Source organism: Marmota flaviventris, chromosome 12, assembly GCF_047511675.1.
Source record: "Marmota flaviventris isolate mMarFla1 chromosome 12, mMarFla1.hap1, whole genome shotgun sequence".
Taxonomy (NCBI): Eukaryota; Metazoa; Chordata; class Mammalia; order Rodentia; family Sciuridae; genus Marmota; species Marmota flaviventris.
This window is the reverse complement of record NC_092509.1, coordinates 2,929,101-3,155,347: the sequence shown is the minus strand read 5'-3', so window position 1 is coordinate 3,155,347 and position 226,247 is coordinate 2,929,101. Positions and strand designations below refer to the sequence as shown.

The 226,247-nt window shown below is 33.2% G+C and overlaps 1 protein-coding gene, 1 long non-coding RNA gene and 3 pseudogenes across 2 annotated transcripts; 2 read left to right on the top strand and 3 right to left on the bottom strand.

Annotated features, from left to right (window-relative positions):
* Positions 1-25,277: 25,277 nt before the first annotated feature.
* Positions 25,278-120,130, bottom strand: LOC114079472 (zona pellucida-binding protein 1). The gene is given in 9 exon segments (XM_071619693.1): positions 25,278-25,372; positions 62,752-62,929; positions 74,413-74,489; positions 84,222-84,440; positions 96,022-96,171; positions 103,668-103,793; positions 117,821-117,868; positions 117,871-117,900; positions 120,007-120,130. Coding segments are annotated over 9 exon segments (1,047 nt in total).
* Positions 120,131-120,378: 248 nt separating this feature from the next.
* On the top strand, positions 120,379-154,846 carry LOC139707884 (protein SPMIP7-like; annotated as a pseudogene).
* A 3,844-nt stretch (positions 154,847-158,690) lies between these two features.
* LOC139707899 (uncharacterized) lies at positions 158,691-164,549 on the top strand. Its single transcript, XR_011709288.1, has 3 exons — positions 158,691-158,794; positions 160,895-160,992; positions 164,033-164,549. It is a non-coding gene; the product is annotated as an uncharacterized lncRNA (long non-coding RNA).
* LOC139707898 (serine/arginine-rich splicing factor 2 pseudogene) lies at positions 162,103-164,005 on the bottom strand (annotated as a pseudogene).
* An 11,929-nt stretch (positions 164,550-176,478) lies between the features above and the next one.
* On the bottom strand, positions 176,479-224,706 carry LOC139707883 (SMC5-SMC6 complex localization factor protein 1-like; annotated as a pseudogene).
* Positions 224,707-226,247: the final 1,541 nt, after the last annotated feature.

Below are 226,247 nucleotides of genomic sequence, written 5' to 3'. Positions count from 1 at the left end.
GTGGTCATATTATTAATGGGAATAAAGCATCCATCCTCCATAACAGAGCATCTGCCATTAAGAGCAGAGTGAGAAAGCATTTTGTTTGTTCAATTATGTTGAAAGATATAAAGCTGAAGGTCAAGTGTACTCTAAAATTTCCTGTGTTTAAATGTAATCCCCTCTTCATTTGGACAGAGAATAAAAGATGACATTGCACAGTGTTGCTGATCTGACCAGTGTAATTGGAGAATAGTTCCACCATTATGGATCACATCAACACTTGGCTCTTTGATGAAAGAGGTAGTCAGGGTCTTAATAGGTGCAGGATGAAGAAAGCAAAACTGCAATCACTATTTTAAACCTTTAAAGTGCTTTTTCTATAGATTAATGTATTACAAAATTCTGAATTACACAGTGTTTAGCACAAAGGATTATAATTACAAAAAAAGGAATAAGGAGTGGTTTCTCACCTTCACATGCTTTTGGTCTCAAGCATAACTGGAATAAAAAATGTGTGTTATTATATTAGGAGTCAAACTAAAGACCATAAAATAGTGATTAGAAAAGCTTACTAAAAGGAGGGTAGAGTAAAAAAAAAAGAGGAGAGGCACTCATTATATAAAAGTTCATTCATTAAAAATAATATTCAGGAAAAATTGGTACATCTGCCATTGGTGAAAAGTTGAAGTATTGTAGACCTTAGTAAATTGAAGCCAGAATCACCAGGACATTTACATAGGCTCATATTGTTTATAAAGAACATCTTGAGTCAAGTGTATTAACATGCACATAAATTTCATGAAAATACTCAGGGGAATTATTAGCTAATTACTCTCAGGTATGATCAGCTTTCTAAAACTTAACTTTTAGTATTAAAGACTGCTAGATATTAGCTATTCCTCCATTACTCAACAGTAGTTTTTCTGAGACTAGGTTATATAAAGGTACCATTTTGCCAACAAATGACCCTACACCAGTTGGGTAGGTGGGCTATTGAGCTATGTCCCCCAGCAAGCGCATAGTATTTTCTCTTCCTACAAAACACAATGTGGTTACAGCCTCAGTCTACAAAGCCAAGTTTTCCTATTTCCCTTAAGAATACAATCCCTCTCAGAATGGACAGTGAGCTCTGAAACAATGACAGCGGTAAGAATCTTAAATGCTGGGAGAATTGCAGGAAACCAAGAATTTTGTTGCACAGAGAGTAAATAGAGTTTCATATGGGGAAATTGATTTTCACTCAGTATAAAGTGGTCGGGACACAATTGTCTCAACTACTCCTGGGGGCTGGAGATCAGTGGCTGCTATGGCCCTAAGTATCTCTCTTCCTATGTCCATTTCAACCCCCTCACTTGTTTCTCCTCATAAGGAACAGTACATACACCAAACATGGCAGAATTTGGATGAATGACACTGCACATACTTAATAATAATGGAATGATCTGCATTGTTGTTGAACAAAAGCTACTCATCTCCTTGCAGATAATTCATGCTGTCACATTTACATAGCTATCTCAGGTAGACATTTGCTTTTTATCCCCTCTGTTCCCACAGAATTCTTTGCTGAGATTTTCACCAATTAAATTGTTCTACTCGATAAGCATGATAACTTCAATAACTACATAATAAAAAGAGGAGTGTATGACCCCAAGTTACCTGATTCCAAAATATAATTGTTTGGACATAGAACTAAAAAAGCCTCACAATTCAAGTACAGAAGTTTTTGGAAAGCCATAATTCTCCAAATTCCAATAGTTTTGATCAACAAGTATCTAATAACTCTTAGATTATTTATTCAAATAAAAAAGGAAATTGTGCTTACAAATGTATTATATGAATTTATTTTAAACTTTTAAGCCTATATGAAGCTTCTTATGTAAATCATAGAATAGTTCTGGGATGTTGTCTGATACTTTAGAAGTTTTCAAGTATCTTTCAGCCACAGGACATATTTCCTTTTGGGGTAGATTTTTTAATACTTTCATTTGCATTTCACAGAAGTCTTAGATAAAATACTTTCAAAAACATATATGTCATTCTTGGGTGAAAAAACATTAATCGTGAGCCAAGTCACAGAGGCCCCAGTGATGTTACATCTGGTACAGATAGAGGGCCGGAGTATTTTTTACTTCAAGTAGTTTATATTCTGTGAGCCTAATTTTCATATGCTTATTCATATACTTTTAATATTTATAATATATCTTTTGTGTAATAAAACATGTTAAGGATGAATTATCATCCATTTTTAAGTTTGTGGCATCGTGAATACAGTATGTTTGAGCAGTGCTTCTATCGACTTTCCCAGCATAATGTTGTATGTACACAATGTTTTGAAGTCTTTAAATTTTCAGAAAATGCACATATTTTCTATTTTTGGTTTTGGGTTCAAGCATTGAAATGTTTCTTTAATATGTACATTCACTTGAAACATATATACAGTATTTCAAATAAGCATTGTTGAAAATTAAATCTATTATTTAAATGGACACTCTTTCAACATATGGAAAACAAAATTATAGATATAAAGAATGGGCTACCAGTATTAATAATTTATCACATTTTCTTCAATAGGCAAGAAATAAAGTCTACTTAGGTTTGTTTAAAATCAAACTTTTCTCTAACACACACAATGAAGAAAAGTAATCTCAATATCATTCCATCTGAATACTGGGAAGAATCAAAAATACAAACAAGCACCATTGGTGATATATTTTGTGCTTTCTTTGGCCAATATAATTTATAACCTTAACTTCTTACTGTACCTACTCACTCCTTATTTTTTTGTCTCACTAGCAGCATCTGTCAATGGCTGATGTTGTAAATAGTTATCCTGAATGATTATATTTAGAGCGCAATTCATTTATTCTGGTATAAATGCATTTTTACAGCACATAACTTTTTTACATTCCAGTTGCACTTCCAAAGCTGTAGTTCTCATCGTTCCACAGTGGAAATGAAATAGCCTATTTACTACCAATTCCTCACTCAAAACCAACGTCTTTTTTACTATTTTAGTATTCTAAGCAAAGATCTCATTTTTTAATTGAATTCTTTGAGGATCCCAATTGCACACAGAAGTTTACAGCCAACCTCCTCAGTATGGCCAACTAATATCTTCAAAATTAGGCTCAAGTCTACACCAGGAAACAATGCACTACTAGCTGAAGGTCCTGAGTATCCAGACCCTCCTCTGACAACAGTCTATTTCTTTCCCAGATTTTGCTCCATGGATCCTTCTCAACAAGTTAAGATAGTAGCCATTTTTTTCAATGTACAACAATAGTACCACTGTTTACAATACAGCTTCTGTAGTCTTTAACTGGATTATTACTGTATGTTCCTGTCAACACTAATTTGGTATTTTGTTTTAGTACATGGTTTAAAAATAATATATACTTTGCATTATAGTTATGTGTTTCCTCCATTATTTGTAAATTTAATTTATATTATGAGATATTCAGTTGCCTAAATTTTACCTAGTATCTTTATGTTGAAGGCCTGGTGAATTGAATTCAGTCTGTTAATACATAGGTACTTGCTTAAGACAGATATAACTTCCCAGTATTATTTTTCTTCCCTGTTTTTTTTTTTTTTTTTTTTTTTGGTTTCTCACTTAACTTGTAGATCTCAAGTAGTCAGGACATAACAAATTCCCCAATGTTGCATTGTAATAGTTTAGAGTGAACTTTGGTAGCCACTGGCCATTTCTGATGAAGTCAGGAAAAAAATTATTGGTTTTGGAGTAAAAGTTCTGGTGCTGAAGAAAATTTTTATATTGAAGAGACATACATATTAATGATAAAAGAAGTCTTGTTTGCAGTTTTGAAATTTACTTGCTTATTTTCAGTTTCTGAAATGCAGATTTATCTTAAATTTTATGATTTTGAAAATTTCTGCATATTGTAATTTTCTATATAACATAAACACTAGGTATATAGAGGACTGATAAAATAAATCAATAAAATGAGCTGTCTATGAAGAAATATAGCAGGTTCCTTAGCCTGCTGGAAAGGTACTCAAAAGTGATGGTTGTCACCACAATGTCAAACTTAACTATGAATTTTGCCAAGCATTGGCTATTATTTTAGCTTTAAAACACACACACACACACACACACACACACACACACATACACGCACACACACACACACACCAAAAAAACAGAAGAAATTAACTAAGTCCAAATGCCTAATTTTTAAGTGAATAAATCCCATTGAGTAGTAAGTGACATTGAAAATCTGGCTGACAGTATTCACCCAACGTTTTAAAAACATGAAAAATTAAATGAAAACGTATTCCAAATTTTTGACTCATGGGCTGTTTGTAATCCAAGAAATATATACCTTTCACCCCTACCTGTTATGTTCAGAGAAGTACATAAAGTCCATGGCTGAGCCATTATATAGGTACACAGTTATCAAGATTAATCAAAGAAAATACCTGATATCATTTGAGTATGTTATGATGCAACCTGATAACTAAAAGGAATATTGCCACCTTAATTTCTAATTCAATTTTCAGTAAGTAGAAATATTTCCCAATTTTATTTAAATTTTCATAATATTTAATGGTTAATCTTTCTTATTTTCTCAATTCCTGGAATTTAAATTTTAGGCAGAATTGTTTCCAAGTAAATTTATGAGAATATTCATTTTCTAATTCTCTTCATTATATTTACATTTTGAAACAAATGCAATTATATTTTTATTTCTGTTTGTTCTCAGGGATTATTTGCTTCCTTAGCAGGTAATTCTTATAATTAAACTGGAAGAAAAGTGAAAAATTTCCAGTAAGCAATCTCTTCATATGAACCAATAGCTATGAAATACCTCTTTTAACTTCAGGATTTCCATAAATACTGGGTAACACTGTTCTCGTTGCAAGGTAAATGCAAGCTCAGGGAAGTTCAGAAACAGCCTAAGATTCAGTCTAGTGACTTTCAACTAGACTTTGCTTTTCACCAGGGTGTGATTTGAAGTATGCTCATTTGCTTTCAGATCAGGGATGTTAGAAATTAGACAGAATTTCAAAACTACTCTTTCATATAACTCCCCAGAAATATATAGAGTTAACAGCAACGTATTTTCCTAATTCAACCATGGCACTCTTGATACTTGCTAGTAAAATGTAGCTTCTCACAAAAATCCTGTGGACCTCCCTACTCTAAATGTTTGTCATAATTTTGATTCCTAACTAAACTCTATCTAGATCTCATGTTAAAATCATTCTTAACCATCAGTAGTGCTTTATATGTTATTGTTTAGCCATTTTTCTTGTATTTAAACAGAAAATATGATGGTATGAATCATATTAGCTTCCTGAAGTAAATAAACTGCCATTTATTAGGTAATAATCATGACACTATGATTTTAAATTCTCTTATCGATGGGCCAAGGCTAATTTTCACTGGTTTCCAATCCCAGAAAATTCCACTGTCTTCAAGGGGCATACTCAGGTTTCATATGGATAGCACTGTTTTTCTAGGTGAGCAGCTGCTAATCTTATCCAATCATTTATTCCATTCTATAAATATTTATTGAGTATGTTCTGTATGTCAGTCAATATAGTTTAGGTCTGGGTGATTAAGTAATGTGCTATCATAGAGCCCTTAGAACTCTTAGTCTACATACCCACTGAAGTCCTTAAGCCAATAAAAGAAAGTTATAGCATGTCATTTTGAACTTTTTGCATTAAAATTGTTAATATTAATATTGACATTTATCATTGTAAACAAAATGTTGCTATTTCCTGATACACATCAGTTAGTGAAAAATTATGAATTTAATGTTAGATGTTATTAGTGACTTAAAAAAAATTTAAGTGCAACTAAGTGTAGTGGCACACCCCTGTAATCTCAGCAGCACTGGAGGCTAAGGCAGGAGGATCACGAGCTTAAAGCCAGGCTCAACAATTTAGCAAGGCCCTAAGCAACTTAGGGAGACTCTGTTTCAAACTAAACAGGGCTGGGTATGTGGCTCAGTTTTAAGCACCCTGGGTTCAATCCTGGAATTGAACTCCTTCCCCTCCCCCCCAAAACAAATTAAGTGCCTACTTTATAGACCCTATATAGAGTTTCTTCATTTAAAATGTATAAATTTTATTTTAATTAATACAAATTAATTATAAAAGCAATCTGGCCATGTTACATAATGATAAGTTTGTGATTTCAATGTATCTGTTATTTCTCAAAACAAAAACTGTCCCCAATCAAAAAGGTGTCAGTGATGGTGAAGATGGCTGGAGGACAGGGAGGTTCCCTCCAAGATCAGTGGCCAGACCTGTGTAGCATCATCCACTTGGTCCTTTCTATTTTCTCTTAAAGAGTACTTTTCTATTTTAAAAAAGGCATCATTGCAGTAAGGTGCTTGACACTAAAAATATTATTCCCTGTATATCTTTTTGTGGGTTATAGATTAATTATGGCCAATTGATACCTTAAATGTATACATAAATACACATGTGTTAAAAATAACAGCCTTTAAGTGAGAATCAAAATGGGTCTTCTAAGTCAAGAACCTTGTCTTTAAAAGATACATAATGCGGGGCTGGGCTTGTGGCTCAGTGGTAGGGTTCAATCCTCAGCACCATATAAAAATAAATAAATAAAATGAAGGTATTAAAAAAGATACATAATGGGCTAATTTCATACAATAGAAAGCAAAAGTATTATTGAAAGGAGTAACAAAGTTATACAGTAATCAACAGAGAAAGTTAATGGGATAATTAATTTTGGATATGGAAATATTGAAACTTAGAGTAATGAAGGTAATTATGAGGTGTGATAGAAACATTTAAACTATAATAAGTATGATTTATAACACCCCCCAAATTTAATACATTATGAATCCCCTTCTTAAAAATAAAAAGAAAATAATTTTGAAAATTGCTTTTTGAGTGATAAAGAATTACCGAATTTTTCCAACTGGAAGTTTTTTTTTTTTTTTTTCTATACATGCATGTATTTATACAAATGGCTAAACAAAGTATCCTTTGAATTCACTGAAATTGAAAAGTAGATAGAAACAGTGGCATGTAATCAAAACAAAAGACAAATGAAGTGATGATCACTGGCTAGGAATTCCTTTTAGGTCAGAAATTAAAGTAAGTTGGACATTAAGCAGTGAAAAGTGCGTGGGAGATCATGCTCTCTGGACCTTGTCATTCTGTCTATGTAAATAAGGCTACATAAATCTATATGACTATTTGCACATAGTCATAAGCATGTGTATAAAGATGTGTACGTATTTGTGTATTATTTATGACTTATTAAAACATTTTAGATTCTTATTCCATAGATATAGTATTTGAAAATTCATAAGCCATTTTAAATGGCATGATTTACCAGATGTGTGATGTTGTACCATGTAGCAGATATCATACTTTACTGTTTTTATTTTTTAAAGGTTGTAGGAAAACTTTACTAAAAGAATGCATTTATTGCATTTATGAATTACAGATTTCCATAAACTGAAAAAAATATATTTTTATAAGTTCAGTGGTGAAAGTATTCACGTTCTATACAAGTTGATCAGATAACATCAGTATTATCTACCAAGGATAAAAATAAATTGCCAATCACCATTTTTCCTGTTCAATGGAGAATATTGGGCTCATGTTCAAGATAGCAAAGGAAATTCAGGTTAGGAGAAAAGAGGAGAGGAAGTTGATAAAAAGTGAATGCTCATAATACTTTCAGGAAACAATGGTAGGATCTCTTGGTTAGATAGATGGGTCTGGGTCTGAGTAGAGATATTAGGAGCTTAAAGGATAGACATTGCCATTCCTGGCCTTGGCATTATTCCACACCTATAAAGTCACAATCTCCAAAAATAAAGGCTGGAGTATTCATTTAACATTTATGTCATAAATATTATTTGCAATCTCTGATTTAATATAAATTGGTAATGATATTGGCCTTTGGTGGTCTGGCTCTACCCCCAGTTCGAATGCCACTTATTGGTTGCTTATCTAGTACACCTTACTACCTCTCTGTAATTCAAGATTGCTCATTAGTAAAACAGGAACAGGAGCATCAACCACTTCCTAGGAGGATTAAATGAGTGACTATTTGAAAACACAGACTAGGACAGATAATATTTATAAAGCCCAAGGTCTATATAAGTTTTTACTGGAAATATGAGAAGGTTGAAATTAAAATATTTTAAAAATTCTAATCAAATAAACAAATTATAGCTCATTTTTATACTTTATTCTCATGTTTAAATTTAAGATATATGATTTATATAACATCTTAATTTTACCCCATTTATATGGTACATATGCCAGAGAAAATGTGTTTGTAACACCTTAATTTTATGTGGAGCTGAATTTATATAATTAGGCCTAATTTGTATGTGTTGTTCAATGGGTATGTATGTTGAACTAATTTACAAAATAAAATATTTATTCAATTGAATTTTCGCATTTCCAGGTAGAATCACATTGAAGAGAAGTTTTTGATCTATTTTAGCCTTTTTAAGTACTTTAAAGAAGATCAATAAAATATGTCTTAAAAATACTGATAATGCTTCAAATATTTTGAATATATCTGAATATATTATATATAAATAGAATTCTTGAGACTTACTCAGATATATAACTTTTGTTTCTGTTATTTAAATGAAAGATAGACAGGGCTTTACAGTGGAGTCATAGCTATAATATAATAATGATACTGTGATAATACATTTTTAATGCCATTTCAAAAAGTAAATGTAAAGATTATTAAACTACATTTCTAGAAATATGGACTAATGGTAAATAAATATCTTAAATTTGGATTGTTTTTATGGAATTTCTCTGTAGCTTGGAGAAATTCTTAAAAAAATATGAAAACCAAAAAAATTTCTTTTGAGGTAAGTTAGAAGAATCCTTCTAACAAGGGCAACTGCTAAAACTGAAAAGTAATATACATTCCTTCTTCAAGCCACTTGAGGACTCAAAACTTAGGGGAGAAAACAAAAACTATCAGACCAAGAACCTGGAAAATCCCAAATCCAAGTTCAGCCTAACATTCTGAGCATTTTTTCCTGGAATATATCTCTTACTTGGAATAAGATACTGAAGAAATGAAGTGGACTTTTTTTGATATTTCAAAAGTTAATGGTGACTAAATTTGGACTTGAGGTACTCCAAGGATGAGTAACCTTCCCATTTTTCAGTTTGTGGCCCCCATGGGCCATTTATGAGCTACACAGGTGATCTGAGAGTTACTCAGGGCTCCTCTGAACTAAATCAGTGGATTGCCCCAGAAAATCTCAACTACTGAAACTAGGTCACAATAACCCCAATTTGTGGGTGCCTTCAGACTCCACTCTGGAAGAAGATAACAAAGTCTTTGGTCATAAATTAATTCTAAACATTTTCAAGTACAATATCTTACATACTATCAAAATTAAAGAGGCACACAGAGCATAAACAACATGGCCATAAAGGAGCAAAATTAAAGGACAATAGAACAATATGAACAGAAACATAGGATCTCCCAATAAGGGGATAATGATACCCAGAATATAAATGAATGAGACTACAGGGGGAAAAATGGAAATTTCAGCAGAGGACTAGAAATCTAAACTGCCATAGCAAAACTGAGAAGAACAAAATAAGAATTGTATAAATAAAAATATCTGAAATTAAAGACTCAGTTGAATAGGTTCAACCTCAAAAATAGACACAGCTTCAGAGAGAATAATGAATTGGAAAACAAATCAAAAGAAGCACAGAGAGAAAATGATGAGAGTAAAGAATGTAGTGCAAAGTTGAAGTTCCAGAGGCAAGAAAGAGCAGGATGGAGCAGAAAAGTAATAGTTGAAAAGATAATGGCGATAATACTTTAAGTTAATGAAAGATAATAATCCAATGAAGAATTCCTAAGTGACCAACTACAGTGAAGCTAACAAAAAATGTAAATCCCAAAAGCAGCTGCAGGACACAGATTCCAGGCAAAACAATTATACTAACTAATATCAAAGGAAACCATGGATATCTAAAGCAGTTAAAGATTTCCAATATACCTAAGGAAAAGAACTACCAACCTAGAATTCCATATACAGGACAAGTACCCTAAAGGTTATAGTATACATTTGTGACTTATCAAGATTAGTATTTACTGATGCTTTTTAAAATGTTATTAGCACATTATAGTTTTACATAATAAAACTATTATGTGGTGTTCATTTTGACATAGTCATACATGCATAGGATAAAATTCACTCCATTTCAGTCCTCAATACTTCTTTTCCCTGCTCTCCTCCTTCCTTCTGGTCCTCTTCCTTTACTACTCTTGTCTACCTTCTATTTATTAATTGCTTTTAAAATTGGTGCTTTATAGATATACATAAAGGTGAATTTCACTGTGGTATATTCACATATGTACATTGTATAATTTAGTCAGTAGCTCCTCTCTTTTCCCATCCCTCCTCCCTCTCCCTCAATCCCCTACTCCACTTCTATTGTCATGGAATTCCTCCACACTTTTTTTTTTTTGGTCTAGCTTCTGCATATGAAATAAAACCCTGGATCCTTGACTATCTAAGTCTGACTTATTTCACTTAGCATGATGTTCTCCAGTTCTATTTGTTACAGTTTAGATATAAGGTGTCCCCTAAAAGCTCACATGTGGGACAATGCAAGAAGGTTCAGGTGTGAAGTGATCAGATTATAAAAGTTATAGCATAATTGGTGGATTAATCCACTGATATGGATTAACTGGGTGGCTACTGTAAGCAGGTAATGTGGGGCTGCACTGGTGGTGTGCTGTGGGGTTTAAATTTTGACCCTGATAAGTGGAGCTCTCTGTTTCCTTGCATCATGTTCTGGGCTGCATTTCTATGCCACAACCTTCTGCTATGATGTTCTGCCTCTCCTAGGACCCAGAGCTATGGAGTCAGCCAACCAAGGGATAAACCTCTGAAACTGTGAGCCAAACTAAACTTTTCCTTCTAATTTGTTTTGTCAGATCTTCTGGTCATAGCAGGGGGAAAGCTGGTTAAAACACCATCCATATATCGACAAATGTCATAAGTGCATTCTTCTTTATGGCTGAATAACCTTCCATCATGTATATATACCACATTTTCTTTATCCATTCATCTGTCAATAGAAACCTGGGCTGGTTCCATTACTTGGTTATGTATTGAATTGTGCTGCTATAAATGATGTGCTTGTGTCAGTACGGTATGCTGATTTGAGTTCTTTTCAGTAAATACTGAGGAGTGGAATAGCTGGGTCATGTGGTGTTCCATTCCTAGTTTTTTAAGGAATCTCCATACTTCTTTCCAAAGTGTTTGTACTAACTATAATCCCACCAACAATGTAAAAGTGAACATTTTCCTCCACATCCTTGCCAGCATTTATTATTTATATTCTTGATGATTGCCATTTAAACTGAAATGAGATGAAATCCCAATGTAGTTTTGATTTGCATTTCCCTGTGTGATAAGGAATATTGAACATTTTTTTTAAATTTTTTTTTATTGTTGGTTGTTCAAAACATTACACAGTTCTTGATATATCATATTTCACACTTTGATTCAAGTCGGTTATGAACTCCCATTTTTACCCCGTATACAGATTGCAGAATCACATCAGTTACACATCCATTGATTTACATATTGCCATACTAGTGTCTGTTGTATTCTGCTGCCTTTCCTATCCTCTACTATCCCCCCTCCCCTCCCCTCCCCTCCCTTCCCCTCTCCTCTCTCTACCCCCTCTACTGTAATTCATTTCTCCCCCTTGTATTATTTTCCCCTTTCCCCTCACTTCCTCTTGTATGAAATTTTGTATAACCCTGAGGGTCTCCTTCCATTTCAATGCAATTTCCCTTCTCTCTCCCTTTCCCTCCCACCTCTCATCCCAGTTTAATGTTAATCTTCTTCTCATGCTCTTCGTCCCTACTCTGTTCTTAGTTACTCTCCTTATATCAAAGAAGATATTTGGCATTTCTTTTTAGGGATTGGCTAGCTTCACTTAGCATAATATGCTCTAATGCCATCCATTTCCCTGCAAATTCTGGGATTTTGTCATTTTTTAATGCAGAGTAATACTCCATTGTGTATAAATGCCACATTTTTTTTTATCCATTCGTCTATTGAAGGGCATCTAGGTTGTTTCCACAGTCTTGCTATTGTGAATTGTGCTGCTATGAACATCGATGTAGCAGTGTCCCTGTAGCATGCTCTTTTTAGGTCTTTAGGGAATAGACCGAGAAGGGGAATAGCTGGGTCAAATGGTGGTTCCATTCCCAGCTTTCGAAGAAATCTCCATACTGCTTTCCAAATTGGCTGCACCAATTTGCAGTCCCACCAGCAATGTACAAGAGTACCCTTTTCCCCACATCCTTGCCAGCACTTATTGTTGTTTGACTTCATAATGGCTGCCAATCTAACTGGAGTGAGATGGTATCTTAGGGTGGTTTTGATTTGCATTTCTCTGACTGCTAGAGATTGTGAGCATTTTTTCATGTACTTGTTGATTGATTGTATGTCCTCCTCTGAGAAGTGTCTGTTCAGGTCCTTGGCCCATTTGTTGATTGGGTTATTTGTTGTCTTATTGTCTAATTTTTGGAGTTCTTTGTATACTCTGGATATTAGGGCTCTATCTGAAGTGTGAGGAGTAAAGATTTGTTCCCAGGATGTAGGCTCTCTATTTACCTCTCTTATTGTTTCTTTTGCTGAGAAAAAAAAAACTTTTTAGTTTGAGTAAGTCCCATTTGTTGATTCTAGTTATTAACTTTTGTGCTATGGGTGTCCTATTGAGGAATTTGGAGCCCGACCCAACAGTATGTAGATCATAACCAACTTTTTCTTCTATCAGACGCCATGTCTCTGATTTGATATCAAGCTCCTTGATCCATTTTGAATTAACTTTTGTGCATGGCGAGAGAAAGGGATTCAGTTTCATTTTGTTGCATATGGATTTCCAGTTTTCCCAGCACCAGTTGTTGAAGATGCTATCCTTTCTCCATTGCATGCTTTTAGCCCCTTTATCAAATATAAGATAGTTGTAGTTTTGTGGATTGGTTTCTGTGTCCTCTATTCTGTACCATCGGTCCACCCGCCTGTTTTGGTACCAGTACCATGCTGTTTTTGTTACTATTGCTATGTAGTATAGTTTGAGGTCTGGTATCGCTATACCGCCTGATTCACACTTCCTGCTTAGAGTTATTTTTGCTATTCTTTTATTTTTCCATATGAATTTCATAATTGCTTTCTCTATTTCTACAAGAAATGCCGTTGGGATTTTGATTGGCATTGCATTAAACCTATAGAGAACTTTTGATAATATTGCCATTTTGATGATGTTAGTTCTGCCTATCCATGAACAGGGTATATTTTTTCATCTTCTAAGATCTTCTTCTAGTTCTCTCTTTAGGGTTCTGTACTTTTCATTGTATAAGTCTTTCACCTCTTTTGTTAGGTTGATTCCCAAGTATTTTATTTTTTTTGAGGATATTGTGAATGGAGTGGTTGTCCTCATTTCCATTTCAGAGGATCTGTCGCTGATATACAGGAATGCCTTTGATTTATGCGTGTTGATTTTATATCGTGCCACTTTGCTGAATTCATTTATTAGCTCTAATAGTTTTTTTGTTGACCCTTTGGGTGTGCTAGGTATAGAATCATGTCTTCTGCAAATAGTGATAATTTAAGTTCTTCTTTTCCTATTTTGATGCCTTTAATTTCTTTCATCTGTCTAATTGCTCTGGCCAGTGTTTCAAGAACTATGTTGAACAGAAGTGGTGAGAGAGGGCATCCCTATCTTGTTCCAGATTTTAGAGGGAATGCCTTCAGTTTTTCTCCATTCAGAATGATGCTAGCCTGAGGCTTAGCATAGATTGCTTTTACAATATTGAGGTAAGTTCCTGTTATCCCTATTTTTTCTAGAGTTTTGAACATAAAGGGATGCTGTACTTTGTCGAATGCTTTTTCTGCATCTATCGAGATGATCATTTGGTTCTTATTTTTAAGTCTATTGATGTGGTGAATAACTTTTATTGATTTCCATATATTGAACCAGCCTTGCATCCCAGGGATGAATCCTACTTGGTCATGGTGCACAAATTTTTTGATATGTTTTTGTATCCGATTCGCCAGAATTTTATTGAGGATTTTTGCATCTAGGTTCATTAGAGATATTGGTCTGTAGTTTTCTTTCTTTGAAGTGTCTTTGTCTGGTTTAGGAATCAGGGTGATGTTGGCCTCGTAGAATGAATTTGGAAGTTCTCCCTCTTTTTCTATTTCCTGAAGTAGCTTGAAAAGTATTGGTATTAGTTCCTCTTTAAAGGTTTTGTAAAACTCTGCTGTATACCCATCCGGTCCTGGGCTTTTCTTAGTTGGTAGTCTTTTGATGGTTTGTTGTATTTCCTCAACTGATATTGGTCTGTTTAGGTTGTCTATATCCTCCTGACTCAATCTGGGCAGATCATATGACTTAAGAAATTTATTGATGCCTTCACTATCTTCTAATTTATTGGAGTATAAGGATTCAAAATAATTTCTGATTATCTTCTGTATTTCTGAAGTGTCTGTTGTGATATTGCCTTTTTCATCCCATATGCTAGTAATTTGAGTTCTGTCTCTTCTTCTCTTCGTTAGCATGGCTAAGGGTCTGTCGATTTTATTTATTTTTTCAAAGAACCAACTTTTAGTTTTGTCAGTTTTTTTCAATTGTTTCTTTTGTTTCGATTTCATTAATTTCAGCTCTGACTTTAATTATTTCTTGCCTTCTACTTCTTTTGCTGTTGTTTTGCTCTTCTTTTTCTAGGATTTGAGACGAAGTATGAGATCAGTTATTTGTTGGTTTTTTCTTTTTTTAAGGAATGAACTCCAAGCAATGAGTTTTCCTCTTAGAACTGCTTTCAATGTGTCCCATAGATTCCAATATGTTGTGTCTGTGTTTTCATTTATCTCTAAGAATTTTTTAATTTCCTCCTTGATGTCTTCTATAACCCATTGATCATTCTCCAAGTGATGCATGATTTTTCCTTCCTTCTTTTATCGTTGATTTTCAGTTTCATTCCATTATGATCAGATAAGATGCATGGTATTATCTCTACTCCTTTATATTGTCTAAGAGTTGCCCTGTGACATAATATATGATCTATTTTTGAGAAGGATCCATGTGCTGCTGAGAAAAAAGTGTAACTGCTTGATGTTGGGTGGTATATTCTATATATGTCGATTAAGTCTAGGTTATTAATTGTGTTATTGAGTTCTATAGTTTCCTTATTCAACTTTTGTTTGGAAGATCTGTCCAGTGGTGAGAGAGGTGTGTTGAAGTCTCCCATGATTATTGTATGGTGGTCTATTAGACTCTTGAACTTGAGAAGATTTTGTTTGATTAACATAGCTGCACCATTGTTTGGGGCATATATATTTATCATTGTTAGGTCTTGTTGGTGTATGGTTCCCTTGAGCAGTATGTAGTGTCCCTCTTTATCCATTTTGATTAACTTTGGCTTGAAATCTATTTTATTTGATATAAGTATGGACACTCCTGCTTGTTTCCAAAGTCCATATGAGTGATATGATTTTTCCCAACCTTTCACCTTCAGTCTATGTATGTCTTTTCCTATCAAATGTGTCTCCTGTAGGCAGCATATTGTTGGGTCTTGTTTTGTGATCCATTCTACTAGCCTGTGTCTCTTAATTGGTGAGTTTCAGCCATTAACATTTAGGGTTATTATTGAGATATGGGTTGTTCTTCCAGCCATATTTGTTTATTTATGTTACTAAACATGGTTTGTTTTCCTCTTTGATTATTTTCCCCCCTTTACTGTCCTACCTCCCACTGTTGTTTTTCATTGTTATTTTCCATTTCCTCTTCCTGTAATGTTTTGCCGAGGATGTTTTGAAGAGATGGTTTTCTAGCTGCAAATTCTTTTAGCTTTTGTTTATCGTGGAAGGTTTTAATTTCATCTTCCATCCTGAAGCTTAATTTCGCTGGATACACAATTCTTGGTTGGAACCCATTTTCTTTCATTGTTTGAAATATGTTATTCCAGGATCTTCTAGCTTTCAGAGTCTGTGTTGAAAGATCAGCTGTTATCCTGATTGGCTTACCCCTAAATGTAATCTGCTTCCTTTATCTTGTAGCTTTTAAAATTCTCTCCTTATTCTGTATGTTGGGCATCTTCATTATAATGTGTCTAGGTGTGGATCTCTTATGATTTTGCACATTTGGCGTCCTGTAGGCTTCTAGGATTTGGGATTCTGTTTCATTCTTCAAGTCTGGGAAGTTTTTCTCATATTATTTTATTGAATAGATTGCTCATTCCTTTGGTTTGAAACTCTATCCCTTCCTGTATCCCAATGACTCTTAAGTTTGGTCTCTTTATGTTATCCCATATTTCTTGGATCTTCTGCTCATGGTTTCTTAACAGTCTTGCTGAGCTGTCTATGTTCTTTTCAAGTTGAAATACTTTGTCTTCATTGTCTGATGTTCTATCTTCTAAGTATTCTACTCTGCTGGTAGTATTCTCAATTGAGTTTTTAAGTTGGTTTATTGCTTCCTGCATTTCTAGGATTTCTGTTTGTTTGTTTTTTATAACCTCTATCTCCCTGTATAGTTGATCATTTGCTTCTTGGGTTTGTTTATGTAATTCATTGTTGAAGTGATCTTTCTTTGTCTGATTTTGCTGTCTGATGTCTTCCTTGAGACTCCAGATCATCTGAAGCATGTATATCCTGAATTCTTTATCTGACATTCCATCTGCTGCAGCTATTACCTCTTCTAACGTTGAGTTGACCTGCATTGCTTGTGGTCCTTTCTTTCCTTGTCTCTTCATACTGTTTGCGTTTCTTTCTGCTTGGTGAAACTGTTGTGCTATTGAATTTTCCCCCTATATATTTATATTGCTCTTGTATAGTTGCAAAGTCTCCCTCGAAGGTGCGGGCGGCGGCTCTGACCCTCCTCCAATTGGGGCAATGTGCCTACCACGCCGGCAGGCCACTGGGCCTGTTCTGCCGGTCAGTAGCAGGTCCACCTACCTTGCAGGCGCGGGCGGCGGCTCTGCCCCTCAGCAGGCCGCTGCGCCTGTTCTGCCGGTGGGTCGCAGGTCCGCCTACCTTGCATGCGTGGTTGGCAGCTCTGCCCCTCCGTGGTCCACTGGGCCTGTTCTGTGGGTTATCACAGTTCCACCTACCTTGCAGGCGTGGGGGGAGGGGGCAGCTCTGCGCCTCAGCAGGCCGCTGCGCCTGCTCTGCTGGTGGGTCGCAAGTCCGCCTACCTTGCAGGCGTGGTTGGCAGCTGTGCCCCTCCGCGGGCCACTGGGCCTGTTCTGTCGGTGGTCACAGTTCCGCCTACCTTGCAGGCGCGGGGGGAGGGGGCAGCTCTGCCCCTCAACAGGGCGCTGCGCCTGTTCTGCTGGTGGGCCGCAGGTCCGCCGAATATTGAACATTTTCTCATGTATTTGTTGGGAGCCGCAAAAGAATTGTGAGCTGGAAACTTTGCTAAGCGGAGGTGTGCCTGTCTGAGAACTCTCAGTGCTATTTTACCAACCTGAGATTGCTCTGTTGTCCTGTTCAAAGAGAATTCTATGATACTGTGGAATTTATTGGTTCATACTGCCCTAGGTTCAAATGCAACTCCCTGGAAATGGAAAGAGATACCAGTGTGCCCAACTAGTCTTTAGGACCCAGCTGCCTGGGGAGGAAGAATTACTACACAATTGATAAGTCTCCAATCAAGCCAAGTTCCCCATAGCCTCTCCCTTCTTGTTTACCTTGAGAAACCCTTCCTTTACAATAAATTCCTTTGATGTGTTTCACTATAAATAAAGTATTCCAGGGCTTTTTCCCTTTGTTAAGATCAGCCCCATCAAGTCTTTTCCACCCATCAAGCCACTACTACATTTCTTGTGTCCTTTGTTTTTATTTCTTTTTTTTAAGTATATATTTTTTAGTTGTTAATGGACCTTTATTTATATGTGGTGCTGAGAATTGAACCCAGTGCCTCACACATGCTAGGTAAGTGATCTACTACAGAGCCACAATCCCAGCCCTGTTTTTATTTCTTAATACTACTTTTTTAGCCTTTTACTTTCGGCCAGCCCACACGGGTTACTTATTTCCTCCTTGAGCAGGATATGGTGAAATTGGCCATTTGTTTTTCTTCTGAGAAATGTTTTGTATTTTGCCCATTTATTGATTGGGTTTTTTTATTTGGGGGGGGGTAGGGGTTTGTGTTAAGTTTTCTGAGTTCTTTATATATTTTGTATATTAATCCTGTCTGAGCAGTACCTCACAAAGATATTCTCCCATTCTGTAGGCTCTATCTTTATGCTCATTTCCAGTGCTGTACAAACCTTTTAATTTCAAGCTCTCTCACTTAATTGATTCTGGGTTTTATTTCTTGAGCTTTAGGGTTTAAGGAAGTAAATGCTTGTGCCAATATGTTGTAGTATGTCTATGTTTTCATCTACCACTTGCAAATTTTCTGTTCTAATTCATAGGTCTTTGATCCATTTTGAGTTAACTTTTGTGTTTTCTCATTTTTTGCAGAGGATGCAAAAGTCATAGTACAGTTTATCTCCATTTATCTTTTCCTTAATTACATGTCTTGGTTTGATGTACATTCATTCTAATTCTGAAAAATTATTACTATTATTATATTCCACACATTTGCCATTTTGTTGGGTTTTAGTCCTTCTTTTACTTTTCATTGGGAATCCCCCCCTAAGGAATTCTCCTTTGTATTTCTTTTAGGGATTATCTATTGATAGTGAGGTTTTTTTCAGTTTTCATTTTATTTCAACATCATTATCTCAACTGCAGTTTTTAAAGGATAAGGATAAAAGATAAAAGCATAAATAAATATTGGGTCTTGATAAGGCAAGTGTGCATACTATAATTTATGTAGTTTTTAAAATGTAACTGATGGAATGTATAGGAGAAAAAAAATCATAAAAACAATACAGAAGTCAACAACATAATTAACAAATTTGGCTTAATGCATGTGTACATACTTCTTCATGAAAAAATTACAGAATGTATATACTTCATTAGCATATGTAAAAATATATAAACAAAAACTTTACATTGAGTCATAAAGAAAGCCTCATTATAAAGAGCTGAAAGCATATGGATTATTGATTCTGATAACAATTATATTGATACAACTCAGTACAAAAAAACCAACTAAACAAAAAGTCACCTTATGTTGTAAAGTAAGAAACAATTCCAAATGATCTGCCTGTCAAGAACAAAAAGGAAGAGAAGGCACAAATAGCCAGTATCAGGCATAGAAAAGGGGCTATCACTAGAGACTTTCACAGATGTTAATGAGATACTAGAATTATATAATGTGAGACTCCTGGTTCTGTCAAGATAGAGTTGCACTATTCTTCCCAGGTCCTCCCTTTGATTACTAAAATAATGCACATAGCATAAGCAGCAGCATAAGAAGATTCTGAGAGTTGTAAAGAAAGCAACTATCATCTTAGGACCCTGGAATTTGAGGAAGTACATTACAGAGTTCCCTGTTTTCTTTTTGCTTCTCATAGATCCCAGTTTAGTCAACAGGCTCAGATAAAAGAAAGCTCTAAGAGGAGCCAGATAACAGGAAAAGGATGACCTAACAGCAGGCGAAGGCAAGAAGTCTTTGATACTCTAAGAGTGGGCAAATGATACATATGTGTACATGCTTATAACAGGGCCTGGGTTGTTCCATGTTGCAAAGATATCATGATTTTCATAATATGAAAGTCAATGGTAAGGCCATAAGAAACAATATTGAAAGTATCAAGCTTTTCAGGAAAAGCTGCATGGGATTATTGCAGATGAGAATTATTCACCAGAATACATAATTGGATCTTGATGAAGTAGCTTGTTGTTCTGGAAATATATGCTGGAGTGTACATGCATTCATTAGGAGTCAAGAAAATTCTAGGATTCAAGACATTCAAAGATGATGTTACACTGCTTTGGGGAGGGAAATACTGCAGCAGAGAACCTTAGAGCACTCAAGAATGTGAGCAAGCATATGCTTCCATTTATAATTGCCAACAAATCCTGGATGACATCAATATTGTCTGAAGAATGGTTTTTGAACCATTTTATTACATAAACAAGAGAATATTGTATGTAAAACATCCCAATCATGCTCTTTCTGATCAGGGCATCTATAGCATATCTGTGATGCATATCTTAATGTAAAATTTATAACACAATCACAGTGCACAAAGATGCAATAGCTGTGTTCAGAGGATGTTATTTATGCTGAACATTTGCACAGGCTATTGAAGAGAATGAATCTGACCAAATGCTTCAAAAGTTTTGGAAAGGTTTCAACATTCTAAATGCCATCAGAAACATTGTTGCAGCATGGGAAAAGTCATAGAGCAATGCAAGAACAACTTTCATAATAAGGTTTTGGAGGCACATGTGAACATATTCAAAGCCTTTAACAAAGATTCTGATGTTGATGGAACAGTTGCTGCAGAAGTAGTAGTTATGCCTAAGACACCAAGAAATCTTGTTCATAGCAAAGAAGTGGAAGAGGTGTTGCAGTTTGAGAAAAATCTCACCGTTTTTTGTCTACTTGGCTGGTGACTAAGAAGTCTTTCTTTTCCCTCCTTTTCCTGCATGGGAGTTTTCAATTAGTTACTTTTTATCCATTCTCTATTAGGTTGGTTGGAGGCAAACTGTCTACACCACAGAGACCCTGAACCTTGAGGAAACTTCTACACATTACCTATGATTCTGACATTCAACTTGGATGAAGTAACTGAGTAAGAGTTTGATGTTGTATTACATGGGGGACAGAATGAGCATACTACATATAGAATTTATTAATGTGAATGTATGCATCAATGCAGGTTAGTTAAAGGGAGTGCCCCCTTTTTACTCCTTTTTCTGTATTAAAGAGATCAAAATTAATCTATTTCCAGTCTCCTTTATAGTGTCAAATGGCCTGTGACACTATTCTGTTAGAGATAATGTAAGTCTTATAATGGGTTTGTATATTCATTTTTTTTTATCTGAATGGAAGGCAAATGAAGTGCCTGGAGACTTAATAGCACTTGCAACCATGAGGACAGAAGTTGTGCTAGGAATGAAGGAGAAGAGCCCAAATGGCCAAAGGTCAGGACACCATAGAGCCTCTGCACCAGCTAACAGAGACCAGGGAGCCAGGGCTCTTGGTAATGTGCAGCAGAACCAAATTGAAGCTGAAATCAACTTCACAACTCAGCAGATGTGTAAATGAGGGAAAATCATTTAATAATTATGACTCATATTTCATATATGAAATGAGAACATTACAGTTTGGCAAACTATGAAAATCTATGTGAAGAGTTTCCAACAAAATAATAAGTACTCAATAAATATTATCATTAGCAACAGCAGAATGATTATATAAGAAAACTTTGAACTTCACTAGTAATAAAAATATGAAAATATGGAAAACTTTCCATCTATCAAATAACAATCTTTAAAATGACATCCGAGAGGGAACAGTGAAATATGAGCTCTGACGTATCACTTGTGATACTATAAATTAGAATAATTATTTAGTAAATGATGTCTCAAATTATCCAAAGGATTAGAAATATCTAAGTCTAGCAATTCTACTTTTGGGTATTCATCATGAAGATGATTTTTAAAATGCCATAGGATTTTCATAAAGATGTCAATCAGAATACTACATATAACAGAGAAACTTTGTAAGCAACATAATATTCTAGATGTTAGCAACTGTCTGATATCTAGAAATACTTAACCGTGTTATACTAATTTTGCTAAAGAAATAAAATTCTAAATTCATTGAAATTACATAAATGAAATGAATAAAATTCTATGGAAAGACATATATCATAATATTAAGGAAATTCTGGCTCCCTAATGGTACATATAAGATAAATAAAAAGTTCACACAAAAGGAGGAAATTCTTTGGGCACCGTGGCAATGCCTCAGCTACTCAAGAGTCTGAGTGTAGGCTTCCTCCTCAAGTGCATTCACCTCAAGGCTGCAACAAAACAATGGTCAGGGGAACCATGTGCTGACTGGCTTAAAAGAAAACTGCCTAGAGTAAGCAAAACTGGTGCTGTGTTAGGAAAAAGGGAAAGAGTGAGTTGATACTAAAGAGATAAGCAGTAATGTTTCTCTAAAATTCTACTACTTTAATTTTTCAAATTACATTTATTGCTTCCAAGATTTTGAAAGTCATTTATTTAATTGAAGAAAATCTGGAGAATAGAAAGTGTCAAAAACTCACACATGATCCTATTACAATGAGACATTCATTGTTAACATTATGGTGCATTTAAAAAATCTAAACAAATAATAACAGTGCAAATAAACTAATAAATTATATATAATCCTAATTAATTCCTTTAATTTGGAAATATGATTTTAATGGCTCAGTAACAGTTTTTCATATGGAAACAGCATAATTTATTCAACCATTTCTCTCTTGTAGGTCACTTGTATTAATTTCCTTTTTATTAGTGTATAAAATATGTCAATTAATATCATTGGATGTAATATTTTACCTGATCTCTGATACACTGCCTTAGGATAGTTTTCAAAAGGTAAGATTATTGGATCTAATTTTTTAAGGATCTTTTTACATACTGCCAAATGAGCACATACTACATGAGCACATACTACATATTGTGAGAAAAAATCTAATAAATACAAAATGAGAATAATATGTGCCCTTCTAAATTCAGAGGTTGGTAAAAATATCAGAACATATAATTTTCAAAAATATTGTGAAAATTATGGCATTATATAAATGTAAGATATTATTATTTTTAATGTAAAATATTTTGATGCAAGCAAAAATATTCAACAGAAGCTGATTTATGATAATTTCTCTTGGGTTATTTTATGATTTTTATCATACATATTGTCATAAATTTAAACAACCTTTCAATAGCCTGTCTGGCATTATAACAGAAGGTACTTTTGTCTTAGCTATTGAAGTATTTTTACTCAAAATGATTTTAAATGTCTATTATTTAATTATTATGCACTTCACTATATCCTATGAAGAAGGTTAAAACACAGGAATATCCTATAACTGAATGTGAAAGACAAATATACAACCAACTAAAATAAATGATAAACATTTCACCATGGGAAACAGGAACATGAAATAATTAATGTCTCGCTTTCTTCTATGTTTTTCCTTTGCTTCAATTTCTGCCAATTGTTCTCTTTGCCTGGACTCACACTTTCATCTTATCTTGTTCTAAATTTTGGTATTTGTGAAGGTTCATTTCCAGTCTGCCTATCTAAGCTAAAAATCCTGAACTTACTCCTATCACCCTCTTTTTTTTTTAGTCTACTCTTACCCAGATCACCTATGTCTTCAGTATAGATTTTGACCTCTAGGACTTACTACTGCCATCCCAACTCTATCTCTGCATTACCAGGCTGACCTATTATTTATGTGATGCTATTCATGTGTTAGAAAAACATATCATAAGTTATGTTAGTAAAATTTTAAATAACAGAATAAAGTTAGCCAGTGTTAAGGAGTAAAAATTAAGGAAAGAATTATATCTAATTCATCATTTTATACATTCAATATGTACTAGTTATGATAACTCACTCCAGTAATAATGTAATAATGCTTAATATGTTACTTACCAGAGGAAAGAAGGCATTTGAAAAAAATTCTATGAAAACAATCACATCATAATGATGAAAGAGATTTAAAAAAAAAAAAAAAAACCACTACCAGGGCTAACAACAAAATACAGCCACAGTTAATTTATCTTCCATTTTTATTTGTGTGAGAATTCCAGGGTTATATTTGTCCATGGGATGGCTGGGCCATACACTTAATTACTGGACCATACACTTATTTTATCAAGGATAATAGTTCCCAGCATATAATTAATACTTTTTCTGTTAATGTGTTGACCACTTGTACCTACATCCAATTTGTGTAATTTGGTAAGTACAAATATCTGTGTCCTTTTAAGAAAGGAAATATGAAGAGCAAAACAGGAATGTCCCATAGCAAAGATGATACAAAAATAAATCAAACAATATTTAGGAAATTGAGAAACTGTTCATTTTGTAAGTAATTTATGTATTTTCCTGGTACTTAAACCTTTGATAAGTTTTCAAATTCAAATATAACATCCTTGTGTGAGAGAAGATAAATATTAGTCATAGTATCAGTAATAACTAACACATAATACTCATTTTTAATAGTGAAGTAAATAAAATAAAATTTCTAATGAGTGATTCTTTTTCTAGAGGTATTATCCAAAAAAAAGAAATATCTTAGTCTCCCTACTGAGAAAGTTCAAGTGTTGATCTAGGGAAATATAATGATTTCTCCATTTCATTCTGAAATGTCAGGGTAATTAAAGAGACTTTAAAATGGAAGTTTAAGATAGCCACATTGAGGAGGGAAAGGGAGAGAGAAGGGAAATTGCATGGAAATGGAAGGAGACCCTCAGGGTTATACAAAAGTACATACAAGAGGAAGTGAGGGGAAAGGGAAAAAATACAAGGGGGAGAAATGAATGACAGTAGAGGGGGTAGAGAGAGAAGAGGGGAGGGGAGGGGAGGGGAGGGGGGATAGTAGAGGATAGGAAAGGCAGCAGAACACAACAGACACTAGTATGGCAATATGTAAATCAATGGATGTGTAACTGATGTGATTCTGCAATCTGTATACGGGGTAAAAATGGGAGTTCATAACCCACTTGAATCAAAGTGTGAAATATGATATATCAAGAACTATGTAATGTTTTGAACAACCAACAATAAAAATTAAAAAAAAAAAGATAGCCACATTGAACTGTTTTAAAAACCCACAATGTGGTTGGGGTTAGGCCTTACACTAAAAAGACTAACAACTGCAGTAATAAGATGTAGGATTTAAAACTGGCTTTGAACTGTGAAAGGGTGAACTAGAATAGTTAAATTTCCATAAAATTAAATCAAAGGATTGAAATATGCTAAAATCAAAGTTATAAAAAAAACGTGGTGACCTGAGTCCAGTGAATATATAGTAAAGAAAATGGGATACATATTTTTAAAACCCTTCAAAATCTTCTGGGCTAATCTAATACAGTATATTTAAAACTATTTTTTAAACAGTGATACAAGAGATATTCTGAAATCATGTGTAGGTTTAGCATTCATGGATAAAGATAACAGGATGTTCACACTTAAAAGTATGTGGACATACTATGATTAAAACAATGAGACCTTTTGTTGTAAAATCTGATTATTTAATTTTAGCATAATAGTGATTTATTATATATTAATATTTCAAAAATATACTTTTATGTTTAATAAACCACCAAATAATTCAAGATAATGTCCTATACACATGCTTTTGCTCCATACACCAGACTGCTGTTGCACTGAAGGCAGTGAATTCCATCATGGGGATTATAAGATCCAGGGCTGCAGATCACTGTGAATAAACAATAAATTAATAAGTAATATGTCCCCAAAATGTTACATAAATTAACTTTGTATGTAGCATAAATTGTCAAAGATTCTCTTAAGTGTTATTTTAATTGAGGTAAAATACATATAATATAATTTAATGTCTTTAACCCCTTTTAATTGTAGCTTCAGTATTGTTAAGTATACTCACATGTATAACCAATTTCCAGAATATTTTCATCCTGCAAAACTGCAACTCTATGCCTATTAAAAACTCCTGTTTCTCTTCCCTCCTGCCACTGGAAACTTAATACTCTATATTCTTCATTTAGGTAAAATGATAATAATAAAAGCTTTTCACTCTGATCCTGGCTCAGACAAAGACTATAATCTAGAATAATTTTTACTGGTAATACAATGTTGAGTTCAAAGGTTGAATAGATCATTCTTTCAGTTATAGCAGAAGCCACTAGATGTCAACATCACAGGTACAACCAATTGTGCTTATCAGATGGCCCATCATAAACTGTGCCTTAGATTTGTAAAGGTAGCTTCAATCTGCAAAGTGACTACAGCTTATTTTTTATAATCTTGTGATTTCAAGTCCTATTTTTACTACTTAGTAAATATAAAATTTGAAAAAATGCTAATTTAAATTAATTTGATAATCCCTAATATAAGGATAATGCCATGAATATATTATCATATCTTATCTCTTCATGACAGAAAGTTAAAGAAGTGCAGAAAGAAACAGAGTTCAAATACCATTTGTTAATGAGATTTACTCTGGAATCCCAGGTAAAGCATTCAAGTCTCTAAATTTGACTATCCTCATTTGTAAAGCAGGTAAAATAATAGCCAAATTCATAATATTAACATAAGGATTAAAATGAGATGACTTCTATGAAAAAGCACTCAGTGTATATGCAATCAATAAATGCCTAACCAGAATGCACTCTGGGACTACCATCTCATCCACTGCAAGTAGAGCCATGCATTTCACATTCTTTCATGCAGAATTCTAACTAGGTTGAGCATCTAACCTGTTTCTCCTTTTCCTATTGAAAGAGTAGTTGGACAAGGATCTCAGTCATACATATAAGGTATGGATGTTATAGGACATCAAATAAATTCTTCCAGCATTATAATAATATGTGTTAATGTCTGGATTATTATACTATTACTATTTAATTTCATATTGTTTTAAGTTTTAAGAAGTAGTTTTTAAAATTAGGAAATATTTTAACTATTTATTCAGAGGAAATATTTTCAATACTATATTCCACAGACTTTTTCAAATATTAGTAGATGTTTTATTTGGAATGTAATGTTTCAGATGGAAAAAAATACGAATTCACCAATGTTAAATAGATGTGTTTTGCTTTACAAATAACAAGAAACTTTAAACTGATAATGTACATACTAAAGTCCCAATGATGTTAATACAGTATGTTTTCTCAAACATATGTGATCATAATGCCTTTTCTCTCAAATCACACATTAATATTTCCTGAAAACACAAATGTGGTAATGCTAAGCAAATTTATTGGAAGTATTAAATCACAGCACAAGCTGAAGAGAAATCTTCATGCTATTTTTACATACATAGTTTATACTGATTGTCACAAAAGAACCAATATTGGCATAATTTTGAGTTCATGGTTATGTATATATGATCTTGCAATAGCTATTAGAAATAACAAACTTTCATGATATAATATGTCTAATACTAGAGAATCCTTATCTGTAGTATTCTTTCCTAGTATTGTAATACTAAAATATTTTTCTCTGTAAAGCATATTTGAGGGAAAATGTTAAAATGGAATTTAAACATATAGAACAAGATAAGAGGACTACATTTATTAAAGAAAGAAGGATGCACTGATGACTTAGTATTGACTTATAAACAAATGACAAGAAAGTACTGGAAAAAACCTTCTCAAATTTTAGGTAAGGAATTTCTTTAAAAGATACATACATGAACATAGTAAAATTACTTGATAATGAATTAAGGACTTAATAAAATTTTAAAGTAGTAATCAAGGAGCACATTAGGATAATAATTGCAGCTATGTAATCAACAAAAGAATATGATTCAGAATATATAAACTACCCAGATAAATCAATGAGAAAGAAAAGAAAACTACTTTAAAAATAGGCACCAAAAGAGAAAAATACAATTGGTTAACTTATGAGCTTTTTACTATACCAAAAAAGTATTAAAATAAACCAGAATCTAAACAATGCAAATAAACATCAAAATATATACTGAGAGAAGGTTCAACAAGATGCTGAAATAGGAAGCTCTGGACCCCAGTTCTCTCATGAAAATATTAAGTAAACTACAAGGTACAGGACAAAGTAACTTCATAAGAGCTCTGAAAACAAGTCAAATATCTATAGCAATCCAGTGAACACACAGACAAAACAAAATATCTGCAAAAGAAAATAGTGGGGAAAATAGTGGGAAATTTTATGGCATTTTTACTCACTCATGCCCAACATCCTCCTCAATACAGTTCTGGGAAATTCCACTCCACATACTTGAGAGAACAGAGCAGACAGAATTGGCACTCTTAAATGCATGAGGGATGCCTGCCATTGGATTTGATGATGGCACAAGTCATATCTCAGGCCATAGGTATGGTTCCTAAAAACCATAACTACAAATCCATACATGCATGGGCAAGAGACTACGCATGAACACAATTCCTAAGGCTATAAAAGAACCAAGGAAATTATCAGAAAAATTAAGACATTTAATATCAGCCATGTATATGGAGGAATCATAAAAAAGAAACACCTATGGACAAAGCATATAAAGATGCTCAACATCAGTAATTGTAAGAGAAAGGCAAATAAAATCTATAATGAGGTATCACCTTATATAGATTAGTATGAGGAAAAATAAATGAATGTTGGTGAGGATGTGGAAAATTTGGAAACTTTTTGCCTTGTTAGTGGGAATACAAATCTTCTATGAAAAACACAAACATAATGGAGGTTCCTCAAAAAAATTAAATATAGAATTGCCATCTGATCCAGCAAACCCACCTCTGAATGTATATCCAAAAAAACTAAAAGCAAGATCTGAAAAAGATATTTACACACCCATGTTCAATGAAGCATTATTCTTGGTAGTTAAGAGGGAGAAGCAACCAAGTTGTCCGCTGGTAGACAGGAGGACAAACATACATAAAATGGAAAATGCATAATAAAATTCACTCTCAAACAAGAAGGAAATCCTGTCATGTGCTACAACACAAATAAGCCTGTGCTAAGTAAAATAAATCAATCACAAAAAAAAAGACACTGCATGAGTCCCCTTAAAAGATGTTATCTGAAGTAGTCAAACTTATAGAAACAGAAAGAAAAACAGTAGCTACTAAGGGATTAGGGGTGTGTAATGGGAAATTGTTGTCCAGTGGATAAAAATTTTCAGTTATAAGTTCTGTTTAAATACACCAATGATAAAACAATCCTATCCGGCAATTACAAAAATATTTATTTACAATGTATTAGTATATAATATTTTGGGATAAATTTAACCAAGTTGGCAAAATACTAACACAGATCAGTGAAATAAACTAAAAGACACAAGTAAAAGAGAATACACCACATCACCATGGGTTAGAAGACAATACCATTAAAATGTAGCTCCACCCAAAGCTATTTATGGATTTGATGCAATTCCTATCAAAATTTAAATGGCTTTTATTTTCCCCAGGTATAGAAATTTGTATCCTAAAATTCATTTGGAATCTCAAGATAAACCAAATAGCTAAAACACCTTGAGAAAGAAGAGCAGAGTTAGGATCTCATGCTTCCTAATTGTAAAACATAAAACTAGTAATCAAAACAATGTAGTGCTACCAAAAGAAAGCCATATAGACCAATGAAACAGAACTGAAGATCCAGTAATAAACTCATTGGGTCAAATGATTTCAATAATACTACTAAGATTATTCAATGAGAGGGCAATTGTTTTTTCAATAAATGGTATTGAGAAAAATAGATATCCACATAAACTGAATGTGGGCTCTTAACTTATATCATATAATGGATCCAAGACATAAACTTAAGAGCTAAAACTGTAAAATATTTAGAAGAAAATATTGGGGAAAAGTTTCATGACCCTGGATTTTGTAATGATTTCTCTCATTGACACAAAAAAACACAAGGAATGAAAATAAATGCATTGAACTTCATTAAAATTTAAAATCTTTATTCATCAAAAGACCTTATGAATATAACAAAAAGGAAAGAATATGTGCAAATGATGTATCTAGTAAGGAGTTAATATCAAAATATACTTAAAACTCCTGCAACTCAACAATAACACAAAAACAACCCAGTTAAAAATTGATGTGGCTAAGTGTGGGGTATGTGCCTTAAATCCTAGTGATTTGGGAGGCAGAAGCAGGAGGATTACAAGTTCAAAACTCAGCAACTTAATGAGACCCTGTCTCTAAATAAAAAATAAAAGGGCTGGGATGTAACTCACTGGCTAAATGTCCCTATGTTCAATCCCCAGTACCAAAAAAAAAAAAAAATGGTTAGAAGTCTTGAATAGATATTAACTCCAAAAAAAGATATTATAAAATGCCAATAATACATGAAAAGACCCTTAACATTAGAAATACAAATCTAAACCACAATGGGACACCATTTCAAACACATTAAAGATGGCAAGTATCACAATAACAGAAAATAAGAGCTGGTGAGGAATGAAGAAATTGTGAACCTTGTATTTTCTTAATGTGAATGTAAAATGGTTAAGCAGCTATGGACATAGTAATGATGGCTCCTCAAAAAATTAAGAATAGAATTACCATATGACCCAGAAATTCTGATTCTGGTATTTAGCTGAAAAACCTGAAATCAGGGTTTTAAAGACATATTTGAAGACTTTATAGTCTCAATGTCTGTATCTACCACAAAATTGACATGAAAGACTTAATCCCTGATGAGGATATATTTAGAGACAGTGTCTTTAAGATAGTAAACTTAAATGAGTAAAATTGGGCCATGATCCAATAGGACTAGTGTCAAATAAGAGACACCAGAGAGATTATGTGCACTCTCTTTTTTTTTCTTTCTTTCCATCAACATGCACAAAGAAAAGGCCGTGAGAGGACATAATCAGAGATGGTTATCTGCAACCAAGAAGAATACCTTTACCAGGAACTTATCTGAACAGAACCCTGATCTTCAAAACTGTGAGAAACTTAATTTCTGTTAAGACACCCAATCTATGAAATTTTATTGTGGCAACTTATCCTAATATAGATCCAAAAGAAATGACTACAGGAAAAGAGATATCTACACATCTGTGTTCTCTATAACATTAGTCACAATAGCCAAGAAGTGGATGCAACCTATTGCCCATTGCTTAAATGGAAAAATCAATCTCCCTCTTCCTCCCCATCTCTCCTTCATTTTCTCAATCCCCACACAAACTTGCATGCGTGTACACCTAATGAAATGATTTTTGTGTGTTGACCTTGTATCCTACAACTTAATTCCTTTATTAGCTCTAACAGTTTTCGGGGGGGGGGGGGGGGGGGGAGGTGTCCAAGTGCAATTTACATTTAAATGGTTTTGCTTCATTTTATTTTTAGCAACACTATCAAAAACAATCTACATATTAAATATACTCCATATCAAAGTTCTATCAGCTTTATTTGAAGAAATGGAAAGATGATCCTCAAATTTACATGGAATTACAAGTGGTCTTAAGCACCCGAAACTTGAAAATACAAACAAAGCTGACAAAATCGCACATGAAAATGTAAGAACTTACTAAAAATCTGCATAATAATAAATTATAATACTAGCATAAGGAAAAACATAATGGAACAGAATTGAAAATCTAGAAATAACCTTATATATCTAAGACAACTGATTTCCATCAATGATGAAAAGTGCATGAAATGTAAAAATAGACATTTCTTCAGCATAATTTTGGGATGACTAGGTAGCTGTATAGTTAAGAATGTATTTGGACTCATACTTCAAGCCACTTAGTACAAGGGTTGGGGTTGTGGCTCAGTGGTAGAGTACTTGCCTAGCATTTATGAGGCACTGGGTTTGACTGCATAAAAATAAGTGAATAAAATAAAGGTCTATCAACAACTAAAATATATATAGAACAAATTAGCACAAAATACATTGATGACTTATTTGAAGAAAATAGGAAACTTTTATATATTGGATTTTGTAATAGTGTCTTAGATATGACACTAATAGAATGAGCAATAAAAGAAAAAATAATATATAAACCAAATCTCTAAATCTGTTTTAATAATAAATTTCCAGATTATTAATAATAATATAAAAGACAAATTAGAGGATACACGAAAATATTTGTAAAACATATACCTGCAAAGGCTTAAGATACAGAATATCTGGCGCTTTTATTACTCAACCACGAAAAGACAAAAACTCAACTGGACAAAGGGGCAACAGACTTACATAGGCAACCCCAAGAAGATACACAAATAGCCACCAAGCCCAGTAAAAGATGCTCAATATAACGTTGGTCATTTGGGAAATGCAAATTAACACTAAATGAGACACTACTTCATACACACTAAAATGGTTAAAAGTTGGATTGTATGTTTTGTTGTTAAAGGAAAATAATAAGTGTTACCCAAGATATCATGTAACAAACAAGTAACCACAGATGTTACTAGTGGGACAATAAAATGTAGTAGCCACTGTGAAAAACAATTTGGCACATACTCAAAAAGTTAAAAACAGAATATGATCCAGTAATTCCATTATTGTTTTTTACCCAAAAGAACAGAAAATGGGTAGTTAAGCAGATACATTTTCATAAATGTTCACAGCAGCAGAAACCACAATATTCAAAATTTGGAAACACTCCAAATGCTATGAATGGAGAGATTATACATATATATATATATATATATATATATATATATATATATATATATTATACACATATATATATATATATATACATACATACATAGTATGAAATATTATTTAGCCACAAGTAGAAATGCAGTACTGATATATACTACATCATGCTAAGTAATACATTATGCTAAGTGAAATAAACCAAATATAAAATGATACATATTTTCTGTTTTCATTTATGTGAAATATCCAGAATAGATAAATCTACAGAGACAGAAAGTCAACTGGTAACTGCCAGAGTTTCAGGGTAGAGGAGAATGGGAATAACTGCTTAATAAATATAGGGTTTCTTCCTGAAGTAATTAAATTGTTTTAGAACAAGATATAGTGGTTTCCTAACACTGTGATTATATTAAATGCTACAAAATTTCACATTAAAATGTCCAATTTTATATTGTATAATTTGAACTCAGTAAAAAGAATGAATAGTTTCATTTGATGCATGGGCCAGTATAAATTTGTGTAACATGGATGTAACTGATAAACAAAAAGAGAGGACAGACTGAAAAATGTAGAAAAAAAAACAAGTAAATAAATAAATAAATAAATAAATGCCCCAATGCCCTTAATTTAATGACAGTCATCAAAGAATAAGACAAAGAAACTCAGGATACACTCAATATGAAATTGACAAAGATTTCCATTATCAGGCACTAGAATCAAAGTGTTGTAATCCCTGAATAAAGAGAAACTCTGAAAAGTATGCAGAAAAATACTCAAAATATGACAGTTTGGGGAGATCTATATGAATAGAAGCTCACTTTTAATCAGTAAAAATATATCGTTCAACACTAAAGGTTAAAAAATGATGCTTTGTAATAAAAAGTAGAATATTGAGGATTATAATGCTTCAACAAAAGGTAGGCTAAAGGAAGTTCCTTAGCCTGAACTTAGAAGTATAAGCTACTATTACCAGAATCAATTTAGTATCTTGCTTGAAACAACCAAAAATAATAGCAACTATGCAAAACACATGGAAATAATGTTTTCCAAGATACTGGATATTGAATCATAAGGGACAATGATCCGTTAGAGATAGGAAACAAAAAATATGAGTCCTACAAGAGTAAGCCTAAAATTAATAAGCAGTTGCCATTGCTTACTGCCAAAAGTTCCCAAATTATGGCACAGGACACTAAGATAAGCCCAAAAAAGTCCCTGAATTGAAGAGAATAACCAAGCTAAGAGTTGGAGAAGACAAAAAAAAAAAAAAAAACTAGAGTTCTTCAGACTGTGTACCACAGATAAGGTAGCCGCATAAAGACAGAACTTTGGAGATGATCAGTACATCTTTCTCAAATATAAAAAACAAATCAGCACAGTGTGAGGAGGAAGTTAGCCTCAGGCTAGGGAAAGAACCTCTACTTTGACAGCATTAGAAGGAATGGTGCCTAGTAATCATTCAGGCTGATTCACAGTGCGTGTTCCCAACAGGCAGAAAGGAAAACTCAAAATTCACAGGCCACTGGGAAGAGGATTTAGGAAGATAGAGGAAATAATTACCTCTAGACAGAACACTGAACTGGGATTTCCTACCAAATTATAATAGTAAGACATAAAATGATAAAAAAAAAATGTCTGCAGGAGCACAAAAACAGCCAGCACCAAATAACATAAAATTCAAAAAAAAATCTATAATCTAAACAAAGATGACCAGTATGAAAAGAGACAGTTTTTATGGTTTGGATTTGAGGTATCCCATAACAGACACTGTTTATGTAGGAATGTGCAGAGACGAAATAACTGGATTGTGAGAGCTATAATCTAATCAGTACATCATGGTATGGACTAAGAGGATGATTAAGCTATACTGTAAGGAGTACAGCTGGAGGTGGTATATCCCTGGAGACATACCCTAGAAGGGTTCTTTTTCCCTGTGGCTCCTTCCTGTTTTTTTTTTCTCTCTGCTTCCTGACTACCAGGAGGCGAGTAGTACTACTCTACCACCTCTTCCACCATGATATTCTGCCTCACTTTGGGTCCAGAGCAACGGACATAGCCCACCATAGACTACACTTCTGAAACCATCAGCCAAAATAAACTTATCTTTCTCTAAGTTGTTCTTGTTATATATTTTTGTCCCAGCAATGCAAAGCTGACAAAATAGAAATTGGTACCAAGAAGTGGGGTTTTTACCATGAGTAACTTGATGGTATGGTTCAGAAGCTTTTGGAGAAGGAGGGTTTGTGGAAGAAGCAAGGAAGACTTTGAAGATGCAGATGGGAGAAGTTTTAAGAATATTGCAAGTGGAGCTTCATTGGTGATTCTGGTGGGAATTCAGAAGACCAACAGGCAAACAGTAAAGACTTCTCATGAGGTTCCAGGGGGAATGAAAATTATATTGGGAATTGGACTAGATGTAACTTAAGTTATATTCTGGAAAATTTTTTATCCATGTCCTGAGACTTTATGTAAAGCTGGATTTAAAGGTGATAAACTAATTAAACTGGTAGAGGAAATTTTAAGGCAGCAAAGCATTTCAGGTGGTGGGATGGATTTTCCTGGCAACTTTTAGCCAGGTTCACTGTAAGAACAGGGAACATAATTCAGAAAAAGCAGATTTTAAAAACTTGCAGTATGGCCAGAAAAAAGTGCATATAAAACAGGAGCCAAGAAAGGTATGCTTGTTGAAGAGATTCTAGCCACTAAAGAGATACTAAGAACTGTGTACAGACAATAGGAAAGATGTCTGAGGCATCTCAGAAATTTGCAAGACTACATCCCTTGCTGGCTCAAAGGTTTAGAAGGGGAAATTCCCTTGCATAGGGGAGTCTAGGATATTGTTTCCCTGTGCTCAGCCACCTCCACACTCAGAGGCTACTGCAGTCATCATCCCCAGGGCTAGCAGAAGACCCTGGCGTCATCCATATGGTGCTGGTTTTATAGGAATACAGGATGCTAGAGTAAGGGGGTCATGGAGGCTTCCCCTGAGATTACTAAGGAAGGTTTGGGAGTCAGGCAAACTGTGGCAGGGTTGTAATTCCTGTGAGCAGCCTCTGAAAGGGTGATGTGTAAAGTTTTAAAGGTAAAGCTGAAGTTGAAATGGAGACTCCAGGAATTAAGAGGTTCCATAAATGGTGTCTGCTAAGGAAAGCTTGTGAATGAAGTCCAAAGGGGTGGGCTATCCAACTTTGTTGGAGAGAACATCTCATGACAATATACCCCAGGTGCCAAATGTGGCTATAGGACTTGTTAGCCCAGCTGAGTTTTGATATTGTTTTGGTCCCATCCCTTCTTGCTATGCCCCTATTCCTCCCTTTTGGAATGGGAATGCTTACTCTGCATCACTATATATTAAACATATGTAACTTGCATTTGATCTTCATGAGGACTCACAGCCAAGGCTTTGCCTTGACTCTCAGATGAGATTGGAACTTAGACCTTTGGACAATTCTGGAACTGTTGAGACTATGGAGACCTGGAGATGAATTAAAACCATTTTGCTTTGGATGATGAACCTGAGTTGGGGATGAGGGGAAAAATGTTATGGTTTTTATGAGTCATTACCTCCAAAGCAGGGATGTTTAGAGATGAAATTATTAAATTGTGAGAACTGTAACATAATTATTCCATCCTAGTTTGAATGGAATTACTAGATAGTAACTGTAGGCAGCTGGAGCATGGCTGGAGGTAGACACTGGGAGCATGCCCTGGAAGTGTTCACCTTCCCTGTGACCCTTTCCCCTTTTTCTCTCTCCTTTTTGGCTGCCATGAGATAAGTTGCACTCCTTCACAACTCCCTTCCACCAAGATGTTCTGTCTCACCCTGGGCCCACAGTAACTGACTCGGCAAACCATGGACTATACTTCTGAAACCAAGAGCCAAAATAAATTCTTCTTCCTTTAAATTGTTTTTATGACTTATTTTGGTCACAGCAACACAAAGCTGACTAACACAGGCAGGAAAATATAAGCCACAATAAAGAGGATAATCAAATAATCAGAATTAAACTAGAACCAAGGCAATCAAATAATTGTGCACTGAAAACTACACAAGCATTAGTAAAAGAAACTAAAAACCATCTAAATAAATAAACTTTGTGTATTAATGAATAGGAAGACATTATTATTAAGCTATCAGTATTACCTAAAGCAAATTATCAAATTCAATGCAATTCCTATCAGAATGTTAATATCCGTTTTTTTAAGAAATGGAAATGGCAATCCTCAAATTCATATCGGGATAGACAAAACAATCATGTAGTAGAATAAAGTCGAAGTATATAACTCTTCCAATTTCAAAAATTACTGTAAAGCTACACAATAAAAAACAGTTTAATTATGTCATCAGGACAGTCATATAAACCAGTGAAATAGAAATTAACTCATCTATGATTAACTGATTACTGATAAGGGTTCCAAGTACTCTAGTTATATAAATAATCATGTTGTCAACAAATGATGCAGGGACAATTAGTGTTCCATGTGTGGAAGAAAAAAATGGATCCCACATCTCACACCATATACACTTATTAACTCTAATTCAATCTATGGCATAAATATAAGAGCAAAAATTTTAAAAATTCCTAGGGGAAAAAGAAACACAGGGCTAAGACTTGATAACTTTGGATAAGGCAACAGATTATTTGATATGACCAAAAAGCATTAAGGAACAAAAGAATAAGATAATTTGGAGTTCATTAAAACTAAAAATATTTGTATATCAAAGTACAACTGGAAAAGTAGTAATGTTTACAGAGTCTATGTCTAACTACCAAAATATGTCAGCCCTAATCATAAGAAAATCAGACTGATTATATTAATATCTAATAAAGTAGATTTCATGCAAGGAATATTACCAGGTACATATAGGCATATTATATAATAATGAAGGTATAAAAAGTGTTTCACTTCACATTCTAAAATTTACTTTGTTACCTATTAATATAACCACTTCAGTTTTCTTATGACAGTCCTTTCTGTTGTCAGACTTATTTGAAAAGGAATACAGTTTTTCTTTTCATTTCCTCATCTCCACTTTCCCCTCCCTAACGGGGGGCCAGGAAACCAAATTAATTTTGCTCATCCTAGGTTGAGTTATCTGTCTTTGAGCTTACAGCTACCACAGGAACCATGTAATTCACACTTGGGGGATGGATTAGAAGATCTAAGGAATGGCTATTTCCCAAATTAACAAATGTATCACAATCCTCAGTCAGAGAACACCTGGAATGGTGCCTTTGAAAAGCTTCTTTAAAATAAGCCCTCTGTTTTTCCTTATGGGCAGAACCACAACCTCAGGGACAGGAGTCCTTCGGCTTCTCCTTTACTAGCAAAGCAATAAACCTTCTTTTTACATTTTCTCATAACCATTCTTATTAAATTGGCATGAATGGGCATTAGGGACAAAAACTGAGCTTTTGGTAACAGAGTGGCAAATCACATGCACAGAAATCAATCCTAAATGTCTATTTATCTAACTACTGAATTTAAAAATATATAGCAGAACTACTAAAAGTAGTTTAGTAGAAATGGACAAATTTACAACTATAGTCAGGAGCTTCAAGCATTCAACTCTCACAAACTGATATAATAAATTGAAAATATAAATAACAGGGAAGCTGGGTATAGACACACTCCTGTAATCCCAGCTACTTGAAGGCTCACTTAGGAGACTTTCAAATCAGAGGCCAACCTGAGCAACTTCATGAGACCTTCCTTCAAAATAAAATTTTGAAATTCTGAGAGTATAGCTCAGTAGCAGAGCACTTGTCTAACTTGCCTAGCATGTGCAAGGCCCTGAGCTCAATCTCCTGAATCACAAAAACTAAACCAAAAAAAAAGAGGAATACAGAAAATTTAACTTCTGTAAACATGAACATCCATCAAGATATGTTCTGAACCACAAAACGATTCAAAACCCCTTAAAAGAATTAAAGCAATACAGAATAAATTTTTTAAAGAGAAGAAATTTAGGTGTAAATAAACATGTATATGTTGGAAATTTTCAGGTATATGGGAATTAAAAAAAAAAACTACTGAATATGACCTGGGTCAAAGAAAATTACAAAAAGTATTTGAACTGACTGAAAACTTGACATATCTACAAAAAATACAAATAGGGTGATACAGTTAAATTAATGTTAGAGAAAATATGTAGCTTCAGATATTTATAAAAGGAAAAAAAAAGTATCAAATCAAAGGTCTAGGCTACACTGCAGCACATTAATTTCCAGATGCAAATGAAAGAAAATAGTTTAGAAAATGTTAAACGTATGAGACAAAATTAATGAAACAGAAAACAGACAAATACTAGAAAAACTAAATGCGGGTTCTGTGAAAAGATTAATAAAATTTATCAGGAAAAAAATGAGTAATATTAGGAATAAGAAAATATCACTATAATCTTGTGACCCATTAAAGAAAAAAATATGTTGTTCAATTTGTGGAATAAATTTGAATATCAATATAAAATGGACAAAAATTATCAAAACAGGCACAGAAAACCTGAAAAGTTCTATTGTGATTAGTTATTGAATTGTCATTAAAGTTATTCCCAACGAGAGTTAAAATTTTGCTATTGTGGTCTAGTCTCCTAATGTCCTTTCATCCCACTGATAACAATTATGAAATCAGACTAAAATGAAATATCTACACAAAAAAAGGAGGTTGGGAAAGGAGAAAAACTGGGGAATGATATTGGCCAAATTTTATTCTTACATTTGTGTGTATGCACAAATATGTAAAAATGAATCCCATCATTATGTACAACTATAATGCATCACTAAAAATATGGGAAAAAAACAAAGGAAATTAAGGGAATTTAAAAGGGTAGTTGAAATAAGCAACTAACAAAGGTAAGAGTTTGCTATTTGTTCTAATTTTTTTTTCTCTCAGAGGGAAACCATGAGGGTGGATTGAGTTTCAGAGTAGCATATGCCAGTACATGAAACTATGAGAGCAGACTGACCATCTTTCTGGCCAATGGAACCAAGGAATGAAGCCTGAAGACATGACCAGATGAAGGCAAAATCTTGGACAAAGAACAATTGAGAAAGAGTTTGATTTATTCTATGTATGGCTCTGGATTAGGCTCAATAAACTTCCTGAACCACACATACATAAGATACATTTTTTTTTTCTTATCTATTTATTTATTTATTTTTTAGTTTTTGGCAGACACAACATCTTTGTATGTGGTGCTGAGGATTGAATCCGGGCCGCACGCATGCCAGGCAAGCGCGCTACCACTTGAGCCACATCCCCAGCCCCATACATAAGATTCATCTAAGCCAGCATTAAAAGATTAGAAAACCGAACTGAAATTTGAAACCATAACAATCTCATACTAACCCTTGAACACAAGTATAAGAGAAAGGCCAACATAGGAAAGTCTTTGAACATGATATTTAAATTATAGTAAACAGAAAAAAGGAATTCATGATCTAAATTTAGATGGATATATTTCCTGCTTAAATAAAAATGTTAACTTTCTCTAAATAATTTGAGCAGAACTCAGGTGATACATAATGTAACATTCATCACTCTAAGATGTAATGCAAACTAAACCACAGAAAAATAAAAGACAATGATATCTATTATCAAGAGAGAAGACAAATAGTAACCTCAAGGACAGATGTTGAAATATCAGGCAATAACTTTGAAACAGCTATAATAAATAAGTTCCAAGAAAAAGTCAAAAGCATACTTGAAATAAATGAAAAGATAGTAAATCTTAGCAGATAAACAGAAGTAATAAAAAATGAAAAATTCAATATTTAAATACAGAATATCTGCAATAAAAATTTAGTGATAAACTTAACAGAAGAATGGAGATGAAGCAGAGAAAGTAAAACACTTTAAGATAGATTAATTTATCCAACTGAAGAGTAAATAATTGAAAAAATGATGGGGGGAGAAAAGGATAGTATTAACAGATATAACCGATGGGTAAAATGGTCACTACAGAAGAGGAGTTTGAAAAGAAGGGAGACGGGCAATAGAAAAGGCAGCAATACATATCACTTGGTGATGAACATAAATTTAAAGATTGAAGGATCTCAGGGAGCCCTCAGAAAGATAAATATAAAGAACACCATATTTAGAAAAATAGTCAAAATGGGAATACAAGAAAAACCTGGAAATTTGATACAAAAAAATGAGAAATTATGTACAAGGAAAGAACAATTCAAATCTGGGAATATTTTACCCAAATCTATGTTAGAAGACAAAATAGAACATTGAAGGGATGAGAAAAACAAAAGCAAAATCAAACCCTGATAAGCATACTCTGTAAAACTATATTTCAAGAAATGAAGAACACATAGAAAATAGAATTCATGGAACTGAGGTTGTGGCTCAGTGGTAGAGCGCTTGCCTAGCATGTGAGAGGCACTGGGTTTGATTCTCAGCATTGCGGATGAAAAAGGCAATATCACAACAGACACTACAGAAATACAGAAGACAGAAATTATTTTGAAACCTTATACTTGAATAAAATAGAAGATAGTAAAGACATCGATAAATTCCTTAAGTCATATGATCTGCCCAGACTGAGTCAGGAAGATATACACAATTTAAACAGACCAATATAAAGTGAGGAAATAGAAGAAGCCATCAAAAAATTACCAACCAAGAAAAGCCCAGGACCGGACAGATATACAGCCAAGTTTTACAAGACCTTTAAAGAAGAACTAATACCAATACTCTTCAATCTATTTTAGGAAACAGAAAAAGAGGGAGTACTTTCAAATTCATTCTACGTGGCCAATATCACACTGATTCCAAAACCAGACAAAGACACCTCAAAGAAAGAAAACTTCAGACCAATATCTTTAATGAATATAGATGCAAAAATCCTCAATAAAATTCTGGCAAATCAGATACAAAAACATAAAACATCAATAGACTTAAAGATAAGAACCATATGATCATCTCGATAGACGCAGAAAAAGCACTCGACCAAGTACAGCATCCCTTTATGTTCAAAACACTATAAAAACTAGGGATAACAGGAAGTTACCTCAACATTGTAAAAGCTATCTATGCTAAGCTTCAGGTTAGCATCATTCTAAACGGAGAAAAACTGAAGGCATTCCCTCTAAAATCTGGAACAAGACAGGATGCCCTCTCTCACCACTTCTATTCAACATAGTTCTCAAAACACTGGCCAGAGCAATTAGACAGACAAAAGAAATTAAAGGCATAAATATAGGAAAAGAAGAACTTAAATTTGCACTATTTGTGGATGACATGATCCTATACCTAGCAGACCCAAAAGGTTCTACCAAGAAACTTCTAGAGCTAGTAAATGAATTCAGCAAAGTGGCAGGATATAAAATCAACACGCATAAATCAAAGGCATTCCTGTATATCAGTGACAAATCCTTTGAAATGGAAATGAGGATAACCATCCCATTTCACAATATCCTCAACAAAATAAAATACTTGTGAATCAACCTAACAAAAGAGGTGAAAGACCTATACAATGAAAACTACAGAACCCTAAAGAGAGAAATAGAAGAAGATCTTAGAAGATGGAAAGATATACTCTGTTCATGGATAGGCAGAACTAATATCATTAAAATGGTGATATTACCAAAAGTACTTTATAGGTTTAATGCTATGCCAATCAAAATCCCAATGACATTTCTCACAAAAATAGAAAAAGCAATCATGTTTTTCCTCTGGAAAAATAAAAGACCCAGAATAGCAAAAGCAATTCTAAGCAGGAAGAGTGAAACAGGCGGTATAGCGATACCAGACTTCAAACTATACTACAGAGCAATAGTAACAAAAACAACATGGTACTGGTACCAAAACAGGACGGTAGACCAATGGTACAGAATAGAGGACACAGAGACCAATCCACAAAATTACAACTACCTTATATTAGACAAAGGTGCTAAAAGCATGCAATGGAGAAAGGATAGCATCTTCAACAAATGGTGCTGGGAGAACTGGAAATCCATATGCAACAAAATGAAATTGAATCCCTTTCTCTCACCATGCACAAAAGTTAACTCAAAATGGATCAAGGAGCTAGGAATCAAACCAGAAATTCTGCGTCTAATAGAAGAAAAATTTGGCTCTAATCTCCATCTCGTGGGGTTGGGCTTCAAATTCCTTAATAGGACACCTATAGCACAAGAGTTAAAATGAAGAATCAACAAATGGGACATACTCAAACTAAAAAGTTTTTTCTCAGCAAGAGAAACAATAAGAGAGGTAAATAGGGAGCCTACATCCTGGGAACAAATCTTTACTCCTCACACTTCAGATAGAGCCTTAAAATCCAGAGTATAAAAAGAACTCAAAAAATTAAACAATAAGAAAACAAATAACCCAATCAACAAATGGGCCAAGGACCTGAACAGACACTTCTCAGAGGAGGACATACAATCAATCAACAAGTACATGAAAAAATGCTCACCATCGCTAGCAGTCAGAGAAATGCAAATCAAAACCACCCTATGATACCATCTCACTCCAGTAAGATTGGCAGCCATTATGAAGTCAAACAACAACAAGTGCTGGCGAGGATGTGGGGAAAAGGGTACACTTGTATACTGGTGGTGGGACTGCAAACTGGTGCGGCCAATTTGGAAAGCATTATGGAGATTCCTTGGAAAGCTGGGAATGGAACCACCATTCGACCCAGCTATTCCCCTTCTTGGACTACTCCTAAAAGACCTAAAAAGAGCATTCTACAGGGATACAGCTACATCAATGTTTATAGCAGCACAATTCACAATAGCTAGACTGTGGAACCAACCCAGATGCCCTTCAATAGATGTATGGATTAAAAAATGTGGCATTTATACACAATGGGATATTAGTCAGCACTAAAAAAATAACAAAATCATGGCATTTGCAGGGAAATGGATGGCATTAGAGAAGATTATGCTAAGTGAAGTTAGCCAATCCCTAAAAAACAATTGCCAAATGTCTTCTTTGATATAAGGAGGGCAACTCAAAACAGAGCAGGGAGGAAGAGCATGAGAAGATTACCACTAAGCAGGGACAAGAGGTGGGAGGGAATGGAGAGAGAAGGGGAATTGCATGGAAGATGGAAGAAGACCCTCATTTTTCTACAAAATTACATATAAGATGATGTGAGGGGAAAGGGGAAAAAAGAGAGAGAGAGAGAGAAATGAGTTACAGTAGATGGGGTAGAGAGAGATAATGGGAGGGGACGGGAGGGGAGGGGGGATAGGAAGGGGATAGGAAAGGCAGTAGAATACAACAGACACTAGTATGGCAGTATGTATAAACGTGGCTGTATAACCAATGTGATCCTATAATCTGTACACATGGTAAAAATAAGAATTCATATCCCTTTTGAATCAAATGTATGATATATGATATGTCAAGATCATTGTAATGTTTTGAGCAACCAATAAGAATAAATAAATAAAAAGAAAATAGAAGCCTTCTTGAGATACCAGAAAAATAAAACAATTTGCCAGCAGCATACTTTCTCCACAGTAACTGCTCATGAAAATTATTTTTAGATGAAACAAAAAGAGGGAAAATCTTCTGGGAAAAGAAGAAGAGTATAAGCACTAGTAAATTCTGAATAATTAAAGAAGACTATTTGTTTTCCTTCTCTAGTCCTTTAAAATAGGTGAGATTCTTTTAGTTCAAAATACAATATTGTTTTGAGGATTTTTTTAATATTATATGAAATACATATAACTAAACCAATAGTGAAAGGGTAGTGATACATCAATGAGTATGTTTTCTACATTTTATGTGAAGTTGTGCAATATTAAGTCTAAGTAGACAATAAAATTATAGTATTATAATTTATATCACAACATACAAAAATATAAAGGAAAATTAAATAGATTAAATAAAACTGAAAAGCTATCATATATTAAAAATATTCAGAAACTATTAAAAAGCAGCAAAAGAGAACCAAAGAACAAAGGAAACAAATAGAAAATAAAAATAAACATTTTAAAATTCAACTTTAAAAAAGCAAGACTCAAGTATAATCTTCCTACAATATATACAGATAAGCTAAAAGTAAATGAAGGTAGGAAAAGCCTTATCATGAAAATATTCGGAATAAGAATTTGGGAACCCCTATAATAATAGTAAAAAGAAAAAAAAATCAAGCAAAAGAGCAATATGTCATATTGACAAAATGAGCAGTTATTCAGGAGAACTTAAATAGTTTTAAATCTCTATGCACCTAATAACAGTTTTAAAATGGAAGAAGCAAAAACTGACAGAATAAAAGTTTTAAATAAATAAGTACACTATCAGTAAATAGATTTTAAACTAGTAATTACTTTCATCTGCTTATATTTATAAAACACTACCTTCAATAACTGCAAAACACCCTTTTTTGGGGATCAGTTATGGTATCTTCACCAACATAGCTCATATGCCATGAGCTATAAAACCAATCCAATTAAATGTCTTATGAATATAAACATAGAGAACAATGAGACACAGGTTGAACATCTCTAATCTGAAAATCAAAAATCTGAATCTTTTTGAGCATGTATGTGATGTATGTATGTGATGCCACAGTGGAAAATCCACACTTGACCTTGTGTGACAAGTTGCAGTTAAAACTCAAATATACTAAAAACACTGCAAAAAATCAACTTGAGGCCTTGTATTTGAAGTGCATATGAAGCATAAATACATTTTGTGTTTAGACTTGGGACCGTTCACAAAGACATCTCATTTAGTATGTAACAATTCCATACACACACTCCCCCAAAAAATCTGAAGTCCGAAATACTTCTGTTTTCAAGCATTTTAGATAACTTTTAATCTCTGAAAATATTTTGAATTTTACAATGAACATAACTCATTGAAATTAATGGGATGAATATAAAGCACAATTTAAAATAAATTTAATGATTATGCATGTTGATTTTTAAAAAAAGGGATGCTTTAGAAGTCATTACCCATAAAGAAATTCAAAGAAATATACAAAAATTTCCATGAATTTTGCAAAATAGCAAGAGGCAAGGCCAATGAACTAAAGCAATAATATTTCTAAATAACAGTTTTGATAGATTGCAAACCAAAATTAAAACCACTACTTAAAGTAGCTATCTACAAAGTAAAATTAACTAGATAAGAATCTATAAGACATATATGATGATAACTGTAAACTGCTAATGAAAGAACACTTAAATAAATGGACAGACACTATGTTCATGGATTAGAAGACTTAAGATAGTAAAATAATCAAATTTAATAAATCCTAAATTGATCAATTAACATACATGCTATCATAATTTCAGAAAGATCTTTTTTTAAAAATACAGATATATTGGGCTGGGGATGTGGCTCAAGCGGTAACACGCTTGCCTACCATGCGCAGGGCGCTGGGTTCGATCCTCAGCACCACATAAAAATAAAATAAAAAGATGTTGTGTCCACCAAAAACTAAAAAATAAATATTAAAAAATTCTCTTTCTTTCTCTCTCTCTCAAAAAAAAAAATACAGATATACTTATTTTAAATTTCCTAAGGAAAGCAAAGGGATTAGAAGGTGGAACAGGAAACAGCATCATAAGAGGAAAAAAAAAGATTGGGAGAGATCAGTCCACTGGTCTTAAAGACTTAACAGGAATAATAATAAAGACTGTGTTATTAATAAAGGGATTACACATAGATCAATGGTACAGACTTCTAAACTGGTTAATTCCAGCCAGTATGGAAGGATAAAATAACACCAATGCTACAGAAACACTTGGAGATAGTACAGTAAGAGGAAAACAAAGCGCAATTCATTTATAAGACCAACATAACCTTAATCCAAAAACATGACAAAGACATAATAAAAAAATAAATATTCTAATTTAGAAAGGTATAAATATTAACAAATCAAAAATAAATAAAATAATTAATAGCATGTAGGGTTTATCTCAGGAAAGAAACATTGATTCAACATTAGAAAATCAAAAAAAGCAAATAATACTAATAATAAAGAAGAAAAATCATGAAAGTATTTCACTAGATACAGAAAAGTCACTGAGAAAATTCACTATTCATGATAAATATTTAAGAAAACTAGGAAACTGCTTCAAACTGACAAAGAACATCTAAGAAAATCCTACAGCTAACAACATAATTAAAAATTAAAGAGTTATTTGTTTTATCTCTAGTACTGGAACAGGGCAAGAATGGCTTTTTTCCCCACTTCTTCATAACACTATACTAGAGAATTAGTAATTAAAATAAAGCAAGTAAAAGAAATAAAAGGCATGGATAATAAAAATGAAGTAAGACTGTTTATCAGATGATAGGTTTATTTAGGTAAAAAATAACTATGAACTCTAATCATTGATAAACAGTATCATAGTATCCAGGTTGTTTAAAACTCAACTTTATTCTTATAAACTAGCTGGAAAGCTAAATCATTAAAACAATTCTATCTGTAATACAGAAAATAAAATGTAACATCCTTATGAGTAACCCTAGGAAATGGGTTTGTTAAAACTGCATGCTGAAAACTTAAAATGTCCTTGAAATAAATTTGAATAATTTCCAAAACTGGAGGATCACCATGTTCAGTGTTAGAAGACTAAATGTGTTGAGATGACAATTACCATTAATTTTGTATCCAGATTCAATAAAATCAAATTAGAAATTGATATGCTAATGCTAAAATGTATACAGTAATTCAAAGTACAGAGTAAACAAAGCAATTTTTAAAATAAAAGCAAAGTTGGAAGATTAACCTATATGATTTTAACAGATGCTATATAAAGCCATAGTAATCAAAACACTTAGGCATTTGTGAAATGATAGACATATAGATGAATATAGCTGAATTAAACACATACAAATATGCTTAGCTACATTTCTGACAGAAGTAATACAGCATTTTAATGAAGAAAGAAAAATCTATACTCAATAAATGGTGCCAGATAATTTAGGATATGACATTTATGGTAAAAAAAAAATTACCATCAACTCTTACAACAAATAGAAAAATTAAATCAAAGCTGGTCAGAGACCAAAATGTACAATCCAAAAATACTATTCAAAAATACTGGAGAAAGCCCTTCTGAATTTAGAGTGGGAAAAGATTTATTAGAACACAAATACATCATTACAGAATAAGGAATTAATAAAATGGACTTTTCCAACTTTTTTCTTTGAAAACAAAAATGCAAGCAATAATCTGGGGAAAATATTTATAGTATATCAGAAAATAATTTTCCTATATTAAGACTTCTTACAAGCTAATAATTTTATGATAATCAACTTTTTTAAAAAATGGGAAAGCTATTTGAATAGAGATAGTGCAAAAGAAGTACCAAGAGTCCTGATAAACTTGAGAAGGTCCTCAAAATATCTTATAGTCAGGAAAATAAAAATTAAAACCACAAAAAAGTACCATAACAAACATACACCAGAATTGCCAAAATTAAGAAGACAATACCTGATGCACTGGAAAAGATTTTGAGCAACCAGAACTTCTAGCTCATATTTGAGCTGACTTAATATGAAATTTATTGCCACATTAAAAATGATTTGGTTTTGTTTTTTATGAAGTTAAACATACACTTACCATATGACCCAGCAATCACAGTCATAGGTATTTTCCCAGGAGAACCGAAAACATATGTCCACACAAAGACTGGTACAGGAATGTTCATAGCAGCTTTATTTGTAATGGCCTAAAACTGGAAACAACCCAAATGTCTATCATCAGGTGAATGGATAAATAAATAAAATGTGGTATAGCCATACAATGAGATACTACTCAGCAATAAAGAGAGGAATATTAACACATGTAACAATATGGATGAATTTCACTATCAGGCTGAGTGAACAAATTCAGACAAAGAGTATATGTTACATGACTCCATTTATAGAAAAATTTAAGAATGTATGCAAATCTAAAGTGATACAAAGTATATGAATATTTGTATGGGACTGCATATTGAGGAAGTTCATGAAAAAAGAGCATAAGCAAAGCTCAGTGCATAACACATATCTTGGCCAAAGTGATTGTTTCATCAGTGTATATATCTCAAAGCAATTAAACTGTAGAAGTTCAATATGTAATTAATTGTATGTCAATGCTGAGCGACAAAGAAAGCTATAGGAGTCACTTCAGGTAAAATTTTATTTATTGACAGATTATCATGCAAAAATATTACTATTTACCTGTTAAAAATTTTAAATGTGCGAAATAAGATTAAAAAATACCAAGACAGGGAAAACAATGAAAGTATTAAATATTTGAGAGGAGAGTTATTTAAATTTTACGAGTCGTTTAAGAAAAGCCAAGAAGAGGAAAGAACAGTAACTCATTTTTAAAACAGCAGTGCCCTAGTATTAAAATATTTCATATTGTTTACAAGGAAACACTGTAGACCAAAGTCTCTCATGAATGTAGACATAAAAATTTAACAGTATTAGCATATCCAGTTAAGCAATATATAAAAGGGATAAAAAATGATTATGTGGAGCTAAAGATGTTTCTCACTGGTAGAGTGCTTGTCTAATAAGCATGAGGTCTTTGGTTCTATTCTCAGTATGGCATGCAGGCACAAACACACACACAACCAAACACACAAAACTTTGCAGGCTACAGTCAGCCAATTTATGTAAGATTGTTTTAACATTTTTATATCAGTTGATACATCATAAAAACATGATAAAAGATTTAAAAACATGATCATCTCAATTGGTGTGTAAAAGACATTTGATAAATCCAAACTAATTTATGATTAAAAATAAAATAAGGAAGAGAAGAGAATTTCCTTCATCAACCTGATTAGTGACATTTATAAAAACTTAAAACCTGGTGGTGCTAAGAAGAATATTTATAGGTGAAAATAGACACATTAAAAAGAAGATCTTTAATCAATAAACTGAACTTAGAGCTTAAAGATCTATGAAAAATAGAGCAAACTAAACACAAAGCCAGCAGAATCAAGAAAATAAAAAAAAGTTAATATGCAGATTAACTAAAAGAGGAAATAGAATGGTAGAGAAAATCAACAAAACCATATTGGAAAGATGTCAACAAAAAGATCTATGACAAGACCAACAAAATTGATCAGACTTTAATGAGCCTAAAGAAAAAAGGGGATTCAAATTCAAAGCAGAAGTGATAGCATTATTACTAAGTTTACACATAAAAGATAAGTAATACTAAAAACAAACATATGTCAAAGAATTGTATAACCTAAATGAAATGAACACATTTCTAGAAGCACCCAATATACCAACAATGATTCATAAAAAAGAGGAAATCTGAATAAACCCATAACAAGTAAGATGTTTGAATCAGTAATTAGCCAGAAGATTTCCCTAGGGAATTCCATCAAACCTTAAGGAATAAGTAACAAAAATTCTTTTCAAACTCATAAAAATAATTTCTTAACTTATATAATAGAGGCCAGAAACACAATGATATAAAAACAAGATAAAAATATTACAAGAAAATTATACATATTACATATTCTTTATGAACACTAATGCAAAATTCATCAACCAAATATTAGTAAACCAAATTCATCAACATATTATATACGAATTGGGCACCATGACTAAGAAAATTTTGCTTCTAGAATGTTGGGACTGTTCAACACACAAAAAGAAAGAAGTCAATCAACATAATATATGTCATTAACAAATGAACAGGAAAACCTCATGGTTATATAAATCCATGCCAACACATACAAACACATGCACATTTTTTTTTCCAGTAGTAGCACCTATTTATGATTAAAATATACAATAAACTACATTTTAAAAATTTCATCATCATGGTGCAGATATTATATGAAAAACTGTAATACTGTACTCAATAATTAAAGAATCAAAGTTTTTCCCCTATGTTCAAGAATGAGATGACAAGGATGCTCTATTTTGCTAGTTAGTACTGGAAGTTCTAGTTAGAGCAATCTGATGAGAAAAAAATAAATGGCATCGAACTGAAGGGACATAAGTACAATTATCTGTTAATAAATGACATGATTGTATATGTAGAAAATCTTCAAGATTCTAAAACAATTTCAAAAATCCTTTAGGATATAAGGTTAGCAAAGCTGTAGAATACAAAATCAACAAATATAAATAGTGACATTTCTATACATTAAAAATACACATCCAATGAGAAATTAAGAAAACAATCACACTTAACATGATAGTTTTCACTTCCATCAATTTACTGGCAAATGTCATACTTTCATAGTTCTTTATGGCTGAGTAGTACTCCATTGTGTATATATACCACATTTTCTTTATTCATTGTTGAAGACACCTATGTTAGTTTCATAGTTTGGTTAATATGAATTGAGCATTACAATGATTAATATGGATGCATCCCTATAGTATATCCTGATTTTAGAACTTTTGGATATATAAGAGAGGGATAGCTGGGTCATATGCTAGATCTATTCCTAATTTTGTGAGGAATCTCCATACTGCTTTCTAGAGTGGTTGCACTAATATATAGTCCCGCCAAACATATGAGAGTGTACCTTCTTCCCCACATCCTTGCCAATACTTATTATTATATATATTCTTGACAACTGCCATTTCGCTTGGAGTGAGATGAAATTTCAATATTTCCTGTGATATGCAGGAGCTCATCCAAAATAAGGGGAAAAATAAAAGGGTGAGATTCCATAGAAATAAACTTAAGATAACTGTACTGGGGGGATTGAGGGAGAGGGAAAAGGAAAGAACAATGGAATGAATCTGACCTAACTTTCCTATGTACATATATGAATATACCACAGTGAATCTCACCATTATGTATATCCACAAGACACAAACTTTTAAAAAAAATCTGTAAGTAAATAGCAGGAAGGTCAAAAGAGTAGAGGGAAGGGAATGGGGGAAAAGAGGAGTAGAGGGAAAGGGAAAGTACTGGAAATTGAATTAGAGAATACTATATTCCATGCTTTTATAATTGTGTCAAAATGAATACTTATGTTATGTATAACTAAAAAGAATCAATAAAAAATAAACAAAAACATTCTATTTACAATAGCATTAAAAACAATGAAATGCTTAAGAATAAATTTTTACCAAAGAAGCAAAAGACCTATACATTGAATGCTACAACATACTGCAGAAAATACAGATAACTAAAAAGGAATCCTGTGTTTATGGATTAAAATAATATTTTCAAAAAAGAAATGTTATCCAAATTGATCTATAGATTTAATTCAGTCCCTATAAGAATGCCATCAGGATTTTGCAGAAACAGCAAAGTCCTTTCAAAAATTCATATAAAGGACTGCAAGATGTGGGGCCAAAAGAAGAAGCATCCTATTTTGATATGTGACCCAGGTCTCTCCTAGTAAGAATACAACATCTCAGAGAGTGTGAAAGGACCCCTATCTAGTGGATTTTCACAGAAATCAATAACACTGTGACCCCCACCCCCATGCAGAAATCAGAGCCTCTGCATTCAGGTAGGACTCTGGACTCTGGACCCAAAGCCAGCAAAGTTCTAGCTCACACATGGCTCTCAAGTGGCTTAGCAGAAACACCTATCAGCACCTCTGCAGAACTCCACACTGTGATCTGTTCCCACACAGGACAGTTGGCTGCTATCTATCCAAAGAACAAGGCCATTGCCCAGCTCCTCCAACCTCATCAGACACCCTGGCGCTGGAAGCAGACCGACTCCATCTTGGAAAATCTTTCTTGCCATATTTGGGGGCGTGACTCTCAGATTAGATCTCCATCTGAGCAGGTCCAGTATTCTCACCCTGGTTACCTATACTATCCTGAGGGCAGAGACAGCAGCTTAAAACAGACAACCCCACCTACTGGATGAGAAGAGAAGCAGGAAAGAAACGGATCTCTAAAACTAGCAACAACCCTGGTTTCTTCTTTCGGGTTTTTGTTTTCTTCTTCTTCTTTCTCTTCTACCCTTCTATCCTCTGGCCCTCACATCCCCAACATATGTAAAACCAAGAACTTGGCATGAAATAGGACTTTGAGGACTGAGTCACCTGAATAATATACTATAGAGGGGTTGCATAAGCCCCCCCTTTTTCTCTTTTTCTTTCTTTTTTTCCCTTTTTTCTTTCTTCTTCATTCACCCCCCCATATTTTACTATTTTCACATCCTGTATTTTTCTAAATACATATGCGTGTGTTTTTTATGTACTCTACTGTCTGCCCATGTACTTGTCTACCCTAAATTACTTCGTGTCTATTCCCTTGCTACTAACTCTCTTCATTAGATTTCTCTTTCACATTTCCTAAGATATATTAACTATATACCCTCACATCTTCCCCTCTCCACATATTGTCCTATGCCTGACCCCCAGTTCACTGTCCACTGCCAAAAACTGTAAACCTTTTTATGAAACTACTGTTTATATTTTAAATAAACAATAATGAATCCAACATTCCCAGACATTGAGACTAAACTGTAAATGACTTCATAACAACAAATTGTTCATAGGTGATGTATTGTTGATGTTGGGATCTATTAACATTGTCCTTCCCCACAAAGGAGGGATTTTGGAACCCTACAAGAGTACTACAAATCTATAGGGTAAAAACAATAACATACCAGACCCACAGAGCTGGAAGGAAGACACACGAGCAACATGGAAAGAGAAGGAAGAAAGTACCACAAACAAATCAATATAACACATCATTAGAATCACTGGCAGCTACAGGAGAAAAAATTACAGGGAAAGATTTCAGAATTTACATGGTTAAAATGTTCTGTGAACTCAAAGAAGACATAAGAGAACAAATACAAGCAGTGAAAGATCACTTTGACAATGAGCTACATAAACAAATCCAAGAAGCAAAAGATCACCTCAACAGGGAGATAGAGGTTCTAACAAAACAAAACAAAACAGAAATCCTTGAAATGGAAAGAAATAAAAAAGCAAATTAAACGCTCAAATGAAAACATCACTTGGAAGATACGGCATCAGACAATAAAGATAAAATATATCATCTTGAAAAGAACATAGATCACACAGCGAAAATGGTAAGAAACTATGAGCAAAAAAGACCAAATTTAAGAGTTATTGGAATAGAGGAAGGCATAGAGGTCCATACCAAAGGAATGAACAATCTATTCAAAGAAATAATATCAGAAAACTTTCCAAACATCAAGAATGAATTGGAAATCCAAATTCAAGAAGCATACAGGATGCCGAATGTACAAAATCACAACAGATCCACACCAAGAAACATTATAATGAAAATACCCAACATACAGAATAAGGAGAGAATTTTAAAAGCCACAAGAGAAAGGAATCAGATTACATGTAGGGGAAAACCAATCGGACAACGGCAGAGTTTTCTGAAAGCTAGAAGATCCTGGAACAACATATATCAAGTTCTGAAAGAGAATGGGTGCCAACCAAGAAGCTTATACACAGCAAAATTAAGCTTTAGATTTGAAGATGAAATAAAAACTTTCCATGATATACAAAAGTTAAAAGAATTTATACTTAGAAAACTGGCACTATAAAACATCCTTTGCAAAATATCCTATGAAGAGGAAATAAAAAAAAAAAAAAACAACAATGAAAATCAGCAGAGGGAGGTACTACACGAAAGGAAAAACTAATCAAAGAGGAAAACCAAGTCAAGTTAAATAAAAAAATAAACAAATATGGCTGGAATTACAAACCATGTCTCAATAATAACCCTAAATGTTAATGGCTTAAACTCACCAATCAAAAGATAGTCTATCAGATTGGATTAAAAAAAGACCCAACAATATGCTGCCTCCAGGAGACTCATCTCATAGGAAAAGATATACACAGAATTAAGGTGAAAAGTTGGGAAAAATCATACCACTCACATGGACTGTGGAAACAAGCAGGGGTTTCCATCCTCATATCAAATAAAGTAGACTTCAAGCCAAAATTAATCAAAAGGGATAAAAATGGACATTACATACAGCTCAAGGGAACCATACACCAACAAGACATATAATCCTAAATATATATGACCCAAACAATGGTGCAGCTATGTTTATCAAACATACTCTTCTCAAGTTCAAGAGTCAAATTGACCACAACACAATACACTTGGGTGACTGTAACACACTTCTCTCACCATTGGATAGATCTTCCAAACAAAAGTTGAATAAAGAACCTATACACCTCAATAATATAATCAATAAACTTAGACTTAACTGAGATATACAGAATATTTCAACCTGCATCAAGCAGATACACTTTCTTCTCAGCAGCACATGGATCCTTCTCACAATAGACCATATATTATGCCATAAAACAACTCTTAGCAAATACAAAAAAGTATAGATACTACTATGTATTTTATCAGATCATAATGGAATGAAATTGGAAATCATCGACAAAATAAAAAATAAAAATTCCTCCATCACCTGGAGAGTAAACAATATGCTACTCAATGAACAATGGGTTGCAGAAGACATCAAGGAGGAGAGTAAAAAATTCTTAGAGGTAAATGAGAACATAGACACACATATCGAAATCTCTGGGACACTATGAAAGCAGTACTAAGAGGAAAATTCATTGCACAGAGTTCATTCCTTAAAAGAAAAAAAAAGGTCAACAAACAAATGACCTCACACTACATCTCAAAGCCCTAGAAAAAGAAGAACAAATCAGCAGCAAAAGTAGTAAAAGGCAAGAAATAATTAAAATCAGAAATGAAATCAATGAAATCGAAACAAAAGAAATAATTGAAAAAAAACTGACAAAACAAAAGTTGGTTCTTTGAAAAAATAAACAAAGTAGACCTACCCTTAGCCAGGCTAATAAAGAGAAGGAGAAAGAGGACCCAAATTATCAGCAAATATGATGAAAAAGGTAATATCACAACAAACACTACAGAAATACAGAGGAAAATTAGAAATTATTTTGAAATCTTATACTCCAATAAAAGAGAAGACATTGAAGGCATCGACAAATTTCTTTAGTCATAGGATTTGCCCAGATTGAGTCATGAAGATATACACAATTTAAACAGACCAATATCAAGTGAGGAAATAGAAGATGCCATCAGAAGCTTACCAACCAAGAAAAGCCCAGGACCAGACGGATATATAGCCAAGTTTTACAAGACCTTTAAAGAAGAACTAATACCAATACTCTACAATTTATTTCAGGAAATAGAGAAAGAGGGAGTATTTCCAAACTCATTCTATGAGGCCAATATCACCCTGATTCCAAAACCAGGCAGACACATCAAAGAAAGAAAACTTCAGATCAATATCTCCATGAACATAGATGCAAAAATTCTCAATAAAATTCTGGCAAAGTGAATACAAAAACATATCAAAAAGATTTTGCACCATGATCAAGTGGGATTTATCCCAGGGATGCAAGGTTGGTTCAACATATGGAAATCAAAAAGTGTAATTTATCACATCAATAGACTTAAAGAATCATAAGATCATCTCAAGAGATGCAGAAAAAGCATTTGACAAAATACAGCACCCCTTTATGTTCAAAACACTAGAAAAACTAGGGATAACAGGAACATATCTCAAAATCGTAAAGGCTATCTACAATAAGCCTCAGGCCAACATCATTCTAAATGGAGAAAAATTGAAGGCATTCTCTCTAAAAACTGGAACAAGACAGGGATACCCTCTTTCATCACTTCTATTCAACATAGTTCTTGTAACACTGGCCACAGCAATTAGACAGCCAGAAGAAATCAAAGGGCTATGTATAGGAAAAGAAGAACTTAAGTTAGCACTATTTGCTGACTATATGATTCTATACCTAGAAGACCCAAAAAAACTCTACCATAAAACTTCCAGAACTAGTAAATGAATTCAGCAAGATATAAAACCAACACCCATAAATCAAAGGCATTTCTGTATATCAATGACAAATCCTCTGAAAAGGAAATGAGGGAAACTACCCCATTCACAATAACTTCAAAAAAAGACACTTGGGAATCAACTTAATTAAAGAGGTAAAAGATCTATACAATGAAAACTACAGAACCCTAAAGAGAGAAATCAAAGACGACCTTAGAAGATGGAAAGATCTACCTTGCTCTTGGATAGGCAGAATAAATATTATCAAAATAACCACACTGCCAAAAGCACTATACAGACTTAATGCAATTCTGATCAAATTCCCAATGGCATTCCCCATAGAAATAGTAAAAGCAATCAAGAAATTCATCTGGAAAAATAAGAGACCCAAAATAGCTAAAGCAATCCTTAGCAGGAAGAGTGAAGTAGGTGGCATCGCTATACCAGACCTTAAACTATACTACTTAGCAATAGTAACAAAAACAGCATGGTATTGGCACCAAAACAGACTGGTAGACCAATAGTACAGAATAGAGGACACATAGACTAACCCACAAAATTACAATTATCTTATATATAGACAAAGGTGCCAAAAACATGCACTGGAGAAAAGATAGCATCTTCAAGAAATGGTGCTGGCAAAACTGGAAATTTATATGCAACAAAATGAAATTAAATCCTATCTCTCACTATGCACAAAATTTAACTCAATATGAACCAAGGACCTAGGAATTAAACCAGAGACTATGCATAGAAGAAAAAGTAAGCCCTAATCGTCATCACGTGGGATTAGGTCCCAAGTTCCTTAATAACACTCCTACAGCACAAGAATTAAAACCAAAAATTAATAAATGGGATGGACTCAAACTAAAAATTTTCTTCTCAGCCAAAAAAAAAAATCTATGAAATGAATAGAGAGCCTACATTTTGGGAGCAAATTTTTACCCCTCACACATCAAATAGAGCACTAATCTCTAGGGTATATAAAAACTCAAAAATCTAAACACCAAAAAAAACAAATAACTCAATCAATAAATGGGCCAAGGACCTGAACAGACACTTCTCAGAAGAGGATATACAATCAATCAACAAATATATGAAAAAATGTTCATCATCTCTAGCAATTAGAGAAATGCAAATCAAAACTACTCTAAGATATCATCTCACTCCGGTCAGAATGGCAGCTATTATGAAGACAAAACAACAGTAAGTGTTGGCAAGGATGTGGGGGAAAAGGTACACTCATGCATTGCTGGTGGGACTGCAAGTTGGTGCAGCCAATATGGAAAGCAGTATGAAGATTCCTTGGAAAACTGGGAATGGAACCATCATTTGACCCAGCTAATCCTCTCCTCGGACTATACCCAAAGAACTTAAAAACAGCATACTACAGGGACACTGCCACATCAATGTTTATAGCAGTGCAATTCACAATAGCTAAACTGTGGAACCATCCTAGATGCCCTTCAGTGGAAGAATGGATAAAAAATGTGACATATATACAATTTTACTCCACAATAAAAGAGAATAAAATCATGGCATTTGCAGGTAAATGGATGGCATTGGAGAAGATAAGGCTAAGTGAAGTTAGCCAATCACCAAAAAACAAATGCTGAATGTCTTCTCTGATATAAGATGACTGACTCATAGTGGGGTAGGGAGGGAGAGGAATGGAGGAATAGATGAATTCTAGATAGGGAAGAGGGGTGGAAGGGAAAGGGAGGGGGCAGGGAATTAGCAAGGATGGTGAAAGGTGATGGACATCATTATCCAAAGAACATGTATGAATACACGAACTGGGTGTGAACTTAGTTTATATACAAACAGAAATATGAACAATTGTGATATATATGTGCAATAAGAATTATAATGCAAAAATAAGTACAGGTAAAAGACAGGAATTGGCATGAACATACTCTATATACAAAGATATGAAAAATTGAGCTGTATATGTGTAATAAGAATTGTAATGCATTTGCTGTCGTGCATTTAAAAAAATCAATTAAAAAATTCATTTGGAATCTCATGAGACTCTAAATAGCCAGAATAATCTTAACAAAGAACAAGTTAGAGGACTCCCACATCTTGGTTTCAAAATTTACTACAATGCTACATTGATTGAAACAGTGTAAAGATGGGGACATATAAACCACTGTAACAGAATAGAGAGCTCAAATCAAACCATTCACATAATTTCAACTGATTTTTAACAAAGAGGCTATGGGTAAAATGTAACCTTTTCAACAAACGGTGCTGCAATAAATTGGATATACATATGCAAATTAGTTATGTTGTACCCTTACCTATATCAGACATACAAATTAACTCAAAATGAATAACATACCTAGAGTTTTAAGACTCAAGCTTTAAAACTTTTGGCATAAGAACAAAGTTTCATGACATTAGATTTGACATTAACTTCTTGGGTCTGACACCAAAAGAATAGGAAATAAAAGAAAAAATACATTGGAATTCAACAATATTTACAACTTAGTGAATTTCAGTGTTTAAGGTATAATCAAGAGAGTTGAAAAAACAAAGTATGAGAGAAAATATTTGCAAAAGATATATTTGATAGGGCATTATGTCAAACTCATGTAACTCAAAATAAAAGTAAAGACACTTAATTTAAAACCAGAAAAAAAGATTTCAATAGAAATTTCTCCAAAAGATATATAGAAATGTAAAATAAGAACATATAAGATTGCTCAGTATTTATCAATCATTATGGAAATATAAATAAATATCACAATGGATAACACATCCCATTCATTAGGATAATTTTAAAAACAAACAATAACAAAGTGTTGGTAAGGAGATAGAAAAAAATGGAACTGTTGTGCATTACTCATGATAATATAAAATGGTGCAGCCACTGTGAAGAATCTGGCTTCTCCTAAAACTACCATTGGATCCAGTAACTTTGCTTTTAGATATCAAGGCAAAGATGTGTACAAGTAGGTACTGGGACAGAAAACTGTATACTATACTTCATCCGCAGCATTATTCACAAGAGCCAAAAGATGGATATGACTCAAATATCCATCATCAACAGATGAATGGATAAACAAACTGTGGCATATACATGTTCAATCTTAAAAGGAATTCATTTCAAATGCATTCTACCACATGGATGAACCCTGAAAGTATTTTAACTGAAACAAGCCAGATTCATAGGACTACAAGATTCCATTTATCAGTTACCTAGAGTAAAAAATTGAAAGAGACAGAAAGTAGAATAACTATTAGCAGTAGGTGAGAAAACAGTGAATCTAGTTACTACTTAACTCAATCAGAGTTTGTTTCTGGGATGTGAGAACATTCTTAAATCGATGGTGATGATGGGTGCACAATTTTATGAATGTACTTTATACCTCTGAATTTTACACTTAATTAAAATGGTATATTTCATTGGTATGACCTCAACCTCTATGTATAACTGCAAAGCTCTAATTTAGAAAACATACTAAAAATGTATATTAAATGTTTTCCTTCCCAAGAGTAAAAAAGGAGCAGCACTCCTTGAGATACATCTGAGGAAAGGGTTTGGGCAGGATAATTAGAATACAGACCTGGAACATCATACAGTGTCATAAAATAAGAAAGTGATCAAGAAATAAAAGCACACTGAGTAAATATACAATCTCACTTCAGGGAATGTGCAGTGGCAAAACTTGGATAATTTGAATAATATAATAAATAATTATAGCAATGGATTACAACAAAAGAATACATTCATAAGCTTATATTGATAAATAAAAATAAACTAGAGAGAAGATAGCTGTCCCTTAGAGAATTACATTCAATAAACATGTAATGATGAACATAAAAAATGGTTGCTATACTTGGATCAGCAGTACTTCTCAAAGGTTCATGTGCTCAAAGACTGGTCCCCAGTCTGTGGTGCTGCTGGTAGATGGTGGAACTTTTGAGAAGTAGGGCTAGTGGGATATATTTAGGTCATTTGAAGTATGCCCTTTTGGGATACATTGGGATACTGGCCCCTTCCTGTCTCTCAGGCTTTGTAATATCTATGAAGTGAATAGGCCTCTTTTGCCCTGAGCTCTTGACACAATGTACTACACATCACTAAAGCCAACCAACTATGGAGTGACACCTCCAAAACTGTGAGCCAAAATAAACCTTTCCTCTTTATCAGTTGATTATCTCAGGTATTTTGTGACAGTGATGGAAAATGAACGAATAATTACCATTAGGGCAAATAAAACATAAACAATTATCATAAGAAGGAAATGTCACTGGATGCTAAAATTAGTGGACAAAGTGTGATGAATATGCATATGTTTTTATATCTCAAAGAGTTTCCCAATGAGAAATTAATTTTAAAAAAGGGATAAAAATGAAAAAAAAAATTGGAAGATATGACCTTAACTCATCAAAGTGAACATCATAAGTAATAAGATGTTTAAATAACACATATCTCTTGAAATGACATTTGGAAAGGGACATATCATCATTTATGAAGTATTATTGCCCAAAATGCATAAATTTGAACCTAATCATGAGAAAACTAGATTCAAATTGGGATACATCTTACAAAATAAGTCTCCTTGTGTCAAGGTCATGAAAAGCAGAAACTCCAATTGATTATAGAGATGCAAGCAATGTAAATATCATATCTTATATTGAATCTTGGTCCTCAAAGGACATTATTAGGAATACTGGCAAAATATGAATAATTTCTATAGTCTAATCAGTTGTACTATATTAATGTTAATACCCTAATAGTAATAATAATAATAATAATAATAATAATAATAATGTTATTAAGGTGTTAAAATCAAAATACGTGTAATGAAGGGTATATAGGAATTCTCTTTACAACTTTTGCAATTTTTCTTAATTTAAAAATGATTTAAAAATAGAAAGTTTGAGAATATCGGGTACCTAAATATAAAGCTAAGTAAAATATAAGACCTCTATAAATATAGTATTTTAATTGAGGTAAGTTTAAATGAAAATGTATAAACACATACACACAGATACACACACACACACACAAACACACACCACACACATATAGGACACAAAATGGAAATACAGCATAATCTCCTGCTCCTTTAATTTTTGAGAGAAGCTTTTCTTGACAATCTAATTAATGAAGCACTAACCTCAACCTAGTTACTCTCCAGAGAGTTTTTTCCCCATTTGAACTCTTAGCATGATCCATTTTTCACCCTTATTTGCCCTCTTCCATTGTACCTGCTTAAAATAAAGTTAAACATAAATTCTTATTTTCAGATATCCTTTGGTCATTTGGAATTAGTCTTTTGTAAAGTACTTATTCAAATCGTTTGTCCTTTATTTTGGTTTTGTGTTTTTAAAAATATTCTTAATATGTGATGGGTACTAATTTTGGGGAAGTCAAATCCATTATGATTTTTTTTTCACCATTCTCTGGGATTATCTTTTTTCCATATGTTTTAATAATTTCTTAATATTGTATAGATTTTTAAATTTTAGTTATACATGATAGTATAATAGAGGAAAGGGGGTAAGGGAGGAGAAGAGGAAGTGAGGAAGTGCTCAGGAGTGATACTGGCCAAACTATATTATTATACTGTGTGTATGTATCAATATATAACAACAAGTCACACCATTATGTAAAGCTGTAATGTGCCAACAAAATAATGTAGAAATAAAATAAAATTTTAAAAAATCAAAATTCCTCATGAGATATAAATATTTTAATAATTTTAATTTAGCATTAAAGTCTTTACTGAAAACAAATAGAAATGCATATAAATAGAGAGCTAAACTACAATGTTCCACTTTCATTCCTTGTTATTTCTAGCCTTTTCTTTATCCTTATCTGTGCTACACTAATACACAATACCACTGTTGTCAAAATAGTTACAAAGTTTCCATCTGGAAGTAATTTATTTATTAAATTTGTATTGTATTTTCTAAAACAATTTTAATACATTTTGTCAAATTCCATATATTTAAACAAAAACAATAGAAGAAAAAAGTAATAAAGCAAAATCTAACCAAACAAAAGTAAAAAGAACACTTGGTGCTCCATTATATGAAAAGATTTTTAATCTAACTTGGATAAACAGGAGAACAAATTTAAAAAGATGAAAAAAAAAGGTACTGACTTAGCAATATTAATAATAGGAAGATTTTAAGACTAGAAATTAACTGACCCAATCAATTCTTGATAACAAAAATGCAAATTCTTTTAATACAAAGGCAACCACTTTTGTAGAATTCCTCTATAATAAAGATGAAGACAGATGAATGTCAGAGAGTGACTAAGAACCTTTAGTGCTAGTATCAAAAGTCAGAAAAAAAATTATAATAAAATAATTCAAATACTTATTTCTAAAAGGAAAAAAAAAACCCACAAAATTCCCTACCTACTCTAGACTACACAAAATTAAACTCACTGATAACAGTTTCTAAGATATATTATTTGGTTATAACAGTTTCTAAGATATATTATTTGGTTATATCTAGGGTAAATAACTCTAAAGTAACTTATAACTATTATCTTTGTTTCTTCCCAGATAACTGCCTAAAGCCATTGAACCTTTGCTGTCATAGTAATACCAAGGTCAAAATTAAGCCGCTTTTTTCCTTTACATCTTAGATTCACACAGCCTCCTCAAACATACTACCTTGAATAATTTAAAAAAAATATACAGCTGACAATTAAAAAAACTGATAGACATTCACTTAGGCATAATGAAATAAGTGAATTTTTATCAATATACAACATGAAATCATAGTTCATTACATACCACAGCATTCAGGACATTTTGGATGCTTCAGGGTATTCATTCCATACCCTGGAAAGCAGCGATTGATCCAAACCATTTGGAGAGTACCTTCAATGTAGTATATTTCAGGCAATGGATCTGAACGTCTGCCTAGAACTTCTACTTGTTGATTGAAAAATCCCTCTATGATATTTTTAGCCTAAAATAAAAATAAAATATGAAAAAATATTAGTCAAAAATAAATGTAATTTTAGAACACAGAAGACAGAGGCAGGATAAAACAGCCTAGGGTGTTTATTTTATCTTGCACTCATAGGATATGAATACAATAATAACACATGTAAAACTAAAAAGATGTCACCTATATGCCTCCAATATTTCCAAAGGTACTTTCTTAAATAACACAAAGAGACCATTTGAATATATAATCAAACATTTTGTTCTCTTTGAATTTTTAGTAGCACATAGAAAACATCAGAGAAAAATAAAGATAGTGGCTTGAAATTGAATGTATTCTATGAAATTAAACATAAAGGAATATATTTTAAGAATCATTAAGAAGCATATTCTCTGGCACCCCCTTCACTCTTTTCAAAAAGAAAATTAGGTTTAAAAACAAGAGAAAATACAACACCTATTACAATCTTTAGGTCTGCATCTAAAAAATAAGTTTATAAAATACTTAGGAGATCATTCTGTTCTATAATTACCTTTATGTTTGTAATATATTCTAGCTTAACTCATAAATCAAAAACAAGATTATACTTTTCTATGAGTGATAAGATCTGTACAAAAAAACATGAAGCATGGTTATGATTCAAACCCTCTATAGTTAGTTCTCCTCCATTCTGCCACACTAACTTTCACCCACAGTCCAGTCAGAAGCACAGAGAACAGGTTCATCTATAACCACTAGTGGCACACTTCAACTTTTCTGAGTTCTTCAAATATTTTGTAAAGTACATACCTCCATGAAAACTTCTATAATAACAAATAGATTTTCAACATACTAAACTGATTGTAAATATACAAGTCTTTTCTATTACTTCATAGCTTTTCACTGTTTAAATGTTATTTTTGTTATTCTGATAATATGGGGGAAATCCATTGATTTTTACTTGATCAAACACAAATTTTCTTTAAATACATACTTAAGAATAGATGTGAATGCTTATTTAACTAATTATATTTAAATGTGAAAATACAATTTGTAAGTTTCATAGAGACACATTCATAAATCATTCAGCTTCCTAAAATCCTATACAAAAAAGAAAAAGAAAAAAAAATTAAAGAAAAAAGAAACATCAATGAACAGCTAGGTGTGGTAGTGAAAGTCTGAAATTCCAGTATAACAGCAACTCAGGAGGCTGAGGCAGAAAGATCACAAGTTCAAGGCCAGCCTCTGCAACTTAGCAAGACCCTCAGAAACTTAAAAAGGACCTACCAAAAAATTTTAAAATAAGAAGGTCTAGGGATGTAGTTCAGTGATAAAGCACTCCTAGATTCAAGTCCCAGTACCAAAAGCAAAATAAAGCAATGATCTTAGAATTGAGAAAATCTGGTAGATAAAAATATAAGAGTATTGTTCCTTATTTTCCCTCTTAAAGGAAGAGGAGGCTAGATCTCCCAATATAAATGAAAAGAAGGTCATAAATTTTGTAAATCACTAACTTAACATTTTTATATTGAGTAGGGTTAATAATTAGGACCTGAAATTATTAGGACATAGGGTTAAGGTAGCAAGCAGTACAGCTGAAGAAGTCTATGAGTTAGATAAGGATTCCAAATGCAAAAGTAAACTTACTAAACCAATCTGGATGATTTAAGAACATAATTATAAAAACAATCTCAATAAACTAGTAATCTTGTTTAAGTGATAATGAATATGACTAAATAAACAAGAGATTTACTAGTCCACTCTATTCCTCTTGCTACCCTCAAGAAACTTTATAGAAACATATATAAAAAGAGTATGTTCTACAACAACTGGTCAATGATCACAGGACTGAAAAAGCAACTGCTGCTATTTCAAAAGTGAGCAGTAGTTAAAACATGTGCTTTTGTATGGAGAAGTTGAACAACTAATATTAAATACCATAATCTTCCACTGGCCATGCCAAGTATAGACAGTAAATAAAATTAACTAGAAAGGTTTCAGTATTTACTCTAGTTTTGTCAAACCAACTTAGAAGACAACTACCTAGTTCTGGGTAGGGAACAAATTATACATTATACAAGATCAGAGCCTAACTTGAGTTATAATTCCACTGAGTGAGAACTAATATACACAAGATTTACAAATATTAAACCTATATAGGAGTCCTTTAGACACCTTTGCGTAATTCCTGTATTTGGGAATTCCTGGGGAAAAATGATTATATATCTCCAAGTGTGATTAGAATTAATACTAAAAAGTAAAAAGAAGAGGAAGCTTAAAGGTGTCTTGTAAGAATAAAAAAGACATGTAAATTTTCATAAAATAAAATAAATGACCTTGATTCTCAGAAAATGAATGAGAGGTAATATGTCCATATATAAAATGTCTCAATGGAGAACTGCAGAAAACAATTATAAAAACTCAAAATTGTCTCTTTCATGTTAGAAACATCAGAACAGGGATAATGTGCTCAATTATGAGTGGATCAGGCTGAGATCTATGAGACAGAGGTAAGTTTAAAAGCCGAACCAAAGATTTGATGAAGAAAATAAAGGGCTATAAAACAACTTTAATTTTATGAAAGTTAAAATCCACTCCTATCAAGTATAATAAGTACTACAGGATTTGAGGAAAGAAAACTTCCACATTGTAATGTGGGGACTACAAAATCCTGAAGCAAAAAACAGAATCCCATCTTTACCAATGGATGCCACTGAAGTGGTGGTTGTTGCACATGAACTGAAACTTGCATTTAAATAAAAGGCACTTAAGAATAAAAATTAAAGAAAATTTATTATTTATATTTTGTAATGATTAGATATCTAAGCTGATGTATTAACATTTTTAGTAATATATTGCTCATCAAAATAGATAAGGAGTGAACATGGAGAAAAATATTTTAAAATACAGGAGGGTACTTCCATTTCTAACTAGGTGGTATACCATGTATTTTGAGAAATCTTTGTGCTAAAAATGACCTATTTGAACACAACAGAACAATCTTGTGTAGACATATTTCTACAAAGAAATAGAAAGAGGATAGAAGATAAGAAGGAAGGAAGGGAAAAAGAAAGGGAGGGAGGTAGGGAAAAAGAAGTAGAAAGCAAGATAAAGAGGAAGAAAAAGACTTAAGAGCTATAAATGAGAAGAAAACTACAAACCTAATTAGTAGCTGTGTCCCTAATTCATTTGATGTCAATCTCAGTATTCCAAGGTGTTACAATTTTATCAGCCTAAAGAAAAACGGAGAAAAGCCTTAAGCCTGTAAAAAGAGAGTAAGACTCTAAGTAAAACAGTGGACATGGAAATTTTTTCAGTTACAAAATTGGGGGGAGGGGAAAGGAAAGCTTCTCGGTGTCAGCTGGGGTGTAGGATGGTGAAGGAGGAGGTGGGGGAAAGGTGAAAAATAGAGGGATAAGGGAACCAAAAACACCTCTGTAAATTCCTACATAATTGTCTGCTTTCAAGTAGATTTGAAGTTTTTCTAACAGAAATTCTAGGCCACAAAATTTACATAAAAATTGCCTTTGCTTGAGAACAACCCTGGAGCACTAGGGAAATAGGAACATGGACACTTGATGAAACTGTACAGAAATATACACATGCCTAGACCAAACCAGCTATCTAGCAATAAAAGTCTAATACTCATGACTTCATCCAAATGAATTATGAAGAACCTGATAAAATGAAGAAATAATCAGAGACAACAAACAGCCAGATTAATAAAAGATAATGAAATATAAGTTTTTTTAAAAAATGATGTAAAGCATGTTTTAAATATAGACATAAAAATGGAATAAAAACATGAAAAAGCAAAATTATACCATAAAAGAGAAAAAAATATATATATGAACAACAACAACAACAAAAAAACCTGTCTGAACTACAAATAGTGAATGGAATGAAATTAAAAATTCAATGGACTAACTGGGTACAGTGGTACACACTTGTAATTCCAGCTCTAATGATCTCCCTTTTACTTTCATCACAGGGCAAAGTGAAAAGAAAAGGGAAGTACTAGGAAATAAAACTGAACAAATTATGTTATATACATGAATAATGAATATGTAACAACAAATGGCACTATATATACAATTATAATGCATCAAAATGATCTTAATAATGAATAAAAAATAAAAATTCTAAAATAATAAATTTACCTGAAGAAAATTCTTCAAAAAATTCAATGGACAGACTAAACAAAAGTAGGTCCAAATGAGCTAAAATAATAAAATGCAAGAAGTATGTGAAAATTTTTTTCAGAATGCAAAACATAACTAGGAAAAAAAACATAGAAAAATATAAGAGAGATGGAGAAATCAATAGACAATTCAAAATAAAATGATTAGAAATTCCAGAAAGGCAAATGGTGAAAAGGCAATTTAAAAAGGACTCTGGCTGAAATTCTTCTTGAACTGAGGAGAGCAATTTTTCTGCAGAAATAGGAAGCATGATAAATTCTAAAAGATATTGACTAGAAAACAAAGGACCTGAATGCAAGAAGGAAAGAAAAGCAAATAAACACATAAAATTGTGGTTTAATGTAAGAAGTCAATGACCTACTGAAATAACTTTGATATCAAATAGAAAAAATCAATAAAATAAAACTAAAATACTGGAAAATAACAATTAAAGAAGAAATCAGATCACGAGTTTAAAAAGGCATTTAAATTCCTTGCATTTTTTAGGAGGATAAAATAAACTAACAGTACTACTGTCAAGTATATTTGTTAAAACAAAGCCAAACCATTTAAAGAGTAAAAAAGAAGAAAAAAAAAAACCTGTAAAGCACAGAAAAATAAGGGAAAATTTTATTTTAGATCCATACAAACAAAAATAGTTAACACAAAGAACAGAAAACCACAGTAAATGATATGTAATAGAATGGTAAAAATCAGTCCACATGGAGCAATAAGTATGATTTATTGAGACCTTGTCTCTAAATAAAAAAAATAAAATGAAAGGCTCAGTGGTTAAGCACCCCAGGGTTCAATCCCCAGTACAAAAATAATAATAATGAAAAATGAAAGAAAGGAAGCCAGCAAGTGGAGCCTGAAGATGGCAGAGGAGTCATAAGCAGGAACGTCCAATCCCTCCACAGTCCATTAAGGAAGTAGTGAAAGAACAGCTGACCAAGAGAGTCATAGTAATAGTACCTTAACAACCTTCCTTGGCTGCAGGGCAGGAGGTGATGCTTCTGTACCACAGGCCACCTACAGAGAGGTCACAATCACAAGTTCCAAGCTTAGCAAATAGCCACCAGGCTCTATGTTCCTTTAAAGAAAACACTATAGAGGAAAACAAGTGCATAGCATTCTATAGCAGTCAGAGAGATGGCCCTGAGCCCAGCATCCTGTGCTCCTGCACCCAACAGAAGGAGCCAGCAGACGCAATACAGCACCCCAGCACCCTCTGAGCATGCGGTCTCAGGCCCCTGGGTTGATGTACAAGAACTGGGTGGTGAGAAATCCATAGCAACCAGTGATGAAGCTCCTGTGCCAGCACCTCTAGGAGGACCTCAAGCTAAAGATTAACTTGGTTTAATACTATAGTAATCCAAAGTTTAGTACTAGAGCAAAGATTATATATTGGTCAAGAAACAGAAGACAGTCCAGAAATATTACATATGCTCAGTTTATTGTGACAAAGTTGTGAAGGTTAAGTCAATGAGAAAAGAACAATTTTTCAACTAATGGTACTAAAGGAATCCGAAATTCACAGGAGAAAAATTAACCTCAACCCTTCTTTACAGCATACACAAACACTGACTGGTCTATGGCTCACAGAACTAAATACAAAAGCTTTACTTGGAACTAACATGGAAGAAAATCTTTTTTCCCCCTAAGAATTTTTCAGGTCTTTAATAAATTAATGTTCTGGATTGCTTAGGTTATAAGACTTTAAGGTATTCAGATCTGGTTATGTCCCAGAGGTAATAAAAGGTCTAATGCATGGTGTAGACTGCTACCTAGCAAAATTCAGAAACTATTAAGTAGTTCCTCATTTGAATGTTATCTGTCTTATCTCCTTTGTCATAAGGATCTGACTTCCTCTAAAATGAATGATTTAAAATAAGGTACTTAAAAATTCCATACCAAGTCATAATAGTTAACAAACACTATTCAAAAATGCCTTCTAATCCTCAGTTTCTCCTTCTGTAAGATGAAGGAATTGGATAAGTGTTAGTGCCACAGGCCAGACCTTATCAGGAAGGAGTGAAATACTATAACCTCAACAGTGAGGAGGGTGAGAGGGGAACAGAGCTACTAATGTGATTAAGCAGTAGTAGGCAAGAGTAATGGCCTCAAAAGACCCAGTGTCTACAAGGAATCATCAAGACTTGAAAGTCTGTTTTTGTATTTTGATCTGACAAGTATGTACTTGCTATAAATTTATGTACAGAATTAAATATACCACTAATTAATTTATAAACCATAATAAATCCAGACAATCATTTCCTCTCACCAGCAGATCTTGCTTTGAAAAAGAAAAACATGTACATATGCAAATTTCAGCAATATCAGAAATTTCATTAAACCCAAGTAGAGTCATAATTCATTCTAGAATTCAATGATATGTTTGCAGAATCACTTAACTATAATCATAGACAACTACCATAACATCTTTGCAGGGCAAAATTGTTGTTATTCACCAGTGAGAATAATTCAACTACAGGCTCTGCAGCTTTGGTGAAGGCACTCGGCAAGTTCTTTTCACACAGAGCACCATTACAATTGTTTCTTCCTATTTTACACAGCAATTGTCTCAAAACCTGGTATCAAAATATTTACAAATCAAGTGAACAACAGATAAGCAAACAAAGACTGAGACCAGCAGTGCATAAACTTATGCAAAGAAGAAAGTGGCCCATTCACAAGCTGATAAAATTGAACTTTTTAAATACAAAATTTGTTGCTGGGGATTTCTGGAGTAAATCTCCCAGGTTCCTTGCCCACACAGTGCTAATGTCACTCATTTTCATGCTTGAACAGTGAAATTACAGCAGCTAGCCTGTAATTCTCAAACACCATCCATAATAATACTGAATATGAATGGTATCAATTTCCCAGTTAAAAGACAGAGATTAGGCAGGTACAGTGATGCACACCTGTAATCCTAGTGGCTTAGGAGGCTGAGGCAGGAGGATTGCAAGTTCAAAGCCAGACTCAGCAAAAGTGAGATGCTGAGCAATTAAGTGAGACCCTGTTTCTAAACTTAAAACGTACAAAATAGGGCTAGGGATATGGCTCAGTTGTCGAGTGCCTCTGAGTTCAACCACAATCCCCCTATCGACCAAAAGACGGAGATTAATATAATGGATCAGCATTGGAATATTACTCAGCCTTAAAGAAGAATGAAATTATGGCATTTGATGGTAAATGGATGGACCTTGAGACTATCCTGCTAAGTGAAATAAGCCAAATCTAAAAAAAACAAAGGCTGAATGTTCTCTCTGATAGGTAGACACTTATGCAATAAGAGGGTGGGGAGGAAGGAAAAACAAATTTCATTGGATTAGATAAAGGGAAATGAAAGGAAGGGAAGGAGATGGGAATACAAAAGACAATAGAATGAATCAGACATAATTTTCCTATGTTCATATATAAATACATGATCAGGGAAACTCCACATCATGTACAACTATAAGAATGAGATCCTAATTAGAATAAATTATATTCTATGAATGTATAATATATCAAAATACATTCTACTGTCATGTGTATCTAAAAAGAATAACCAAAAATATATATTTCTTTAAAAACCCATAGTTGATTTAAAAAGAATAGATCCAATCATATGCTCTTTGCAAGATCTCATAGGTAGGGACACTCACAGGCTGAATATATAAGGATGGGGGTGGGGAAAAGCCACACTAACAGAATCTCAAAACAAGCCAGAATATCCATTCTCCTATCTGAAAAAGCTGAATCTAAGCAAAAATTAATCATAATAAGATGTCATAAAAGCTAAGACAAAGAGGGCCATTTTATTCTGGTAAAGGGAATACAAAGAGAAGAAATAATGACAAGGTATATACAACAAATGTCAATGCACCTAATTACATTAAAAAATACTTCTTGACATTAAATCCTAGATAGACCACAATACAATAATAGTGGGAAATTACAACAAACATCACCAACAGGCAGATCACCAAGACATAAAAATCAATAAAAATGAATCCAACTTAAGTAATACTATAAATCAAATGAACCAAAGAGATATCTATAAAATATTCCACCCCAAAACAGCTGAATTTATTCTGTTCTCAGCAGCTTATTGAAGCATCTTTAAAACAAACCATATTCTAGGTTACAATGTTAAGTCTTAGCAAATACAAAAAAGAAAACTTATATAATTCCATGTTAGAGTCTGTAAACAAGTCAAAATAACACCTGGCATTTAGCCAGGGGAATGTTAGAGTTGGTAAACAAGTCTGGATGGTGCCTGGCAAAATGCCAGAGGGAGTGGTTTGAGAAGTAACAAAAGCGAGCCATTAAGTGTGGAGATTCCTTATTGGTTGACTGATGTATCTAGTTTATGCTAATTAGATAAGCTGTGTGGAATGTATAAATACTGCTCCTGTCCTGCAATAAACGGCTCCCACTCCTGCTGTATCAAGTACACAAGTTATTCGTCATCCCCCAGCTAGTTTGCTGCAGCCGGACTGTGGCAATTCCATGTATCACATTGGAAAGAAACTACAACACCAAGAAAAATAACAGAAATCACACAAATTCATGGGGATTAAACAATATTTTAAATGAAGAATGAATCAAAGAAAAAATAAGGGAAGAAATCAAGAAATTCTTAGAAACAAATGAAGACAGAGATACAGCATATCAAAATTCCTGGGACTGTGTGAAAGAAATACTAAGAGGAAAACTGATTGCATTGAGTGCCTACACTAAAAGAAAATAAGATTCCAAAAATTAAACATCTTGCACCTCAAAGTCTTACAAAGGAAGAACAAACAAATTCCAAAATCAATGGAAGACCAGGAAATAATAAAAATCGGAGTTAAAACTAATGAAATTGAGAATTTAAACAACACGAGATCAACACAACAAAGAGTTGGTTCTTCCAAAATACAAGTAATATTGATAAATCCTTAGCCAAACTAACCAAAGAAAGAGAGAAAAGACCCAAATCTACAATGTAATTAATCACTTAAACAGAAATAAGAACAAGAATCATATGATCATCTCAATAGATGCAGGAAAGGCCTTTGATAAAATACAGCAACCATTCATGTTAAAAAAAAAAACACTGGAGAAACTAGGGATAGAAGGAACTTATTTCAGCATTATAAAGGCAACACATGACAAACCCAAAGACAGTATCACACAAATGGAAATACATACTACAAACTTCCTAAAACATGTTCATGATTTGTATTCTGAAAATGCAAAATGCAAAATGCTAATACAAGATGTATTAGAAGACATAAGAGTCATATCATGTTTGTAGGATGAAAAAAATCAATATGCATATGCAATAAGCCAAAATAGGTTTAATGTAATTCCTACTGAAATCCCAGAAAATATCTTTCAGGGAAATACAACCATTTTCAAAATGTATTATAGAGAAGTATTGACCCTGAAATAGCTAACTACAACAGTGTTGACAAAACACATATACAGTGGAATGAGTAACTACCTGTTATTAAGACTTAGTATACAACTAGAAAGGAAATAGTTTATAGGAATATAAATTTTCAAAATGGTTTCTCCTGATTTTCTGTATTTCAGAAGTGTCTGTGGTAACAACTCATTTCTTATCTCTAATTTTGTTTATTTTTAAAAACAATGACAAATTTCTGGACACAAATGATCTAACCCAATTGAACCAAAAAGATTCAGAAAACCTAAACAAACCAATATCCAGAAATGAAATTGAAACAGCAATTAAAAGCCTACCAACAACAGAAAGCCCAGGACCAGATGGATTCTTAGCTGAGTTCTATCAGACATTAAAGAAGAACTAACACACCAGTCTCCCTCAAATTATTCCATAAAATTGAAATTTCCCCTGAAATTAATTCTAAGAAGCTAGTATAACCCTGCTACCCAAATCAGACAAAGACACATCTAGGACACATCTAGGAAACCAAACACCAATGCCCCTGATAAACATACATGCAAAAATCCTCAACAAGATATTAGAAAACTGCATTTTAAAAACCTATGAATAAGATAATACACCATGATCAAGTAGGTTTCATTTCAGGGATACAAGGTTGGTTCAATATATGCAAACAATAATAAAAACTGATCTCATAAAAATTAAAAACTTCTTGGTAAGAATTCATGTAAATATGAGGATTACACAGCTTACAATGTAAAAAAAAATTACAAATAAAAAATTTCAAAGAGGACCATTACCAAGAAGATACGAAGAACCCTCTAAATCATCAATTTTAAAAAACAATACAATGAAAAGATGAGCAAAAATATTTAACAGACATTTTACCTAAGATTTTGTAGGTGGCAAATAAACATGAAAAGAGGATTAACATAATAAACCATTAGAGAAATGCAAATTAAAACCATAATGGAATATTAGGACAAAACTAGAATAAAATACTGATAAATATAATGCAGATGTGGAGGGCATTTTTCAATAAAATCATAAAATTATTGATAAAATTTAATATCCGTTTATAATATACACCAGTAAATGGGAATAGAAAAGAATTTCCTCATTCTGATAAAAGGCACTTATGAAAACTAGAGTGAACATCACACTCGATGGGGAAAGATTAAATGCTTTTCCCCTAGGACTAGAAACAAGAAAAAAAGATGTCCATGCTCACCACATCTATTCACGGTTATTCTGTAGATTCTAGCATTCAAACAAGATCAGACAAAGAAATAAAAAGCATAAAAATTAGAATGTAGTAAAAATGTGTCCATTGTAGATTACATGATGTATTACCAAAAAAATCCTAATTAATCTATAAAACACTGGAACTAACAAGTGAATTTAGAAAGTGGCATGATATAAGGTTAGTATGCAAATATCTACTGGAAATTGAAACAATTTGGGACAATTGCAACAATGATTTGTCCATTTTTTTCCCCAGTACTGAGGACTGAACCCAGGAGGGCCTACCACATGCTGGGCAAGCACTGAGCTACATTCCCAGCCTTTAAAATTTTATTTTGAGACAAGAGTCTCACTTAGTTGCCCCAACTGACCTCAAACTTGTGATCCTCCTTACCGAGTCTCCTTAGTAGATGTGACATTATAAATAATAATTATGTATTGACTAGCAATGGCAAATAAGGCCAAATAAATGGAAAAGCATTCTTTTTATATAATCAGTTACAAAATATTAAATTTGAAAATATTCTATAAAATATCAATTATATTACTTTTATTACTGAATGAAATTTTATTTTTATTGTTGAAATTCCTAACTGTGGGGGTCAGATAATTTTATAAATGGCTAAGATGCTTACTTAAACACTGAGCATGTTCATTCAACTTTTTTTTTTCTTTTCCAGCGTCACATAACATACCTTAGATAGTCTTTTAGAAGATTCACAATTATGATCTGTACATGGCTTGGGTCCTTTTTCAGTATCTAGAGATGAAAGTGAGAAAATATATTATATTTTATCAAGGTTCTAATGTACTGCATCACAATATTTAAATTGGATTTTGAAGATCATTTGTCTAATATTCCTCTTCCATTAAAAATTTAAGCAATTTTTTCTAATATTACGTAACTCTTCAGAATGAACCTAAGCCAAATATTTGTTTTATGTAAATCAAGAAAACCTCTCTTCTATAATAAACTTAATTAAATTTCTTGATAATGCTTGGTTATTTTTATTTTATAAAAGTTTAATGATAGATTTATTTCAACTTGTATAGCATATGTATGCATAAGTGTGTGTGCATTCATTCAATCGTATATTTAACTCTGACCATATATTATAATGTGTGTCACTAGCTCAAATCAATTCTTAATGTTTTCCGATAAAGTGATAAATGCAAGATGAACTCTGCTAATAATACTGGAAAGAGAATGAGACTGGATTATGGTAGTGGCCATCATAACTGAAATGAAAAACATATTCATACACATGTGTCTCATTATTTATCAAATAACTACCAGGAGCCAACTATGCGCCAGATAGTATTGTTCTAGGTATTTGGAATATATAAGTAAACAAATTCAATACTGAAAAAAATTCCTACTATACTACCAAGACTTAAAACTGAAAGTAGAAATAGGAAACAAAGGATTTCTATTAATAATCTTTCTGAATCATAGCATCAATCTCACTGCCTCATTAAAGCTCTAAAACCTTTAGTTTCTCTCAACTATTCATCAAAATATATAGAAAGAAAACTTATTTTGAGTCCTAGATCTATCACTAATAAACAGATAAACAGACATATTATTTACTCTCAAGATTTTCACATTCTATAAAAGAATAGGCTGAATAATGTGAATTTCCCCCATTCTTTAACATCTGTGTGAATATGATTAAAATCATAAATATTTCAGACCAACAAAGCTACTAATATTTTAGCCATTAGCAATCATAACAACTTGATTTTCCCTATACTCCTACCCATATCTCTCATTAGTTATTATAGAGTGCTCCAAAAATGTATACATGATATTGTTTGTTTTCTATACAATTCTTTCTAAAAATCAACAATTTACTATGGAAGATCTCAACCATCCATCTCCTTAGTAATATCTCCCATACATTAGAGCCCACAGAGTGTCTAAAAAACTTTAATGTGTATTTACTAGCTAAAATCTTTGAATCAACTATCTCCCATATGTTCAAGGAGCTGGAGAAAATTATGGACAAAAAAACTAAAACAAAAAAAAATCAGGAAAATCCTGTCTTGACAAATAAAGAATATAAAAAAAGTTAAATAATACAAAGAAATCTAATAAAAATTCTAGAACACAAAATTACAACAAATGAAAGGAATTCATAAAGATTTTAAAATGGATTGAGCAGTCAGAAAAAAGAATCAATCAACTTGAAGATAGTCATTAAAAGTATTTAGTCAGTGAAGAACATAAAAAAATGAAGTTAGGAGACCTGTAGGATAACACCAAATGTATCACATACACATAAAATCGGAGTTAAAATAAGAGAAAAGAAAAAGAAAACAGAATGAATATTTAAATAACAAACAGTTAAAATTTCCCAAATTTGAAAAACAATTATGTTTGCTTTCATCTACTTTCTCTGAAATTATGATACTCCAGCTTTTTTTATTTTGATTCATATAAGCATGGCATATTTTTCTCCATCTCTTTGCTCACATATAATGAGTCTTATAATAAGATCAACATCAGACTTCTCATTAAAAACCATGGAGGGTAGTATATATTGTTCATACTGAACCTTTTTAAAATATAAAGAAAAGGTTCAGTATGAACAATATATACTACCCTCCATGACTCATTATATGTGACAAATTACTTCTTTCTTGCAGCTTTCAAGATTCTGTCTTTCTCTTTCACACTTGACAGTTTGATTATAATATGACACAATGTGGAATTCCTTGCATTTCCCCTGGGATTTATGTGGATTTCTCTGATCATCTTATACATGTAAATTTATACCTTTTTCAAATTTGGGAAATTTTAACTGTTTGTTATTTAAATATTCATTCTGTTTTCTTTTTCTTTTCTCTTATTTTAACTCCGATTTTATGTGTATGTGATACATTTGGTGTTATCCTACAGGTCTCCTAACTTCATTTTTTTATGTTCTTCACTGACTAAATACTTTTAATGACTATCTTCAAGTTGATTGATTCTTTTTTCTGACTGCTCAATCCATTTTAAAATCTTTATGAATTCCTTTCACTTGCCATGCTTATATGAATCAAAATAAAAAAGCTGGAGTATCATAATTTCAGAGAAAGTAGATGAAAGCAAACATAATTGTCAGGAATAAATCAATTATCCACAAAGACACCAGAATCTCTAATGTGTATGTACCTAACAATGGAGAACACAGCTACCTGAGGCAAAATATTATTAAAACTGTAAGGAAAATACAAGAAACAACTATTATATGTGGAGATATCAACACCTCTCTATTAGTAACTAAAAAATCTAAAAAGCAAAAAAGTGAAAAAGAATACAGTTGACCTGAGAAATACCACCCTTCAATTGTACTAAACTGACATTCAGAAAATATTTCATACAACAACAGTAAATGAACATTATTTTCAAGCTCACATTAAACCTTCACTAATAGGACCACATTTGGGGTCATATTAAAGATATTAACATTTTTTAAAAAATATAAACAATACAATGTATGCATTCAGTCCACAAAAGCATCAAACTACAAATCCATAACAGAAAATACCTGGAAAATCCCAAGAACCTTGACATTTAAAACATTAATATATAACTTATGATTTGTCAAGAAAAATTATATATTTCAAACTACATAAATGTGAAAACACAACTTATTAAAATTTGTGGCATAGAGTGCTTACAGAGAAATTTATAACAAAGTGAATACACATTAGAGAAGATAAAAATTCAATAATCAAAGCTTCCATTAAGGAAAATAAATAAAAGCAAAGCTATCCTTCAGAATCAGTGAAGAAATAAAAATCTTCCAAGAAAAACAACAACTAAAAGAATTCAGGAGTACTAAGGCAGCACTACAAAAATACTTAAAGAAATACTACACATAAAAGTTTTGTTTGGTTTTGAAGAAGAAGAGAAGAAGAAGAAAGAAAAAAAATCCCCGAGCTTGTGAATAGATGAATTTCATTAGAAAAGTAGCTGAGAAAATGAGTATTAGGACTGAATTAAACATTAGAAATGAATAAAAAATGGGAGGAAATAAATACCTGTAATAACACAATATAAATGGTCTCCACATTTAAATTAAAAAAAAAAAAACATAAACTAGCAGACTGAATTAAAAAACAAGACCTAATAATATGTTGCGTACTTACAGGAAAAGACATTCATAAGCTGAAGGGAAAGAATGGAAAATGATATTCCATGCAAATGAAGGTCTAAAGCAAGAAGGAATAACTATTCTCATTTAGGATAAGGCAGACTTCAAGACAAAATTAAGAAGAGACAAAGAAGGTCACTTCATACTGGGAAGAATCCAAAAGGAAAACAAAATGATAGTAAATATTTGTGCCCCAAATTATTTAATTACATAAAATACACACTATTCAACATAAAGATTCTGATGCCAATACAATAATACTAGATGATTTCAATATACTTCTTTCATGAAGAGACAGACTGTCCAAATATAAAACTAATAAAAAATTCTTTTGACAAACCTAAAAAATAATACATATGAAATGGAACTAAAAGACATCTATAGAATATTTCATGTAACAACAGCTGAATTCAGTCTCTTCTCAGACTCTCATAGAACCTTCTTTAAAATAGACAACATCTTATATCATGAAGCAAGTCTTACAAGATTTTTAAAAAATAAATTTAACTTCTTGCACTTAACAGATGACAAGAAAATGAAATTAGAAATCATTAGCAAGAAAAACAAACAATAGAAATTACATAAATACATGGAGATTGAACAATACACCTTTTTTTTTTTGTTGTTACCGGGGATTGAATTCAGGGGTACTTGACCACTGAGCCAATATCCCTAGCCCCATTTTGTATTTTATTTAGAGACAGGGTCTCACTGAGTTGCTCACCATTGCTTAGGCTAGCTTTGAACTCGTGATCCTCCTGTCTTAAGCCTCCCAAACAGCTGGGATTTCAACCCTGTGCCACCGCACAGTGAACAATACACTTTTGAATGATGAACAGATCAGAGATGAAATCAGGGGATAAATTTGAAAATTCCTAGAAATAAAGGAGAATAGCAAATACAACACACCAGAATCTCTGGGACACTATGAAGTGGTTTCAAAGAGGAAAGTTTATAGCTATGCATGCTTATGTGCATACATCATAAAAATCCCACATAAACAACCTAGTATGTATCTCAAGGTCCTAGAAAAATAAGAATAAAACAATTCCAAAATAGTAGAAGGGAAGATCACAACTGAAATTATTAAATATACAATAAAAGAACAATACAAAAGATCAATGAAAGAGGAGTTGGTTCTTTTGAAGGATAAACAATATTGATAAACCTTTAACAAATTAACCAAAGTAAAGACTCAAATTAATAAAAATAGAGATAAAGAAGAAGATATTGCCAAAGACATTTCTGAAATCAAGAGATTAATTAGTGACTAGTTTAAAAACTTATATTCCAATAAATTGGAAAATCTAGAAGAAATAGACAGATTTCTAGACATGTATGACCCAAACAAAATTGAAACAAAAAAGAAGATAATATCTAAACAAATTGATAATAAGCAATGAGATTGAGGCTATAATTTAAAAAAATACAAAACAACAGCAACAAAGTAAACCTCTCCAACAATGAAAATCCCAGGACCAAATCTTTCCCCAGATGCATTTTACCAGACCTTTAAAGAAGAACTATAATCAATGATCGTCAATTTATTCCATGAAGTTGAAGGTGGAAAGAACACCTGTAAACACCTGTATTCATTTTATGAAGCCAGTCTTATCCTGATACCAAAACCAGATAAGAAGACATCAAGAAAAGAAAACTACAGACCAATGTGCCTGATAAACATTGATACAAAAATCCTTAAAAACATTAGCAATTTGTATTCAAATGCATTAAGAAGATTTTACATTAGGATCAAGTTGCTTTTACCCCAAGGATACAAGGTTGACTGGACATATGCAAACCAAAAAATATTATTCATCACAAATGCAGAATTAAGGGAAAATCATATGACTACCTCAAAAGATGCAGAAAAAAAAGCCTTTTACAAAATTCAGTACCCATTTATGATAAAAACACTGAAGAAACTAGGGACAGAATAAATTCATCAATGAATCTCATCATTCAATGGACAGAATGAACCTCATCAATGCTATATATGAAAATCCCAAAGCCAGCATCATATTGAATAGGGAAAAATTGAAATCATCTTCTCTAAAATTAGGAGCAAGACTAAAATCTCCATTCTGACCTCTCCTACAAAATATAGTACTTGAAATTTTAGCCAGAGCAGTTAGTCAAGAGAAGGAAATAAAAGGATACAAGTTTTACAAGAAGAAGTCAAATTATAAGTGTTTCTAAATGATATAATCCTACACTTAAAAGATTCAAAAACCCCACCACAAGACTTTCAAAGTTGATAAATAAATTCAGCAAAATAGCAGAAAACAAAAATCAAAAAAATAATAGCTTTTCTATATGTCAATAAGGAATCTGCTGAATAATGAATGAACCAAATTGATTCACAATAGAATAAAAAAAATAAGACTAAATCTAACCAAGGAGGTGAACAATCTTAACAATAAAAACATGATCCCTATCAAAATGTCAATGACATTCTTCACAACATATTCCTACAATTTTATGAAAGGTAAAAAATCCGGAATAGTCAAAGCGATTCTAATTAAAAAGAGTAATGTTAGAGGCATTACAATACCTGATTGAAAATTATACTACAGAGCCATAGTAACTAAAACAGCACAATACCACACAAAATCAAACATGCAGACCAGCAGAGCAGAATACAAAACAGAGATAAGTCCACATAGCATAGCAGTGGTAGTGAAATAGACATGAAGATCAATGGAATAGTACAGAAGACAAAGGAACAAACCCACATACATACAGTCATCTGATTCTTAACACATGTGCCAAAAGCATTCAATGGAGAAAGGACAGCCTTTTAAACAAATGGCACTGAAGAAAACTGGATATCCATATGTAAAATGCAAACTTAGTGAACCTAGGGCCCAATTTCGCACCCTTCATAATCGCTAACTTAAAGAAAATGAAAGACCTAGTAATGAAGAGAAATTTTGCATCTTCTAGAAGAAAACACAGGGTCTAACATGTAGGAGCAGGCAGTAACTTCCTCAATATGACCCTAAAGTTCAGAAAGTAACACCAACAATTAATAAGTGGAATGATATTAGATTGAAAAACTTCTATAGAGCAAAAGAATCAAGACTATAAAGAGAGAGCAAATATAAGAAAATCTTTGTCAGTTACTCTTAAGACACAGGATTAATCTCTAAAATATACAGAAAAAACTTAGCACTGAAAAAAAAACAACCAATTTAATAAATGGGCAAAGGATCTAAACAGACATTTCTCAAAAGAAAAAATAGAAATGACCAAAAATATGTGAAAAAAGTGTTAGCAATCAAGAAAGTACAAATCAAAACAACACTGAACTTACATCTTACTCAATTAAAACAGCAATCATCAAGAATACAAATAATAATAATAAATGCTGGTGAAGATGGGGGGAACACTTATACACTGTTGTAGGGTTGTGAATTAGTGAAACCATTAAAAAAGTTAAGTATGGAGTTTCTCAAAAGAGTAGGAATAGAACCAACATATGATCTCAGTGTTTTCCAGAAGAACTAAAGGCATCATACTGTGGTTATACATGTGTATGCATGGTATAGTAGCACAATTTACAATGACCAAGTTATGGAACCAGCTGGTGTCCATCAACTAATGGATAGGCAAAATGTGATATATATACACAATGGAATTTTATGAAGGCATAAAGAGCAAAATTATAGGACTTGCAAGTAAATGGATGGAAGCATAGAACATCATGTTAAATGAAATAAAACAGACTAAGAAATATCAAGGGCCATATATTTTTCTCTTATATGTGGGAGTTAGAAGGAAAAATGCACAAAGAGGATGGTCCTGAAAAGAGAAGGAAGACAGTACACCAGAGGTTGAAGATTGGAGAGAGGGAGGAGAGGATAGAAAGGAAAGGTACTGAGAAATGAAACTGACCAAATTATGTTATGTACATATAAAATATGCCACAATGAATCCATTATTTTGTATAATTATATCAATAAGAACTAAATTTGTCACTAAGTTTTCTATACTGATAACTATAAAACACTCTGAAATGAAGCAAAGTTCTTAAATTAATAGATAGATATTCTATGTTTGTAAACTAACATACAATACTGTTAAGCTGGCAATAATACCCAAACCCATATACAGATTTTAATAGAATCCCTAGCAAAATTCCAATGGCTTTTTTTGTGTGTGTGGCAAAAATAGAGTAGCAGATAGTAAACTATGTAATTGCAATCAACATCAAGCTGTCATAGAAACACTGAGAAGTTACAAAAGTTACAAAGTCTTTGGATTTTTGAAAAACTAAAAACTAAACAAACAGTCTGCCTCTGGTCATTTGTTTTAGGGATTGGAGACAAATTTCAGGGTTTTTGGGTTTTTTTGTTTTTTTTTTAGAAAAACTTGGCAAGGAAGATCAAGACTGGAAATTAGGTTGAACTGCTTATGTCCTTTGCCTTTAAATCTAAATGTCATACAATTGTCTTTCAAAATTCAATACTAAATGATCAAAATATGAATGGGAGAGAAAAGAAAGAGAAGAAAAAGTTAGGGAAATAGGTAAGTATCATCAAACACTGATTACAGAGAAATCAAAGGAAAATATGGAAGAAGAAAGGAATATAGCAAGCAATAGCTTTTGAGATGAAATGGGAGGGGAAGCATGCTATAAAACACATGAATGAGCTCAGTGGAATGCTGTGATGCATGCCTGTAACATAGAGGCTAAAGCAGGAGGATCATAATTTCAAGGCCTACCTGAAACAACTTAATAAGAACAAGTCTCAAAAAAAAAAATAATGTAGTTCAGTGGTAATATACATGTAGGTTCAATCCCCACTATAGAAAAACATCAAATTTTTTTAAAAGACACAAAATTAAAACACACACACACACACACACACACACACACACGGATGGCTACTCCCGAGACAGCATTCCTTTTTTTCTATTTTTTTAAAATTTTATTTATTCTAATTTGTTATATATGACAGCAGAATGCTATTCAATTCATATTACACATATAGAGCACAATTTTTCATGTCTCTGGTAGTACACAAAGTAGAGTTACACCATTTGTGTCTTCATAGATGTAGTTAGGGTAATGACGTCCATCTCATTCCACGGTCTTTCTTACCTTCATACCCTTTCCCTTCCCCTTCCTCCCCTTTTCCCTATCTAAAGTTTGTCTATTGCTTCCATGCTCCCCCAGCATCCCCTTTATGAATAAGCATTCTTGTGTAAGAGAAATCATTTGGCATTTGGTTTTTAGAGATTGGCTTACTTCACTTAGCATTATATTCTCCAACTCTATCCATTTACCTGCAAATGCCATGATTTTATTCTCTTAACACTGAATAATAATCCATTGTGTATATATACCACGTTTTCTTTATCCATTCATTTACTGAAGGGCAATTAGGTTGATTCCACAATTTATCTGTTGTGAACTGTGCCGCTATAAAATTGGTGTGGCTGTGTCCCTGTAGTATCCTGTTTTTAAGTCCTTTGGATATAAACCAGGAATGGGATAGCTGGGTCAAATTGTAGTTCCATTCCCAGTTTTCCATACTTCTTTCCATATGGCTGCACCAATTTGTAGTCCCACCAGCAACATATGAGAGTGCCCTTTTCCCCACATACTTGCCAACACTTATCGCCAACACACAGTATTTTTAATAGCTGCCATGACTGGAGGGAGATGAAATTTTAGAGTAGTTTTGATTTGCATTTCTCTAATTACTAGAGATGATGAACATTTTTTCATACATTTGTTGATTAACTTTCCATCAGCTTCTGAGAAGTCTCTGTTCAGTTCTTTGGTCCATTTATTGATTGGGTTATTTGTTTTTTTGAAGTAAGATTTTTGAGTTCTTTATCTTTCCTAGAGATTAGCACTCGATGTTATGCACATGTGGTAAAAAATTGCTCCCATTCTGTAGGATCCCTGAAAGAGCATTCTTAAACAGACCATTTATAAATCTAAAATCCTTGCAACTCAAGTTGATTCTTTGTCTTTAGGCTTCCCTTTAGATCAAGAAAAGTACAGGAAGCTAAATGGTTGTCTGGTCTACAATGTTAACCAACCTCCTAATTAGATGTTTTCACATATTAAACCATTGTAACTAAATATCACAATATATCCTATGCTAAATTCCATCCTATAGTAAATTATCAAAGGAGGGTTTAAGTTATTTGAAAGAGCAAACTTCTCATTGAGTACATAAATTGGGACTTCATTTGGGAATTATTAGCCCTAAAATCAAAACACAGAATAGAAAATATACTTAATTTATACAATTTATATTCCAAAAATATTGCTGGTAATTCATAAAGTATTCAAAATTGGTTATGTGATTTAATTTTTTTAAGAAAGTTTTTACACTTACCTGAAAATGTAAAGAACAATTCATTTTGTAAACCAGCTCTTTGCATTTTAACACGATGGCATTCAGATTTAAGTAAGGAAATTTCACATGAAAGGTCAAGAACCAATTTGCTTAAAATCTGAAGAAGTTTCTTCTCAAAGGAAATATTATAGATACTATTGCAGGGAGCTGCATGGTACCGAGCTGTGAACTGATAATAATAATGAGGTTCACAATATGCTGTAGAAAATTAAACAGAGAAAGATACAATCTTGATTATTTAAATAATTCAAATACATACTGCAACTAATCATAATTTGGTGTAAATTCATATATGTAGCTACATTCATTTTTACTTAACAAATGCTTACCTAGCAGTTATTAAATGTCAAATACCATTACAGGAAATTTAAAAATAGTGACATATTTAAATCTCTTAACATCATTTAAAATTGACATTGTTATAATACTCTTCATGAAGAAAATGAGGTACACAGAGATTATGTCACATGACTAATGCCTATGCTATCAAAAGAAAGAAAAGCAAAGATTTTCAAGATGGTGGAACAGGAGAGGTTTGTTTGTTTTTTTTTTTTTTTTTTTCCTGGCTGCTCAGTGGCATGAAACCAAGAAAGCAACTCAGCAGATTCTTAGAAAGGTAGGTAAAAAAATTTTAAAAATGGACTTTACCAGGAACTAAGATTGAACATTCAAAACAGAAAGGGAACTCAGGTGGTTGGCTATAATAAAATAAGGAAATGCCAGGTGCAGTGACACACGCCTATAATCCCAGCAGTTGGGGAGGCTAAATCAGGAGGATCCTGAGTTCAAAGTCAGCCTCAGCAACAGCAACGACTTATTAGCAAATCAGCAAGACCCTGTCTCAAAATAAAATTCAAAATAGGATTGGGGTTGTGGCTCAGTGGTTGAGTGCCCTTGAGTTCAATCCCCAGTATTAAAAAAAATAAAAGAAAGCAAGTAATCCCCAGCACCATTGCTGCCACTGGTGGTGCACTCAGAGTGCTTCCCAGACAAGCAAAGTGGAAATATAAGAGAATTAAGTAAAGGAACCCACATTTTTAGGAGACCACTGGTGTGTCTGGGTATAGAGATATCAAAGTTCAAAGACACTACACACTAACTCAAAAAAGCACTCTGCACAATATCCTAGTGAAGAAAAGAAGCCACATCTCTCCAAGTTGCCTACAGAAAACAGGATGGAGCCATTCTGCAGGTGCAGTACAGAAGCTGACAGCATGGGTAGCTAATCCCTAACTACAGGACTGGCAAACCAATACCACATGACATAGAGAGTGGCTAAGTGACGAGGAGAAAATCAAACGTGGAAAAAATTTACACAGGAGAATACAGGTCATAGAAACCCATCCAACTTGACGCTGGTGGTTTAAAAGGCCAGCTGGGAGAGCTTCACCTATCAAGGAATTCAAAAGGATGGGGGTGGGAGTGATTGAGTTTAGAGATTAAACCTGAGAGACCAGTAATTTTGGAATCCAATCCAGAGGGAACTAAGGACTGACTCCTACACTGCACAAGTGGAACCCAAGAGAGATTTCTGGGGTGGAGTCTCCCAGTGTGAACAAGTAACTGCTAGGAACTGGAGTTGAGCTGATTTAAAATCTTTGGACCAATTGACATTCAAGGAAGAACCTGGAAACTGACCAAGCTTAAACCCCACCTCCAGGAGCTCTACCAATCGGATCTTCTCTCTCACATTCCAGCAACCCCACCTTGAGGGTGAAGGAGTCATCACACTCCAGCCCACCCCACCTAACACTGCTGAAAAGGGAAACTGAGAATTTTCTGAATTCCAATGAAACAATTCTGTAAGTTTTCATCTCCCCCCCTTTTTCCTTTTATCTCTTTATTTGTGAACTGAATGATTCATGGTAATATATACATATTTGTTTCTTTTTTATCATTTCTAATATTTTGGGAAGAAGTTATTTTTCATGGGTCAGTATTTTGAGGACAAGGATTCTGAATAGTATACTTCAGTTTTGTTATGTATTCTTCTATTTTTATATTTATTTATTTTATTTTACATACTTTTCTCTCACACTTATCTGTTTCCCTTCTCTTTCTCTCTTCTGTTAACAGTCAATCTCTACTGTTCTCTCTTTCAGTCCCCTTTAAGTTTTAACTTCAATTTTCTCTCTTCCTACTCATAATCTAATATCCTACATTGCTTCTATTCTCTTCCTGTTCACCATTTGAAATTGTAAACCTTTTTGCAAACTTTCTGTTTTTACTGTGGGCAATAAATGATCACATCATTTCTGTTTACTGTGCCAATCAACAATGTATAGGTCATAGCAGTAACTATTTGGTTTAATGCTGTATATTGTTTAAATTGGTTATTTTTATTATTCATTGGCTCCTAAACTGTGTAGTCTTCTGAGACACTGTAAGTCCACAGGATCAAAACTGTACTGCCTCAGATCCATACTTTTATATGGGTTGACACAGCATGAAAAAGCAAAGTAAAAAATCACCCCAAACAAACCAAAATACCTCAGTAACAGAATCCATAGACAACACAGTGGAAAATATGTCAGAGAAGGAGTTTAGAATGTTCAGAGTTAAAAACTGACATGTGAGGTAAGGACAATGTAAGGAATGAAATCAGAGAGAAAATACAGAAAGTGAAAGATCACTAAAATAAAGAGATACAGATTTGGGGGGAAAATCAAACAGAAATCCTCAAAATGAAGGAGTCAATAAACCAAATAAAAAATTCAATGAAAATTATCACCAGCAGACCAGACCACCTGGAAGACAGAGTTTTAGGCAACAAAGACAAAATATAAAATCTTGAAAGTAAAGTTGGCCATGGAGAAAAGATGTTAAGAAACCATGAAAAGAATATCCAAGAAATATGGGATTATATGAAAAGACTAAATTCAAGATTTATCAAGCTAAATGAAGGCTGAAATACAAACCAAAGCAATGTTCAATCTTTTCAATGAAATATCAGAAAATCCATAACCTTAAGAATGAAATGGAAATCAAATACAGGAGGCTTACAGGACTCCAAATATACAAAATTCCAACAGACCCACACAAAGGCACATTACTATGAAAATGCCTAACATAAAGAATAAGAATAGAACTTTAAAAGTTGCTAGAGAAAAATGACAGGTCACATTTAGAGGGAAACCAATCTGGATCTCAGCTGATTTCTCAACTCAGACCCCAAAACTAGAATGTCTTGGAATAATATATACCAAGCTCTGAAAGAAAATGGATGCCAGCCAGACTACTATACTAACAAAATTAAGCTTCAGAACTGATGATGAAATAAAAAACTTCCATGATAAGTAAAAGTTAAGAATTCACAACTAGAAAAAGTGCACTAAAAAACATACTCAATAAAATATTTCAAAAAGAAATGAAAAGTAAAAGTGAAAACCAGCAGAGAAGGGAATTATACTGAAAGCATAGCCAAAGGAGACAATAACTCAAATTAAAAGCCAGAAATAAATAAAAATGACAGGGAATAAAAATTATTTCTCATTAATACCACTGAATGTAAATGGCCTAAACTCATCAATCAAATGACATAGATTGGCATATTGGATTTAAAAGCAAGACCCAACAATATTCTGTCTCCAAGAGACTCACCTCATAGGCAAAGACATCCACAGACTGAAGGTAAAAGGATGGGGAAAAAGGCATATCATTCACATGGATCTCAAGAACAAGCAAAGGTTTCTATCCTCATATCAGAAAAAGATTTCAAGCCAAAGTTAATCAGAAGGGACAAAGAAGGATATTCCATACTGCTTAAATGAATTTTAAATCAACAAGATATAACAATTGTAAATATTTATGCCCCAAATGATGAAACATCTACATTCATCAAACAAATCCTTTCAAGTTCAAGAATCAAATAAACCAGATACAAGAATACTTGATAAGTTTAACACACCTCTCTCATCACTACACAAAAACTAAAGAAAGGAGCTATAGAAATAAAAATATAATTAATAATGTACACATAACATATATAGATATTACATAAAATATGTATCTTATAATATATCATATATTATCATTATGATATATAATATATATAGAGAGAGAGAATATATAGAATGACTAAAGATACTCTTACTGGCAATATATATATATATATATATATATATATATATATATATATATATATATATATATATAAATAATTTTCTAAAATAACCATATCTTAGACCAAAATGCAACTTTTACAAAATACAAAAAAATAAAGAAATACCTTGTATTCTATCATATCATAATGGAACGAAATTAGAAATCAACAATAATATACAAAATGGAAACAACTCTAAAATCTGAAGACTAATACACTATTCATTGATCAATGGAGAGCAGAGAAAACAGGAATGAAATTAACAAAACACTTAGAGGGAAATGAGAATAGTAGCAAAATATGAAAATCTATTGACACTATTAAGGCAATTCTAAGAGGAATGTTCACTGCATTTAACTTGTTCATTAAAAGAATAGAAAGTATCCAGATAAATAATTTAACTTTACATCTCAAAGGCCTAGAACAAAGAACAAATCCACAACAAAATTAATAGAAGACAGATAATAAATAAAATCAGCTGAAATCAATGAAACTGAACCAACTACAACAGCAAATGACAACTAAAAAGTACCAAAGAAACAAAAACTTAGTTCTTTGAAAAAATAAATAATATTGATAAACACTTACCCATGTTAACCAAGAGTAAGAGGGATATAACAAATGATTAAAATTCTTGATGAAAAAGGAAATATAAACATGAAAACTACCAAAATAAAGATGAAAATCAGACAATAGTTTGATAATTTATACTCTAATAAAATGAAAAACCTTGAGACATCAATTTATTTCTAGAAACATATGATGTATGTAAATTGAATCAGGAGAACATAGAAAATTTGAACAGATAACATTTCAACAATGAAATTTAGGACATCATCAAAAGCCTAGCAACAAAGGAAAGCCCAGGATCATACAGAGTCTCAGCCGAGTTCAACAAGCCCTTCACAGAAGAATTAACACCAACCTTCCTCAAATTATTCCATGACATACAAAAGGCAGGAACCCTTCCAAACTCATTCTATGAAGCTATTATCACCCTGGTATCTAAAACAGACAAAGGCACCTCAGTGAAAGAAAACTTCAGACCAATATCCCTGATGAACATAGATGAAAAACTTCTTAATAAAATACTTTGAAATCACATACAAAAACATATTTAAAAGATAGTGAACCATGCTCAAGTGGGGTTCATTCCAGGGATGCAAGGTTGATTCAACATACAAATATTAATAAATGTATTAACAGTCTTAAAAACAATAACAACATGATTATCTCAATAGATAGTAAAAAAAGTATTTGACAAAATACAGTATCCATTCACTAGAAAAATTAGGAATAGTAGGAACATATCTCAACATTGTAAAAGCTATATATATATATATATATATATATATATATATATATATATATATATATATATATATATATATTAATTATAACAAGGGCAAGATCATTGTAAAAAGAGAAAAATGCAAATCATTCTCTCTAAAATCCAGAATAATACAAAGATGCCCTCTTTCACCACTTTTACTCAATATATTACTTGAAACTCTAGCCAAAGCAATTAGACAAAAGAAAGAAAGTGATACAAATACAAAAAGAAGAACTCAAATTATCCCTAGTTGCCAATAACATATACTCAGAAGACCAAAAACATTCCATGAGAAAACTCCCAGCAAATCAGTAGGATATAAACTTAACATCATTAAATCAATTATGTTCCTTCACAACAATGATGAACCAACTGAAAGAGAAATTAGGAAAACTATCCCATACACAATAGCCTCAAAAACAATGAAATATTTTGGAATCAATCTAACAAAAGAGTTGAAAGACTTCCACAACAAATACTAAAGAGCACTAAAGGAAGAAACTGAAGATGATGTTTGAAGATGGAAAGATCTCCCATGTTTATAAATATGCAGAATTAATATTGTCAAAATGGTCATACTATCAAAAGTTCTATACAGATTTAATGCAATTCCTATTAAAATTTCAATGATGTTCTTCACAAAAATAGAAAAAGCAGTCATGAAATTCATTTGGAAAAATAAGAGGCCCAAATAGCCAAAGTAATCCACAGCAAAAAAAAAAAAAAGTGAAGCAGGAGGCATCACAATACCAGACCTTAAATTATACTACAGCACTGTAATTACAAAAAAGCATGGTATTAGCACGAAAACAAACATGAAGGTCAATGGTACAAGAAAGAAAACAGAGAAAACCCCACATAAATACAATTTTATCTCATATAAGACAAAAGTGCCATAAAGATACATTGGAAGAAAAAAAAAACTCTTCAATAAATGGTGGTGGTAAAGCTGGAAATCCATAGGTAGCAAAATTAAATTGAACCCCTCTCACCCTGCACAAAATTCAACTCAAATTGGACCAGGGACCTAGGCATTAGACCAGAGACCCTGTGCCTACTAGAAGAAAAAGTAGGACCAACTCTCTCATGTTGGCTTAGGAACCAACTTCCTCAATAAGACTCCTACAATGCAAGAAGTAAAATCAGGAATCAATAAATGGAATGGATTCAAACTAAAAAGCTTCTTTACTGCAAAGAAAAAAATCAAGAACATGAAGAGAGAGCCTACAGAATGGGAGAAAATCTTTGTCAAAACCTTTCCCTTTGAATGAAGGGAAAGGAGGAAAGATGAGAATAGTTTCAATAGTTATGCACCTCAGACAGAGCATAAATCTTCAGAATACATAAACAATTCAAAAAACCTTATAGAAAAAAACCCAAATAAAACAATCAATAAATAGACAAAGGATCTAAACAACCACTTCACAGAATAAGAAACACAAATGGTCAACAGATATATAAAAAATGTTCAACATATCTAGCAATTAGAGAAATGCAAATTAAAACTACACTGATTACATCTTACTCCAATAAGAATGGCAATTATCAAGAATACAAGTAACAATAAATGTCAGCAAGGATATGGGTGGAAAGGTACACTCAGACATTCTGATGGGACTGAATATTGGTTTAACCACTCTGGAAAGCAGTATGGAGATTCCTCAGAAAACATAGAATGGAACCACAATTTGACCTAGCTATTCTACTCCTCATTTTATATCCAAAGGACACAACCACATCAGTGTTTATAGTAGTCCAACTCACAATAGCTACACTATGAAACCAACCTAAGTGCCCTTCAACAAATGAATGGATAAAGAAATGTGGTATATAAACACAAAAGAATATAACTCATCCTTAAGGAAGAATGAAATTATGACATTTGCCGGCAAATAGATGGAGCTTAAGAATATCATGTTCAGGGAAATAAGATAATTAAAAAAAAAAAAAAAACAAAGGCTAAATGTTCTAATATACAGATACTAACTCACAATGGGGGATGAGGATAGAAATTCATTGGAGTAGACAAAGGGGAATGAAGGAAAAGGAGGAAGGATGAGAATAGGAAATACAGTAGAATGAACTTGACATAACATTTCTATGTTCATTATTGAAACTCTACATCATGTACAACCACAAGAATACTCAATGTACATATAAAAAGTCAAAATACATTCTACTGTCATGTATATCTAACAAGAACCAATAAAAACATTAAGAATATAACTTAGGGAGTCTTGCCCCAGAGTTTGTGCTCTGAACCACTATAATGTGATGCTCAGACTTAACATTTCTTCATCTTACAGTTATACAATTGCCAACATTTTTTTTTTCAAGCCCATCCTCAAGTCTCACTGAAGAGATACAAGAAATATAAAAATGACAAGTAATCCATAACAATACCAAAGATCAGAAAGTTCACCTCAAATATAGAGAGCTCCAATGTTCTTCAGTCAACCAGAGGGGTGTCCCTGCCTGCTCCTGGCTTACACTGCTGAAGAAGAATTCTACACTTACAATGAAGTGAATGCTGCCATTTTTCCACTATCTGACTTTTGTTGTTGTTATTGTTACCAGGGATTGAAATCAGGGACACTTAACCACTGAGGCACATCCCCAGGTTTTTTTTTTTTTTATATATTTTATTTAGACAAAGGGTCTCACTGAGTTGCTCAGGGACTTGCTAAATTACTGAGGCTGGTTTTGAACTCAAAATACTCCTGCCTCAGCCTGAGCCTCTGGGATTACAGGCATGTGCACCAAGCTCCTACTTACTCGTTTAAGTTACACTATCGAAACTAGGATTCTATCTACTTTCTTAGTTACTTCTGTTTTTTATATAAACACTAGACAGCTTCTAATTGCTAAAGAAATATCCATGGTTTCATCTATGACCAGGAATGAGAACCACACAATGGTCTCAAACAGCATACAGTAATAAAGAAACAAAATTACAAGAGCAACATAAAATAAGGAAGAGAGATCCAAGATAACTAATGTCAAACAAAATGAGTTCCAGAAGGAGAGACAAAACAGTGAAGTAATAAAGGGACAAACAGGAAAAATATCCTATAAACTAAAAATAAAGATGTTACCAGGAGAAAGAGGTTCATCAAAGAGTAAACAAGAACACTGAAAACAAAGAATATGCCTAGATACAAATCTTATAAATCTGTCACACACTGATTCAACTATAGCATAAAATAAATAATGCACACATTTATCATGTATATACATAAACATACATCATGATTTATAATATCAACTGCATATAATGCATACAAATGTCACATGAAATAATTGAACACATGAAGTCAGAGCTGTAAACTACAGCAAGTCTCATGATAACGCATGGAGACAAAGCAAGTGCCTCTCTACCTGTGGATTTTAAGAGCAACTTTTGCTTTCCAGAAATTTGCAACATATCAAGCTATTGCCTCAGGCAGGAGTCTGAATATAAAACAACATACTGTCAAAACATTCTCACTATCTCAAAAGTACTTTCTTCTGAATGCCTAGTGGAAGTCTACATAGACACACACAATAATACAGGATTATTTCATGTATATGAGTTAACAAGAAAGTAGAGGCTGTTTGTAGGGTTGGCTTTTGGCTAGTAAATATTTCCCTACACAGATGGATCCCCCCCACCACCATCATAAAACTGTTTCCAAGTTGAGGCTCTGAACACACCTGTCTGTCTTCTCAGAGGCTTGATTTTTTTATAGTTGGTAGGCACAGAATGCCTAGGCACCTGATTAGTTCCTAATTAACACTGGCTACTGAGATTCTACTGCATCTCTGGGCAGAAACATGGCACATGTTACTAGACTTTCACTACTGAAGAAAGGAGAAGGCTCCATGCAACCCCTCAGTGAAGGAGAGTGTAGGGATCTTTTACTAAGATTTCCTATGCCTCTTTACCCTTGATGATCCAATTGTTTATCTTTCACCTCACCTATGACACAACTATATGCTGTGTCCCTTACATCATTGTAAGGAATCAACTAATGTGCAAAGACTCCCCCAACAGCTTGTAAACTAAAATCCTCCAATTAAAATCAGAAAGTTTAGAAAAAAAGAAACAAGTCTAGAAGAAATGAAAATGATAAAAATGACATAAAAATCAATACAGAAATTATATATTATAATTAGAAGAAACAGTATCTAAAATAGATGACAATGATTAAAATCTACAGCAGGTATCTTCAAAACTTTTTGTCTTATGTTCTCTTCACTTTTTTAAAAATTACTGAGGATCACATAAAAACTTTCATTTGGGTTTTATGTATCAATATATACAGTACTAGAAATTAAAATAGAAACTTTAAAAATATATACTCATTAAAAGTGAAAATAAATCCACTAGATAACATAAAAACATTTTAGGACAATATCTTTTCAAAAACAGAGAGAAAATAGTATTGTTTTATGTTTTGCCATTTTTAAAGGCCTGGTTTCATATAATTCCACTATATTCTTAAATTTATTTCTGCATTCAAGTTGATATATGAACATAAAAATATTTTCTTATACAGGTATATAATTGGAAAGAAAGCAATCTTTTCAGGTAACCATGAAGGTTCTTTTTTGACATCACACACACTCACCAAGTGGGGAATTTCTTAAAAATTTGTTGGATGGTATAATCTGAAACCATATTAATGAAGTATCCATCCATTAATTTCTAGTACTTTGAATGAGTATTTTCTGCCCATGCAGGGTTTTGTAACATTATGTTCAAGCAATTCAAACACTATTGGTTCACTATATACAAAGCTTCCAAATACTGACCAATTCCATTAAACGAAGTCAAAAGAAGTAAAACTCAGCTGTCTTCACATATGAGGAAGCTGTCAAGCTCATGATGGTAGGGACATGGTTTCTAAAATTCTTAAAAAGTTAACTGTTATCACTATTAACAATGATGACCAAGATATCTGTTGTTGTTACACTAAAAATGGTTCTACATGAAAAAAGTGATGTGTATCTCTTATAATTACATAGGAGTTTTTCTTAAGAGAACATCATACTATAGTATTAAGATATGCATAGAAAAAGTGAAGAAACATTTATTCAAGAAAATGTAAAGTCAGAACAGTAATCATATGAAGCAAGTATTTGGGCCAAGAACTATTCCCTTTCTGCCCCTCAGCACAGCAGAAGAGATGATGATTCCATGCCAACTGGTATAGAGGAGAACACAGGGCTCTCTCTGACCCTAGCTCCCAGTTGGAGGATTATCTCCATGAAAGGCAGAAGCTGGCTCCATTTCTCAGGGCTCAAGGTGAGGCACAATATCATAGTGGAAGGGTGTAGCAGAGAGAAGCAGATCACATGATGATCAGGAAGGAGAGAGGAAAAAGACTCCACTACTCAGGTACAAAATATATACCCAAAAGCTACACCCCCACTGCCCACCTCCTCCAGCCACACACTACCCTCCTTCATTTACCAATCAGTTAATCCCCATCAGGAGATTAATCCACTGATTAGATTAAGGCTCTCGTAGCCCAATCATTTCTCCTCTAAACCATCTTGTATTGTTGCACATATAAGCTTTTGGGGAATACTTTATATCCAAAACATAACACTACTATAACACATAACCACAAATTTAATTGCTTAAATAGCACAGTTATTATCTTATAGTTCTATAAAGCAGAAATACAAACTGAGTCTTTCTAAGCTAAAATCTTCTTTCTTAATTCTGTGCATTAACAATCAAACTTTTAGGAAAGGAATATACAATGTGCTACCTAATACTGATTTAGGAAATGGCAGTGTACTAGTAATCATGATACTTAGAATTTAAGAGTGATACACAATAAATCAAATCACCATCAGAAAACATGATTTATACAGCCCCTACTTTCATTAAAAAACTTAAATGTATATACATCATGACATTCTCCTTTAAAAAAAAAAAAAAAAAACTAAGCCCCATTAACTATTCTGTGCCCCAACCACATTAAACTACACAAAGTAAAATAAGCATGGCAGATTCATTTTAATTAAAAAAGACCAAAATAGCAATTTCCCTTTAAAACAATACTGTTAAAATATTTAAGTATTTTAAAACATTAAGGAATATTAATCCAGGTTGGTGGTGCATGCCTATAATCCACCAGCTCAGGAGGCTGAGGCAAGAGGATCACAAATTCCAGGTAAGCCTCAGCAACTCAGTGAGGCCCTGAGTCACTTAGTGAAACCTTATCTCAAAATTAAAAATAAATAAATAAAAGGCCTGGAATGTACCTTAATGGTAGACTGACTCTAGGTTCAACTCTCAGTACCAAAAAGAAAAAATAAATAAATGATATACAATTAAATTCATTTCTTACCATATTCAAGATATTTTAGTTGAAGATTTTTAACAATTTCTTCCACAGTAGGTTTATACTCAAGAAAACATGTGTAAACTCCACTCATAGCCTCCTCGAAGTTCTGAAATATAAGGCTTCCTGTGGATGTTACTTGTGCAGTGCTGTTTTCTAATAAAGCAATAAGATACAGTTGCTTAAATTACATAAGACAGGAAAAATACAAAACAGTTATTAAGCAGAGTCAAACCACCAAAATTTATCTATACAGTCATTAAAAGGAGTTGGGAGCAGAGCTAAACATTGCTTCAGGTACAGTGGGTGCCAGGCTGACCTTCTTAGTTTCAGACTTTCACTAATCAAAGTTCATCAACTGTGTGATTAAGACACTAACAATGTAATGAACATAATAAGTTCATAATTCACCCCTTACATTGAGCAGAGCACTATCATAAATATAGTATATATAGATACACACATACATTAAATGTATATACACAAACATGAATTATATATATTATATACAGAATAAATACATAATGTTATTTTATATAGTATATATTTATATATACTATAAAATACTACATATTTTAAATGATGAATTATTTCTGACTTCAATAAGCTTACAAACTGTGTATGAAATTGATAAAACAATAGAAGAAAAGCTAAGAAAATATTATCATTAATAAATATTTCTGTCACTACACAGAGTGTAAAGCAAAAATTGGGTTATAACCTTGAGGGATGAAAAAGAAAACATATGGAATATTAGATCATCTGACTTGCCCAAGGTCACAGAACAACAGAGGTGCAGTATTGGGAGTCAGAATAGGACATAAACTCCAATTTTGTTTCAACTTACCTTATGAAGTATCACATAAGAAAAAAGCTATTATTGTAAAATGGAAAATAAATAAATGTGACTTTGAGGTATTAAGCCATGGGTTTGAAGTCTACTTGTTAATATTGTTAACTACTTAATCTTGTTAACTACTTAATCTTTCTGAAGTACAACTCTTTCATTTGTACAATGAAGAATCATGATATTTGACAGTCTACATAGAATTGTTCTATGTAACAATTATAATAAATATGAAGGTATCTGCAAAGTCTATACATTATCATTCAAGTAATATTTTATTCTGAAAGTTTATAACTACACTTTTGTATCAGAAACATTCTAGGTATTAAAATTTACCTAATAATTTAATATTCCATTCATTAGAATTATCTCAGGAAACGGATGTCTACCTTTTCCTATTTTAAGTAAATGATTAAATACTTGTAAATTTTAAGTTAAAAAATTCTTCAAATTAAGACAAAGATGAGTATTCTTAATGCTGCAATTTTCATTATTAATTAATTTTATAAATACTGATTGAGTTTTTAGTACATGCTAAGCCTTGCTTCAGATATTGAAGGAGAAATGATGGATATACCCACCCTCAAGCAATTTACATAGAACAATATGCCTTGAGAACTCTCATTTCTATATTCTGGATGAAGCTGAAAAACGTGATATAAATTTAGAATACATTTCTATTGTAATGCCTTTTTTCATGAATATCTTTTAATAAAAAATTACATATTAATGTTAACATGTTAACTCTCCTAAAATAGATTACAGAGCTTGCAGGTGTTTGATATCTATTTCAACAGACCAATCACCTCACATTAATACAACAGAAAGTGCCTGTAAATTTTAAAGAAATCATCAATGAGGTCATATATTTCTTGGCAATAATTTGAAATGAAAGTTTGCCACACAAAAAGTATCAACAAATGTATCAAAATATCTATTTAAATATCTACTACAAATGTTAAATATTATGAGTTACAGAAAACTAAGTAGCATTAAAACTATAATAAAATGCCATCTGACTATTAAAAAAATTAAATATTACTCTTTCAAAAGATATCCAGAGAATGTCATATTCTATAGAAGGACTCATTCTATAATATTGCTTGTTAGTGATCATTTCATAGACCCTTAAGTGACTAAGTCTAAATGGAAATTCATGAACCCAAGTGCTATGTACTTGACATTGATAAGACAGTTTTGAGAACATATGCAGCAACAGATATTCAATATTAATGTTTCATTAGTTAGTAATTCTTCCTTTCTAGCGTATATAAAAATTCAGAGTTGAACTAGATCTCTAGAAGTCCATGTCTTAAAGCTCTAAAATTAACAAAATTTAAGCTAACTTAATTATAGCTAATTATTTTTGAAATAGGTTTATACTTCTGATTTCAGCTCAGAAAAGGAAAATGAATGTAATAGTACAAACCCATCGTTACAATAAGGAAAGACCAAGGAAAAGCTGTCAATTAACAGTTTTTCTTGATTCATAAAGAAATTGAGTTGGTAGGGCATATCTGAGAATAGATAGAGCTTAAAAGCAGAACAAAGATCTGAGCATTTTTTTTCAGCTGCTACATAAATTGTGGTTATGGTTTAGATCCACAATGACCCCACAAAGCTCATGCGTTGAGGAGTTGGTCCCCAATGCAGCAGGTTCAGAAATGGGGTCTTGAGAAGATGACTAGATCATTATAACTTTGACCTCAATGAATTAATTCATTTTTGATTCACAGCTTAATGGATTTTGGGGTGAAAGGGCTAACTTTGGTTATTAAAGTGACACTCAGCTTCATAGCTGCCATGAGATGTACAGCTTTGTTTCACCACATGTCCTGGCCATGATGCCCTACCTCACCTAAGGCCTACAAACAGGCCAACTGATTATGAATTGAAACCTCCAACACTGTGAGTCAAAATAAGTCCTTCCTCCTTTTAAGTGTCTGTATCAGGCATTTTGTCATAGCCACAGAAATTTGACTAACATGGTAAGAAGATTCAGCCAAATTTTTTTGATAAGTTGTTAAAAGCCAAGTGAAGACCAATGTAAGAAAATGAACCCTCAAGGGATCACACACTAGAAAATTGTGCAGTGTTGTAAGTTTTTTATTCACAAACTCCTCCCATGCAAACAGAAAGATCAAAGGAAACAAGCTTTCCACAGGAGCTGGCTAGAAGAATGTAGGTTTTGCCAAAACTCTACCCACACACACTTTTCCCCACACCTCCTAATGGAATAAAGCTTTTAAATACAGAGAGAAACAAAACTGTTACCTACAGTGCTAGAGAAGCTTGTTGCAGCTCAAGAAACAGGAAGTAGGAAAAAATGTTTCAGCTTTGGCAAAAAGTCAGGAAGAAGTGCTAGGTCAGAATTACAGCTGGAGGAGGACCCAGAGCAATCATGAAGGCTAAATTCCCAAGAAATTGAGATCTTATGTTTGTCAAAGATTAAAACTGAATCAATTCAGAGAATGTCCCTCTTTCTGAATTATCAATCACTAATAAACATTTAATTTTTTTTTTTTTTTTAAAGAAAGCAGTGGAATAATGCTGGCAGGGCTGCAAGAAGGACTTTCTGGGCAACTGTCCAAAATAAGAAATCCAAGGAAAGGTTACACACTGGAAAAAAAATTCTAATGAATCCAACTATACCTTAAACATTTTAAGGGTATTTGAAGATTTCAATGCACTGAATACAGTCATGGCAACAATCAATATCAAAGTCCGAAAACTTTTTACTAAATTAACACATTCCTAACATTAAAGGATGATTATCTCAAAGCAGAAAAATATCTACTTTCCTAGTCAAAATGTCCAAATTCAATAAAAATTGTCATATGAAAAGGCAAAAAAATTGGCACATTCACAAGATAACAAGCAATGCTAAGGACAAGACTTATTCATGGCATAGGTATAAAAATTATTGATGATTAATTTAAAATAATTAATGTGACAAAAGATATACTGGAAAACAGAGACAATATATAATATCAGTTAAGTAATTTTAGAAGAGAAATTCAAAGTACAGAAATGATTAATTGAAATACTAAAACTATACACTTATTCAAAGTGTTTATTGAAACACAAGGAGAAGAAAAAAAGAAAATATGAAATCTACAGTACTATATTAGAAAGGGTTGTGTAAGTGTGATAGAATATCAGGGAATTATAGAAGATGTGGTGGCACAGAATGGGGCCAAAGGTATTTGAAGACACAACAGTTGAGAATTTTCAAAAACTAATGATGTCAAACTACAGATCCAAAAATCTCAGAAAACACATGCAGAAAAATATAACAACCAAACAAAAATATACACAAAAGAATCAAATCACTGGGCATGGTGGTGCATGCCTATAATACCAGTAACTCAGGAAACTGAGAAAGGAGGATTTCAAGTTTGAGGCCAGCCACACACAACAATTCAGTAATGCCATAAGCCACATAACAAGACACTGTCTCAAAATAAAACAATATGATATATCAAAGTGCATAAATGCATTCTACTGTCATGTATAACTAAAAACAAATAAATTATTTTTTAAAAACAAGGCATGAGTGAAATCTCAGAAGGAGAAGAGAAAAATAATGGCAGAAGCAATAGTGTAAGAGATGACAATTTAGAAACGGCCAAAATAAAGAATTCTGTGTTTTGTTGTTTTTTTTTTTTTTTTTTTGTTGCTGTTTGTATTTTGACATTGAATTACTAAATAAAGGCTTAAAGTTTGAAAAAAATCCAAAAAGAAAAAAAAAATAATAAAAATAAAATAATAAAAAGAGCTGGGATGTAGCTCAGTGATGATTAGGTTTAATCACCAATACCACAAAGAAAAAAATAGAATCAAATTGCCAAAAATGAAAAGCCAATGGTATTAGAAAAAATATGATACATCAATCACAGAAAGACAAAGAAACACAGCAGATTTCTCATTAGAAATTATGCTAGTAAAAATAAGTATCATCTTTAGAATGTTGAAAGAAAAAAAAAAACTGCCAATCCAGAATTCTACCACCAGCAAAAGAAAAAGACATGCAAATTAGACACAAAGGAAATAATATGGGTAAAACAAATCAATAGTTTGAAAACAGAAAAATAAGAGAAAGTCAATGAAACCCAAAGCCAATCCTTCAAAAAGATGATACATTTTTGAACATGTAGCCAGAAAGAACAAAAACAAAGAGGACAGAATCAACAATCAATCAGGAAGGAATAGGGCCACACTGCCATAGAACCTGAATATATTTAAAAGATAGGAATATATTACAACTACTTTTTTACTACAATTTTGTACACATAAAACTGACAAGCTGAAAAATCCAACAAGCTGGACAAATCCCTTGAAATTTGCAAACTACCAAAATTCATACACTGGTGATAATCCTATTTATTCCTCATTGAGACTGTATCTACAAACTCTGTAAGTCATACTGCAATCACTTTTGACTTCAGAAATACACCTTATTCAACCAATGCCTTTTCTTTCCAATATATAAATGGAAAAAATTGCTGTACTTACTGGAAAATGTTATTGTGAAAATTAAATAAAGAATGTGTAAATTGTTTAGAATACTATCTCATACATAGTAACTCTTATATACATATTATTATATTTATAAAATTCACCGTTAAGTGAATAAGCCAGACACCGAAAGGCATATATGCATGATGTTACTTATACATGGAATCTAAAAAAGCCAAACTATATAAACAGAAAAGAGTTATTATTAGGGGATAGAGATGGGGTAAACTGCCAGCTGTTGGTGCAAGGGCATGAATGATGAAATAACTCATCAGAGGACTATCAGGGTTAGAGTGAGAAGTACAGAACTTTTCACAAGATATGCATTATTTTGTAAATGAATACATGAATAAGAGACAGATTGACCAAATCTAAGAATCGTCCCCCACATTTCACAACATATCTAAACAATGGAATATTTTTTCCCAAAGGAATATACAACTAATTACATAATCATATAATTTCTTTGGTTCAATTTTAGTCTAACTATCTTTAGAATATTGAGTAAATAACTAAAGTGCAGTATACTTTAAGCTACAGTCCAAAGGTGCTTTTCTCCTTTACAAACTGTAAGAAAATTAAAGCTTTAGCCGTTCTTTCTGAAATAAAAGTGACCGTATGATTAATAAACTTTAAAACCTGGTAGACAATGAACTATAAGATGTCACAATCACCAAGTTAGAATATAAGAATTCAATGACAATAGTTTTTATATACATAAAAAACACTGTATTGATGTGATTTTATCCTTACCTGGAAAAAACCACAAAGTAAAATAAAATACTGCTTACTCCTAAAGGATAAATTGAATTACATACTATACTTTGTGGTATAAACTGCAAACAAAACCTGGCCAACTTAGAGAAGAAAATGCTTCAAATTTCAATTTCCAAATCAAAGAACCAACAAACACAACAGAAAAATTCACATTTAAATGCTTCTACTTTTCAACTTAACAGTTCCAATACCAAATATAGAATGTATTTAAATTATAATTTCATATTATATGCTGCTATTAGGGAACAACAAAAACAAAATGTGATTATATTTTCAGTATCAAGTGGTTTTACACTTGAACCATTTCACTGATTTAAATAAGTTACCGCTACCAAAACTCTTAGAATTTCTTTTACTGACTTGTTCCAATTCCGTGAATACATGGTACAACTGTTCCTTGTATGTTACTGTAATGAGGCAGAAGTTATCTCTGATATTTTTATCTCCCACAAAACCCAGCACAATGGCATCTACCACATAGTCACTGACTACAGGATAGTAGATGACTCACTTTCAAAGAACCAAAAACACCTCCCCTAAAGAGATTAATTCTTTAAAGTTTGAACTATTTAGGATGAACATTAGTATTATGAAAATGAACATCCCTCAATTAAATAAAAATATAAATTAAAACATGTTACAAAATAAATATTTCCTACAAAAGCCTCTTTAGGAAGACTGTGAATAATTATACTTTCCTTCATCTATGATAAGTAATATAATCTTGCAGATTTTAATCCACAGGTATTATCTCTAATCTATAAATGGTTTTTTAAAGGAAAGAAAAGGAAACTAATTTTTAAAAAACACCTTTCCTCTGAGGATATGTAAAAATGATTAGGTACTTCATCAAAAACATCTTTAGTATGAAATTCATTAGTCCATACTATCAGCAAAATAATAAATAAAACCATCTAGGGCTGGGGATGTGGCTCAAGCAGTAGTACGCTCACCCGGCATGCACAGCATGCTGAGTTCGATCCTTAGCACCACATAAAAATAAAATAAAGATGTTGTGTCCACCGAAAAAACTAACTAAATAAATAAATATTTAAAAATTCTCTCTCTCTTTAAAAAAAATCTAAAGTAATTTATATATATATATATATATATATATATAATTTATATATCTATAAATATATAAGCTTTTATCAAATTAGAAATTTAGAATAAAATTAAAATATGCATTTAAACTAAAATATGAAGGTGAATAGATAAAATGGTAAGGAAGTCAGATATATAAATTAATTTGTATATGAAGAAACAATGTTTTTTGGAACAGAGATGCTTAGAGAACTCTCCAAATACCTCAATCTTCTGGTATGTCTATGTGGAATAAAGAAAAGTAAAATATAGTAACACCATCTAATGGTAGACCTATCCAGAAAGAAATTACAAGAAAAATAATTGAAGAAATAGATAAATAGGTGAGATATGAGTATTGTTTTTTTAGCTCTGAGTACATTTCAGATTCATCTTTTTAATTATGATAGTTGAAATAAAATCCTACCTGAAACAATTTTTCCTTTCGGCCCATGCCATTGGAATGATGGATCTATCAGTTCGGAATTTCGCAGTCGTTGGGTTACACATAGCACATGTGGACTCTTTTGATGGAGCATGACATATACTTTCACTGAAAATAAAATATTAAAATGTTCCAATAACATTTTATGTTCTTTCTTTCTGTATGCGCCTTATATTTTTATAGACTGGGTAACAATCTCTTGCAATATTTCTTTGGATTATTTTTTTCTATTGCTTGATGATATGAGCTAAATTTCACTGCAACTATGTAACTAACATTAAAACAACACAATGTATCTTGTGTATATGTGTGAGCATCTGTGTGTTAGTGAATATGTTTGTGTTTGATCACCCAAGCTTATGTCCTCAACATGAACATAATGCACTGGTACTTTTTATTCAGAGCTCACACATACTGACTATATCCCTCAGAGTATAACTTAAATTACACAAAATTAATATGATTCTTTATCTAGACTTGATGTGTATTATAAAGACATTAAACAAGCAGAAGTTATAAATAGTATAAATTGGAGGAATAATACATTATTTACAATGATATAACACAAACTACTGGATAAAATAATCCACAGACACTATCTCTAACCCATAAAAGTAAACAAAAACATGCTTTAAGTTTAAATATTAAGCACTATGTCCCATCCTGCTTTAAAATTTAAAGAATTATGATGAGTAAAAATAATACTCTTCAGAAGATAAAAAAGGAATACTGTAAAGATTCAATTGTTTTGCATTCACTCCTAAGTAAGCTTTTAGAAAATGCTAACTCTTCACTGATTCACCATATGCAAAGATTTCTGTGATTCATTAAAATAAAAATTGTTAGCCAGGCACTGTAGTGCATGCTTATTAATACCAGCAGCTCTGGAAGCTGAGGCAGGAGGATTGTGAGTTCAAAGCCATCCTCAGCCATTTAGGGAGGCTTTAAGCAACTCAGCAAGACTCTGTCTCTAAATAAAATTTAAAATAAATAAATAAATAAAATTAAAATTGTTTCTGAAAATGAAAATTGTTCTTAACTTTAAAGAGACTGCCTTTAAAAGTTTTGCCATAAAACATGATGTTTCTTTAGGGAGAGGGAGCATGGGAGGAATAGATGAACTCTACATAGGGGAGAAGGGTTGGAAGGGAAGGGAGAGGGCATAGGGTAATTAATGATGGTAGAATATGATGATCATTATTATCCAAAGTACAGATATGAAGACACGAATTGGTGTGAATATACTATGTATACAACCAGAGATATGAAAAATTGTGCACTATATATGTAATAAAAATTGTAATGCATTCTGCTGTCATATATAAATAAAAAATAAAAATTAAAAAATGATGTTTCTTGAAAGTAATTTCACATATGTATATCCCTTTACAGGTTCTGAAAACTTCTAAGTGATTTGTTTTTATCATAAATTGGTATTGAATTTTAAACTTTTTCTATATGTTTGAGGTCATCATATAGCTTGTTCCTTCTTGAACGAATTTAAATGAATCCTTGATATTAAAAGTTTACTTTCCTGAAATAAATGAAATTGGTCATGCTATTTTACTTAATTATTGTTAGATATCATTTACAAACATTTTCTTAGGCTCCTTGCAACTATGTTCAAAAATGGAAATGTGTGTAATTTCTTTATACTACTCTTGGTTCTTTTATCATTTTAAGCATTTATTATGATATATTTCATATTCATTTTCAATATTTATTATAATTAAGATGAATATCAGATCTAAGATTATAATGGCCACATGAAATGAACTGGGAAGACTCCTATCTGTAATTTTTTTCTGAAGGAATATGTAATTTATTTTCCTGGTACATTTTTTTTTAAAGAGAATAGGAAAATTTTTTTTGCATTAACAAGGCTGAATTTACTTGGTTATAAGTCTACTAAGTAATTTACTGGAAGCTAGTTTAGAAATTTATATTTAAACTAGTTATTAAAGTTATTACGATAATTTTTTTCAGATTGTAATGATTTTTTTAATTTCACTATCTTCATTTGCAACACTTTTTTGTACTTTATTTTCTCATAAAAAATTTACCAAAAATGTATCTATTAAAATTTCCAAAAAAAAAGTTTTTGATTCCACTAAACTGTACTACTTTATTGTGGTCTCATGAATTTCTGTTCTTCTTTTTCTGTCCTATATTTCTCAGCTGAAACTTTTTTTCCTCTTTTCTAACTTCTTGAATAAGCACTTACCCCATAAATTTTCCCTCCTCAACATCATATACTGGCTTCTATCTTCTCCAATACCTATTTTTTCAACCCAGAATTTATTTGTATTTGGTATGAAACATAAATCTAAGTTCCAATTCATTCATATATATATATATATATATATATATATATATATATATATATATATATATATACACACACACACACACACACACACACACACATATATATGAATTTTTGCCAATCTTTTTCAATGTATCTCACCACACCTCCTTTCACATTCAATTCCTTAACCAGGCCAAAGCAGTACTGATTATCACTCCTTTGTGATTTTATTCATGAAAGTACCTAATGTCTCATATTTCAAACATCAACACAAATATGCACAATTTTACTTTGGCTCTTTGATAGTATCCATGCCATTATTGTAATGGCACTAATTTCCATTAAAACTCCTGTACACATTTCAATCACAACAACAGGTGAATTCAAAAGAAGTTCCCAATGCAATGTCAACATACAAAAATAAATAATATTGCTGAAAATCAACAATAATACATTAAACCATGTTACAAGAAGGGAGATAACAGAGAATGATACACTGAAATTATTCTGTAGTCAGATAAGACCTTTGCAAGGAAGATTTTTAGACTCTAAAAAAAGACAAAGTTACTCACAAAGAAATCATGGGAGAATACACATAATTTTTAATTGCCAAGTTATGGATATGTATATAAACATACATATATTTATTTATTTGTATAATCAGTTTCCAGAAATTCAATTCTTGAATACTGACTCTAAGATGTATTTTGGAGCTGAGGTTGTAACTTAGTGATAGAGCACTGCCTGAGCATGTTCAAGAATCTGGGTTCAATCCACACCATACATGCACAAGTGTGCACACAAAAACACACACAAACACAGTATTTGGAAAATTAAAGCTTTATGAATGTCTAAAACTTCTATAAAAGGGAAGAGGAGACACCAACAATAAAAATTATTAAGAAATATTATGAAGTTACACTAAATAAAATCATAGTATGGTTTAAGAACAAACAGTAGTGTTTCTAAGGGAAAAAAGAGAAGTATAAAAAACTGATATCTGATAGAAGTATCTCATCACTGGAAATACTACAGGTTAATAAATGATGGCAAAAATTCATACACACACATAATTATATTTATAAAGTTGAATTTAGATTTATACCTTATACCAAATACAAATAAACTCTGCATTGACTAAAAACCTGAACACAAATTATTATTTAAGTAGATTATTAAAATAATACCTATAAAGGTATTATAATACTTTGCATTATAGAGAAAATATTTTCTTTTTTAGCAAGCAAATTAAAATATTTAATTGTGCAATGCTTTAATAAGATGTCAGATTTACTCAATGACCAAATTACAATCCATATTTCAACTATGAAAATAACAGCATATTGTATGCCCCAAAGATCTTTCTTTGGCATTGGACCATCATCTGTGCTTTTGCTTTTAAGGCATCATTGGTAATGAGCCTGCACTTACCCCTACCTATTCTGCCAATAACCACTGAGAATTATTATCATGTAAATTGCAGAAGTTTGTTACTAAGACAATGAATTATAGAATACAATTTTAGAATTGTATTCTATAAAGACTGTAGAATACAATCTTTCTTTTTTTAGTTGTAGATAAACACATACTTTTAATTTATTTTATTTTTTAAAATTTTTATGTATTTATTTTTTACATGAGCTCTATTATTATTATTATTATTATTATTATTTGCATTATAATTCTTAATACACCTTTATACCACAATTTACCATATCTGTGTATATAAGATATGTTGACACCAAATTCACATCTTCATACAGTATTTTGTATAATGATGAGGGTCTCCTTCCACCTTCCATGCGATTCCCCTTCTCCCTCCCTTTCCCTCCCACCCCTCTTCCCTATCTAGAGGTAATCTTCCTCCCATGATCTGCCTCCCTACCCCCATTTTGAGTCACCCCCTTTATATTAGAAAAGACACTAGGCATTTGTTTTTTTGGGATTGGCTAACTTCACTTAGCATAATCTGCTCTAATGTCATCCATTTCCCTGCAAATGCCATGATCTTATTGTTTTTTAGTGCTGAGTAATATTCCATTGTGTATAAATGCCACATTTTTTTATCCATTCATCCATTGAAGGACATCTAGGTTGGCTCCACAGTTTAGCTATTGTGAATTGTGCTGCTATAAACATTGATGTGGCTGTGTCCCTGTAGTATGCTGTTTTTAGGTCCTCTGGGTGTAGTCCAAGAAGAGGAATAGCTGGGTCAAATGGTGGTTCCATTCCCAGCTTTCCAAGGAATCTCCATACTGCTTTCCAAATTGGCTGCACCAATTTTCAGTCCCACCAGCAGTTTATGAGTGTACCTTTTCCCCTGCATCCTCGCCAGCACTTTTTGTTGTTTGTCTTCATAGTGGCTGCCATTCTCACTAGAGTGAGATGGTATCTTAGAGTAGTTTTAATTTGCATTTCTCTGATTGCTAGAGATGATGAGCATTTTTTCATATATTTGTTGATTGATTGTATATCCTCTTCTGAAAGTGTCTGTTCAGGTCCTTGGCCCATTTATTGATTGGATTATTTGTTTTTTTTTTTTTTTTTTGGTGCTTATCTTGTTGAGCCCTTTATATACCCTAGAGATTAGAGCTCAATCTGATGTTTGAGGGATAAAAATTTGTTCCCAGGATGTAGGGTACCTATTCACCTCAAATATTATTTCTTTTGCTGAGAAAAAAACTTTTTAGTTTGAATCCATCCCATTTGTTGATTCTTGGTTTTAATTCTTATGCTATAGGCATCTTATTAAGGAAGTTGGGGCCTAGTCCCATGTGATGGAGTATAGGGCCTACTTTTTCTTCTATTAGATGCAGAGTCTCTGGTTTAATTCCTAGATCCTTGATCCATTTTGAGTTAACTTTTGTGCATGGTGAGAGATAGGGATTCAATTTCATTTTGTTGCATATGGATTTCCAGTTTTCCCAGCACCATTTGTTGAAGATGCTATCCTTTCTCCATTGCATACTTTTGGCACCTTTGTCTAATATAAGGGTTAGTCTATGTGTCCTCTATTCTGTACCATTGGTCTGCCAGCCTGTTTTGGCGCCAGTACCATGCTGTTTTTGTTATGATTGCTCTGTAGTATAGTTTAAGGTCTGGTATACTGATACCACCTGTTTCACTCTTCCTGCTTAGAATCGCTTTAGCTATTCTGGGTCTCTTATTTTTCCAGATGAATTGCATAATTGCTTTTTCTATTTCTATGAGGAATGCCATTGGGATTTTTATCAGAATTGCATTGAACCTGTATAGTGCTTTTGGTAATATGGTCATTTTAATAATATTAATTCTGCCTATCCATGAGCAAGGCAGATCTTTCCATCTTCTAAGGTCTTCTTCTATTTCTCTCTTTAGGGTTATATAGTTTTCATTGTATAGATCTTTCACCTCTTTTGTTGATTCCCAAGGTTTTATTTTTTTTTTGAGGATGTTGTGAATGCGGTAGTTTACCTCATTTCCTTTTCAGAGGATTTGTCACTAATATACAGGAATGCCTTTGATTTATGGATGTTGATTTTATATCCTACCACTTTGCTAAATTCATTTACTAGTTCTAGAAGTTTCTTGGTAGAGTTTTTTGGGTCTTCTAGGTACAGAATCATATCATCAGCAAATAATGCCAATTTGAGTTCTTTTTTTAATGTGTATCCCTTTAATTTCTTTCATCTGTCTAATTTCTCTGGCCAGTGTTTCAACTATGTTGAACAGAAGTGGTGAGGGAGGGCATCCCTGTCTTGTTCCAGATTTTAGAGGGAATGCATTCAGTTTTTCTCTGTTTAGAATGATGTTGACCTGAGGATTAGCGCAGATAGCTTTTACATGTTGAGGTAAGTTCCTGTTATCCCTAGTTTTTCTAGTGCTTTGAACATAAAGGGGTGCTGTATTTTGTCAAATGCTTTTTCTGTTTCTATCAAGATGATCATATGGTTCTTATCTTTATTCTATTGATGTGATGTATTACATTTATTGATTTCCGTATGTTGAACCAACCTTGCATCTCAGGGATGAATCCCACTTGATCATGGTGCACGATCTTTTTTTATGTTTTTGATCCGATTTGCCAGAATTTTATTGAGGATTTTTGCATCTATATTCATTAGAGATATTGGTCTGAAGTTTTCTTTCTTTGAGGTGTCTTTGTCTGGTTTTGGAATCAGGGTGATATTGGCCTCGTAGAATGAATTTGAAAGTACTCCCTCTTTTTCTGTTTCCTGAAATAGACTGAAGAGTATTGGTATTAGTTCTTCTTTAAAGGTCTTGTAAAACTTGGCTGTATATCTGTCCAGTCCTGGGCTTTTCTTGGTTGGTAATCTTTTGATGGCTTCTTCTATTTTCTCACTTGATATTGGTCTGTTTAAGTTGTGTATATCTTCCTGACTCAATCTGGGCAGATCATATGACTTAAGGAATTTCTCGATGTCTTCACTATCTTCTATTTTATTCAAGTATAAGGTTTCAAAATAATTTCTATCTTCTATATTTCTGTAGTGTCTGTTGTGATATTGCCTTTTTCTTTCTGTATGCTAGTAATTTGGGTTCTCTCTCTTCTTCTCTTTGTTAGCATGGCTAAGGGTCTGTCAATCTTATTTATTTTTTCAAAGAACCAACTTTCAGTTTTGTCTATTTTTTCAATTGTTTATTTTGTTTCAATTTAATTGATTTCAGCTCTGATTTTAATTATTTCTTTTTTTATTTTTTTATTGGTTGTTCAAAACATTACAAAGCTCATGACATATCATTTTCCATACATTTGATTCAAGTGGGTTATGAACTCCCATTTTTTACCCCAAATACAAGTTGCAGAATCACATCGGTTTATTTCTTGCCTTCTACTGCATTTGCTGCTGATTTGTTCTTCTTTTTCTAGGGCTTTGAGATTTAGTGTGAGGTCATTTATTTGTTGGCTTTTTCTTCTTTTAAGGAATGAACTCCATGCAATAAATTTTCCTCTTAGTACTGCTTTCATAGTGTCCCAGGGATTTTTATATGTTGTGTCTATGTTTTCATTTACCTCTTAAGAATTTTTTAATTTCTCCTTGATGTCTTCTGTAACCCATTGTTCATTCAGTAGCATATTGTTCATTCTCCATGTGATGTAGGAATTTTTCTTCCTTATTTTATAATTGATTTCCAATTTCATTCCATTATGATCGGATAAAATGCATGGTAGTATCTCTACTCCTTTATAATGTCTAAGAGTTGCCCTGTGGCATACTATATGGTCTATTTTTGAGAAGGATCCATGTGCTGCTGAGAAAAAAGTGTATCTGCTTGATGTTGGTTGATATATTCTATATATGTCAATTAAGTCTAAGTTATTAATCATGTTATTGAGTTCTATAGTGAGAAACTATTTTCATGGCAAAGGTACAAACACAAAAATACTAAACTCAGATGATTAAATATTAACAATTTCTGTTCAATCCTATACAACATGAACAAACTTAACAGATTTGAACTTGGGAAGAAGATATTCCAACAAAGAAAATCAATGATGGATTTATAATGGAATATAAATGATATGAAATAACTCCTTTGAAAACAGGCAGAAAAAAAATGAACAGAGGCAGCTTAACTTTTTTTGCTTAGCAAACAATGGAAAAATTGGATAATATTTTATGCTGGTGAGTATGTGGGAAATATCCCTTGAACCCTTCTGGAGGAGATGTGAACTGGTACAGACACTTTGAAGACCTATATCTTAGTGAGATGGAGAATGGTAAGGTCATATGATACTTATCAACTACTCCTGGATACAATAGGCCCAGAAACTTTTTATACAAGTAAAATAAATAAATAAATAAATATATATATATATATATATATATATATATATATATATATATATATATACACACACACACACACACACACACACACACACATACACACACACACACACACGTGTGTGTGTGTATGTGTTATCATATGCATCAAGAAATGAAACTAAGTGAAAATGTAAACAAATGCTCACTGACCAAATGGATACATGAGTGAATAAAAACAGAAAACTAACTGACATTAATAGAGCAAGTAAAATGAGAACAAGTTAAAAAAAGGACCACAGAACAGAAAAATGGCCAATAGAGATAGATGCTGAAACCTTGCACAACAGAAGAAACTCCAGGCATAAAACAGCAGGCAGTCAGCATACACATCTAGCAAAATGTCAGTCTAAAAGAAATTAAAAATACTCTACTTCTGATAAAAACACTATCTGCTGAATTGTAATGTTAATTCATTTAAAGAACAAATTTAATATTATTCAATAACATGAAATAATAAGGAAATCAGATATAAATAACTATTTATGATCTAGATTTAAAAGTTATAGCTAGTAAAATCAACAAACGTGGCAGAGTAAGGAGTTCCAAATTTTTTTCATAAATAATAATAAGAATTTTCAGAACTCTGAAATTCATCAAAGACTTTAAGTAAGGTAAGAAAAATTTACACAAGACAACTGAATTTCAGTGTTGTGGGATGAACTGTTCTCCTCTCATCACCCCCACATTCATATGTTGAAGTCTTAATCCCCACTCCCTGAGAAAGTGAATTTATTTGTAGATAGAATTCTACAAAGGAAATCAAAATTAAATCTTTAGGCTGGGTCCAAATCTAGTATGAATGATGCCCTTATAAAAGGAAAAATTTGGACACATAAGTATAGAGGAAAGGCAATGTGAAGAGACATAGGAAGAAGGAACAGATCTTTCTTTCAGAGCACTCAGAGGAATCAACCCTTACAGCAACTGATTTTGGACTTCTATCCTCCAAAACTGTGAGATTATTTCTGCTGTATAAGCTATTCAGTCTGTAGTGTTTTGTTATAAAAGCTCTAACGAAACAACATACTTGTGAAAAAATGGTGCTCTTAAAGCATTTTAACTTGCTCTTTTGCTGTCCTCACAATCTCTGTAGTATCCACGAAAGTAAAGTCTTAAATTATAGTGAGAACCATCAGCCTCACAACCACTGGAAGGGGCAAACAAGATCAAAATAACTCCAAAACTTCCTTCCCAGAGAACTGTCATTATTAGACCTGTCTAGCAATCTCTTGAAAGACCCTACTCACAAGGCTATCTTCCCTTGATTTTGTGACTGCCTGATACAGTAGAGGATAGTTGAGGAAACTAGTAAGTTAACCAAAAGCTTAAGATAAAAATCTGGTGAGTAACATTTCCACAGGAAGTAAGAAAACTGACACATTCCTAACAAAATAGAAGCCTGTATATTCCAGGCTGTATGTATGTCCAGGACGTGTGCCATCTCAGTAAATACCAAGAAGCCTCATGTTCTCACCTCTAACTGAAATTGAGATTCTACATAGCATAAAGTCAATGCTAAGGTAGAACTGTCAAATACATAGCTAAAAATAAAAGATACTAAAAATTAAAGATACAATCCACAGTATGTACACATAGACCTCAGCAAAGACTAAGCTGTTTAATTAGAGTTCTATATAATCATTAGCCAAAGACAACTGTTCAGAAAGTTCAGTGATTATGCATGTAAAGAATAAATAATTTACACAATTAGTTCAAAAAGTCACTAAACAAACAAAAAAGATAGGCAAACAACATCATAATCTGGGAGGAAAGAAGAATCTTAGAGAGTTGTTTTGCTATATTATTAATATTTCCAGTTTTCAACTAAAAACATAAACATGCAAAAAAAGAGAAAAAGTTCAATTACATACATAGAAAAAGAGCAGCCAATTGAAACCTACCCTAAAATTAAGATCGAATATTGGGCTTACTGCATAAATACATATAAAATTAGCTACTTTAAATATAGTACAAGAAAACAATGTCTAAAGAAATAAAAACAGTATGAGATGATCATTTCCCTAAACAGAGAATATCAACAAAGAGATAAATTATAAAAGAACAATTAAAATATAATAATTGGGGCTGGGATGTGGCTCAAGCGGTAGCGTGCTTGCCTGGCATGCGCGGGGCGCTGGGTTTGATCCTCAGCACCACATAAAAATAAAAAAAAAAGATGTTGTGTCCACTGAAAACTAAAAAACAAATATTAAAAAAGTTCTCTCTCTCTCTCTCTCTCTCTCTCTCTCTCTCTCTCTCTCTCTTTAAAAAAAAAATATAATTGAGGGCCGGGGTTGTGGCTCAGCAGTAGAGCACTCGCCTGACAAGTGTGAGGCCCTGGGTTCGATCCTCAGCACCACATAAAAATAAATAAAATAAAGGTATTGTGTCCAGCTACAACTAAAAAAATAAATATTTTTAAAAATATAATAATTGAAATAAAAAAATTATCTAAAAGGAATCAACAGCTTGATCAGGCAGAAGAATCAGTGAATTTTAAGATAAACAATTTGGGGTTATCCAGTCTGAAGAAAAAAAGAAATAAAGATAAATGAATAAAGACTTAGAGATATGAGAGAAATCATCAAATCATGAGTACATGCATAATAATGAGTGTTCCATGAAGAGCGGGGAGAGACACAAAAGATATTTAAAGAAATAATGATAAACACGTCCCCAAAAGGATGAATAGTATGAATCTACAAATCCAAGAAGGTCAATGAACTCTAATTAAAATAAACCCAAAGAAATTTATACACAGGTACATAATTAAGTTCATAAACAAAAATATAATACTGGTAGCAACAAAGAAAGGAACTAACAACATACCAGTGGTCTTCAATTACTAGCTTATTTCTCATTTGAAGACAATGAAACATAAAATCTGAACAGACCTAAAACAACCACAGTGATTAAATTAGTATTCAAAAAACTTCCACAAAGAAAATTCTAGTACCAGATGGATTCACTGGTAAATTCTACCAAAAGACTAAAGCACAATTAACAATAATCCTTCATAAACTTTTTCAAAAAAATAGAAGAGGAGGGAAAACATTCCAACTTGTTCTACAAATCCAATATTATTCTAAAACCAAAATCAAATGAAGATATCACAAGAAAACTACAGATCAAATTTCCTTATGAATCTAGAGGTATAAAAATCATCAAAATACTGGCAACCAAATCTGGCAGTATTAATAAAAAAGGGACTATATGTCACAGTCAACTAAGATTTATTCCAGGAATTCAATGCTGATTCAGAATACTAAAATTTGTCAATATAATGCAACATGTTAACAGAAGCAAGGATTAAAAAACAAATGATCATTTCCAAAGATGTGAAAAATTTGACAAAATCTAACACCCTCTCTCCCTCCCTTACACACACACACACGCTCGCGCGCGCGCACACACACACACACAGAGTAAAACTGAACAGAGTGAACTTAGTCAACCTAATTAAGGACATCTATTTAAAAAAAAAAACTCATACCTACCATCCAACTTACTGAAAACTTTTCCTTCCCTAAGATCAGGAGCAAGACAAAGATATCTGTTATCATCAATATTGAGGTTCTACCTAAGAAGCTGGCATGAAAATATAAAAGGAATTCAGGTTGGAAAGGAAGGAAATAGAACTATCTCCACTTGCAGATGTCAAAAAAAATTTAATGAACCACCCTAAAAATAGAGCTAAATAATGAATAAAGCAAGATGGCAGGATATGACCAAAATATCATCTGTATTTCTACAATTTGTCAATGAATAATCCACAAACTAAATAAAATCCTTCTATTTACAACAGCATCAAAAGTAGTAAAATATTTAGTAAAAAAACTGAACAAAAGAAAAGTTAAAACTTGCACACTGAACACTACAAAACATCATAAAGTGAAATTAAAGAAAACTTAAATAGACAGATAGTCCATATTCCTGGATTGAAAATACTTAAAATTGTTAAGATGACAAAAATAGATCTGCAGAGTCAATGCAATTCCTACTTTAAGACCAAGGGACTTCTTGCAGAAACTGACACACTAAATCAAGAGTTGATATGGAAATGAAAGAATAACCATAACATTCTGTAAAATAAAAAAATTATAAAAGATTTACACTTCATAGCTCAAAAATTTATTATAAAGCAACAATAGCCACGACAACAAGGTATTGACCTGAGGAAATATATATATATATGAATGAAAATATCAATTGTATTTCTAGTAGTGAACAATCCATGAACTAAATAAAATTCTTCCATTTATAACAGCATCAAAATAATAAAATATTTAGAAATAAGGCTAGCAAAAGAAATGTAAGACTTGTACACTGAAAACTACAAAACATTCAGAACAAAAATTAATATACATCAATGGCACTCATAAATAAAACTCATAAACTATGGCTAATCATTTTTTAAGAAAGGTACCAAGACAATTAAATACAGAGAAAATAGTATCTTCAACAAATGGTACTAGAACAATTAGGTAACAATCACATGCTAAAGAAGGAATTTGATCTCTCTCTTGCATCATAAAAATTAATTCAAAATGGATCAAAGACCTAAATAAAAGACCTAAAACAATGAAACTCATATGAAGAAACATATAAGGAAATTATTGCTCCATTAATGATCACAACTGGTTAGGTGATAATTTCTTAAATATGACACCAGAAGTACCAGAAAAAAATAGAAATTAGACTTTATCAAACTTTAAAATGTGAATTTCAAAAGATACATTAATAAAGTTAAAATACAATCCATGTAATTGGAGAAAATATTTGTAAATCATTTGTATGGCATGTGTCCAACACTCAGAATATATAAAGAACACTATAACTCAACAACAACCAAAAATGTTTTTAAAACAGGAAAAAGATCTAAGTATCCATTTTTGCAAAATGGTATTCACATGGCCATAAACATAAAATCATTAGCTATTAGAGAAATACAAATCAAAATCACAAGATTCCACTTTATACACATTAGGATAGCTGTAAACAAAAAAAGATGGATAGTATCAAGTATTGATGAGGATGTTGGAAAGTTTGAACCCTCTAACATTACTAGTGTGAAAGTAAGCTAGTTCAGGCTCTTTGAAAATTAGTTTGGCAGTTTTTCAAAATGTTAAAAATAGGATCATCTGTTTTCTAGCAAATCCCCTAGTAAAATGCCTAAGAGAAAGGAAAACAAACATTTATACGAAATAAAATATTATTCAACTGCAAAAAGGAAGGAAGTACTTACATATTGTATAACATGATAAGCCTCAAAGACCTTAAACTAAGTGAATGAACCCAGACACAAAAGGCTACTACAATTACAATTATAATTCCACAATGTCTGGAATCGGCAAATCTACACAAACAGGAAGCCAATTTGTTGTTTCCAGGGGCTGGAAAGTGATGACCTAATGAGTATGATGTTTTTATTGAGAGTGATGAAAATGCGATGTAAGATAGTGGGGATGTTATCTAACATTGCCAACACACTAATTTTATGGAAAATGAATTTATACCCTGATAAAAATGCAAAAACAAAGTTGTGCCTTCTGTGTCTCATGTGACTTTTATAAGATTTTGTAAATCCAAAATCTCGTTTAAAATGTTTTAGCATGTTTAAATTGTCCATATTTAATATTATACCTAGTATTATACAATAAGCAAAAACAATACTGGCAACTTCAGCTAAATTTTAGAATTATCCTTTGCATAATTATGTCATTATAGCATAAAAATTAAACTTTGAAGAATCTAACTATATGGAAAGAACTTTAATCCATTTCTGTAGAAGGACATGAACTTTAGAAGACAGGAGAACTAGGAAACATTAGCCATTTGGAAAACACTAATAAAATTTAAATCACAAAAATGGCAAGTTATATTCCATGTATGTATGATATGTCAAAAATAAATTCTTAATGTCATGTATAACTAAAAAGAAAAAATGTAAACAAATGTTAACTTTTTAAAATTATTGTGAGTCTATATATGAATACCTGGAAAATTTGATGATCCCACTATTTTCACTGACTCTTGGGTCAAGCAAAAATTCTTGGAAATCGAACCAAATATTCAACTATGAGAGGCAAAAAGAAAGCAAAAGGTTAACAAATTTCCTCACTGGAAACTCCAAAACTTTAAAGTACCCTTGATCTTACACAAAGGTGAAGCTCATAAATCCAGTTCCTCTTGTATCTCATATCTCTTTTCCAACTCTACTCACCTTCATGTGCCCTAATGAGTTTAATCTACCTACTGCCTTCTCTCTATTACATCTCATTTCTGGCTTTTTTCACATTCACTTAGAACACTATGTTTTAGTTTCTAAATTCCAAATCTCCTATCCCTCAAGACCCAAATCACAAATACCACCTCTTTCAAAACTCCTGTTTGTTCGTATTTGTCAGGATATCAGGATATCACTACCACCTCTGTTATGTCATTCATTCCACATTTTATTATAGTTGTTTATGGACAAATATAATTTTATTTATTATACATTCAATTGATGGAAGTATCAGTGTTTATATAAACTTATCAAAAAATAAAACAAAGCATTATACCATGTACATGGCAACTATTAAATAATTGTGAAATATATCGATACCCCTCATTTTTGAATGAACACGTTTGAAAGGGATAATGGTGAGAACAGAACAAGTGAGAAAATCAATATAAACATACAGTATTACAAAGCACTATACCCAAGTACTCTCTAACAACAAAGAAGTAAAGCACAAATAAAAGAAAATGGTATTAAAAGCCAGAAGATCTGAGTTTAAATCCCACCACATACTGGTTTTAAGAAAGCCACTTTAAAGTTTAGGAGCCTAACTTTTCTGATCTGGAACTGGGACAATAATTCCAGCTTACAGAGTTACTGTAGGACTAAATGGAATTTGTATAAATTATAAAATGCCATATAAATACATGGCCTTTAGTATTCATGGTTCACATATAAATATATTGACTCCTTATTCTGCTTCTTATACCCTTATTGGTCTGGTCTGATTAGTGGGTCAAAAAAAAAAAAAAAAAAAAAGACAAGGAAGATATTTAAATGAAAACACTTCCTTTCATATTAGGTACAAAACCATGAACCACTTTCAAAAGTATCTTAATCCTGCAAATAAAGGACATTGGATATTCTCATAGATCAATTTTTGGATTCCAGATGACTGGAGTTTAGCATATCTTGTAAATCTCCACTCACTCACTCACTCTTTTCTCCACCTCATCTATCCCATGCTTACTTCCACATTCCTTCTACATTTTTCTTGGAGACCTTATTTTTTCATTCTCCTTTATTTGAACAAGTGTTAGCATTTTAGAAAGCCTCTTTTGTGGGCTGGGGATGTGGCTCAAGCGGTAGCGCGCTCGCCTGGCATGCGTGCGGCCCGGGTTCAATCCTCAGCACCACATACAAACAAAGATGTTGTGTCCGCCGAGAACTAAAAAAAAAATAAATATTAAAATTCTCTCTCTCTCTTTAAAAAAAAAAAAAAAAGCCTCTTTTGTGCTTTTCATTCATCAATTCTTGGATTTTATTTTTAAGAAAGTCTAGAATATATAAACAAAAATAAAGTAGCCAAATATTTCCAGTTAAATAACAGTTCGATTACACTCTTAACTTTTTTCAGCACTTGTTTCTATCATGTTATTTTGAAATATCATAAATGTATTTTGTAAGAATATGGAAAAGCATGTCAGCTCTTCAGATGTCAAAACTTAAAAAAAATCTCAGCATATTCTGCATTTTATATCTCCAGCCAATAGAGGGAGCTCCTGTATCACGGATATTTTAAAATCACAGCACACATACTATGGAATACATTGGCTCAGGACAATATATTACGGAACTCACAAAGAAATATAAAGCCAGTAAATGAACCATGGGTTTAATTTAGGAGTTTATTAATTCAGTTTAAATTTCAAACTTTTAACTCCAGGTGTTTGAGTGCTCTTCTATCTTCAAAAGATTAAAGATTTCCCAGTCATTCGCTCCTCTTTGCAAATACAGGGACTTTGTACGACCTCTACATAAAATACACTTTTTTGGTCAGGTATTAATTAAGTACAGTGTTTATATAAACCAGGTGCACGTGACACAGGAAAAACGTAATCAAGGGTGGAGTCACGGTTACCCAGCAGAGCTAGACCACCGAGCGCCGCCGACCCTCACCTGACGGGGGCGCCCGCACAAGAAAGGCGGAGAAGAGGAGGATGGCTGCTCGGGAGAGCGGGAAGCCAGAGGCCCGGGCCCGCCGCCAGGTCCGCCACGCCCGGCCAGAGGCCGAGGTCTCCATCCATACGCCGCCGCCGCCTGCCTACACTCCACGCAGAAGGTCGTTACGCGACGCGCGCTCACCCGCCGCCGGAAATTGGCGGGCGGTGGACCGGAAGGCGAACCGGACGGACTCTGTTACGTTCTCCTCTGGTTCCTTATTTTTTGTATTAGAAGTCACTTCCTAATCAGACTTTGGGCTGTGCAAAGACCTTGTGAGAGACCTTGCAAAATATTCATTTCAATATTCTGTATGGTTGTGCTTCCCAGATGAATATGCCCTTTGTGAAAGTATTTGAAGACAGACATGACTATGGCAGATTTGAAAAGAAATGTAATCCTGCCTTTCTTAAATTTCATCTTTACCCCCCTTCTGTCCTGCCAAACTATCATGTACACTATCCTTATCCTCCACCTATGGGCCAGATTATCCATTATTTCCACTTCGAGATGATGTGCCCTTAGTTGATCCCTGTTCAGGATTTGTGAGTCCTGGTGGTGATGCTGATTTAAAGCCTGGCATTGGCAGAACTATACAAAACCTGGCAGATTTCAGTGATGTGAAACCTCAACATCGAATTCCTAGACCAGACCCTGAATTTCCAACAACAATAAAAAGGCAAACAATTCTGTTCGAAGAACTGCAACAGAGTAGGAGGTGGAATTCCAGGCAAGTACCAGACATTTCCATCAGAGCAAAACTTGGAGGTAAATAAAGTAATATGGACTTTGTAACTCTTAAATACTCCAGTGAGAAAGAAAAACATGGATATAAGATATAGGATTTTAGCAGTCAAATTGACAAAATGATACCTGAATAGGGCATTTTTAAGTTTTATATATATATATATATATATATATATATATATATATATATATATATATATATATATATTTATATATATATTAATTGTAGTTGGACACAATATCTTTATTTATTTTTATGTGGTACTGAGGATCGAACCCAGTGCCTCACACATGTGAGGTGGGCACTCTACTGTTGAGCTACAGATCCAGCCCAAATTATGTATTTTTTTTTAAATTATAGAATGATAAATATAAATCTATTTGCAAAATAAAATTTAATTTAAAAAGAAAAAAATATTTATTAAGTTTAAGTCAGGAAAAAAGGTATAACGATCATTTATTTTAGAAATATAGATATTATTTTACCACAAAGGAATTTATGTACTACATTGGTAATTGTGTAGCAAGCCTCGTTATATAAGTCTCTCACTTGAAAACAATAATTTACTGATGGTTGTTAAACAGGTCACAGGAGCTCAAATTAAGTGGGAACAAATGTGAAAGTTAATTTGGGGGTACAGTAAGAACAGAGATGAAGAAAAGCATCCCCTGCATAAATAGCTTTATGGGACCAGAACCAGGATTCATGACCTCTTACTGATATGTGCCACGTGGTTTCTCTGTAAGAGTTCCACTATATAACCACAGGCCTGGGCCCAGAAGTTTGGCGAGAATTAGCTCCAAAGGAAACCCTCAGGGACTTTTTCCTGTATTAAAATATGTCTGATAGACAGGGAGGGAAAAAAAGCTTTGAGTATGTGAAAAGGAAAAGGCCAAATGACATAGCAGGAAGTGCTTTAATTGCTCCAATGTCAAAGATGGCAATACCTTGCCATGGCTTTGTTTCAGCACCAACCAGACTGGAAGCTACCATGTGTTAGTATGGTAGGGATTCGTAGTTTTTGCCCTTTCTTCCTGGAGAAAGGCCATACAAGAAACCAGGAGAGGATAGGAATAAAGGAAAAAGTAATCAAAATGAAAATCCCCACAAGATAAATCCTCAGCCCTACCATCCAGAGACTGTTAGGCCAGAAGGAGAATTTTAAGAGATTTAAGCATGAGAGTTTTGATTTTAATTTATACTCATTGTGGTTTTAGCATTTAGACTCACAGAAATTTCTGAGTTATAGAATTTTTCTATAAAAAGTATAAAAATTGCAACAACCTATCTTAAGAATCATTCTATATTCCATTGGAAATACCATCTATGGAAATATTGTATTACTGAGAATCAAATGTACTTATATCTACAAATGACAAATACTGTCTTAGGTGCTAAAAATGTTTACGTATTGTCAATGAAGGAAATACCGATAGTTCAAGTTCATCTCACCGACCTAATACATTCTCACCGATTATGAACTACAGATTCTTTTCTAGTCTATCAAGAAAGGAGCTTGAACTCAACCTTTGCAAACATTTCAATGCATAATACTATATTTATTCTAAGGTAACTAAAGTCATTCTTCTCATTTAATTCAAGAATGGCATTTACCTTGTAAGCTGAAAACTCCAGTTTAGTATAATTTTAAAGGCAATATTGTCAATTTGTGTAAGTTCTTCTCAGAGTGGACTCTTAAAACATTACTCCAAGAAGTTTAAATTGAAGAAGTAGTTTGGTAAGCTACCAAATTACTGAAGTGTTGTTAAAAAGTCTTTGGCTCATCTGGTCTGTGTGTTTTACTGTTTGAATCAGTACCATAGGAATTCAGAGAATAGGCTCTAGGATCATGGCTATCTACTCATTACACCTGCAATTCTCTTTATACCCATATATCCTTATTAAAACTCACATAATAATACTTCATAGTATAAGAAGTATTTGATATAATTCATGTAAAATATCTGAAGTAAGAAAGGAAACATAAGGTCAGATAGTATAATTTTTATTCACTTCTTACAAAAATTGAGGATAATAGTACTTATAAAAGTGTAAGAATTAAATGAATTAGGACAATTAAAATTCCTAGTAAAATTCCTAGAACCTGGTAAAGGACTTAGTCCATAGTAAATATTATTATTATTAACCATAAACAGTTTCAAAGAATAATACTTGGGGACTGATTACAATATTTGTTTTAGAGTTTAAATGACTTTGTAGATCCTAGAAATAATTATTAATTTTAAATGGTACATTTAAATTTCTGATAAGCAATATCTCACAATTAATCACATCACATACCAGTATGCTTTTCAGTTAACTTTCACAAATACCAAAATAAGATCATAAAAACTTTTATTTCTGACTTCTTGTCCTATGCCAACCCTGTCTAAACCTTTAACTGGGTTCAGTACTTCCTTTCTGTTCTAGTTTGACTCTTATTCACTCTAATCAACTGTTCTAAACTTATTCTAATTGTATTCAAAGGCTGTTTTAGATGTTTCCTATCATTGTAGCAGATAGCTCAGTCTTTCCTACCACAGAGAAAATAGAGGTGATCTATTATCACCTCCTTGATTTTCCTACCATTTGCCTCCTGATAGCAATATTTGTACCTTTAAATGTGCCTTTTTTCTTTTTTAAGCCATTATCTTAGCTCAAGATATTATAACAAAATACCAAAGATTGGGTGGATAAATCAACAGACATTTATTTCTCAAAATTCAGGAGACTGGGATATCAAAGTTAAAGGAATAAATAGATTCAGTTCTTGGTGAAGGTCCTCTACCTGGTTTACAGAGGCTGCCTTTATCCTGTGTCCTCAGATATCAGAGAGAAAGATCTAGTTTTTTAATCCTTAAAAGGAAACCAATTATATTGTGGTAGTCTGACCCTCTTTACCTCATCTTAATCTAATTACTTCCCAAAGGCTCCAACTCCAAATAATATCACCCTGGGGGTTACAACTTCAACATGTGAATTTGAAGGGACACAAAAAATTGCTCCATAACAACCATCTTACCATTTTGAAGTATATAGTTCATTGGTATTAAGTATATTCACAATGTGCAAACGTCACTACCATCGATCTCAAGAACATGCTTCATCTTGCAAAACTGAAACTCTATATCCATTCAGGAATGACTGTGTAATTCCCTCTACCCATGAACACTGGCAGCCACCATTATATTTTCTGGCATTGTTGATTTGACTACTTTAGTTTCATTGTGTAAGTAAAATCATTCAGTATTTATCTTTTGTGACTGACTTATTTAGTTTAGTATAATGTCCTCAAGTTTCATCCATGATGTAGCATGTGTCAAAAATTCCTTCCTTCTCAAAGCTGCATAATATTCTATTTTATGTATGTACTACATTTTATTTACCAATTCACCCATCAATGTACAAATGGGATGCTTTACCTTTTGGTTATAATAAATGATACTGCTATGATTATGATTTTGCAAATTTCTTTTTGACACCTGGTTTTAGTTGGGGGGAGGCAGTCCTCTTTAAAACCCAGAAATAGAAATGCTGAATCATATGGCATTCTATTTTTAACTTATTAGAAACTACCATACCATTTTCTGTTGGGCTGCATTATTTTTTTTAACCACTAAAAATGCACAATTCCAGTTCCTTGAATTTATGGACTAATGGTGCATAATCCTTTTAATGTGATGTTAACTATTGTTTGATAGTATTCCATGAAGGATTTTTGCATCAACATTTATCAAAGATATTTGGAATTTTCTTTACCTGTAGTGTCTTTGTCTGATTTTGATATTAATATAATGTTGGTCTTACATAATGAATTTAAAATGTATTCCTTTTCAATTTCTTTGAAAGGTTACAAGGAAGATTTGTGCTAATTCTTTAAATAGATTGGTGGTAGGATTCACCAATGAAGCCATCTATTCCTTTTATTTATTTTTTGTTTAGTACTGATTCTGTCTTTTATATAGTTCATAGTTCATAGTTTCTGTTTCTTCATGATTCAGTTTGGGTAAGTCGTGGGTGTCTCTAGGCCCTTCATCCATTTCATCTAGGTAACCCAGTTTGTTAGTGCACAATTATTCACAGAACTCTTTTACAATCATTTTTGTTTCTGTAAAACCAATTGTAATGACTCCTTCATTTCTGGGTTTAGTTTTTGGATTCTTTTCATTTTTACTTTGTCAATCTTGCTAAATGTTTATCAACTTTGATGATTTTTTTTTTCAAAGAACAAAATTTTGGTTTCATTGATTTTCTCTGTTGTTTCCATTTTCATTTTTTAATACATGCTCTAATTTTTGTTATTTTCTTTTTCTATGGGATCATTTTGCTCCTCTTTATCTCACTCCTTTTGAGGTATAAATTTCAGTTTCTTTTAAAAGATTTTCCTTCTGTATTAATGTAGGTATTTATTACTATGAACTTCCCCCTTCTGATTTAGCTGCATTTCATAAATTTGGATGTGTTGTGTTTCATTTTCATTTGGCTTCATCTATTTCCTGATTTTCTTTCTGATTTCCTCTTTGATCCAAAGAAGACTCTTTTTTAATAGTGTATTGTATAATTTCCAAATGTTTCTGAATTTTCCCATTTTATTTATTATTGATTCCTAGTTTATTTCCATTGTGGTCAGTAAAGGATTTTGGCATCATTTAAGTCTTAAATGTGTTAACACTGATTTTGTGAACTAACATGAAATATCCTGGAAAATGATTTTTATTTCTTTAGTAAGGGTGTATTTTCTGCTGCTGTTGTGTGGAATGTTTTTTATATGTCTCTTAGGCACATTTGTTCTATGTGTTACTTAAATCCTCTGCTTCTTTATTGATCTTCTGTTTGGAGGTTACATCAATTATTGTAAGTGGTATATTGATATATCCTACTAGTACTGTAATGCTGTATATTTTTCTTTTAGTTCTGATTCTCTTGATCCTGCTGAGCACTTTATTTATTTGTGTGTGTGTGTGTGTGTGTGTGATAATGACAGCAGAATGTATTATAATTCATATTACACATATAGAGCACAACTCTTCATATCTCTCCTATAAAAAGTATATTCACACCAATTTGTATCTTAATACATGTACTTTGGATAATGATGTCCATCACATTCCACAATCATTTCTAATTCCCTGCCTCCTCCCTTCCCCTCCCACCCCTCTGCCCTGTCTAGAGTTCATCTATTCTTCCCATGCTCCCTCTCCCTAACCCACTATGAATCAGTCTTCTTATATCAGAGAAAACATTCAGCATTTGTGTTTTGGGGGGGATTGACTTACTTCACTTAGCATTATCTTCTCCAACTCCATCCATTTACCTGCAAATGCCATGATTTTATTCTCTTTTATTGCTAAGTAATATTCTATCATGTATATATGTCACATTTTTTATCCATTCATCTGCTGAAGGGCATCTAGGTTGGTTCCACAGTTTAGGTATTGTGAATTGTGCTGCTTATAAACATTGATGCGGCTGTGTCCCTATAGTATCCTGTTTTTAAGTCCTTTGGATATAGAGAAGAGAGATAGCTGGGTCAAATGGTGGTTCCATTCCCAGTTTTCAAATGAATCTCCATACTGCTTTCCATATTGGCCGCACCAATTTTCAGTCCCACCAGCAATGTATGAGTGTACCTTTTCCTCCACATCCTCATCAACATTTATTGTTGTTTGTATTCCTAATAGCTACCATTCTGGCAGGAGTGAGATGAAATCTTATAGTAGTTTTGATTTGCATTTCTCTAATTGCTAGAGATGATGAACATTTTTTCATATATTTGTTGATTGATTGTATATCCTTTTCTGAGAAGTGTCTGTTCAGGTCCTTGGCCCATTTATTGATTGAGTTACTTGGTTTTTTGGTGTGTATATTTTTGAGTTTTTATATACCCTAGAGATTAGTGCTGTATTTGATGTTGAGGTGTAAAAATTTGCTCCCAAAATGTAGGCTGTCTATTCACCTCATAGATTTTTTTTTGGCTGAGAAGAAAATTTTTAATTTGAATCCATCCCATTTCTTGATTCTTGATTTTAATTCTTGCAGTATAGGTGTCTTACTAAGGAAGTTGGGGCCTAATCCGACACGATGAAGTTTAGGGCCTACTTTTTCTTCTGTAAGATGCACAGTCTCTGGTTTAATTCCTAGGTCCTTGATCCACTTTTAGTTGAGTTTTGTGCATGGTGAGAGATAGGGGTTTAATTTCATTTTATTGCATATGGATTTCCAGTTTTCCCAGCATCATTTGTTGAAGATGCTCTCTTTTCTCCAATGTATGTTTTTGCCACCTTTGTCTAATATAATTGTAATTTTGTGGGTTAGTCTCTGTGTCCTCTATTCTGCACTATTGGTCTACCAGTCTGTTTTGGTGTGCTGAGAAACTTTATGATAGTTATTTTGAACTTTTGTCAGATAAACACATAACTCCACTTTGTTAGTATTATTCTCTGAAGATTTAACTTCTTACTTTGTGTGGAGGATCTTTGCCTGATTCTTCATGTTCCTTGAGTCTCTTTGTAGCTAAGACAAAGCAGGAACCTCTTCTAGTCTTTGAGAACTGGCTTTGTTAACAAAGACCTCCACTCATCATCCTGATCAGAGTTTCTACCAGTTGTTTCCCTTTCAAGGGAAACTGAAAGATAATAATTTATGATGCTTGCTCTATGCCAAACGGGGTGAGCTATGGTTTCTAATACTCAGAATTCCATCTTATTCTCCCACAGGCAGCTGGACTTTACCAAACCTATTAGAGCTTCAGAGATATTCTGGTTCTTTAGGTATCTCCAGAGAAGTCAAGTGTTGAATCAACTCTTTCTATAATTTATGACTCTGGATCTATGGTACAACTTCTAGATGTAGATCTATGATAAGCTACCAGCCTAATTCATTGTCTCTGTATTCTTCAAGTGTCTAGACTATGCCAGCACCACATAGCTCCAGAATGATAAGATAGATGGTATTTCTTTGGACAACCCTAAAGAAGGTGGAACACTGGACACCTGGATAAATTGACTCTCTTCTCGGGGATTTTTCACTGCTCACTTTGTACTAATTAAGCAAAGAATCTAGGATTTATTAGCCCAAACTGCCATTTTTTTACTCTCCTGGGTCTCTCATAGTGCCAATTCTTTTAGGACTCCCAGATTGATGCAAAAGAAGTCAGTTTTCTGGGGAGCACCCTTGGAAAAGATTTGAGTGCTGGAAATGGGAACCAACTTCCTTTTTACCAGAGTAAAACAAGTTAAGGGGTCTCTTGTATGACACTATACTAGAAGATAATAAATGATTTCTTTAAGCTAGTAGGTTTTGGGTGGTTCATTTTTCAGCAGTCGATGCTAAATCACTATGGAAGAAAGGACAGAATCAGAAAAGGACTTTGACCTAAATATGATTATCCTGAAGTGGTAGCTATAATTCCTCATTCTGTTTCCTTCTCCACCTCTGTACAAAAATTACATTTTTTGTTTTATTTTCCTACTTTCCGCATTTTTCAAAGCAGTTGCTCAAATGACTCCAAATAAGATGAATGACAAAGAGCTATCCTGCATCTTTTGGCAGAGTGTTTCATTTGCCTATATATGTTATAGATATAATTATGCATATGGTTCTCAAAATCAAAATGATTATGTGATTCATCACTACCTTTTTCCCTTTGCCTTGGCCACTCACCACTGCATCTGTATTAGTTTCCTCTAACATATTGTTGCAAACAAATTAGCTTCTTAAAACAATACCCATTAATTATATGAAAATATTGTGGAACAGAAATTTGTGTAACCTCAATTGAGTCTTCTGTTTAGGATCTAACCATTCAAGGTGTTATCTTGACTCTTACCTAAAATCTGCTTTCAATATCATTCAGATTGTTTTAGCCTACAGTTCCTTGCATCTGAAGGGTCTTCTTCCTTGTTCAGTGTCAGCCAGGGTACTCTCTTAGCCTCTGGAGGTCACCCACATCCTCCTTATGTAGCCTTCAAAGCCAGAAATGATATATTAGGCCCTTATGACATTCTAATCTCTCTTATTGGCCCTTCCAAATCCACAAACCATTCATCATCATACACTTGTTCCCCATATTTTCCTTGCCAATGTCCTGTGCATATTCTATCTTGATATCCTAGTCAAATATTGACCAGGTCATAATTATTATTAAAGTGATATATGATCCAGAGTCATATATTATAGAAAGAGTTGATTCAACACTTGACTTTTCTGGAGATACCCAAAGAACTAGAAATTTTGCCCATTCCATTATATTCTTTAATTGTAGTTTTCATGTTTGATGGTAGTCATTAGAGGTGAGGAAAATGAAGCTCAAAATAGTTACTAACCTATAGGATCTTGCCTGATTCTTCATTTTCCTTAGCTCTCTTTGTAGCTGTTTGTGTATTAGACAAGGCAGGCACCTCTTTGGTTCCTTAATAACTGGCCTTTAAAAAAAGAAAACCTATACTTATCATCCTGGTCAGAAATTTTATCAATTCTTTCCCTCTGAAGGGAAGCTGAGAGATGTGTATTTATTTTGCTTGCTGTATGCCAATTATAAGGTGAATTTCATTTTCCTTCGTTAACTCATGTAGACTACTCTGGCACGTAGGCAAGAAAGAACATCCATTATTTGGACCCACGATCAATTAGTCTGTTATTGAGCTCCACCAGAGTAGGGATCCACAACTGGACACTGAGCATCTGTGCTGTCACAGCCATCTCTTGCTATTTCTCTCTCTCATTCTTTCCCATCTTTGTACTGTCCACCTAGCTCCCAAATTTATGCAGCAAAGCTCTAAAGTAGAGGACAAAGTCAGAAGCCTCTTTTATCCCATGGGGTTGGAGAAATAATTGCTATGGAAATACCAGAAATACTATCATTATTTTTTCCTAGAATAGTCTCCTATGCAAACCAGAGTAATTTCCCAGAGTTATCAATCTCTGTAACAACCTCCAAGGGCACTTCATCTACAGGTTAAGTTCAAAACTTTCCTCTGCTGATTTCTGTCTTATTTCTATTGATTACCTTCCACCATTCCCTGTATACCACTTCATGATCTACCTATAACTAGCATTTTGTAATTCCTTAATGCTGTGATACTGTCACAGGATAGACCTATCATTGCAAATGTTATTTGCCTGCCTATATAATATATAATATGCATTTTTCAAATTAGGTCCTACTTAATTTTCAAGATAAGACCAGGTGTCATCTTCAAGAAAGTCTCTACTACCATGTCTGAATATTTCATTTGCTCTTGGGTACCTCAAAGTCAGAAACTTTTTTTTTCATCTTTATACATCCATGACCTTCCACTTTGGGTACAATAAGTACTTTTTGAAGACTGATTTTATATTTTGATGAAATATTTTATATTGGTAGTCTCTTGGGACTTTGATAATCTAGCATTAGCTAAATTAGGTGCTTAGTAATCACACTCATTTTATGTTATAATCATCCCCAGAATGTCTACATATACACATGTACAGATTTGTGGTACCCAACAGATCTCTTCCAATAATAAATCAAAAATACTAAATAAGTCTCCAATATTATAATTATACTAACTTACAAGTTCCAGAATTATTCTGCCTTCACTCCTGAGAGATCCAGAAAAGATATTATATAATCCATTACAAATCAATTATCACCATAAAACTTAGGTCTCTAATAGGAAGTAGTGTTATTAGAAAAGAAATTTCTTCATTATGCTTTTAACCAAAGTACAGGAATTTTGGTTTTCAGGTTGGACAAGCCCACTAAAAGTTACTCCTTTACAACCTCTTCATGAAGGATGCTCAATAAATCACACCTACACATTTCATGAGGATGCAACATGTACAGTAAGATTGTTTTACTATGTGGGGTAATACAATATTTCTTATTAGTATATTTTATTATGTGTACTTGGTATTTTATTTCTCAGAAAATGACTACTATTTATAAAATACTTCTTATATGCCTGACACTGTTTAGACCTGCTCAGTTCTTGCATTTTTTTTTTTTTTTTTTTTTTTTGCTTATATTCTGACATACCTACAATATTATAGGGAAGGGATGAGGGAGTAGATGCTGGTTGTTCCCAACCCAAACTCCCTCTACTGGAGAGTGTACATAACCCAAGTAGCAGTGAGTGATGACTATTAAAAGGCTAACAAGCACTATCTGATAGACTGTACCCTCTCACAGTATATCATTTAAACACCAACCCTGACTCGATTCATGCTTCTAAATAAGGTAGTATTGTGAGAGAATGGAAAACAAAGACATTTAAAGTATATGCCATAAATGTTTCCTCTACTCAAGATACCATGGAAAGTCTTTATGTTTTTCCTCATCCTGTGCAATTTTCTTTTATTAAAAAAATCATGAAATCAGAAATTAGGGTAATTCAGCCTGTTTGGGGATGTTATGAATTCATAAAAAATACAGAATGTGATTGGAAAGAAAATTAAATTTTGTATTTGTTAGTTTCACTTATTCCATCTTTAAACTCATCAAAGGATTCATTACTTCTATAGGTAATTTCTATGAGAGAAATAAAAGTGAATATAAAAAAGTGAAGATATTGGTGCCCTTTTTTTTTTCCATTTAAGCTACAAATTCATGGCAAAGTTCCAAGCCCTGTCTAGTTATTTTAGGATTAGAATTCTAAACTAGTGCTTCTAATGGGAATCTTTACTAGAATATTTATGTAAATTTGTTTTTATTAATGACAAATGAATCTAGATATTTTATTCCAGTAGTGGAAATTTAGTAACATGGGTCAAAATCTCCAGTGACAAAAACAATTAGATTAATACTTAATTTTTTTAAGTAAGAGGTTGTAAGGTAGAGATAAAATTGTTATTGTTGGAGGGAAATTTCAATTTCCCAACAAGAGCATAAAATTCTAAAATTTAAGCCTGGCACTTAGGGTCACTTTGGCCTTGCAGGAATATATTGTTCCCAAATAAGTAACTGAAATTTTGATTCAAATTTTTGTTAATATCATAGGATCATAAGTTGAAGCTAATCTATATAGATCACCCATTACTTTTGGCTGATTACTTGTAATTCTGTGGTGTAGAATAAGGAAAGATCAATAGTATAAATCCCTTGAATACTGTACCATGGCTAAGTCAAGGTAAATGAGAAAACTTAAGTCTTGAACTAAAATGAAGGTGATCCCAGATTTTTATTATTCCCAGGAACTAGGCAGAGGCAAATAAAATTCTTCTTTGGAAGAAGATAATATTTTAATAAATCTCAAAGTATTTCTATGAATGACTTTTAAAATATCATGTTTGACATGCAATTAATAGTATCTAAACAAATAAGGATAAGTTCATCACAAGTGAGAATCAATGGAAATTAGAGAAAACAGAAAGGATAACACATTGATTACAAAAAAATGTAAATATCACATGATACTCATGGAGAAAAAGTTGAGCTCACAATTTTCACAAAGAAACTGTAAATTATCAAATCTGAAATTAGCAAAGTGGGAGGTAGGGAGAATAGTCCCAGAACTGAAAAACACAATAAATGAAGAACTTAGTTGATGGGTACAATAATAAATGAAACATAGTAGGAAAAGTAGAGAACTGATAGATAAGTCAGAAGAAAATATACAATGTCATAATACAATATACAAAAATGTAGAAAATAGAGAATTAAAAGTCAGAAACATAAACAATAGAATGAGAAAAATAGATGTGCTTATTGGGAAGCTCAAAAAAAGTGAGATAGAATAGGGAAAAGAGGCATGTGAAGGTACAGTTGTTATATCTATATTTATTTCTGGGGCTCTCAGAAGCACCCTTTCACATTCTCTGCTGTATATTGAGGTCAGAGTGTGGTTCCACACAAGTAAGCCAAAGGTAACAGTGATGATAACATTTGTGACAGTGGCAGAACCAACACCAATGGTATTGGCAGAAAAAGTTTCAAAACAGACACAAGTCATGGAGAACATGAGAATGGAAAGAAATAGAAAATTTCAGAAAGTTTGCCTTTTTGCATATTTTTTAAGTAATTGCTTTAATTGAAATCTGGACATCAGTAGTATCTTTTGTTCGGTTGAATATGAAGAAATTTAGGAAATTGAGGCTTACATTATACTATTGGTATTGAAGAATCTTACACTAGGTTTTACTAGCATTTTATTAGGGCATAAATATAGTTCTGCTTCAATGTCATTAGTCCTGTCAGAAGTACTTAAAAACATCTCAATTGGAAGAAAGAATTCCATTGCATCAGATTCTAAGAACAAATAGAGGATAATAATAGAAGCAAGATAATAGATACTAGAAAAAAGAATATAATTTCAGAAAATTATATAGATTGTTATTCTGTGGACCTAGAATCCAAAACACTCCAAAAAAAACTGAAGATGCATAAAATATGGAAGCTTATAGGACTCTAAGTTGAAGAGATAGTATATTAGAAAAATTCATATCCCAATGAAAATTATACCATAATGTCAATCATATAATATACCAACATGATAATAAAAAAGAATATGACCCACAATGCATAAATTTCTGCTACCACTAGAAAAGAATTAAGCACAATTTCTGAAGTAATTGCCTCCATGATAAAGAAGAACAAATTGGATAGATTATAGAGTAAAATAATCTCAACAGTGATATTTTGCATTGATTGTATCTTCGCTGGTATTTTTTTTGCCAGCAATTACTAAATTAGTTTCAAATATACTGCTTAAAAACATAAAGCTTAATATGTTTGCAACATTTATCTACCTAATCAGGAAAAATTCAGAAAAAAAATCACAAATATTTCGAGGGAATTTGGAAATGACTATACTTAAATTACATTTCAAAATAAAGGGGTAGTGTGTAAAATATCTCTTAGGACATAAGCAAAATACATGGGCTACTATAGTGCAAAATGATACCTTGCATGTCATATTGGTAATATCACAGCTACAGTCATTAGGCATTTGTTTAAACTTAGAAAACATACATAATTACTGGTGTTTGAGTATATTTGCCCTTTGCTGATTAAGCAACATTTCATCAATACTTTTAGTATTAAATTGTTTTTATGAAATAGCCATTAAGGCTCTCTCTATTGGTATTGATTGATTATCAATGTATAAAAAATTACCCTGGTTTTCCTATAAATGAAGTGTGAACTATCTTAATTTTTATGATGAAGGTTTTTTATATGATTTGTCTATTTATGGCTAACAAATAGTTTTTTTAGAAACATTTATTTAAAAAAATAAAGTAGGTACAATGTCATAATCACTATCACTAAATAGCAATAAATGTTTTCCTTTGTGTCAGGGATAGCATTCAGTCATTATAATATTGTATTAATAAAGGGTGATTATTTTTTATTAGGATCAAAATCAAACAGACTTTATATTTTACCATGTATACTTCAAACATAGCATTTCAATAATTTCTGCATGTGACTCAATACATTAGGTAACCCCCCTCTCCAAATAAGCTGGTAAGAAAGTTGTGATTATTTTGAATCATTAAAATACAGCAATGATTTTGTTGATACAACACTGATATTTATTTGAATAAGAATAATTCATATTGTGGATTCCAGAATACTATTACTTTTATAAAGCAATATTTTTAGAAAAAAATATAGGAGTAACATACCAAAAGAACTCTAATATTCTGTCATTTGGAATTCTATTCCCACTGAAATATATTTCAAAAATGAAGATTAAACAAGACACTTTTACAAATTATTTTTATAAAGGAGACACTTTAGATAAATAAAATCAGAGTTTACTCAAAAGTAGGCAAAAACTAAAGAAAATGTTGAGCTATTCATCCATCAACAGAAAAAAGATACAGTTGGTCAGACACATAGGGAGGAATGTAATGTAAAAAAAAATTAAACCCTATAAGGCTTTACTCAAAGAAGAGTAAAGCCTTATAGGGTTTAATTACATGCATATCTAGAATTAAAATATGAGAATTTGGTATGTGTTTAGGGAAAGATCAGTGACATTCAGTGTAAAAGATTCTTCACATTTTGGGGGTCAAGGGTAAAAGTATTAATATTGTTAGTCATTGAATATAATACAATACTACAAATTGAATCACATATTTTCAAATAAACATTTGAGGCTATAAATGTCTGCCTTCACAGAGAAACTCAAAATTGAATAAAAATAAAATGGTCATGTAAAAAATATAAGGAAAAAAAGTCATCTTAGAAAATAATTATTACATGATACAAGAGAAAAGCGATTAGATTAAAAACTTAACAACATGTGGCTGGGGATGTGGCTCAAGCAGTAGTACACTCACAAAGATGTTGTGTCCACTGAAAACTAAAAAATAAATATTAAAATTCTCTCTCTCTCTCTCTAAAAAAAAACTTAACAGAAGTTGAAGAAAGATAAGAAAGGATCCAACAGGATGAAAATGAAATAAAGAATTAGTTAAATGTGTCAGGAAATGGTCAAAGCAGAAAACAGGCACAGAAGAAACAGTGTACATTATAATCAGAGCCTCTGGAGAAGAACAAAAAATAACTGATGGAATGTGATTAATATTTCAAAATCAGTACTAATGTTATTTTCTCAAACTTAGCATTATCAATATTTGGGGCTGCAAAATTCTCTGTTATGGAGAATGGCCCTGTGTAATCTAGGAGGATTTGCAGCTTTCCTGACCTCTATCCACTAGATACATGTAGCACATTTGAAGAGAATGAAATTTCCTACTCAAAGATCTAGGAAATGACTAACAAACAAAAGGAAATTACAAAGAAAGAAATAAAAAATAAGACAAGTAATACAGCTGAGGAGATGGAGTAATACAGTATTTTTTTCTGTATTAAAGAAATAGAAAATTGGACACATTTTAAGAAATAATGGATCCCAGAAACTAAACAAAAGGCAGTGAAGGACTGGGATCTCTAAGAAAAGGAAAATAACAATGTGAGCCCTAAAATCATACCTGCTCAACATCTGAAGGCAATATCTAAGCCACATTCCAGGAAAGGAAAAATCTAAGCATAGCTTTACATTCTTGCTGAGTTGAACAGACAAAGATCAGAGTTCTGGAAGGTCATGGCATCCAGAAATTGCAAGGTATTATGCCAGGAAAGAGGAAGTTACGGGGAGAGGTAGGTTAATGGTGAATGGGCATCTTTGGAGATCTGCAGAGGAGATTGCTCACACCTTTCACTAAGCACCCATCTCTGCATAAAGAAGAGGAAACTCAAAAACTGTGGAAAAAAATTCACTATCACTCCCTGAAAGCAAGGCAAGAAAAGAAGTTCCACAAACTAGAGTTGAAAAAACTTTGTAAGTATTGAAACATCCAATAGAATCTCCAAAGGATATCACCTTGTTGCTGGGCTTAAGTAGCCCTACTTTAAATATTGCTCTGAACTTGTTCTACAAAGTTAAAAGTAAGCCTAAAAAGCCTCTAATTGATTCCAATTCTTAACTACATGTGTGAAAGAAAAATCAACAATATTTAAATACTAAAACAGTCCCTAGCAATCAAAATCCTGAAGTCTAAGATAGGTTTTCAGAAAAAAAAATCACTTTTCACAAAAATAAGCAGGAAAATATTAGCCGTTCAGGAGAAAAATCAATCAAAACTGGAAGTCCCAGAAGTAAGCTTAAGCAGATAATGATGCATTCAAACAACTATTACAGACAGGTTCCCCAAACTGAGGATGGTAAAGAAAATAATAATCAAGGTGAGAAAAAACAGATGATATAGTGGAGTCTTCAAAAGGACTTAGAGAAATGAAAAGCTGTATCTAAAAGGAAAGAAAAATCAGAAACTGTACATATGAGACACACCAACTGAATATACCTGAGCTGAAATACAGAGAGAAAATGTAACTTAAATAAATGAAGCATCAGTTATTTGCAAAACAGTACTCTTAACACAAATGTGTTGGAGTCCAAGAATAAAGGGAGATAGAAAAAGTGTTTGTTAAAATTATTGCCCCAATTGTTCCTAATTGATGGAATTTTTAAACCTACTGGCACAAAGAGTTCCACAAATGCCAATCTAAAAATAAAATAATTGATCACATCAATAAAAGCACATCAATCACATTGTTGAAAAACAGTTGAAGATTGAAAATCTTTTAAAAAGCTTTTTAAAATGTACAAAAGAACACATAAAACATGTAAAAGGGTGACATAAGCTACTTATCAGAATCTGTGCCTGTCAGACAAAAATGAAGACCTATATATACCTCCTATACTTCTATAAGTAACTCCTACAAGCAACTCCCCCAAAAGAAATCAACTAAGAACACTTTAACCAGCAACAAAAAAAGTTCAAAATTGAAGCCAACTTAGACATCATCATTTAAAAAAAAAACAAAGCTGAAAGAAAATATTGCCAGGAGACCTGACAAAGGCCTTAGGCAAAATAATAATACACAATTGAAATTTTAGCTACAAATGGAATGCAGTTGATGTTATCAGAATTGAGAGAGACAGGAGGATATTTTTCACTTTAAAGTTCCTTACAATATCACTGTTTAAAGCAATAAGAATAGCAATCTATTTGGGGGCTACACCATATATAGAACTCAACTGTATAGTAATAACACAAGAGACATTGAGATAAAAAAGGGGATTTGCTGTTATAATTTGTTATACTACTTGTGAAATGGTATGATATTATATTGTAAACACTAGAATTAAAGGTATGCATTGCAAAATAGGAATATTGTAAATCCTACAGTGTCACCAACAGCAGCAAAGAAAAACAATTAAAGAAGTATAGGAGGTATATATAAGAAGTATAGGAGGTAAAATGGAATTTAAAAAGAAAAATCATCCCTAACTAACCCAAACTTGACCCAAAAGGAAAAAAAAAGCAGATGAAACAGAGAACAAAAGCAGACTCAAACCAAATTGTGTCAGTTGTTTTATTAAACATAACTTAAGATAATTAGATTAAAAATAAGAAATTATGTTGAATAAAAACACTCAAGACCCATCTATATCCTGACTATAAGAAAACCACCTGAAATGTAAATAAAAGCTAAAATTAAAATGTGAAAATATATATCATGCAAATACTAGTCAAAAAAAGAAGAAGTAACTATAATAATATCAGACAAAGTAAATTTAGAACAAGGAATTTTACTGGGGACTCAGAAAGATATTTCACAACAATAAAGAGGTCAATTCATAAAGTAGATATATAACTAATAACGGAGCTCAAAATATGTGCAACAGAACTGAAAGTCAAATCTGTAGTTATCATGGAGATTTCAAAATACCATCCTTGGTAATTGATAGAAAAGGTAGAAAGAAAAAAATTGGGATATAAAATATATAATCAAAATTATAATGCAGGCAAAACTATCAAATATGAAAGAATATTTGCAGATATAAGAAACGGGGGATACCACTCATTAGTAATCTTCATTAAAAGCATAATCTGAAATACACATTTGTTCAAAATGGTGAAGTAAGAAACCAAATTTCTAAGGAAAGAGCAAGACGCAAGAGAAGAACAGGCAGATATGAAAGGGAACCAGTTGTAATTCTATAAATGAAAGCTTCCTATGTGGCAGAGTGATCATCTAAGAGAAAAACTCTCCCACAGCCACAAACTCTGATGGAATACAAATTCATCTGCCAAAACCCTCTGGTGGTAGAACCAAATTTGGCAGATTTGAGAAAGGAGTTGAAATGTGAGAAAAGGTTAAGAACAAGATGAGTTTCCCATTTGGGGGGCTTTTTGCTTTCAGAAAACAGAAGTAGTCAATTTTCTGAGGAAAGGCCTATCTTTCTGGTCTAAAAATAAACTAACAGAGCATTAAATAACTACATGGCCACAAGGGACAAACGAGAGTCAGGCAGGAGTAAGAGGGAACTATATATCTGTGTGTGAACTCTGCCCCAGTCTCTGATGGCCTCCTGAAAGATCTTTGTCAGAACAGACTCCATGCACCTAACCTTAAAGGAAAACAAAGTGGGAGGGTTGTGTTCCTCCTAGAGGCTCCAGAGGAGAATCCATTTTCTTGTCTTTTTCAGTCTGCCTACATTCTTTGGTTCATGGCCCTATGTTCATCTTCAAAGCTAGCAATGGTAGATAGGATCCTCTTATCATGTAACATGACTGTGACCTGTTGTTCTGCCCCAGTGTTCTACATTCATGAGTCTTATGATTAAATTGTGCCCATATTCCCATATGAATGCCTAGGACAATTTTCCCATTTGAAGGTCACTTGAATAGCAAATTTAATTCTATCTGAAAATTAATTCCCCTTTACCATGTGACAGCATATTCACAGTTTCTAGGGATTATGACACAGATATATTTGGGGACCTAAATATACTTAGTATATTAAAATGCTTACTAAAGAAATTTTTAAGTAAAGAAATGGGGAAAAATGATTGTCAACAGATGTGTCCTATAAGAAATTTGTGAGCAAAAAAAAAAAAGACAACTTTTTCCTTTTAATGCCTTTAAATAAAGTATACATTACTAATTAAAACAAGGTATAACATTGGCATCTGCAAGTTTTATAGATACAGTACATATGTCAGGTGTAGAGTAAGGAGAGATAGCCTGTGGTAAATGAACTATAGTTGCAATATTTGTTCATAATGTGTGAAGTGATACAGTATTAACTATAAGTAGACTGTGGATTCTGGTTAAAGAATATATATTGATACTTCTAGAACAGCTGTTAAAATGTCATATAAAAAGTTACAATAAGAGCCAACTGAAAATTTAAAATGGAATTCACTTTTTAAAAACAAATATATATTGCAAAAGAAGGCAGCCAACGGGGAATAGAGGAATAGAAATATAGGAAACAAACAGAAAGCCAGTAAAAGTGCTAACTTAATCCAAATATAACAATAGTTAAAATAAATGGTAAAACACTAAAGATCCCAACTGAAAGGCAGAGGGTGCCAGAAAGAATAATAAAGCAAGAGATAACTTTATGGTATGTTCAAGAGGCACACTTCAAATATATATAAAGACATAAATACATTTAAAATGAACTAGTGGAAAATATTGACAATGTAAACATAGCATAAATAGGCTGTAGTATTTATTTTAGGATCAAATAAATTTCAATACAGAGTATTATAAGATATGAATTATATAATTATAAAGCATCATCTTCTCAATAAAGCCTAATAATTATAAATATATGTGCACATATTAGTAAAGTTAAAAATATGTGATGCAAAAACTAATTGATCCAAAGAGGAGAAAGAGATATTTCAGTTTTTTAGCATCTGTTTCTGGTTGATCAAACTAGACATAAATCTAAACAACACATTAATCACCTTCAAGTAAGTGATACTTTTAGAATACTGTATCCAAATATACTCAATAAATATTATTTTCAAATGTACATGAAATGTTCATTATTATAGATAATATGTGGGAGAATAAAACCATCTTATAATACATTTAAAAGTATTGAGATAATTACACATGTGTTCTCAAACCACAACAAATTTTACTTAAAAATCAGTTACCTTTCTGAACTAGGTGGTGCACACCTATAATCCCAGTGGCTCAGGAGGCTGAGGCAGGAGGATCGTGAGTTCAGAGCCAACCTCAGCAAAAATGAGGTGCTATGCAACTCAGTGAGACCCTGTCTCTAAATTTAAAATGTAAAATATGGCTGGGGATGTGGCTCAGTGGTTGAGCACCCCTAAATTCAATCCCTGGTCCTACCCCACCCCCCAAAAAAATCAGTTACCTTAATAAGGAAAAAAGCAAGTATTTAAAAATATTTATATGCATACTTCTAGGTAATCTATGAATCAAAGAACAAATCACAAGAAAAACTAGAAAATATTCTTTTTTAAAAAAAAATTTAGTTGTAAATGGACACAATATCTTTATTTTATTTGTTTATTTTTATATGGTGCTGGGGATCGAACCCAGTGCTTTATGCATGCTAGGCAAGTACTCTACAGCTGAGCCATTACCCCAGCCCCAAATATTCTCTATAAAATAAATTTTTTTTGCAACTTTAGAAAAACCAATACAAAGGTATTATCCTATATTGAATCAAATGGGGAGGGGAATGAGAATACCTGCAAACAACTCAATATAGTTTTATTTTTATTTATATTTATTGATTATTCCTTGGTACCAGGGATTGAACTCAGGGGCACTTAATCACTGAGCCACATCCCCAGCCTTTTTTTATTTTTCATTTTGAAATAGAGTCTTTGTGAGTTGCTTAGCTGAGGCTGGTCTTAAGTTGCTGAGGTTGGTCTTAAACTTGAGATACTCCTGCTTCAGGCTCCCAAGCCACAGGTATTTCAGGGGTGCCCCACTATATCTAGTTTAACACAATATAATTTTAAAAGCACCAACAGTCTTAGAAGTTTGTGAGACATGTTTGTTACTAAAGAATCATAACTATGGAACTATAATTCTAAATTCAGAAGATAATTCAAAAGTGAGGAATATTTAAAAACTAGAAGTTCACATTCCTTTTTTAAAAACTTTTAAAAGGGCTGGGGATGTAGCTCAAGCGGTAACGCGCTTGCCTGGCATGCGTGGGGCACTGGGTTCGATACTCAGTACCACATAAAATAAAATAAAGATGTTGTGTCCACCGAAAACTGAAAAATAAATATTAAACAATATTCTCTCTCTCTCTTAAAAAAACTTTAAAAAATTTATTTATTCTAGTTTGTTATATATAACAGCAGAATGCAATTCAATTCGTATTACACATATAGAGAATAATTTTTTATGTCTCTGATTGTACACAGAGTCACACCATTCATATCTTCATACATATACTTGGGGTAATGATGTCCATCTCATTCCACTGTCCTTTCTACCCCCATGCCCCCTCACCCTCCTACCCCTTTGCTCTATCTAAAGTTTCTCCATTCTGCCCATGCTCTCCCCGCCTCATTCCCATTATGGATCAGCATCCACATATCAGAGAAAACATTTGGTATTTTTTTTGGGGGGGGGATTGGCTTACTTTACTTAACATGGTATTCTCCAATTCCATTCATTTACCTGCAAATATATATATATATATATATATATATATATATATATATATATATATCACAGTTTCTTTATCCATTCATCTACTGAAGGGCACCTAGGTTGGTTCCACAATTTAGCTATTGTGAATTGTGCTGCTATAAACATTGATGTGGCTGTTTTTAAGTCCTTTGAGTATAAACCGAGGAATAGGATAGTTGGGTAAAATGGTGGTTCCATTCCAAGTTTTCCAAGGAATCTCCATACTGTTTTCCATATTTGTTGTACCAATTTGTAGTCCCACTAGGAATGTATGAGTGTGCCTTTCTCCCCATATCCTTGCCAGAACTTATTGTTGTTTATATTTATAATAGCTGTTATTCTGGCTGGAGTGAGATGAAAGCTTAGAGTAGTTTTGATTTGAATTTCTCTAATTACTAGAGATATTGAACTTTTTTTTATATATTTGTTGACTGATAGTATATCCTCTTCTGAGAAGTGTCTGTTCAGTTCATTGGCCCATTTATTGATTAGGTTATTTGGGTTTTTTGGTGTTAAGATTTTTGTGTTCTTCATATATCCTAGAGATTCGTGCTCTATATCTGATGTATGTATGGTAAAACTTTGCTCCCATTCTGTAGGCTTTCTATTCACCTCACTGATTATTTCTTTTGCTGAGAAGAAGCTTTTTAGTTTAAATCCATCCCATTTATTGATTCTTGATTTTATTTCTTGTGCTATAGAAGTCTTATTAAGGAAATTGGGGCCAAATCCACATGATGAAGATTTTGGCCTACTTTTTGTTCTATTAGGTGCAGGGTCTCTGGTTTAATTCCTAAGTTCTTGATCTACTTTGAGTTTTCTTCATGGCAAGAGATAGGGGCTTAATTTCATTTTGTTGCATATGGATTTCCAGTTTTCCCAGCACCATTTATTGAAGAGGCTATCCTTTCTCCAATATATGTTTTGGCACATATGTATGATATGAGAAAACTGTATTTATGTGCATTTGGCTCTGTGTCCTCTATTCTGTACCCTTGGACTACAAGTCTATTTTGGTGCCAATACGATGCCGTTTTTGTTACTATTACTCTGTAGTATAGTTAAAGTCTGGTATAGTGATGCCACCTGCTTCACTGTCCTTCTTAATGATTACTTTAGCTATTCTGGGTCTCTTATTTTTTTCAGATGAATTTCATGACTGCCTTTTCTATTTTTATAAGGAAAGTCATTGCGATTTTGATTGGAATTGCATTAAATCTGTATAACGCTTTTGGTAATTGGGTCATTTTGACAATATTAATTCTGCCTATCCAAGAACAAGGGGGATCTTTCCATCTTCTAAGATCTTTTTAAATTTCTTTACATTCTTTAATTTCCATTGTAGAGGTCTTTCACCTCTTTTATTATGTTGATTCCCAAGTGTTTTATTTATTTATTTATTGAAACTATTTTAAATGAGGTAGTTTTCCTAATTTCTCTTTCAGAGGATTTGTCACTGATGTACAGAAATGCCTTTGATTTATGGATGCTGATTTTATATCTTGCTACTTTGCTGAATTCATTTATTAGTTCTAGAAGTTTTCTGGTGGAATTTTTTGGATCTTTTAGGTGTAGAATCATATCATTGGTAAATAGTGAGAGTTTGAGTTCTTCTTTTCTTATCTGTGTACATTTAATTTCTTTCGTCTATTTGCTCTGGCTTGAGTTTCAATAACTATGTTAAATATCAGTGGTGAAAGTGGGCATCCCTGTCTTGTTCTAGTTTTTAGAGGGAATGCTTTCAATTTTTCTCCATTTAGAATGATGTTGGCTTGGGACTTAGCATAGAGAGCTTTTACAATGTCGAGATATGTTTCTGATAGCCCTAGTTTTTCTAGTGTTTTTAACATGAAGCTGTGCTGTATTTTGTCAAATGCCTTTATCTATTGAAATGATGACATGATTCTTATCTTTAAGTATATTGATGTGATGAATTACATTTATTGATTTCCACATGTTGAAATTGCATCCCTGGATGAACCCTACTTGATTGTGGTGTACTATCTTTTTGATATGTTTTTTTATTCAATTTGCCAGAATCTTATTGAGAATTTTTTCATCTATGTTCATTAGATATATTTGTCTGAAGTTTTCTTTCTTTGATGTGTCTTTGTCTGGTTTTGGAATCAGGGTGATATTGGCCTCATAGAATGAGTTTGGAAGTGTTTCCTCTTTTTCTATTTCACAAAATAATTTGAGGAGTATTGGTATTAGTTCTTCTTTGAAAGTCTTGTAGAACTCAGCTGTGTATCTATCTGGTCCTGGGCTTTTCTTGGTTGACAGGCTTCTGATGGCGTCTTCTATTTCGTTGCTTAAAATTGATCTGTTTAACTTGTGTATATCATCCTGATTCAGTTTGGGCAAATTATATTACTCTAGAAATTTGTCAGTGCCTTTGATATTTTCTATTTTATTGGAGTACAAATTTTCAAAATAATTTCTAATTATCTTCTGTAACTCTGTAGTATCCGTCATGATATTTCATTTATCATCACCAATGTTAGTAATTTATTTTCTCTCTTCTTCTCTTTGTTAGCATGGCTAAGGGTTTATCAATTTTATTTATTTTTTCAAAGAACCAACTTTTTGTTTTGTCAATTGTTTTAAATTGTTTCTTTTGTTTCAATTTCATTTATTTCAGCTCTGATTTTAATTATTTCCTCTCTTCTACAGCTTTTGGTGTTGATTTGTTCTTATTTTTCTATGGCTTGGAGATGTAACGTTAGGTCATTTATTTATTGACTTTTTTTTCTTTTAAAGAATGAATTCCATGCAATGAACTTTCCTCTTAGTACTACCTTTATAGTGTTAGGGAGTTCAATATGTTGTATCAGTGTTCTCATTTACCTCTAAGAATTTTAAAATCTCCTCTTTGATTTCTTTTGCAACCCATTTTTCATTTAATAGCATATTATTTAGTCTCCAGATGTCACAGTACTTTCTCTTTTTTATTTTATCATTGATTTCTAATTTCATTCCATTATGGTCTGATATAATGCAGGGTAGTATCTCTGTTTTTTAGTTTTTTCTAAGAGTTGCTTTGTGGTATAATATATGGTGTATTTTAGAGAAGAATCTATGTGCTGCTGAAAAAGAAAGTATACTCATTCATTGACGGATGAAATACTCTATATATGTCTGTTAAGTTTAAGTTATTGATTGTATTATTGAGTTCTATAGTTTCTTTATTTAGCTTTTGTTTGGAAGATCTACCCAGTGGTGAAAGAGGTGTGTTAAAGTCACCCAGAATTATTGTGTTGTGGTCTATTTGACTCTTGAGCTTGAGAAGAGTTTGTTTAATGAATGCAGGTGTTCCATTGTCTGGGACATATATATTTATTATTGTTGTGTCTTGTTGATGTATGGTTCCCTTAAGCAGTGTGAAATGCTCTTCTCTATCCCTTTTGATTAACTTTGACTTGAAGTCTACTTTATTTGATATGGAAACCCCTGCTTATTTCCACAGTCCATGTGAGTGGAATGTTTTTTCCCAACATTTCACCTTCAATCTGTGGATGTCTTTCCCATGATATCTCTTGAAGGCAGCATATCATTGGGTCTTTTTTAAAATCCAATCTGCCAGTCTATGTCTTTTGATTGGTGAGTTTAGGCTATTAGCATTCAGGGTATTATTGAAACATGATTTGTATTCCCGTTCATATTGTTTATTTTTTGGTATTTAACTTGACTTGGTTTTTCCTTTGCTTAGTATTTCCTTTAGTGTAATACTTCCCTATCATTGATTTCTAATTAGATTTTAGCATGAAAGAGGAATCTAAAGAGGTTGGTTAGTAGCAGGAGAAAAGAGAGAGTGATTTGGGGGAGGCAAGTAAATGGGAAGACAGTAGAGTACAAAAAAACCAAACAAACATAAATATTAAGAAAGGTAAAAATAGGAGCTAAAAGAATACACAACATCACTGTAGTATACTATTCAGACATCCCAGGCCTTAGTATTCTAATTCATGAAAAGTATTTGGTTTCACAAATGTTGGGGATGTGAGGGTGGAAGGAGAGAGAGAGAGAGAGAGAGAGAGAGAGAGAGAGAGAGAGAAAGGAAGTCTCAAAGGAAGATACAAGGATAATTTTTGTTGGAGATCAGTATCTTTCCAGCTTCCATTCTTATTCAATAAGTGGAGTTGTCTGTTGTTTGCTGGGATGTCCACCCTCAGGATGATGAAGGTTATTAGGATGGGAGGGTTGATCTCAAGGGCATGACTCCTTGAGGTAGGATATAGTTCTTGCCAGTCCATATGGGAAACTGTACCCCAAGAATCTTCTTTGGGGCCTGCTCATGTGATGTGGGTGCCTGGTCTTATCTCCTTGTATTGTCTCTAGACCTCACAATTCCTGGTCTCTAATTTTGTCTCTAAACTGTATCTCACTTCCCCTCTCCCTTTTTAACTTCCCAAAGGACTTGTGGGCTGCACTCTGGGAGCTGTGCACCCAGATAGCTGTCTTATATTGGGCAGTTCAGGACCCGGTTTTACAACCTGGTTTTTTGAGCTATGCACCAGCAGAGTAGCCGCAGGCACTATGCCGGGTTTGTAGCTGCCGGGGAGAGAGGGGAGTTGGGGACTTTCAGAGTACCTTGATATTGTTTCTAATCCCCAGGCAGTGTTCCAAGCTGGGAGTTGCCCCAATTAAAGATGGGGACTATTTTCAGTGATGGGGTGTCGGGTTATGTAGGGCCAGGTGGTAGCTTTGAGTGGTTCAGAGATGCAGCTCTGTGCATGCAGTATTGTGGCTGGAAACTGTCACCAGACCCAGTGCAGTGTTCAGTGTTCAGTGCAGGCTACGGTGTGTAGGGGACTGTGGCAGTGGTTGCAGTGCTCCAAGCTGGAAGTGACCAGAGGAGCCCCGCAGGAATGGTGGCTGGAGTTCCTGCACATGGACTGAGGCTGGGTGTCTTGTTTGGGAGCAGCAGCTGGGATTCCTTCATAGGTGGGCAGCCAAGGTCCTGTGGAGGAGCTAATGCTGGTGGTCCTAGTCGGGTACCTGGAGGACTTGCATGGTCAAGTGGCCTGAACTCCTGTGCTGATACTGAGGCCTGGAGACCTGCACAGCATGGCGGCTGTGATTTCTGTGCAGGAGTAGCTGTCAGAGGTCCTCTAATCACTTGCAGAGAAACAGTATCCCATTACTTGCATACCAGGTCCCGCAGCAACACAGAATGCAGCCTCCCTCCAGCCTATCATCTTGGATCTCTCCAAAAATTCACATTCTTGAATTACTGAAAACTGAATTTTAGCAACAACAAAAAAATGCAGTCAAGAATCCATGGTGTAAAAACAAGTAAAATAAAAGAAGCAAAAGTAGACAAAAATTGGAAAATGTCATAGAAAATCTAAATAGTAAGCAGTAGAGGGTTTCAAGATGGTGGAACAGAGAAGGTTGCTTTCCTGGCTGATCCACAGCATGAAACCAAGTAAACAGATTAGCAGCTTCTCAGCAAGGTAGATGAAAATAAAAGGGGCATGGGGAGAGAGGCTTTACGGGATTTAATACTGGACATTCAAAGCAGATTGGGGACACAGGAGGTTGGGTATAATAGAATAGGGAAGAAATCCCCAGCACAACAGTCAGTGCCCCAGGCAGAGGCACCAGCCAGAGCAGTCCCTCTAGGAGCAAAGTGAAGGGAAAAGGGATAAAGGAATCTGCACTTTTAAGAGACTTGAGGTATGTCTGGGTACAGAGAGTTGAGAGAACAAAGACACTGCCCAACTAAACTGAAAGGTGTGTTGCACAATATCTTTGTGTGAGAAAGAAGCCCATCTCTCCCGACTGCACACAGAGGTCAGAGGAAGTTACAGATCAATGTCAAGCAATGAAATTGAAGACACCATCAAAAGCCAACCAACATTTATTATTCATGTATATTACATTTTTGTGAATTAGCAGATTTTCACATTTTTAAAGAGAGAGACAGAAAATTTTTTAATATTTATTTTTTTAGTTTTTTGGTGGACACAACATCTTTATTTTTATGTAGTGCTGAGGATCTAACCCAGCGCCCTGCGCATGCCAGGCAAACGCACTACCATTTGAGCCACATCCCCAGCCCCTTCAAATTTAATCTTAGTTTTTAAGTTACATCTTTATTATAGAAATACTTTATTAAGGACATTGGCTTTCATGTGGCATATAATGCAAACATATTTAACTGATGTTGGTTAAAACTTTAATTTCCTCTTCAGTGATTATATTATTTTATATAACTGCATTCATCCACATTTTTCTAAAATAATTTCTCTTGTTGGCATTTTTTCCTATTTTTTATTTTAATTTTTATTTGTATATGACAGTGGAATACATTGCAATTTTTATTACACATATAGGGCACTTTTTTCATATCTCTGGTTGTATATACACAGTATATTCACACAAATTTATGTCTTCATATCTGTAGTTTGGATAATAATGATCATTACATTCCACCATCATTAATAACCCCATGCGTCCTCCCTTCCCCTTTAACCCCTCTGCCCTAGAGTTCATCTATTCCTTCCATGTTCCCGCTCCCTATCCCTCTATGAATCAGCCTCCTTATATCAAATAAAAATATGCTCACTAATAAGAAATGTAAATATCAACAACATTTTAAAATGGAAATTTTTTTTCCTGAAATTGTTACGAATATGGGTAAAACAATTCTCCTTTATGTTGGGTCTGTATATTCTGATTTATGCTGCTATGTTGCTTAAGTTTCCTGAAGACTGGTTTAGAGAATGAAGCAAAAGCCTGAAAATATTTAATGCCCAGAAGAGACAGCTTTTCTTCTAAGAATTTATACTAATAGTTGTACATGTGTACAACATGCATATGCAAAACATTGATTACAAATAGCATACTATAGCAAAAACTAGAAACAACTATTGAATCTAAGGATAAGGGACTATTTAAGTTATGATAATTCATAACCATTCAGCATGCTTTTATAGAAGAAAATTTATCAAAGCAATATTTCTTACTATATTATGTTAAAATAAAATTCTATATGCTAAATTAAAAAAAAAAGCCTATCAACAGAGAAAAGCCCAGGACCAGATATATTGTTAATCAGGTTCTATATCAGACCTTCAAAGAAGAACTATCACTAACCCTCTTCAAATTATTCCATAACATAGAAAAGAAGGGAATCCTTCCAAACTTGTATATGATGCTAGTATCACCCTGAAACCAAAACCAGACAAAGACACATCAAAGAATGAAAACTTCAGATCAATATCCCTGATGAACATTGATGAAAAAAATTTTAATAAGATACTGCCAAATTACATACAAAAACATATTTGAAAGATGGTACGCCATGATCAAGTGAGGTTCATCCCAGGGATGCAAGATTGGTTCAACATATGGAAATCAATAAATGTAATTCATCACATCAATAGATTTAAAGACAAGAATCCCATGATTATCTCAATAGATGTGGAAAAAATAATTTGACAATATACAGCATCCATTTATGTCTAAAACACTAGAAAAAACAGGGATAGTAGGAACATACCTCAACACTATAAAAGCTGCATATGCTAAACCCAAGGCCAACATCATTCTAAATGGAGAAAAATTGAAGGCATTCTCGCTAAATACTGAAACAAGACAAGGATGCCCTCTTTTACTACTTCTATTCAATATAGTGCTTGAAACTCTAGCCACAGCAGTTAAGCAGAAGAAAAAAATTAAAGGGATATGAATAGGAAAAGAAAGACTCAAACTATCGCTATTTGCCAATGATATGATTCTATATTTATAAGACCAAAAACTTCTAGCAGAAAACTTTTAGAACTCATAAATAAATTCAGCAAAGTAGCAGGATATTAAATTAACACCCACAAATCAATTGCATTCTTATGTATCAGTGATAAATCAACTGAAAGAGAAATTAGGAAAACTGTCCCGTTCATAGTAGCCTCAAAAAATATTTAGGAATCAAATCTAACAAAAGAGGTGAAAAACCTCTATATTGAAAAATACAGAACATTAAAGATAGAAATTAAAGAAGACCTTAGAAGATGGAAAGATCTCCCATGTTCTTTAATATGCAGAATTAATAGTCAAAATGGCCACACTACCAAAAGGCACTATACAGATTTAATGCAATTCTATTTAAAATTTCAGTGATATTTTTCATAAAAATAGAAAAAGCAGTCATGAGATTCATTTTGAAAAATAAGAGGCCCAAATAGCCAAAGCAATCCTTAGTGAAAAATGTAAAGCAGGAGGCATCACAATACTAGACATTAAATTATACTAAAGAGCTATAGTAACAAAAACAGCAAGCTATTGGCACCAAAACAGACATGAATTCTAATGTTTCAGAATAGAAGACACATATACAAACCCGCATAAATATAGTTATCTCATACTAGACAAAGGTGGCAAAAACATACATTGGAGAAAAGATAGCCTCTTCAACAAATGGTGCTTGAAAAACCATATAGAGCACAATGAAATTGAATACCTCTCACCCTGCACAAAACTCAACTCAAATTGGACCAGGGACCAGAGACTCTGTGCCTACAAAGAGAAAAAGTAGGCCCAACTTTTCATCATGCCAGCTTAGGAGTCGATTTCCTACAACAAGACTTCTACAAAGCAAGAAATAAAATCAAGAATCAATAAATGGAATGGATACAAACTAAAAAGCTTCTTCAGAGTAAAGGAAATAATCAAGAACATTAAGTAAGAGCCTTCAGAATGGGAGAAAACATTTACCACCTACACCTCAGATAAAGCATTAATCTCCAGTATAAACAAAGAACTTTAAAAAATTAACACCAAAGAAACAAATAACCCAATCAATAAAAGAAAATGAACAGGCACTTCATAGCACAAGAAATACAAGTGGTCAACAAATATATGGAAAAATGTGCAACATCTCTAGCAATTAGAGAAAAGCAAATTAAAACTACACTGAGATGTCATCTCACTCCAATCAACAAGAATACAAGTAACAATGTTGGTGAGGATGTGGGGTAAAAGTACACTCGTACATTGCCAGTGAGACTAACTGCAAATTGGTATACCCACTCAGAAAAGGTGGAATGATAACACCATTTGACACAGTTATCTCATTTCTTGGTATATAACCAGAGACTTAAAATCAGCATACTACAGTGACATGGCCACATCAAGGCTTATAACAGCTCAATTCACAATAGCTATACAATGGAATCCTTCATAGATGAACAGGAAAAGAAAGTGTGATACACACACACACACACACACAAGAATATTACTCAGACATAAAGAAGAATGATGATATGCCTTTTGCCAGTAAAGGAATGAAACTGGAGACTATCATGCTAAGTAAAATAAGCCATCACCAAAACACCGAAAGTCAAATGTTCTCTCTGATATGCAGAAGCTAACACACAATGGTGGGGGGGGGGGACATAGAAGTTCATTGTATTAGACAAAGGGGAATGAATGGAAGAGAGGGGGTATGGAATAGGAAAGATAGTATGATGAATTGGACATAAATTTCCTGCATTCATATATGAATACATGACAAGTGTAACTCCATAACATGTACAACTACAAAAATGGAAGATAATGCACCATGTATGTATAATAGATCGAAATATATTCTACTGTCATGTATATCTAAAAAGAACAAATAAAAAATAGTAACCAGTAAAGATTATAATAATGATTATAATAATAAATAGCTATATAATTTTGGCAAACTAGGATGAAAGACAAAGAGATGGAGGTACCTCGGAACAAATCTCCCAGACCAATGAATGTTTCTAAATGTTTAAATTACATTGTGCCAAAACTAAATGTTTGCCAATTTAAAAGACAAATGCTTTCTTATAAAAATCTTACTTTTAACTAAATTCAAAATGCTTTTGTAAATGAAAGAGGAAAAAGATATATTAAAACTTGATAATACCCTGGATCCTATGAGTAATTCAGAAAACACCAAACACAGACATTTACTTACTCATGTTGGCTAAATAATAAACATCTACGTTCGATAGTTAATAAAATCAAAACAAAGGAAATGGAGAGAGACAGACAGACAGATACACACACTAGAGGAGAGCACAGTGTTATAGAGAATAATGGCACACACCACGGAAAGCTTACAGGAGAATGCAGTGACTCAGGAGCCCATGTGCTAGACTATGAAATATATCCATGAACAAAGCAAAGTGAGGACTCTGTTCTCAAAGGCTCTCATTCTAAAGGGAGGGAAACGCATAGATAGAAAGTAAATAGTTATTGCTTTAGAAAGTGATATTAAAAAAAGAAAGGAAAAGTAAAATGCCACAGGTATGGGATAGTGGACTTCAAGCATCTGCAGAAGGTATGGAGAGGCCTCCTTGAGCAATGGGTTTAAACAGAAACTTGGAAGAGGAGAGAAAAAGTTGTAAGGATGTTGGGAGAGAGCAACTAAACTGTAGGCAGAGGGAGCATAGCACAAAAGCCCCCGTTGGAAGTGTTTAAGGTGTTGTGGGAGGGCACTAGGCCAGCATGCCTGGAGCCAGGGTCAAGTGCAGGGCAGAGTTGGGGGTGGGGGTAATGGTAGCAAAAGAATAGGTCAGCAGTTTTTACTGTCTGAGAGTTCTGTTGATCAAAAGTCCAGACATGTCCCAATGGGGTTCACTGTCCTGGACCCTCCAAGTGGGAATGAAAGTGTCTGCTGGGACAATGTCCTCATCTTCCAAGACCATTTGGGCTGTTGGTGGAATTCAGTTTGTTGCAGCTCACAATCTTTGTTTTTCCAACAGCAAAGAACATCTGCTACTGTTTTGTCACTTTTTAGGGTTCATTTGTTTAGGCAGTCCCACTCATGACATCTACCTTTTGAGTAATTGAAATTCAGCTGATTAGGGACCTTAGTTACATATGCTCAATCCCCTTTGCCACATAAAGTGACATATTATAGGCATACTCTCCCATTGTGTTTACTTGCTGCCACACTAAGAGGGCATGGGGGATTCCATCTGTGGTGTACCCCAAGTAGCAGGAATCAGGGCAGGGGGTGGTCATAAAGAATGTCACAGAATGTGATGGTGTTATGAACTACATCAGTTGACTGTGTGTTTTGCATAAACTGTTCTTATTTAATAATTTCCCAGAGCTTATGAAGCTGTTCCTTGGGACAAAATGCTACCACCAAAACTAGATCCAGAAATAACAACAGTAGAGAAAGCGGCTGACCTCATCTCACAGTGTTTTACACTGAAAAGATATGAAAGAGTACCAGCAATAACCCAGGTCTGTGAACACTGCTTGAGCACCCTTGAGTTTGTTACTGTTTATGAACTGGACTCCAAAACTTTGGTTCACAATAGTATTTTGGTTAAGAATTACACATGAAGTTGAAAGTTCCTTAATCATGAATGCCATTACTAACTGCAAATATTTTAATATTATCAACTCTGAAAATTTTTATTATGGGATTATTTCTCAAAACTCATTAGCGATAACTTTATTTTTTTATTAAAAAAAAATCACTATAGAATAAGTAAGAGAATGAAGGAGACAGAAACAAAAGATTCCAACAGATAATATATGCTGAGAATAGTTCTGAAAATAGGTTCTAGAACTTCTCTCTGTGCTCTTCAAGGCAGAAGGGGAAGATCTATGAGTTATAGATTGCTGTATGCTTTCTCTGATTATGTGATAATGATAAAGCATACCCAGCTGTGAGGAGAGATGTCCTCTTTTTTAATTTGTGAATATTAAGAGAATTTGTGACATAGATTATATTCATTCCAAAGAGTATTTTTCTAAACTGTGAATCTGTTAATGTTCCTCCTCTGATTAAACATGTCTTTTTAAAACTATCAAATCCATGCTTCTAGACATGACACATGCCCAATATTCCATATTTAGCCATAGCCCCCTTCTCTTCCTTACATAGTGTTCTTTTCCTCTGGCTTTCCCTTCTATCACCCAAACACCAATCCATAACACATTCCAATTTCTCTCTGTTGAACTTTTTCCTAGTCCCCAAGTCTGCCATGTTCCCTCTCAGATCTTGTGTTTTGCAGTGTTATTTTGCCTTAGTCCCCTTTCTTTGTTCCAGGCTAAACCCAAAGCATTCTTGAGATCTCAGTCCTCACTTTTGACCTCCCAACTCTGCATTAGATATCTCTGCTTTGTTCTTCTACTTTCTACTTCCATTGATTGGAAGTAGAAACACACTTTCTAATTCCGTTGATTCCTCATCGTTTGCTGACATACCTCACTACATAAAGTTTAGTTATGCAGTTGATTACTTCTCATAATAAAGTTTTTGAATATACAAAATACATAGGATTGAAAAAGATGTCAGTTGTATTGAAATACAGTAAGAAATGTGGATCCTTAAGAGGTTGGTGAACCACAAATTAAAAAGCACACATTATCTGGTAAATTTTCTTCAGTTTTTATGGAGAAAAATGATAATAAGACAGAAAAACATAGCCTCAATATAAAAAATCAAACCTGGGATTTTCACATAGAAATTCAGATCAATTAAAGGACAAACAAAATTTTTTATGGTTCCATCTATTTGTGAGGATCTCTCAACTACTTCAAAATATTTTTATATCATGCAAAAATTGGTTTCAACATTATATTTTTCCTAAGTGTTAAATTATATTAGCATCCAAAATCCTCCCCAGGAAAAATGAGGTTCAGAACTTAGGAGCTAGGCTGGGCTGGAAAGGGGCACTAAGGTGGACCTGAGGGCAGTAACTGGATGAAACTGAAACCAGACTTTTCACAGAGACTTTGGGCTGAAGGAGGTGGATCTGAGGCAGATTCCAGCTGGGAGAAAACAAGTTAGAAAAGGGAATCAAAGTGTAGAGTGGAGACAGACCCAGAGTGACTCAGAAATCAAGCCCTGAGTTGCAGAAATGCCTAGAGAGTGCCTTCACAGAGAGTCTGTGCTCCATCCTGATGTGAGAGTGCTAGAAAGGATGCTAGAGCCTGTTTGTATCTTTGACGGGACAGTGATTTGTTCATTAACTGTCTCTTATTTGGTTACGATTTTAGATGGTCAGTGGACTCTGGGACAGATTTCAGACAAGATCATTCTTAGCACCAGTCAAACCAATCAGTTTGTAAGTTTGATCTCCTAAGGTCCTCATTTCAAATTTATAACCATCACACATTTATCATGAATTATCTGATGCCCTAACTCAAGGATTAGAGGGACAGAAGAGGGGCCTATTCTTTGATAAAAGAGTGTTCCAGCAATCCTCAGTCCAGCATCTGTGAGACAGTATGATATTGGGTTTCTTGTTTATAAACTCAACATAAATATTATCATGCATATTTATGCCATTTAACATTCTGTCCTGTATTGTGCTTGCAAGACACATAGGTATTGACTGTCTCTAGATTTTTGTTTTCTCTACAGTGTAGTCTTCCACTAAATATATTCACCACAATTTAGAATCTTAATTTTTTATACAGCTTCATTGAGAGCTAACATAAAATTAAGGAACTTACTTTATCTTATTGTTTTATTATTTTATTTACTAATACATTTTTAAAAATTAGCCAGGTGTGGTGGTACATGCCTATAGTCCCAGCAACTTGGGAGGCTGAGGTAGAAGGATTTCAAGTTCAAGGTAAGCCTGGGCAGCTTAGTGAGACTCTGTCTCAAGGTTAAAAATTAAAAAGGACTTAAAAGGGCTGGGGTTGTAGCTCTATAGTAAATTGCCTCTAGGTTCAATCACCAATACCCCCTCCCCCGAAAAAAGTTTACTTAGGAAAAAAAAAAAAAAAAAAAAACGGTAAGGTGAATTTACAGTAATTGGTTATGAGTTGAAGCCATGCTAAGGCCTCATAAACTACATGAAACTGGCCTGTGTAATGATTGCTAATGATCTAGTCAAGAAGGGGTACAATGTATCTGGATAAGCCTGGTTTTCTTAGTTTAAATATCAATCTTTTTTATTGATAACCTAAAGTATTCTGCAGATTTAGATCCTTGGACATACACAGAATTTGAAAGGAGTCAATTATTTAAACAAAAGGTGTGAATCATTCATTGGTCCTTTCTCTCTCACTCGCAAATGTACCCCTAAACAATATTCAGCCTTGGACTTTAAAAGACTCACTCCCACGCCTTTTCTCTCTCCTTCTTCCTCCCTGTGCTATTTCTAAGAATGTTCCCTGTACTCTCTACCCTATCCACTGAAGCATAGTGTGGCCTAAATTTGGGGCATTGGTAGCCCTAAATTTGGGACATTCTTTTTACTTTTCTCCGGAGTACATCATATACTGATAATGTGATGGAAACCTCTCATTTATACCAGAAGACCATGGATCAGCTCTGAGATCAGACTAATGAACACCTGAGGGAAAGAAAGCTTTTTTAACTCTGAATGGTGGGAGGACTCAAACAGAGAACATGATGGCTAGCTGAAGGATATGATCAGAGTCTGGAGGTGGACCAGCTCTGGGGGAACCTGGGCTTTGTAGAATTTTCTGTGCTGAGGTACAGGAATATGGCATAAGATTGAGTAAGTCTTACAGGAGCTATATCTTCTGTAAAACAATATTTTGGATACCAAAAAAGCAAAGTTCCCCTGGGGTCACATAAGATTAAAAACATCATCCAGAAAGCAGATTCAGAAGTGATCTTTAAGCACAAAATGAAATCTCTATAAATACCATGTCTTGTTACTAAATAATCATTCCAGAACTTTCTTGAATTGCAACTCTTTTTTGGGGAAGAGCATATTCTAGATTTAGATTCCATAATGCAAAATGTAGAAACAGAAAAGGGCAAGCTTTTTTCCCTACCACTAGCTACAGTGGTGAGGATTCTTTGCCATCTATCCTTCCAATAAGAGAAAGAAAAACACAGGGAGTCCTTCAGTGGGGCTGCCCAGAAGGAAGGTTTTCCAAATGAAGTGCCAGTGCCCTCACACATGGAGTGGTGTGATGGATGGCTGTGAACTGAGCCGTAGGAAAGAAAGCCTTCTGTTCTCTCCACAAGCAGGCAGAAGCAAGGAAAGCACAGGTGTCCATCAAGGAAGTAAAGCATGAACCTTACCTACTGACACAGTCTCAGGATGCTCACTCTGACCATAAGAGGAAAAAACAAAGAAAAGCCAAAAATCCAAGGGTTATTGAAAACAGGACAGCCAACTTATCCAATTTTGAATCAACTTATCCAACTTTGGATCGTTTACTAGAACAAACAATTTTAGGTAACAATGAACCTAGGGAGACACAAAAAAGCAAGCTAAAAGACATAAAGCTAAGGAACAACTCTTATGTGTTAAGCTGAGGTATAGTATAGGAAAAAAATTTCTTAGTAATCACCCTTCATTGGATCAAAACTGCCCTGACAAACCCCACTCCAAATGACTATAACATGCATTACCAAGAAATTAGAAGAAATAAATTTTGTATTTTCTGAATTGTGTTTGGAGTCCTTCTCACTGGAAGAAATGACACACTTTAGACTCCTGGAGTTGATTATCTCTGATCACCTTGAATCACATAAATATGCTGCATCACAACCAATCTTTCTTGATATAACAGAAGCTATCCTAATGTTCTAAAGGAGATAACCTAGGGTTAGAGATGTTGACTCATACAACAGAATCCAGGCTTTGAATATAGATCTCTTTACTTCTTGGCTCTTTTCATCAAACTACTGTTAGACTCAGTAGACACAATATGTTAGTTTCTCTTTGGTACTGAACATTATAGAGATTTCAAAAAAATGCAATGGTGTATCTGTAAATAGTGATGTATTTGTATACCTAACCTAGAGGCTCAATGCATTTCTATTTATTCTATAATTTTGTTATCTGAGATTCATCACAGAACTTCTACACAGAAAGCCTTAAATAGAATCTTTCCATCTTTCATTTCCTTGATTCTCTACACTCTTTTAAAAAAATGTTCTACATCATCTTTTTTTGTGTGTGTGTCTTCATTTTCCCTGTTGTTCCACTAAATTATTTCCCCATTTCCTTACTTTTTGTAACATCCCCTACTCTTGTTCATTGATCCTGTTTCTGCTTTTATCGTGTCTTACTGTTAATACTTACTGTCTTGTAGCCCTCTGGGACCAAGTCCTCCACGTTATCAATCACCAGCAGTATAGCAACACTACAGACCCATTAACCCCAGCCTACTATAAGCATACTTTTCCAGTTTGTATTCCCTTTTCACAGTTTATCCTACAAATCCATCATGTGCCATTCTCTCCCAAAGTACTAGAGGGAGAATAACAGGCAATGCTGATGTTATTTCTTAATTACCTATCTATTCCTGAGGAGAAGGGCAATAATAGCAGGTAAAGCTTTATAAGGTTAATTGCTTTGTCCCCCTTTCCTTATTTATAATTCCATTTGAAACATAACTGAGTAAGAATTCTAAAATTTAGAGGGTTTACATCAAAGTATAAGAACTGTGTCTATAGACAACTGCTAGAAACATTTTATTCCCAATGTGGGAAAAACTGAGTGAAGGTTGGTAGAGGGAAGAATGCCCAGGGTAGTTCCACTCCTAAAAAACAAAACAAAACAAAAACAAAGAAAGAAAAGGAGGCTGGGTATTAGTTTTAGCAGGAGAAAAATGAATCTTTTTGCCATGTGGGGAGTCACACAAACAGTACAATAGCTCTTTTTGCTAAAGAGTTAGGTAATAGAATGTTAGTTCCTCTTTGATAAGTGAATTACATAGATTTCAAAGAGTACAAGTGATTAGACTCTGAAGTTGTCCACTACAATCCAAGTGGGCTTCTATATTCATGGAATTGAGCAAATCTTGAGTAACCTGTGTCCTCTGATAAGCCTACCACAGTTGGCTTCTACTCCAGAGAAAAATGCAGACTGATTAGGTTCCAAATTAGTCAAAATCACATTTATTTTAATCTTTGTTTGAAAAAGGTGTGAAGTGCTAAGATTGCTGATGTGTTATATTTTTCACTTAGTACTTTCAACTGGACTGTTCCATTCTTAAGCTGGCTGGCCATTGTAGCCCTCTGTGTGTTCACAATCATCCTGTACTTCGTTCCACTACGATACATTGTCCTTGTCTGGGGTAAGTAAAAAGTCTTTTTAAAATTTTTTTAAGTGTCTTAACTGTTAAGAATAAACTATTTTTAAGGGATGAGTTATACTCTCAGTAGTTCACTATATTTATGGTCATGTGGCTATTCTATGATGAAATGAGACAGATCAGTTAAAAATCACAACAGTGTAAAGATTTAGGTCTACCTGAAAAATGCATTTTTCTTATCTGGCACCATAGGCTCTATCAGACTATAAAGGTGTAGTTGTGCAGATTCTTCATATATCAAAGTATAGCTTTGTCTATATACTGTTATGATTTATTTTCACCACTTACACACAAACAGGAGCATTTTGATCCATATGGTCCATTTAGGACAATATGCTTTTTTGCTGTGGTACATTATTCTGTGGAAATGTATGTAAACATGGTACTGTTTATGGCTATTTAAGAGGTCACCTTTAAGATTCAGGAGAAGGGTTGTTGGCATTTATAGGCTTCTTAGGAACAAAAATACTTGTTTTATACATAATGAACAAGAATGCTTCTACAAAAAGCTACTTGAAAGGTGATATTTTTAAATCTAAATTTTAATATGATTTTGCTGCATGCTAACAATTCCTACATACCTAGCTCCATTTAAGAGATAATTTATTTCAGCATTCTTTATAATGTGTCACCCCCACTTCTTTCATGACAAAGTTCTTGGTTTACAAATCCCCTTTTCAGTCTTTAAGATCTAACATATACAACTACAACATTAATGACATATATAAACAAGATGGGGCAGAGTAAGTCTCTACTTGTCCTTGCCTACATACACATACGTCTAAGATTGCTAAAGTAAAATGCAAAGAATACCAATGGATCTTAACTTCAGAAAACATGTTTACACTGAAAGGAAAGAGATTAAAGGGAGTTTTTTATTCTCTGTTTTCAAGACCTTAAAAGAAATATTCTGGAATAAAGTAATCTGTTGCCAAGGCCTCTACTCTTAAGATTCCTATTTCCATATTCTTTTTTGGTCCATCTTTAGCAGGCCTTCCAACCCCTTACCATCACTTTTAAACATGGGGTGGGTGACAATTATTTTTTCCTATCTTAATTACTATAATTAACAGAAATTCAGTTATGATACTATACAAGGAATGAAGCATTTCCACCATATTCTTATTTTCTATTGTATATTCAAGCCCTCATCTGTTGTTCCTTTCTGATATTAAAGCAGATGTTCTATTATTGAAGGAATCAAGGTACATTATCATGTGTGGTAGCTTATTAACACAACCTAATAGGGTCACACTTGCCAAGCCATCTCTGCTACTAAACACCCTCACCAACCCAACCTACTTTCCCAGGTTCTTAGAAACTGGAGGTCATGGCCAACATCTGGCTATGTAACCTATGGGGCCTCACTGGCTAGCTGTCTTAAAAGTAATTTTAGAGAATGTGTTTGGGTCTCTTGTTTCATCAAATGAAATAAAACAAGAATATGCTTTCAATGGTAGGTAGCCAGAAATATAAGAAAGTTCTTACATGATAATACAGAGACCAAAGTCAAGATTCCAGTTCATTCTGTATGAACTTCATGAAGAAGAGTTGAGATGATCTAGTTTGTTTCAGTTTTTGTCAGTGTGTTGATTTCATGTACAACTATTTTTTGAGAAAAAGCTGATAGCAATCCCTCTCCTAATGCTTGAAAAAAATCAAGGTCATGTGTCTTCTAGGCATTTAGCTTGCTTAAGGGCAAAACCTCCCCACAAAAAAAGATATATCTTTTGAAAAGGGGAAAGCCAATCAAGTAGACTTCCTGCCTTAACAATCTCAATCTAAAAATACAGGAAGACAATTTTCATCATAGCCTTATCATTCCTTATAGCTATGCCCATTTGTGTCCAAAACAGAAAGCTTTTCTTGCTAAAAAGGAACAAAATGTGCAAAGAGAAAGAGCAGCAGCTAAGTTGGGAAAAGGGGAGAAGCAGGAAAGCAACATAGGTTGCTTTATTCAGTCAAGGTTGAGGGGTAGCATATAAGCAAGATCTTCAAATCACTGTAATACTTTTGCCAGACAAATGCTCTGTATAACTTCAAACTTTGGAGATTTCTATGTTTGACCTATCATTTTTTTAGGCATCAATAAATTTACAAAAAAACTTCGGAGTCCATATGCAATTGATAACAATGAGCTACTTGACTTCCTTTCCAGAGTCCCTTCAGATGTACAGGTGGTATGTATAATTATTACTTTGATGAAATGTGGCACTGAGTTTTAACTTTTATATCCTTTCAATGTCAAAGTTTTAGAAAAGCCAGGTAAAGTTAATAAAGACTGTGGAAGATTTTCCCAGTCAGGACGTTAGTCAACTTGGAGTGTTATCCAAGAAAAATTTAGCAAAGAATGGCGAGTGTGAAAATCAGAGTATGCTGCATAAAGAACCTACCAGAGGGGCTGGAGTTGTGGCTCAGCAGTAGAGCGCTCACCTAGCACTGAGAGGCCCTGTTCGATCCTCAGCACCACATAATTAATAAATAAATAAATAAAATAAAGTTATTGTATCCAACTACAATTAAAAAAATAAATATTTTTTTTAATAAACCTACCAGAATTGTCAGGAAGAATCCTCCTTTACCTAAGTTCAGCTGGAGTTTGTCATCATGACCTGATGGGAGAAAATAGGACTATTAAATGAGAGTAAAATTTGTCAGTAGACACTTAAGACAAAAAAATTTATTTCTAGAGTATGCACATTTAAGTGAGTTTTAAAGATGCATATTTTAGATCACTGAGGGGGAGGAAGCTGACTACTTTTTAAAGAATGGGGCACATTTTTAAAATACTTTGAAATCCTTCAAGGTTAAAGTCCATTAAACCATCAACTATTTTCAGAATAAGTTTTTTTTTTTTTAATCAAAATCTTTAAGGTGAGTTGTAGCTAATAACTTTTTCCTGTTTCAGTTCAGTTTTTCATTTGATATGTATGAGAATGGGCTGGATGAAGATTAAGACAGTATGCAACAGACAGTAAACTGCAAAGAACCATTATCCAGTCCTTCAAAACAGATTGAGATAGTTTTGCTTTTCATGTATTATGGTCAGTGAAGACCCTAGCCCATTACCAAAGTTCACATCAGGGTTCCATGAAGTTTTTGGTAGGATTTCCTTTCTGACTTCTGCTCTATCATTCTTATTGTTTTGTGCATCCCAGCTGCAGATCCCATAATGCTCTAGAGCATTCCACCCCCCTCCCCCAGCATAGTCTTTCATTGCTTTGCTTTTCCTTCCTTTGCCAGAAAGTGGCCACCTGACCAGTTTTTCTCTGAACTCTGTTTATTTTTTTTTTTTTAACACCAAGAAAACATTTTAATTAAACTACAGAAACAATGGTTATAGTACAGAATATTCATAAGCAAAACGATACACCATGTTTTTAAGTACTTACAAAGTTACAAACCATTTGCTTCCTTAACATTTTCCATATTTTAAGTTCATACATGAGGATGATCAGATTTACCATGGGTGGGGGGGGGCAGGGGAATAAAGGTGTATTTATCATCATCTAGATGTGCTCACTGTATGCTCCGTTATTTATATGCAAGGCCCGGGTGACTGGAAGTGCAGTTGTCAGGCATTTTAATAAACTGGACAGCCATTTGTTTCTGCACGACAAGGCATCTTTACACAGGAGCAATCAGGAGAAAACAGGAAACAGCCAAGCACTCTGCACTGCAACACGCCACCTTAACAGCTAACCAGCATTACTCAACTGCTACACAACTGCGCCTAGTGCACAAAAATACATAAGAGAAGAGATTAGAATTGTGTTTGGTAAACAATCCTTTAAAAAAAAAAAATCAAGTCTTTTCACCTGAAGTCTTTATACAAATTTGGATTCAGATTACCATTTAGGTCTGAAGGTAAATAACATATAAACAAATTTACACCAACTTTTGTAGGTTTTTAATTTTAAGGAATGAAGGCAATGTTGAGTCAATCTCTTGACAGCTTTAGGCTGTGTGTAATGGCTGCACACGTTTCCTTAAAAGTCAGGAGGCCACAAATTAGGTTACCAATCTGTTTAATTTCAAACAAAAAAAGTCAGCACTATATAAACAAAATGAAATTTTACCTCAAATATCCAATCCAATAATGAAATCTGAAGTCGTTCACCTCACTAAATTACAAGAAATTTGAATAACAGCAACAAAATGGCACATAAAATGAAGTTTGCCACCTGAGGCAAAGATTAAAACAAGTAAAAAGTTAGACAAATGTTACAAAATAACCTTTTCAACAGCCAGTTGCTTGTTCCAAGGACTCTTGGATGGACCGATGGACTGAGTATGTAGTCCTTTTTTCCCCCAAGTCCTCTGTTATGCTGCTTTCGGATACATCATGTGCTCACGAGGACACGGCGCCCTCCTCCTCCGGAGACTTGGGCGGGCTTTTGGACCGCGAGCGGGACTTGGACTCCCTCTTGGACACTGGCGGCGGGCTTCGGGAGCGGGACCGGGAGCGCGAGCGCGAGCGGGACCGGGACACCGACGACGACTTGGACTTGGACCTGCCCGCCGAGCGGGACTTGGAGGTGGAGCGGCTGCGGGAGCGCGTGCGGGAGCGCGACTTGGAGCGGCTGTAGCGCGAGCGGCTGCGGGAGCGCGATCGGCGGCGGCGGCGAGGGCTGCGGCTCCGCCGGCCGTAGCCGCCGCCCCCGTACCTGCGGGGCGGCGGGCCGCGGCGGCTGTGGTGCGAGTCGGGCGGGCGGCCGTAGCGCGCCATCTGCACCCGCAGCTCGCGCCCGTCCAGCACGGCGCCGTCCATGGCGTCCATGGCGTCCTCGGCGTCGTGCTTGTCGTGGAAGCGCACGAAGGCGAAGCCGCAGGACTCCTTGGTGTAGCGGTCTCGCGGGATGTACACGTCGCCCACGCGCCCGTACTTCTCGAAGACGCGCCTCAGCGTGTAGGGCGAGGTGCTGTAGGTCAGGTTGTCCACCTTGAGGGAGGTCATGCCCTCCACATCGGGAGGCGGGCGGCCGTAGCTCATGGCTCCGAGGCGGCCCGGGGCCCCGCGAACTGGCGCCGAGACTCTAACGGCCTGGGCGGGCCCGCGCGCTGCAGGCAGGCAGCGGTCTTCTCAGGTCCGGGGGCGACGCGGCGCCCCAGCAGCTGCTTTCCGCGTGGAGAGGCCGGGAAGAGGGGCGGGCTGGCGGGCGTGCTAGCTTCGCAACTGTGAGCACCTGAGCAGCAACTGTCTGAACTCTGTTTAAACAGGTGCAATACCAAGAACTGAAACCAGATCCTTCTCATAGCCCATATAAAAGGAAGAAAAACAATCTTGGCTAGCCAGCTCCCAGCACTGAGGAGACCAGCATCTGTTTGGGAAGATAAAAGAAAAAGCCTTCAGCCTCTGCAGCATTTCCTTTCTTTCTGCTTTTTATTTATTTTGCCTTTTTATCATGATAGAATTTGTAAATATTGTACAAAGGCATATGTCTTTGGAAATATACTTCCATTGTACAGACTCAACTTGATAACAGTTTAACTACTACTGTGTGAAAGTCTTATTAGCTATGGATAATAATATAATATACCGAAAGAACAAATGTAAGGGTGATAACACTGGAAGACACACACTTCTCTAATTACAAGTAGAAGAACCAGAATATTAGATAAAATGCTTAACTCTGATTAAAATCAAATTAACATTTAAATTTTATGTAGATTTAAAGTTTTTCTTAAATGTGACTATTTTTTATCTGAAAGGTAATCCATTACATTTTCCTATGTTTTATACATTTCAAGAAAGGGCAAATCCCAAAGTCTGAATTGAAAAGGACACACTTCAATCTAATGTAAATCCTGTCTTTAGATCCTGACATTCACTCCTGTGCAAATTACTTAGGTATGACTAGGCTGATTTTAAACTAATGAGTGCAGGCACATTCAACCCCTCAAGAGAATCTGAGATTCTGTAAAGAAAAGTTATAAACCTTCTATCATTCCATCTAAGAACTTAAAATCTCTCCAGGACTATATAACATGAATACTGCCAGGTTTATAAATGATTGCCTATCTGAATTTTTATATCTACCAAAGTTAGTAAATTAGCAACCCAATTCAATTGTCAAAAATACTGAGCAAAAGAAATCCATATTGCTTTTGGTATCAAATTATGTATTTGTGCATCTAAAAACATTTAATACTCAAGTGTTCTCACAGAAAAAAAAATATTTGATTTTTCATTAAATTCCTGAAATGCTTTAATGCATACTATGATTTTGTTAGTGTGAATTTAAATGTAGAGGAGAATGCAGTGTGCTAAGTGATATGCCAGTGTTTCATTACATTCATTTATGAAAAAATAATTCTTGATAATATGAATGCATGAGAACCTGTTTTGTAAAATAAACTGCTTGGGGGGTTGCCTTTAAAAATGTTTCACTACTTACCATAGAATCTATACTTAAAAACTGCATTCCCAAGACTCTTACAGTGGCTTTTATACCTATCTCCCTGGTATATCGAGGGAACACACCTCTAGAGAAAGAAACCATTTGGGCAGCGAGAATCTTACTTCTCTAACTTGGTAGGCAACTTTAGCTCAGTTGAAACTGCTGCAGACAATGTTTTGCACTACTTTCTTAATAATAGACTGGGATAGGGAATAATAGACTGGTGGGGATTATGTTGGAAGATGTAGAAAAGCAGAAAATATATATTTCACGCTAAAGGAAGATTCTTTAAATAATAAACAATCTCATCAAAGCTGATTTTTAAAAGTATTTTTATTTAGAGATATGTTGTTGAATACTATTTCTTATAATAGAACTATTTTGATCTGTTTATACACTATGCTTGAAAGAACGTCAATTAAATTATCTTTCTACAGAAAGGCTTTGACCTCATTATGCTCTATTTAGTGCATCATGTTTAAAATGACATGCTTTACCTCTGCATACCATCACTGTTTGTTGCTAAAACATTACTTCATGAAGTTGATGTTACTACCGAGAGTCTGATAATTTGTTTAAAATAACTTGATTATACCTTGTGTGAGATTTATGTCTGTGCTGACAATGTCTTCTCAGATGTCTATAAGCCTGATATTCTACAACCTCAGATGTATTTAGTGAATCGTAACCATTAACATGACTAATTTTGTTTCATTGTATCAAGTTTCAGATGTTTAGTTCAATGATAATGTTGACTACATATTCACTGCATTAAATAGAAAAGAAAATAATCTTTTCTATGTGTAATCAATACTTTTTTTTTGGCTAAGAGGATGGGGGATTGCGTGCATATTCTTAAATGACACTACACTTGGCTTCTCCTGAATCTTCAATGAAGCTCAGCACTGGGTTCAATCCTCAGCACCACATAAAAATAAATAAAATAAAGGCATTGTGTCCACCTACAATTAAAAAAGATATTTTAAAAAAAATTGGAAAAAAAAACTCAATGAAGCTGAGAGTAGTAACTAGCTTGAGGCTAAGTATAAAAGTGATAGTCAGGTAAATCATCACTGCCTTTTGAAACTATTACACTCACAGGATGAAACAAACTGTCTTGAATTTTAACTATTTCCCCTTCTCACATAGGCATACCTTTCTCTTAAGAACTATGTAATCTGTCTTGGTTTTGATTTGTGATGCAAATATTTCAAAATATCTTAAGAGACTGAATGTTACTTTATTTTATTTAGACTGCTAAATATAGTAAATATTATGAACTACTAAATATTTTCCTCAGCATTTTTTAGTGAGTAAATTCATTGAAAGTTGTTATATTTAATTCCAAATTATCACCATTAATTTTGATAATTCGCAAGAAATGCATATCTGTCCATATTTTTAAACTTGATCTCCACCTTAGAAACAACTATTTAATAGCTGTTCATATTGGTACTGTCCCAGACTCACACTGATAATTCTACAGGAATTCCCAATTATTTTTGAGCTATTTTATATACTATGATAATGTGAATTGGGAGATTCTTTAAATTACTTTGCTCTGTGATATATTTATTGAGTACCTACTGTATGACCCTATCATAGGCAATGTTCAAACTAATGGTAGTATATTAAAACCAAACCTGAAGTTGAATTATAGTGAAAGGTAAATTTAACTGATACTTTTCTGAAAATAACTTTTATAGAATTTTTATTTGCATTTAAATGTGAATAAAAACTTTACAGTAAGCACTTTATCCAGAGACCATAACAGACTTTTCCTTACTCAAGGATTTCCAAAAGTAGCCTACTTTTGTATTAACAAATCTTACTCAAAGACCTTAATTTCAGTTTATAAACTTGTTAACTGACCCTAAATGTTCATGATGCTTTGGAATTTTGTACTCACCATTAAAAACAAAAAAGGCTAAGGCAGTTAAAGCTCTAGAAATACAAATCAAGGAGCTACTACTTTACTTCTTTAAAAAGCCTCAGATATTATTAAATCAATATGTGTTTAAAGTCCTGGTGCTTTAAATATCTAATATGAGTGTGTATTATAGATGCCTATTCACTGGTTTGATAGAGTAATCTAGAAATCAGACTTTTGATTAAGTATGAATCAAAACCATATAAAAATATAATGAATTCTTACAATAGTGTTATTTCTTTGAATTATAATTCTCCTTCCTGGGATGACTGAATTAACTCACTGGAAAAACAGGGTTTTCTTTGGTAAAATATTACTCTTATACCTCAGTTTCTACATTTATATAGTTAACAATCACATCAGAAGACTTATTCCAGTTGAATCTCTAAAGTTTATGAAATATCAAGAATAATTTGTCATTATATAAGAACATTATGCAAATAAAAAATTAAATGGTCAAAGTATTTACATAATGTAGAAATTAATACAAGAAAATTTATTGGAACTTAATGATTCTATTTGTGCTTTTCCAAGGGATATGGATTAAGAACCAAAGGGAAAACACCACACACACACACACACACACACACACACACACACACACACACACACCAAATACAAATCTAATAACCAAATATGCAATTAATCTTAAGGGAGTTTCAATTTTTTGCCTCATCCCTTCTTTCACATTCTTTGTTTTGGGTTGGAGGAGACTTTTTAAAAAACTATCCAGAGAAAAAAATCAAGATAGATCTGAGATCAACTCATCTAACATGATAGTAAATATAAGATGGAATTAACCCACTCATCAAGAAAACCACCCCATGTCACCAAGCAAAAGCCAACCTAAGCCATTTAAATGAGACATCCATAACAAAGAGAGCCATCAAAGTTTAACATGAAAAAGATGGACACAGGTGTACCAGACCAAGCACAAAAGAAATCAAGCATTGCCAGTTTATTTTCAAGGAAGAAATCCGAGACAAAAAATAAGACAAAGATCATTCACATTCTAAGTTAAACAACAAAAAAAAAAAAAATCCCCCCAAACCCAAAAAAGTGTTGTATTGAATGCACAAGCAGTATTGTTGTAAAAAGAGGGTTTTTAGAAATTTATGCAACTATCCTGTATTTCTTCCAAATGTCACTGAAAAAATTATTATTCCATTTTTCAAAAAGTAACAATGGCATTGCTCTTCTGCTCTAGTCAATTAGCAGGGTTACTGCATTAGGCAGAAAGTTTTATTTGTATTTAGTAAAACAAATCGTTTAGGTAAGTAGTTGTGTCAAAATTTTTCAATATGAAGCAAAATTAAAATTGCAATGTTAAGTCTTCCCTACCACAAATATCTCAATTGTTGCTTCAAAAGAGAAAAGGAGAAACCAACTTGAGTCAATGAATCTTACTGAAAATCACCTTGTTTTCTCAGGAGGACCATATTTGAAGAGATTCTGAGACCTCTCAGGGAGATATCACTGCTATGACTTAGGAAAGATGGCAATATAGGCTCAAATTTACTTTCTGATCCAAGACAAATTTCAAAATAGCTGGAGTCAAATTGAGAGATTTGATTTTACAAGGGTTCAAATGGTAACAGGTTTGGAGGAAATGAAAAATTCATAGAAAAAGTTGGCTTCAGCCACTCTTAGTTAATTTTTTTTTTTTTGGTGACAGGGTCTCCCATTGTCAAAGTTGGTCTTTAACTCCTGGGCTCAAGCAATCCTCTATCTCAGGCTCCCAATAGATGGAACTATAGGCTTGCACCAATAGACCTGGCTCCCAGCCATTCTTAATTGTGTGGTGTTTGTTTTGGTTTGGTTTTTGAGTACTGGGGATTGTACCCAGGGATTTTCTACCACTGAACTACATCCCCAGTCCTTTTTACTTTTTAATTTTTTTGAGACAGGGTCTCATTAAGTTGTCCCATGGCCTTGTATTTGTGTTCTTCCTGCTTCAGCCTTCCTGGCAGCTGGGATTACTGACATGTACCACCAGGTCCAGCTTCTTTATTGTCTTTTGCATTATGGGAGACACCTGAGAAAATGTCAAGTGTCATTACAGAAATAGCTGGAAAACAAAAGAGAAGCTAGGGGAAGGAAGTGTCAATATCTGATTCACATTTAGAGATCCCTTTTTAAAGCTATTAGAGAAGTAGACGATATATAATTAATTACATTCCCTATAAAATACTGTTCCTTATAAAGTAGTGTTAAGTCAAACTAACTCTCTTAGAAAAATTCTTACAAAGGTACAAATATCTACTTTCTATTACACAGGTAGGGATACATTGTTAGAGTCTGTAAACAAGTCAGGATGGTGCCTGGCAAATGTTAGAGTCTGTAAACAAGTCTGGATGGCGCCTGGCAAAATGCCAGAGGGAGTGGTTTGTGAAGTAACACCAGCAAGCCATTAAGTGTGGAGATTCCTTATTGGTTGACTGCTGTATCTAGTTTATGTTAATTAGATAAGCTGTGTGGAATGTATAAATACCTCTGTTGTCCTACAATAAACGGATCCCATTCCTGCTGTATCAATCTACACAAGTTGTTCATCACCCCCCGGCTATTTTGCTGCAGCCAGACTGCGGCAATACATCTATGATTTTATCATAATTGTTATTAAAATGTAATTCGAGAGGCAGCTAACATCAGTTTCTACCCACATTTGCACGACTGTGTACCTACTCCTTACCTTTGTCCTGAACTCCTTCAAACTTCAGTTTTCTAATAATAAAAAGACCCCATAAACTATAGTATGGTCTTTGAAGCACAGGGGAATCCATCTAGAAAAGTCAAATATTATGCATTTTTGAAGAAGTAGTTTTTAATGACCAATGAGGTATCCTTTTTAAATTCCTGAACATGTAAAATTTCCCCCCTAGCATATATATGAAAAAAATGCATTTCCAGAAATAATATAAAAAAATGAAGCCATTTTCCTGGCCATCACACTAGAAGTACAGATAATTTTCTCAACAAATAGCGTTTTTCATCTGAATTTACATTGCAAATAATGTCATAAAGAGGATTTTTTCCAGACCAATGATGATAGAAGAACAAATTCTTAACTTAATAATAGTAGTAAACTCCCTTCAAAGGCATTTAAGGGACAACCTTTGATAAAGATAGCTATCACTTAATCTTAACAGTTTTCTATCTCCTTTTCTGTGTTGAATCAGAAAAGACCCACTAGAGAATAAGTAATTCTTCAGATTCTGTGAATACTTCTAGAGTCAGAAAGCAAAAATACATTTTATCATGACTACATATGGAAACATTTAACCTTTAGCAATTTAACTACTAATAATCTCCTAATCCCTATCCCAACATGGTGAGGATCTACTTTAAAGCAGTGAAAATTAAAATTAGAAGAATTAGATCAGTAAAGTGATAAATACACTCTCAGAAGAGGAGCACCCAGTACAAGTGTGTCGAGATTTATATTAGATGATATTAATTACATCCTACCTTGAAGAAAAATGGCCATATTTTAAAATTGCAGTTTATCTTTTAAAACTCTAATAGATGCCAATTTAAATAAAGCAACTTTAGGAGAATAAAATTACAGCATTTACAGGTAAATGGATGGAGCTGGAGAACATCTTGCTAAGTGAAATAAGCCAATCCTGAAAAAACCAAGGGATGAATGTTTTCTCTGATAAGTGGATGTTAATCAATAATGGGAATGTGTGTGTGATATGAGTAGAGGAACTTTGGCTGGGGCAAAGCAGGGAGGGGTAAGGAAGTAGAAAAGACAGTGGAATGAAACAGACATCATTACCCTAGGTACATGTATGATTGCACAAATAGTGTCACTCTACTTCATGTACCACCAGAGAAAAATTCTGCTCCATATGTGTGCAATGAATTGAAAAGAATGTATAACTAATTAGAACTAATAAAAAATTAAAAACATTTTTAAATCTAAAAAATATATGAATAAATAATTAAGGCAACTTCAGTAAAAATCAATACTGATTTTTACTTCGATCTGGAACATTACTTTCAAAATAAATTGGTTACTGGCATTCCAAACAAATCATGTTGTAAAAAAATGTTAAGTGAAAAAGAAATTTTCAAAAATTTGCCACATAAACACAACCAATAATTAGGAATATATTTTTGTTTATTTTATTTTATTTATTTTTCTGGTACCAAGGATTGAACTCAGGGGCACTTGACCACTGAACCTCACCCCTAGTCCTATTTTGCATTTTATTTGTCTAGGGTCTCATTGAGTTGCTTAGTGCCTTGCTTTTTCCTGAGGCTGGCTACTGATCCTATTGCCTCAGTGTCCTAAGCCCATGGGATTATAGGTGTGTGCCGCTGCACTTGGCAGCAATATATTTATGTACAGTAATTTTCCCTATGTAAATGGAAGTGATTTTTAATCACATTTAAATAGCTTTTAACAAAGAACAAAAACTTGTCAAGAAAAATGGTTTTAAGGAACCTTTAAAAAATGGCTTTTGATGTCCGTTAAGAAGATCATTTTCTCCAATAACATGTCAGAAGCATGAACTTGGAAAGAACTTAAATGGCAGGAAAATAAGAAATAAGGCATCTAGACTTACCTAATCTTGAGGAATAGACTGAATACTACTAGTCAAAATAGTCTGTTTTTGATGATTTCATTAAACTGGTATTTTTATTCTTCATCATTTTTATTGAATTTCAACTAAAAGAACCTCTTACAAAATAATTACCCAGACCTTTGGCTTAGTTTATTGAAAATTACTCAAATTTTTCAAAGACATAGTTAATTACTGATATTAGATTTGTCTATAAGCCTTCTAATTTTATACTTTCACTAATTTCATAATATTAAATAACACCTGAAAATTTTTACTTTCTTCATACCTTCAAATCAAAACAATTCCTAATAGTTTTTCCCCCATTCGATTGGCAGTTTTCTTCTTTACAATTCTGCTATTAAATTTTCCTAGAAAGTTCTTTCAAAACATATTTTAATTTTATCAAACTCTAACTAGTGCTTGCAATTTCATCTTCATTTTGTAAGAGAATTCAAAGTAGAAAAATGCATGTTTAGGGCTAAGTCAGATACTTGAGATGTACTTTCCTTAAGATAAAAACCTATTATAAATTAAACCATTCTGGTCATTCAATAAAATTTATCAAGCATCATGACTTAAACCATCATAGACCTAACCTTGAAGCTGAAAAGCCATCAACAACAAACATTCTTTCATCTGTCAGTCACCACTTTTGGATTAATTTTTTCAATATGACTATATCACTTGGGGACAGAAGGTTGGAGAAGCAACGGCAATTTTAGTTCATCTACTATCAAGACAAATGATAGTATGATAGGTGCAAATTCGATGCTAGATTCCAGATTTTCAATTCAGTGCAACTTATCTTTTGGAAGCACTTTTTTTTTAAAAAACATCTATTCTTTGGTGGAACTAAAGCATATGTTCCCAAGTCATGAGCCGTTCTCTACTATAATGATTAATAGCCATTAAAGTATTAATGTTCACTTAATCCAATCTAGATACCCAGGGAAGGAAGATGATTAGATTTACCAAATCTGGGTTTAACATCCTAAAAATATTTGGGAGCTAGTATACAAAAACAATTTTAGAGAGAATGTTTCAATTCTAATTAGAGACAGCTATTTAGGAATGTCTGGATAAGGGCCTTTTGAGAGTGAGTCTGTGTCACAGGCAATATGATGTTATAATATTTAAAAATATTATGTATACATTTATAATTTATACTGTTTTTATAACTGAACTAGTCACTTTGCTTACTTAATACTGCTGGATTTTAATTCGGCAACAGTTTTTAAAAACCAGAAAAGTGTTCAATGTCCTTCTGTTTTTAAAAGGGAGGGAAAAGGTGTATATCCTTAAAAACAAAAATGTTCTAAAGCAAAAAAAAAAAAATCACTTGTATCTAGTGCTAAGGGTTGTACTTCAAACTTAAAACCTACAGTAATTAGTTCAAATATACAAAATATTACAAAAAACTAATAACACAAAAATACTACCAAATAGCAGATTCTTCTGTGAAAAAAAGCTAATCACTTGGATGTATATGTGGTAAACCTAAGAAGTCTCTTTTTCAAACATTTTAACAGAGATACTCCTTCCCCTTTAAAATTCACATAAATTCATGTCTCAAGAAACAAAGATAGGTAGAGGAGAGGTCTATGTTGTTTGGTATTTTCATAAACTTGAAACATGAGTTGAACATATTTTGGGTGTTCTAGAAGACAGAAATTGACTATAACAGGGCAAACTCTTTAAAAAAACTAATACCAATGTTAAAAATATCTTACAAGGGGCTAGGGTTATAGTTCAATGGTAGAGTGCTTGCTAGCATGTGTGAGGCACTGGGTTCGATTTTCAGCACCCCATATAAATAAATGAAGAAAATAAAGGTCTATTGACAACTAAAAAAAAAAAAAAACTTACAAAATGTTTATTTTTTCTCACAAGGTCTTGAGATATGTATGCTTAGAACCAAGTACATGAATAATACAACCTTTTCTAATTAATTAGCCTAATAATTTCTAAATATATATGAGATAGTAACCAAGAAAATATATCCTCCAACTCATTTTAACTTACAAGGCAAATTTCTGGATAACAATTTAACTTATAGGGAATAGTTAACTATTCCAGGACTCCATTTTTGACATAGGCACAGCCTAATTCCAGTAATGCCATCATTGACCTTTCTAACTCAATCCACATTGGTTATAAAAACAATTATCATTCTGAATTTTGTAAGCTCCACGTCAGCAGGAGGTACAATTGGTGTGGAAGCTGTGTGATAATGCCTAAGGGAAAGAGTGCCTCATGTCACTCAAAGATGACCCCTTTCTACTCATAAAGGAGCAACAGTGACAGGCTCTCATCAAGTTCATCACTAAACTGGAAAGGTGTATAAAGGCATGAGGGCACATTCCACCATTTTTTTTTTCATGTAAAGTTATTCATTTAAATTTCTGTAACAGTGTTAAGAAAAAAAAAACATTTTCTGGAGTTTATATAAAGTATCTAACTGTTAATGCATTTGTATTTGCCTAAGAATGAGTACTAATTCACTAACACTGAAAACACACTCTACATTTGACCCACTCTAAAATAAAAGTGCTAAAATAATACTAATCAAAGGACTAAACAGCCAGACTATTGAATATTTACATTTAAAGACAAAAGCAGAGCACCATTACTGCAAATTTTAGAAACACATAAAACTGAAATTAGTATTATTTTTTTGGTATTGGCCATCAAATCCAAGGACACTCTACCACTGAGCCACATCTCCTAGCCTTTCTTTATTTTGAAAACAGGGTCTTCTTGCTAAATTGCCCAGATTGACTTCCAGTTTGCAAGACTTCTGCCTCCCCAGTTGTGGGATTATATGTGTGTGACACCAAGCCTAGCTTAAATTACTTATTTTTAACAGCATTTTCGAAGGCAAGAAAACTCACAATATTTAAGCCTAGATTACCTTCCCAGACTATTAAGTCTTTGTTTTTTTGTAGAGTCAGGCCATTAAGTACACCAGCTGGTACATTTTAGGTATTCAAGAAATACTGAATTCAAAACAATTATTAATTATTTTCATTTGACTTATATGAAAACCTGTGTTTTTCTGAACAGAAGATAGTAAATGATATAAAATCTGAAAGAGTACAAGTTGGAATAACATTATTCAGCTGGACCTATGAGAAGTTTCCAGCTAAACATCTAGGACTCAGAAAGACTATTTTAAGTTTTTAGAATTTCCACTTTTCTAAGATTTAAGGCAATTATTGTTTTTAATAACATATATATATATATATGTATATATACATTTATATGTATATATATGTTTATATATGTATATTGGAATATTAAAGGTTGAAATACATACTCATATCCTGGTATTGTTAACTAGACCAAAAAACATAGTGACCTGTGTTTGCCACACTGGACATTCAAAGAATGAAACTGCAATATTCTTACAAAGAGAGACTTCAATGGCATTTGAATATGTCATCACAACTTGTAGAAGTTGGCAGATAGAATAGTTATGAAATATTAATGAAAATATCAACCAAATGACTATTTCTCTATGAATATCTATTTTAGAAAACTACTTTTTTCTAACAGTGCAAAACCTCAACTCATGATGTCGATTACTTAATTACCTTAGCATTACTGCTAACTTAAGCAATTACATCTTACATTCTACTTTAATGATTCATTATAACCAAAAGAGGAGGTAAGAACTAGAAAGGAAGTAATATTTATTAGGTGCTATATAAAATGATAGACTAACTTAATTCTATCATGATAGGAATGCTTGATGTTATTTCCATCTGATATGTAAGAAAATCAAAGCACAGAAATGAATTTTCCTTGTAACTTAGTCATTAACAAACTAGACAAAAGATTTAAAACTGACTTGATGTTAAGGCCTATGTTCTTCAATTTATAATAATTTACCAAGCAAACATTATCCCAGGTGCCTTCATAAGTGAGGTAAAATGGCAACTCCTGGGAAACAAAATGTTCACAGTCGTCATCTGGGGAAGCATGTTACTCCTTATGAATATCTTAACATCCTTTAGAGAGTTTCCCCTATGTCATTTTTCTCTGATAGTTTGGCAGATTCAGTAATAAGGAGAAATATGTATGATGTTATATGTGAAGGCTAAATAGAAATTATTAATATTTCTTACAGTATATATAAAATTTTAATTATTTAAAAATATGGAAAAACATTGTTTTCGGAGCTGACATACTAATGTAGCAGTTTAGTTTAGATTATAAACTCTATAGTAAGAAACTGAACATTTGTATCTTGTTAAAAGATCTACTTCCAAGATAAAATTGATGTATATTTCTTCAGTAGATTAATTTCTGAGATCATCACTTTAGTTACATAAAAGCTAAATGGAAGTTTTAATGTTTCTTTTCCAGCTGTAGCACAATGTAACTTATTTTATAGTGAAGAAATTCCAATTTTAAAAGTGGTTATTATCCATGCCCTGTCTTTTAGTTTTACTATAAATTACTATTTTGAAAAACCTGTTATTTGAAACATTACTACTGTATATTCATATTGTACATTAAATTTTTAGATAATCTCACATCTAGTACTTAAATGCCACTTATAATCTTAATATTTAATAGAACTTATTATGCAGGAAAATGTTTTTACTTATAGAATACTGATTGTATGGAGCAGTAATATACTTTGTACATGAACTGCTAAAATAAAACAGATTAAGGGATGGAACTGTCAGACTTTGCGTATTAAGTGCATTTAAAAACATAAGAATAATAATTAATATTTTAAATTTCAAAGATGTTTATTTGGGAAACACACAAAACTAAAATGTATATTTTAGTCCATCAACCCATAGAGAAGAAAAGGTAGTTACAAGTTTACAGACACACATTTCCATGAATATCCTTACCATGATTCTAAGACCTAGAACACCTAGAGGACATTACATATTGATTTGAAAAAATATTTAAATTAAATTTTTTACATTTACAATGAGTAGATAAATAATATCAATTCCAGAACAACAACAACAAAAAAAATCAGATTAATGAAAATAGTTGATACCAAACTTTTTTTTTTTTTTTTTTACTTCTGAGTCAAATTCTACACACTGTAAAAAGACAGAAGCTTAGACTATACTTCTGATGAAGATTTTTAAGTGCTTTTAAAATTTTTCAAGGCTGTAAAGTCTGTCAATAAATAAATAAAATTACTATCTGTCAGTAAGCCATGAAGTCTGTACTAAATGACTAAAGCAAGTTGAACATGTTTAGAACACTGACTCATACTTTTTGGCATCATCATGAAAACTCTGTGACTGATCGACACATCATTTCCAATGTCACTAATAAGGCCTCTGTATGTACTCCAGGACATACTTTCAAATTCTCAGGCAATTCCTGAAGAATATTTGGGAGCTTCTGCAATGTCTTTATATTTCTAGCATAAAGATCCAATAACCAGTCAGTATGAGAACTAGGGGTTTCTTTATAACTTTTACAAGGCATACGCAGGTCATTTAGATGAGTTAACCCTTTGAAAGCTAAGATGAACTCTGAGGATAAGTCAAAAATCGAACAAAAATTTAGCAACATCCTACTAAGTAAAAATGAACCAAATTCAAGTTGCTGGTGGTAAAAATGTTTCTCTGCTTGTGCATGAAAATTCTCCACTGTGTCTTCTAGTTTTGTAATAGCAAATAGTTCTTCCTTGGTTTGAGGTGATACTACATAATCCAAGGGCAATTCCCCTTTAGAGTTTCTCTGCTGTAAAAGCACTGGGCCTGTAAAAAAGAAAATGCAAAATGTTAAGGGTAAAATATTTTTATTTTGGCAACTTAACAGCTGTTTTCTCTCTCTTTTTTCCCAAAGCACACAGGGTTCTATTTATAATCATGTTTTTAACTAATTCATGATTGCATAATTAAGTGGCTATACATACTAACTGCCTAATAAAGGTGCATTAAAAAAAAGCAAAATTCTGTCAATTGCCTAAGGAGATTAAAAGTATATTCCTTAGGTGCTGGGGTTATGGCTCAGCGGTAGAGCACTTGCTTAGCACATATGAGGCCCTGGTTCAATCCTTAGAACCACATAAAAAAAATGAATAAAATAAAAAGTTACCTCATTAAAAAAAAGTATATGTCTGAGTGAAATATACAGTATATATGATTATAAATGAAAAAGGCTTTTATAAAACTTTATTAATTATCATCTTAAAATAAGAATTTCAGTATTTCCGTAAGAAATTAACAAAATAGGGGCTAGGGATATAGCTCAGTAGGTAAAGTGTCTGCCTTGCATGCCTTGCAAGCAATCCCTAGCATCACAAGAAAAAAAAAAAAGAAATTAACAAAATATATATTTTTCTTAAATTCTATAAGAGTCCCAAGGCTGTCTCATATTACCAAGAAGGAAAAGTAGTGCCCTTTTCCACTGGTGGTCAACAATTCTGGTAGTACAAAAACTGGAAAACCTTACTTCTTTTATCCTTGTTTATGCTTAATTTTAGTATAGGTAAATGATTCCAAAAAAATTAGGTGTTAATTATTCTGCATTAAACTCAGATCTTAATCTGTCTATCCAAGCTAAATGTATCTAACTACTTAGAAGTACTGAAGATATAGTTTAGGATGCTGTAGTAAAGGATGGTATAACAGGGCAAAATAAAAATAACATAGTATTTGGTGACACAGCAAAACAAAGGAGTATTAGACACCAAATCTTACAATAATTTATGCACTTAGTTATAAATAAGATGTCAGAATGGATATAAAGGTTTTAGTACTAGCAGACACCTTAGAAAGTCACACTGTTGAAGATTATATTATCACAGAGAGAACATACTGTAACTGTGAAACCTCCTAATGGTAACTTTGATTAAACATACATAATGACTGAGATATAAAATGCATTTCATATTTAAAAAAGACAAAATTATGAATACTTAAATAAAAATTTTCGAGACATAAATTCAATCTTAAAATTATTACTCTCAAGACTAAACTACTCAAAATGGATAGATAATACAGCTACTACATGATAATGTCAAACGATGTAACAGATTTAAACCAAATATTACTGAGGCAATACTAAGTCTTGTACAATTGTCAAAAGACCTTAATAAATTCAAGAACAAGTAGATTTCCTCTCCCAGGTCAAGGAGCTCATCCATTTACTATCATTCACTAGATAAAATTCAAATTGGCTGATGGAATACTGAAGTCTACTAGAGAAATGGACCTAATATAATATCTTTTATATTAACAATACTTGAAGCAAAATCAGCTATTGGCTTGAATGTCAGATACAAATTAAGTAGAAAAACAAAACACTTAGGAGTAGAAAAATAAAACATTTAGGAGGTCGAATGTTATGTTTAGTAAACAATACTAAAAAAGAAGGCAGAAGAACTGAAATATATTGATTATGAAATGGTTAGTAAAACAGACACACTAACGCCTTTAGGGGGCAGGAGAAGACTATAAATAACCAAATGGCTTATGTTATTGTGCTATACAACCTTTCTTATATGTATATACAGAAAAAAAAAAAGAGAGAGAGAAAGAAAAGAAAAAAAAAAGACATCCCCCCCAAAATATGCTTTTCGTTTTTATGAAGAATCAAATGCTTTCATTATGGGATAAAATCATGTTAATTTCTAAGATTAGAGTACATGAAAGCAATGAGAAATTTACATAAATTTGTTTTTGTTTTATAAGCTCATCAATTTTCTTTTGTTGTTCTTTTTAAAACACAAATCAGTTTGAATATTTTGATGTAAATTAATAATATTCAGCTCAGATTTAAGAATGTTACTGAAAAAAGAAAGGGGCTTGCTGAAAGCAAAGATTAAATATCAGTAGAAAGAGCAGTAGTTGACTATTAAGCTTAAGTTAGCCTTTTTTATAAAATCCCTGCACAACAGTTATTACCATTTGAAAATTCTTCTACTTTAATTTAATTGACTGCAAAATGTGAATGAAGAAAAAGATTCTAGGACATCTTTTTCACAGTCTGTAAAGATATGCCTTATAAAAATAATACTGAACAGTTACATATAAAAAGCATGAAAAAATTCAAGTAATCACATGAACATTTACATTCATTTACTAATAAGCTTTCAGAAATGACTAGTTCATAGGGATTTCATATATTAAATGAAAGGATTAATATCTAAAACCAACACATTCAATTAAAAAATCCACTCTTGTACATGAACCGTAATAGACTTAACAATATATACATGCGTCCATAATATGAAAAGGCTTTTATCACTATTAATAAAAGGTGATTACATTCTATGAGACTTTTTATCCTTACTTTTTTATTAATATGAAATGAAAACCTCTTTTCTTACAGGTTTTAAATATAAAATGCTATCTACCTCCAAGGGATTCGTCAAAAAACTGGATAATTTATCAAAACCCATTTAGCATAAATGCACTCACCCCCATGCTGTAGTAGCAGCTTGCCAATTTCTACATGTCCGTTTGACAGTGCATCATGCAAAGGAGTCACCCCGTCCACTTGAGTGAGCAGATCTACCTCTGGACAACGTTGCAAAATTTCCTGGACACACACTGTGTTGCCATAGTTACATGCTTCATGCAAAGGCGTCCAGCCAGCATTGTCTAAATTAGAAATCAAGGCAAGTTTTAAAACAGCAGAAGTAGGACTTCTGTTAGTAAAGTATTGATGTTCTACTTCTCTTATCAGAATGATTTTGTACGCACTTCATATTAAAAATAAACTTTGCTAAAAATACCCAGTGTAAGTACATTGCTTTAAAGAAAAAGAAATTTAAATAATTAAAGACAATTTTAAAATATTATGAACAAAATATAAACACTAAAAATGTTTCTATAACATTAGCTATAAATCATTACATAATGAAATTCTTGGGTTTTGCTAATAGCTATATTTTAAAGACATCTTAGGTAAATTAACTCAAGTGTTCTTTCTTAATGTGACATAAAACTGTTTTATATCACAAATATTAAGACATTGTATAAAACCACAAAGATTTAAAACTTACCTTTAACATTGATGTCTATTCCTGGCAAAGAAAGAAGAAGAATCAATTTCTCCACTTGGTTATTTATGCAAGCTCTATGCAGGGCTGTTTCTCCTGCCATGAAAAATTAATAGATTATTCCAGAGAAGACAAGATATCAACTAAAGAAAATAATCAAAGGGCATGAACTAGGAGATCTGGCCCCATGCCAGAAAATTATTTATTGAGTTTTCCTTTTGATTAGTTTAAACATCTCCTGCATTAGAAAGTGTGTGTGTTGGGGGGGGATCCCCACCAATTCATAGAGCTTCTGTTCAATCAGCAATTCAGCAATGAAATTCTACAGCAAAAGGTTTAACATAGGCACTGTCTCCCCCTAGTTCAAGTTTTAAAGCTTCAGCCCTGCTATAAAATCCCCAAATGATCAGAGAACACCAAAAATACTGGGTTTTGTAGCAGTAAAAGTTTAGAGTGCAATTGCCCTCTCTTAAATTTATTCATGAACCTGCATTAAATGTATGGCTCCTTTTTATACAGCATTTATAGCTTAATTCAAATGAATGTTTCTGGCTAAGCACGAGTGCCTCTACACACTCAAGTATAATTCAGAACTTCAAATCCATTAACAGATGGTTTGCTGCTTCTCAATAGGCTGTCTGGCTTGGCTACAGCAGCACAGAGAGGGAGAAATGGAGGAATCTTAATATAAACACCACACACACACACTACACGGGAAAAAAATCTCTAGTACCATTTAAAGCTGAACAAGTGTAACAAATAGAAAAGTAAAGATTTGCTAGGAGGAATGCAATTAGTAGTTGCTGGCAAAAATTAACTATATCTGTCTTGTTATAACCAAGATTAATAAATTATAAGTGATGATTTGACGTAAATTTGTTAAAACTTATTATAGGTGACTGCTTAAGAAACAAAATGAAATACTGAAACACACTTGTTCTTACTATAAAATACTATGTAGTTTATTTTTATAATGTTCAGTTTTACAGATATCTCTGTAACTTCTACTAAAATATTACTTTTACATGCACAGAGAAGCTTTTCAAGTTTTTTTGTATTATTTCTCAATTCTCTTCCTCTCCCCCAGTTCCTTCTGTTCAGACTAGTCATTCATATTCATTTTACTTTCTGCAACAATAAAACAAAGAAAAAAGACCCTGATTTGTGAAGTTAATATTAAAGATCTCATGTAATACATTTTTCAGATTTTGAGCCAAACGAGACATTATTTTGAATTTGTGATATGAAATTATGAATTTTTATCATATTGAAAGACTTTGAGAGCTTTACTCTATTTCTATGGGTGTCATATTAATACTATATTGAAAATATGATTTAGTTTATAAACAAAAGATTCAACAATTTACTTTGGCCAAGTACAGACTCTTTAAAGATAACTTACATTTTTAAGTTAAGAGATAACTACATAAAAGGGGTGACAGTAAATTATTACAAGACTCTTCTTAGTTATTCCATCCTTTAGGTGCTTAGGTTCCAGTACAGTCAGAACCAAAAGCCAAACACATTTCATAGTCTGGGCTCAGTGCCTAGAAGAAAAGAGCCCATATGCTTAACACAGCTATGTAACATAGCCTACTCCTCATTCTTTGTTCACAAAATGTCTAAGACTGAAAGAGATGAAGACTGAATTATACTTTCAAATCAGAAGACACTGATCCTGAACAACACAGGTTGAGGTGGAATAGAAAAGTAAGGCGGGCAAGTCTGGAATATGCTTAATGAGTGCTGCACACTATGTTTAGTATTTGGAAGGCCAGGGGGAGAAAAGAAAGGGAGGAATACTCTATTATACCAGGTATTAACTGATCATTTTCTCTGTACAAGTGACAGTACAAGAAAATAATATGGTATCCAGGAAGGCATTTCCTGGACCTAGTCCAATATTTAAGCTACAAGTATTCATCAGGGCAAAATTTACAAGTACTGACTATAACCACAAAAAGTTCTTAGCATAAATTAATTTAGATACTTGGAATACCTTTTAGATTAGTCTTATGAAAATTCATCTTCGTAACTAAAGAGGGGCAATTCTCCTTGGAACATGACAATTCTCCTTCTGACTTCTTTTTCAATTTTTTAAATGATGAGGAACATTTAGCAAGGTTCAGCTCCCTGAAAAGAAAAAAAGAAAGAATGAAAGCTTGTTTTTCAGCAAGGCATGCCAGCATATATTATATGGTGGGTATTTTTCTTAAAATCTAATTTAAACTCCCTTAATCACTCAGTCTTCACTGTTAATTCTAAAATTGATTTCAATCATATAGAAATAAGTTTTTATGCATTAATTTTCATTTTACTAGCCTCAACTACTCATTGCGAAGGTTCTGAATACAGAATGTGGGGTAAATAAAAGGAAACCAAGTATAAACCATATCTGACAGAGAAAATAAAGTGAAAAACTAAGATTAGAACACAGGCCTCTGCTCCCAATTCTTATTTTCATGTGAATACTATTCTCTTTTTTCTTTTAGAGAATAATTCAGGCTTTCTGAGTTTTCTACAGCATACATCTAGAGGAAGTTTCTCATTTTGGAGAAGGTAGTACAACAACTTGAGTATCTCAACATGAACATGCCTTCTGAAAGCTCATCTATATAATGGAAAAGCAGTAATTCAAATCACAGGGCAAAAATTGTATAAAACAGTAATTGTTATACAGATAAGCTAAAGTTCAAGGAAGATGTCAAAAAAAAGCTGTACTCCAAAATAACGCACAGCAGAGATAATAGCAACACTTACGGTAACTCTGACAGTCCTTCAACATGTTTCTGCTTAGCACCATTCAGCATTAGTAAAGCTCTCGGAGATTCAAGGCAAGGTCGCTGTCCTATTTTCTTTGGTATTGGTATTTTTCCAGCTCCATGCATAATAGTTTTCCCCAAAGCTGGCAAATAGGAATATACCTGTTGCAAAATATTATTATATTGCTTTCTCAACTACAAAGATAGCAGTAAAAAGAAATTAATTGATTAACTATTAAATGTGATTACATTTTCTAGATTTCACTATTACAGTTTCCACTTTATTTGAACACGATAAAATATTAAAAAGCTGATAGTTCCATGTCAATATCATGTAGACAAGAAGGAAAATACCTTCTTGAAAATAATTTTTTTATTATTCAATTTTAATACTCATTTAAGAAAGTTGATTTGTCTTATATCCAACTTATGAATCACTCGTATACTTTTACATTGATGATTTATACAACTTATATTCTGTCATTTCCATTTTAAAAATAATTTTCTTCAACAGAAAGGCTGAAATAAATGAATAATGAGTGAATAAGGAGTGAAAAGAACTTTAAAGGTAAATATTGTTGTAAAACAATTTACCCAATCTGATCAATAAATAAACTTACTTCTTATTTGTTGAAGAAACTGCTAGATACTAAATCCTAATTATATCTTCAGGTAGCCTAAATAAAACTAGAAAACCTTGGATCAAATGTAACTTATATGTATGTGTATATAGGATATATATCATTTATAAATTTTGTTCTTTATAAACCATTAAATATTAGGTGGAATTGTTTTGAATCTAGTTCAAAATAATCTTATGTATTATTATAGAAGTGATTAGGGAACAAAGATTACTGTTCCGCTTTTCTATTATCAATCCTTAATTACTTTTAAAAATGATTAAAAATTTATATTCACTGAATTTTTTCTATATTTTTACTGATGCATTATAGTTGTCCATATGGAGGAATTTGTTTTTACATATCTGCACATGTACACAATATAACAATATAATTTGGCTAATATTCCCCAAGAATCCCCCTATGGTCCCTTTACTGATCTCCCTTTGATTTTCGTAATTAAACTATTTTTGAAATAGAAAAATACTAGTTCTTTTATGGGTTGGAAAGATTTGTTAACTCTGTTCATTTATTAGAAATACCTAAGAATATTTAAAAGTTGAATTTATAAAGATACTTCTTAGGAATTACAACATCTAAAATAGTGCTTACCATTTTATGAAGAGAGAGTGGCTCAGAAGAAATACTGATAGAGCTCTGCAAACACAACTTTTTAAAGAATGCCTCGGCAACAAACATTTGAAGCCAGGAGGAAGAAAAGGAGCAAATGAAAATCTCTAATTCCTGTGAAGAAAAGTCTGCAGAAAAACAAGAGAAGAAAATAGAACTATATTCTTTCTATATATTTTTCTCTTTTGGGGGCGTTTAGGGGACTGGAGATTGAATCCACAGTCTCTTCACCATTGAGCTTTATCCCTAAGCCTTTGTATTCTGATAATTTGTTTAGAGGCTCACTAAGTTATTGAGGCTAGCCTGAAACTTGAGATCCTCTTGTCTCAGCCTCCCAAGTTACCAGGATTACAGATATGTGCCACTGTGCTCAAATGAATTTTTTTTCCTTTAGACTATTTCATCAGTAGATTTTCTTCAACCAAATGATGGTTCCTACACCAAAAACATTTATCCACATTATAAACTACACACACATATACACACCAAAGGAAAAAAAAAGTAGTTTTCCTATTCTTTGCCTTTAAAGAGAAAAAAAAATTATGGCATGAAGTCTCATTTTACTTTTTATTACATCAAATAAAAGCCTTACAATTGCATACACACACACACACACACACACACACGCAGAATAAATAATATAATTATACCAAAATACATGAGATTTTTATCACTATATTTTCCAATTAACATAAAAGATCTCTTCTCATGAAACAGCTGCTTCTTTGGAAAACTAGTACTTAGTTTTGACCACACTTATTTAATTTGCAACGATCAGTCTTGAGGTGATAGGAAAAAATATATTAGACTATTACTCCTAATAACACCCATAAATCCTATTACTGAAGAGAAGAAAGACAAGCACAAGATAAATAAAGAAAACATAAAATAGAGAGTATGTAAGTAAAGATTTCATTAAAAATTTGCACTTGGGCTGGGGTTATAGCTCAGTGGTAGAATGCTACCCTTGCACGTGGGAGACACTAGGTTCAATCAACAGGATCACATAAAAATAAAATAAAGGTATTGTGTCCATCTACAATTAAAAACAAAACCAAAAAATTTCATTCATTCTACCATGAGGTTATTTTATTATATTGTATTTGGGAGGGTATTACACCCAGGGTTGCTTCACTGCTGAGCAACATCCCAGTCCCTTTTACTTTGTATTTATTTTGTTTTGTTTTTTGGTATTGGAGATTGAACTCAGGGGTACTTTACCACTGAGCTATATCCCCAACTCTTCTAATATTTTCATTTTGAGATAGGGTCTTGTTAAGTTGCCTAGGCTGGCCTCCCAAATAACTGAAGTCACTGGGATTACAGGTTGTTGCCACCGTGCCCAGTGACTATGGGCTTATTTTAAATGAAAAACAACCAACAAAAAGACACCCAAACCCTCAAATCTCTGCTATTCAATTACATCAGTGTTCCAGTAAGATGGAAATGCATATACAAATGAACTGAAAGTGATAAAGTACTAGGGTGATTTTTCCCCTGTAATCTATTTAATGTTATAAATTTTCTATTATTACTATCTGTGTAACAAAATGGATAAAACAATGGAATGTCAAGTAAAGAATGATACCAAACAATAGGATACCAAAAGAGCTAAAATTAAACAAAACAAACAGTATAAAAAAGTTGAGATACTATATAATATGGTAGATTAACTACACTGAAACAATAAAGTCAATAAAAGTAACAAATATTTACAACACATAAGAATTACAATTACATGTATTAATTAAAATATTTTTAAAATGGGGCTAAATAAGAAACTTAATAGCCATATTAAGTTTTATAAAGCTTGACTTCTCTACTCAGAGGTGGAGTTTCTTTTAGTCAGGACAATGCAGTCACACACTGAATACCTGCTCAGATGTATTCACAGAAAGGCTGGCACTCAGGTGTCCTTGCAGTCATTGACCCTTCTTGACCAACTGATTATCAGTGAGGAGGAGGAAAAAGGTAGGATTTTTCTTCAAGGGAAATTTTGGTTCTCACAAACGGAGAAGGGAATGCTATTGGCCCCTAGTGGCAAAAGGCTAGGAATGCTATTAGACATCCTATTAATGTGCAAGAGAATCTCAACAACAATTATCCAGCCAAAACATAACCAGTGCTCAGACTGAGAAACCTTGCCTTGATTAAAGAGATCGAGGCTCTTGCGATGTGACAGACTACTATACGAGTCTTTAGCAAATGATTCCATTCATATGACAACCAGATTCACATATCCCTGAACAGATATGATTGCTAAACTCATAACTCCTTTCACAATGATCTCAATGGAGATATGGTTTTTATGAACAGGAAATGAGAAAGGAGTTACATTTAATTTCTACTTATGGACATTAAAAACCCTATATCTACCATCACAGAGTTTACTACAATGAATTGATCTGTTAACTTGAACTCTAGGCAGTCAAAGGAAAGGAGAAAAGGTCTGACTGTAAAATTTGAAGAAGATAATCTCACACTATCAAATGGAGTTATTCATCTAAGAAGAAGCTATTTGGTAAGCTTACAGAAACAGGGAAATACAAACTCTAATGGATCCACATATTACCAGGTAACAGAATAAAATAGAATAAAAAATAACAGATGAACAAGAGAACTTAGCCAAGACTGCAAAACCTTTAAAGAATAGGATCATATTTTTTAGCCCTCACAGAATGTATATCACTAAATTGCACAGAATAAACATTCATATTTGACAGATGAAAAAAATGAGTGACAGATAACTTTTTACTAATTATAATTATCTTTTTACTAATTGTAATTATCTCATTCAAAATGCTTCTTTTTCTTTCATAGAAATAAAATACAAAGTAAAGCAAGAACAATCTTTTGAAAAGTTAACCAGATCTTTCCATTCCCTTGTTAAATAGCTTCTAATTCTCAGCATGGCTTACAAGTTCCTACATAAACTCCCTTACCCATTTCTTTGGCCTTATTCTGACTCCATTGATATTATTACCAGTCGGTGAGAAGGCTTCACACAGCCTCAGCTCTTTCCTACTTTAAGAATTCTGGTAAATTTTTACTCTTCTGACAAGAATACTCTCCCCTGAATGTACCAAACTTTTGCTTATCTTTCAAGTTCTGTGTTTTTTGATCATCCAATACAAAGTAGTTCAGTATCAACCCCTGGTTTTAATTGTTCTCAACATTTATTTTTAAATGATGTATAATGGTACATTTACATTAACTTTATTACAATCTTCCTCTCCCACTGAAAGCTCCAAAAAAGCAAGAATCATGTTTTATTTCCCTCCTTCACTATATATGAAGTGTTAAGTTGAATGCCTAATTGAACACCAATAAAGAAGTGTTGTATGAATGAAAGAAAAAGAAGCATTTTGAACGAGATAATTACAATTAGTAAAAAGATAAAAATTTGCATTCATGGAAGCATTAAAAGGGAATAGATGTAAAAAAAGTAAAACTGAATAAAAACAAAAAAATATCAGGAAAAGATAATAATGCAACCCAAGGGAAAAGGAAGGTTTATTAAAAATACTCTTAAGGGATGGGGTTGTAGCTCAGTGGTAGAGCACTTGCCGAGCATGTGTGAAGCACTAGGTTCAATTCTCAGCACCACATATAAAATAAATAAATTAAATAAAGGTCCAGCAAGAACTAAAAAAAAATATTTAAAAAAAGTACTCTTAAGATGTGAAAAATAAAAATTTTAATGACAAGTATTCTTTCCCATTGGAAAAAAAAAACAGAAGAAATTTGTTTAACTCAAGAATTAGCAAACAATGGTTTGCTGCCTATTTTTATGAACAAAGTTTTACTGGAACACAGCCATGTTCATCCATTTATATACTGTGTATAGTTGCTTTTTCTTACTAAAACTGCAGCACAGACAGGACAGAGACAGTAGGGACAAAAAAGCCAGAAATGTTTACTATCTGGCACTTTACATTAAAAAGGTTTGCTAACCCTAGTTTACGTCAATAGACTGGGAATTTCAATTAGGCATTGAAAATAAATTTCACATGACCTTAAAATACAAGAAGGAAATTCTTTTTGTCCAAAATGTGAATCTGATAGACACAAGATGTGATGGAAAGAAAGTAAGATTTTACTTGTCTTCTGAACTATTTCTTGCCTTAATTTTCACCAATTATAAACTAACAAGGGTAATACTAAAATTAAACGAGAAAGATGGATCAATATCTTCAACTGGAAGTAATGCTACAGCAACATAGCATCTTTACTTACAAATTAGAAAAAGCAGAAGATAGTAACTGAGCCAAAGAATAATGAAAAAAAGCTGGGTGTGGTGGTGCATGCCTATACTCCCAGAGACTGCCTAGAATGTGGCAGGAGGATCAGCAGTTTGAGCCAGTCACCCCAACTAGGCAAGACCCTGTCTCAAAATAAAAAGGGTTGAGGTGCTGCTCAGTGGTAGAGTGTACCTGGGTTCAATCTCCAGTACTGAGGAAAACCAAACAAAGAATGCAAAAAAGTGTTAAAAAATAAAAAAGCAAACAACCCAATGTCAATGATTCTCAAATTTCTTCATAAAAATATGAGCAGAAAGGATATAATTAGAAATAACACCTGGTTCACTTTGTAGGGAAAAGTGTAGTATTCTACAAATCCCATAATAAATATAATTTTATTTTGCACTTTAGCTATAGAAAAGTTCCTGCTTTCTTAATGTTGAAATGTTCACTTAATTTTCTACACCCTGATAAATATTAAATATAAAAACAATAATATAAAATAAATTTAAAAAAAACTAGGGAAATATTTAATTTGAACCAGTTTTAGAAATATATGCTAGAAATTTTTAACTAGCCTATCTGCAATCTAATTTGGAACCTATGGAAATAAGTGTGTGTGTGTGTGTGTATGTGTGTGTGTGTGTGTTACTGGTATTGGACTCAGGGAGTTGTACAATGCTAGCCAAGCACACATCTAGAGTTTTAAAGATTAGTGATCAATTATATATCCTTGGCATCATTTTGGTGACATGATTATCAAAGTAACATTAAGTTCTACCTCAAGTTAGTCATAGGTTTAAACTTCTAAGGTTTAAATTTGACATGTGAAAATAAGAATAACACTGGATAACAATGCCCTACTTCATAGTAAAGAGAAATTTATGAGTAAGGAAAGCATTGAAGCTACACATAGAACTCTGTTAACATAAAGCTCAAATGTCATGTATTTGACTAAACTATAAAATAACTTTTATTTCCTTAAAGGCAATTACTGTGTACTGGAAATAACATATTTAATTGTATTGGTAGGCTCTAAAGCCATTGCTAATCCTGTCCTGGGCCCTCAAACTCAAAGAGGTTTCATTACAGAATGGAAACAAGGAATTCTGTTAGCCAAATATTATTTGTCACTCTGGCAAACAATGCCAGAATTCTGCTGTTTCTAAAAGGACAAAAAACACTACACTACCTAGTAGAAATGGTGGGAAAGAAATGATAAGGTTCCAAAGGAAGATTGAATTTGTGCTAAGAAATGTTAAAAAGTCACTCAACAAAGGACAGCTAGTCCACAAAAGAAAGAGCAATCACCCCCTTGGCTCAATAAAAAAGAAAGAGAAAAAAAGGAGACAAAGTGCTTTAGATAAAAATCTTCTAACTTTGGTAGTATAAAAAAAAGACCTCTCTTTCCAGAGGACATCATCAAATAAATCCTGAACCCAGTTATAACCTGGATTCCTATTCTGGAATCTCTCTTTCAAGTATTAAATTGCTTGACAGCGGATTCAAGAACTTTTTCTTTATATAAAACTAAGATGCACTACAATATGTGCAACAAAATTATATGTTTTAGCAGTCTAAATAATTGAAAATTAAGTATGTAAAAATCATCTTTTATATCTGAGAGCCACACAAAGTACACTTGATTTAAAATATGTTCATTTTAGGAGTTCAGAGTTACAGAAACAAAAAGGAATGGCAAGAGTTCAGAAAAGCATACTCTTCCTAAATTGGGCTATGAAGTTAGAAAACATACATAAGGTCTTAGGGAAGCCTTCCTCAGACTAGACATGTCAAAGAGTTGACTAGAACTTACCATAAGATGATAGTTGTGAAAAGGAATTCTGTCATCATAAGACTTAAATAACACTCTTCATTTAATTTAGAAAAAACTTTAAAATTAGATAATAAGGTGAGGAGGAAAAGTGAGAAAATTATGCGTATAAAGTACTTCTATTTGCTTCATCCATACTCCTTTCTTGTTAGATAACCAGATGAAAGCAACCAAACTAGTTGGCTAATAGTTTTTTTACATTATATTAAGAAAAACTATACAGCAAAAGGTACACTGGGGAGAAATATTATAATGAGTGATATAAACCAGATTAATATAAGGGGCTTTGTAAAAAGTATTCTTATTCAATGAGTTTCATTTTTTAATGTTATTAGGTGTTTATATAGGAAAAAACCTGGTAATTATTCATATAGCACAGGTAAGACAAGAGACTGATAATGCATCCTACTCAAAGAATTAGAGGTATTAAAGATACTGAAAATAGTTCTGAACATGTAAGATTCTATAAAACATACATTAAAAAGTGAATCTATTTCTTCAGGGATGGGGTTGTGGCTCAGTGGTAGAATGCTTGCCTAAGCATGTGTGAGGCACTGGTGTTCGATTCTCAGCACCATATATAAGAAAATAAAGGTCCACTGACAACTAAAAAAAATATTAAAAAAAAAAGTGAATCTATTTCTCCAATGAAATGGGGGTAAAAACTAATTTTTAAAACTACTGCATAAGATTGTCTAATTACAATTTTTAGTTATAGAATCAGAAAACCATATTAATATTATACATAACCATATAATAAAAAATTTCTTTCCATATATTATTTTTATTCTATTAAGTAATATTCAACTTTTATGAAACATCAAAATAATATTTTTGGATAATAGGGGCTGGGATTGTGGCTCAGTGGTAGAGCACTTACCTAGTATGTCTGGGTTCAATTCTCAGCACCATATATAAATAAATTAAAAATAAAGGTTCATTAACAACCAAAAACTATTTAAAAAATACTTTTGGGTAATAAATAATATATATGGGGGGACGCCTCCTGTAATATTTAGAGGAAAATAAGAATACAAACTTGCATATATAGTAATAATCTCAACTACATAAAAATACTTACAAATACTAGAAAAACATCATAAGTTAAAAGTGATTATCTATGTGGGTGCATTATGGGTAATTTTATCTTCAGTTGTTCCTGTATATATCTGTCTATCTATCTGCAATTATTTTAAGGAAAGCATCATTTAAACATACATTAGAAGATTACATACTGCTTAAAGGAAAGTCAAAACTAATTTCTAGCTGGGTGGGGTGGTGCACACCTGTAATTCTATCAACTCAGGATGCTGACGCAGGTTCCAGGCCAGCCTCAGCAACTCAGTGAGACCCTGATTCAAAATAATAATATAAAAAGAACTGGGTATGTAGCTCAGTGGCAAAGTCCTCCGGATTCAATCTCTAGTACCACCAAAAGAATTGAAAAAAAAAAAAAAATTAACATAACAATTTCCAGAATGAGGCTAAGAAAAAACAAAGACACACTTACCATCACATGAAAGGGAAATATAAGTTCCTAAGTCATCAGACATGTGTCTCATCACATTTCTACCCATCTTAAGACCAAGGAAAATCCAATAATCTATTGCTGCTCCAAGAATTCCAGTCAATAAGTAAGCTAGTTCATGTTTGAAGACCTAACATTAAGATGGGAAAAACATTACTAAAATATATTAAAATATGACATCTCTATCATTGAGTACTTTTTGAGGCTAAGCTTAGTTATTAAAAAAAAAAAAACAGAGTGTGCTAATGCTAAAAGACAGTGTTAAGAACCATAGTACAGTAACTCCTGTTTTCCCTCTTTTTCCATTCATTCACCCCCAACTCCTTCACCTTTCTTTCTATGTACACAAGTATGTATATTTCTCTCTTTCCACATATATATCTGGCTTGTTTTACAAATTATGTTAATGTGTTTATATACATATGCAGACACACACACATACACACACACAGAATTTATCTCCAGTTTGGGTAATCCTTATCTACAATTATTAGGACAAGAAGTGCTTTACATTTCAGATTTTTTTCAAACTTTGAAATTATCTACAAATGCATAAGAGATATCTTGGGATAGGACACAGTACAAACACAGAAATTCATATCTGTTTCATATATATCTTACACAGAGCCTGAAGGTAATTTATATGATATTTTTAGTGGGCCTACAAACCCATCAAAAGAGGCCAGGTGTGGAATGTCTCCACTTGTGGCACCAGGTTAATTAGTTTTGGATTGGAGGACATTTAGAATTTTGGATTAGAGATGCTCAATTGTATACAAAAAAGAAAAACAATAATTTCTCTAGGGAATAGTTTACAGCAAACTGTTAAAATAATTTTTTCTGACACTGTAAAGTGCTTTATTCAGGCAATAATTCAATTTAAACAATGAGAAAATACATGGTTTCTGTGGATTTCTGTTAACAGGAACATATATGACAATAAAAGCAGATAGATTTGCTACCCTTACTATTCAAATATAGAATTATCCTTTACATGTCTCTAAATGACATTTTTCAGAAAAAGACAAAAACAAAACAAATAAAAACTTTAGCCAATTTGTCGTAAAGAAATAGTGATTCAAATTTTAATTAAGTTATATTAAATACCTAACTTGAATATGTATAGAGATCAGCCTTCAAAGGATAAACATTATTTATATTGTCACTTTTATAGTAAATATTATTAAATTCCTATAAGAAACATAGCAAGGCTAAGTGTGGTGGCGCACGTCTGTAATCCCAGCAGCCAGGCTGACTGAGGCAGGAGAATCACCAGTGCAAAACCAGCCTCAGCAACTTGGAGGTGGGGTCGGGGGCCACCTGGGGATATGGCTCAGTAGTTAAGTGCTCTCCTAGGTTTAATAATTGGCATACACACAAAAAAGTATTATTATATATTATATAAAAGCATAAAAACCTTAGAGAGTGATTTACTCTTGTTTAAAAATATCCTTTTAATCCACTAAATTCAGTGTGAAGATGAAAAAGTGTGAAAATAATATTTAAAAACACCTTTAATTTTAAATATAAACACTTTTTAAAAATGACATTAAAACTAGCTGAAATTTCTATATTCCTGGGATTTGTTGTCTAGGCATGTTGGATGTATGAAAAAAAATCACTAAATTAACAGTTGGGTAGAAGACATTTAAGAAGATTTTAATAAATGCTATGGTAGCCAAATAAATTGTAAGTGCTATTTTCTGTCATCACACAATGCCTAAAAGGGATTAGTGACAGAAAAATTCCTAATATATGAAACCCTCAGTGACTGCTAGATTTGCTTCTTCTGCCCTCAGCAAATGAATCTCCTATAGGTATATTTTGCACTTTATTAGGACATTATTCCTTATCTTAAGAAGAAACTACACAAGTGATTTCAAAAGGAAAGTTCTATTTCTGGTTTGTTGTGCAAACACAGGCAAATGGTCAAGCGGCACATACATCAGGCTTGCCAAAACAAGTGCTTATGGAAGGAAAACTCATAGTGAGAATCAGTACTAGCTGTACAGGTCCTCTGGCACCCTACTACATTCTATGGTAGCACACTGCATTCTGTCAGGGCTGGGTATTATAAACTATGAGAGAGATCCTGAAGCATGGGGTTGAGGGGATTTTAAGTTGCATAATAAACACTTAAAGAAGGAATGGTCTTCTTTTGATATGACATGGGGCCACAATGCATGGCCTGATCCTACCAGGTCAGAAATCACAGGCTGGTAACAGCAGTACTCCTTCACACCTTATTAGAAGGCTTAGTTAAAAAGGATTGCAGCTGCAACTGTGTGGTATGGGGAGCTAACTGCAAGATTGGCCGTATCACCAATACCAAAGCCTCCTTTGTATGATCTGAGATTTAGGATCTAGGGTTCAGTATTAGTCTCTAATTTGCAGGAAAACAACTCTATTCTTTGTAAAGCCAAATATGTAGATGTGATCTCTTTGAGCAAGTAAAGGTAACCCTTACTCTCATCATTCAAGTTGTCAAGAGAACATAAAACAGCAAATTGATCATGTCCATATGTATACCACAGAATGTTTCTTCCAATATTATACATATGAATATTAGAAATGATATCACTTAAAAAACAAATAAACAAGGGACTAGTACATTTTGTTTTCTGAATGTAGTCCCCATCTCAAGTTTATATTAAATCAGGATTACTTAAGATCCTTAATTCTGAGACTGTGAGGTAAGTTAGCCTTCAAGGTAAGTCTCTAAGTCTCACACAAAACCACATCCAGCAATCCACCAATCAGAATTAATAAAATCAACCAGATAGGACTTTCCCTTTTTCCTTAGACAAATGTATGTATACCTATATCTGAAATCTTAATTGAACATTAATATTAAATTTACCTTGATATTAATGTTATTAAGCAGTTAGAGATGGGCAAAAGTGGTTTTGAGGAAAAACTGTAGATTCTTTACCATGGAAAGATCCTGGTAAAGTTATTTTTTAAGTGTGTCACTGGGCTAAACATGCATGTTACTTCTGATCCATAAATGTATTCTACAAAAAAGACACCACCAAATCAGGTTTTTAGATTTTTTATACTATATTCTTAATTATGACACTTAGCATAACCAAGACATCGCACCATGGATTATACTCACAACCACTTCAAGTGTATAAACAATGCTACTATTTCTAGTATAATGGATATATATGCTTCAGAAGTGGATTAATAAGAAAATGGCAAATAAACCAAAGGAAGAAGCTTTCTTGAAATACTGAAATGTTTGCTAAAGCTGAAAGAAGAGAACATGAATATTCTAAGAATTAACAAAGAAATAAAGACATGATTTGCATATATGACATATATTTACCTTAGAATTCCTTTCTAATATGTTAAAGTGTATTACCAGACATTGTCAGTACAGTTCTCTATTATCTTGCTGTATAGTACAAGTAATCTACAGTTTATAAACTTGGTGATTTTCCAAAAACTGACTACTCTGTAACACAGAACAAACTAACATCATGGCCTTTTAATACTCCCAGATTAAGAATTTCCACAATATTCCACTGAAATAGATGACAAACTACTCTTTTGCAAAGATGCAAACATAATGCACATACTGTGCCTCTTCTTGCTTTAACCACTGGTATTTGAAACATAAGAAAGCAGGCTTCACCAGAGACTTGGACGCCAATCAAGACTTTGACCTAATAAGCTGTGACAGCTTGAGTAAGTTACTTAAAGTCTCTAGCTTCAATTTTCTAATCATTAAATATAAACTAACTTCTATTCTACCTATAATTGTGGGGTTAAGCTTAAATAGCTCTTAAGGATATTTCAAGGAAAAATGGGTCTAACCACCAAAGCTTAGTAAAATTCACACCTCCTCCATAACCTTGACACAGCCCACCTCTGCTCTTTGCCAAGGAAAGCCCAAAGCTTTCTCAGATTAATGACAATGAAATTCACAGCCATTGTGTCACTCTGCAATACTTGCTGATTGACATTGTGACAAAACAATATTAGCATAAACTGAGGACTTCTGTTTAGCTAATGACTTAAATTGAATGCTTCAACTCAGCAAATCAAGAAACAAATGCTTTACAGTAAGAAAAATGATGTCTGTGAACATGCGTGGAATTCTTGAACTAGAAACTGCCAAAAAAGATTTAATTAAGTGCAAGAATGAATTCTTAACAGAAAGGTAATACAATAAAAAAAAAAACACAATTTATGTGAATTTAAGCAATTCAAATGTTAAAATATTAATCTGCAAAATCTAAAACCAGCTTTGATATTATAACTAATGCTACAATTTATTGCAGACTGCTTCTCAAATATGTTGCTTTTATTTATAAATTTGAACAAAAATCTTCAAGTTAAATATATATAAATCTGTTACTATTTTTATCAGTGTTTCTTTAGCAATTTCTTATCTGTGGTTATCCATTGGTGATTTAGTAAAATGTGAAAACATCAGTTTTGTTATTGATTTCAGATATTAATATGAAATTTCATTTATTCATCAAATGGATGAAGAAAGGAAATGTTCTATAATGAAATATTTTCTCTCTTAAATGATTTTATTTTATTAAAAGTAAAAAAAAAAAAAGACAGATGGTAATTTATAAACTCTGGCTTACAAGTACTATAATCAACTCTGATAATTAGGTGTAGATAGTTCTATTTTGGTTGAAGATTAAACACTGAATATTTTCAATTTATATATATTTATATAGTCATGCTTCTTTTAAAATCATATACATGTGCAAAAAAGTGCCTATCTACCTGGTTATAGTCACATATAGTATTACTTGATTCCAAAGAAATCCAGTTATACCTAGGAGTAATCTTGCTAATTTTTAATGTTGATTTACAAAAGAGAAAAAACCCTAACACCCTAAAAGATTTTTTTTTTTCTTTCCTGAAGCATGAATCACATGCCCAATAAATAGAACTTTAAAAAACAGCAAGGAGGGCTGGGGCTGTGGCCCAGTGATACAGCGCTTTCTTGCCTTGAGACACTGGGTTTGAACCTTAGCACCATATAAAAATAAATAAAGGCATTCTGTCAAACTACAAATACAAAACAAACAAACAAAACAAACTAGAGCCAGGGAGGTAGCACAGGCCTGTAATCCAAGTGGCTCAGGAGGTTGAGGCCCTAAGCAATTTAGCAAGACCCTGTCTCAAAATAAAAATAAAAAAGGCTAGTGATGTGGCCCAGTGGTTAAGCACCCCTGGGTTTAATCTCTGGTACAAAAACCAAAACAAACAAACCAAAAAATCAAAATAAATAAATAAATAGAGCCTAGCAAGAATTTCTGTTAATCAAATCCTAGGGAATTCTGATAAAACCAGTTTTGAAAACAAAACGTTGGATGAACTAGATAAAGTATTTTCTGAAGAGAAACAATAAATTATGAGTAATTGCTAAGCCAAGATCCAAGAGAAGTGTAAAAGTTAAGCAAAGCATTCAAAGCTAACTGACTTTGCTCTGAGGATTCCTGCTGATTTTATCAAAAAAAGCTGAGATATAAAGCTGTGTTTTGAGGAGTCTAGGGGAAAGGGGTTTTAAAAGGGGAGGGGGAGATCACAGTCTAAGGCCTAATTCTCAATAAGCTAAGACACTGAAGGACCTCACCCCAAGATTAAGAATGAATCAAAAGCAAAACTACATTTTTAAACCCTTTTACTTCACTTGAACTACCCAAGGTCCATGAGACAGACACTGGATTAGAGTTTTCTTTGACTGGTAGTACAACTAGGCACCTGGCAGAAGTAAACATAAATTCTTTTTAGAGGAAGATATTTTGATCTTTGGCAAACTAGTTCTACAAATAATTTTTCAAATGTAATTGAGAGCACACAGCGAATGATAACTAGTTTGCAAGAAAAATTAAAAAGCACTAGGGAAGGAAACAGCAGAAATAACAATAAAAACAGACCCACAAAAACTTCAGATATGAAATAATCAGTCATAGATTATATAAAAACTTATTGCCATTGTCTTTTTCAATTTTTAAATTGATTTTTAAAAAAAAATAAACAACAGTGGAATGCATTACAATTCTTATTACACATATACAGTACAAGTTTTCATATCTCTGGTTGTATATAAAGTATGTTGACACCCAATTCGTATCTTCATACATGTACTTTGGATAATGATGTCTATCACATTCCACCATCCTTGCTAGTCCCCTGCCCATTTCTTTTCCCTCCCAACCCTCTTCCCTATCTAGAATTCATCTATTCCTCCCATGTTCCCCCTCTCTACGCCACTCTGAGTCAGCATCCTTATATCAGAGAAAACATTCGACATTTGTTTTTTGGAGATTGGCTAACTTCACTTAGCATTATCTTCTCCAACTCCATCCATTTACCTGCAAATGCCATGATTTGATTCTCTTTTATTGTTGAGTAAAATTCCATTGGGTATATATGCCACATTTTTTTAATCCATTCATCCACTGAAGGGCATCTAGGTTGGCTCCACAGTTTAGCTATTGTGAATTGTCCCATTTTCAAATACAAAAGAAACCTTAAAAACTTTGCAGGGGGTTGGGGATATAGCTCAGTTGGTAGAGTATTTGCCTTATATGCACAGCACCACAAAAACAACAACAAAAAAACTTTGTAGGGTATTAGTCACCATAAAAACACATCATAGCAGGCAGTAAAAAATTTCTAGGGAAAAAATGCAATGATCATGTTTAACAATACATTAAGAATGTAGCTGAAGAGAAAAAGTAAACTAAAAATTGAATGAAAATGCCCTACTCAGAATGCTACAAGTATAGAAAAGAAAAAACAAAAACCCACAGAGGATAAGAAGAGGAAGTATAATACAAATTCAATTGGAATTTAAACAGTAGAGGAGAAAAAAATAGATCTGAGAAAATATATGATGAGAAACTAATATGAGAGCATAGTTTGACACTAAAGATTTCCACTCAAACCACTGTTTACTGCCTCCAAGGAGAATATTTCCTAACTAAGCATCTTAACTAGTACTTATAGTACTTAGGCATCACAACTCTAGCAGTTATAGTGATATATGAATTCAGAAAAACAAAATGGTCCTATATATATATATATTAATAAAATTAAAAAATGAAAAAAATCACAATTCAGAAGAGTTGATTAAAATAATTTTTGAAGTTTGATATAGTAGGTGACAAAGAACACTGTAAACCACAAAGAAAACATGTTTTAGTCCTTAATCTTATAAGGGACAAAAAGAAAAGTTTAGTAAATTCCAGAAAGTATAAATTGTATAAGGCACATTCCTTAACTATAATTTATCATTAGAAATTAACAAAGAAAAGCATAGTCAAACAAACCCATTCATCTTAACAAAACCCCATCCATTTAGAAATTTTAAAAGACCTTTTTAAAATTATTTCTTGGATCAAAGAAGAAATAAAAACTGACAATAGAAAATACTTTAAAAAATAATAAGCATGACTTACATTAAAGTAGCAAATCTATAAAATGAAGATCAAATTGTACTCCAAAGGAAATTAAGTATTAGAAAGAAAAACCAAGAAGAAATAAATCTAAACATTTGAGAAAACAGAAGAGAAAGTAAAAAATTAAAAATTAAAGAGCAGGAATTAACACAAAAAATAGATGATAAGTCTCAAAAGCAGATCATACTTAAAGAGAAAGGTGAGTAATATTTAGTATGCACTCAAAACATGCCAGTTTGTTGCTATACTTTACACATTTTCTTTATACGCTGGTGTAATTTTACTACACTAAATATTCTGGATTCCCCCATTTTAGTTAATATGTAATAGATATCATTCCTTGTCAAGTTATCTAGACAGAATTGTCCCTTTTGTAACAATTGTATAGAATAGCAGAAGAGATTTGTATATAATTTAATAATTTCACTGTGAAGATTTAGGGAATTATGTTGTTTGCAATTTCATATCATTAAGTACCATGGTGCAATACATTCTTTTTTGGAGGGATGGGGGAGTGTTACTGGGGATTGAACTCAGGGGCACTGGACCACTGAGCTACATTCCCACCCCTATTTTTTGTATTTTATTTAGAGACAGGGTCTCACTGAGTTACTTAGCACCTCTATTTTTTGCTGAGGCTGGCTTTGAACTCTTGATCCTCCTGCCTCAGCCTCTGGAGTTGCTGGGATTACAGGCATGGGCCACTGCGCCCAGCTCCACAGTCATTCTTATGGATTCATTTAATTATGTAAAACTACTGAGTACTAAATTTTTATAGATACTTCAACATTCCCTCCTACAAACAAGAATAATCCCTTCCATAGCATTCTAATGAACAGTAATCACTAAAAAAATCACTTAAAAATTTTTGTAAGCAGAGAGACAAAAATAATATCCTAATTCATTTAATGATAAAAGTGGTATATGAAGACCAAAATGCCTGACTTTTGAGGATAAAGAGACTCAATTTCTTTGCAAACATGCAAAATGTATTTAGTCACTCTCACTTTCAATTTTGTATTCATAAAATGACAAGCCTTACAGTTTTAATTCAGGATACTGTAAAGAATAAATAAGATACAAAAGTGCTTAGTAGATTAGTTAGGGTGTAGTTAGTGCTTGGTGTATAAATATTATATATATTTTTAAAATTTCACATTCTATAAATAATAGAAAGATTGAAAAATTTTTAATATTTGTATTCCTTGTCCATGAGTTGCCTATTATTAATTTGTGCTCAGTTTTCTTTGGGCTTACTGTCTTATTGATTACTAGAAGATATTTATGTATTATGAATATAAACCCTTAGTGTATACCTTACTTGTTGCAACATGTTTTTCAATCTACCCTTATTTTTTATATTTATTATGATGTGGTTAACTCAAGAATATTGGACAATCTGTCATGAATTCTTGGTGTCCTATTTTTCCTAGAATATCCTTCTCTCCACATCAAATTTATATCAATATTAATTTATCTTAATATTGGAACCCAGCTTATCACTTCACATATTTTACTGCATTTAATTTTCCCAACTGTATTACAGATAGATGATACACTAAAGTCTCCAAGTATTAAATTTGCTGTAACAGGTAAAATCTACGTATGAAGAAATATTTCAGCAAATAATTTTTAACATCCAGAAAGGTAGTTTAAAAAAAAAGCAAAGCTTCTTATTATAGTGCCTCCCCAAAATTGTATGAATTGATTCAATTTTTTTTACTATAGTTCTGAAATATATAAAAGTAAAAAATTTTAAATCGTGGCTACAGATTTCATAGCAGTAATCAAATAACATTTACTAGCTACTATAACCAAGTGAGAGATGAAGAAGCTGGTCTCTAAGGACATCTATCTTAAAATTAGATAAACTAAAGAGAAAACAAAAAGTAATTAATACAATAAAGAAAAAGTGTATCCATACAATATTCATACAAATATTCATACAATAAAGAAAAAGAAAAGGTGTGTTCATTCAAGGTACAGTCATCCTCATCAACTGTCAGGAGATTTGTTTTGGGACCCATCTTAGATACCAAAATCTGCAGGTAACTAAATTTGTGAATAATGCCTTAAAATAACATAGTACATGCATGTAATTTAAACATATCCTACCATATGTTTTAAAGCATATCAGATTACTTATAATATCTAATACATCTAAATGCCATGTAAACAGTTGTTATACTGTATTGTTTACAGAATAATAACATGAAAAAAAGTCTGTACATGCTCAAGGAAGACGCAATTTTTCCCCCAAAGACTTTTGATTAGTGGTTGGTTGATACAGAACCTACAAATAAAGAAGACCCAGTATACTTTTTCCATAGGCCATTAATCCTACTTACGTCATTAGACTTGCATTTCTCTTTGTGAGAATATATAGTCCATTCCAAAAGCATATTCACTGGTTTGGTCAAAAGCCCAGAGGTCTCACTTCCTGACCAAAAGATTTCAAGAAGAATTGCCTTTCCTGTTATTTTTTAGACTCTGAGAATCTGGCCAGTCATACAACCTAATGAAAATATGAACAAAAAGTAAATGTTTATGCCCCAATTGATGATAGCGGTATCTTCAGTCAAAAACACAAAAGATTACTAGCAATGATTTAATATAAAAAAGGTCATAACATGTAAAGATTATAACATAATTACAATAAAGGACAAAATACAAAAAATAGCCTCACAGTTAAAAAAAAGAATCACACTAACATAAACGATAATCTATACAAGTTTAGAGTATGGGGAAAACTTATTAAGTATATCATAAATTCAGTGTTTAAGATTTTTCTTCAGCATTCATTTACTAAAGAAGTTTAAAATATATAAATCCTTTAAAGTTAAATCACATTTATCTATCTGAATAAAGAACAAGAAATAAAAATGTGAACTGAGGGGGAAAAAAAGGGGGCATATAAAACTTTACTGTCACTAGAGTGTTTCTGAAAATGTCTTAAACCCACTCTAAAAAAGAAAACAGTTGACTTTTTAGAATATGTATTCCAATCATAAAATTGGTAGGTAAAAAAGTAGAAATATAGAAAAGTACAGTTTTTTTGTGATTAAAACTTACTTTTGACTCAGATGCCATACTTCACTTTCAACCAAATTAAAGAAAAATTTGAGCAGTGTTAGGTGGAGTACCTTAGACCCAATATTTTCTGAAATTTGGTGACAAAAACTTTCACTGAAAAGACAAGACCTGAAAGACAGGAACCAACAATCTATAACATACAATCAAAACCACAGAGTAATTTGTGGATAAAATTTTTTTTTTTAGAATACTGATGTAATTTTCATGAAATTTTCTTCAACAAAATATAAAGGAAGCTCAATAAAATTTCATTAACATTTTCTTCCTTTAAAAATTAAACCACTACAATATCTCATGAGTACTTAATTCCTAATAATATACTTATAATTTCTCTATCAATGATCATGATATTTAACAACTACCAGTGTTCTCTCTTTGTATTTATTTCACTGATAAAAACAAAGAAAGGAATTTCATTAAGTCCTTTTGATCCAAATGGTAAGTTTTGCTCTCAGACTCTAACAGTCACTAAAATTCTTTCTTTCTTATTCACAATTATTTTCTTTTTCATTATTTAGTAAATTAAGGTTATTCAGGGCTGTATTTTATGAGTTTTAATAATTTAAAAAAATTTAGATGTTGGTGGATCTTTATTTTATTCATTTATTTATATGTGGTGCTAAGAATCGAACCCAGTGCCTCACACATGCTAGGCAAGTGCTCCACCACTGGGCCACAACCCAGTCCTGAGTTTTAATAAGTTGATATTTTGTTTTCTATCATCTCTTACAGTCATCAAATCCAAGAGAACTTCTGTGATGATGAATATGTTCTAGTAGACACCCGAGGATCTCAATTTTGAATTATAAAATTTTAGTTAAATTAAAATATAAATAGTCATATGTCTCTAGTGGCTACTGGGTTAGGTAGCATAGTTCTACAGTGTATTTTTTTTATTGGTTCTTCAAAACATTACAAAGCTCTTGACATATCATCTTTCATACATTTGATTCAAGTGGGTTATGAACTCCCATTTTTACCCCAAATACAGATTGCAGAATCACATCGGTTACACATCCACGTTTTTACATAATGCCATATTAGTGACTGTTGTATTTTAAAAGAGAACCTAAGATTATAGCGTTCAGGAAATAATATTTATTACTACCTCCTAAGTTTCTGATTAATTATATCAACAATACCTTTTTATTCTGTCTCAATACTTAACTTTTTTTCCCCAAATAGCAAGCAATTGAACTTTATTTTCCTGTAACATAATTTAATGTCCATTTTAGGCCTCATTCCACCAATGGTAGAAAAACAATCCAGTGAGCTACATTTAGACCAGTTGTTTCTGCATTTTCTAAGGATTTTAGGTTTCACTCAACTCAGGCTATTCTCACAGGTTTCTTTATCTCTGGAAAGGTGCCTCAGGATTTCTTGGGTGTCTTGATATTAGGAGGCATTTAGTCCAGGACCATCTCTCTGCAGAGAGATGTAACCCAGAAGTGATGTGTTCCATCTCATCCTGTATTGTGTCCCTACAGAGCACCCTTCACCCACCTTATTCTGAATGACAGTCCTCTATAGGTCTTTGGCCATTGTTAATTTGTCTCTTACTTTCTACACCTGACTCAGCTTTCCTTGTCTTGAATCTACATTATTAGGGGAGTATTTACTAGCTAATAAATTTAATTATTTATTTAATACTTGACTCTGTTCTATAAGATCCCAGATCTGCCAGGGATAGAAAACAGTTTCTTGTCTTGCTATTTTAAAAACACATATTATGAGATATTTCAAATGTATAAAAAAGTAGAGAGACTAACATCACCTAGCTCATTTATTAATATTCCACAACTTCTCTAGGTACTTTTCCTCCTCAACCTATAATGAAACCGATTATTTGAAACAAAACCTAGTTATTTCTGCTTAATAAAAAGCCTACTTTTAAACCGTCCAAATTCCATCTCCTAATAGCATCAATTAATTTGTAGAAACATTCATTAAGCATTTATTATGTTCTAGACATTTTCTTAGATATTGAAGATGGAGATATACAAGACTTAGCACCTGATCTTAAGAAAGGATTACGTGAATGATAAACTTAACTCAAAGGAAAAGGCAAAAGGTAGGAGGTGCATCTGCGTTGTATTTTAAAGGATAATTTGGAGGTGGCCAGATATTTGTGAGGTGGTAGAAACATGAGAACAAGCAGATAGAAATGGAAAACAGTCAATGGGCATTTGGGAAAGTGATGATGAGAATGGAGACATACATGACACAGAGGCTAAAGCATGAAGGGTCTTGTATGTTTTGCTAAAGAATTTCACCCATCTTCAATAGGTGATATGTGAGTCAATAAAGGACTTTCATCTGGAAAATGACAAGAATACTATGGAAAGAGCATAGTGAGGCACCCTAGAAGATAAAGGGAATAAAGTGAATCAAGATCAGTAAAGTAGGTACTGCAATAGTTTTATACAATAGGGGCTTTTAAACAAAGGCAATGACAGTGAAGGAGGGAACAGATTTGCAAATGAGGAAGAATGCCATATAATATAAACCATATTTTTCCCCATCCTATACCTATGTTGGCTAGTACTGTTATGCTGGTATTTTGTTTACATCTCATTCACCTTCCAGGAAGTGAAGGAACTATAATTTTATCTTTTTATCCCTGATAAAAAGTATATATGGAGCATAGTGCCTGTTTCCCTAAACATTTTGTTGAAAGACTAAATAAAAGCATGCTACCTAGCTGAATAGCTTGCTTCTAATATATCACAACCATATAGATGGTATGTCATTTTTTTTTTTTTATGACTCAAAGAGATAACCAAAGGTCAAGCCTTTTGCCTGGCAGTAGTCTTCTACCACTGCTATGACTCTCCTAAAACTGAATACATGGGTAAAAAGAAAGATCTTCCAAGACAAAGGAGGGCTATCAAATACAGAAAACTTATCAGAGTAGAAATGAGGAAATTAGTAGCTCCACTATAAAAAAAGAAGAAATAGGATTTCTGGAGATAGCAAGATTTGGAAGACAAAAGAAGGTCTAGATAGATGATAGCATGTACAGAGGCATAATAGAGATAACATATGTATGAAACATTAAGACCTGTTTCAAAATTCAAATTTCTAGCTGAAAAAATATAACAAAACTCTAAAAAGGATATTATATATAGTTAGAAATATTTATACTTCTGATGACTGAAATTTGATATGTATTTTCATAAACTAATTTTCTTCGCATGACCTAAACTTATCCTTTTTATAGTTTTGTCATAAATACAACACACAAATATATTACACACTTTTTCTAAAAATAGAAGTCTATTTCTCTACATAATTTAACAACTATTACACTAAATTTAATATCCTCACATGTGAAATTCCTTACCTGATAAGCACTTCTACTAAAGACCAAGCTCCTTTCATACAAGTTGGACACTGAAACAACTCTAAGTAATATCTTGACATGGCTGGGGACTTCCAAGGAGGATGCAAGTGAAGAAGAGCTGACAATATATGAAAGTATCGACTGGAAAACGTATCTATATTATCCTATTATTTAAAAATAAACAAACAAATAAAATACCATAGTTAAAAGTAGTTTCCACAGAATTCATTCTAAAACTAGAAATAACTGTGGCTTAACTTTTTGCCAAATGTATGTGTTTAGACAAGATCAGAAAGAAGTATCATATCTAGCTAATTAAACAGTGCAACTAAGAGGTACTCTCTAAATAGGTATGTACAAATTAGGTAATGTTTAGTTATTAGGGCTACCTTATACAAAACTTTCATTTTTCTTTTTATGATTACAGTAAGATTGAGTTCCCAAAGTCACCTAAAAGAAACTAAAGGTAAGAAATTTTCATGGAACATTCTTATCATCAACATTAGTCAGACAGCTTAGTTTTTAAATCAGCACCTTTATTAACATGATTAGAAAACTATCTTTCATCAGCTGTTCCTAATGTTCATTCTCTCTGAATATTGTAAATATAAATGATTACTATCAATGTACTAAAGGAGTAGTTTACTAAATAGTACTCTAGAGCATTATAATCAAGACTTTATGTTGGATAACCTTATTGCTATGGAAAAAATCAGGTACCTTTTTCACCTAAAAGAAAGTTATATTGTAAATTCTGAGAAAATAAGCCAAAAAAAAAAAATCCTTGAACAGTACCTAAATATGATTAAAAAATAGAAAAAGTGATATCAAACAACTATTTCCTACTAAAATGAGGGGGAAATACAATTGAAAAGAGAAAATAAACATATAAAATTAGAAAATATTCACATTTTAACATCCTTTGGAAAAAGAAAATAAACCCATAAGACTGTTCTTACCTGTAAAACATTCTCTAGAAGAGCGTGAAGAAGGCATACAGGAGGGATATAATGTGCTTGCAAAGAGGAAAGTTCCTCAATTGCTTCTTTAAAAAACTGACCTTCTATGAGACTTTCAATTAAATTCAATACGCCTCTAGGAAATTCAGCATTTTTAACCTAAGAAAAAAAGACTGCATGACTCAAAGAATAGAGAACGAAATTCTAGGATTAAATCTCTTTAATTTCCTCATCTGTAAAATGAAGGTAATTCCTATCCTCACTACTTGATAGGGGTAGGCTGTGATTCAAAAAGGATGATGAGTATGACTGTGTTTTACAACAAGAAGGTGATGCAAAAATGTAAATTATTGTTATATTTATTATTTTCTGTTGCCTTAAATAGTGGGAAAATGCTTCCTATCTCAAAATGAAAATATTTAAAAGAAATGTGCAAAGTTTGGTGGATAAAGAAGAATCTCTTAGGTGCAAATATTTTTTTTTAAACTTGAAAACATACTTTATCTATTAGGATTTCTGAATATATTAAGATATCATCAAGGACAATCAACATTAGCAAAAAGTACCAATTGTTAGAGAGTCATAAAATAACTCCAAGGATGTGCACTAATGTAAGACTTAGTTTCACAAAATATATTCATTCCTCCATGGTCAAGACACTTTTTAACAAGAAAAGTAACTACCTTGAATTAGTAGAGTGAAAAACATTCTGAAAGACTTCATGAAATAAAATGACAAATTTTAAAGGAATGAATAATAATATTAAAAATAATATACTTTGGAAATATACAAAAATTTAATCTGAAAATAGTAATTATGACAGTTATAAAATGTAAGAATAAGGATATATATTTCACCTGTCATAAGCACAGGTAAGCTTTTAATTCTCAGGATCACTTTTTACAATAGTATGAAATTTTTTCTTTTTAATTTCTCACTAGACTACATTTCAAATATGATAGGAAGTTTTCTTGTATAGATAACACTTTCCTTTAAATCAAAATGACTAAAAATAACAAAAGACAAAGCTTCTTTTTGGTCCTCATCACCACCCTACTCCAAGCCTCTTACCTCTACATTGTACACTGGTTGTTTTTCTAGTCTAATACAGTTGTATCTGACAGCCTAGAAAATAGAAACCATATAATTAAAATTTAACATTTTAGGTTGAAAAATATATTTCAGCTTACATAGCATGAAACCTTGGTCAAACATAAAAAATAGATCCAGGAACACATTAATAGCTATAATTAATCTGATAGTCATGTCTGGCCAAATTAGCAACTTTCATTATTTTGGGAAATAAACACTCTCATAAGTAATGAGTATGAATACTTTCTATTTTCTCCTTCTAAATTAAAATAACTTAAAAGGTAAGGTCATTTTTTACTTTGAAGATATGAAATGGTGTACTGTCCTTAATATACTAATAATAAAAATATAAATGGGAAAACAGTTTCTATAAGAGCCTTTGGGGGCATTTTGTATACAATCATTGTACATTTTTAAAAATATTGTCCTGAAAAAAAATCTGCAGCTAATTATAATCTATTGCAATAGATTATAATGCTAGATAATACTCTGATTTTAGAATGTTCTAGAAGCAAGAATATAAAACAAGCAACCCAATGAAATAAATGGGCAAAGAGTATGAATAGGCAACTGGCAGTGGAAGAAATACATGAATGAGAAGTAAAGGTATCAAATATGCTCAAACTCGTTGCTAACAAAGAAATAAAATCAAATCAATAAATCTTTGGCTTCAATAATGCCAAGAAAAAGTTGTATAATCTATCAAAAAGCAATTTCCCTTAATCTAATCAGACATCAAAAGTCACAGTGCAACCGACTAAACTAAAATACAAAGCAACCAAAATTAAATTGGCTAAATATTAAATTAGCCAAATATTAAGCTATCAAGTATTCAGCAAAAAGTTATAGTAGTCTGTAAGCACAATTAATCTGTAATATTATTAGTGAGGTATAAATAGCAGAGAATTCAACATATTTACATTACTGTTGTTAGATCAATGAACTCAGAAAATTATGACATATTTAACACAGTAATGAATCATGTTATATGTGCATATGTATATAATTATATTTTGGTTATATTACAGAAAAAAGTGAAAGTACCAAGAGTACCAAGTTTTACCTGAGCTCTATATATGTGCTTCCTTAAGGCATTTTTTATTTCAATGACATCCACATCTGTCCTGATATCCTTGGTTTTTGATTCTGTGGCATAATTGGCAAAACCAGAATTCTTCATTTCCTTCTATATACACATAAAAGAACTTTAGACAAATGCAGTAAAGATAGTGCCAACATGAATGCTATCATAATGGACAGTACAAAAACACATTTATACAATGTTATCTTTAGCAAAGAGCCTCACAAACATTTATCAAGATGATGCAATGAATAAAAAAGTTTAAAAAGCAAACATTTCAATTTGAGAAAGTTTTATCTGATATATACAAATACAATATCTTAAAATAGTTTTCATTTTAACCTGTTCTAAGTCTTTCCTGAAACCTCCTTGTTTTTCTTGGTTGCCGTGTTCATGTCAAACTATCTTTCTGAAAGTCTTTCTGAATGTATGTTTACAGGTTTATACTAGAGAAAAATATGAAATGCTTCCTATCTTAAATACTTAGGACAAGATAGAGTTTCAGATTTTGGAATGTTTGCACAAATAAATATACAATGAATACAACACAAATTCAAACACAAAATTCATTATGTTTTAAATACTTTTTACATATGTAGCCTAAAGGTAATTTTATACCATATTTATAATGCTTGTGGCATGTGTTTTGATTGCAACCCATCACATGAGGTCAGGTATGAAATTTTCCACTTGTAGTATATCACATTAAAAACTATTAGATTTGGGGGCTGGGGTTGTGGCTCAGTGGTAAAGTGCTTGCCTAGCAAGTGTGAGGCACTTGGTTCAATCCTCAGCACCACATAAAACTAAAAAATAAAATAAAGATATTGTGTCCATCTACAACTAAAAAAAAAAATTAAAAACAAAAACAAAACACCTACCAGATTTTGGAGCATTTTAGATTTTAGATTTTTGGATGAGGAATGCTTAACTGGTAAAAACATACTGTGGCTTAGAATGCAAAATAAAGTTATACTACGGAAGTAATTTATCTTAGAATTCCATTGAAAAACAAGCTTTCATATTATAAATGATCTGTATTATATATACCAGGGAAGTATAAAAAACAAAATCTATGTGAGAATGCATTACTCAAACTACATATATGTATAGAGTTAAAGGTTGTTTTTAAATTTCAAGAAATTCAGACTCTCTCCAGAAACTCTTTTTTGTTTTTTCTTTTTGGTTATATTCATGCACAAGAAAATTAATTTGAATATCTTGATTATTAACTCAAATTTCTTTGTGTATTCATGCAAAAATGCTTTCACTATGTACCAAAGATAATTATAACATTAACTACATTATACCAGATCAACTCAAGATTTTTTTTTCTAAGACATACAGGTTATATTGAACACAGCAAGGAATCATAAAAATAAGATTATTTTTCTAGATTATATTAGTAAGAGCCAGAGAAAATTAAACCTACAGTTTGTTAACAGAGATTTACCTGATTTCTGTAATATATATGCTTCCTTAAGGTACTTTTAATTTTGTCATGTTCAATGTTTTTCTTGCAATCACTTTCTTTTTTGCGTTTTTTCTTCAAAGTATAATTTCTTTGACTGTCTTCATCTTTTTGCTTAGTTTCCTTCTATATGCATTTAAACCACAATTAAACAAGTATCAATATAAACTATGTATCTTACAAAATCCAAATTAATTCAAGAAGAGGGAGTTACAACACAAGTATAACACATTAAAAACAGAGCTCTACATAAAAGAAAAATCTTCTTCACTTTTGGAATAGGTATACATTAACAAACATTCAGGGAAACAGGTTTTAGAATAGTTAAATATGCATAATCCTCATGACCCACCTATTCCATTCCTAGGAATATAACCTAAACTAGAGAAATTCCTTAACTTGTATATGAAGAATCACACAAGATAATATGTACACTGTTCAAATAATTATTCAAAATTTTAAAATAGGCAAATCAACTAAAAGAAAAGTGAAATGCTTTATCAATAGTAAAACAGATAATGGATAATGTGACACGAATAATGAAACGTATACACTAGCAAAAATTGTCTATAAATTGCATGAACTACAAAATGATTATTAACAGGCAAACCTAAACAAATATTTGTTGGGAATTCACCAAACTGGTAAAACCATAATGAAAAGCAAGAAAATAGCACATATTCTAAAATAAAGGATACCTTTGGGTAAAAGGGAAAAAAGATAAAGTTAGGAATGACACAGCAGGGACTTAAAATTTAGTAAGGCTCTGGGCTTAGGGTTGTGGGTTAGTGATAGAATGCTCACCAAGCACATGAAAGGTACTAGGTTCAATCCTCAGCACCACATAAAAATAAATAAATAAAATAAAGTTCCTGTGTCCTACTACAATTAAGATATACGTATATTTTTTTAAAAATCAGTAAGGCTATTTCTTATACAATTGGTGCATATAAATACATACTTAAAAAGAATCTACTTTTAAGAACTAAACACAAATATTTATAAATACTCATACATATGTATGAAAAGAAATTTCATGAATGACATTGTACTTTGTAAATTTAGAAAGAAGTTGTAAATGTAAATAAATTATTTTTAATTTGTAGAGTTTTACCTGATTTCCATATGTATGCCTTCCTAAGGTGTTTCTCATTTTAACAAATTTCAAATCTTTACTGGATTCTCTGAATTTTTCTTTTTTGTGATGGTCACTTAGAATACAACTAACATTAACATCTTCATCATGATTTTGCATTTCTTTCTGTATATTTATAAAATTACTTTAATTAGTCTATGGATTAAATGTAGCCTCAACACAACAATGCAAGTCCCAACAGAAAAACTCAAGATGAAATACAAAAAGTAAAAAGCTCTGCAAATTATATTCCATCTAATTCAGACTCACATAAAGCAGAACATACATATTATAGCTCCCTAAGTTTTATAGTAAGTTTACATATACACTTAATTTGGTGTACCTGTATGCTCAATTCAGATGTTTAATATTTACTCATTATACTGTGAAATTTATTTTACAAATGAGAAATTTTTATCTAAATTTTATATACATTCTCCTAGATATACTTTAATAATTTCTGTCTTTTACAAAATCTTATTTTATTCTTTTACTCATGTTTAGTCAAACTGAATTTATTTAATAATTTCATCATTTTACAATCCTTTATGTATTTAAAAATATTTTATGCTATATTTTGCATATTTCAACAGACACATCAACCCTAAAAACTTTTTTTATAAGCATGCATAGGTGATCATAGAAGTAGTCTTATAAGTCACATAAATATCAAATATATTTTGGAAAAACATGCAAAAGTATTAACTTCAGAAGTTTTAGATAATCTTACCATGTAGAATTTAAGGACTATTCAATTAAAAAACTTCCAAATTGTTCCTAAAATTCTTTTTCTTTTTTAATATTTGACACATTCAGTGAAAACTCAATCTATTTAGAATTGTTTTTTAGTTACACATAAGAATACTTCAATATAAACTACTAATAATTACTAAGTTAATAATAATTTGGTAAATTAACCAACAGACTGTTCTATAAAACACAATATGAAACAACAGAATTGAACATCATGTGTTCTAGAGTAGAACAATGACATTTTTGTTTGTTGCTGATATCTGAAAATTCATACATGACAGCCACAAGTGCACCATGTTCAAAGTCCTTCCTGTATTTCCCCACATATTAATCAAAATCCATGCTTTTAAAAAATTTGTTATATATGCAGTTAAATACTTGAATTTAGATAAATCCAGGATTCAGATATCAGCTTTCAGATTCCAAAATTCATGTAATTTCTACCATGTACTGTTTCTCTAACAATTCTGTAAGAAAATCCAGAAATGTACATTTTTTTTTAGCCTATAAAATCTTACCTGGGTTCTACATATGGTCCCTCTTAAGGCACCTCTCACTTCAATAAATCCCATATCTTTCCTGAAATCTTTGTTTTTCTCTTGATTGCTATGTTTGCTCCAAACAGAATTGGTTTGGGAATCTTCATCATTCTGAATTTCTTTCTGTATGTATGTAAAAATGGTTTAGGCAATTAACTAAGTGTAATTTCAACATTGTGTACTTCCTATGGTATTCAATTTAATCTATAATTTTTTAATACTTCACTAGTCGAGCAAGGATATAAAACATGTCCTCCAAAAAAAGGTTAAACACAGATAAATCTCTCAAGGAAAAAATTATTACTACAAAAGTTGTGAATAATAAAGTGATTTTAGTATGTCAGAAAGGAAAAATAATGTTTGTTAAGTCTAGTAACAATCTTTTTCTTACAAATAATCAAGAAAAAATATTTATCTAATCCCTGTCCAACTTAAAGTTATGATGCAAATTGCTGGGTGGATACAGAGTGGGTGGGGGAGGTACTAAGGATTGAGCCCAGGGTGCTTTACAACACTGAGCTACATCCCTGGCCCTTTTTACTTTTTATTTTGAGACAGGGTCTTGCTAAGTTGTTTGGGCCTTGCTAAGTTGCTGAGGATAGCCTCAAACATGCAATCCTTCACATTCTGAGTCACCAAGATTACATGTGTGTACCCTATGTCCTGCTACAATCGAGATTTTTTTTGTTTTTGTTTTTTTTGGTTCTTGTTAGTTATACATGACAAAAGAGTCTATTTTCATAAAATTATACATGTGTGGAATATATCTTGATTAGGGCCCTAGTCTTGTAGATGTACATGATGGTGGGATTTATATATGTACATTTATATATGTCAGATTCTTTCCACTGTTTCTCCTATTTGTTTTCTCCCTCCCTTCCCTTCATTCCCTTTTGTCTAATACACCGAACTATTCTTCCCCTCCCCACTCTTATTGTGAGTTAGCTTTTACACATCAGAAAAAACACTTGCCCTTTAGTTTTTTGGAATTGGCTTATTTCACTTAGCATGATAGTCTAAGACCCATCTGTTTATGACTTAATTTGTCATAAAGTCATTCTTTATGGCTGACTAATATTCCATTGGTATATATGCCATAATTTCTATATCCATTTATCTGTTGATGGGCATCTAGGTTGGCTCTATAGCTTGGCTATTGTGAATTGTACAGCTATAAAGACTGATGCAGCTGCGTCCCTGTAGTATGCTGATATTAATCCTTTGGATATATCCCAGGGACTGAGATAACTGAGTCAAATGGTAGTTCCACACCTGTTTTTTTCTGAGGAAATCTCCAAACTGCTATCTAGAGTCGTTGCACTAATTTGCAGTTCTACCAACAATATATGAGTGCACCCTTTTCCCCACATCCTCACCAACATTTATCATTACTTGTATTACTATTGTTATTTTTTGGTACCAGGGGTTGAACCTAGGGGAATTTAACTACTGAGCCACATCTCCAGCCCATTTGGTATTTTATTTAGAGACAGGGTATTAATGAGTTGTGGGCCTCGCTAAATTTCTGAGGCTAGCTTTAAACTCAAGATCCTCCTGCCTCATCCTCCTAATCCACTGGGATTACAAGCATGTGCCACTGCACCCGGCTTATTTGTATTCTTGATAATCACCATTGTGGTTGGAGTGAGATGAAATCTCAAGTGTAGTTTTAATTTGTATTTCTCCAATAGATGTTGGACTTTTTTAATATATATATTTGTTGACTGTTCATATTTCTTCTTTGGAGAAGTGTCTGTTAAGTTCCTTTGCCATTTATTGATTGGGTTATTTGGGGTTTTATTTGTTGGCGGGTGTGTGTGTATGTTAAGTTTTCTGAGTTCTTTGTATATCCTGGAAATCAATGCCCTATCAGAGGTATGGGTGGCAAAGATTCTCTCCTATTCTGTAGGCTCCCTCTTCACACTTTTGTTTCCTTTGCTGTGAAGAAACTTTTTAGTTTAATGCCATCCCAATTATTGATTTTTAACCTTTTTTCTTACACTTTAGAAGTCTTGTTAAGGAAGTCAGTTCCTAAGCCAACATGTTGAATTGTTGAACCTACATTTTCTGCTAGTATGTGCAGAGTTCCTGTTCTAATTCCTAGATCTCTGATCCATTTTGAGCTGAGCTGTATGCAGGGTGAGAGACAGGGGTTCAATTTCATTCTGCTGAATATGGATTTCCAGTTTTCCCAGCACCATTTGTTGAAGAAGTTTTTCTACAATGTATGTATGTTTTTGATGCCTTTGTCTAGTATAAGCTGACTGTATTTATTTATGTGGGTTTATCTCTTGAGTTTTCTTTTATTCCACTGGCCTTCATGCCTGTTTTGATGCCAACAACATGCTGTTGTTTTTGTTTTTTTAACTATAATTCTATTAAAAATTATCTGATTATGGATCAATTTTTCTTGGATTGTTTTTCTGATAAGCTTCTCACTTGCAAGTTTACCATTCACATGAGGGAGGGAAAATAAAAGTAAGCAATAGCTGAATTCACAGTTCTGATTTTACCATATTAAAAATAACAATTTTTGTCACCCTACTGTATCTCAAACAAATTTCTCTTGCCAATACATTCAAACTAAATTCATCAATTTCCTACCAATCATTTAACAAATATTCACATATATATCTATACATATAATTCTACAAGTTTTAAGATTTCACAGCAAAGAGTTAGGAGTAAAAGTGAGTTCATGACAGTTCCTAAAACATACTCCTGAAAGGTTGTTTAGAGATTCACATTTACCCAAATAGCCTGGTAATCAATGCCCTCTCCAAGGGCATGATTATGATAAAATCCAAATGTGTTAAGGCCTATATAGTGTAACATTTGGTTCCCTCTCACGTCAGGCTTCCTTTGTGGATATGATGGACTTAGCACATTGTAATCCTGTAATCAAAAAACAATCCCTAAGAGTGGTTGACTGAATTGACCCTTCAGCTATTCAGAAAAGTGAAACTAAAACTAAGAAAAATACAGACTTTTGTTCCTTTCTATCAAAGACATTCAGAGTAATACTCTGAATGTACAACAGTAATTTCCATTAAGGATTCATTTGCAGGGTAAAAAAAGTTAAGTTTCTGGCTTTCCATTTCACATGGTATACAACTGAAGGACAATCAGTCCATAGGCCCAGATTGAGAAATGTCTAAAATATAGGATTAATTAACCCCACATAGATTCCAGCTGCACAGAATGCAAAATGAATCTGCCATTATCATTAGCAAGGAGGCATGAAACATTATGTTTACTTATGCAGCCTTTTCAGATGTTATTTATGACTTATCAATGAGAACGGATGCTTCTAGTGTCCTATGTCCCATTGGACTATTTAAAAATCATAACCTCACAAAGAATGACATTCAAAGTTTTTTTTTAAAACCAATATGTTTTATATGAGAGAAAAAAAAATCAACATATATTTTTCTCTAAGCCACCAATACTCTAATTGGTTACTCATATGAAAAATAACCAATTTTTGATGAAAAGTAATTAATAATTATAATTATTGTAAATGTAAATATTCATATTTTATTTCTTTATACCAATTATGTACTAGACATTATGGCATATGTCTCCATATAATATAGGAAAAAATGGCTGTATCTAGTATATTTTATATAGTATGGTGTCATGTAAAAGACAGCCACTTATTCTAGTAGTAGTATAGTACGGTTCAGACAATGATATTGTTTCAGGATTGTTTCCTACCTTGGACTAGGTACAGATATACTCTGGTCTCCAGGTGTTATTCCAATATGTAGCCAAGGAATTTGTCATACAATTTGAATGAATTCATGAGACTGATATGCTAATCATAAGATTACAGAAAGCCAGAGAAATCAAGTAAAGAACAAGAGTCCTTTGAGGGCTACTTGGTTCTTAACTTGTACTTACACCATGATTCTTAAATAGTACTTCATAATCCTATGATTATCTACTACCTTATGGAAGGGAGATCTAACAAAAGAAATCAAAATTTATTCAAAAGAAGTAAAAATGTATTGAGTGTATAGCCTTAAATTTTGCTCTCATACATGACAGCTCTGGGATTTGGGGCAAGTTATTTAACCTCATTGTACAGTGACACTATATGAAATAGTGAAGGAGAGAGCAGGGCTTACAGCTAGGCTCCCCTCAGCTCTCAGGCCAAGGACAGGCTCTTCTCACCCCCAACCTTTCATCACCTATCTCTGTTCCATCCAGTAGCTTCTAGTTTGTCCTTCTGAGACTGCTCTGAGGAGAAGGGAGGTCCAGGTCTTGACTTTTAACCACATAAATTTATTGATCATGTACTATGTGAAAATCCTCAGGCTAGATTCTGAGATGAGGAGTTCTTTGAGGCAATGTGCAGTTTTTAACTTGCATGGAAATCGGTTCCTCTTATCAACATTATTACAGTCCTGCTTTTCTCCTGCAGAAAACAAATAGTTTGCTGAGGAGTGTGACATATTCTGTCCACTTTAGCACGGCAAGGCTGCAGGTAAATTGTTTCTTGGAAAATACAGCATGGTGAGGTTCAACATTGTGGGCCCACTTTATAGAATTATTCCCTGAAACTCATGCTCCCACCACTCACATCTGTCCCCTATCATTTAGGAAGATTCACTATAGCCTAAGTCATATTATGGTTGAGACTGGGTCCCAAAGAGTGGAACCCAGACCAACAACAATTTCAACAGAGAACTGGACATGAATGTGGATTCTCAGGTCACAAACAGACAGTGTTAGTATTAGACTCAGAGTGGCTCAGGAATCTTAATTTTGATGATCCCTTCAGGTTCATGTTTGGGGCTGAGTACTTATGGTCTGACTTGGTCTCTCCTCCAAGAACAAGATCTTTTTTCACCATTGTACTAAAAACAAACAAACAAAACAAAACAAAAACCAAAAAAAAAAAAAACTTTTTAAGATGACCTCATTGACTGACACTCACCACATGCTGGCATCAAAAACTGTCCAGTTCCGGTGCAGATGGAAATACCTTGAGATCCAAAGGAGTAGGCACCACAGTTCCCTAGTGCTCAGGAGACCAGGGAATCCTGTTGTAATGACCCCTTTAAGACTCTCAACGACAACACCCACACCAGATAGTCAAAACCTTGTAAACATTTTGAACTTTACTACTCTTCCAAGATGGAAGCAAAACCCACTGTCACTGTGCTCTGACCACAATTGGAAAGATTGCAGTTTTCTTATATGAAGATCCTGGTTTATGGTGTGCTGATACCTGCAGTTTCTTGTTGAGACCATGAGAGGGCAAGCATGTGTTTTCCTGCTGGCTTCTCTGAGCCGCTCCCATCACAGTCCTTGAAGTGTGCCTGTGCTCAGGCTGATTTTACTGCAGTGCCCAGGAACAGATATGAAGCTAGGGGCTTTGATTAGAGAGAGCAATGACTATAGTACTGTAGCAGGAAAATCCTTTGGAAGGTTACAAGTCCTCCTCCCCTTGAAGGTCAGCCTGACCATTTCCCCCAGCCTGTAGTTCAGGAGGTAGCACAGCTGTGGTCACAGGCCCTAAATACAATTTGGGAGGAGTGGTGACATAAAGTGGCGACAGTCTATTTTCTTCTGGTAAAAAAGTTTACTTTGATTGTAAGGACACCCAGAACATATGGCCTGCATTTTTTTAATGCTTTAAAATATTCATTTGGAAAATAACTGAGTGGCTGGAAAGAGAACTAACATTTTATTCTTGGGTCCAAGTCTAGCTCTATCCCCATCTTTTGTGGGCTTTTGTCTGCTCCTGGGTCTCTTCTGTGGCCCACTTTGAAAGAAGAGAGTGTGCGCAACAGGAACAGTGCTTGCACACTTCCTACTTCACAAATTCAGTGGCCTTCCTTTGCTCTCACCACTGACAGCCTTTTCTATTACCCAGCATTAAAATGGGAGGGACTAACAGGAATCTGGTGCACCCCCAGGACCCAGGCTCAGGGTTGAAGGCTATATATGCAGTTGCCCTGGCCCTATGGAGAAGCTTTACAGGTTTGGCATTATTGTAAGAGTGCCTTGGGTTTGTCTTCATCAGATATGGAAGACTCACAGAAATAGATAGACTGTCACAGAGAGCTACAGTTTTCTATGAACAGCACTGTAGAGCCATGAGGGAAGTGCCAGGGTTGGTTAGGAGCAGAGAGGGCAGAAGGTGATGGACAACATGGGAAAGAGACTTTACTGTATCTGTGCAGGAAGAAACGACAAGGCAGCAGAAGCAGGTTTAGTTAGGGTTAGTATATTTTAGTCATTTCAGTGGGCTCTAGTGGGCAGGGGTCAACCCTGGTTCTTTGGTACCTGGACCTGCTGTGCTTGGAGCAGGCAAAAAGAGGCCTGTGAGGCTGGGTGCCTAATAGGGGACTGGTGGTGTGAGAATTTGATTGCCTAATTTGCATAAGGTGAGCATGCTAGGGAGATGGCTGACTCTCTGGGAATTAGCTATATCCAGGAAGGTATGCCCTGGGTACAGTGGTATATGTCTTTAATCCAAGTGATTCATGGGACTGAAGCAGGTGGGTTGCAAGTTCAAGGCCAGCCTGTGCCATTTAATGAGACCCTGTCCCAAAATAAAAGTTTTAAAAAGGGCTAAGGATCTTGTTCAGGTGTATATCATCTGTGGAATGTTCCTGTGTGCAATCTTCAGTACCTCCCCTACCCCAACACATGCTTGCGATAGAAGAGGGGGAAAGACTACTTTCTCAATTGGGATTATAGCTTAGGAATAATCTTCCCTGATGTTCAAGGAGGGACATCTGGCTTGACATCAACAACTGGACTTGGCCTGGAAAACTTTGGAATGGATTGCAGAACTCTTTGACAGAGAGACTGTAGCACTGCAACCAGGCCCAAATTAGCAATTTTCCTGTATGCAGGCTTTCAGTTTCTCCTGAGAATATACTGGGTGTCTTCTTCTCTCCCTTCTTTTTTTCCTCCCTTCCTCACCAGTAGGAGACACCTAGTAAGGAGATGATCATTGTGGTTAATGTACTGGGGACAAAATAAAGAACTAGACAGGCCCAGTGCTTTCATGTGCAGCATGTGTGATCTAGCCCAGGTTTCCTGAGCTCTAGCATGGTTAACCTTAGACACCATAGGATTGTTTGTGGTGAGGTGCTTGCCCATAATTATGATGTGTAGCCATTCTGTTCCCTACATATTAGATATGCTATGACCACATCTTAATTTTTTTAACAATCAAAAATGCCTCTAGACAGGCCCCATGTGCCATGGGTGTGACCACTGCCCTAGCCTGAGAACTGATGAGCAGTGAGGCAGACAGGTAAGTTCACACCTGCAGTGGAGTTTGAACAAATGTCTCTGTGCCTACTTGGGGTCTGCTCATAGTTTGCTACTGTTCACAGAGTCTGAGTTAGTCGGATTTGCAGGGGTTGTTAATACACGTGTGTTGTGAGAGAGTAATTGACCAGAGGCTCCCAAATAAAACACCCATTAAGAGAGGTGACATCTTAGTATGGTCAGTCGGTTTATTATTGACATATCAGCAAAACTCAGTGAAGGTATCTGGTTTAGAGCACTATGGTGAACATTCAGTAAGTATATCTATTATCATTTTAAAAACATTTTTAAATGATGTAATTATTAACATTTACACACAGTAAAAACTGAGTCTGAGTCCAAAGATTGAGTCTCCTCTTCTTCCTCCTCCTCCTCCTCCTCCTTCTTCTTATCCTCCTCTTTTTCCTTTTTCTTCTTTTGTTACTGGAGATTAAACCAAGGGGCACTCTACCACTAGGCCACATCACCAAATCTTTTTTATTTTGATTCAGGATCTTGCTAAGTTGCTTACAGCCTTGCTAAGTTCCTGAGGCTGTTTTTGTACATGTGATCCTCCTTCCTCAGCCTCCCCAGCTGCTTGGATGACAGCTGTATACCACCATGCCCAGATGAAGACTGAGTCTTGCAGAGGCCTGGGAGAACCAGAAGTACTGAAGTTGAAGAGATCTTCTCATACTTTGTTAGCTGTTAAAACCCTAATTCTCTGAGAAAAAACACCTTGCAGAGTGATTTGAAGAAAGATCCAGGGAAAGGTAAGTTCCTGAGTTTTCATACTGTGGCTGGGCAATGGCTTGTCTTTTCTTGGTGACACACCTGCATCCTTATAACAGTTTCTAGCAAGATGGATGCATTACTTTGTGGGCTTTTTATTTACATCATTCTTACATCATTCTTATTCTTGGTTTCACAAATGTAACATATCAGGATGTTACAAAACCAGTGATTTGAAAAGGGTGCAAGACTGTGGTTTTATTTTAAGAGAAAGAGAGCAACTCTGCTTCATCAGGTTCTGTCTTAGCATTCTCTAATACAGATGTCATATATATGCAAATAGAACCACACATTGTTAGAAAGGCACACCATACTTCAGCTGGCCTGTCTAGTAAATAATATAGTGTGTTTATGGGGAGGTGTTGTGTGCTACATTCTTGTTTCTGCAAAACCTCTGGAGGGTAAGGGGCTCAAGGTCATGAATGGAGGCTCAGGGGCTCAAGGTTATGGATGGGTCTCCAGCTGTCTATTCATTGTAAGCAGTCACACACACACACACACACACACACACACACACACACACACACCCTACAAGTATTATTTTAAATAAAGCTTAAAAAATAATGCACACAAATCCAGTGGAACTTTGAGACTCAAATGATCCTCCTGTCTCAGTCTCCCCATAAGCTGGGACCACAGGTGTGCCCCCTGATTTTGAGGATCCTTCACACACACACACGCACACACAAACAAAAACCTTTTCAAAATATTATCTAATTCTGTGCATAAGTCTATACAGCATTAAGTGATCAGGCAACATGGATTTGATAGAAACAGTAGTGGCTCAGTTTAAAAAAAAAAGTTGAAAACTTGAGTAGGTCATACCTGTAATCCCATTACAAAACATTTTTCTGACAAAGGACTATATCCAGTCCTACTAAATATACTTCTACAACTCAGTAATAACAGGACAACTCAACAAATAATAGACATGATCCAAATCTATTCTTCACAGAAAAAGAATGACTGGCCAATAAAAGACAGTCAAATGTTGTTAACTTCATTAGTCATCATGGAGTACAACCCTAAGCCACAATGAGATACCACTATATACCCAGCAGAAATGGCTAAGGTATGAAGACTAACATCACTAAACAATGTGAAGATATGCAGCAATTGGAACTCTCATATATTGCTCATGACAATGTTCAGAATTTTTGACAGTTTCTTTTAAAACAAAACAGAGATCTACCTTATGTGGTAGCCATTCCACTCTTTGAGTTATTTACCTAAATGAAATATACATACATACATATATATGTGTGTATACACACACATATACACATACACATACATATTTTTCCCCAATACATCTAGTAAGATAAAGTTCAAAGCCTGGAAAATGCTCACATGTCCTTCAATGGAAAAAATAAATGCACTATGATATATTCATAAAATGAATACTACTGCAGTAATAAAATAGAAAACAAAACAAAACATTGATTCAAGCAACATGGATGAACCTCAAAAGCATATTGATTCAGACACAGAGTGTAAGATCCCATAACTTTCTTACTCATCCTAATAAGACTCACATCCATAATAAGAATGAAGTAATTCAGACTTGAAGACGGCACCAGAAGGTCTCAGAAATGAATATCTCCTAAATTAACAAGTGAGTTACAACTCCTTGAACAGAAAATAGGTGGAATGTAGCCTTTGAATTGTATCTTTAAAAAAAAAAAAAAAACCTATTCCTCCTGATGGGCAGAATCAATATCCTCTGGAACAAGAGTCCCATTGTTTCTCTATTGCTAGGAAAACAATAAAACTTCTCCTTCAATTTTTACTAAAACAAACAAGAAACAAAAACAATAACAAAAAAGTGTAAGTACCCATTATGTTTCTAGGTTGAGGCTCAATGGTAGAATACTTGCTAGCATGTGTGAGGCATTGGGTTTGATTGTCAGCACAGAATATAAATAAACAAAATAAGGATCCAATGACAACTAATTTTTTAAGAAGAATCGATTTATACAAAATTCTAAAAAGACAAAGTAAAACACTCAATGGTAGGATAAAACAGAATACTGCCTTTAATCAGTGGGAAAAATCAATTAGAAGGGACATAAGGGAACTTTCTCAGGTGTGGTTTAACATTCTTTATCTTGAAAGCAGTTTAGATTATAATGATTTATTGAAATTCAACCACATTTGACTTAAAATGCATTTCATTGTATGAAAATTTCAGAACAAATGAATAATAAACACTGAAATATAAATGATATACAAATAAGTGTATGCATGTGTGCCTACACACACATATGCCAGAGCAGTGACACTCAAACAGCAATGAACTCATATAGAACCCAGATTCAGGATTCTAAGTGCTAGGCCCACATTAAAAGCAACCAGGGCTTTTAGAGAAACAACTAATATCAGAGTTTGAACAGCCAATAAAGAGTACATTGAACCTGAAATATCTACTGTCAAAAGAAAGTACTCCATAAAGGCAAATACCACATATTCTCATTTACATGTGAAATGAAAAATAATTAAATTAATAGAAGCATAGAGTAGAATGGTGTTACCAGACGCTGTGGCATGGGAGACATGGGAAGAAAATGGTCAAAGCGTACAATATTTCAATCAGACAGAAGGAATAGATTTTTCTGTTTTTTGAGAACCATTGCACACCATGGTAAATAAATAATAATATGCTATACATTTCAAAATTACTAAAAGAATAAATTTCAAATGTTCTCACCACAAAAATACTCTGGTATTTAAGATGATGTATATGTTAGTATGCTTATTTCACACTGTGTATATAAACTATAACATCACCTCATACATCATAAATATATACAACTAAAATTTGCCAATTTATACTTTTAAAAATAAACAAAGAGGAAAGTAAAGTGTTCAAACAATGGCCCCAATTGAGAAGCCAACTTAGATTTCCTACTAATCATATCTGGCACAACTTGAAAATCTAAATAATGAAATAATGCATTACAGCCCACTGAATAAAATAAGTTTCAAGAAGTCTATATTAAAATAAATGTGAGTAAATTTAAAGCACGATAATGATTAAGATATAGAGTCCCCAAATACCCTACAAGTCATTCATTAATCACAAAATGGAAAAGAGTAACTCACAAATGAAAGGCCTAGCAGACAATTCCTTAATCAAGTATTTAAAATGAGCATAACCACGAAAAAAAAATTGAGTACTATATATCATGCTACATAATAGGACTAAAGCACTGATCAAGAATTAGGTTATGGTCCTGGTTTTTGTTCTAACCTAGCCTGAAGAAATAAATATAAACCTGTACATGAGGATGATTAGTCAAAACTACCTACACTTAAATACTGTTGGCTACCCCAAAGTAGTAATGGGCATATATTGCTTCATACTGCCAACAACATAGACCTACCTGGTGGCTGCACTCACACTTCTTCATGATAGAAGCAGTGTGTACTATCTAAGCATTTCCTCCTTCGTCTTTCATTCAGGTCAGAGTTCATTATCACCACACAGCCCACTTTCAAATTCATTCCCTCTCCTTACAAAATTGGACTACATATGGAAGAAGGTCAGTTTACTACTTGAGAACCTGGTGCACTAGTGAGATGACAATCACTCCACCCAGTGTTTCAAAAAGCCATGACTTGATATGTGCAATAAGGGAGTCAATGTCTACTTTTAAGAATCAGGAAATGAGAAAATCTGAAATTCTGAATGCATATGAGAAAACAGGAGAGATGCATCCTAAGAATGCCCCTCAAACTGGAAAGATCACGTTGGATAAACTGTCCCCTTTTCTGCTCCTGAAGGCGATTCCAGGTTGGAAATCACAGCCAGAGAAGAAACTCACCACATTTCATGAGGGGACTCTTGTGTGAAGGCCGCACATCCCTTCCTGGAAGCCACAGGCCTGGAGAGCCACCTCAGGAACTGTACAGCGAGCGTGATGGCTGACACTTCACCCTCTGAAACAGCCCACTAGGGACAAGGAAGGAAAGGCAAGCCTCCTGAACGAGAGGACCACCCGGAGAGGCCACCCGCCTGGGGGACACCCCAATCACTCATCCAAAGCACTTCCCATCCCGGGGGAGCCCACCAGCCCCTTGGCGCTGCGGCCTCTCTGCCTCCCTGGCCACCCGCTGCTGCCCGCTCGGCCTGCCATCATGGGCGCAGGCAGGCGCAGTACCTGAGAGGACAGCCCGCTCTTTGTGAGCGCCTTCCAGGCCTGACTTCCTGCAGGCGTCCGCGTCCTTCTCCCAGTGCCCTTCCGCTTCTCCAGGTCTCACGCTTCCACCGCCACCCGCCAGTTGCACCGCCACTGAAGCACCACGTTCAGCCCGTGGGGCTGCGACACCCAGAGACAAGATCCTGGCCTTCGTGAGTCTGCGCCCCTTGGGCTGCCTGAGCCCGCCGACGGCGGACCAGAGTGCCGCCTGGAGGCCTGTGGAGGGCATGACACCCACTCCAACCACACCCCACCCTCCACTGGTTGCAGGGATAACTTCTGCTCCAGTCCTGCTCTATTCTAGTTCATCCCTGCGAGGGTGACCACTTTTGCATCCATTACCCTACCTCAGACCTTTCTCTGTTCATTTAGTTGTACCCTGCTCCAGCAGACTAGCAACAAGGAGTTTGATGAAACTGTTGAAAATTTTGAAAGAAGGAAACATTCCTGCACAGTTCCACTTATTAAATCCCCATTTTATTAGAGACAGGGTCTTGGTTGCTCCTAGCCTCACTAAGTTGCTGAGGCTGGCTTAGAACTTGAGATTCTCCTGCCTCAGCCTCCATAGTGACTGAGATGACCAGCATGTTCTACCACACCTGGCAGAGCATAGGTTTTATTGTATTTGAAGAGAAAAACTGAAAAGTCTCAAAAAAAGTATATGGAGGTATAGTTTTCTAGTCTTGTATCATTGTGATTTTATTTTTATAAATACAAACATCCCAGTGGCACTTTTCCAAGTCATTCAAGAA